General features: G+C 31.7%; 11 protein-coding genes and 2 long non-coding RNA genes across 21 annotated transcripts; 6 read left to right on the top strand and 7 right to left on the bottom strand.

The window, feature by feature from the left end:
• Positions 1–6,430: 6,430 nt before the first annotated feature.
• Positions 6,431–15,086, bottom strand: LOC139489250 (NFU1 iron-sulfur cluster scaffold homolog, mitochondrial-like). 2 transcript variants are annotated; one of them, XR_011656173.1, is made up of 8 exons: positions 14,975–15,086; positions 12,749–12,858; positions 11,268–11,403; positions 10,693–10,759; positions 9,773–9,887; positions 8,737–8,840; positions 7,425–7,881; positions 6,431–6,682 (listed from the first exon to the last, which is right to left on the bottom strand). XR_011656173.1 is itself a non-coding variant. In XM_071275483.1 (7 exons), the coding sequence occupies exons 1-7, from the start codon at positions 15,040–15,042 to the stop codon at positions 7,666–7,668; spliced, it is 816 nt and encodes a 271-aa protein (XP_071131584.1). In that variant the 5' UTR covers positions 15,043–15,086; the 3' UTR covers positions 6,431–7,665. The 2 variants fall into 2 exon arrangements, 1 of the variants encoding a protein (XP_071131584.1); XM_071275483.1 differs by having other exon boundaries at positions 6,431–7,881.
• Positions 15,087–17,251: 2,165 nt separating this feature from the next.
• LOC139489248 (UPF0728 protein-like) lies at positions 17,252–20,604 on the top strand. The gene is made up of 4 exons (XM_071275482.1): positions 17,252–17,349; positions 18,445–18,545; positions 19,630–19,749; positions 20,419–20,604. Exons 2-4 carry the CDS (start codon positions 18,452–18,454, stop codon positions 20,481–20,483), a joined length of 279 nt encoding a protein of 92 aa, XP_071131583.1. The 5' UTR covers positions 17,252–17,349; positions 18,445–18,451; the 3' UTR covers positions 20,484–20,604.
• Positions 20,605–61,473: 40,869 nt separating this feature from the next.
• On the top strand, positions 61,474–73,592 carry LOC139489247 (FAD-dependent oxidoreductase domain-containing protein 2-like). The gene is made up of 11 exons (XM_071275481.1): positions 61,474–61,706; positions 63,287–63,454; positions 64,191–64,374; positions 64,907–65,035; positions 65,976–66,106; positions 67,076–67,196; positions 69,630–69,866; positions 70,420–70,574; positions 71,245–71,410; positions 71,866–72,101; positions 73,274–73,592. Exons 2-11 carry the CDS (start codon positions 63,298–63,300, stop codon positions 73,510–73,512), a joined length of 1,755 nt encoding a protein of 584 aa, XP_071131582.1. The 5' UTR covers positions 61,474–61,706; positions 63,287–63,297; the 3' UTR covers positions 73,513–73,592.
• A 6,205-nt stretch (positions 73,593–79,797) lies between these two features.
• LOC139490235 (FAD-dependent oxidoreductase domain-containing protein 2-like) lies at positions 79,798–86,364 on the top strand. The gene is made up of 6 exons (XM_071277086.1): positions 79,798–79,823; positions 80,121–80,357; positions 80,887–81,041; positions 81,506–81,671; positions 82,135–82,370; positions 86,095–86,364. The coding sequence occupies exons 1-6, from the start codon at positions 79,798–79,800 to the stop codon at positions 86,331–86,333; spliced, it is 1,059 nt and encodes a 352-aa protein (XP_071133187.1). The 3' UTR covers positions 86,334–86,364.
• Positions 86,365–87,072: 708 nt separating this feature from the next.
• Positions 87,073–93,516, bottom strand: LOC139489246 (uncharacterized). Its single transcript, XR_011656172.1, has 2 exons — positions 92,838–93,516; positions 87,073–88,250 (listed from the first exon to the last, which is right to left on the bottom strand). It is a non-coding gene; the product is annotated as an uncharacterized lncRNA (long non-coding RNA).
• Positions 93,517–109,686: 16,170 nt separating this feature from the next.
• Positions 109,687–114,194, top strand: LOC139489245 (uncharacterized). Its single transcript, XR_011656171.1, has 3 exons — positions 109,687–110,026; positions 111,406–111,513; positions 113,284–114,194. It is a non-coding gene; the product is annotated as an uncharacterized lncRNA (long non-coding RNA).
• Positions 114,195–125,364: 11,170 nt separating this feature from the next.
• Positions 125,365–135,976, bottom strand: LOC139489278 (bifunctional methylenetetrahydrofolate dehydrogenase/cyclohydrolase, mitochondrial-like). Its single transcript, XM_071275549.1, has 7 exons — positions 135,827–135,976; positions 132,828–133,015; positions 129,751–130,026; positions 129,345–129,452; positions 128,320–128,538; positions 127,810–127,958; positions 125,365–127,377 (listed from the first exon to the last, which is right to left on the bottom strand). Exons 1-6 carry the CDS (start codon positions 135,925–135,927, stop codon positions 127,840–127,842), a joined length of 1,011 nt encoding a protein of 336 aa, XP_071131650.1. The 5' UTR covers positions 135,928–135,976; the 3' UTR covers positions 125,365–127,377; positions 127,810–127,839.
• A 7,168-nt stretch (positions 135,977–143,144) lies between these two features.
• LOC139489275 (RUN and FYVE domain-containing protein 2-like) lies at positions 143,145–231,860 on the top strand. Of its 6 annotated transcripts, XM_071275542.1 has the most exons (17): positions 178,933–179,110; positions 180,507–180,677; positions 181,659–181,776; positions 182,586–182,690; positions 184,666–184,789; positions 185,497–185,567; positions 186,212–186,283; positions 189,679–189,850; positions 190,857–190,880; positions 191,608–191,724; positions 193,551–193,718; positions 207,452–207,549; positions 212,093–212,179; positions 222,941–223,070; positions 225,500–225,594; positions 226,557–226,683; positions 227,525–228,727. In XM_071275542.1, the coding sequence occupies exons 1-17, from the start codon at positions 178,978–178,980 to the stop codon at positions 227,666–227,668; spliced, it is 1,956 nt and encodes a 651-aa protein (XP_071131643.1). In that variant the 5' UTR covers positions 178,933–178,977; the 3' UTR covers positions 227,669–228,727. The 6 variants fall into 6 exon arrangements, with proteins under 6 accessions (XP_071131644.1, XP_071131642.1, XP_071131645.1 ...); XM_071275541.1 differs by lacking the exons at positions 178,933–179,110; positions 190,857–190,880 and adding an exon at positions 143,149–143,375 and having other exon boundaries at positions 227,525–231,860; XM_071275544.1 differs by lacking the exon at positions 212,093–212,179 and having other exon boundaries at positions 178,931–179,110; positions 227,525–231,860.
• Positions 145,131–150,916, bottom strand: LOC139489244 (uncharacterized). The gene is made up of 3 exons (XM_071275480.1): positions 148,189–150,916; positions 147,507–147,590; positions 145,131–146,376 (listed from the first exon to the last, which is right to left on the bottom strand). Exons 1-3 carry the CDS (start codon positions 149,518–149,520, stop codon positions 146,080–146,082), a joined length of 1,713 nt encoding a protein of 570 aa, XP_071131581.1. The 5' UTR covers positions 149,521–150,916; the 3' UTR covers positions 145,131–146,079.
• On the bottom strand, positions 157,406–173,688 carry LOC139489243 (uncharacterized). The gene is made up of 3 exons (XM_071275479.1): positions 172,089–173,688; positions 160,331–160,414; positions 157,406–159,000 (listed from the first exon to the last, which is right to left on the bottom strand). Exons 1-3 carry the CDS (start codon positions 173,532–173,534, stop codon positions 158,707–158,709), a joined length of 1,824 nt encoding a protein of 607 aa, XP_071131580.1. The 5' UTR covers positions 173,535–173,688; the 3' UTR covers positions 157,406–158,706.
• LOC139489276 (prepro-gonadotropin-releasing hormone-like protein) lies at positions 197,095–214,806 on the bottom strand. Of its 2 annotated transcripts, none has more exons than XM_071275547.1 (4): positions 214,735–214,806; positions 198,899–199,067; positions 198,512–198,580; positions 197,095–197,241 (listed from the first exon to the last, which is right to left on the bottom strand). In XM_071275547.1, the coding sequence occupies exons 2-4, from the start codon at positions 199,052–199,054 to the stop codon at positions 197,212–197,214; spliced, it is 255 nt and encodes an 84-aa protein (XP_071131648.1). In that variant the 5' UTR covers positions 199,055–199,067; positions 214,735–214,806; the 3' UTR covers positions 197,095–197,211. The 2 variants fall into 2 exon arrangements, with proteins under 2 accessions (XP_071131648.1, XP_071131649.1); XM_071275548.1 differs by lacking the exon at positions 214,735–214,806 and adding an exon at positions 201,675–201,718.
• A 13,477-nt stretch (positions 231,861–245,337) lies between the features above and the next one.
• Positions 245,338–254,722, bottom strand: LOC139489273 (uncharacterized protein C2orf81 homolog). Of its 2 annotated transcripts, none has more exons than XM_071275538.1 (11): positions 254,609–254,722; positions 251,639–251,801; positions 251,148–251,220; positions 250,603–250,738; positions 250,117–250,222; positions 249,181–249,381; positions 248,720–248,823; positions 248,317–248,447; positions 247,926–247,981; positions 247,269–247,340; positions 245,338–246,404 (listed from the first exon to the last, which is right to left on the bottom strand). In XM_071275538.1, exons 1-11 carry the CDS (start codon positions 254,674–254,676, stop codon positions 246,210–246,212), a joined length of 1,305 nt encoding a protein of 434 aa, XP_071131639.1. In that variant the 5' UTR covers positions 254,677–254,722; the 3' UTR covers positions 245,338–246,209. The 2 variants fall into 2 exon arrangements, with proteins under 2 accessions (XP_071131639.1, XP_071131638.1); XM_071275537.1 differs by lacking the exon at positions 254,609–254,722 and adding an exon at positions 254,032–254,311.
• On the top strand, positions 254,454–266,385 carry LOC139489274 (enkurin domain-containing protein 1-like). Its single transcript, XM_071275540.1, has 7 exons — positions 254,454–254,577; positions 258,333–258,448; positions 261,343–261,503; positions 263,449–263,601; positions 264,266–264,426; positions 265,432–265,568; positions 265,988–266,385. Exons 2-7 carry the CDS (start codon positions 258,373–258,375, stop codon positions 266,146–266,148), a joined length of 849 nt encoding a protein of 282 aa, XP_071131641.1. The 5' UTR covers positions 254,454–254,577; positions 258,333–258,372; the 3' UTR covers positions 266,149–266,385.
• Positions 266,386–284,775: the final 18,390 nt, after the last annotated feature.

Below are 284,775 nucleotides of genomic sequence, written 5' to 3'. Positions count from 1 at the left end.
AGTCTTTCAAGTTGATGATGAAAATGCATATCTTCGAAAAAATTATATTTGTTTGTGTGTGATAACTAGGGTTTATAGTCTTCAACCACTAAAACAAATCTAGTCTGCCCTTCCACGAAATATTTAATTAGAATGTTTCAAAATGTGTATGAGTTTTCGAAAATTCCACCTGACAACCGATCAGACAATAGTTTTAAGTTAAATCAATGCAGACAACATTATTAACTGATGCCCATTAGCTAGTTGATACATTTGTCTTTTAAAATACAACTGACATATAAGGATAATAAGGACATATCGTAATATGGTAATGGTGAAATGTGGATAAATTTATCGATTTCCAAGAGCGAAATTGGCAGCGCGTCATTTCACAATGGCTTCCATTTCGACGATTGTGAAAATGAACTGGCGTAATGGGGAGATAACTTTGACGAAGTAGAATCCTGACTGGAATGTTTTAAGATTTCAATCAGTTGTTGGCATACACATATATAATTTCATGATTATGAAAATTGCATAGTCTTTTATATTTCCTCGATTCCGATTGTCTCTCCTAAGAAAATATGGAGATGTGGTATGATTGCTAATATGACGATCAAACAACAATTTTTTTAAACAATAATAAATTGGACACCACGGGTGAAACCCATATTTTATGGTTCTAAATTATCCTGACATCACAAATGTGAAACAAGTCATAATAAACAATGGTATGATTTGTGGTAACAAATACAACAAAGAAACACAGACTGCAAACATCTACGGCCGTGTTCACACCAAACGCTGTGTACAGTAAACATGTTTACATTTGGTTTAATGTAACGTACACTAGTTTCACATTACATTTGTTCACATCTATACACCTTGTTTAGCTACCTGTGCATAAGTTTTGTTCACACTTGTAAACTATATGTCATTTAAATATTCATTACGTAGAACAGAATTCATATTTTCAAACAACTTTTCTGGCAGTTAGGGAACGACCATTAGACTTTTAAAAAAAGGGGGGTGATTTTACCACAATTTGATTTTTTTTTTAAATCGGGTCATACAGATGATTAGAATGAACAAATATTCTGAATCCAAAATTTGCCCATACATTATAGTGTCAAATATTGAATTGGTACCATATAAAAAAAATATATATAAACTTTCGTGCGAGAACCCCCCCCCCCCTCCCTTTTTTTAAAATAAAGTGTTTGCTCCTTTAAGAGAGTCATTTTGGATGATTTGCAGTAGTTTAAAGATGTCTCGATTAAGCATTAAGAACGTAGGCTGCATCAGCTTGTTTACAGGCCAGACTAAGAAATAGAATTGTGATGTTAAGGATCACTACATTTCTATCTTTTTTGTTTGTTTAAAATGTATTTTTTCTCCAAGGAGTATTTAGCAAAAGGAGGGGGTTATGGTTTTTTTTCTAACTGTATTTAAACGGACTTGAGCTACTGCACAAACACAAAATTAGCCTCACCCTTTTTCAGTTATGCATTCACTCATTTTATGAGTGAATCATTGTTTGAGTAAAGACCAGTAGCAAATGTTTCTGTCAGTGTGTACGTCCAGTCGATTCGGGAAAACCTTTTTAAATGAATTAAGTGTTCGGCAATGATGATGGACGAGTCTTGTCTGTCTTGATAAGGGGTTAATATGGTTAAGTATAGTGTTTTTATAACAAACAATATATATAGTTTAGACAAATATATCTGCAAAAAACTTAAATAATAAGTGTTATAAGTATCAATTTTATATAAAAATCGCTTCTTTTTTAAATATACATGGGCAAATCAAAGTTAATTCTGAATGCCTAGTTTTGTGTACACTTAACCTACACAAGGCTTACATCGACTATCGACTGCGTGTAGACAAAACATGATTTACACTACATGTAAACATTGAGTTTTATCAATGAGAACGTAATTATGTTTAGTTTATGTGTGAGTTACACTAACACAACACCGAATTTAGGTCAATGTGAACACGGCCTACCTTAATTACCGGCTCGCAACTTAAGACAGTGGAGCTGCACCTTTTAATTCCGGTACTATTTAGTTAAGTATTACCTGTTCCAAATAAGGTTTTTATCTTATTTAGCTGGAGTTTTATGTTCAAAATGTCTATATTATGTCTTCTTTATCATGAAGGTCACATTGAGTCGGATTGAGTCCACAATTTTCTACATTAGAAAACGTCTGTGCCAATTAAGGAATATATCAGTTGTCATTCATTCGTTTGGTGTGTTTGAGCGTTTGATTTTGTCATTTGATTAGGGAATTTCCGTTTTGAGATTTTTTTTCGGAGTCCAGTATTTTAGGATTTTACTTTTTTTCTGTCGTTTGAAATGGTATTGTTATTGTTCATAATCTTGTTATATACTTTTTTAAGGTCTGATCTATGATGAAAAACGTGATTTCTGTGTTTCTTGCACAATATAGTAAAACAAATAATTTCCTTAACTACTTTAAATTTCCTGTATACCGTCTTCTCAACCTCCATGTTTTGAAAGGGAACATGGAGTATTCGTTGCTGCATCTTTGTTGGTTGTTTGTTAACTCCGTTTATTTGAAATTAAAAGTTTGTATTTAATTTTACTTCATATTTTGGGGAATTTCAAATGGCAAATGATATACATCATGATATAACATAACGAGCTCTTCTATTGCTGGTATACATATTGAAGGTGTAATACCACCATTGATTTTCCCCTATTAATAAGTCTTTGCTAATTTCAAAAACTTTTGCAGAATTTATCTCTCTTTTAAATTAAAAAATATTTGGTATGAGTACAGTTTAATCCTGTCCAGTACTGCAGACAAAATTTCTCATAACAATTTCTTGTATATACGAAAATAACCAATACTGAGAGTTAACAAATAAAATTTTAACCTCTTTTTAACCTATGTACAAGCTTTAGTAACCATGTAACTTCAAGTTTTCAAAATATTCTATCAAAACACCAATTAAAAATAATGGCGCTTTGATACACCTGAGATATATGTGTATGACCAATAATTTGTTTACTGCAATGAAATTATTAATTTCCTACAACTGTCAGATTCAAGGGAATATTATTTTCGACCCTTTTTCGTATGCAACCGGATGTGACGTGCTACTATGATTTTGTGGTATTACACCTTGTAAAAGTTGATTTTGCTTTTTTTAATGTTTTACATAGCTCTAAAGAGATTATCAATCTACAATCTGTATGTTTTTGCAAGCGCATTGTTAATAAATCATAACCTGATTACCATCTCACCTTTTAAACTGTTATGAATTTAAGTATTATCTTTTTATACTTCAAAAAATTATTTAAATCAATAATCAGCTTGAATAAATAAACTCATCATAGATACCCGGATTAAAATTTTGACGGCCAGACGCGCGTTTTGTCTAAAAAAAAAAAGACTCATTTGTCATTGAGGATCCAAAATTCCAAAAGGTGCCAAATGCGGCTAAGGTAATCTATGCCTGGAATAAGAAAATCCTTAGTTTTTCTAAAAATTCAAAGTTTTGTAAACAGGAAATTGATAAATAAAAAAATGACCACATTATTGATATTCATGTCGAACACCGAAGTGTTGACTACTGGGCTGGTGATACCCTCGTGGACGAAACGTCTACCAGCAGTGGCATCGCCCCAATGGTGTAAATGGTTATCAAAGGTACCAGTATTATAATTTAGTACGCCAGAGGCGCGTTTCTTCTACATATGACATATTGAAACATTTGCATTATGAATGTTACATATCAATTAGAAGTTCAATTGATTTTACTGTCCTTAAATAGTTTGTTGGTTGCTCCATGGTAACTATTTCATACATGTTTAGGACGAGATAATATAATTAGATCCTGTCAAAAAAAAGCTGTTCATGATGAGGGTCGGGGAAATGTAAACCTTCACTGGAAAATGAGGGTACATAGGATAGGGACAGAAGTTTTGCAATGAAACAGGACACTTAACTAACACAATAAGAGTTGTTGCAAATGTTCTTTACGTGCATAGAGCATGAAACTTCCTTTCCAAGAGACATCTATATTGTGATCTGATATGGCTGTGTGCTTGTCAAAAATCCCACACCAAATGGACACCCTACATTGGCAAGGTTGTTACTGTCAGTTGATAGAACATTACGCTAGACTATTCAACAGTGACTGACCCTTAAGCTTGGAAGAAAGTTATACAAACTGTATGTTCTAAGGTCAAGGGTAGAGTGGAGAAGTAAGTAATCCTTGTTTCTGAGGGTGCTTCGGGGGACAAGTGGTTTAACCCCTTTAGGTTCTCATCGGTACACTCTGGTACCGATGGGCTATGTTTTTGGGCAACTAGCTTGTGTAAAGTATTGAAAGTTTGACATTTGGTTTTTTTCTTTGTTTTTTTTCATTTTTGACATTTGTTTACGTACAGAAATGGTTGAGAGCTCAAATCAATCCTCTATATTACAGCTGTGTGATTCATGCATGGGGCCTTAAACGTCTTCCGAGTATGGTTTGGTATCAAATCGCCCCTAACGGACAACATTTTCTCCTGTGAAAACCGTTTTTTTTTTCTTAATTTGAATACACTATTTCTGAAGAGTATGGGAAAATATACTCTTGATTTTGGGGGCAATATAACTTTTTTTTATTAACTACGCCGTGTATTTTTGAAGGTAACTATTCATAGTATGATTAAAACTTGTACTCAAGTTAAATAAGTGATTTAAAGTGTACCAACGCAATCATTAACTTGAAATGCACTCTCAATTTGTGGTCAGTTCTTACCAAACTAATTGAAAAAGAGACAAAAAAAGACAAAAAGTCAGTAATTTTTTTTTTCAAAGTTGAAATAGATGTAACAGAACATTGTTTCTGAAGTGCCTGGTTATGGAAATGCCGGAAACACTTTTGTTGAAACAAAGGAACCGGTAAAAGTTTAGAAAAAAAAATGGCAGACTAAAGTATGATATCATCCTATATTTGCTCAAAATGATGGGATTTACATCAATTATATGTTATATCGAGCCTTATTTTTTAAACGAAAACAGGCTGATTATTTGTTTACTCTCACTTCGTTAATGGAAGAATTAACTACTAAAATTTCGATAATTTAAGCTGGAACTCCAGTGGTTCAGTGGGAACCTGTACTAGCCCACAGCAGGAAGATTGCATGTTCGAACCTCAAAGCCAGAGGTGAAAAAATAATTTCCTATATTAAATGTAACTTAATTTAACTTAAAAAAATAATTTCCTATATGAAATGTAACTTAACTTAACTTAAATGTAACTTAACTTAACTTAAATGTAACTTAGCTTAAAAAAATAATTTCCTATATTAAATGTAACTTAACTTAACTTAAAAAAAAAAAATCCTATATTAAATGTAACTCAACTTAATTTAACTTAACTTTACTTTCAATTTCAAAAAGAGAGTCATGAATACATACAATGTTTGTATGTTTTTAAAGAATGTGTGTCCCCCTTTTAATCAAAAACTTCATAGGCCCAAAACACCAAAGTTATTATTGGTAATTCTTTGAATCTTTACTTTTCAAGTCAAAATTCTATGTGCTGGTTGACTAAACATAAGTTAACCTGAAATTTGCGTCAAGGATAAGATTTTGGACGAAAAAACGGCTAAAACCCGTTGTTTCGCATATTGCGGGCGACCTTTGTGAGGGCTTATTACACGTATTTCCTCCAACTATACCATAATGGCAACTTTTCAGTTTCTATCAGACTCAGGCCATTGCTTTGACACCAAAACTTGATCCTATTAGCCAGTAAAAAAATCTCTACACGACCTTTTTCGCAAGATTTTTGTATTTTTTCACTTTATTCCGCAAGTCACGTGACTTTTGGACAGATAACACGTGACTTCAAAAGACAAAATTTCTGATATATTAATTTTTTGGAAAAATATAATCATTTATCTCTCAAATGGACCCAAAACGACCTTTGTGTGAGCTTCAGTGTGAATGCTATTTGCGATTTAACTTTGATAGTGTCTTTCCACAAGTTTAAGTCCAATTTGGCGGAACGGGAAAGGGTTTTAAAGTAGTTGCAATTGTAATCACTAGCTAGTCAACACTGAGGTTGTGAGTTCCAAGCCTGTTTGTGCGGTTGCACTAGACTCCAATCTTAATTAACTAGGATTGTCAGTTTTCCTATCAAAGGTCAGTGTTTTTTTCCCAGCACTCCTCCACTAATAAAAACTGGCCGCCAAGAAATAGCCTAAATGTGGTGCTTAAAAGTGGCGTTATAACACAATATCAAACAAAATCAGTCAAACCATTGTTCCTGGCTAATGAAGATGTGTTCATAAACATTTTAATCTTTGTGGTCTATTAACACATTGGAAAACATTAATTATAGAATATAACCTGCTACATGTATGTATGCAAGAATTAGTGTTGCGCATTTCTTCTACCTTTAAGAAACAACACAAATACTGGTATGTAATTTAAATTTTAATGAATATCAATTCACATCACATGTTTTAAAACATATATAACAATAAATATCAACAACAGACTTCAAATGACCTGTACGGAACACCTGACATCTGAGCATTTCTCTAAGGAGTCAAGGTGGTATATGTCTGTATACATGTATATAGGTTATGTTTGGAATAATCACTTTGACACAATTTCACATTGCATAACTCAAAACAGAAAATGATTTTTAACTGAATAATAGTATCTGTACTCTGTGTAAGGATCATTTTATAAAAGGTCATTATACATTATTTTCAGCAATGATATTCATAATAATTTGTTTTACTTATATCAAAGTGAGCTTGGTAGGCTCTTCCAAAAGGGTAATCATATTCTCCTCCACATGGTGCATGATTGCAAATACCATACAGTCAAAGTTGTCTGCCTGTAATTTATATGTTGGAACAAAGTACTAAATTTTACCCCTTCTGGTCTTATAAAAGGTTATAAGTCAAGTTGGGGTTATGTGATCTATCTCAAAAAGTTGAATACTAGTAACAAATGTCAGTATTTTGTTAAGAGAAAACAAAGTTTCAGCAATGTAATCTTTATCAAAATGTGTGTGCATAGCTCAGTCTTAAAAGGTTATTTAGTTTAGAAACTACTTACTGATGCATTATTTGTTATTCAGTGTGTGTGTTATCAGAATCCATTATTTTGATTGAAAGACAATAATCGTAACCTTATTCATTGGCATTTCAAAATAATATTTTATTCCAAATTAAATCAAAAAATTTATGACGGCATGTGCTTTTTAGGAAAACAATGCATAGGAAAACTAACAAAAAGGCCTGATAAGTTATCCCATGGTTGTAGCATTAAAATGTAATTAGAAAAATGGAATGGCCCTTTTTGTAATTGTATTAAAGTGTAGTGTTATGGGTTGAAAATATGTATATTTTAGGTACATGTATGAAGCAATTCCACATTTTTACATCCCATAAATAAAACAACAAAAAGAAGCATTCAATTTTTAAGTAATATCAAGAAGAGGTTTGAAAAATGGTTGCTTAAATATCAAATAAAAAACAATGAAAATGCAAATAAATGCAAAAAAAATCTGTTTACAAAGCATCTTATTTATGACTTGAAACACATTTGGCACAACATTGCATCAAATGTTATATATCCATTATTAATAAATCAATGGATAATGTACATTAACATCTGATGTCATAATTAACATAATTCCTTATTAGGTATCTTTTGTTTCTCCAATACTTTTCTCAAATTTTTCGAATTCTTGTTCACTCATATTGTCAGCTTCATCTTCAATCTGTTCAACTCCCATTACTTCTGGTATATAAAACTGTAACATATTTTGTACACCGTGTTTTAATGTAACAACTGAACTTGGACAACTTGTACAGGAACCCTGCATCTTTAGTTTTACAATACCTTCTTCAAAACCCTGTAATTAAAAAAAATGTGTTGATTGTATTCAAAGCAAGATAAAATACATTAATAGATAATTCATAGTAATAAAACATCCAAAATTTTCCGAACTTACAGTATAATTAATCTATCAAACAACTTTTGTCAGATAGTTACAAGACAGAAGTCTGCTAAATATTGTTTGTGCCTGTCCCAAGTTAGGAGCCTTTGGACTTTATAAGTCTTGTATGGGTTTTTTTAAATTTTAGTTTATTTATATGTTTAGAAGTTAAATGTGAAGTCCGTTTTCACTGAAAAAAGTAAAATCACAAAAATACTGAACTTAGAGAAAAATCAATTCGGAAAGTCCATAATCACATGGCAAAATCAAATAACAAAACGCATCAAAAACGAATGGACAAGAACTGTCATATTCCTGACTTGGTACAGGCACTTATACACATTTTGTTTAGGGGCAATCGGAAGCCTGCCTCCATGGCTGGAATTTTCTCGCTGTGCTGAAGACCCCTTTAATAGCCTTCACCTGGTGTCTGCCCTTTGGTCCAGTTGTTGTCTTTGTCTCTTTGACACATTCCCAATTCCAATCTTGGCCCCTGCATTGTGGGGGGTTTAACCTATGTCAAGGCAAGTTTTTATCACTTATATACATGGCTTAAACTTCAAAGTCTGATAAAAAAAAGCATTTTCATGTCTTACTTAGACTTGGTAGAGTGGCTAAGCTTGGAATTTAGCCACTCTGTACACACCTCTACTGTGGATGAGTAGAAAAGGCAACGTTAAGTTTACTCCATAGGGAACAAAGCATAAACCAATTGTGTATACAAGAGATAGAGAGTAAAACTAGTGAAGTTATAATGTATTTATAGTTTACCATATAAACAATATCTCCACCATCTTCCTGTACAGTAGGTCTTATTCTTGTGTCAAGTAACTCCTTAATCATAAGGACCACCTCATCATCCTCTGGGTCTACAGCTGGAAAAATAAATAAACAATTTTTCATTGAAGTTTTAGATTCATACATTGATAAATCAGTATTTGCTTCAAATTTTATTTTTTTCAAACAATCTTTATAAACAGAATTTATTAATCAGATCATTGATCTTTGTGTTTGATTCTTTATGTTGATTTTCTTGATTGACAGTATTCAACCAGATACTGTTATATTTGGGTAGAAACCTGTAGTAAATAGCATTTTCTGACCATGCTTTCCAAAATATGTGTTTTTTTATTATTTTCCCTAGTTCACAATTATAATCATCCTGTTCCATTAGATGCACTGTACCAGTCTTTATTGAGTGTTTTACTTTGACTACAAATGGTCGCTAGGTGACAAAAGGGGTTGGTTGGTGTTGGCATAACACTGGTTTAAACCCAACACATTTTAGCATACACCAAGTCAAGCTACCTGTTTTAGACATGTGTTTTCTTTTATATATTTTTTTTCAAATATTTTTCGTTTTGTCGATCTTCGTTTGATAACTGTCTCATTACAATAAGTCACATCTATCTTTATTTACCGTGTAACAATACTTAAGGAAACAGAAGTTTTAAACCTGTCAAATGGCACCTGTGTCAACCCTTGTAAACTTTAAATGAAATATAAAGAAACTAGAATGAAAGTATATCATTACTGAACTTACATGTATGAACTTAAATGATTTAAATTATACTCGTTGTTTTGTGTAGTACTATTATTAACAAACTTACAATGTCTATTTCAATTAATGGTTGGTCCTTTCCATGGGGAGTTAGATGATACAATACCAAATTTTGAATTGGTTTTTATAGGTAAATTTCTATAGCTAAGGTGAATTCCACAAAATGCAGTAGCTTTTACTTTACATTTATAAAAATGTATAGCATCAGCATTATATTTTTAAACATCATATGTTGTAGTTACTAACCAGTATCAATAGATGGCTGTTCATCAGTCAACACAGGTAAGCCACTGGCAAAAAAGTCCATAATAGTGCCATAGACATCTGGCTTTACCACCTGCCAATCAACATCTTCATCTGTCTGTGAATCAATAAAATACCAAATTATAGTACAGTACAACCTGTGTTATCTGACACAATGGGGGATCAGGAAAAAATGTTGGATTAAGAAGGGTGTCAAAATACTCAGGTTCTTTCTGAAAAGATTAGCACATTTTGGGACCATGAAAATGTGTCGCTTAAAGTAAGATGTTGGAATACTCAGGTGAAGGGTTAGATAGGTTACACTGTAATAGAAATTGAAGCGAGCAATAGTGAAGCTATCAGAAATCTTATATTACAATATATGTGTACATGTGTAAAGAGTCGAAAAGAATATTTATTAGTTCTGTATATGAAAAAATCTATAACACTATATCTAACAAAGGATTTATCTTATCATTGTATATCATCTTTTGGACATGAAATACTTTTTACTGAAATGAGTTTACTGTAATTAGTTGATCTTGGTTTCAATATCCTTACTTTTTTACTCCTACTGTTTTTTAGCCTTAATTGAACGGTTACCCTCAAGATCAGTCTATGGGTAACAGTTTACATCTACTGTTGAAAACTAAACAGAACTTGTCTTTCATTACTGAATGATACTTATGGGTTAAAAATATTAATGAGACCGTACTTTGACATGTTTGACCTATAGTGGTTTACTTTTACAAATTGTGACTTGGATGTAGAGTTGTCTCATTGGCACTCATACCACATCTTCTTATATCTATTATACAAACTGTACTTTGTATTCTATTTAGATCATTTGTGTCATAAATTGATTATCTAAATCCATAGATTTTCATTCTATAAATAACTTGAAATACCAACAAAAGACTTACTTTAGTTACAGTTATAAAATCTGTTCCAAAAAACACACCTTTTACACCATCAATTCGAAACAGCTGTCTGAAATTTAAGAGAATTGTTAAACAATGTATGAGAATGCATAAAAATCATTCTATTTTTAGTAAACACCCTATTTCTTACTTTACACTGAAAGTGTTAGAATATTTGTTTAAAATCAAATACATTTTGCACAGGCAAATTATTAGACACCAAATAAGACACAAAAATAATTTTCAGCAGAAAGATATTGAATTGTTAAAATTTACAATTTCATGATTATTTACATGTATGTGTAGGATGACATTTACTATGGACATGATTGGAGGTTGTGATAAGCACATTATATATGCTTATTTCTTGTTTTATTATCATGTAATTTTACAAATAATTCAGCCCTTTTTAAAGCATAGAGATAAACATCAATGCCTTTTATTTTCTTGTAGTCATTATTACAAGCTGATGTTTTAGAATTTTCATTGTCAGTTTGCAATAGGGTTGTATCGCTCTAAAACATATAAAAATCTTATTTCAAACTTGAAAATATCTAAAAATAATATAATCATCTTACTTGGCTAATGTGGAACAGTAGGTGGATGAAGCATTGGGAAAGTCTTTGGTTCCTGCCTCCAACACTTGTACTCCAGGTATAAACTTTAAACTGTTTGGATTGGGAGTCTCTTGTGTCTGAATAAACATATGTCTCACTGAAATAACAACATAAAAATTTGAAAATTATATTTTCTGATAAATTATAAATCATTATAAAAAAAAAATTAACTAATATGTTAATTGGAGATTTTTTTAGTTGTGACTTGCTATGAACTAGTTTTCAGTTACTGTAAGTAATTGTGTCTTTGAGAAGATGATAAAATCGTCAACAAGACAACTCTCCACCAGAGACAAAATGACAGAAGTAAACAGCTATATGTCTAGAATATTTGATTAGAATACTGAATACAAAAGGTGATAGAGCAGATTGGTATCCTGGAAAACAATGTTTTCTCTGGGTAACAATCTGTTCTATCACCCTCTCAGCTATGTGTTATTTAATTTTATATATGAGCTGCGTCGGATAGAAATCGACCGTATGCAAGTGCATGTACACATATACATATCTAAGACTTTGATCGATTTTGGAACAACTAAGATATAAAAGCTGCATTTTGGTCCGTTAAAAAGGGTTGTCTTCTTATGAAAACCTACTTTTGGAACAATCACAGACTTTCCGTAGAAATTATTTTAACCCAAAATAGGTTAACAGAGGTATTAATTTTCGTTTGCATAAGGTCGATTTCTATCCGATGCAGCTCATATGTTATAAATCTTTAATGTCCAATATTCTAGTAAATTTCTAGTGATTTGGGGAAATCTTCCCAGGATGTAAGTACAAATGTATTATCAAAACGTCTGTCACAGGAAAATAGCAGTCTACTAAGACCTGTATGTATTGCTGGATGTGTCACTGGTTATACCAATTTCCACTCAGACTGTATGCCCAGATTTATCTATCTATGAGTATGACCAGTAAACTAATGAAGCATGTACGATATTTCAAACATCCTTCAGAATAGTGGACATGCTAGTGATCTCTGTTGATGAAATAGTCAATATAAAAAAGAAGACATGTGGTATGATTGCCAATGAGACAACTATCCACAAAAGACCAAAATGACAAAGACATTAACAACTTTAGGTCACCGTACGGCCTTCAACAATGAGCAAAGCCCATACCGCATAGTCAGCTATAAAAGGCCCCGATAAGATTATGTAAAACAATTAACGAGAAAACTAACGGCCTTATTTATGTAAAAAAATGAAAAAACAAATATGCAACACATAAACAAACGACAACCACTGAATTACAGGCTCCTGAAGACAACTTGCCCACGTCACAGATACCCCTCATTGACAAATGATAGATATACATTGTATGCATATAGCCATATACAGTTCATTATTACATGTAACTAGTTTTTAGGCAAAAAAAACACTTGAATTGTGTATTTGTGTTTTTTACTTGTAACATCGAATACATTTTATCAATCTTACCTAACGATTTTCTGTTTATACATGGTGGCTGTAACAGCACTCTGTTATGTGTATTTGGGATAGCTCTGTTTATTTGGTTACATCTTGTACATGTGTGTACGCTAGAAATCCTAAGAAAGTAAATAAAAAAATGTATCCAGATAAAATATCTAAGTTACAATATACACGTATATACATACAATGATGTATATAATGAAAATTTTTAAAATATCTTGTACTTAGGATACATGTATATGGCATTATAGAAGTTGAATATACAGATATTATATGCATATGCTACACAGGTTATTCAGTGTGCACCACATTGTTGGTGTTATTTCTTCATTGACAGAAAGAAAGTATCAGCTATTCCTTCATAGATACATATAGTTTTTAAATGTCAAAGTCTGTAAAATAAATTTCTATAGCGGCCAATTATCATCCAGTCTCCCTTACCTTCATCACTTGTAAGCTGTTAGAGCATACAATGTATAGTTCACAGCAGCATAATGAAACATTTTGATCAACAAAATAAAATATACTCTGTGACAACCAACATGGTTTCAGAAAACGCAGATCATGTGAAAGTCAGCTTATCATCACCATTGATTGTATAGCCAAATACCTTTCAAATGGAACCCAGATTGACATCATACTTCTGGATTTTGAAAAGGCATTTGACAAGGTTCCTCATTCAAGACTGCTGTACAAACTCCAATTTTATGGAGTAAGGGGCCGGACAAACTCCTGGATCGGTTCATTCCTATCAAACAGGAAACATCAGGTAGTATTGGAAGGGGCTAGATCTCAACAAGACGATGTTCTGTCAGGAGTGTCACAGGGCACAGTACTAGGTCCTTTATTGTTCCTAACATACATCAATGACATGCCCGGATATACTAATCAGATGTCCGCCTCTTTGCTGATGACAGTCTACTGTACAGGGAAATTAGTAACGCCAAAGATGCAGAACAACTAGTACTGCAGAAAGACCTTGAAGCGTTAGAAAATTGGGAAAAAACATGGATGATGAGATTCAATCCAACAAAATGCAATATTATCTGCATACCACCAAAGAACAAAGAACCTATACAATACTCATACACTCTACATGGACACATACTCGAACCAGTAGATAGTGCCAAGTACTTGGGAGTGTCAATATCAAACAATCTCTCATGGAACAAACATATCCAGAGTGTAACAGCAAAGGGTAACAGAACACTTGGGTTTGTTAAACGAAACCTAAAAGAATGTACAAGGAAAGTAAAGGCTGATTGCTATACAACACTCGTGCGACCTGTTATAGAGTATGCTTCTACTATATGGGACCCAACCAACCAAGCAAGCATCAACACACTAGAACTCATACAGAGGAGAGCTGCTAGATTTGTCTATAATGACTACACATCACGCACACCAGGGTGCGTCACTACAATGTTAGAAGATCTATATTGGGACACATTACAGACAAGACGCCGTGACAACAGGCTATGCATGCTCTATCGTATCCAGAATGAACTGATAGACATCAACAAGAGTACTTACCTCAAAGGTGGCGACAGTAGAACTCGTGGAGGACACAAGTTTTACCAACAGAGGGTCACCAGTGATGTCTACAGGAACTCCTTCTTTTCAAGAACAATCATGGAAAGGAATACATTACCTGCCAGGGTTGCTGAAGCGGGATCAGTTGAAGATTTCCGCTCAGGGCTACAGACAAAACATTAATACCACTCAGTCCAGACTGGACGATTGTACATAATTTTAACGGCAACAACCTGATTTTATTGTAAATACTGTATATAGCCTTAGGGGACTAGATGTGTAATGTCACCATGCGTAGTCCCGCAGAGTTTAAACGTTTCATTCAAGGAAACCAACTCTTATATGGAAGAAGAAGAAGAAATTAATCAAGTTTGATGACCTTTGATCATACTTTGAACATGTTGTACTCCTCATTAGTAAAATAGTCGATCAACAAGAGTAGTGCAATTTTATAGAAAGTGTGGCAATCTTTTTATTAAAGTGGGGCGAGTTTGTGCAAAAGTGGGCCGATTTGACAGTGGGACGAGTTGACTTCCGTTTTATTTTATCACAGATCTAAATTACGCAACGTCACTTTTCGGAACCCATGTCAATGACAAGGCTACAATATAATTAGCTTGCAACATAATGGAACTGTTATAATTAATTATTGATTCATAGATGTTTTTATAAATCATAACCGTAAATTTATTAACAGACCTTGATAAGACGTGCTGTTTGCGAAAGAAAACATTTCTCAATGCCACAATGTTTATTTTGGTGGCCATCTTGTCGATTTCTTGGTGGAATAAGCGCTTGAAAAAAGAATCTAGTAACTCGTCCCTCTGAGAATTCGTCCCTAGTCTAAAAGGACAAATGGACTCGTCCCTAGTCTAAAAGGACAGATGAAGTAAAGTAGAATGTGAAAATGAATTGAGGACACAACATACTGAGTGTGTATTCAATAGACATTTGATCGAATCTTTTTTAGATTGAATGCATGTTGTGTCACAATTTTGTGTTCATGTGATGATGTTGTCAACGTTTGGAAATATTAAGTTGTTATTATATGCATTTTTATTTTTGCCCAATTTTATCACAATTTCAGTTAATAAAGCAGCAAATTAAGGAGAGGGTTCTAAAATATACAAGGATTATATTCTAATTATTGATTCTTTGCTTGGTTAACCTCAGATGGGCTCACGGAGTCCCTCAGTAAAGTATATAGACACAATTAAACAGCATACACAATTCCAAATAAAACAATGCAAAGCCATGTTGTGTTCAAATGAACATGAATAAAGCATCACAAAAATTAAAAGCACGTTTGAAACATTTTAACAATCTATAAAAAGGTGTAAATTTCATTTATTTAAATTTTGTGTTGTAATAACTAAAAAGTCAATGTGAGCACTATATGTAAGTAACAGCCCTAGAGAGCTATTAGATAAACATCCAGAGACACAAAGTCAATGTTCATAAAATTAAAAGGCATGCATTTAAAAAAAGATTTATTTTATTCAAAGTATGTTTTAGGCCTCGAGAGCTGGTGTGCATGGTGCAAGCGCCCTGGGGGCAATCTGCAAGAGAACCTACCATAAAACCAAAAACATTTAATTTGCTTTGCAAGTACTTTTGAGACATAAAATGCATGAACATGTATCAAATTACCAAACAGCAGAGCAACATGAGTCAATACCACTCTTGGACTGAACAATTAAATATGCAGTCAAACTGTTTTCAGCCCTAAATGGTCTGGTGATCTATTCATCAATTCCGAAGAGAAGCAGTGGCTTAAACAAAAAAGATTTTAAACCATATCTTATAGTTCGAACAAAAGTATCGTATGTCCATGATTTTGTCTAAAAAAAAAATTTAGTGTGTTTAATATGAAACAAATGTGTAAAGGTATTTAATTGACGGAATTAGTTTTAAATTTCTCAAGTGCCAATACACTGATGCATCTTATTTGTATGGTCCCCGTAATCCCCTGTCCTTTTGGGTTGTGTACACACGCGAGGAGAGTGGGTAGTGGGAGCTGAGAATGTAGTCCGAAAATTCAGAAAGCTCGTTAATATAGATATTAAAAAATCTAGTTTCCATATGTCGGGTAGGTTTGATATAGAAAACTTCAAAGGGTTTCAAGTATTATTCGGTTTACCGTTAAAGTATTAATCATTAACACCATGAGCACTTAATCTCATTTTACATATAGCTCTTCTTATATCAGGCCGTAAATATTTAGCCTCCTGTACGAAGTTAGTCTTGAGGTTGAAATAATTTTCTTATGTACTTTTACCTTGTGATAAGGTATCAGATCTTTTGACCACCCAAAATGTTTTAAGACTGTTACAAAGTTTACATTTTACAAATTTAATTACTTAATTGAGCTTTGTACTCAAATTTTGTACATGGATGGCCGGATTGAAGAACATAAGTCTCATAGATGAATACCAACAATTCATATTTTCCTTCGTCCAAAACTTTTCTTACAAACATAAGCATCGTCAAGTAACCTATCGCCCAATTTGTTAAGCCTGTGTACCTATTTTACCATATATACAATGACAGAAAAATAAAGAGAAAACTCTTGCAACCTCTGATAACACTGCCAAATTTGAGTTTTTTTTTATTTATTTACACCAAGAATATACTTTAGATATCTGAAATATGTTGTTTTTTTCAAATAATCATTAATGTAAATTTATAATTGAAATAAATAATCACTTTGTCAATTTAACAAAATTGCAGTACAATAATTTGAATATGGAGTTCGGGTCCGAGCTGGTTTCTGGTCGACTCCCCCATATTTGTCTCAACTTTGGTCCATTCTTGTTCTTGCAATTGACACAACAATCATTTTAGTGAGTATGTAATAGTTCTAATATAGTATGCTTACATTAAAATATAACTGTTCTAGCGTGTACCTTATTGTTATTTTACGCTTATTCGTAATCAGCTTTTACTAATAGGGCCGAATACCGATGGGGCGAGTTAGTAAAATTAAGCGTTTGTAAGACTAAGATCAAATAAATAAATACACACTTCCTGGATACATGACGCCAAAAAACTAAGATATAATACAACTAGAAAAGGTTAATTACCTACTTTTATTACATAGTATATAAAATCTACCTAAGATACCGAGAGATATCTGTATATTAAAAGAGCTACAGCTTATCTTTCATCAGGAATACAAATACGGAATGGTCACAACATTATTTTTTACTGCAATATTTTCATAATCAAAATTTATACTCACCATGCATGAGTAACACAACGTGTGCTAATAGTGGGTATCAGGTCCGTTCGCGCCCAATATACTTTCGCACCCTACACATTCGCACCTCACATGTTCGCCCCAGAAGTCTGTTCGCACCCTGCACGTTCGCCCCCAATTTGTATTGGTAACGATGATTACAAACTATTTTCAACACATAAATGAACTTTGTAAGTATCCCAATTCCTTTTGAAACAATGACCAATATTTATAGCAATACACTATAAACCAAAACATGATTAAGATTTTATAAACACATAAAAAATGTTTTCATAATCTCCCTTTATTTAGAAACAAAGAAGAAAAAATATATAGACAGTACATTTTTGTTATACACTAAACCTTTACTAATACCTAAACATGATTAAGATTTATCCAACATATAAAAAAAAATATTTATAGCAATACACTTACCATGCCGCTTACTATTTATTCAAAACGTCAGATACGCACTTAATTGACTAGAAACATTGGGGGGAAAAAACATTTATTTCAATGCACTAACCAAAACATGATTAAGAATTATCGAACACATAAATGAAATACTTTTCAAATCGTTGTCAGAATCACACAATGATTTTTTTTATAGCATTAAACTTACCATGATACAAAAAATCTCACATTATTTAGAAATAATGATATATATTTATAGCAAGACACTTACAAAAACTCGGTAGAATTGGGCGCGAACGTGTAGGGTGCAAACGGACTTTGGGTGCGAACGTGTAGGGTGCGAAAGTGAAAGGGGGCGAACGTGGATGTGTGCGAACGCGATTGGGCACGAACAGACCCTGATTCCTAATAGTGGAGATTTATTCTTGCTGATATTTTTTTTTACACCTTTTTGATTTGAATATTATTCATGTAGTTTGTCATATAAATTTAAAAAAAATGTTTATTCATTATACAGAAAGAAAATGCCACCAAATGCACAAGTTCTTGTAGCCCATGGTCCATATGAAGCATGTGGAAATGTTGATTATAGAACTTCAAGACTTGAAGGCTTACAAGGTAAGTAAGGAGTTCAGCATGACTCTTTTAGAATTGCTCTTGTTAATCTAGAGTGAACCACTGTGAATTCGAATCAATATGAATTGTGATTTTAGGCAAAGGTATTGTTTTAACAATCTGTTAGATCTACAGAAATTTTAAAGATTCTGTTTTATACTGCAATATTTAAATTTAATTTTTTGTTTCATCTGAGTTAAATTGAGTTAACTCCCCTGAATGATGTATAATTCAATCCTGCAATTAATTTCACAAAATAATTTACGAGAAAAAATAATCTAAAGTGTCCATTTCAGTATACATGTACATGTATCTTATTATCAATTTTTGTTGTAAAATTTGTGTGCTCCTGTTTACATGTACATAAAGTAATAAAAGTATGTATATTGATGAAACCTTTCAAATAATCTTAATGTAATAGCTCAAGAACATATTAAGTGCCAGTCTTTGTAAGAATCAGGCAATTTAGGTAAAAATTAAAACATGATTAGAAAAATCCCACCGAGCTTATCATGCTATTTAATACTACATGTAACCATCATCCTGAGTTAAAAAGTATTAGTCTTTTGTTTGTGTGTGTCTGGTAATATCAAATAACTTGGTTAGAAAATTGGTTAGAATGATAGCAAATTACAGAGTTATCTCCCCTTATTCATTAATGTCTAGTGCATTTTAACCAAATTGTATTTTCTATTACCAGAACAGAAAATGGAAGTGAATGTTATTTTTGTGCATAACCACATTTTATGAACTGAAATCAATGTCAAATTGGATGGGTTTTTTTGGTCATGTTTTCACCACTGCCTGATTCTAAGACAGACTGGCACTTAAGCTGTGGGGTTTGATAAAATTTTATCATAATTTCTTTCCTACTGTAGACAAGATCCAGCTTTTTGTGACATGATATACAAGTTTCAAAATTATTGTGCAGTGAAGAAGAAATACTAATGCGTCATGAAACTTAAAAGGATGTAGTCTCAATCAGTCGTTTTTGTAAAAGAAATCCTACAATATTAGATTATTGATTTGTATTTCTAAATTTATGTAAAGTAAAGCATGCAACATGAGTGTTTACTTTCTATTACAGCTATGTTACATAAAGAAGGACACACTGTAGAACTTGAGGAGATTGATGACTGGAACAAAGTAGAAATCTGGGTCAATGGAGAAAAAGTTTTTGATTGTAAAATTCAAGATTTAGAATATGGTAAATATCTCCTGATAAAATTTAGGAATTTGCATACAATATTTATGGAGCAAATTGATCTTTCAATTTCACTTATAAAAGTCAATTAAACCACATATTTACCGAAACAAAAGACAGTAATTGTTTTATTCCATATTCCGAAAGAAATGTTTGTTATGTCAATTAAAATGTATTTACCAAAAACAAATGTACATCAATTGTTTTTTAGCAAAATTATGCACGTAAAATCATGCGACGTTTTGCGCGGTGAATATACTTTTTCCGCAGGTGAATGTGCTTATTTATTCAAAATCCGATTCATATAGAAAAACCTACTAAAATTTAATCAATATGGAATAATTTAATTTATTGACTGTTGGTTTCTTAACAACCAGTGAAAATATTTAAAGATTGTCAAAATATTTCAAAAAAAAAAAAAAAAAAAAAAAAGAACTATTTTTTAAGGATGCTCTGATGAGCAAAACATAATAAATCAATACTTGTGTTTCCAAAATTGATTACAATAAGCATTGATAACATACAATTATTGATTACATATATTCAACAAACTACCCATAATTTCTCTGTCACTTTTGGTACAAATTCTTGATGTAAAATATTTTTACTGAAAAAAAGATATCTTCTTTTCCTACGAATTTATGATTAAACATTTTCTCATTTATTTTTTAGGAAGTGATGGAGAGCTTGATCCTCTTTGCCAGAAAGCTGTTGAAAATGTAAACAATGCATTCTGATCGGGAAAAAAGCAGGAACTCATCAAGGGGCAATAACTTATTTTGACAATTGTATTCATATGTTGTAAATAGTTTTACTGTACTGTAAATAATGATAGAAGTAAAGTATGTTTTTGATTTATTTATTTTTTCTAACCATGTTTTTCGAATGAAAAAACTAGATCAGATTTGAGATAGTATAAAGTGAATATTCAGGTTGATGGATGTTACCGAACTATTTATGGGTAAAAAAAAAAATTTCACTTCTTATATTTCGTTTCTTGACAAAATAGAGGACAAGTTCACCTTTCTTGTTTGCAGTAGTAATGATTTCTGAATAATTGAACAATTTAATTGTGTGTCTTGTTTTCTTCTGACAATATCCCTTGTGCTGTCAAGGAGTTATGGCCCTTAAAACAGGGGTGACAGGTATCAGGGGGTATTCTATATTAAAGTATGTGTCTTTAGTCATTGAACTGTGTCACAATTGGAAGACATTAATAGTATCCAAACCAGTAGCAATTTAAAATACCAAAAAATAGAGAGGCGAAAGATTCCAAAAGGATAATCAAATTCATGCATTGTAAGTCAAAAACAAACTGGCAATGCCAATGTGACAGAGGGTTTGGATGGCGTTAAATGATTAAAGAATAATGCCCTTAAAAAATTAAGATTAGAGAATAATGGGCAAAAAAATAGAAGATTAGAGAAAAAAGGGGTTAATTTTTTGAAGATTAGAGAAAAAAGGGGTGAAAATTAAATGTTAACAGAATAACAGACCCCCATCCAGACCCTCATGACAAAAAACGAAAAATGACCAGAAGACAGTATAAAAAACACAACATAGAAACTAAAGACTAAACAAATAAATTCTGTCCTATTTTAATTTGTATGACTGTTTAAAAAAACTTTGTCACACTTTGTATACTGTTCAAATGTAAGATACTAATATTCTACTATTATTATGAGGGAGGAGTGTAGTTATATCAAAATTATTGAATACATCACAAGTTGTTTTGTTTCTTCTTCATTATTAACTTCAAACATTGATTGAAGAAAATTGAAAGACAACACAAAAAACTGAAATCTAAATATTACCCTTAATATTAAATAACAGTATAAAAACAAAATAGTATGATAGAAGGAATATATTAAATTGCTTTCTGCCTGGGTACCACACAGTTGAAAAGCAAATAGTCCATTGTAAGGAATTCATTGATAAAGCTCAGACGAACAGCTTCCTTCTGGTAACTTTACCATAAAGGAGCATGTATGAAAAAAGCTATTTTTTGGCCCTGAAATAACACAATAGAATTAAAATAGTTCTAGCCTTCAAAGATAATTTTAACTTAAAATTCATTGATGAATAAAAACTAATACAAATTAGTGCAATAAATAACTTGTGATGTCACTTAACCATTATAGAAGGGGGGCAATACCTTTTTATGTTAACCTCTTATGGCCCTTTTCAAGATGTTGTTAACTGTTATCTGAGATCAATTTAAGCTGTTAACTGTTTTCAACCCACTTTATTAAATGTTATCAGCATTTTTGCTAACTCGAATAATTACAGCGCCCCCTTAAGGTCATTGTCCTCCAGATTAATCTCTTAATGGAGTGATTGAAGTGATTGTAATATTACGACTGGATTATTCGGGTTACATTTTTGCCAAAATCGAGATGTTGTTAACATGTTAACAGACCCCCTATTGCCCCTCCTCATTATAAACAGGTAAAACTGGACATGTTATAAGTGACATGAAATGACCCTTTCATAGATGAAGGTTTTGGTCAACACAGATATTATGCCTGGACATACCCAAACAAGATATTTAAATTTACATATATTTGAATCCTTGAAAAATATTTCTGAAAACAAAATATCTTTTTCTGTAATGAATTTGATCATATCTAAGAATAATGACACAATCTCAAAATGAGGCCAATTTAGCCTATGTTTGCACAAAATGCAAGAAGTTGAAGACACATGAAAAACTATGACTAAATGTTCATATTTACTACATGTACTAGTATCCTTTTCATGTGTCAATAGAACCAACATAGTTGAAGAATTTTGATATTTCTGGAATGTCAATGGCAAGATTATATGACATGATTTTCTATCAAAATTTTCTTCATAGAGGGTTGCGGCTTACAAGGGAGCTTATAAATCAAGAACTTGAAGTGTTGAAGTTTAAATCACCATTTTGATAATTTTATGGACACCTTCACAAGTTGGTTGATCCTTATGGAATATCTGTTTTACAGATGACGACAGATATGTTCCAATTGTTACCAAAATACATCCCCAGTTCCTTTAATCTAATCTGACATACAGGATATCACATAATATCACTGGGTATACACATGAGCAACAACACAAGGGCAGCCACACGTGGAACAGGATCTGCAAACCTCTCAAAAGTACCTTATTTAGATCACTCTTACCCTTCTTAAGCACCTTATTAGATCACTCTTACCCCTCTAAAGCACCTTGTTAGATCACTCTTACCCCTCTAAAGTACCTTATTAGATCACTTTTACCCCTCTAAAGCACCTTATTAGATCACTCTTACCCCTCTAAAGTACCTTATTAGATCACTCTTACCCCTCTAAAGCACCTTATTAGATCACTCTTATCCCTCTAAAGTACCTTATTAGATCACTCTTACCCCTCTAAAGCACCTTATTAGATCACTCTTACCCCTCTAAAGTACCTTATTAGATCACTCTTACCCCTCTAAAGTACCTTATTAGATCACTCTTACCCCTCTAAAGTACCTTATTAGATCACTCTTATCCCTCTAAAGTACCTTATTAGATCACTCTTACCCCTCTAAAGTACCTTATTAGATCACTCTTACCCCTCTAAAGCACCTTATTAGATCACTCTTACCCCTCTAAAGCACCTTATTAGATCACTCTTACCCCTCTAAAGTACCTTATTAGATCACTCTTACCCCTCTAAAGTACCTTATTAGATCACTCTTACCCCTCTAAAGTACCTTATTAGATCACTCTTATCCCTCTAAAGTACCTTATTAGATCACTCTTACCCCTCTAAAGTACCTTATTAGATCACTCTTACCCCTCTAAAGCACCTTATTAGATCACTCTTACCCCTCTAAAGTACCTTATTAGATCACTCTTACCCCTCTAAAGTACCTTATTAGATCACTCTTACCCCTCTTAAGTACCTTATTAGATCACTCTTATCCCTCTAAAGTACCTTATTAGATCACTCTTATCCCTCTAAAGTACCTTATTAGATCACTCTTACCCTTCTTAAGCACCTTATTAGATCACTCTTATCCCTCTAAAGCACCTTATTAGATCACTCTTACCCCTCTAAAGTACCTTATTAGATCACTCTTACCCCTCTAATGTACCTTATTAGATCACTCTTACCCCTCTAAAGCACCTTATTAGATCACTCTTACCCCTCTAAAGTACCTTATTAGATCACTCTTACCCCTCTAAAGTACCTTATTAGATCACTCTTATCCCTTCTAAAGCACCTTATTAGATCACTCTTACCCCTCTAAAGTACCTTATTAGATCACTCTTATCCCTCTAAAGTACCTTATTAGATCACTCTTATCCCTCTAAAGTACCTTATTAGATCACTCTTACCCCTCTAAAGCACCTTATTAGATCACTCTTACCCCTCTAAAGTACCTTATTAGATCACTCTTACCCCTCTAAAGCACCTTATTAGATCACTCTTATCCCTCTAAAGTACCTTATTAGATCACTCTTATCCCTCTAAAGTACCTTATTAGATCACTCTTACCCCTCTAAAGTACCTTATTAGATCACTCTTACCCCTCTAAAGCACCTTATTAGATCACTCTTATCCCTCTAAAGTACCTTATTAGATCACTCTTACCCCTCTAAAGCACCTTATTAGATCACTCTTACCCCTCTAAAGTACCTTATTAGATCACTCTTATCCCTCTTAAGTACCTTATTAGATCACTCTTATCCCTCTAATGTACCTTATTAGATCACTCTTACCCCTCTAAAGCACCTTATTAGATCACTCTTATCCCTCTAAAGTACCTTATTAGATCACTCTTATCCCTCTAAAGTACCTTATTAGATCACTCTTATCCCTCTAAAGTACCTTATTAGATCACTCTTACCCCTCTAAAGCACCTTATTAGATCACTCTTACCCCTCTAAAGTACCTTATTAGATCACTCTTACCCCTCTAAAGTACCTTATTAGATCACTCTTACCCCTCTAAAGCACCTTATTAGATCACTCTTACCCCTCTAAAGTACCTTATTAGATCACTCTTACCCCTCTAAAGTACCTTATTAGATCACTCTTACCCCTCTAAAGTACCTTATTAGATCACTCTTACCCCTCTAAAGTACCTTATTAGATCACTCTTACCCCTCTAAAGTACCTTATTAGATCACTCTTACCCCTCTAAAGTACCTTATTAGATCACTCTTATCCCTCTAAAGTACCTTATTAGATCACTCTTACCCCTCTAAAGCACCTTATTAGATCACTCTTACCCCTCTAAAGTACCTTATTAGATCACTCTTATCCCTCTAAAGTACCTTATTAGATCACTCTTACCCCTCTAAAGTACCTTATTAGATCACTCTTATCCCTCTAATGTACCTTATTAGATCACTCTTACCCCTCTAAAGCACCTTATTAGATCACTCTTACCCCTCTAAAGTACCTTATTAGATCACTCTTACCCCTCTAAAGCACCTTATTAGATCACTCTTATCCCTCTAAAGTACCTTATTAGATCACTCTTACCCCTCTTAAGTACCTTATTAGATCACTCTTACCCCTCTAAAGCACCTTATTAGATCACTCTTACCCCTCTAAAGCACCTTATTAGATCACTCTTATCCCTCTAAAGTACCTTATTAGATCACTCTTACCCCTCTTAAGTACCTTATTAGATCACTCTTACCCTTCTTAAGCACCTTATTAGATCACTCTTATCCCTCTAAAGCACCTTATTAGATCACTCTTACCCCTCTAAAGTACCTTATTAGATCACTCTTACCCCTCTAAAGTACCTTATTAGATCACTCTTATCCCTCTAAAGTACCTTATTAGATCACTCTTACCCCTCTAAAGTACCTTATTAGATCACTCTTATCCCTCTAAAGTACCTTATTAGATCACTCTTACCCCTCTAAAGCACCTTATTAGATCACTCTTATCCCTCTAAAGTACCTTATTAGATCACTCTTATCCCTCTAAAGTACCTTATTAGATCACTCTTACCCCTCTAAAGTACCTTATTAGATCACTCTTACCCCTCTAAAGTACCTTATTAGATCACTCTTATCCCTCTAAAGTACCTTATTAGATCACTCTTACCCCTCTAAAGTACCTTATTAGATCACTCTTATCCCTCTAATGTACCTTATTAGATCACTCTTACCCCTCTAAAGCACCTTATTAGATCACTCTTACCCCTCTAAAGTACCTTATTAGATCACTCTTACCCCTCTAAAGTACCTTATTAGATCACTCTTATCCCTCTAAAGTACCTTATTAGATCACTCTTACCCCTCTAAAGCACCTTATTAGATCACTCTTATCCCTCTAAAGTACCTTATTAGATCACTCTTACCCCTCTAAAGCACCTTATTAGATCACTCTTATCCCTCTAAAGTACCTTATTAGATCACTCTTATCCCTCTAAAGTACCTTATTAGATCACTCTTACCCCTCTAAAGCACCTTATTAGATCACTCTTACCCCTCTAAAGTACCTTATTAGATCACTCTTATCCCTCTAAAGTACCTTATTAGATCACTCTTACCCCTCTAAAGTACCTTATTAGATCACTCTTATCCCTCTAATGTACCTTATTAGATCACTCTTACCCCTCTAAAGCACCTTATTAGATCACTCTTACCCCTCTAAAGTACCTTATTAGATCACTCTTACCCCTCTAAAGCACCTTATTAGATCACTCTTATCCCTCTAAAGTACCTTATTAGATCACTCTTATCCCTCTAAAGCACCTTATTAGATCACTCTTACCCCTCTAAAGTACCTTATTAGATCACTCTTACCCCTCTAAAGTACCTTATTAGATCACTCTTATCCCTCTAAAGTACCTTATTAGATCACTCTTACCCCTCTAAAGTACCTTATTAGATCACTCTTATCCCTCTAAAGTACCTTATTAGATCACTCTTACCCCTCTAAAGCACCTTATTAGATCACTCTTATCCCTCTAAAGTACCTTATTAGATCACTCTTATCCCTCTAAAGTACCTTATTAGATCACTCTTACCCCTCTAAAGTACCTTATTAGATCACTCTTACCCCTCTAAAGTACCTTATTAGATCACTCTTATCCCTCTAAAGTACCTTATTAGATCACTCTTACCCCTCTAAAGTACCTTATTAGATCACTCTTATCCCTCTAATGTACCTTATTAGATCACTCTTACCCCTCTAAAGCACCTTATTAGATCACTCTTACCCCTCTAAAGTACCTTATTAGATCACTCTTACCCCTCTAAAGCACCTTATTAGATCACTCTTATCCCTCTAAAGTACCTTATTAGATCACTCTTATCCCTCTAAAGTACCTTATTAGATCACTCTTATCCCTCTAAAGTACCTTATTAGATCACTCTTACCCCTCTAAAGTACCTTATTAGATCACTCTTACCCCTCTAAAGTACCTTATTAGATCACTCTTACCCCTCTAAAGCACCTTATTAGATCACTCTTATCCCTCTAAAGTACCTTATTAGATCACTCTTACCCCTCTAAAGCACCTTATTAGATCACTCTTACCCCTCTAAAGTACCTTATTAGATCACTCTTACCCCTCTAAAGTACCTTATTAGATCACTCTTACCCCTCTAAAGTACCTTATTAGATCACTCTTACCCCTCTAAAGTACCTTATTAGATCACTCTTACCCCTCTAAAGCACCTTATTAGATCACTCTTACCCCTCTAAAGTACCTTATTAGATCACTCTTACCCCTCTAAAGTACCTTATTAGATCACTCTTATCCCTCTAAAGTACCTTATTAGATCACTCTTACCCCTCTAAAGTACCTTATTAGATCACTCTTACCCCTCTAAAGCACCTTATTAGATCACTCTTACCCCTCTAAAGTACCTTATTAGATCACTCTTACCCCTCTAAAGTACCTTATTAGATCACTCTTATCCCTCTAAAGTACCTTATTAGATCACTCTTATCCCTCTAATGTACCTTATTAGATCACTCTTACCCCTCTTAAGTACCTTATTAGATCACTCTTACCCCTCTAAAGTACCTTATTAGATCACTCTTATCCCTCTAAAGTACCTTATTAGATCACTCTTACCCCTCTAAAGCACCTTATTAGATCACTCTTACCCCTCTAAAGTACCTTATTAGATCACTCTTATCCCTCTAATGTACCTTATTAGATCACTCTTACCCCTCTTAAGTACCTTATTAGATCACTCTTACCCCTCTAAAGCACCTTATTAGATCACTCTTATCCCTCTAAAGTACCTTATTAGATCACTCTTACCCCTCTAAAGTACCTTATTAGATCACTCTTATCCCTCTAAAGTACCTTATTAGATCACTCTTATCCCTCTAAAGTACCTTATTAGATCACTCTTACCCTTCTTAAGCACCTTATTAGATCACTCTTACCCCTCTAAAGCACCTTATTAGATCACTCTTACCCCTCTAAAGTACCTTATTAGATCACTCTTACCCCTCTAAAGTACCTTATTAGATCACTCTTACCCTTCTTAAGCACCTTATTAGATCACTCTTACCCCTCTAAAGCACCTTATTAGATCACTCTTATCCCTCTAAAGTACCTTATTAGATCACTCTTATCCCTCTAAAGTACCTTATTAGATCACTCTTACCCCTCTAAAGTACCTTATTAGATCACTCTTACCCTTCTTAAGCACCTTATTAGATCACTCTTACCCCTCTAAAGTACCTTATTAGATCACTCTTACCCCTCTAAAGTACCTTATTAGATCACTCTTATCCCTCTAAAGTACCTTATTAGATCACTCTTAACCCTCTAAAGTACCTTATTAGATCACTCTTACCCCTCTAAAGCACCTTATTAGATCACTCTTATCCCTCTAAAGTACCTTATTAGATCACTCTTACCCCTCTAAAGCACCTTATTAGATCACTCTTACCCCTCTAAAGTACCTTATTAGATCACTCTTACCCCTCTAAAGTACCTTATTAGATCACTCTTAACCCTCTAAAGCACCTTATTAGATCACTCTTATCCCTCTAAAGTACCTTATTAGATCACTCTTATCCCTCTAAAGTACCTTATTAGATCACTCTTACCCCTCTAAAGTACCTTATTAGATCACTCTTACCCCTCTAAAGTACCTTATTAGATCACTCTTACCCCTCTAAAGCACCTTATTAGATCACTCTTACCCCTCTTAAGTACCTTATTAGATCACTCTTACCCCTCTTAAGTACCTTATTAGATCACTCTTATCCCTCTAAAGTACCTTATTAGATCACTCTTATCCCTCTAAAGTACCTTATTAGATCACTCTTACCCCTCTAAAGTACCTTATTAGATCACTCTTACCCCTCTAAAGTACCTTATTAGATCACTCTTATCCCTCTAAAGTACCTTATTAGATCACTCTTACCCCTCTTAAGTACCTTATTAGATCACTCTTACCCCTCTAAAGTACCTTATTAGATCACTCTTACCCCTCTAAAGTACCTTATTAGATCACTCTTACCCCTCTAAAGTACCTTATTAGATCACTCTTATCCCTCTTAAGTACCTTATTAGATCACTCTTATCCCTCTAAAGTACCTTATTAGATCACTCTTACCCCTCTAAAGTACCTTATTAGATCACTCTTATCCCTCTAAAGTACCTTATTAGATCACTCTTACCCCTCTAAAGCACCTTATTAGATCACTCTTACCCCTCTAAAGTACCTTATTAGATCACTCTTACCCCTCTAAAGTACCTTATTAGATCACTCTTACTCCTCTAAAGTACCTTATTAGATCACTCTTATCCCTCTAAAGTACCTTATTAGATCACTCTTACCCCTCTAAAGTACCTTATTAGATCACTCTTACCCCTCTAAAGTACCTTATTAGATCACTCTTATCCCTCTAAAGTACCTTATTAGATCACTCTTACCCCTCTAAAGTACCTTATTAGATCACTCTTACCCCTCTAAAGTACCTTATTAGATCACTCTTACCCCTCTTAAGTACCTTATTAGATCACTCTTACCCCTCTAAAGTACCTTATTAGATCACTCTTATCCCTCTAAAGTACCTTATTAGATCACTCTTACTCCTCTAAAGTACCTTTAAGTTATTATATCACTCTTAGATATTTTGTTGGGTTTCGTCATGGAATACTATTGTTTGTCTTTTTGTTTGTGTTTTATCCATGACATTATCAGGTCTTTTTTAAATAGTTATTTTGATTATCAGTTTAGTTTCTTTCGCCCCTCTTTTATTATACATCCTCTTTTCAATCAGCAATTTTCTGCATACATGTATTTTTACTAAACTGTATATTCTTCTTACTAAGTACTACACTTGGTACAATTTAAATCAAGAAGCTGGTAATAAAAAGTTCAATTTAGGCCTTTGAAAATAGTGTCAAAATTCGTTGGAAGTACTTGATAAATTGCATGCTTATATATTTGTGATTTCGAATCTGGTCAAATTTTTCTACCCTATATACCACTTTGCCTTATTATCTTACTCAAAAAAATTCACACACCTAATCTTCAGTATACATGTTGCCTTAATCAATTGCACGCAGTGATCCAGGTCCAAATAGTATTCAATTTGCATGGTTTCGTTTTGAGTTGTGCTTTTAGGCCCAATAGTATCTTAGCCTCTTTTTCGAAACGCTATTTCGTCAATTTGTATTTTTGATCAGAGGAGGATTTTGTTGGAAGTTTTAATAACATTTGGATCTGATTGGTTGAAACGGTTCAAAAGAAAAAATGTGATGTCACTTTATTAAATCCAGGTTCGTATTGAATAGATAATGATCTTTTTGTATTCAAACCACTGGTCATACTTTTGCACTGAGTTTTCTCTCCCACCCGTCGGATGTCCGTGTCACAAACTACAGAATAATACAGAGTGTTTGCTAAAATTTCAGTTGATTACACCCTAGTTTGTTCTATTTGATTGTCAGATATACAGAAAAATGTTCAAATGAGCACCGAAATAACTGTTATTTCGTGTTAAACAAAATTGTACTGTGGACTAAATTGGAAAAATTTCCAATTAAAATAATTTGGATTGAACTTGATTTAAATATATATGTACACACATAGTTTCTTTTCAATATTAAACAAAACTTAACAAAGAAACAGGGACATTTTTGTATTCGCTATTTATTTATGAAATAGTGTCAATAGGAAAACACCTTGATGTGTTTAGGTCTTAAATCTATTGGACACATTGAATGGTTCTGTTCTTTGACCTTCTTATTACGCGCATTCATTTCTTTGGCTTACTTATTCAATGTCAGTATGTGCATATTACTCTTACAGTTATTTTTTTGTTGTTGAAAAAACAACAAGTTCAAATTGATAGTAATTAAGCGTGCAAGTTATATACACATTTGTAACAAGAGCTGGTTAACATGTTAGCAAACTAGTTTTCATTTTAATATCATAACTAACAAAAAGCTAAATTTACCGGTCATCATAAAAGAGGGACGAAAGATACCAAAGGGACAGTCAAACTCATAAATCTAAAACAAACTGACAACGCCATGGCTAAAAATGAAAAAGACAAACAGAAAAACAATAATACACATGACACAACATAGAAAACTAAAGAATAAACAACACGAACCCCACCAAAAACTAGGGGTGATCTCAGGTGCTCCGGAAGGGTAAGCAGATCCTGCTCCACATGTGGCACCCGTCGTGTTGCTTATGTGATTACAAATCCGGTAAATAGTCTAATTCGGTAGGTCATATTCATGAAAGGGAAGGGGATTGTAGTTACGACGTAAGGAACATATCCGATACCATTTGTGAAACGGTTATTCCATAACGGTCAACCAACTCGTGATGGCGTCCGTAAAATTTACGAAGGGATGAAATAAAATACACAAAAAATACCATACATTCATTTCTCCTTTTTTCTTCCAGTTAACACATTAGATGAGTACAATCAGGCTATTTAAAACCACGCATTTATCCAAACTCAACAGCTATCTTATAACATTACGCTAAGCTGCAATCAGAAATATTAAAACGGGAATGCTGAACAAAGGAGAAATTAATACACATTCTCTAAAGTTACAACTACAATTATTAGCCCTATTCACAATTTGTATTAAATATATTTTAATGACAAAATTCGTTCTAAACCTTGACTGAGAGAATTAGAAAATTTCAGTCTATCGCGATATTTTCATTAAGGGGATTTAAATTTATTATGTATCACATTTAAAGAGAGACAAAATATATATCAAAGGGACATCTAAACGTTATGGTTAAAAAGAAAAAGACAGAAAACAGCACAAAAAAAAACATCTTAACCTAAAAAAAAAAAAAGCCACCTTTACAGGAATGTTTCCACTTGCATGCAGTAATATTTCGTTCATTTAAACGGCACTACAGATCTAGTTTCGGGTAAAGCGGACGGGTTCATCACCTTTCAGAAAGGAGAATTAACAACAGGGAGTCAAAAAAGTTTCTTTTCTCTTTAGTTTTTGTATGTAGTTTGCTGTGTTGTATCTTAATCTAGGAAAGGACATTTATTGCTATTTATATTTGATCATCAATTTAACGTTATGTTTTATTGAATTTATCAATTTTAAAAAGGAATTTAACGTGCGCTTATTGTTTTTTGCCATACATTGCGGTTCATAACAATGACGAAACGTTCACAAATGTTGTAAAGAAGAAACTTTACAACTTTGATAATCTCATGAATCATCCAGTTAGATTATTTCACCATTCGTCTCAACTCGGCCGATTCCGTACCCTCATCTAGAAGGAGAGTAGCGGATTCTACCGAGGATTGCCGAATGATTATTTCACATATTAATCTTCTCATTGCAATGCGTAAAATTAAAAAAATACCGAATGCCGAGGAAAATTCAAAACATTAAGTCCATAATCAAATGGCAAAATTAAAAGCTCAAACACATCAAACGAATGGATAACACTTGCCACATTAATTCCTGACTTGATGCAAGCATTTTTTATGTATAAAATAATTGATTAAAACCTGGTGTTATAGCTAGCTAAACCTGTAAAAGAAATTCAGAAAAATAATTTTTTTAATACAATAGTTTATCTGAGTTGGGTAAATTCATGTGCAATGAGATTTATCGGCGGACCATTTACTAGTACATGTAATTTTAAAAATAGGAAACTTTTGTTTATAGCTGTCAACTGAATTTAAAGAAAAAAAGTATTTTTTCATACATTGCTTTATATAGGATGTGTGTGTCAAAGTGCAGTTGTGCAAGAAAATTGGTACCGTTAATTTTATTATAGAATCGAACAGGCTAAACTGTCAACTGAATTAAAGGACAAAAAGATCTATCTAAAATTTTTATTCGAAAGACTTTATAAGACTCCAAAATAGATAATATCATTATTTTCCTACAGCTTTATTGAGAAGTTCTTTGATTAGTTGATTAGTTGATTATGACAAAACATTAGTTTAGTTCATGACTCCTTTCATTAAGACAAAAAAAGTATAAGCAAACATACTGAACTCTAAGGACTGACAACGCCATTGCAAAAAGGAAAAGCAAGCAAAAGACAAATTTAGCAACACACACCTTGCATTCCATTGTAAATTCCGGTTATCTGTGAATTTCATTCACATGAGAGGTTTTAGCTGGTTACATAACCAAGTTTCATCTCCAATTTTTTACATGGGGAAATGCTTACACCTATTCAGACATATGTAAGTTGTTTTCCATACGTTTTAGATTTAGATTTTGCCATTTGTTAAGGGACATTCCACTTTGAATTTTCCTTGGAGTTCGGCATATTTGATTTTGTCGAGCCTTCGACTTTAGTCGAAAAAGCGAGACTAAGCGATCCTACATTCCGTCGTCGTGGGCGTCGTCGTCGTCGTCGGCGGCGGCGTCCACAAATATTCACTCTGTGGTTAAAGTTTTTGAAATTTTAGTAACTTTCTTAAACTATACTGAATTTCTACCAAACTTGGACAGAAGCTTGTAAAATGATCATAAGAAAGTATCCAGAAGTAAATTTTGTAAAAATAAAATTCCATTTTTTCCGTATTTTACTTATAAATGGACTTAGTTTTTCTGCGAGGAAACATTACATTCACTCTGTGGTTAAAGTTTTTAAAATTTTAATAACTTTCATAAACTATCCTTGATTTGTACCAAACTTGGACAAAAGCTTGTTTATGATCATAAGATAGTATCAAGAAGAAAATTTGTAAAAATAAATTTCCTTTTTTCTGTATTTTACTTATAAATGGACTTATTTTTTCTGCGAGGAAACATTACATTCACTCTGTGGTTAAAGTTTTTAAAATTTTAATAACTTTCATAAACTATCCTTGATTGTACCAAACTTGGACAGAAGCTTGTTTATGATCATAAGATAGTATCAAGAAAAAATTTTTGTAAAAATAAATTTCCACTTTTCCGTATTTTACTTATAAATGGACTTAGTTTTTTTGCCAGAAACAAAACATTCACTCTGTGGTTTAAGTTTTTAAAATTTTTATAATGTTCTTAAACTATCCTGGATTTCTACCAAACTTAGACAAAAGCTTGTTTCTGATCATAAGATATTATTCAGAAGTAAATTTTGTAAAAAAAAAATTCACTTTTTCAGTATTTTACATATAAATTCACTTTTTCCGTATTTTACATATAAATGGACTTAGTTTTTCTTCCAGTTAACATTACATACAGTCTACAGTTAAAGTTTATAAAACATTTATGAGATTCATAAACTATCCTGGATTTTTTTACCAAACTCGGAAGCTTCTTTCAATCAAAAGACAGTATCGAGAGGGAAATTTTTATTGATGTTTTTCCTCATTTTTGTTGAGTCTGTGATTAACAGCAACAGTAGGCGAGACACTGGGTTCTGTGGAATCCTTACGAATTTTTTACTGATTATAGCTTTTTTCACAAAACTGAAACTATGTTTTCTAAAAAAAAAATAATGAAACTGACCTACATTCACATGCTGTTGTTACACTCTAACAATAATTCATTACAAGCGACTGGTAATAATGTATTTTCTAGGAATTAGAACCATGATCACGCGGGAGTTAAGATATCTTAATTTCGAGGGGGGATTTTTGTGTCGGCATGATCGTCTTATCATTTTGCTTGTCGGATATTTACTGATATATATATATCGCTTATAAGATATGATTTATGGAAACGGATACAAAAAAAAAGATTACTAGTACATGTTTGTACTCCATTATATACGGGTACACATGGACGTTTTGTGTTCGATAACGAAATATTTGATTATTTCAATATCAAACAAAAATGCAAGATAACATGATTGTCGTTGTTTCGATTTGATTCTACACGAATATACAAAAATAATTTGAAACACGAAAATCAAACTCAATTTTGTTGCAGGCTAGCGTTTATTTCTTAATATAACTTAATACTGATCATTACTTCTTTGAAATAATAGGAACAAAAATCAAAATAACAAATAATGAATTGTATGCGTTCCAAGTGATTTTTTCAGATAAGTCAATTCAACAGAAACGCTCAAATCCAAAAAGTTGAAAACAGTTAGTTTTAGTTTTTCTGAACCTGAATGTTTTGTTATAAGTTCCCTCTGCTAGTATTTAGGTGATATTTTAATTTTTTTAAATGATTTTTACCGAAAACTTTCAATCGTGATCCCTCAAACAATCCAATATGCATATGAATGTAATCAGTATACATTGGTGATGTGTACTTTGAGATTCTAAAAGAGTGTTAACGTCTTGATTGCACAACCTAAATCAAGGTCTACCATACCAATAGCTGTTCTACAAGAGGCTTTTTGAAATACATTCCGAGGTTCATACATGATGTGCTTCGGTCAATCTTTATGTTGCACCTAAACTACAAAAAGAAACATTCAATTTCTGCGACATAATCGTCATATACGTCGATGTTTATCATGACAAAAGCTGGTAACATCTTGTTCAAAGATTAATTGTCTACGGTATTGAAAACTGTTGCTAGCCTTAAAACCAGGTTTAATCAACCATTTTCTACATACTAGGAAAATGCCTGTACCAAGTCAAGAATGTGACAGTTGTTATCCATTCGATGTTTGATGTGTTTATGCTTTTGATATTGCTATTTAATTAGGGTCTTTCCCTCTTGGAATTTTCCTCGGAGTTCAGTATTTTTGTGATTTTTGTTTTTACTAAATTTCCAATTTTTATTCTTTAGTTTCTATAGAAACGTCCTATTAAAAAAATGAAGGTAAGACTGTATCGCTGTAACTGCGAAATATTGTATTTTATTCGGACTCTTCACAGGGGATAAAGTCTCATATTCCTTGTCAGCTTTTTTTATATCTTCCGAGGCGCTAGTCCAGTGGGCAAACTGGTGACAAAATATTACCTCCCCTGTAAACAGTGCGCTCTTCTGACTAGAGGTAATCGGTAAAAAAACGGATGATGCTGTAAATGTTTAGCTTGTTTAAAATGAGCTGGCATAAACGAACTAAGACGTGTCAACATAATGTGAATATGATAACGAATCAGGTAAATTATTTCTTGTTAAGTTTATCACCTCATCGTATCATCATATGATAGGTAAATGCGTGAACTTTCGATTTTCAGTGTCGTCAGGGATCAAACTTGTAATCATGCCATCCTTTCATTATTTTTTTCAAATACTATCCAATGGTCGGAACACCTTGATTTTCTCCCAATTTGTAAAGTTGATTATGTTGCATGATATATATTTTTATCGGGGAAAAAAATTGATATGCAGCAAAGATTGGCAGTTTTTAATTTGTGTTGCTATGTGAAATAATGGGAGGTAAATTGGAGTACAAGAAGGCGCGCTTTTTCAAATAGTAAACAATTTAATTCAGATGCATTGTATTTTGTCAAATGATAAAGAATATCATAGAAACTTACTAGAAATTCATCTAATTTATAAAATATATACAACATGACATACCGAAATCTGAAAAGGGGTAAAACCACTATGTATACCTTGAACAAACTCAGTTAAAAAAAGGGGGGGGTGAAAATGCTACGAAATTTAGATTATATTTATCTGGGGTCTACAACCAAAGGATGATGGGACATGCAACTAACTACTTTTTCAATTTGATTGTTAAATAAAATGGCTGGGTTTTTTTGGGGTTTTTTTTTAGCATCTCTGTTCAAACGTACGTTGGTCTAATATTTTCAGGTTCTCTTTGGATTGCCAAATAATATTATAATCACCTAATTGAATGTTCAAATTATTTTGCAGTGATGTTCTGTATGGAAGGAAGACTGTCATAAAATCCAACAGTTTCGGATGGCCCGTTAAACTAATTGCTTAACATCAATAACGATGTAAGATTCAAGTGTCTGATCCAGCACAAGTTTAGCCAGATTTTCCACACTAGACAGTGTCTGGCATTGAAAGGATATCAAACGGATGTTTTATGGAATGATTCTCACATACATATGACAATCATATGCATAGGAATGTGGAGCTAGACTCTTTCATGCAACAATTTTTAATTTCCAATATAAACTCCGAAAAGACAAGAGCATAGAAATGTACATTAATGAGAAACATTCTTCGTGAATAAAATCCTTCCAAAACTTAAATGTGTCATTAGTGTTGCATTATTTATCAGTAGAGATAATTAAATTCCAGGCAGATTGCCCAACTGAAGGTTTTTGTTGGAAATGTTTTGTAAATCTTGGCTGTTTTGCAAGACAAGCTTGGCTGTGCAGGTTGCTCGGTCGCCCCTTTCAGTATGAGACAATATTTTGTTTATTACTTGTATATACTAAATCACTGACGCTAGACTGAAGCGGGCCCCCTTTTAGGCTTTAGCTATACTTTCCTATTTGTAGTGTTTCTTTAAAAGTATTGCCAACAAAATTCCTCAAATTTGGGATCATAATATTGTTTAAGAAAAACACCTTACCCCCTGTACTTCATACAAGTGCAAAGTCTTCTTCAATACATGTGCATGGTTAATTCGGATCACATATTTTCTATTCCGATATTATAAGAATTCGAAGGTTCATATCATTTACAATATCAATCAACATTTTTCTGGGATTTTTTTTTACTACTAACGTTTAACCTCGATGTTTCATTGTAGTAAAAAAAAAATCCAATAAAAACGTTGAATGTAAATGATATGAACCTTTAAAGTCTTATATTATAGGACTCATGTTTTTCAAATATAATGTGTTGATCAATTATGTTATGATGATTTTAATAAACTTCACATTAGGTTATTTGTCACGTATATTGATTACATTTTATCGAGTTGTCCCAACGATACACTTGTCTGTGTGCTCGATCATACGAATTTACCGACATTATATAAACAAATTTAGCTTTAACATATACTTTATTTATAGTGGTTGTATAAAAGTTACTTAATGGTTTTGTGTTTTAAGAGATATTCATCCCTATGCATATCGGTGTTTATGCGTAAATTGTCTCTCCTTTTTTTCTACCTTTTCTATCTCTTTCATAAGAAGAGTGAGTTTTCTATTGTTCTAGTGTCACTGGAAATCCCACTGTAGTCCATATGGGTATAGAAAAAGTAAAATAACAAAAATACCAAACATCACTAAAAATTCAAGCGCAAAGTTATTTATACAAGAAAAAAACACTGGCAGGGAATATGAGCCTAGTAACTCTGTCTAATAAATACCATTTTTATCTTGATAACGGCACAAATAAAATTGCAAGATTTTAAAACAGGGATATTTAACTCGATTCAGTTTACTGAAATCATACAGAAGTTTTGCCAGAAATTTTGATTTTAACTCATAAATGAAGACCTTTCAGTAATGATTTCAAGAAAAATATTACTGTTGGTATTTTGATATGAATGAGTAGCAAAGTTAGCCCTTGGATATATTTTACATTTTTAATTGGCTCTTCGTTACACTAATCAAAGATACGATGTTTATAGTTTGATACGCCAGATGCACGTTTCGTCTACATAACATTCATCAATAGTGCTATAATTATACTGATATATCAGTTTAAAGGCAAATCGGATACGAAATTCAGTGGCCTGTTTTTTTTCAAAGCTACGTCACCAACTTGATTTAAATTAAAAAAAAGTTTTTTTGTAAACCCGAATAGTATATTGAACTAATAAAATAAAGAGGGTTAAAAAGTAACCGCTATATAATGTCCAAAATCTAGGTAACTTCCTTAGTGTCTCTTGACCTGGTCATATATTTAAATCATGTAATAACATTTTTTCTGACATACTTAACGATGATGTCACTCGGTATAAACTCATTGAAATACTATGATATAACTTAAGTTAAGTGAACATAATTACATATCTAATTGTGATACAAAGAATTATATTTTGCATATGAAATTTAAAAAGCAGAATTAAAAAGTTGTTTCGGTTCTTATTTATACCTAGTTATGAACTATTCGGTTTTGAGTGTTCTTAGTGAAGGCGATCTTTAAAAAAGTATTTAGAACGTATAAAATTTATAAAGCATTATCATAATTTTTGAAAGAAGTCAAGTTAATTTAACTCTTGATCCAAAATTCAGTATCGTAAAATCGTTGATGATTGTTATTATTATTGGAGGGGGACTTATTCAATGATTGTGTTTTGTCAAATTTACCTGCTTTTAAATTTTAGTTATATCTATACTAATATGAGAGACATAAATTAACAATATTTAAGAAAAGCATGATATTAAAATTCTTTCAAGCTGTTTTAAATTTGAAATGAAATTGATGAACACTTTCTTTTGATTTTTTCATCAGGAACACGTGGTCGATGTCCGATTCGTCTGATAACATAGTTCTCCATGTACCTTTCAAGTAGTCATTTGAATGTATGCAGCCCCTTCGAACGTATAAAGTGTGTCTAAGTGGTATTTTAAATGCTGTTAAATGAATTTCATCTTCATTATAAATTTCACCAAGAATGAAAAAGCCAGAATCGTCTTCCAATGGACAATCCAAATGAAGAAAATTGTGTTTTTCAATTCCAGCTCCAGAATTCAACACGAAGTCTTCTAAATAATCTTTCTTGTAATTAAAATCTTGAATGCAATGACGGAACGGTAATGTCACAGTTTCAGATGACATGTCTACAAAACGACAACCATAATAATCCAGAAATTCTGATGTAGCGTTCTCTGTTGCTATATGTTCATCAAATGATGGCGGAAATATAAGCTTTCCTGAACTATGCGTGCTTTCCGGTAGCTCCTTTGAAAACCATTTTATGTTTTTCACAACTGTATGTTTAGGTTTCAGCGAAGGTAAACCTATGATTGGCATAAGGTCTCGCAAATTATGTTTTCCAGGCGCAATATCACCAAGTATTCTACTTCTACTTATCATTACAGTTTTACCATCTTTATTAGTCCGTTTGAAATTTGTAAACCCTTCCCATCTTTCTTTATGGGGAAAACTGGTTTTGTTTCTATTTGTCTCTAGAACAAAAGGTTGGTTATTGTGAATTATTGTTGGAAGCTTTATATCCTCTGAATTACTTGGTGCGAGTTTTGCTCTCGGTGTTGTTCCATTTACCAGCATCGGAAGTGAGAATTGATCACTTTTGTAACTCTCTTGAGTTATCTTCGTTCTGTGACTGCTTTTATGATTGTATAATTGTAGAATGTCAAACCAATCTTGTAATGAGTTATCACACGATTTCAGTTTATATTTTATGCCGCATTCTATTGTCAGAATAAGACTATCAGCTTGTGAATGTTTATCATAAGTTAAATTCTTCTTTACATTTTCTGATATACAAATTCTGCATTCATGGACGACGTTCGACTTTTCAAATTTGTAGAAATTCAGAGACTTATCTTTAAATGAACACCACAACTGTTTGAAGGAAGTAATTTTTCTATTTCTATTGCATCTAATTTCAAGCCAACCAGCTTTTTTATTGTTAACAATTACATCATGAAGTTGTTCTATTAATGGTTTATGTAACTTTGTATTCGGTGAATGTTGAAAAAAGTTTAAAAACCTCCGAAAATCAATACTTGGCTGTTTTTCCCTCTGAGTAGAACTTAGATCAAATATTGAACAAACGATGAAATAGTTTTTATTTGTTAGAGTAGGTGGACATGTTTCATCATCAGCTAATCGAATGAATATAGACCATAGCGATTTGATTTCACCACAGAGCAATGAGGAAGAAGAATACATTTCTTGACATAGTTCCCAACAAGTGTTTTCTAACTTTGTAAGATTAGGTTTTGTCACATCTTTTATTATACCTGTTATATATTTTACGTAAGATCTCAGATCAATATTAGGACTAACACATATTTCATTAAACTTGTCTTCAGAAAACTGCAATTGTAAGCAATCAAGCAACACAGATGTCATTGTTTTGATTTTGTCTCGGTCTACATTTGAATCTCCGGCACAGTCGCACAAAGTTTGTAAAATACAGATGACGGCTATTGATGCCATTCACAGTTCTGGAAAAGAGAATCCTAAGTTATTTAATACTATAGAAACGATATACCGAATTACTTTCTTTGAAAAAGACAATCATTTCATAAGTCTTTAAAGTTTTTTAAGTTATTTGACGTTGATATAATAATAAATAAATGAAAAAAATGAGTCAAGAACATCATAATACCAGGATTGAAATAACCATTTACTTCACATTTGGAAACAAATACACATTTTATCATAATCATTTTTATTTTTTCATTATCATAATTAAATTGATACAACTTATCATTATTATTGTTAACATCTTTATTATCATTATCATTATCATTATTATTATTATTATTATTATTATTATTATTGTTAATATCTTTATATTATTATTGCTATTATAATAATCATTATTATTAGTATTACTATTATTATTAGTATTATTATTATTGGCTAGAGATTTTTCACTGTTAAAACATATACTTACTGTGTGTCAACAAGTATTGCCAGATATGCACTAAAATGGTGAATGGTCGATTGACCGGTAGATCCATTGTTTTATACTAACCAGTAACCCAATCAGTAAAGACCAAAAAGTATGAAAATTTCCCGTTGTTAAATATACTTCTGTAATATGTATAAAAATGTCACTGATATGAAAAGAATATTTGTCTTTTAGTAGTGAAAGTACATTTAAGTTGCAATTTAGGCACCGGTTTAAGAAACCCATGTTATAGCAGAGGCAAAATATGAACAGCATCACGAAGTTGCAATGTAAAATTTTAGATTATTGCAAAAATTATTTATTATTCCTTGACACCTTGTTGCTATGTACTAATTTTTTGCTGAGCACACAGACCACGATAACAATACATTTAACTTTGAACTTTAACCAGGAACATTATGTGGAACAGAACAGGATGGGTCCTTCGTAGAATTAAAAGTTATTTATAGTCACTCTTGTGAAACATTGATATAATATATATTTAGTCAAATGGTTTTTAAATTATAATTTTAACTTTTTTTAATGACAAATGAATTGAATTTTAGAAACTTCTTTAAAGAGGTTACTTAGTGTATAACTAATGTGTTGATGTTAATGTCTCTATCAATGAATAAAGATCAACATCTTGAATGTGACCTACCGAATTAGACTATTTATCGGATTTGTTATAACATAAGCAACACGACGGGTGCCACATGTAGAGCAGGAACTGCTTACCCTTCCGGAGCACCTGAGATCACCCCTAGTTTTTTGGTGGAGTTCGTGTTGTTTATTCTTTGATTTTCTATATTGTGTCTTGTGTGCTGCTGTTTGTTTGTCTTTTTCGATTTTAGCCATGGCGTTGTCAGTTGTTTTGGATTTATGAGTTTGACTTTCCCTTTGGTATCTATCGTCCCTCTTTTATTGATTATTCACTTAGTTATCGCATTTTATAATATAATTTAGATCTCAATTCATACTATGTTTTATATATATATACATATGTTGCAGTTATAGATTAAGGCCACTGTAGTTTGCCAATGTTCCAATCTCGTGAAAACTTGTTGAAGGAAGGTGTGTCTAATATTGTTACCAACTTGCTGGTTTTAGTCACGGTTATGAGGAAATTTATTGAGAACTTACTATATGCTCTACTAATTCGGATAGTAAAATACAACAGTATTTACTATAAGAAAACATAGTTTATGTATTTGAAAAAAAATAACACTTGCTAAACATTGCATTTGAAGAGTTTTTCAGCACTTCTATTTATCAGGAGCGCTTAAACCAAAAACAATCTGAGGTCCAATAATGTATAAATTTCCGTATGTAGGAAAAACAAAATGACCAAATGAGAACTTAAACGAATGATCAGACACATTTAAGTTTAACGTTTCTGACGGAATTCATGATTTTTTTTTACCTTGGGGATTTATATAAATGTTAATTGTTTTCGTACTTTGACTGTTACAAATGTTTAAATTGAAATTAACGTGATATACAATTAAAATAAGTAGAAAAACGTAAACAGAGAGAACGTATGTTTTCCGGATTTATTGCTATGCAGATTTTATAAACTATATAGATTGTCATAGTCTATTAACCACTTCTGAAACTTATAATAAGTTTATCTTGTGAATCTCCTGGTTCATTTGATAATTCACACATAGGGATAAACCTATTTGGGATAGTCGTATCTTTTAGGGTATTTGTTAACAACCAATAGTGTCATTAACTGAATAATTATTAAAAAAAAAAAAAATGAAATTTAACCTTATGGTTTCTTTTTAACTCCAATTTTAAGACGTGTCTTTAAACCTTAATGGTCAGGACTAAACACCACTGCACCATCCTGCAATGGAATTAATTGTTAAATATTCTAAAAGCTAAAATATTCATTTTACTTGTAATCCATGTATTCTTAATGTTTTTGTTTGTTTTATTTTTAATTTTAGTTCATGCTTTTATCTGTTAAGATAATGTATCACAATTTACAATTTGATGATAATATTGGTCGATTAAAGGTGATTCATCCGTAACATTTATCTTATATTTATTATCATAAATTTTATCTATCAGGAAGAACATGGAAATAACTAAACTTCAACATTATTGTTTTCAGCTTTTATAATGTCTATAGTATCTTTCATTGAAAGTTTTGTTTAAAGAAAAATGACGTTATGAAAAAAGTTATCGGAATTTTTATTTTGTCAATTCGAGCGTTAATAAACAAAAAGATACAAACCTCCAATATAAATATTTTGAATTATAAGATAGAAATAAGTTACAACTACATCAATTTCGTAGTCTGTTCAAAGTCACGTATTGACCTAGGATAAATAAGATAACCACTTTATTTGAATCATTACACTATCGTTTTATTGTTCCTTTTCAGTCACTAACTGTCTAAACGAGCGGCGAAAGATACCAGGAGAACAGTCAAACTCATACATAGATTTAAAATAAACTTACAATGTCATAGCTAAAAAATGAAAAGACAATCAGACAAATAATAGTACAGAAGACACAACATAGAAAAATAAAGATTAAGCAACACGAACCCCAACAAATAATGGGGTGATCTCAGGTGCTCGGATGGGTAAGCATATCCTGCTCCACATGTGGCACCCGTCGTGTTGCTTACGTTATTACAAATCCGGTAAATAGTCTAATTCGATAGATCACATTCGTGAAAAGGGAAAAGTATTGAAGTTACGACACAAGGAACATATCCGATATCATCTGTGAAACGGTTATTCCATAAAGGTCAACCACCTCGTGATGGCGTCCGTAAAATTTACGATGGGGTGACTTCAACTTCACCATTTGGAACTGTTGGTTAAATAGCTTCCTTGTGAGCTGCAATCCCCTATAATGTAAATCATGATATTTCGTATCAATTGGAAGATATATACTCTTTATGCAGGCGCTGCTAGAATGTTGCTACATAGAAAAGGAAAGTTCACAATTGGGAAGCTGAAATCATCTTTTTGTTGGGAAGTTTTGTTTACAACCAGCCCTCATTTTCAATTTCTAAATGTAAGTCAAAATATGAGGCAGACGCCTATTTGTGTGTCCTTTACCTCATTATGCTTAACATAGATCAATTATTTTTAGCAGTAATTCATATTTAATTTGATTGTCGCAACAGATTTTTTATGTCTTCATGTACAAGAAGATGTAGACCTAAATTACGTCTTTTTAATATGAAAAAAAGAAGATTTGGTATGATTGCCAATGACACAATTATCCACCAAAGCTCAAATAAAGTAGATGTTTTCATTATAGTCAACTGTATTACCTTAAACAATGATAGAAACTCATACCGTAATGTCGGTTTTAATTGACCCCGACTTGAAACGTATGTCAAATAAAAGACGAATAAAAATATGACAGACATGAACCACCTAACTACAGACATTATTTGGGACGGGCACATAAAGAATGTGGCGGGGTTAAACATGTATTTGAGTGCTCAATCTTCACCTACATGTAACTTAACTAGTCCAGTGGTGTATCAGTACAACATAAGATCATCAGAATTTGTTATGCATGAATAGGGTATTTTAATGGAATGCGTTTGATATCACCGATTGTAGTGTTGCTTAGTAAATTTCTGTATACGAATAAAGTTTATGCATTATGACTTCCCTTTAACGTTTAACAGTATAGAGAAAAGACGTAGGTGTCTGTCATAGGACCCACATATTTCATTGAAAAAAATTAATACAATTAAAGATTGCGGAACATTTAAATATATCCAATTGAATTAAGAATCATTTCTATAACTGTATTACGTCGAATTGAAAACTTTGTATATACATTTTCTTCCGGTACATTTTAATATATTCTATTGGTTTTATAATCAAATTGGTATGGTGCAATATCATTTCCAAATTAAGGAAATTCCGATTTTCCTTTTTACGTTTTAAGCAATCTTGGGGATCATTGTGAATTTTACTGAGTTTCAAATCACCACAAACGTTACATACATTTATATCTGCTAGGATGCTTTTCTTAATTCATAAAATTTGATTTAAAAAAATATATTTTATCTTATTTGATATAAAAGTTCAAACACGATCACTTTTCAATGTGACGTTATTCTTCAAAAAAATCGTTTTGTTATTGTTTAGCTAGAAATGTTTTATCGTTAATTGAAAATATTTGGAAGTATGATTTCATTTTCGCAAAATTACAACGCCATTTTTGCTTCAGAAATGACTTTGTTTTGCAAATGACCAGGTGCGAAAAATGATTGATGCAAAAAAAATAAATTCGAATATAAAAATATTCAAATACGACGATAAACAGTCAAAAATATACCAGGAGTTTTATATTGAATACTAATATAAAATGTTTATTAAAGACCTATTTATTAACACATATATTGAATTGTGTGCAAAGATGTAAGACTGTGTATTATTGGCTGTATGTGTCCTGTCGATTCAAAATGCTCGTACAAAATGTATTGGAATATATAAATATATATATTGCTTCTAAACATGCTGATATTGTTTTCAAATAATAGCAGAATTCACTTTGAGCTAAACATACACCCCTGCATAACTTTTATTTTTGTGCATTACATCTTGCATTCATTGTTGTGACTCGATAAAGTCAATTTGCAGTAAATTCTAACCATTTTGTTATTTGTACCATTATGTATTCTACTTATCTAGATTTTATATCTTTCTTAATGTAAATATTTCTTCTTTCTAAAGATCAATACTGTCAATGTTTTTTATGATTAATATTTGCTATGACTTGAAGTTAAAATATAACACAAAAATTTAAAAAAAAAATCCAAAAAAAACCAGGTTGACATCCGCTTTGAATTAAAGTAGGGTTTCAAGAATTTTAAGAAAAGTTTATTGTTTGTAAGATAATGATAACCCCTTGCTTTGTAATAAAGCACAAGCCCTAGAGAGAGGACATATAAATCATAATTTGAAAAATTATGAAATCATGAAATATAAAATGAAACAACAATAAATATACGATACCAAGAAAGTTATACTTCATCTCTAAATACACTAAAACTTGAAAGGATACAACTGATACATTTACTCAACCTCATATCTTGACTGAATCACAGTTTATGAAAAAAACTCAGTAAAGCCCCGTCTAAATTGCATTTAATTGATACATTCTACAACACTTACCGTTATCTTGACTATATATATATAAAGATTTGGCTTTGAAATTTTGTTGTTCCTGTGAAAAAAAATTATTATTTTCGGAGATGTAGTTAAATTTTGTTTTTTGCCTTGGCATCTTTACTTGTATTGATTTAAGAGTTTGAATAACCAATTGGTATATATTGCATGTCTTCTATAATATATGATATATATTATACAACGACCAATTTAAGATATAAGCTGTTGAGTTGGTAAATAAATAAAAAGAAAAAAAACAGAATAATTTAACATATAAACACGCAATTAAAACAGACAAAATTAACAATAATGTGTACACGATAAGATTATATTTAACAGTGCAAATTCAAGTCATAGTAAATAACTTTTTTTTCAAAAACATTTAGTTAACTGTATATACCGTGTGAAAAACACACTGCATTTTTCATTTATTCCACTTCATTTTTTTGTATAGTATGAAGGATACATGTTTGTATATAATAATATATATTTAGATTTTATGAATGAATAGAAATATGAAACATGATCCTTCATAATAAACTATATTGTAAATGAAGTGCTGCTAAGCGAAGTGCCCGACCTTTTAATTTCTATTAAGGTATTTGCTCAAACTTTGATCTTTATGATAATTCTAAATTTAAATACAGATACTATGTTATAAATCTTAATTTCTTAAGTAGCATTGACGTCAGTAAAATTAAATAATATATAGACTGACCAAACTTAAGTATGGTGTTTTACTTTAGTGCTTATTTTAATTTTGTGTAATTCATTTTAATAAAGTGTGAATTTCTTTAAGTTATTTAAACAAAGTTTAGTCTTGAGATATCATACTCATATAATATTTTGGCTGAATTGTTAATAAGGGGGAAACCTGATTTAGAAGATCTTCTTACTTGATAAATGAAACCATTATTTATGATGGGTATTTACCATATTCGTGTACTGTTTTACCATATTCATGTACTGTATTTACCATATTCATGTACTGTATTTACCCTATTTATGCACTGTATTTACCCTATTCATGTACTGTATTTACCATATTCATGTACTGTATTTACCATATTGATGTACTGTATTTTTGCATGTACTAAGCTAAACAAATAGATCTTTTAACGTTAACATAATTGTAAATTCTCACATCATATGGCTGAATTATTAGTTTGAATGTTGAGAAACGAACAATTAGAGTAAGGTATGATGAAAGCCATGATATTTAGAACCTTTAATTGAGAAAAAAATCAAACCAATGAAAATCATATAAGATTTGTTAAAAAAAAATTATTATATAATCTGGACACTTTAGTTTTTTCTTTTCTTGCTATGGCATTGAACAACTTACAACAATGATCAAAGACAATACCGCATAGTCAGCAATAATAGAATATATTACCTTAACTGTATTTGGCAAAACTTTTAGGAATTTTGGTCCTTAATGCTCTTCAACTTCGTACTTTATTTGGCCTTTTTCACTTTTTTGGATTCGAGCGTCACTGATTAGTCTTTTGTAGACGAAACGCGCGTCTATCGTATATACAAAATTTAGTCCTGATATCTATGATGAGTTTATTTCCGAAATGACAGGTGTAAAACAATTCAAACGAGAATTCGTTTAGTTTGTTTTCGACTGATGACATTTAAATTAAATATCTCTTAACTATATTTCCCCGCTCTTTTTTTATAATATATGATATATGCATACGATCAATTGATGAATTAAATAGTAGAACAATTGATTGATAAATACCTGTTGTTCAGGATCGTTTAGGGTTTGTCGTTTGTTGAAGTGGTTCATAAGTGTTTCTCGTTTTAAGCTGACCTAATCTGAGATGTCAAGATAGCTTTTCTCATCACTTGGCGTCCGTCGTTCGTCGTCGTTCGTAATCTTTTACAAACATCTTCTCCTCACCTTTGTACTTGTTTGGCTTTATAGATATTTTGATATGGGCGTCACCGATGAGTCTTATGGAGACGAAACACACTCTGGCGTACTAAATCATAATCCTGGTACCTTTGATACTTATTTACACCAATGGGTCGATGCCACTGCTGGTGGACGTTTCGTCCCCGAGAGTATCACCAGCCCAGTAGTCAACACGGTGTTGACATGAATATCAATAATGTGGTCATTTTTATAAATTTCCTTTTTACAAAACTTTTGAATTTTTCGAAAAATTAAGGATTTTCTTAGTTTAAAAATGTGTCCAATGACCCGGCAAACCAACCAAGATGGCCGCCGTGGTTAAACATAGAACATAGGGGTAAAATGTAGATTTTGGCCTACATTGTTTTGTTGCTGCCCTCGAATTAGTAATTTTAAGGAAATTTTGCAGTTTTTGGTTATTATCTTGAATATTATTACAGATAGAGATTAACTGTAATCATCAATAATGTTCAGCAAAGTAAGATCTACAAATAGGTCAACAAGATCAAAATTGTCAAATGACCCCTTAAGGAGTTATTGCCCTTTATAGTCATTTTTCAACAATTTTCATGAATTTTTGTAAATTTTTTTAAATTTTTACCAAATATTTTCCACTGTAATTACTGGACCAGTTCATTATAGATAGAGATAGTTGTAGCAACAAGAATGTTCAGTAAAGTAAGATCGACAAACACATCACCAAAACACAATTGTTTCATGAATTTATCTGTGTCCATTGTTTAATATGCACATAGACCAAAAAGAGCGACACAGGCTCTTGAGAGCCCCTAGTTCGTTTTCGCTACACTGAGAAAAAAAAGTAATCAGTTTCTTATTGGCAACCTATTTGTTGAATTAAGCGGTAGACTATACAAATTGTTGGCATTTCTATACCTCAGTTTTGATATAATTTGTCACATTAGTACTAGAATATTTGACAAACGAGACATTTTAATTTGAAAAATATCAAATTCACCAACATTAGCAGCAATATACAAACTTCGTCAGTTTATAAGGTATACATGTCCTTACTCATTCGGTATTCAAGTGCTTGCAGCTACTACTAGTATTTATTAAAACTTCACCAGTGTCTGAGCAGATGGTTAATGAACAAGGGTTAAGCCAAAGACCGTCTCATCCTTTTTGTAAACAAAAGTTTTTCAGAAGATGTAAAGAAATTGTTGATAAATATTCCGTATCAACAAATAATACATGATTTCGGGAAGTATAGATCAAGGTACTGATGTTGTTTGTTATATTAATTTCGTGTAATAGTGCTCTTGTTATTTGTTTTGTAAATTTTTATCCTTTACTGTTTATCTAAAAAAAGAAAATGTAATAATGATTGCCAATGAGACAACTCTCTACAAGGAACCAAATGACACAAACATTAACAACTATAGGTCACCATACGGCCTTCGACAATGACCGAAGCCCATACCTCATAGTCAGGTATAAAAGACCCCGAAAAGACCCCGAAATGACAAATGTTACACAATTGAAACAAGAAAACAAACGGCCTAATTTATGTACAAAAAATGAACGAAAAACAAATATGTTACACATCAACAACCGACAACCACTGAATTGCAGGCTTCAGACTTTGAACAGGCACATACACACAGAATGCAGCGGGGTTAAACATTCATTTTTTGTAAATATCCTTTTGGCGTCTTTTGATGTTATTGTGTCATGGTCATCTTTTGTTTTCTTGTCTTTAATTTTTGTTTAGTTTAAACATTTATAGTGGATTGGGAAGCAAGTTGGCAATTGGTAACTCATATTAATCCTTTTCCACTTTGGTGTTTATGTGCTTTGTTTAGGTTTTTATAGTGATAAAATTATAACACAATGTTGACTGCTGTACCTAAATTTTTCACCTTTTTACCTGATATATTTGATTTTCTGACACATTGTCAATATAACGGAATTTAAAGTGACTATCATTCAGAAAAGTTGTTCAGCTAGATTGAAACCAGGTTCAATCTACCATTTCATAATTAAAAGAATACCTTTACTAGTTTTTTGGTGGGGTTCGTGTTGTTTATTCTTAAGTTTTCTATGTTGTGTCATGTGTGCTGTTGTTTGTTTGTCTTTTTCATTTTTAGCCATGGCGTTGTCAGTTTGTTTTAGATTTATGAGTTTGACTGTCCCTTTGGTATCTTTCGTCCCTCTTTTACCAATCCAGGAATTTGACACTTGATTTTCATTCGTGTTTAATATATTGTAATTTGTCTTTTGCCTTGGTTAGACTTCGACAGCTTATGTTGCCCTAACTACTTTGAGCTTTTGATTCTGTCATTTGCTTAGGGACTTTTCGTTTAAAATTTTCCTCGGAGTTCCGTTTTTTGTTCTATTACTTTTTGTAACTATGTTAACACTACTAATATATTGATTTAGGTAAGCAGTTCCTGCTCCATATGTGACACCCATGTTGTATGTTGACTAAAATTGTATTCTCTTTCATCTAAGCTTTTACAGAATTGACATTGATAATATTTAGGCATATTGAAATTGAATTGGCATCCAGTTAATATATTGTTCAGGCATTTTCAGAATTTTGGTTTTTCTTCATTGACTTGAGTACCACTATATTTCATTTGGGTACAATTCATTGGTTTCCCAACAAAAAACATAAAGACTAATACTCTAGAAGACATAAAAGAGATACCGTGATCATGATAGCACGACCTTTTATTCCTTAACAACTTTGAACTGTTCTCAATTGACAAACACTATTTTCATTTCTCAGAATTTCAGTATTTTAAAAAAATTGAATTTTACGTGCGGCAAATCTATGACTAATGTGTCAGTAAAATAGTCCCTATAATATAGAAAATGAGAACAATATAGGGGATTCCTTTAACATGTTATATAACACCACGAAGTACTAGACAAGTATATGATGATTAATAAGATCGATAGAATTAAGTGTAAAGTGGTCCTCCAGATAATAAAACTGATAGTACATTCAACTGTAATCAGTTTCATGTAAGGAAGAAGTAAAACAAAGTCAATTATATATTTCATAAAAAAAAATCTACAAGTAGGATATGAATATAATCCTCTACAGATATATAGATTTTTTAATAGTCACTGTGAACTAATATTTGTTAACATAAAACAACAAAGAACATATCATTTGGGGATTTACCTAATTCTGTAAAAAAAAAAGTGAAAAATGATATGATTTATAATAGTCATTACATACCAGACCAGGAAGATTTTGAAAAGAACGGTATTAGAATTGTACCTGACCAATCTTTAGTATATCGTGTCTTCATTAAGTGCTTGTACTTAATAAGGTAATAACAATAAAACTTCAATAGTTTCCATGGGAATCATTTGGAAAGTTTACATAAGCAGCAATTGGAAAGGAATTCGAAAAAGTAGGGAAATATTACACTACTTCGACATATTCTAACTGTCACAAAAAATATACGAAAAGTTAGACTATTTGGGTCTTTTAAAGCTTCAGTACCGACCATCAATGCATCTACGCTATAATCATTGATTGGGAAGGTGTCGACCTATTGTGATTAGAGCGTGGCACTATCTAAACACAATCTGATCATATATGTCCATTCCCAAGAATGGGGGACGGGTTTTAGGCATCCTGTACAACCATGGACTTTGACCTTTGTTCTTATGTTGAAATCAGAATTTATTATTAAATCAGACCTCATCTGAATTATGAGGATGATGAAGGTGTGTCTAAATTTTTTAAAATAGTGCTGTATTTCTATAAACAAATTACATTAATGTTTACTTTTCTTTTCATGATTAAGTAAATACTATTGTAACACTCATCAGGGCAAACGACCATTTCCATCTTTGTTCTAATGGACGATTTAAAGTATTTTCATTGTATATGGTCAATCGTAAAAATGATTTTCTCCGGAGGAAGAAAGAAGAATTATTCATCAACAGTCTCAACCCGGATCGTATTTTAACGTTACATTTTAAAGACTTAAAATGACCTTAGTAGTCTCCTTTGTATCCTTGTATTTGTTAACGTCATGCTATTGTTAACGTCAATCAATTGTTTTATATACAAGTCACATTACCTGAAGATTTGTGAAAGCAGTGAAAGTACTAGTAAAAGTGAATTAAAACCGTTATTATCTTTTAATAATTTTCTTATATATATACAACTCGTCTAAACATCAACCCAACAATGTTAGATCTGTAAATTTGCTTTCGCAAATTTTTTGTTCTTCCCTCGCCGGGATTCGAACCCATGCTACTGAGATATCGTGACACCAAATCGCCTGCACTGTAGCCGTCCCGCTAGACCACACGACCACCTGGGCTTCACAAAAATAAAGCTTTCGGTGGCCATGTGTTACCTTTCCTCGTCAGTTTTAATCTAGCGTCGTACCGTACTACAGTACATGATATATAAGACATGGAGATGTTATTGTTACAGATCAGCTAAATTATCTATAGTAAAGGATCCTACAAATTAATGCAAGATACAGTCACAGAAAATAATGATATTTATAAGTACGTCTGAGTCAGTGCCAACTGTACAACAGATTTATCCATCAGATCACCAGCAATGATGGTGATATATGGCTGTGTACATTACGTAAATACAACTCGTCTAAACATCAACCCAACAATGTTAGGTTTGTAAATTTGCTTTCGCAAATGTTTTGTTCTTCATATACCATCAAACTTCATAACTCTAATGAACCATTATTGTCTACTATAAGTTAGATATTTAGTTTGGTTTTTTATTATTTTGTATAAAATAACGTTGTTATCAATTTGCCATTCGTTTATTAAAGAAATAATTTGCATCTGTTAAACTTTTAATCTGTTTGACTTTTTAAAACATTAATTTGCGCCTATGACAGGCTATGCTGTTCAAAAGAGTAGTTCTCACTATTGATTTACCAATATTTTAATATTTAGTTCTTGTCATTTATTGAATTTGCTTGATTATGTATAGTACAGCCTTCAAAGGGTCCCTTTACGCTATTTTGAGCACAGTTTTTAACAAATGAAAAATACTTTATATTACTTTGTCTTTTTAAATTCGAATATAATGTAAGAAGCAAAAGTTAAAGTAAATAAAAAAAGACAATCTCCTCTTTCCTCTAATAATAATAGAACATAATAATAATGCTAAAAAACTACTGCCTACTTAATGTATTGAAATCGGTTTTATGAAATAGCAGCAACAAACAACATCTTGTGTATAATTTTCAAGTATTTACCAAATATATGACACATTCTTTTGATCTTATGAATTTGTACAAGAGACCATATGCATCACACATAAGATACGATCTTCATGTACGTCTAAAATTTTGTATAATCTATCAAGGAGCACTTAGTTACTGATAACATAATAGAACTAAATCAAAGATAGTTTTCTGAAATTAAAATCATTTGGGTTTTTAACATATAAGTATTTCACAGAATTGGGCAGGAAGCGAAATATGTATTTGAACAAGCCAATGATGAAACAAACACATACTCAAAATCGACGTTCACTTACAAATATTATAGTTAGAAGCAAATCAAAGGGAAACAACTCCATCATTTTAATGCAATGAAACAGAACGTAGAAGAATTAAAGTTTGAAAACATATATAAAAAGAAAGCCAAAAAGAAAATAAGAATAAAACATAAACATAAAATTGTAGAATATTTAATATGTTTAGTTGAAAAATAACATTCACAATATCTATAGAATTACATCAAATGCAAATTTCATCAATTAAGATGGTACCCAACACTTTCACTAAAATTAATTTGGCTCGTTTAATTTTCATAAAATTTTGACAAAGTATTTACTTTGACCCTTTGACAAAAATATAAAAATTTAAAAATTTTTGAACCAACCGTTTTATCAGAAAAATTACACTGGTTATATAGCAGTTTGACAAACACCAATATTGATCATTGAGAAGCTTAATATTCCCTTAACAACGCAACCTAATTAAAACGTTTAGATGATTTTACAGAGTTATCTCCCTGTAGTGTTAGGTACCACCTTAATGTCCTTTCAGTGAGGTCAAAATATTTAATGGTCTAAAGGTAATAAGCTTATAATAGGCTGAGAAAAAAAAGAAAAAGGCAGAAAATTGAGTATCAAGATTTGACAATTCCATGTTTCCGTCCCTATCATATAAAGCTAAGATAAATAAGACTGGTTGTTAAATTTTATTATAACCCGTATGAGTACTAAATGTACAACTGGTATCACTTACATCTTTCTGTGTTGCAATCTTTGATGCAAAAACATTTGAAGAGCTACATAACCAAATGAACTTTATTTTTATATTCAAATCCATCTAATGAACATTTTGCTTATGCAATATAGCTCGTTAGATATTAGAAAGAAAATATAATGTAGTATGATTACCAATGAGACAGCGACCAAATATATGTTCAAAATAATGAACGTAAAACAAATATGTAACACTGCAACAAACGATAAACACTGAATTAAAGGCTCCTGAGTTGGGACAGACACATACAGAATGTGGCGGAGTTAAACATGTTAGAGGGCACCCAACCCTCCTTACAACACAAGAAATAACAATAAAAATTAGATGAAAAAGACTAAACTCATCAGAGGGATACAAATAGAAATTCATCTAACAAAAAATAGGTGTGGAAATGGCTGGGTACTTGTACATCCCAACAAAAAATGACGCCTAAGTACTTAGTCTTTCATAAGTCTTTTTCGACTGACATCCTTTTACTAAAGGTTAGGTTCTTATGACTTCATGTGTATATATATATATAGATACTGTGATGGATGGTGACACTTTAATAAAATAAATATTTATATAGAGATGTCTTAAATTGTTTTGTATGTCTAATGTATGTGTCTAATACATATATGTTTTTAATATTATAAAAAAGAAGATGTGGTATGATTACCAATGAGACAACTATCCACAAAAGACCAAAATGACACAGACATTAACAACTATAGGTCACTGTACGGCCTTCAACAATGAGCAAAGCCCATACCGCATAGTCAGCTATAAAAGGCCCCGATAAGACCATGTAAAACCGACCGTGCAAGGGCTGTATAGCCAGTCAAGGTCGTTAAAAACTTCCATTTGTTGTTGTAAAACAATTCAAAGGAGAAAACTAACGGCCTTATTTATGTAAAAAAATGAACGAAAAACAAATATGTAACAAACGACAACCACTTAAATACAGGCTCCTGACATGGGACAGACACATACATAAATAATGTGGCGGGGTTAAACATGTTAGCGGGATCCCAACCCTCCTCCTAACCTGGGACAGTGGTATAACAGTACAACATAAGAGCGAACTATGTTATTGTTATTAATGTCGACAAGAAGCTCTACATATCTTATATATGTAACTTTAATTTCTACTCTTTTCTTTTCTTCTATTTTGTTCTTAGGTCAATAATGACCGAAAGAGTTGAAACCTCATATTACGTACAATTACATAAAGAAATTTAATGAACATTTAACGTGTAAAAATTTCAATCGTTCCAATATGATAGACAAATCTTTACTGGAAAGGGATTAATATAAGTTGCAAAACTTGTTTCCACTATAAATAAATATGTTTAAATTAAATCTTTACTATGTTATTGTTCAGTATTGTTGATAAATGAAACTTGTATTAATCCTTTTCTTTCAAACGATCCAGATTAAATTAGAATCAACATTAAAATAACACATCATGCATGTTAGTCTGTAGATAGTTATACAAATAATTGAAATTATGTGACAGTTCTGAAGTATCCGTTGAAGTTAACTTCAGTTTCCTGATTAAAATCAACTGTCTTTGTAATTTCTTGAAAACATTTCAAAACACCAAGAGAAATTTAATTTAGCAAACGTTGAAATCTACACTCTTTGATTGTGACCTCGGGGAAATGAACACCACTGACAATTGACAATGTCAATTTCCTGCTGATATTTCAACTGGGATCATAATCAGCAAAACGTTTCAGATAAGTTCTTTTTTATCTGTAAGGAAGACTTTATTAACACTTATAAACTTGTACGTTTTCTTAATGAAACGTTGACAGCCGCTTGAATGCTTTTATCAATGTGTTGCTTCAAATGACAAGAGGAAATGAAACTGTTATAAGTAGAAGCGCAGATTAATGAAAACCCAAATGCTACTCAATACAACTGTATAGTGTAAATACATTTGACTTCTTGGAACATTTATAATTTTAAGCGAAAACAAACGACACTTAATTTAAGGACTTCATGAATTCATTTGAATCTGAAAAACAAAACATGGTTGAGGTCAATGGAGTTTTTGTTTTAGCAAAAAAAACAATGATTGTCAAATATTCGTCTATATTCTCCAGATTCCAATTTTGTGTCACTCTTATGTAAAAACTACTAGAAAAAAATCACTATTAAGAATTGACAATAGATATCAGAAAATGGCATCAAGTAGCAACTCTCCATCCAAGTCGCAATTTGTTAAAGTAAACTAAGGTTATATGTTCAGAAGCATACGACAATGCTGTTAGATCCTATAGTACCTACACTATAATCGCTTCAAAAGATCTTAGTCTTTTCCAAAGCTTTCCAGAGATAATGTAATTTTTAAGTAATGCACATCGATTTTATATAAAAGTTTTTACTTTCATTTGACACGAATCTACATGATGTTAATTTAAGTAAAAAATAACAATCTAAAATTAGATCTCTTATTTCGTTATAACTCGACGAATAAGAGAGTTTCGATGGATCTAAATCTATTATTAGTTATTAGATAAGGCAGATTCTATTTTTAATTGCCACGCTGTGAAATAAGTTCTGCGACACTTGCTCCCAACTCTTATCAAGATAACACTCTCGAAATTGAGACTCTACAAGTATACGCATATCATTAATTGAACTACCAAGACTAGTTTATAAACATGATCATCAGGCGCGTGTCGAAGAAAGGAGACTTTTAGTTACAACACTAATATTATTTCTTTTTCATTATTCCGATTTTACCCTGGCCCTATAATGCTTCCATTTTCTTCATATTCAACCATTTAGAGCTGGTTGGAAGGGTGCCATTCCGAGTTCTCGACACATTAAAATATTCTTTCCCGGACTTCTTAAAATTATTCATTAATAGCCGAGTGTATAAATCCCGATTTCCCACAATTTTAACATAATCACGACGTGCCGAAATATGTCCTCCCGCCCCTCAAAATGGTTTTCTATTAATAATATTTATAGTTATAAACTGCATTTGTTCTGTTGGAATAAGTTTCTCCCTCGTTGTTAATTCATTGAAAAGAATGCACTATAATACCAAAATGCATCTGGGGTTGAAGGCATACATGAAAACAAAATAAAACATAAAACATCACAAAAAATATTAAAAAAGAAGTTACTTCGGTTCACGATAACCAAACGCAAATGGGCGGCGATAGTAGAAACTGTTTCCAATTCAACCTTTAAAAGAAATCTACTTGTTTTAAATCCTGCAAACGCAACTAAATATTAGAGTTAACAGAACTGCAGTTTTTCTGTTATTATGTTTTAATGAGCAAATAGACGAACACAAACATATCATAAGTTTGTATCAAGTTTATTTCACAGCATCAAAATAATCTGCCTTATCTAATTATAAATTTAGATCCATCGAAACTCTCTTATTCGTCGAGTATTAACGAAATAAGAGATATATATTTTAATTAGATTGTTATTTTTTACTTAAATTAACAGCATGTGGATTCGCGTCCAATGAAAGTTAAACTTTTTATTTATAATCGATGTGTATTACCTAAAAATTACATTATCGCTGGAAACTTTTGAAACGAAATATATTTCGGTATTTTTGATTTTACATTTTTTGTAACGATAACATATTGTTTATGGAGTCGATGTTTGTGAATGTACTGAATAAATATGAGACAATAATGATTTTTCTGATCTAATGATAGACATCTTTGCAAGGCAAGTGTTAAGATCAAGTCTCACCCTCTCTGTGGATTAAATTGGATCGTTACCATTGGCGGGCAAAGACGAGGGATTAATTGCGTATCCACATTTACCATAATTTGGCATAAATAGAATACGAGTACTTGTTTGTTTTTTAATGATTTTCACATTCGTTATTAATTTTGTTTTTCAAACATTTTGGTTCGAACTCCACTGGTGAACCGCGTGTATGCGGACATTACAACCGGCCTTCTCAGTTGAAAGGGGTCGGTTTCACAAAACAAAACTTACAACTAGGATTGGTCTTAAGTCATGAACAAATCAATATACTTACGATTAATCTTAGTCGTAAGTTTTTTTGTGAAATCGAATTCTGGTTTCTTGATCAGTTTTTCATCGGCAGCAAATCGAGTAGATACCACAAGCATCACTGATGTTTTTCTCATCTTATAATGACATAGATAACGCACAATTTTTAAAATGAATTTTTTTTTTTATTGAAATCGTTCTTATGCACTTTTCAAATAGTGATAGCATGTCACTGGAACAGATCTTCTAGATAGGGCAAATGATTAACAGTCTGTATTCTGGAATGAATCTAGTCTTTGCGAAAGACAGTTTTCGAGAAAGGTTTTTAAGTGCTGTACATGTGTTTTATTATGATGCCAGTTGGTATGGAAGTCCTCCACTAAATGAAATAATTTATCAGGTATAGGCAACACACTTTTATCTAAATAGCTTGTCCTCTCTGAAATATATAATTAGAAGCAAAATATAAATTCAAATGGCAGTATTATTTATCAGATGAAGCTTAGACCTGATGAACAAATTCAGATTTTCATGCACTTTTTTCATGTTTAAGGTCCGTAATCAATAGTTTTTGTTGTTGTTTTCTGGAAATGGGGAAACAAATCTTTCAATAAATTAATTCTAGTCTATAACAGTCATTGCACCACTTTCTGTAAACATTCTGTTATATTTCAAGAATCTTGATCGAGAACTACAGGTCGATTACAAAAAGATAAGTTTATGTAAATTTGATAAAATAATAACGAAGTAACAAAACTCTGATAAAAGGAAAAAATCCCCCAACAATAATTATTGCAAAAGAGCATATGGACAATTTCAACATGAATGCAATACTTCTGCGGGGTGTCTGTTATCAGGGTTAGTATATATAATCTATACGTTTCGTTGTACTTTAACCTGATGTGTGTCATATTTGATAAAATATAGATTATTAACGTAAAATGACAAATATGAATAGGTAAGCGTCCTTGAATATTCATTTTTAGTAAAAATAAATATTCTTGTAGCTATACTAAAAAAAAAAATTAAAAAATATAATTATAAAATTTTGTCTGTAGAAGCAGGCTTCTTTGTCAAAAGTAGTGTTTAATACCTATTAATCTTGGTATATAAGTGCAAGTTCTGTAAAATTGTATGCAAATGTAAACATTTTTTTATCAGATCAATGTAAAATGTATTGGTTTAAATAAGATTGCAACAACATTGACAAATGGAGATTCAATTTCACTGGGGCCACCATGCAATCGTGTCTGCACGTAACAATTAGATAATAGTGACGAACTATTTCAATATGTATATATACCATTTCAAAATCACAAAGCAGAGGCTGTAGGGCCTAAGTCTCCAGTGGAAAAGTAATCTCTGTTATATTTTTTATATATATATATATATATATGAAACCATAGAGTATAACAACGAGTTTTTTCTCAGGCGGGTTTTTCTACCTAGCCAGAATTGTCTCTCTATCCAAGTAGAGTGAACGCTGCGGCCGATTTCTCTTTTTATATTGTTATTTTGTTATTCAAACATATTATTACAACTGTTTTGATTACTCATAAAAAAGGTATTTCAATTAACTCATGAATATATTATATGTTCTGAATATCATTATATTAACTCTAAGGAGCATGCATAGATCACCTTACATTTTTGTAAACAATTGATACACTGTACAATACAACATAGAGTTCGTGTTGAATAGAATTGTTTTTCCTTTCCCTTTCTGCTAGACAGAGATTTTGACTATCATTGATAGTTGCACAAGGTACAAGATTAAAGCTAGTATTAAAAAGTTGAAATTGGGATTTCGGGCCTCATCTCTACTGAGCATAATATTGACTTTAATAGAATTGCCTCATTTTAATTTATTGTGTTTTGAGTGCCTTTTATTCCACAACTATATTCGCGACCAAAAAGATGAAGTTTATTCGTTTTTAAAATTGAAAGGGCTAATGAAAACAACCTCTCAGGACATACCATATATACATCAAACAACGTTTTATACTTCACAATACTCAATTGATTAATCAATTTACGTATTATGTCTAAATTATTCATGTACCAATTTCATTATTTGACGAAATTCGTCATGTAATATTTGGTAATTGAATAATTTTGTCGTAGCTGAATATTTCGTGGCAAATTACCTCATAAAAGGTTTCTATAAATGTCTTATTACTAGCACTTTTGATCTAATTATTGGTCTCAGACGAGGTGTTTATTGTTTTACGTAGATTACATGTCTTCCGTAGAAAAATATTCTTGAGACAAGTTTGAGATATAGAGAATATTGTAATATTGAATTGTTTACAAGATAAGCACATCTTGATTTTTTTCAATATAGCATTGCACTTCGTCTCAAAAAGTGCTTTGGTTAAAACTATTATTTATTATTATGGTTATTTTGTATTTTTAACATTAAATTATTTTAATAAAATATTTCTTCTCTTCTCCACACAGTACAAATGTCTAATTATTATTTTTCTTTTTAGAAAACATAAAAATGGTTTATTTAATAAGCTAAATCTCCAATGGGGTTTCTGTTTGTCAATTTCCTTCCTGTGGAGATCAATACACATCAACGGAAATTAACAGCAAATGAAATGGAATGACTTTTGTGGGGGTTAGAGATAGGATACTGGTTACGAAATGGGAAAGGGGAATTATTAACGGAGATAGGAACTACAGACTTAAATAATAAATGATAACTGGGGAAATATATATTACACAACGAGTTTATTTGGAATACACTTCATCTTAACTCGTTGCAAAGTTTACAACAGTATATACTTTGAGGCAATTGAAAAAAGGTAAGTCTATTTCTTTAATTGAGATTTTTTTATGAAAGGAAGTATACATCCTTTTTTTCTCTTACAATTCAGTCTGCTAATAAGCTATTAAAGTGTTTGCTTTCATTCAAAGTGAAACTAGGTTTGTTAAAATATTGTAATGTTTAAAGTGATAGGTTAATGGGACAGCTTGTGTACATTTTTCAAAATGTTGAATAGGCTGTTTTCTTCTCTTTGGTCGGGTTGATGTCTCTTTTGCATATCCAAATTTCCATTTCCAATTTTATCTTAAAGTTCTTCCGTAATTTTTTTTTACGTTTTTGTCTGTGTTTAAACACTTAGATAGTCGGGTTTGTTTTTTTAGTTTGCCATAACATTGTTAGTTAGTTTTTTTTTATTTGTCATAACATTGTTAGTTAGTTTTTTTTAATTTGCCATAACATTGTTAGTTAGTTTTCGACTTTAGATTTTTAATAACCCTTTGGTATGTTTCGCTTCACTTTTGTCTATCGTTTTCATAGCCTTGCAATTTATGCGTTTTGATCAAATATGTTTTTAGTGTGACTTAGTTATATCCAAATTTTATGAATGTTATTTTCTAATAATCTTCTTTAAGAACTTAACATTTAATCTTGTTTTATTGCATACATAAAGATATTGTCTCATTTTGTACCCCACGTACATGGCTTCTCGGTGGTGTTAATTAATATCAGTCATTGATACAACATTATTTTTATAATTGTTTTGTGTTTTATTGTCAATTAACCGAGATACAGTTCCATACTTTCACTGGATTTGGGATTTCTGCATTCTTTAATTTTTTATGCCGCCTTTCTTAATTTTCTTACTTTTTGCACATAATTCATTACTCTTTATAGAGTAGCACATCAATATTCTCTTTTCGTTATTTTAAGGACTATTATTCTCTATTCTTTGTATTTTTTGCCCATTTTTTTCCATTCTGTAAACCCCCATACACTTCCTCATATAGAAACAATTTTGAACTTTTCTATATTAGGGAAGATTTCAAAACTTCAATAGTCTGATTTATTGATAAAGACCATATATTGACCTCTAGTTTACGTTTTGCTTTTGTGTCTTTAGGTTGATGCCTAATTGGCGCTAAAGCTTATCTCATTTTTTAACTACTTCTTTATTTGCGGCGCGTCATGAATAGTTTATATATTGTATTCTCCATTGTTAATGCATAGTAACTATAATATTTCATTTTAAATAAAGGCAACAGTAGTATACCGCTGTTCAAACTCATAAATCCATGGACAAAAAACAAAATCGGGGTAACAAACTAAAACTGAGGGAAACGCATAAATATAAGAGGAGAACAACGACACAACACTACAATGTAACTAACACACACAGAAACGGACCAAGCATCAGACAAAAGCCCACGAGAATAACAAATATAACATCAAAACTAAATACATGAATTTGGGATAGACAAGTACCGTGAAACGTCTTATTGCAATGTCAATTTACACTCAAAAATAAGAGAAATCAAACGACGCAACGTTAAATTGTAACACACACAGAAACGAACTATAATACAAGTAATACCATCACACTAGATTGTCTTTTTAAAGGATCTTCTGTGATGGTAGAATATATAGTGCCTTTCCTATGCCTTATGTCTGTTGCACAATGTTATAAGTACTGTGTTATTGGAGCGGGCCCCGGTGGGGTACAGATTGGATTCTATCTCCAGAAGCTCGGTCGAGATTACATCATCTTTGAAAGGTCTAACCAAGCAGGTATGTGAATTAACATAACACGCAATGTGTCATTTTAATGGGTGCGATCATGCACGTTTCTCCAACATTTAATTTAATGCATGTAAGTTCCCTCAGGAAAAGTTGTCCTTTGATTAATTTAACTGTTCTGTCTAGGTCCATTTTGGTCATGTAGCTCCAAGGACTTATCTACACATCCTTTTAAATCTTGTCGTATTCTTGGTGAAAGAAATAGCAGAAAAGATCTTCGGAAGCACTTTTATAAAATGTTATATTCATCTACTACAATTTAGAAACATCATCGAACCGAATCTAAAATCTACCATTTTCTATATCTAAACATAAAATAATTATTAAAACATTTTGAGCATTGTTACAACAACGTTTCCGTGTCTCAACTTACCATATTATTCACTCTTTTATGTATTCTATTGGCTGCGGAAACGTTGCTCGAATGGTCTTTGTAATATTTTTGGCTAATAGTCAGGTCATTGCTTGTTGTATATATAATCGCTTTAAATATCAAACAGCACAAAATGAAAGAATGATGTCTCAATAATGAGCTTTGGCTATAGCTATTTTATTAACAAAATTAACAGCAATGCCCGCTCTATCTTAACAAACGAACATCCGTTCTATATAATTAGTTAAAAAATTACTTCAAAATTTTACACTGTTTGCAATGCTTTAAGCGCATGTTTTTTTCTTATTTCACTTTCGTTTTTAACGTAACTATTGGTCTTCATTGATCTTTTAGGAAGTTTCTTTGAGAAATACCCACGGCACCGGAAACTAATAAGCATCAACAAAAGACACACAGGAAGTACAAACAAAGAGTTTAACCTACGCCATGATTGGAACTCTCTTTTGGGTGACGATGATCAAATGCTATTTAAGGAATTTTCAAAAGAAATGTTTCCAACAGCTGACAGCTACATCAGGTAGACGATCTTATGACATTCAGTTGAGTTAGAATCTTTATAATTGTATTTTTTTTTAAACAAAATATGAGGTAGGTGAAACATATGAATAAAGATCAAGTCCTTAGTAGTTTCATGATACGTGATAATCATATATAAATATATTTATATATTTATACATTTTTATGAAATTAGGAAAGTTTTACGATACTACAACTTTCGTCAAAAAGGTAAGGCGCAAGAACAAATGTTCTATAGAAAAAAGTAAGCGAAAAAATATTCCTACTTGCTGCCCTGATATCATATAGTATTTCAACTATATATTTAAATGTAGGACTTTTATAAGGATTGACGCAAACTGTCTGCCTTTTTTAAAAAATACAGCACTTTCTTTATACTTTTTTTCTTTTTTGTCATATAAAAACAGACTTATTCAACCAATTTCAATAAAGGATTCATTTTTTTATATTACAATTTTTTTCATCAGACTTTATTATTGAATATTGATTACAAATCATGTAAGGTAAAGTAATATAATCCTATTTTCTTTCAGTTACATTAACACATATGCTTCATATTACAAACTGAATATCCGATACAATATAGAAATAAAGAATATCAGAAAGATGAAGCCCATGTGGTTCCTTCTAAAAGATCAACATAACAACATAACACATTGCAAGTACGTGTTCATATTTTGAAGATTTTAAATATATTAGTATTGGCAATTTTAGTGGAAGCTTAGATGAATAAAATTAAATTAGGATGAGACGTTTTGATGAAATTATTATCATTTCTTTGGACTTTAATGTTCTTTTCTAGAATATTAAATTTGACTTGTCAAAATTCAAAAGTCTCTTGCATTATCCAGAAAACTTCGAAAATAAAAGGATTTCCAGTTGATGCTGTCGTAATAAAAAAATACCGTACTGTTGAAATTGCAACAGAACAGCCAAATAAAATCAGAGAATATAGCTAGAGGCCGGCACAAGATACTAAACAAAAGACGAAAGCCCAAAGCATATTCGAAGTCGAATTATCATAAGTAGAAACTAGGTAAGATTGGGCATCACATCAAGGATGCGGGATTCATATTGTTCATCTGTCTGTCTGTCCGTTAACATTATCTGTAAAATTCAAAAGCACCAAAAGTATCGAAAGGAATGGATGATTTCTGTTTAGAATGATAAGTAGATATCATTGGGTGTAAGAAATCGATTAAAACTGAATTTTTGTTCACAAGATTTTTAGAAAGAATTCAAACGAAAATTCGTATAAGATGGTAGCTATTCCACCCTAGTTTACTGGATGACAACATTCATAAAATGGCTTCTGGCCTAGTTCTCAAAATCTTTTCTTTTTTTGACAAACGATAACGTTTTTCACGGGAAATGATGAATACAACTCATAATAAAATGCATGCGTCCGAAGCGTTTTTTTATTAACCATCATCAGAAACTGTTTAAGCCGAATATTAAAAAGCCAAGGATATATAGCATATACGTTTTATTTTAAATTTGGTTATAGAATGTTTTTGTCTTTTTTAAGTTGTCGCAGTTCTATATGTTCTTCTACAGTTTTATTTTATTTTTTAAATGCTAATGAACTTTTTACGATTACAGTATAGTTATAGTTGGAACGGGACTGTCTTTACCGTTGAAACCAAATGTAACTGGAATCGAATTTACGGACGGATATGAAGACATATCAACATTTGGTCCTGATTATGAAGGGAAATCTGTTTTAATACTAGGTAATTCATATTGTTTGATTGCATCTGATATTAGTATTTGGGGATTTTATTAAACATGTACAAATAAATTAAAACAACACCTTTTTATGTATCTAAATTGCTAGAAGAGCTTAGGGAGATGAAATCTTAGTTTCTTATACATGCATTTCTAAACGGACAATTTAAGATTTATGAGTTTGACTGTCCCTTTGGTATCTTTCGTCCCTCTTTTTAGAAAGGTTTTCTGCAAATCATGTCAGTACTGCAGTACCAAAGAACTGACCACTGTGCCAACTGATAGTCCAATAAGAACAGTACGGACCCAGTGTTGTTGACATGAAAACAAAACATCATAATTGTCGGCGTCCGAAGTGCTATCCTTTTTTTTATATAAGGAAAGCTCAAGGCCAAACACTTGAGGTATGAAAAAGAAAAAAAGTAAAATCACAAAAATACTGAACTCAGAGGAAAATTCAATCGGAAAGTCCCTAATCACATGGCAAAATCAAATGACCAAACACGTGAAACGAGAGTAGATTTGTTTTCCTGAGAAACATTTTTATATCTACAAGTGTAATAAGTAATTGTTTTATCATCTTAAAAGATAGAGACAATCATGGCAAAAAACAATCCACGAACAAAAATAAAAAAGCGGTTTACAAAAACCTCATATACCTTAAGGTTGCCCAAAACGTTAACTAACATAGGCTGTGGCCATACTGTTAGAACTTCTAACGGAACGTTTAGTAATGTATATTCAAGGATAATACCCTTAGCCAGGGGGGTTCGGCGGGGTTCGTATGACCCCCCCCCCCCCTTGAAAACAAATGAGCTCTGTTAAAGTCAACGATCTGTTTGATTGTGAATGTTAAAGTTGAGTTCGAAAGTCCAGATACCCCCCCCCCCCCCTTGGAAATCCCTGGCTACAGGCTTGAGGTTTAAGAAATGGAAAACATTGTATGATATACATTGTATTATTTCTTTTCAAAGGTAGAGGAAACTCAGCTTTTGAAACAGCTCAGGCAATTTATGATAGAACTAACTATGTTCATATGATTGGGCGACACAGGATTCGTTTAGCATGGGAAACCCATTATGTTGGAGATATAAGGTATGTTTTTGATATATTTTATAAAACAAAACGAGTATTTATTGTAATGGGAGGAAAATCTTATACATTGAATTGCTAAAAAGGATTGATTGATTATTGGTTTCCTAACGTCGATTTTTGTTTGTTTTTATGTTGGTCTTAACATTTGGGGGTTTACTTTAGGTATTTCGGTTGGGTTTTATATTTTTTTTTAATTTTTGTTAAGGGGGGAGTATTTTTCTTCGTTAGTTTGGACGCATATTTCATTTCAAGTAATTGGATGAATAGGGAGACTTATCACAAATGGATTAAAATACTAGTATAGAAAATAGTATAAAGAAATCTGATTGTTTATTTTCTTTTGAAATTGTATAATTGTATAACATAATTTTCTGTCTACAAGAAAAAACGAATATCAAATACCAAAAGGAATAAAAGTAATAAATGAAAAAAAGTGTAAAATGATTGTGCAATCTTAAGAAAATAATTCCTTGAAAAAACAATGTATTTGTAAATGTTTATTTGACATTACTTATTTATGGTGATCAATGGACATTTATTGTTTTCTAATTATCAGGTCGTCCTTATCAAAGTTCAAATTTTCGTCTACAAAATATGCTCCAACAACTAATTCGTCTGATATTGAATTTTTAGTATCTTCTTTTTCTATATTTATACCACAAGACACAACTATCTGTCAATCAGTCATGAATGTTTTTTGTCGTCTGCAGATAATGAATAAAATGGGCAAATTATCTCCCTTAATTTTGTCATTAATAGACACTCGAATGCCAATTAAAAAGAATTTTCGTCAACAAACAATATCACGATTAATTGCAATTCAATAGATTGTAGTCTCCGCTACTTCTATTTTGTAATTAATACATAATTTTATTTGTGCGCTTCATAATTTCTGATATTAGAAAAGCAACAAAAGCGTGGTTCACGGAGAGCAGAAGAAAATTGGTTAATTTGCATTTTTATTTTCTCGAGATATTGCAATAAAAATATCGTAAAACATATTTATGAGTAAAGATTACAACATTGTTTCAATATTTCCTGGTTTGAAATATTTATTACAGTAATATAATAAACAATGTATTCAAGATGTAGACAACTTAATAATTATTTCGTTTAAGTATATTTTTTGGGGGGAAGGGATGGGGGAGCGGGGTATATATTATTGGAGTGGTGAACAAACATTATGTTCTTCTCATGAATATTTTTTTTTCTTTCAAATCTGATGAAAACGAAATTTTCGGCTTTATGTCGTTCAATAAAAACAGTTTATATCAAATCTTTGGTGCAGTATGTATTAGCAGAAAATGGTATCAAATTGTGTATTAAAAGAAGGTTACATCATTTAAATAAACTTGGTTCAGATAATTTATTCTAATCTATGTGAATCTGCTAGTTTCACTTTGATTATGCATTTATGTAACCGTCAGTTTGTTTGCATGGAGATGGATGTACTTTATTCTCTATTAAGCTAGACCATCAAAATCTAATAAATCTAGTCAAGAATCTCACAAACTATACCTTTTTGGCTTATTTATTCTATTTTTAGTTATTTTAATTTTTTTATGAAGACAAGAAATTTCATAGTATGAAGAGAGACTGTGTTTACTAATTTATATGTACTATTTCATTCATATGGATTCAATTTTTATGGATTTCATTTTTAACATCTTTGAATGTTTGTTAAAGCAACAATACTTAAGGAATCGAATGCAGACATAGGTTGTTCAATCTGATTTGAATTGCAAATGTTTTAATTGTGCTTTAAGTAAAAAGTCAAATCACAAAAATACTGAACTCAGAGGAAAATCAAATCGGAAAGTCCATAATCACATGGCAAAATCAAATGACAAAACACATCAAAAACGAATGGACAAGAACTGTCATATTCCTGACTTGGTACAGGCATTTTAAATGTAAATGATATTTAACGACAGTAAAATTTGTTCTTCGGTTTCCTATTACAGAAGTAAAAGCTATGTCGAAAATCTAAGTCTTTTGTTTTGTGAAATATAGTGATTGTGTTGTGGATATTTACATTGGTGCATACATAAAAAGACTAAATATGCCCAGTTGGATAACTCCTTGCATTGTGTGTCTTGTTTCGTAGTTCTGCAATTATTCCAGTAGAAGACTCGTGTATTTTATGTCAAAGTTAGGAATTTAGAGTTGATACCAGGGTTTCCCCGGGGTCAATTATTTTTTTCGCCACCTCTTTCGCCAAAACATTATATTTTTCGCCACTTTTTTTTTTTCGCCAAGTAACATAAATATATTTTCAACTTGATACCATGAGTTACATAAATAATTCCCTGCTTTTTCCGACCTTTTGTTTATTCTTAGCTTGCTTTTTACGTCGACACCGTGTATATCGCAAATTATCCTTTATTTCTTCGAGACTTCCATGCTATAAAATGAAGTATTGTATTCTTTCAGGGCTATCAATAATGAAATTCTAGACACTTACCAGCTGAAATCTTTGGATGGGTTTTTAGAATATGGAAATATAGAAGATTATATGATAGTCAGAAAGAAAGATGGTCTATATTTGACTGATGCTGACGAAGAAGCAGCAAAAATATGGGGACAGTTTGAAAATGATCCATTACAAAAGCCATACGATCAAATCATTCGTTGTCTCGGGTTCCGGTTTGATACTTCTATATTTTCAAAGTGAGTATTTACAGAAATTATCTTAAGGAGAACCAAAATAAAATCAGCCAATTGCACTTGTACCGCATTTACATTGATATCGGATAACAGTGGGATATGAACTGGTGGAAAATTTACATAATTTTCCTAACCGTTAAAAGTTTGTATTTTGTATGCCCACCTATTATAGTAGAGGTGCATTATGTTTTCGGATCTCTAGGTCCGTTCGTTCGTCCGTCTGTCCGACGTCAGGCTATTTTTTTGTTCGAGGTAGTTTTTGATGAAGTTGGAGTCCAATCAACGTTAAACTTAGTAAACCTGTTCCTTATAATATGATCTTTTTAATTTAAATGCCAAATTATATTTTTGACCCCATTTTACGGTCTAGTGAACATAGAAAATGATAATGCGAGTTGGCATCCGTGTGCTATCGACACATTCTTGTTTGAATTTTTTATAAGAAGATTTCATTTACATATTTATTGTTGTCCCTTGCTATCTGTCTCTTGGTAATTAACCTTATATAGACTGTCAAACTCTAATAATATAATTTTGGATTCTTCCCTTTCACAAGTCAGCTATCTGGTGGTTATAAAGGAAAGTATCCATTAATCACCCCTGATTACCAATCAACAGATATACCGGGGATCTATATTGTTGGCACTGCTACCCATTCACTTGATCACAGAAAATCGGCTGGAGGATTCATACACGGATTCCGATATTCAGGTGACATACTATTTCTCTATCTTACAAAATACAATATGTAGCATAATTGCTATTTATTTGACACCAAACACACACACACTTGCATTTTGAAATTACGGTTTAAAGACACATATAAAGTGACCAGTTTTATAATTAAAAACTTTTAAATTGTTTTGGTGTACTCTGTGAATGTTTCTGTGAAAAAAAAGTTCAAAGACACTTTTTGACTTGTTCCTGTCTGATGGCGACACCAATATGAACATCCGATACGGCCGTATATATATATTGTAGTAATATTTAATATTTTTATACATATATTAAAGATTTCAATAAAATAATATGTAGAATCAAACATCAGGCTGACAACGGCATTGCTATAAATAAATTCAATTTGATAGTTCTGTTGGTTACTGTCATACAAGTGAGAGGTTTAGCTAGCTATAAAACCAGGTTCAATCCACCATTTTCTACATTAGAAAATGCCTGTACCAAGTCAGGAATATGACAGTTGTTATCCATTCGTTTGATGTGCTTGGACTTTTGATTTTGCCTTTTGATTTTTGATTTTCCTTTTTGAATTTTCCTCGGAGTTCAGTATTTTTGTGTTTTTACTTTTTACCACCTAGTAAGATCTTTCGTGTTTCTCCTAAAAATATGATTAAATTTTGTTTGAGCTTTTATTTTCTTTCAGCTCGTGCTTTAAACAAAATCTTATCATGGCGATATCATGGTGAAACGTGGCCAAAACAAGCATACAGTATTTCTAACTTGCTTCCGCTTACAGTGAAAAGGATAAATGAAGCTTCTGGAATATACCAAATGTTTGGACAGCTGGTAGATGTTATATTGATAAACAGGTAAGCTTTTATTTAGAATTGTAACTCTAAATTTTAGCTATCATTATAACTTCCTTGTTAAGAACCCATTTTTTCTAATAAATTTCTTAAAGTATTCTCTAAATTAAATGGTCACCAAACGCAATGCATGTCGGGAAATTTTGGTTCACATATATTCTACAAGATGCTGCACAATACGATGCTTTCATGATCGAAATTTGATCATTAAATATATTTGTTTCCTTTCACAATTTGTGTAAAGTAGTATTTTATAATCTGCAATGTTCGTTTAATAACAAGAGTGCAAGCAACTTATGAAATCCTCTTTAAAGTTTAATGCTAGCTTTGTATTTCCAATTCAAATATATTTCAAAATTGTTATGGAAAAATTAGCAAAATATTAATTATTTAAAATGACATTTTTGTAGCTACTTTGTCATTTTTTTTTAAATTTGTACATCTTCATTATATTACAGTATTTCATTTGAATATTTTGAGGAATTTCCTATTAATTTAATTCGAGAATTTGGTCAAATAACTGGAGAATCGATATCCAATAAGAGCATGATAGTTTGGGGACTGGAATATGGAGAGGATTACCATGGTCCGTCAGAGGATGTATTCAGAGAGGACAGGGCAGCTACAGAACCGAGATATGCACATCTATCAAACTTTTTACATCCGGTTTTATACTTCTACCACGTCCCTCCAAGTAAGTCGCGAAGCTATCATTTAGTATTACTTCTTTATTATATATTTTCAAAAATGTATGTTGGAGATGTACTAAAATAGCAAAGGGATATTCAAACTCAGAATTCAATTAAAGACAACTTCATGGCGATAACAACGAAAAGATAAACAGATTACAAAAAACAACATAAACAAAATAAAAACGAATAAACTTCATCCTTTTGGTCGCGAATATAGTTGTGGAATAAAAGGCGCTCAAAACACAATAAATTGAAATGAGGCAATTCTATTAAAGTCAATATTACCCTTAGTAGAGATGAGGCCCGAAATCCAATTTCAACTTTTAATACTAGCTTTAATCTTGTACCTTGTGCAACTATCAATGATAGTCAAAATCTCTGTCTAGCCTAGCAGAAAGGGAAAGGAAAAAAATTTCTATTCAACACAAACTCTATGTTGTATTGTACAGTGTATCAGTTGTTTACAAAAATGTATGGTGATCTATACATGCTTCTTAGGGTTAATATAATGATATTCAGAACATATGATATATTCATGAGTTAATTGAAGTACCTTTTTTATGAGTAATCAAAACAGTTGTAATAATATGTTTGAATAACAAAATAACAATATAAAAAGAGAAATCGGCCGAAACGTTTACTCTACTTGGATAGAGAGACAATTTTGGCGAGGTAGAAAAACCCGGCTGAGAAAAAACTCGTTGTTATACTCTATGGTTTCATATATATATATAAAAAAAAAAAAAAAATATAACAGAGATTACTTTTCCACTGGAAACTTAGGCCGTACAGCCTCTGCCTTGTGTTTTGAAATGGTATATATACATATTGAAATAGATCGTCACTATTATCTTATTGTTACGTGCAGACACGATTGCATGGTGGCCCCAGTGAAATTGAATCTCCATTTGTCAATGTTGTTGCAATCTTATTTAAACCAATACATTTTACATTGATCTGATAAAAAAAAATTACATTTGCATACAATTTTACAGAACTTGACTGTTATAGACTAGAATTTATTTCCAGAAAACAACAACAAAAACTATTGATTACGGACCTTAAACATGAAAAACGTGCATGAAAATCTGAATTTGTTCATCAGGTCTAAGCTTCATCTGATAAATAATACTGCCATTTGAATTTATATTTTGCTCCTAATTATATATTTCAGAGAGGACAAGCTATTTAGATAAAAGTGTGTTGCCTATACCTGATAAATTATTTCATTTAGTGGAGGACTTTCATACCAACTGGCATCATAATAAAACACATGTACAACACTTAAAAACCTTTCTGGAAAACTGTCTTTCGCAAAGACTAGATGCATTCCAGAATACAGACTGTTTATCATTTGCCTTATCTAGAAGATCTGTTCCAGTGACATGCTATCACTATTTGAAAAGTGCATAAGAACGATTTCAATAAAAAAAAATAATATCATTTTAAAAATTGTGCATAATCTATGTCATTATAAGATGAGAAAAACATCAGTGATGCTTGTGTTATCTACTCGATTTGCTGCCGATGAAAGACTGAACAAGAAACCAGAATTCGATTTCACAAAAAAAACTTACGACTAAGATTAATCGTAAGTATATTGATTTGTTCATGACTTAAGACCAATCTTAGTTGTAAGTTTTTTTTGTGAAACCGACCCCTTTTAACTGAGAAGGCCGGTAATGTAATGTCCGCATACACGCGGTTCACCAGTGGAGTTAGAACCAAAATGTTTGAAAAACAAAATTAATAACGAATGTGAAAATCATTAAAAACAAACAAGTACTAGTATTCTATTTATGCCAAATTATGGTAAATGTGGATAAGCAATTAATCCCTCGTCTTTGCCCGCCAATGGTAACGATCCACAGAGAGGGTGAGACTTGATCTTAACACTTGCCTTGCAAAGATGTCTATCATTAGATCAGAAAAATCATTATTGTCTCATATTTATTCAGTACATTCACAAACATCGACTCCATAAACAATATGTTATCGTTACAAAAAATGTAAAATCAAAAATATCGAAAATTCAAAACAGAAAACCACTCATGGTAAAAAAAAAACACTAATAAATGGCCCCATTGCTTTCTATTTTAAATTCTGCAATTTCAAGCATAAATGGAGTCTTTGTCTTAAGTTCAAATATAGGGACAGTTATTTAATGTCTAAACTGTACTAGTACCTTAACATGACTTGTTTTGAAAAATTCAACATACCTGTACCTTTAATTTCATATAAGAGAGTACTGGTTCCCAGAAGTTCGATAGTACAAAAAAACAGGTTCTTCTTAATTGAACAACAGGGCAAATGTGCCCTCCTATCAACATTCTATATACATCTTTATTATTCAAAATAAACTTTTACTAAGGGTTCTAAAGTGATCCAAAAAGCTTTCCTTTGATACCCAAACTACCCAAATATTTCTGGTTCTGTTGTGCTGTCCTACATAGGTTGTTTTACGTGTTCGTTTTTATTCTATTGTTAACACGTCGAAATGTATTATTGCATTGTCTATTTGTGTTTTTTTCTGTCCTGAGAGTTCTTGCATTCATTTGTGTTGTATTCCTGTCATTTCATTTCAACCAACTCAGGAAAAGGACAGTTGTTACCTTATAGTTCGTTTTCTTGTGTGTTGCATTGTCGTTTGTTTTTTGTTGAAAATCAGTGTTTCTGTAGTTTTTTTGTTTTTTTACTCTTATAGTTTTTTTAGTGTTTTTGGTTTTTAGTTTGTAACCAAGATTTGCTTTCTCTCAATCGGTGTACTGCTGTTGCTTTTAATTGATTTACTACTGTTGCTTTTAATTGATTTTTTGCAAAAGTTACTCAATTATATTTATCTGTTGGTGTTTCCATCCATCTTGACAACCATAACGGTAGAATTTGTTTCTAAATCACATGCACAGTTAATTTCATCGTAATGTTTATAAACTGATCTCTCAATTTTAGTGAAATGCTCCCCTAACGCGACCTTTTATGCACAGAAACTATACTTCATACGAAAAACAATACAATTCATAATTTATCCAGTCTCACTAGTGTATTCCTATTGATTACGGAAAGTTAGCTTATTACTGTGTATATGTTACAGGCATTTCTAAATTTAGGCATTTTGTAAAGCCTGAAATTAGTTTATAGAATAATATGTAAATTAAAAAAAAAAAACAATTGAAAGCCCTGAACACCGGAGCAGTTCTATTTATGATAATTACTGAAATAAGAAATAAGATTTTAAATAATCAAGAATAAATTTTACTGAATAATTCCAAATTAACACAAGCACAGTTATTTGTAGTTTCTCAAAATGTTTGGATGATACAACTGATCACACTATTTGTCCTGATTTGTCTGGTTTCCGCACTTCTACCACATTTGGAGAAACCTGGATTAGCACTAATTATGCACTTCCATTACCATTTCTGAGAAACACTTAACATTCAACAACATTGGGTTTCGCAATGAGCACAAACGTCACATATGCATCTTTTTTAAAAAAAATTATATGTTCCCAGAAGATTCAAAGTACATTATCATGATTAGATTGACTTGTATCTTTTGGCTAATAGCTTTTAACGGACAGAACTCAGTGAATCAGATCTGCCCATAACGTGTGATTCATCGATAACTGGACGCAGTGAATATAAGATACTCATATATTGGCATCACAATCATAAACCGCTTCGTATCGCGAAACCCATTGTATAAATGGGAAAGCGGCACTGGTAATTCCTGTCCTTTATTCAGAATAATCCACTGCAAGTGAGAGGTTTAGCTAGCTATAAAACCAGGTTCAATCCACCATTTTCTACATTAGACACTTGTCTGTACCAAGTTAGGAATATGACAGTTGTTATCAATTCGTTGGATGTGTTTGAACTTTTGATTTTGTCATTTGATTGGGGACTTTCCTTTTTGAATTTTCCTTTGAGTTCAGTATTTTTGTGATTTTACTTTCCACTGCAGAACATACTCATATAAATTATAACCAAATCATTCTCATCTTAAGAATGTATGAAATAAGCAAACAATCAATTATAAACAAACCTCCATTTGTCTGTTTCATATGTTTCACTTCACTGTATTGATTCTGGACTTTCTAAAATATCGTTAGATAGTTTGTTCTAATGAAAGAACAATTTGTCCTCCTGTCATTTTGACTAAATAATTATAATTTCACTATCTGAAATCCTGAGTGAGTACATACTTTACGTAGATTCACAATTAAAAAAATCTCATCATATGACATACAAACCTTCCCAGATGATTTTTTGGAAAATAAATTAATTCTACCGAACCATTAGTTATTTGCTTTGCAAGATATTGTGTTTTTTCTACTTTTGTCATATACATCTCAATGATATTAATCTTCTACAAATTGCCTGAAACTGGACAGTTCAATTGTGGAATTTTGTTTCAAAATTTTACAAAATGACTAAATTAAGAACATTTTCTAAATGCCTGCAACATATACAACGTTTAAATATATTGAGTTTATAATGACTCCCGCATAAATTGTTGCATGAATCAAAAGGTATAAAATTGTAAAAAAAAAATACATACATCGGTTTCTGAATAGAATGTGAACAGACCTATATTTCAATCTTTTCACTTTTATTACATTTTCTAGTTAATAAAATATGTTATTAAAATACGTATAGCCTGAGAGGATGTTTGTTTTTTGAAATGATGAATGTTATTAAAGGTCCGTTTTTGGCTGTACTTTTTTACCTTTTATATTTTGCCGCCTTCCTCAGAATCAACGTTGTTCATCGATTATGAACTTTTTAATATTTTTGCCTCGAGGATAACGAAAGAGACATAAGTTATAGGAATGGGTATTTTGCAATGTAATTTATAAATGGTATTGTGAATGTTATTTATACAATTTGGAAGTCGCTTTGAGTGTTGTTATTTAAACGCAGAAAATATTGTACATAAAACATATGTATGCTTTATATGTCGGTCATTCAATACATAATAGCAAAATTAACAAGTTTTGATTCTCCAGTTTTTCCTTCGTGTAAATAAATAATTTAGGCATACAAAACGGAGATACATGTCCCACTAAAGACTGAGGCAAATACTTAAGGCCATTATAAAGAAATAGAACGCTTAGGGTATTAACATAAATATTCTTTAAGGTAAGTATTTAAACATGGTTATAATTGAAAATTGTAAAAGTGGTGGCCCCAGTGAAATAAAATCTCCATTATCCAATACAGTCGTGTTTCAATTTAAATTAATATATATCACGTTAGTTTTATACCCCAAAAAAATATATTTGCAAAATTTTCAAAACATCGTGAACAAATAGAATAAAATGATGTATGAATAAAAAAATCTTTTGACAAAATAAACTCCTTCTAGAAGTTATAATGTTGTCCTTATTGTTTTTTTTTTTCCTTTTCTTTAAAATAAAGGCAACAGTAGTATACCGCTGTTCAAACTCATAAATCCATGGACAAAAAACAAAATCGGGGTAACAAACTAAAACCGAGGGAAACGCATTAAATATAAATTTAAAACAACTACAAATGTTTTGTTTTCAAATTATAACGAATTAAAGAACGATTACTTTTGTATAACAATTCAACCGTGTATTTTTAATGTTATCGTATATAACACTGCAACATATAAAGATATAGAGAATACTAACTTTTCGATCACATTATTAACTATAAATTATTTACAAAGCATTAAATTAAATTAGAATTTTTTATATATATATATATAATATAAAAGGCTTAATTTTTTGTGACCTGTCCTGTTAAAATCCTCTAAATTGATAAATCAGTTTTGCTACATGTTTAGGGACGACATCAAAAGTTAAATGTAGGATAAAAAAACTTAGTTCATATAGTTTTTTCACTGACCCCCCATCCCCCTCTTAACTTAATTTGGGAAAAATTGATTTATCTATATGGATATATGTAAAATCGATTTTGGATTAACAAAACTTGCAGCTATGTTGCCTCCTCCCCTTTCCACCCCCAACTATTTGATTTAAGTTTTTTTTTATCCTACATCGTTCTTTTGATGTCGTCCCTTAATACTTTTCTGAGACTCTAAAGCAAAACTAATTTCGTAAGTTCTAATCTGCATACGATGCGTTCTAAAATCTTAATCTTGAAACGAATGAATTTTGCGTTTGCACGAGGAAAGTCTCATTTCATACCAGGTTAATTATCAACTAAATACAAAAAGTGTTACCTCTGAAAATGTTCTGAGCATTGTTTTGTGTGGACGTAACGCGCGTCTGGCGTATAAAAATATTTTTTAACCTGTTACCTTTTGATGGCTATTATTCGTTTGTTTCTCGGTCCTATATTTTCTCCCATTTATCTGTTTATTTATTGTAACCCTGTCGTGTAATGTTGTCAAATTAATGTTATAAATAACACTACCATTAAAGCGGGAGGTTTGGCATGCCACAAAACCAGGTTCAACACACCATTTTTTCATAAAATGCCCTGTACCAAGTCAGGAAAATGGCCATTGTTACATTATAGTTCGTTTCTGTGGTTACGTTTCGGCGTTGTGTCTCTGTTGTGTCGTAGTTGTCTTATATTTGATACTTTTCCCTCAGTTTTACTTTGTTACCCGGATTTGTTTTTCTCTATCGATTTGTGAATTTTAAACAGCGGTATACTACTGTTGCCTTTATTTGATTTTGAAACCAGGAATGCAAGCAAAAGTACGGCTCTTGATTTATTTTGGTCCTTCCTTATTTTTTCTGTACTATAAATTTTGTATTTGATTTTCAAATATTTTGACTTAATACATCACTGAAGAGACATCAATTTTTGAAAATGTGCATCATGTGACGCAATAAATTTGGTATTGATAATCTTATTTATACAACGTTTTTCATTTTTATGTGACTCGTCATTAATTGATGCTCGCAATCACTATATGGTTTTTTCGACTCCCAACAAATACATAATGATAAAAATATTTTATCATGTTCATAAGGTTCTTCGTAACAAAATCAAATACAGTTTTGTATCACTGAAATGTCGCTATGAGAATGTTTTATATTCAACTGAGAGTTGTTGTAATTGTAAATAAACTCATCATAGATATCAGGACTAAGTTTTGTATATAAGCAAGACGCGCGTTTCGTCTACAAAAGACTCATCAGTGACGCTCGAATACATATTTTATATTTCGGTCTTACAAAAGATGATAGAGACAAATGATGTTTTGATATTTCAGTTTTTCCTTTGTGGACATAATGTTTTAGTCTTCCTTTCTTGTACATAAACCTAGGTGTAAAAATTAAACAGAGATAATCTTTTACTGGGGACTTATGCTTTTACTTCAAGCCAACACAAAGTGGAACATTGTTTTTCGATTCGGGATCTTTATTTATGAAACTATTTTATTCAGCATTAATTGTTCAGTTAGAAAGAAACAATAGATTCAAATTAAAGCTACCATCATGAGAATAACGTTTATTAGACTCGCGTGTGGTGTTAGAATCAAAACAGGGACGAATGACGAAGTTACTATAGCTTAAAAAATAAAGAAAATTGTGACAGATTTGACTGAAAGTACCTTATCCTGGAGTAGAAAAACTTTCGTATTTAGGATTTATTTCAAGAAGACAAAACAAGCCGTGCATTGAGTCGAAGCAGGAATATCCCAAACTAGATTATTTGGCTTATCAATTTCATATTCAGAACACGAAAAAAGACCATGTATGAAAAGGAATGCCACAATAGGTTGTTCAATCTGATCGTTTTGTGTTGCATACGTAACAATCTTGAGAAGAACTTAATGTATCCAGTTTGATAAGTCCTTTCTATCTGTGTCTTGCTTTGCAGTACTGCAATAATTCCAGTAGAGGACTTTGTTATTGGTGTATTTCATATTTGGACTTGCTAGATTTTGTTAAATGTATTCACTGCTTTTCAGAACTTTTGTTTATTTATACAAATGTAGCTTGCCGTTTAACGTAGACGTTTTAAATACAGCACATTATTTGTCTTGCTATTAAATGAAATATTGTATTCTTTCAGGGCAATCAATAATGAAATTCTAGACACTTACCAGCTGAAATCTTTGGATGGGTTTTTAGAATATGGAAATATAGAAGATTATATGATAGTCAGAAAGAAAGATGGTCTATATTTGACTGATGCTGACGAAGAAGCAGCAAAAATATGGGGACAGTTTGAAAATGATCCATTACAAAAGCCATACGATCAAATTATTCGTTGTCTCGGGTTCCGGTTTGATACTTCTATATTTTCAAAGTGAGTATTTACAGAAATTATCTTAAGGAGAACCAAAATAAAATCAGCCAATTGCACTTGTATCGCATTTATTTTGATATCGGATGACAGTGGGGTATGAACTGGGGGGAAATTTACATAATTTTCGTAACCGTTTAAAGTTTGAATTTTGTATGCCCACCTATTAAAGTAGAGGTGCATTATGTTTTTCTGATTTCTGGGTCCGTTTGTTCGTCCGTCTGTCCCACTTCAGGCTATTTTTTTGTTCGAGGTAGTTTTTGATGACTCCAATCAACTTGAAACTTAGTAAACATGTTCCCTAAAATATGATCTTTTTAATTTAAATGCCAAATTTTACGGTCTACTGAACAAAGAAAATGATAGTGCGAGTGGGCATCCGTGTACTATGGACATATTCTTGTTTGAATTTATTATACGAAGATTTTATTGACATATTTATCGTTGTCCCTTGCTATCTGTCTCTTGATAATTAACCTTATATAGACTGTCGAACTCTAATAATAACATTTGGGTTCTTCCTTTACACAAGTCAGCTATCTGGTGGTTATAAAGGAAAGTATCCATTAATTTCCCCTGATTACCAGTCTACGGAAATACCGGGCATCTATATTGTTGGCACTGCTACCCATTCACTTGATCACAGAAAATCAGCTGGAGGATTCATACACGGATTCCGGTATTCAGGTAACTTTATGTTTTCTCTCTCTTACAAAACGCAATATGTAGAATAATTGCTATATATTTGAAAAAACAGATACACACATGCATATTGAAATTACGGATTCATTTAAAAACATATAGTTGAGACTAGCTTATTTCAACAAACTTTTTAAAAAGTTATTGCACCCTCTGTGAATGTTTGTGAATGTTTCTATGAAAAAAAGTTCATAGACCCCTTTTTGATCTGTTCCTGTCTGATTGTGACACCAATATGAACTTCCGATACGGCCGTATACATATTCTAGTAATATTTAATATTTTTATACATATATTAAAGATTGAAATAAAATAATATATAAAATCCAACAACAGGCATTGCTATAAAATACATTCAATTTGATAGTTCTATTGGTTACCACTTAGAAAGATCGTTCGTGTTTCTCCTAAAACAAATGATTAACTTGTTTGAGCTTTTATTTTCTTTTCAGCTCGTGCTTTAAACAATATCTTATCATTGCGATATCATGGTGAAACGTGGCCAAAACAAGCATACAGTATTTTTAACTTGCTTCCGGTTACAGTGAAAAGGATAAATGAGGCTTCTGGAATATACCAAATGTTTGGACAGTTGGTAGATGTTATATTGATAAACAGGTGAAGTTTAAACAAGGTTTTATTTAGAATTGTAACTCTAAAATTTAGCTATCATTATAACTTTTTTGTTTAAAACCCGTTTTTTCTAATTAATTTTTCAAAGTATTCTCTAAATTAAATTGTCACCAAACGCAATGCATGTCGGGATGTTTTGGTTCACATATATTTTAACAAGATGCTACACGATTACGATGTTTTCATGATCGGAATTTGATCATTAAATTTATTTGTTTCCTTTCACAATTTGTTTAAAGTAGTTTTTTTTTAATCTGCAATGTTCGTTTGATAACAAGAGTGCAAACAACTTATGAAATCCCCTTAAAGTTTAATGCTAGCTTTGTATTTCCAATTTAAATATATTTCAAAATTATGGAAAAATTAGCAAAATATTAATTATTTAAAATGACATTTTGAAGATACTTTGTCATTTTTATAAAATTTGTACATCTTGATTATATTACAGTATTTCATTTGAATATTTTGAGGAATTTCCTGTTAATTTAATTCGACAATTTGGTCAAATAACTGGAGAATCGATATCCAATAAGAGCATGATAGTTTTGGGACTGGAATATGGAGAGGATTACCATGGTCCGTCAGAGGATGTATTCAGAGAGGACAGGGCAGCTACAGAACCGAGATATGCACATCTATCAAACTTTTTACATCCGGTTTTATACTTCTACCACGTCCCTCCAAGTAAGTCGTGAATCTATAATTTAGTATTACTTCTTTATTATATATTTTCAAAAATGTATGTTGGAGATGTAGCAAAATAGCAAAGGGATATTCAAACCCAGAATTCAATTACAGACAACTTCGTGTTGATAACAAAAGATAAACAGATAACAACAACAACAAAAAATGATAATAATAATCTCAATCTTTTTGGTCGCGAATATAGTTGTGGAATAAAGGGCACTCAAAACACAATAAATTGAAATGAGGCAATTTTATTAGAGTCAATATCACCTTCAGCAGAGATGAGGCCCGAAATCCCAATTTCAACTTTTTTAATACTAGCTTTAATCTTGTACCTTATGCAACTATCAATGATAGTCAAATCTCTGTCTAGCAAAAAGGGAAAGAAAGACATGAGTTGTATTCAACACAAATTTTATTGTTGTATATCAGTTGTGTTTGGTGATCGATACCGGCTCTTTCGAGTTAATATAACAGAATTCACATCACTAGAACATATAATATATTCATGAATAAATTGAATTACCTTTTTCATGAGTAATAAAAACAGTTGTAATGGTATGTTTTTAAACAAAATGACAATTAAAAAAAAGAGAAATTGGCATACCACTTTTACAGAGAGACAATTTTGGCGATGTACAGAAATCGGCCTGAGAAAAAAAAATTCGTTGTTTTATTTCTCTGATTTCATACATATACATAAAAATATAACAGAGACTTTTTTTCCACTGGAGACTTAGGCCGTACGGCCTCTTATATATGATATTCAAATGGTATATACGTGTATATATAAATGTTATATATTTCGTATAAATATATATTCTTATGTGAAGCAGGTAAATTGCAAGATGGCCCCAGTGGAAATGAATCTCCATTTCTAATGTTGTTGCAACCTTATTTAAACCAAATCATTGTACAATGGTATGATTAAAAAAAAATTACATTTGCATACAATTTTACAGATCTTGCACTTATATACCAAGATTAATAAGTATTAAACACTACTTTTGACAAAGAAGGCTGCTTCAACAGACCAAATTTTATAAAAAAAAAAAAATTTAAAAAATCATAAGGTATAATTACAAGAATATTTAATTTTATTAATAATTCTCATTCAAGGACGCTTAACCTATCCATATTTATCATTTCATAATAATAATCTATATTTTATCAAATATAATATGACACAACAGATAAAAGTACACAGAAATTATGTAGTTAATATATACTAACCCTGTGAACTGTTACTCCGCAAAAGAATTGCATTCATGTTGTAATTGTCTACATGTCATAATGGGATGATTGAGGGAGATTTTTTCCACTTCTCCGAATTTTGCAACCATTTCTTCAAACCTTATACAAATAAAGGCAACAGTAGTATAACGCTGTTCAAAACTCATAAATTCATATAAAACTTACTTTTTGTAATCAACTTAATGATGATTCTTGAAACATTACAGAATGTCTTATATTTGTGTTCCTATTTTTACTTACTTATTTGGTTTTGTAAAGTTCTGATAGTGACAATAAAGAGTATGTAGCCATATCAGTTTCTCCGAAGTACCATCTGCTTGTTCTGTAATCAGCAGTTTTGAAGAATTTGGTTTGACGTTCGTGGATCGAACTCATTTTAAAAAGAGATTATAAAGTGCGCAATACACATCTGTTAAATTGAGTCTAATTATGAGATTCTATGCAGGCAATTATGAGATATAATGCTCTACAAAACATTTCTAATAATCTTTTATGGTCTTTGACTAACCATCGAGAAAGCTTGAGGTACATTGTATCCGTAAGTGTTTAACCCATTGCAATCATTTACGTTATAAGCGTTCAAATACGGCTTTAACTTTGACGAATATACTCTTATTATTGTTATAACATACGATTTTGATCGACGGGGTTTAAGTTTTCTGCGTTTAACTTTGTCGACATCTAGAACTGCTCTAACGGATTATTAGAGAGCTGATCTAGCTACTAGTAACTTTTCCTGATGGCATAAGCCTTTTTTACTTAATAAATGAATGAATAGTTATCAAAAATACCAGGATTATAATTTTATACGCCAGACGCGCGTTTCGTCTTCAATAGACTCATCAGTGACGCTCAGATCAAAATAGTTAAAAAGCCAAACAAATACAAAGTTGAAAGCATTGAGGACCCAAAATTCCAAAAAGTTGTGCCAAATACGGCTAAGGTAATCTACTCCTGGGGTAAGAAAATGAAACATTTTCTGGGCCATATTTGTTGTCTATGTTTGGCAAAAGATACCATATGGTCACCATTCGAAAAGGATAAGATTTCCTAAAGGAAGCATAAACTGATGTGAATGGCAGAAATGTTTAACGATCTCTTTATGGCACAATATTTTGTTTTTATGCCCCACCTACAATAGTAGAGGGGCATTATGTTTTCTGGTCTGTGCCTCCGTTCCTCCCACCTCAGGATAAAGTTTTTGGTCAAAGTAGTTTTTTGATGAAGTTGAAGTCCAATCCGCTTGAAACTTAGTACACATGTTCCTCATGATATTATCTTTCTTATTTTAATGCCAAATTACAGTTTTTACCCCAATTTCATGGTCCACTGAACATGTAAAATCATAGTGCAAGTGGGTCATCCGTGTACTATAGACACATTCTTGTTTAAGATGTTTTGTAAGCAGTTGTTTGTCGATTTGTCGTTTTTCTTTTCCTTTTTTCTTGGCATGGTCGGTTTGTTTTCGACTTGTGAGTTTGAATTATGCCCTCTTGTTGTATCTTACCTCTCGTCAAAAACACTATTCTGATGTTACCTTAGTAATGAGTTTGACTAATTTAGTGTTTACGTCGATATAATAACCTTACAACATATATACTACAAAAAACATATCAATATAATATCTTCAACAAAATGGTAAAGGTTTAAATCGCCAGGAGGTAAGACAATCAGAAAGATTTTGAAAGGACTTCCAAAAACATGTCAAAGGTAGGCAAAAGATGCATATGTCGTTTTATAACAATGAAACAATATGACCAGGTTGTTGCTCACCTCTGTCATATTAATTAGTTTCTGGGGGAAACTAGCGGTAGTTGAGATAAAGACCAAGTCGCTGGAAAGTTTACATATTTATTTCAAATCCATATATTTCAAATATTAAAACATAACTGAAAAAAACAAATATAAAATACAAATTCAAAAGACTGATTGACATACAGTAAATGAACCAATCAAATATATTTTTATTAAATAATAGTAATTCGAATTATTTGCCGAAAGCGGGCATTACGGATTAAAACATGCTTCGTATAAATTTGTCAAGAATGGCTTTCGGCAGTTATCACTTAGTTTCAATTTATCTATGTTCTTTCTTACAGAACCTTTTATCTTAAAGACGGATATAAATCTTTGATATTTAATCTGAATGAAAGGATTATAGTTAAGTGTAAAATACAAGTTTTTTTTAAATAGCGTAAAATACCATGAACTAATAAATTATTAAAACGCAATGAGGACTCTGAATAATAATAAAAAGCTAAAATTATAAAAGTGTACCAAATCCTAAATGTGAACTTTGAACGAACAATTGTAGGGTCATAACAACAACGAATACTACTGATACCAGACATTAACATGTAAAAACGTCCGAAAGGCTTTTTGAATCTGAATTTGTTTATCAGGTTTGAGCTTCATGGATAAATAATACTTCCATTTGAATTGATATTCTGCTCTTAATATTTTTCAGAAAGGACGAGCTATATAGATAAAAGTGTGTTGCCTATACCTGATAAATTATTTCATTTAGTGGAGGACTTCCATACCAATTGGCACCATAATAAAACACATGTACAGCACTTAAAAACCTTTCTCGAAAACTGTCTTTCCCAAAGACTAGATGCATTCCAGAATACAGAATGTTTATCCTTTGCGTTATCTAGAAGATCTGTTCCAGTGACATGCTATCATTATATGAAAAGTGTATAGATTTTATTCAATAAAAGACATCATTTCTTTTCAGAATTATGCATCACAAGGAATGCATTTTAGACGTAGACAAAAAAAATGTAAGTCAAGATATGAGGCAGACTTAACTGTATCTGTTAAATATTTATCTCTAGTTCTATGCAAATACATGATCCAAAGTAAACTATGAAGAAAGAAGAAAAAATTGGACTTTCAGACTGTTTCCACGTTCACAATTTCTAAGACCACATAATACTACTACTTTTCTTCAATGTGCCGATCATTATCAAATATACATTTTTGTTGGATTAATGATAGATCACTCACGACACCGCGTACTCGAGGCTAGTACGCTACTACGAAACTGTCTCATCTGTATTTTACCAAAAAAAACGGTGACTGATTCAGTATTGTTTCTCCTTTTTTCCTTTATAACACATTCTGTTTCAACTTGTCAATATTCTGATTTGTCAAATATGGAGAGTATGCAAGAATCTGCTTAATAACACCTCCTTAAAATTTAGATAACTGAGGTTTCTCCCCATATCTTAGAAAAAATTGACACATGTTGATGCAAATCGTGTCCTTACGTATTTTCAGCTATTTTCTTAGAAGTACACGATTGCAAATGTGCATATACTATTTTGTTAGTCTGAAGATTTCGGTCTCTGTTTGGAAAAAATATATTAGGCACAATGGGTACTTGCTTCCTTTTGTGTAATCTGAAGCTTTTATTTAGCATGTTCAAAAACAAAATAAATGAGAATATACGTTTTATTCAAACTGTTAAATTGTGACTATTTTTTTAATGAAAATCTGTTTGTCCCAGTTATCTGTATGGATAAAAACTGCATATGTGACACCATAGTCATGACTGAATTCAGTCATCTTGCACTACAACTTTCATCTTAATTTATTTGAATATTCAATTGATAATACATTAAAAATTAGAGATTGGTAGCAGTTGGGTGTGTGCAATATCCTACACAACAAGTAAATGCTCTGAGGGATATATACAGTTTTTACAGAAGTGCATAAGAAAACTGTTGACTGAATTCAGTCAATTTACAAACATCAAGAATCATCTTCCTTTTTTCAAAACTATACATATTAATGTTAACAATAACGAAAATCTTGACTGAATTCAGTCACTGGCACCATTAGTCATTGACATTATCAAGTACATCGGTTTGTACAGTAGAAATATCTATACAATATATACAAACACATTTTAAATCTAAGTCTATGACTGAATTCAGTCACATGCTTTTATCGTTCTGTCGTATACATTATGGTATTTTCGCTGTTTTTATCCACATCATATATGTTTAATAAGTGATCTTGTAGTTTTCAGACATCAAAACAGTTGGTCTATATTCCTATTGACTGTTTATTATTCCTTGAAACTTCTTTAAGCGTAGTAAGGTAATCTTCTGATGTTACTACTAATAGGAGGCGTACTTCTATCAGCAACATATTCTTTTTAGAAACAGTGTTATATAGACAATCCCAATATCATTAGCGTTGATAGCAAAACAGATATATATAGCCACGACTGGGTCAAGATCGATTGGTAGTAATGCTTGTGATAAACTGTCTTTTTCATTATGATTAGTGAGGCTACTATTTATAAAAAAAACCCTGTAACTACGATTAAATATTTTCCTCTCTTATTTATCTTGATCTCTATATCATTTTTATTCTCAATTAATTGTCAATCTTAACTTCTAGGTTGCCTTGGCCGTATTTGGCACAACTGTTTGGAATTTCGGATCCTCAATGTTCATTAACTTTGTGCTTGGTTGGCTTTATGAATGTTTTCGTATGAGATTCACTGATGAGTCTTATGTAGACGAAACGAGCGTCTGGCGTGCTAAATTATAATCCTGATACCTTTGATGACTCTAAGTTGTCCATTGCTGATAAAGCTTCTTCTACCTTCAAAGAAATTTTATCTTTAAATTTGATGTTATTTGTGCATATATTTTACAATTTACGACTATAAAGACACTAGTTATCTTTACATATGAATATCTAGACCTTTATCATGATCATTTATTGAATTCAAGTAAAATCAAGCTTTAAAAATAATTATTAGAATTTGGATAGGTTGTTTTAAGGTGACACACTTTACCATGTTTACATCAAATACAATTGACATTTGGCTTAGAGATAAGAGATGAACCACAATATTCACTGAAGAAGGAACGCATACTTACATAAAAAATTGCACCTGAATATGACCAATCAAAGAACTTCATACGTTGTTTTTTTTTATTTGAGAAATTAAAGGGAAATAATTGATAACTGTTCGGAAAATAACCTTCCATTGCATACGTATATAAATCTTCCATACAACTGGAGATGACAGACATAAAAATCTTCCATGAGGAACGAAATGGTTTTATTATGATTCAAGGCTTCTAGATGTACTCTCGTCAAATGTAAAAATAAATCTTCCCTTCGATTAGATGAAAATTAGTTATATTATAATTATGCAGCTACATAAAGTACATCATGATGAAAATGTTGTGTATAAAACAAGTAAATGTAACAGTTCATTGTCTTTTTGTATAAATGGCACCAATGAATTTTGACGGGACGTATTATGGTACACAAATGTCCGGCGTACGTCCGTCCGTCCGTCTTTCTGTCTGTCTATCCGGTGTTAACATGTCGCACCGTAACTTGAGAACACTTTTTCCAAATTTCACGAAACTTAATATAGTTGTTTCTTATGATGGTCAAAAGATCTGTATACTTTTTGGTGAAAATTAATCGATTTAAATTTTTTGAGTTACGGGACTTAGTAACTAAAACAGGGGTGTGTTTTTCCTGTGTCGCGCTGTATCTTAAAAACGATTTATGATAATTGATTAAAACTTAATACACTTCTTAGTTATATTTATCTAAAGATCTGAATACATTTTAATCATGATTAAAAAAATTATATTTGAATTATTTAGTATTTTGTAAAAAAACAATTTGAAAGGGTTCCGCGGAACCCAGTGTCTCGCCTACTTTTGCTGTAAATCGCAGGCTCAACAAAAATGAGGAAAAAAATCAAAACAAAAAAAATTCCTCTTGATACTATCTATGATTGTAAGAAGCTTCTGTCCAAGTTTGGTAAAAATCTAGGATAGTTAATGAATCTAATAAATGTTTTGAAAACTTTAACTGCAGACTGTATGTAATGTTAAATGGAAGAAAATCTAAGTCCATTTAAAAGTAAAATACAGAAAAAATGGAGTGATCTTTTTACAAAATTTACATCTGGATACTATCTTATGATCATAAATAAGCTTCTGTCTAAGTTTGGTACAAACCCAGGATAGTTTAAGAAAGTTATTAAAATTTTAAAAACTTTAACCACAGAGTGAATGTTATGTTTCCCCGCAGAAAAAACTAAGTCCATTTATAAGTAAAATACGGAAAAAATTTAATTTAATTTTATAAAATTTACTTCTGGATACTATCTTATGATCATATACAAGCTTCTGTCCAAGTTTGGTAGAAATCCAGTATAGTTTAAGAAAGTTATTAAAATTTCAAAAACTTTAACCACAGAGTGAATATTTGTGGACGCCGCCGACGACGACGACGACGACGGAATGTAGGATCACTTAGTCTCGCTTTTTCGACTAAAGTCAAAGGCTCGACAAAAAGGTGAAGTTTTTTTTTTACATTCCGCATATCTCAAATAACAATTTACGATTATTGCTCAAAACTTAACTCACTTCTAAGTTATATTAATCCAAAGATCTGTATACTCTTTGGTTTTGATTCAAAATATTAATTTAGAGATATTGAGTTTGTTTTTTAAGGGGGGAGGGGGTTCACATGTAGCACCGTATCTCAAAAAACAATTAATGATTATTGTTTAAAACTTTACCCACTTCTTAGTTATATTAATCTTAGGTTCTGTATTCTTTTTGGTAATCATGATGCTTCAACATTTTAATTATGAGTTATTGAGTTTTTTGTTTAAAAAAAGTATGTTTTCACTTGTCGCGCTGTATCTCAAAAACAATTTATGATTATCGGTTAAAACTTTACTCACTTCTTAGTTATATTGATCGTAAGATCTGTATACTTTATGGTAATAATTCAAAATTTTATTTAAGAGTTATTGAGTTTTTTGTTAAAAAAAAGGGTGTGTTTTCACATGTCACGCTGTATCTCAGAAACTGTTTATGATTATTGCATAAAACGACGGGCGTATCATGAGCTCATGGCGCAGCTGTTTATTTAGTAATGCGTGAAGTACCAAGCAAACTTTAAGATCGATGACTAGGAAGGAAGAAAAATACACAGATCATTTAGGCATATTTTAGATAAATAAAAAAAGAGATGTGGTATGATTAAATAAGTTTTTATTGATTCAATATACTGCATATTTTTATAAGATCAGAAACAGGTAAAATTATAAATTATCTCCCCCCCCCAAAAGTGCCCCCCTTTTATGCTTTAATGGACCCGAGATGTAGACCATAGAACTAGACTCTTTGTTTGCAAATTATCAAAACATGTACCACAAGTTCACAATTGGTTTATGTTTAGACAGTAGGATGCATATCCCAGGTTTTTTGTTAAATCATAAATCAAAGGCATTTGGTTAAAGTCCGGTTAACATAAAACATAAGGACAACTCTCTATACATTTATTTCATATTAAAGAATCCAAAATTCCGGAAATGAATTTGCATCAACATGATTAATGAAAATTGCAACAATAAATGTTAAATTGTTGTAAACCATGTAAACTGAGGTCACAACTTTCAATCATTCAAATATTTATTAAAATAATGAAATAACAAAAATTTGATTGACAATGATAAAAATATAAAATCAAAATTGTAACTTAATTGCAAACAATATATGTTTGACTTTCGATCCTGCATAGAAGGTGCGGAAATTTAAAACTCGACAAGCGGTAAACCTCTGCAGAAACTGAATTCGCTAACCTATAAGTTTGTATGATTTGTCGTAGCCTCGGGTCCTGGCTCACTGATTGCTATAGCCTGTGATCCTGGGCCACTGTTTAACCATAGATCGAGTATAAGCTAACGCTTACGAAATAGAAGGCTGGATTAAGATGTCAGTGATGCCGGAAGAAATCTCAGTACGACTTATATAATTGATTAATGATTTTTACCTAAGAAAATAGGGTCAATATAGGGCAAAATACTTTATATCGATCGAAAAAAAACAAGGAGATCGAGCATTGATAAAAATTCCTTAATTGTTATTTGATAATTTGAATAACAGTTAACAACACACATATTTTCTAAATACCAGTTAACAAAAGTATGAAAGTACCTAATCAACCTAAGCAAAAAAGACACCCCCCCCCCCCCCCCCCCCCCCCCCATTTTTAATAAAGAATTATCCATATTTTTACATATAGCTTGGCAAGTCCTTTCTGTAATTTTGATATAATTGGGGTCCAGCCATTTTTAAAAGGGCCCGAGTTCAAACCCAGGACGAAAGGGGGGGGGACAGCCTTATGTATACCTAATCAGACGCATTTATCGTCAAAAAGGGGGGTTCCACCACCTTAGATACGCCGCTTGTCCCAAAAGCAGTATTTTACCGTTCGCTGTGAAAACTTTTTTGGAGCTAGAAATGGACTAGAGTGATTTTTTAATTTGAATTTATTGTTTGAAAGACCTGCAGAGACAAAATGTTACCCAGAGTTTATAATATAAGTTCACTGACTTGGACTTTCCCGTACTATTTATAGGATACTCTGATGAGTTGTTTTTATTATTACATAATCACATATTCTTGCTGATTAGCGACTATGAAAAAGGAAAGAATTAATTTTCTTCGATGCGACTATCTTGTCCGATAAAGGTCTTTGTCAATTTTGGGAAAACGTCCTAGATTTTATCCTTCCTCCGTCAAAGTTTTATCTTTGATTATATCATCATAAATCTGTCTGCGCATCTCATTACAGTATAACCACAGTATACGTGAAAGGCTTATAATTTACTGTATTCGATACATACTAACAATATCATTTTCAAAAGTTCAGATTTCATTCCTAAATTTGTCCGTCGACTATTGATTTGATATTTAAAATTCCTTTTCAGTTTTGAGAGATTTCTTTAATTGTCTTGTCTTGTATTTTAAAATCTCAATACTGGTTGGAGTGTATCATCTGGTATATAAATAAAGCGCGCTTTTCAAACAGCGTAAACACATGACAACATTGAGATTTTTAAAAATGAAATATCCTATACTTATTGTGTACATATGAAGAGTTTAATTATAACCAAAAGAAATACAGGGGTCCTGAAATATAATATGTCACAAATGGTCTTTATAGGTGTTTTTCTTTTTAAAGAACCTCTTTGATCTCCAACACGTCGGTTGTCTCGTATAAACTCTTTTCGTGTGCGTGCTACATCACGCCTTAAAAAGTCTACATGTGTTTTATAAATCTAACGTCTCAGAAATTAAAGAAACTCAGTGTCCTTAAAAAAAGTTTTGTGATATAAAAGACGGATTGTTGAATTCTTACCTATTTCAGAGAACTAGCGCAAGGACAGGTGTGGTATGTCCCTAACGACGAATACACATCTAACTTTGCTCATTTTGTGTAGAAAAGGAAACTGCAAAATGAAGATCAACGTCTGTATTTAATTTTTAATTGAACGTCTTCCTGTCAAAATTTTAAGCGCGGAATCTTGTTTACAAATAGGTTACATTTAAATAACCTTAACCTTTGCACCTCAACCTATGATTTATTACAGTTGCGAACATTGGGATGGGTGTTACGGAATTTCGATGAATGACTAAACCTTAATGAGGTCAAGAGCAACTCTACAAGATCCAAGTAAAGATAATAACAAGGTCACTTAAAAATTTCTGATTCAGCATTAAATATTGTAAAATAAAAATGAATGGAGATTCAAACTGAGTTATTACTATACTAAGTTATTTATGATGTTAATGTATCTTTAGCAATATTAACAAAACTATGTCTTATGATAAGTTATATCAAATTATGTGATAAATATCGTTGGTTTTATTGTTATTTAACTAAATACAAGTTTCCCATTTATACTTTGAAACTCTTGAGATTTGTAGACATAACGTTAGCTCATAATTTAAATAGCACGATTTTGAAGAGGATTCCAGTTTCTAAGCTGGCTTATTCTGCAGTTTTTTAAGTAAAAATTCACAGCATTTCAATACCACCACTCTCCCCCCCCCCCCCCCTGTTCCCCCCAAAAAAAAATCAAAGCATCTCAGGTCGTTTCCTTGGATAGGACAAACACATAAATGTCGCTTCAGAAATTGTTCAGAAAATGTCAAATTTAGGACATTTATATTATATATAACGAAATTGAGCTATCATCTGCGAAAAAACTGAGTGACATGCAGATACAATAAACATATTCACAACTTTCTTTTCACTTTTAGTGAATTAAACTTGCGCTTGTGTATTGTCATTATTGGGACTCTGTTCATTGTGTTGTTTGTTGAAAATCGTATCCATATCAACATCGCTTGCGATGACTTTTTTGGTTTTGTGCTGTTGGGTTTCTGGCTGAATTACTTTCACTCTCATATACTTTGACTCACAACAACAATTCTTCTGAAGATCTGCGTTTACCGCAGAATTTACGTTGGACCCGTGTTTATGTTACTCTTTTGTCATTTCCTGAATATTTCATTTGACGGTTGGACTATACTTTATCTATATGACGCAAACATTTACTAGTCTTCTACATTTATAAGAAAACCTGTTTAAAATTTTATGTAAACCGATATAAATTTACAACTTAAATGTTGTGTACAAAATAAGCAAATACATGTTTGTGGAACTGAATCAGGGAAAACAGTTCATTGTCTTCTTTATACAAAAAGATTAAAGTTTATCTTGATGAAATTGTACCCATGATTTTTTTAAGTAATGCATGGAGTACCAAGCAAGCTTTAAGATCGGTGACTTGAAAGGAAGAAAAATACACATATCATTTAGGCAAGATAAATAAAAAAAAAAGGGATGTGGTAGGACTGAATTTGTTTTTATTGATTCGATGAACTGTTTTTTATAAGATCAGAAACAGGTAAAATTATAACCCCCCCCCCCAAGAAAAACATAAAAAAGTCCCTCCCCTTTATGCTTTAATGGACTCAAGATGTAGACCGTAGAACTAGACTAGAGATGTGGTATGATTTGATATTTTTTTTATTGATTCGATGTACTGCATGTAAATTATAAATCAACCCCCCCCCACCCCCCGCCCTTTACGACTTTTTAAGGCATGATATAGCACGCACACGAAAAGAATTACGAGACAACCGACGTGTTGAAGATCAAAGAGGTTCCTTAAACCAAAATTTTTGTTTTAAAGTTTTACCTACCTTTTGTCTTTCCATCTTCTATGTTTACCGCTGTCTGACTTTGTATTATAGTCTGTATACAAGCACTCTTCTTGAAATCGTATGCAAATCTTTCAGTTTTCGAACGAGCTCCCGTGAATCCAGAAAATTACGATCAGCCATCTATTCGTTTTTTTTTAATATATTGAAAATGTATGTAAAGATCAAGAATAAAGACTTGATGTTGGTTTTAACTGTAACCATGAATTGTTTTATTGATTAAGGGGCAATATTGACAGAAACAAGTGCGTACTATACTCACTTCAACGGGAGTCTAAAGCTACAACCGAATGTAGGTTATAACCTAACACGGTACAGTAACCGGCTATATTCTGGTTTGAATTATTTTACATTTGTGATTTCTAACTGACTATGCGGTATGGGCGTTTTCATTGTTGAAGGCCGTGCGGTGACCTATATTTTTTTGTGTCATTGGGTCTCTTGTGAAGAGTTGTCTCAATGACTACATCTTCTTTTTTGTATGTATATAAATTACTTAAACGGCATCTAAACAAAAGTCATCCGACCTCGGCTCGACACAGATTTTATTGCCAGATCCACGAGACAATGGTGAACATATTTCTAAAAGCAAGTTGGGTTCGGTAACTATAGGGGTTATTTCACATATGATGAAAAAAATCATGATATTCATGATCATGATAGAATAATACATTTTTTGCAGCCGTATAAAGAGGTTAAATAACAAAAATGAAGATTTCAGTCATTTATATAAATTGCAACTATTGATCTATTGATAATTTCCACTTCGTTCTATATTTATGTCTTGTCAAATTATACGTGTTTAATGGTAATTATCTATAATAATGGAATTATATCCGCACATTTTGTTTAACAAAGTTCGTAGCCAGGAATTTCCTAAGAGGGTTACATCTACTCGTTAATACATTGTAGTCGTTGTTCCAACAAAGGAGTAAGGGCCGATTTTGGCCTCATATTTCAGGTTCATCTGACAAATGATTTTGACCATTTTTTAAACACTTCAGTGTCTATTTCATTTGAATCAATTAGTTTATGTGAAAGATTTGAACTGATTAAGTCATTAAAACGATCCGATTCAAGCTCAAATATGAACCAGATGCTCCGCAGGGCGTAGCTTTATACGACCGCAGAGGTTGAACCCTGAATGGTTGGGGCAAGTATGGACACAACATTCAAGCTGGATTCAGCTCTAAATTTGGATTGTGATTAAATAGTTGACACAGCATAGGTTTCTGACACAGAATGAATGTGTTCTAATGAACTTAAATTTTTTGTTTTCTCTTAGAGCAATTCACTATGCTGTTGAATATTAATCCTCTCAAAAAAATGTTTGAAGAAATTTTCTTTTTTATTTATGAAATTTCAAATGAGAAAAATTGAACCCAATTTTTTTAATCACATCCCCCTTTCCCTTATTCCAAAACTAATCTCAATTAAAATTTCTAATGGAGTTTGCAACAATAACTACTCATTTAAATACATCATAAAATATTAAGATGTCAAAAAACTGCTTGTTATCACTGAATGGTAAAGATTATTTTAATTTATCAGTTGGTAGTAAAAAGTGAATATACATTGTATATTGTATATAACAAAGATTTAAGTTGATTCTGGACAAAGAAAGATAACTCCAATTAAAAAAAAATCTTGCTATTGCACAATATTTTGCAATTAGATATTTCTTGCTTACTATTCTGGACAAAGAAAGATAACTCTAATTAAAAAAAAATTTGCTATTTCACAATATTGTGCAATTAGATATTTCTTGCCATTGTGCAATACTGTGCAATTGAAAAGACTTGCTATTGCACAATACTTAATATAATAATTTTAGATCCTGATTTGGACCAACTTGAAAACTGGGCCCATAATAAATATCTAAGTACATTTTTGGATTCAGCATATCAAAGAACCCCAAGATTTCAATTTTTGTTAAAATCAGACTAAGTTTAATTTTGGACCCTTTGGACTTTAGTGTAGACCAATTTGAAAACAGGACCAAAAATGAAGAATCTACATACACAGTTAGATTTGGTATATCAAAGAACCCCATTTATTCAATTTTTGATGAAATCAAACAAAGTTTAATTTTGGACCCCGATTTGGACCAACTTGAAAACTGGGCCAATAATCAAGAATCTAAGTACATTTTTAGATTCAGCATATCAAAGAACCTAACTGATTCATTTTTTGTCAAAATCAAAATAAGTTTAATTTTGGACCCTATGGACCTTAATGTAGACCAATTTGAAAACGGGACCAAAAGTTAAGAATCTACATACACAGTCATGACAGTTAGATTCGGCATATCAAAGAACCCCAATTATTCAATTTTGATGAAATCAAACAAAGTTTAATTTTGGACCCTTTGGGCCCCTTATTCTGTTGGGACCAAAACTCCCAAAATCAATACCAACCTTCCTTTTATGGTCATAAACCTTGTGTTTAAATTTCATAGATTTCTATTTACTTATACTAACGTTATGGTGCGAAAACCAAGAAAAATGCTTATTTGGGTCCCTTTTTGGCCCCTAATTCCTAAACTGTTGGGACCTAAACTCCCAAAATCAATACCAACCTTCCTTTTGTAGTCATTAACATTGTGTTTAAATTTCATTGATTTCTATTTACTTAAACTAAAGTTATTGTGCGAAAACCAAGAATAATGCTTATTTGGGCCCTTTTTTGGCCCCTAATTCCTAAACTGTTGAAACCAAAACTCCCAAAATCAATCCCAACCGTTCTTTTGTGGTCATAAACCTTGTGTCAAAATTTCATAGATTTCTATTAACTTAAACTAAAGTTATAGTGCGAAAACCAAGAAAATGCTTATTTGGGCCCTTTTTGGCCCCTTATTCCTAAAATGTTGGGACCAAAACTCCCAAAATCAATACCAACCTTCCTTTTGTGGTCATAAACCTTGTGTTAAAATTTCATAGATTTCCATTCACTTTTACTAAAGTTAGAGTGCGAAAACTAAAAGTATTCGGACGCAGGACGACGACGACGACGACGACGACGCCGACGACGACGACGCCGACGACGACGCCGACGCCAACGTGATAGCAATATACGACGAAAAATTTTTCAAATTTTGCGGTCGTATAAAAATCAACCAAATATGCCGAAAAATGTCACTTTTGGATGGTTTTTGGCAAAAATGAAAGTGGCCGCATCCGTGTTCATTCTCAACCTTTATATACGTTATGTATTATCATAAAATACAACTTCCATTTCAATAGTATGGATGAACACTTTCGTTTTACACGAAAACCGTCTAAAATTTAACTAAAATGTAGGAATTGTGAAGAATTCCGAGTAATTTAGCACAACTTTAAGGTGCCAGTACCCGATATATGTTCATTGTATATTCAAAAATAGCCCATATTTATGTAGCAGAAGCACTCTACTGTTCAATAAATAACTAAAAGTTTACATTTTATCAATTTTGTAAAACTGCTATATTTTGGGGCCAAAAAAGGCTCTTACTGGACCTACTCCTTTTCAAATTTAACAGTCACAGTTCAAACAGAACGTCGACTTAAAATGAGCTTATTCGTTTTCAAAGCCTGGGATTCGTACGAATCCCTGGATCCCTCTTTTTTGGTCTTAGATTTTGAGTTAAGATAGGTCCTTATCAATATAGAAAATACATTATGAAATCATGATCACTTAAACAAGTTATTTTATTCGGATTATGTGATATTCAAGTTACAAATTTACTAAATAAGTTATTTTGCTATAAGCGTCTGGGGAGGGGAGTGTTTATTTTACGGTACTTTGGTATATTTAAGAATAAAAGAATATGTGAGATCGATGTCGATGACAAATAACCCGAGAAAAAAATAGCAATACATGTAACAACCCGAGCATAACCGAATAAAATAATACTGTGGTATCTGATATATATAAATTAAGAAGACAAGGAGCACAGTAAATACAATACAGACAGCAATACCTGTCCTTTTTCTAGATTTGAATATTTCACTACACTAACCGACAAAATAGACAATTTTTCGTACTAAATTGTCATGTTTCCCTTTGATTTTCCTTAAGCCCCTTTCTCCTATGTACATGCATATTTCACAACTTGATAACCATGATCGGTACTGTAGTCCCGATAAAGTTTCGATGAATTGTTATTTATGCAATTACTGTCCGATAAATTTGGAAGGCCGTTGGATGTGTATTTTTTTCAATCTCTCACATTCTTAATGTGCATTTCCTATAAGTCAGGTTTATGTCTGTCATGTTTTGTTACAAATGAGGCCGTTATTTTTTTCTTTTGAATTGTTTTACATCTTTCATGTTGGGGACTAATATAACCGACCATATGGTATGGTTTGGTTATTGTTGAAGGCTGTCCGGTTGCCTATAATTGCATACATTCAATTTTTATCTTTAAGAATACACGTGACTGAACTTTTGGCTTTATCTTGATACAGAAATAATCAGGCAGTGATATACGCAGCTCTTTAACTTGAATATTTTTTTTTATTGCGAGAATCCTGATGTCGGGGTTAACGGATTTTGATGCGACCTTAGTGGAAAAAGGGAGATATTTTACAAGTGTAAAGCATACTATACACTAATGACATATTTTAATATTAATGCAAATTGAACAAGTTTGTTTGGAATTGAAACGACTGAACGTGAAAATGTATGGACAGCAAAGCTTCAATTGTCTGCCTGTTTATAAAGCTCCTTATTAATGTACACAAATACACCATAATGTTTAAAAACAATAAACCTATCCAATCGGTGAATTGAACATTTGAACACAGGATGAAAAATGTTGTCCTGCATTTATTTTTAGTTGTTATCTCTGTCCTGCCTTTTTATTTTTCACTCTATCCGGTCCTTTTTTTTTTTTAGTTTATCCTGACTTTTTTTTTGCAAGTGTCCCATCCTGCCTTTTTTTTTACTCAAAACTCCTGTCCTGCCTATTTTTATTCAAATTTCATCCTAGCCCCCCCCCCCCCCCCCCCATGAAAATCAAACGGTAGCTCCCTTAGCAACTTTCATGATATCAACGGCCTTCAAAAATAAGCAAAGATATACTGCACACCTAGCTACATAAAAGGCCCGATACGACAAATATAAAACAATGCAAACAAGTGAAACCTCTAATCTAATTATTTGTTCTCTCGCAGTTTTCGAGATATAGGAATTGGTATTCGGCGGCGGTGGTGGTAATGGGGTAAACTATTTTTATGAAACATATATAATTTAGCAGGAAGAAGACATGGATGTTTCATATCTAGTAAACAGGTACATTATGTTACGAAGTCATCTGTCATGTGTCCATACATTGTCCTAGACATATTTTATCATGGTTCAGCAACTACTTAATAAAGTTGTCATGTACATTTCTCATTTACGGTATCATGAGAAAAAGAAGAATTATAATTGGTATATGGTTTCCTTACAATGTCTATATGTCCGTCGGGTGGGTGTGGGCGCAGGACATATTAGCGAAAAAAAAATTGAACTACAAGGAGACAATAGAGCCCATTTTAGCGCGGGATTAATCCGTTCACCTGTATTTTCGATAGTTCATTTTAGCGAAAACTTACTTACCTGATTAAATAATACTCGCTTTAAGCTTTGGCCAGAAGTTGAGTGTAATTCAAAGCGAATTAATAATGGATCTGAGTCGTCCCATGACATTATAATGAGCAACTTTATAGTTATCATCCAGCTATATACTTTTTTTAATATACTTTTATCGAATTGCAAGGAATAGCATATATAAAAATACGAAGTATAGACAATTTATATGCACCACATTAATCTAGACAAGATAAAGAGAAAGAACAGTTCCTAATGCAATTCAACAATTTTGTACATGGGGTATATCCGGAGCCTATTATGTACGTTCTCTAGGATATAAATTCCAGGCTAGAGCAAGACTTTTAGTGCTGTATCTGAAAGACATCATATATTCTATAATTTTTCGCTAAAATGGGTTAAAAACCAGGCGCTAAAATGGGTTCTACTTTGGCGCTAACACGTCCGATTTTTCTCTCTCAAATTTCCTTTCAATGCGCTAAAATGTCCTCCGCCGATGTCTGTCAGAGTTCACCTGACCTCGACCTGTGTGTGCCGTCTTGTTTGAAATAGAATCTAAAATTTAACTAGTTAGAAGAAGATCAGTCTATTTTTTTAACAGTGGGTAAACCGGTTCAATAGTTATCTACCTTCCAAGTTAATCACACCAGTGTTTGATGCGTTTGTCGTCATGAATACTTTGACTACTGCAGTAAATGCATATACAACATATATTTTGATAAATAGTGAAAGAGGGAAATAACAATGCGATAGAGTTATCAAAAAAGAATATATTTTCCCTCGACATCTCAAACGATCAGATATTATATGCTTTTTTGTAGTATTGTATAAAATCGTTTAAAAAATTCTGACACTAACCAACGGACCACTACCTGTATATTTGTCATAGAAAAAATACTATATATAATAGAGTCGAGTTGTCGTAGAGTTGTCACTGGCTCAGACGTAGCTTATATAACAATATAATTATTTATGTGACTGCATCCTACATTAATTTGCAAGATCCTCTACGATAGATAATTCAGCTGATTTTTGATATTCCATATTCATGCCTTATATATTATACATATATTTCCCATGCCTCAGGTAGAGATTTGTTCAACAAAGATTAGAATATTCATATTTCACGAGGGCTCATGTTTTTTGTTACGACGCTAGATAAAAACAGACGAGAAAAGGTAACACTCGGCAACCAAAAGCTTGATTTTTGTCGAGCCTAAGTGCTCGAGTGGTCTAGCGCAAGGAGATTTGGTACCACGATATCTCTTTAGCATGTCAGTTCGAATCCCAGCCAGGGAAGAATAAAAATTTGCATTCGCTTTGCAGGTCTTAAATTGTTGGGGTGTTATTTAGACGAATTATAATTTTATATATTGGAATTGATTACGGTTAGTTTTTCCTGACATTTTTTACTATATGAAAAAGAAGATGTGGTATCATTGCCAATGAGACAACTATCCACAAAAGACCAAAATGACACAAACATTAACAACTTTAGGTCACCGATCGGCCTTCAATAATGAGCAAAGCTCATACCGCATAGTCAGCTATAAAAGGCCCCGATAAGACAATGTAAAACAATTCAAACGAGAAAACTAACGGCCTTGTTTATGTAAAAAAATGGACGAAAACAAATAAGTAACACATAAACAAACGACAACCACTGAATTACAGGCTCATGACTTGGGACAGACACATACATTAATAATGTGGCGGGGTTAAACATGTTAGCGGGATGCATATATTGGTCTTTCTTAACCTTCTATCATTCAGTGAAAGCCATGCTTAGATCGTGCTGATCTAATATTTTTGGAAAAGGGAGGTTGGGCGTGTAAAGCCAACATTGGAAGTGATACTTGTAAAAAAGTATATGTATTAATACATATATTAATTTCGAAGCTCAATAAGGGAGGACCCCGGTCCCCTGCTCCCTAAATCCGACGTTAATGCTTAAAGGGAAAGACTTGTAGAGAAATGCTAACGCTTTTAAATTTACATTAATAAAAGGGTATATAACAATTAATGCTATAGGACTGTTATACTAAAAAAAAGTACTAGTGTATTTAACCATTCAAAGGGGAAAACCAACGGTCTAATCCAGAGGCGGATTTAGGAGGGGGCCCAGGGGGCCCGCTCCCCCCTTTTTTGGGAAAAAATGGTTGCTTATATAGGGAATCACTGAAGCGTGACTGGAGCGGGCCCCCTCTTAGGTCAGTCAGTGGGCCCCCACTCATGAAAAATTCTGGATCCGCCACTGTTAAATTTATATAAAAAACGAGAAAAGAGAAACAATTATGAACCACATAAACAGACGACAAGTCAACCATTTTATTCCTTACAGTACGGTTTCTGTTTTCTTCGTTGTTGAAGGTTCTTTATATAATAAATTTCAATTGCTGGCTTTCTCATAGGCAATCACATCACATCTTTATTTTTTTTATATTAATGTTAAAAAAAAATATTATTTTAAAATCTACAAAACGTGACAAATACATATAGTATGGTGCACTGTACAAAGAATATTCATAATACAGATATAGGAAAGGTATCTTTTCGGAAATGTTTTATCTATATTACTTTCTATTTTTAAACAGTTAAACTGAGGAATCCCTGTAAGATTTTGTTATCAATACATCTGATCTTTGGTATTGTTGCAATTGGTGTGGTCGTAAACTAGTTCAGATTAAAATTGCAGTGCCTTGATTCATCGAGAGTTCAGCCTTGGATAATTAACCCAGCCTGTTTCACTTGATAAAAATCATAAATAATGAAAACAAATGTGTTTTATTTTAAGCGTTGCTTTACTTTTGCGCCTATTCGCATTTTATTTGCCCCAAAATAATCTTTCATTTACGACACAACCTTAAGATTTCATTTGCGCCAAAATAAAACTTTTTATTTGCGCCAATAATACAAGTAAATTTATATAAAAAAAATATACTTTTATTCAAGAGAGACTTTCAATAGTAACTTGAAAACAAAGATTTTGATTGTATATCAAAATCAAATAAACTAGTACAACGGTTTTCAAATATGTGACATTTTATAGGCAAACATTAAAAAAACAATGCCACTGATTAAAGCAGGCTGGGTATTTTTATACTAATTAAAAACCTTCTGTTTATCGTGTCTCATAGTTTTTAAAACATACATTTTTGAAAATTTCATTGTTCAAAAGTACCATACTTATAAAGATCGTGAGTTAAAATGGTATCTAAAAAAACATAAAATACACGTTTTAAAGTGTCTTTATTTTCATTCTGTGTACGGTTCTTCGTCATTACACTTTTTTTATACTACGCTTCGTTGATGCAAGTTTTCAATGAATTTTGCATGTGTTAAAGTATGCTTTGAACGTTGGTTTTCCCGTTTCAATTGTTTTACACAAGTAATTTTTTGGCCCTTTATAGTTTGTTTTTCGTTGTGAACCAAGGCTCCGTGTTGAAGGTCGTTCATTGACCTATAATGGTTTACTTTTTAAGATTGTTATTTGGATGGAGAATTGTCTCATTGGCACTCACACCATATCTTCCTATGTCTATTTGATATGATGTTAACTAATATTCTGGTTTACAAAATTAATTTACAACCATTACATCAACCTATAATATCTGTTGTATTGTTGAAACACTCTTGAGGGTATTTTGCACTTAGCATTTTTTTTAAAACGTCCACTTTACAACAAATAGTCACACTCAATGTACTGTTGCACCACTGTCCCATGCAGGTTCGGGGAGGGTTGGTTGCCCGCTAACATGTTCAACATTGTCAAATTATGTATGTGCCTGCGTGTCCAAAGTCAGGAGCGTGTAATTCAGTGGATATGTATATTTGTTTTTCGTTCGGTTTTTTTTTTGCATAAAATTAGGCCATTAGTTTTCTCTTTTGAATTGACTTACAGTTGTCATTTCGGGTACTTGAATACATGTAGCTGACTTTGTGGTATGGGCTTTGCTCTTTTTACTGTGTGCCGAAATCTAACGGATTTGTCGTTCTGTATATTATAAGCATCTTTTAAAAAGTCTATACCCATCGATATGAATTTCATTCAAATATTGACTTATGTGTTTTATACCGTCTTATCTTCATGAAAAAAAAACCACACACACAAAAATTATCTGAAGAACCAACGATCTGGAAGTGTTCTCTAGGAGATGGATATCGAGAACCCGACAAACTCAGTGGTCTTGATTTTTCGATCCCCGGAATGGTTTAGTCCGATTGAACGATCATTCGAAAAAAAAAAGTGTGGAATATGTAGTATTTCTGGTGAAATGCAAAATTCTGTTACCAATGTCAGTATCTATCAGTATTTAGAAACACAAAAACTTTTTGATTTTCTTAACATTTGCCATTTGTAAATTGTCAGCATATATATAAGAATATAAAAGCGTTAAAATATTAAGCCCATGCACGTTCCTTCATATTTATACTCAAATTAAGAAATAGGATAGACATAAGAAATGGATTAAATCATGCACGTGTAGTTAGAATGATTGATGTTTTCCTAGCGTCCTATGGTTAATAAAGTATACAAGTACTTTAATAATTGCCAACAAATACAGTTTAAACGTCATATGATCGAATTTGATCGGGATGAGATAGTGGTGGTAGGGGGATTGACTGGCCCTTAAAAGTGCCACTTATTGGGTCCACAAAGAGTTGTTGTAGTGATTCGAATTCTTTTAACATGCAAATGGCAGGGCACTATCAATGCGGGTCATCGGAGTGAATGTCACAAATCTAAACGAACGTGTTGGCTAATTAAGACATTCATCATAGCCAAACGAACACCCAATTTCAGCACAGGTTGTACTGTCTCGGAAGAAAACCAAGGGGACCATATTTTTATACCCCAGTTACACATGGCGTCGTCGGTATAAATGATACAGTTGGACAAAGCATCAATCATCTACATAAGCTTATATATTTGCGTTGTTGCGTCTTTCATGCATGTCTTTATAATAGTTATCAATAAACAATGAAACGGTTCAAAGTTGGTACTGGTGAAACTGCCCTGAAAATTTTCTGGAGCCCCATGAGTTAATGACACGCGTATTGATAATGCATGATTGTTGTTTGCTTAACGTTCACTTGCAAATAGTTCATGAATGTCCATGATGAACACAAAGTACCAATACTACAGGTTGGTTTTGAGAGGAGGCCGTCCGGAGTAATGTCACGGAAGTTTGGACTGGCACTGGATAAAATCAAGTATATTGGAAAAGGACAAAAATAATGCCTTGCAGCAGACGATTTACGGACCTCTCGTAGAGTTTTTGCAAGGGTTCGTAAAGTGTAGAGAGAGTGGTGCTCTCTCTTTAGAGACATTGCATCTTATATTCCCATTCTGACTGGACGTGGTAGCGTTTACATCCCACACAGCTCAACAGATGTACCACTTCGGAGAGGGTTTACCTCCGGTCGGAAAAATACCAAAGTGCCCATAACAATTCCCCAGTCAGCCTTTTGGATCACAAGAACATACTTGTAATAGGCTTGGGTAAATCATGTTTGCAAGTCCATCATCTACTTAAACTGTGACAATAGTGTAAAACACAAGATGAACCTCGTCATGAAAACCTGAAAATGCATGAAATACTTGTCACTGGATGAAATACATATGACAATCAAGCAATCTCTACTAAATCCGCTCAACCTGTACACACGGGGTTTTTGTTTAGGGTGTTTCTCTAGGCACGTATATATTTACTTTGAAAGTTTTAAAGCGGTTATAAAAAATTGTTCCGCGTATACCGAATCCCAAACGATAATCACAAGTTAATTGTTTGCATAATATTCTTTCTGCTGTTGGTCTACATGTAGCTTCAAGTTTCTGACGTCTAAAAGGGTAACGAGAGGAGAACGACTTGCGCTATCTTTTTTTCTTAAATTGAAAAAATCCTGAATGAAATCTAATTCCACACTTCGTTGACTGATGGCAATAAATTAAGATGTTGAGCATCATCCTGTGGTCCTATAAAACTACTGCGGGTGAATTTAACGATTTCTATTGTACACAAAAACCTGCGCAGGTATAGAATACCGGTGTGTGGAGTAAAATTATGCCCAAGGCTCCGAGTGTGGTCTGTCATGACATTCATGAAGATTGCTGTCGATTGCCGCTATCGCTGTAAGCATTTTATGCCACCCTCCACGTAGTTGTCACCAATATTCTATTGTCAAATAAAAGGTATTTAGTGCATAGATTTCACAAAGAATCGATAGTATAAGCATATATTTGTGCACTTGCAGCACGTGCAGAAAGTGCAAATACAAATGTGCAGGAATATGTATTTAGAATATCAAACAGGAGATAAAGGAGTCACATGTTACATATATACCAGTACATTAGAGGGAGTACTTTTCTGACTATTTGAAAGGCTGAATGGTCAATCGAGTAAGACAATTTCATACCTCAGGAATTGCAATGCGAATTTGTTTTGAAACTTCACATGACTATGTATAGCTTGACCTACACGTTTGTGTACCATGCACGTTCATGCTGCATTCCTACTACGCTCTCAGCAATAACGTCAATAGCATGTACCATACAACTACTGTTGTATTCCTTCTTTTATTTATTTATACGTAGATTTCTCGGAAACAGTAATGCCATCATAATCTACAAGGACTCATGGGCGTGGTAGTAGGAATATAAGTAGAGGCATATGATGACCTCTGGTCTATTCCTGCATGATCCAGTAGACAGATTGACTGACCAATCCAACCTATATTAATTAATTGCTGGTCCGTTAAAATTAAATGATCACTGTGCTTAAACGGCTGTGGGTAACTTAAGTTGGCGGACTCTAAACTCGTTGATATTTAATTCATACAAAATGTACCTTTTGCGACGTTTTTCATGCATAATGTAAATATTTATAGGATTATTGAATAAAGAAATGACTAACAATTACCATAAATTTGTTAATATAGAGTTCACTAAAGTGCAAGGTCAACTTTAAAAAATGCATAAGATGTCCGTAACTTTTTGATCGAAACTAAGCAGACTGTCCGTAACTTTATTTTTAGATGTGGGTAACTTTTGATTTAAAATTTTAAGAATTATAATTTCAACAATTAGAAGACAATTAACATCATATTTGTAACCTTCGCGGCCGTTTATACTACTCATTCACCACCAAATGTGATTTTATTAACGCATCATACTTACACCACAGAAGTTTTATGTGGGGTTTGTGGTACTCCATCCTGGTTATGGTTTGAACTTTTATTTACTGATGTGCGTCTTATTGACGTTTTTCGATTGTCAGACCAAGGTTTTTCCATACTCTTTAATGTTTTGAGTTTAATTATATGTTTGCGGTTTACCTTCACCTCTGTTTCTTTCTATGTGTATTTTGATGAATACTCTTTGACGCGGCTCGGTATTTATACATCCCACCAGTTAGTTATAGTGTGAAGGAAGGCGGCTCCATCTTGGGCTGTGGGTAACTTAAGTTACCCACAGCCGTTTAATCACAGTGATGATGATGTTTTTAGTGAACGACAGTGGGTCGTAATATGAACGTAGTCCGTTCGCAAGAAGAGCGTGATGAGGATGGCATGAGCGTACTATAATCGTACTATAAGCTTGAACAGCGTGGTATGAACGTGGAACAGTCGAAGTAGAATCGTGGTTGGGTCGCAATGATATCATGATGGTCGTAGTAAGGTCGTAACATAGTCGCTGTGAAATCGTAGCGCAGTCTCTTCGACAATAATCGTGCTTTTGCTACGCTCTCGCTACGATAGTACGATTATTGTTATGATCTTACCACGACCTAACTACGCTCTCCCTATTATTTCTACCGCGCCCTCATTTCGCCACGACTGCATCACGATTGTTTGGAACATGTTCGAAGTTGGTCCTCGCTTAGCACGATCAAAAAGACTTCATGATCACCACAAACATATACCACGACTTTACTTTGATCTACACGATTGCACTACGATCGTCAAAATTTGCATTTGAGATTATAGTGCGACCGTGACCAAGTGTGACGGGGGTATAACCCACACACCCTCCTCTCATGCATAATACAAATTTAACAATTCTATACGTATATGTAAAACTTTTATGCGGTTTTGTCACGATTTCAGTCCAAACTATTACAGGTACGTGTCTCAGAGTGTATATATATATATATATAGGGATATATTAATTATTTTTTTCCCAGACACCAATGAAAACCATCAAACCCGACCTTACTTTCAATGTCGGAGGGGGGTCACTGTCTATGTAATTAGTGGTAGGGATGATCCCCTGGAATATGTCACCTTTTCATGCTCCATCGGCATGGTATATGAAAAGGGTGAGAAATTAAATTCAGATTAAATATATCAATAGATTGATATTTTTACTTGCTTGATTATATCATAAGTATCTGAAACTAATCAGATGTCCTTATTTTTTTGTGATGCGGTTAAACCACAGTCGTAAATGCATCAACTATTTGTCAAACCATTTAAACATTAATTTTAAACATGTTAAACTCTATTAGACCTATGTGGTATTTCCGCTAATGCTAGATACAGATGCTATAAATCTCATCATTTTGACATTTGCACCTAATAAACATTCAAAGGTTTGTTTACATGAAACATGATAACAATTATTTAAAGAAATTTCGTAGTGTCAGCTATGAGATGGAACGGCAATGTACAAAATGTAACTTTTGATCAGTTTTTCATTAATATAAAAACTCAGTGAAAGTGTTTCTCTCGGGAGTGTTACTATAATATCTGAACAAACATCTTATATAATGTTTTTTGAAATTAAAATTTTTTTTTTAATGAAAGATATAAAAAGGGGCAAATAGAGGAAAGTGTTTAAGATGTGACGAATTTATTAAATTAATTGAGATTATTGCAACTGCTTTGCTTCTAAACAAGTACGTGAAGATAAGCGGGACCCCAAAACAAATTATAAATTCCCATGTACCAGAAGATGAAAAATATCCAAATATCTCAAAAGTTTTTTTTTTGTTCGTTGATATATGACAAGGTATATATTTCTAATAATCAAAAGGTTTGGTACTTGATGTATCAGCTGCTCACCCCTACCAAAAATCTTAAGCCCCCCTCCCGAGCTTTCAATATAGACTTTTTTTCAAGTAAAGATTTTTCCATCTGTTGATGTTATTAAACCACTCCCAAAAGTTGAGGTTACGTTACATAATACCTTGTAGTTTAAAGTGAAAACTAGTTAATATCATGATATTATTAATTTACGTTTACAATATACATTTTTACTTTCAACATTAACATATTGAAACGTATAATATTTCGAAAATAAAGACCACCGTATGTTCATAATGGTTATATCCAGTGGGTAATACACATGCTGGTTCTTTTCTTTTCTTTTTCATATCATATTTTATTGCTAGAGATGTTAATTGGGTGTTATATCCTTCTAATGTTACCTCTTTGATTGACCCAATTCTCGGAAGGAAGTATTATATTGAATACACCGTATGTTAACCGTTATCATGTTTATTCTTACATCAGTAGAACTTTCGCGGTACAATAATAATTTGGGATTATTGTGTGGCCAGTGATGGATTATGTCGCGTGTTTTGTAATACACGCAGTACTGTAAAGTGAAACGAGGTCATTCTGTTGTGTACTTTAGTCAAAGGAAGAGAAAGATGGAGTCCCTTAGAAAAAGAAAATGAGACTGATGGGATTTCGTTTTAAAGGAAGAAGAGTCTGAAGCTAACGTGTATACCTACGAGAGTTCTGGTAAGATATACTTTTTAATTACTTTATTGAAAAGCACTTTACGGCCATGCATATAGGCCAATGGCTTAAAACATTATACATAATATACAGTTTACATAAAACAATGAAAATAAACAATGGAGACACTTTAATCCATAGAAAAGATGAAGAGAAAAAATAACCAAATTGTGTTGATAATTAAAATATGATTTAATATGATTAGGCAGCAACCATTTGATTTTCTGGAGGGGGTGGTCTATGGATTTTTTTTCTGGACAAACTTTTTTTTTTTTGTCTGCGGGGAAAAACAATCTATTTCTTTCACCGACACGACAAGTCGAAAACAATTCTTTTCTTTCAATTTTAGCAGTACATATAGTGGCAGCTGAGGGTGAAACACAAGCGTTTTTTCTCAGAATCAAAAACATTTTTTTTTTTCCTAAATCCATAGCCATGATAGCCACGAATAAAGTGTCTGAGGCCTATTTAACATTCAAAAAGGATATTTCTTATTAAACTTTACATTTACTTAGCATGATAACTTAGTACAATAAGTGCCAATTTTAATTAATGTCTAGCAGTTATTAATGTAATCTTTTTTTTTGCAATAAAGATTACATTAAAACAGTTTGGAATGTTATATATATAAGTGTATCTATCTGCGGAAACATGTTATTTGCATTTGTATTAAGATTTCAGTCAAAACTATAAGAACATATTTGTTAACATGGTTAAGTAATTTATTTACCAAAATAAGGCTCGATCCAGTCGGTAACCATACTTGTACTTAGTTAAAATGTGATAATTTCTAAAGCTTACTGCCATTTATGTGCCAGTTTTTTTGTGCAATTTTATATCTCTATGATGCTCAAATGAGAAGTGGTCAATATGATGAGTACAGATATAATTAGCATAATTGTGGGTGAATTAGTACTTATAACTTTATATATTTCCACTGCCTATCCTTATTGGTTATGTGTACTTCAAAGCAACTTAAATAATATAAATTTTCAATGTTAAGATATTTTGCTAGCTCTTTATATTTTGAATTGTATATGTGTTGTTATAACATTCTATCTCATATAGGGTCGATTCGTTTTTGGAAAGCTTATTAAAAATAATGTGATGCAGTCTTACGATTTTTTTTTCTTCTTTAATTTTCATTTAAAAACATATAAACGGTAAAAATAGACAATACCTGCTTTATATGCTTAGATATGGTCAAAATATGAAATTAGAAGATGTGGTATGATTGCATATTGGCAAAGTCAAATATGTGTGAAAATCCTGTTTTTTCAATACATTTTTAAAGAAAAAAATATATACAATTACTTGTTGTATGCACTGTTTTCACTTTTTATGAAACACTGTTTAAAACTGTGTAATTTGTATTAAAACAGACGAATCACCAAAGAAAAAGAATAACTCAACTTGAGTTCTGGTGGCCTGAGTGCAGTGAATTCAAAATATCAACAGCGACCCTCAAATACAGAATATGAAAGAAAAAGGTGAGGTTACAAAATTTTATTTGCAAACTTTACTTTATAACTTCCAGGTGTCACTGCTAATAGTCACCGGAATTACTTAAATGATCAAATTTTATTGTAGCTTTATATATATCATACCAGGCGGAAACCCAGTTAAAATCGAAGCTCTGTGTTAGAGAAGGCGATAAATGCTTACTGCAATGTTTACTATAGTAACACAATTTTTAAAAATTAATATAGAAAAAAACACAACGACAATTTTCTTCTTTTAAAAACACCATTTGCATAAGTTTTCAATTTATCTACATATTAATGCAGACCCAATGCTGCAGAACAATTCGATATCAAGTCGACGACATAGTAATCTATCAAGTTGGATATAGAAAATGCATAACCTCCATTTTTTTTTTAAATTACCACGGACGGAGAACATATCAATCTATTAGTTCAGTAATTTTCGTGTCTGCCTTTCCATTATGTGACTCGAGAAAAAATTCCAAAAAATGGTTTAACAATTGTATCGAAAAGAGAAAATCGAGTGCACCTTTTTAGCTCACATGGCCCACAGGGGCAAGTGAGATTTTCTCATCACTTTGAGTCCGTCGTCCGTCGTCGTCGTCTGTTAACTTTTACAAAAATCTTCTCCTCTGAAACTACTGGGCCAAATTAAACCAAACTTTGCTACAATCATCATTGGGGTATCTTGTTTAAAAAATGTGTTCGGTGACCTGGTCAACTAACCAAGATGGCTACCATGGCTAAAAATATAACATAGGGGTAAAATGCAGTTTTTGACTCATATATTTCTAAAACCAAAGCAAATCTGACATGGGATAAAAAATTTAACCAGGTGAAGATCTATCTGCCCTAAAATTTTGAGATGAAAAGGGCGACTCGTTGTTAGGTTGCTGCCCCTGAATTGGTAATCTTAAGGAAATTTTGCCGTTTCTGGTTATTATCTTGAATATTATTATAGATAGAGATAAACTGTTACAGCAATAATGTACAGGAAAGTAAAACTTACTAGAGAGCCTTTTTTGGACCGCAGATGAATTATCACGTTGTGATTGGTTAAACGCCGTGTGATTGGTTAAACGCACGTGGTGACCCCCTATGAGGCGTATGGGGTAAGTAAGTTTCATATGGGGTTCATGATGCGTTAATGGCGACGTCATCTATTTTAATGTTGTTGTATTTCATTGTTTATTTTTCAACAAAACGCCGCAGAAAAAGTCCAGCGTCCAATAAATTCATTATACGGTTAACTACTGACCATCTACGGATCCGTAGAGGGTGAATGAAATTCATAGGGGACTAGGCCTCCGGCATCACCCCCTATGGATTTTACTAATTAGTTAACCCTCTATGGATCCGTATGTGGTCAATAGCGAACCATATAACTTATAATGTTGCTATACAATAAAAGGGTTATTGCATGAATATTGGGAAATATTGTCCCTCGTAGAACATATATTGCACTCGCAAGCTTGTGCAATATAAAATTCTACTAAGAACAATATTCCAGAATATTCATGCAATAACCCTATATTATATGCGATATCTCATATAGTTTATAAAGGTATCTTATATACTTTATAAGATATAGTTTTAATATAAGAATATCTGTGTACGGCAACGACTGAATGTATGATCGCTATGTCTCGCTTTTTCGACAAAAGTCGTAGGCTCGACAAAAATGCATTTACAAAGAATCATATTATGGTATTATTCTCACTATTTAAATGATCTTTTCTGAAATAGGTCTTTAGCATAAATTATTTTCTCTTTTAGACTTTACTATCTATGAGTACCAACATAATCTTTAAGCAGTTCGATGGATTTGGAATCCAGACCAGACAGTCAAGAGAATTTACCGTAAATAGAAAATTAGCAAAAGTGACAGCAACACACGTATGTTTCGAATGGTGTGATAGATTTTGGACAGGAGTAGCAGACTGTGGTGCATTGATTCCGAAATCTTGACAAAACAACAACTGAACACCTTTTTGTCTTTTTCAAGTAGGATTGTGCTAAAAAAAAAAATTAAAATGCCAGAAATTAATATGGGATAGTTTGAAAGAAGAACTTTCAAAATGACACATAAATTATTAGCACAAGGATTCATTGCAATGAGACAATTTCTGATTTTGTGTATTTTCAACTTTTTATTTTTTTATAAACTTTAAATAATTTGATGAACTGCAAGTATTATTTAAATATGAACACGTAAGTCTCAAGTGTGGTTCATGCAGTTATTAACTGCTTTTTGTTTAAAAAGGGGTTTCCCTTAAAAGAAAATTTAATCAAGACATCAAAATAAAATATTGAACTCGATTTCAAATTCATTTTATTTTCCTATTTTTGCCATGTTTTTATCAAATCTTAGCATATTTTTAAGTGAGAAAAGAAGACTTCTTGATGCTTCTAGTGTGCCACACTCAATTTTAAACATTGTCACATTTGATTTTCATATGTTATATTCTGGCTTTCAATGTTTTATGTACTTTTTGTTTGTTGGTGAACGTGCAAATTGTGTTCTGACCAATGTAACTTATTCAGCAGTTTATTGAGCTTGATTTTGTTGTTCTTTAAACAATGAAAAACCATTTTTATTAATTTAAAAACTAGAAGAAATTCATCATCTGTTCTTCTATAAGGTTGCTTCTACTCAGTGAGATATTACCATTTTTATAGATAAATAATATTAAATATATCAGTATATTACGTGCAGGTGAAGTAATTTCTTCTAAATGAAACATCATTACTTTCCTCATTTTCATGAAATTATAAATACTATAAAAAATGAAAGTTTTTGGAAAGTTTGGATCTCTTTGGTATGATTACCAATGAGACCGTTATCCACGAATTTTCAGATGAGGTGAATGCAAGCAATTAAAGGCAACCATACGACCTTCAACATTATAAGAAACAGCCATACCGTTTATTCATCTATAAAAGGCCCCGACATAAATAAATATGTTACAATTCAATTGAAAAAGATAACGGCCTAAAGTATTACAATTTACGAAGAAATGAATGGCAGAAATGAACCAACAACAACCACTGAACGACAGGCTCCTGACTTTGGATAGGTACATTGAGAATCTGGAGGAGACAAGTTTGTGAGCGCTCAATCCTCTCCTAGCCTGGGACAGTGGTGTAATAGCACACCATACGAATAAGCATTTAGATAGTCCAGTATCATTTAAATACAAAAGCTTTCAAAATTTCATTTAATTTTGAAATCAAGAATTAGTAACAAAACTGAAATGGAAAATTTAATACAGATTGAATCACCTGGGTGCAATGTTGACAGATATGTATAATACAAATGTTGAAATTTAAATTACAATACTTAAAAATAACTAATTACCCATTTTTATCAGTGTTCTGATATATACAAAAAAAGTCTTGAAAAATCCCAAAATTGATGAAAACGCTAGACAATGCTGCTTTTAAAACTCTTTTTGTGTATTTAATTTTTAATTAAAAATCGACCCTTTGCAAAAGTTTAAAAGTCGATGAATCACATGACTGGGGGAGGAAAAATAATCATCATGCAAAAGCTAGTACATCTTATGTACTTATCGTTAGTGTTAAGCTTTAAACTGACCAACTCACAAACATCGACCTGTAAACTAACTATGTGAATTTATTGCTCTATTGAATATAACTGTGTAAACCTAATATTGTAACTGAATTCAGTCATTCTATTTTTTACTTTTGCAGAATTGGTCTATTTTCAACTAATATTTACTGAATTTGTGTTGACTGAATTCAGTCATCTGTTTTATAGATGTTAATACTATGTAATCTCACTTGGTGTAATTTAAGTCTTATGAAACACTCTTATTTAGTTCAATTTCTTGTAGCTTCTTTCAAATGTTGTGTGACTGAATTCAGTCAACAGTTTGTGAAAATAATGAACAGGATACAGAGTTAATTTCATTTAGCTGTTTCTGTTATATGTTGTTTGTATTTAATCTGAATTATCTGAAATCCGAATTCTGTTTCCGAATTTACAGTTTGGGCTTTATTTAAGAAGAACATGTACAAATAAGATTTATGTTACCTTCAAATATACTGATTGAATTCTTTGATATAAAGATGAAATCGAGTGACTGAATTCAGTCAGTCACTCAAAATGAAATAATAATAACAATACAATGTTTTTTTTTCTTCATATGTTGTAAGTTAACAATACTTATAAAGTATTTATGCAAATATTTCTTTGCCACGGTTGACGTTTTAATACGTTTAAAATAAAAAGGAAATGAAATGATGCACATTGCAAACGATGTTGAATATTAAATGGTATAATATAATGAATAACATATCTACTAAGTTCAACCCTTGAGATTTGACAAATCAGAATATTGACAAGTTGAAACAGAATGTGTTTTATATGGATTGCACGATGATTATTCGTATCCGATGTTTGTATGCTATTTCTTTATTCCTACCGCCAATTGATAAAGCATGCGGGACATGTTTGGCAAGCAGTATATCCACAAAACCTGAACTCTAACCTAAATAAAAAAAAACATACTAGTACCTCTTCATTATTAGTATTCTGTATTTTTGCATATACTACTTGCAAATGACTTATCTTGATATTCAAAAATCCAATATGTCGCATTCACCAATATTGACTTATTAAGTAAAACAACATGTAAAGTGATGTTAGCTATATCAAGTTAACGAATACGTCATTAGGCTCAGAAAATGATTTCAAAAATACATGTATTGGATGTGTGTGGCCTTTATTTTACAAAATACAAACGCATAAACTAAGAGAACGTCTACATTTATTAAATAATATGCAAACCAAAATTCGGGTATGCATTTATTTTGGGGTCTTTAGAATGTTTTTTTTTCTACAGATTTTCAACGTTTGTAATCGGTTGTGTAATTTCAAGTATTTCGACCTCGAGCATCACCTGAAGAGACACAAGTTGTCGAAATCAACATCCTCTTGTACTATAAAATAAGTACCGTTAAATGTTGTGTACGGAACTTCGTTCATTCATGCAAAATAATCAATTATTAAGTAACACTTGCAGTCAGTGGGTTTTTTTTCAATTCACCCACACATATATTAAAATAGTAACAAAATACTTGTAATTTATCATGTTTATAATGTTCTTCATTTCAAAACTTTAAGGCAAATACAACTTTGTACCACTGAAATGTCGTTATGAGTGTATTGTATTTAATGAAATGGGAATACGATTAATTTTACATACTGAACGCACGTCATCTTAATACAATACATAACATAAAATATTGTCTTGAATTTTCAGTTTTCATACGGGTACATTCAGATTTTTAGCATTAAAAAGTAACGGAGATAAATTTCCCACTGGGGACTTAGGCCCATACTTTGGGCCATTATAAAGTATAATCGTCGCTTTGGTATCAAGGTAAGTATTTAAATCATTGCAAGTATTAGCTTTATAAATGGCTTAGTTGTAAGGGTGGCCCCAGTGAAATAGAATCTCCAATATTCAATACAATTTTTTTCTATTTAAATAGACATTTTTCACGTTGGTTATATAAAAGGTTTGTTTATATTTGCATATTGTTTCACACAACGGGCACAAATAGGATGAATCCATGAATTGAAAATACAAAAAAAAATCTTTTTTGATTAAGTAAACTTCTAAATGAAAATTTTGTCTTTTTTAATTTTAATTTTTTGTTTATAAAATCTTTAAAATTGTGTTTTTAAATTACAACGAAATATAGGAACGCTAACTTTAACATAACTTTATATGTATTTATTTTTTCTCTACTGTTACCATATATGACACTGCAACAGATAAAATAACCGAGAATACTGTGTCGATCACATTATTATCTTAGTGTCTTAGATAAGCAGGATGTGTTAAGTATTCCGAAATAAAAAAATGAATGAAATAATGTTTACTCATTTTTCTTATTAAATTTGAAGCTGTTTTACGACGATTGTAAAATATTAAAAAAAACTAAAGTACCGAACTCAAAAGAAAAAGTAAAATCCACAAAATACTGAACTCCCAGGAAAATTCAAAACGGAAAGTCCCTAATGAAATTGCAAAATGAAAGGATAAAACACCTCAAACGAATGGACAACAACTGTCATATCCCTGACTTGGTACAGCAATTCTTAATGTAGAAAATGGTGGATTAAACCTGGTTTTATAGCACTAAACCTCTCACTTTTATGACTGTCGCATCAAATTCCGTTATTTTTACAACGATGCTTGAACAAAATAGACATAATATGTAAAATTTTCAAACTATGGTTACAGCAGCCATCACTGTGTCATAATCTCAAGACAAACAAACATGTACAAAAAACACAAAAAGCATCTATCAAATTTTAAAAAACACAAAACTGAAAGTCCCTCATCAAATGGCAAAATCAAAAGCTCAAACGTATTAATCGAATGGAAAACAACTGTCATGGTACAGACATTTCCTAACGTAATTCATGTTGGATTGTACCTCGTAATTAGGCTAGCTAAATCTCTCACCTGTATGAGAGTCGTATGATATTACTTTTGTGAGCTGAACTACTGAGTGTACGAGCTGAACAATAAATATTATCAAAGATAATAGTTATATTTATTTTGTGATCTACTATATAATATTCTTCCAGGAATCGAATGCACTTGAAAACTGTCCAACGTTTGCTATAAACCTATTCAAATAAAATTGCATATTATACACGGATCTATAAACGGTATACTGTTTGGTGACCTTCAGTAAAGGCGATTAACCTCAGTTTATGAACAATACGTTTTTCACGAAACTAATGTTGAAAGGAGGATTATCACTTCTGAGACAGGTCAATAAAATAAAATTGAGTTACTACAGAAGATGTTTCAATTTCATACATGCTTATCAGATAATAAGTTGATCCTTGCAGTAACTTACTTACTTGCTTAGTCCTTTTTATGCCTTTTGGCAGTAACTAACTTGGTTTTATTGACTAAATGTCACTTAGAGTGAGTTTCAAAATATTTTTGGCGATGACAATTATATTTTATATTTCGGTCATAAATAGAGCCTTGGAAATTTTTCTTGTTTTTATTATTGACGCGAATTATTATTTAAACATAATATAACAAGAGATAAAGATTCCACTGGGGAATTAGGCTCAAACTTTGGGTCATTATATATTTCGCTTTGGGTTTAGTTTTGTGCTAGTACAAACGACGTCATTGTAAGAGTTACCCCAGTGAAATAATATCTCCAGTGTACAATTAGGTTGTTGTTCTATTTAAATAGACGCATTTCACGTAGTTAAAACAAAAGGTTTGTTTATATTTGCATAATTTTAACAAAATCTGCACAAACATAATTAAATTGGCAATAAATTTAGAAAGAGATTTTTGGAAAAGAAGGGTGAATTCAAAAGCCAAAACCTTGCCTTTTTGGTTTTCACGTTCATAAAAAACAATAAAAAAAATATTATTTGTTTGATAATTACATGATCAAAGGACGGCTATACCACTGGGTCGATGCCACTGCTGGTGGACGTTTCGTCCCCGAGGGTATCACCAGCCCAGTAGTCAGCACTTCGGTGTTGACATGAATATCAATTATATTGTCATTTTTATAAATTTTCTGTTTACTAACCTTTGAATTTTTCGAAAATCTAAAGATTTTCTTACGCCCAGGAGTAGATTACCTTAGCCGTATTTGGCACAACTTTTTGGAATTTTCTGTCCTCAATGCTCTTCAACTTTGTATTTGTTTGGCTTTTTAATTGTTTTGATCTGAGCGTCACTGATGAGTCTTATGTAGACGAAACGCGCGTCTGGCGTATTAAATTATAATCCTGGTACCTTTGATAACTATTTACACCACTGGGTCGATGCCACTGCTGGTGGACGTTTCGTCCCCGAGGGTATCACCAGCCCAGTAGTCAGCACTTCGGTGTTGACATGAATATCAATTATATTGTCATTTTTATAAATTTTCTGTTTACTAAACTTTGAATTTTTCGAAAATCTTAAGATTTTCTTACGCCCAGGAGTAGATAACCTTGGCCGTATTTGGCACAACTTTTTGGAATTTTGGGTCCTCAATGCTCTTCAACTTTGTATTTGTTTGGCTTTTTAATTGTTTTGATCTGAGCGTCACTGATGAGTCTTATGTAGACGAAACGCGCGTCTGGCGTATTAAATTATAATCCTGGTACCTTTGATAACTATATAATCCATTATATTCTTAAATGTTTATATTTAGAATCTATATTTTATTGAATACAACACTGTTACAGATCAGAGTGTCACGACACTGTGTCCATCTGATTATTATAATGGACACACAAATAATACCGATTTAAACACATTCTTAATATACATAAATACATGTAGATGACCAAACAATCTCCGGCGCAGAGTTCATATCCGTTCCATACATGCTTTGCAATACTGCACTTAATATGAGTGTAGTGTTACAAAGTATTGAACGCAACGGATATGTGAGCTCTGCGCCGGAGATTGATGACCAAATAGATAATTCAATATTCGTTAATAAATTACTAATCATAATTGGGTGTTCAAAAAACATATAGAAATTTGAACATCAAAATTACAGACTATAAAATCTGCGTTCCAGGAAAAGAGTTAAAGTATAACAGTATCTGGAGGCAATTTTCATAAAAAGAATCCTTTTGTGGAATACTAGAGACTGGCATCATAACCAATAACATGTCAAACATTTGAAAACCTTATCAATTATGAAACACATATATCTCAGTTGATGGATTCAGCAATATAAGCAATATAAGAGTTTTCCAGAACATTTATACCAAACATAATATACTTTCTGTCTTACTATGCAGTTAGATATTTAAGCCTCGGGCATCACCGAAGAGACGTCCATTAAAAGGTCATCATCTGGTTCAATGAGGTACCATTAATGTTACTCATACAACTTGATTCCTTCAGTTTATGACATGTGATAAATTGATACTTGAGCCACCAGGTTTTTTTTTAACCCATCAAACAAAAATAGGTTTACTTCATCATTTTACTTAGTATTATATTCTTCATTAAAAGAAAGGCAAATATTGTTTTGAATAATCGAAATATCCTTATGAATGTACTTTATATTCAACGGAAAAAAACATTGTTATTGTCTCATATTCTATGTGTCAATCATCCAAAAAGTGAAATAATATTGTTCTCATTTTTTACCTTTCCTTTAGTGAACCTATGCCTTGTGCTGTTTTGTGCTCTTTGGTTTGGTTGTTATTTCTTTGACACATTCCATCATCCATTTCAATTACTATAGATTCTAATGCACTGGGGCCTGACTCATTAACTAAGTCGTTCATCAAGATGATAAAGTTTTATATAATTACATACTACAGGGAAATACCTTTTTGCATTGGCCCAAAGTAAAAGCGTTGTTGCCTAGTGTTAGATTATCTGTTTAATTTTTATTCTTGCAATATGTATGTACACAAATGGAAACTGAAATATTTATAATCTTTAAAGTTGTTGTTCAATTTAAAAAGACCAGTAGGTGATCTTAATTCTGCTCAGTACAAAATAAAATATTTCTTAAAAATAAATTATGCACAAAGACAAGTTGAGTGCTACAGAACTCAATAGCATTGAGTGTATCATTTTTTTTGCAATGGGGATACATCATGGTTGAGGATGAAACCTTTTGAAAGTCTCTTCTTTGGTGACTTTAAAACCTGTTCAATTGCAGGATGTTTTGCACCCTCTTAACTTGTTTGTGAAATAAAGTTAAATAGTAATACATGATTAAAATATATTTATTACTCAATAAAGCACTCCAAAATAAAACATTTTATAAAACATGTTTAAAAACAATCTCACTTATTTTGGTGAAGTATATTCAAGTCAATTAAATGATAAAAACACTGTTAATTGTTTCAATCAATCTCTAACATTTGACATAATAAACCATCTAAAAACATTCATTCAACACTTTAAGAAAATTATATTTTTTTATGAATCTTATTTCAAATATAAAACTACTGAAATTTCACAAAAAGCTATGAATATTATATTATGAAATAAGACAAAAAAGATATCAAGTGATGAATGAAGAGAATTTGGAAGCTATCAAACTTGCCAAAGGTAAAATTTTAAGGTAGTGTATATGCATGGTTTTTTTTCATTGATTCTCTACCCAATTTCAATAATATTATCTTAGAAAGACTTTATGCTTCTTTATTAACTAATTAAATACCCAAAAATACAACCCTTTTTTATTTAAATATTTTATAGATTGACATTTATAGAATTTTGATGATATGAAATGGTTGTCACTTTTCATGTTTTATCAGGCTTAATATGACCTTGAAAAATCATCTTCAAATTATCTAATTCTAAGACCACAGCATTATTTCAACATGTTCATAAACTAATTAGGCTTTAATCTTTACAAAAACAGACATTACAAAGTAAAAAAACATGCCCACAATTTTAAACAAGACTAGATATTTAATAAATTTGCTACAAAACAGACAAAATAATTCTGAACAATAATTCTAAGACAAATCAATATCAGTTTCTTCATTTACTGTGACATTATTGTGGACTCTATAAACCAGTAAAGATCATATAAATTCATCTTTCCCATGTTTCAAGTAAGTTTTCCAATTCTTTTTATTCTAAAAATGTCTTTGACACTTACTGTGTAAAATTAACAAATACAATATAAAACAAACTCCTTCAGTAAAGTTATGTACTCATTCTGATATGTGGACAAAACATATACTGTAACATAAATGCATTATATTCATCATAGCATTAAGTGCATAACAACCTTCCATTGACCTCTTATCTTTTTAGGCGAATTTGTGTTTTTATGTTGCAGTCTAGGTTTACCTTTTTTTATTCATGAATAGCGCGTGTAAGATTAAACCATAGATTTAAATATATGGATTTAAAATTCAATGTTTGTTTAAAATCTTGTGTTTTAGCAGTTTACTATGCTAGAATACAAGTTTCATAAAAATAATGAAGTTTCCAGGTATATAAAATTGTTTAAGAAAATTTAAGTTACAATTAGACAGCATATAGCTACAAAAATTATTGGGGTCTCCATGAGAGTTTGGTCTATGTGCATGTACTCAAGTCCTATAAAATAAAGCTTTGAAATATCAATTCCAAACTTTAGTTTCAACAAAGTAGTCATAGCCTTTCAATGAATAAATAAAAATACAGTGCCATTTAAAGTCATTCATAATTCTATATATTCATAATACTGTTGTTTTTTATTTTGATTAATTCACCTGATAGTCTTCTTCTTTTTGTGAATATAAATTGAAATGAAGTCAAATCTTGAATTTAAAGTAAGCACAAAAAAAGAAAAAGAAATTTAAAGCGGAATATTTGCATTAAAAAAAGGATTTTAAGTGAAATAATTTTAATAGTATTTTCTTTTTTAAATTTAATCATAAAAATATTTGGAATAACAATATTTTTTATGTTTCTTTGTATGTTTCTTTCATGCCATAAAAGTTACATTTATCATATTGGTGTATTACAAATTTATAGCAGTACAATTAAAAATCAATAATTTAAAACTATTCATAAGCAATTCAAATACAAAAATTCTGACTTCACTGTTTACATATTCAAAATTAATTTTATGAATTAAGGGTCGCTGAATTACATATATCATTATCATAACTTGTTCTATAAAATAGAGGTAGTATTATCAGGTACTAAATTAAATGCCTTCTCTGTACATTCCCTTTATGACAGTTTAAGTACACTAAGAGTTTGCTTTGCGTCTGAGGCTTTTGTAAATTTATTGATGATTAGCGTTATAAAATGACATGTAGGTTTTTAGGAACATATCATTACTTTGGAGTTATTTCCCTTTTGGGCAGACATATTTATTTGACCTGTAAGTGACATTTGATTGTATTGAACTACTTTTTAACAATGGAAACCAAGGCAGCAAAATTGTTCTACCTTTGTTTTTCAATGGCATGAATAGGAATTTTGTAATATTCTCTAAATGAAGGCAACAGTAGTATACCGTGTGTTCCAAACTCATAAATCCATGGACAAAAAACATAATCGGGGTAACAAACTAAAACTGAGGGGAACGCATTAAAAAAAAGAGAAATGTCATTCAAATTCCAGAATTGAACAGCAACCTGGAATGAAATAAATAGGAATATTTGTTTCTACAATTTACTAATTATGCAATAATTATATCACTGGTATCAATATACTAACTTCAAAATTACCATAACCTACAGGTGAAAAAAAATTTGTTCAATTGAAAAAAATAAAAAAAATTAACAACCCCTTCCCAATTAAAAGCTTTTATGAAACAAGCGAGTAGTATCACAAAACAATATATAAGGCAACGTCTTAAACAAATGGCTCATTTATAAATACAATACAAATGACAGTTTAATGGTAAATTTCAACTGGTTAATGAGATTCTCTGCTGAGTACAATACAAGAAAGTAAAATATCGGATTAAAAATAGGTAAAAATTCAAAACTTTGAATCCATTTATTTTTAAGTGTACCAATTTTTTTGGATTAAGGATGGATTGTCTTTTCTGGATACCTGGTTTGCTGTTTTACTACAGTCTGCAAACAAAGCTATCAGAAACTTGAACTTTGGTGATCACTTAAAAGTGTACATCACCTATACCAAGAAATCCATCAAAATGGGTCCACAACAAATGATAATGAATCCACAGTATTCTATGAAATAAAAAGTCTCTGCAACCATAATCTATTGAAATAAAAAATCACCAGATTTTAAGTCTTTAACAAACAACAACCTTATAATATCTAGAAATGTTGCACATCAATCAATATGTCACTCGGTTAATACCAATACTGTGAAATGTTTTCATTGAAAATGATATCAAAATGACAAGGCAGGAACATAAGGCAATAAATATTCAGCACCAGATCTAATAATTCTACAGACTATTTATCTACATCTAACCTGGCATATTTTCTTTAGTTATTAAAACCACCATATATCAAGCATAGAAATTTTGACAATAAGGTAATTTGGGGAGGGGGGAAGAATCCATGATTCTAGAGTCAATATTTGTATTACATTCAACAGAATGTATCAAATTAAGAAAATTTTGAATTTGACTTTGAATTTTGAATAATACATATATGAGCTAAACATTTTATCCAAAAAAATATGTCCGGTTGAATATGGAAAATCATTTCCTTCTCCTGATAATCATATTTACAAAAATGAAATCTGTGGATTAATTCAATTTGTGGATACCAGTCTTCTTGGGTTGAGTAAAACTTGTCCTTAAATGTTTATTGTAGGGGTGGATCCAGCCATCTTAAAAAGGGGGGGGGGGTTCCCAATCAAGGACAAAGGGGGGTTCCAACTATATGTGCCCATTCAAATACATTGATCGGCCAAAATAAGGAGGGTTCCAATCCCGGGAACCCCCCCCCCCTGGATCCACCAATGTATCGGATTTTTGTGGTTTTCACAAAGTCTGCATACAAGCCTACAGAAAACTGTACTTTGTTAAACATTTTTAAAACTCTTGTGTTTTACCCATACCCATGAAATCAATGAAAATATGTATCCAACAAAGAATAATGAATCCACCGAAACTAAAACAACATTTGTGAAAACTAATCAAAGATATCATACTTATAATTTATATACATGAGAGACAAATCAACTGTACAGTCGTACAAATAAAAACATGAGAGAAAAAAGAGAAACACAAGACCTTAATTGCTTCAGCTGTGCCACACTAGTAATCATCTGTTCTTCAACATTATACATGATATGTAAAACAGTTTTGGCTTACAATGAAAGACTGATATTGACCAATGACAAAAAAAATACATCAAAATAAATACAAAAAACATCTTACAGATCCTGTTTACTAACATCTGATTAATAGTTTACAAAAAGGTATGTATAATTTTGTTCTATTCTAAAAACCTGAGTATCAATGTTCAAAACCATCCAAATTTACATCATTAAGCTGCTGTGGAAAACAGTAAACACATCTTACTCAGATGTTAATGTATTAAATATTTTCTACTTAGTATAATCAGTATAATCCTACTGATTATACGTTAATGGCACATTAATAACTTGCTAATAAATCCACTTGAAGTAAGATGTTCTGAATACTATCATCCATTCACATAACATGCGTCTTTCATTTTAAATAATATGTGTTTTAATAGCATGCATTAAAGAAAAACAGTGCATGACTCTGTCACATACTAAAAAAAATACAAATTTCAAGTAAAAAGTTGTCAATATTTGACTATATTTATAAAAATCATGAGAACATTTCTCGGAATAAAACATTTCCCCCCCCCTTAATTATAGAATTTTCAAATATTCAAATCTCTAAGAAAGAATTTTAATATTTAAATTATACGAACATGTTAACTTTGTATAGCTTTTCTTACTTACTCAACTAGTTTCAAAGACACGAAGTATCTTATTTTAGTGTAAAATCTAGTTTTAAGAAAAATATTTCAATTAATATTTTTTTCAATTCTAAACATGAGTACACTCATTTACACTAAAAAAAAATTGTAAAAGGATCAATGTTTCGCATTCTATATACCAGAGTGTATTCATTTCAGTTTTTATCCTCATGAAGAACTGTCTGTTTTCTATTAAAATAAACAAGCCCCTATGTTGAGAAATGAACAAATTAAAACAAATTTTTTCAAGATATTTTGAAGAATGAAAACTTGAAATCAAATTACCACACATTTTCAAACCATGATCAAACAAACATAAAATATCTGGTAAAAACAATCAAATGATCAATGCATGATTAAACATCTGTCATACTTCTGTAAATTCAGAATTTTTTCCATATTTTTATTATTGCGAAAATTCAGGAGGGTTTTAATCGCAATCATTTAAACTTGATTTTTGAAAATTTATAGGAATAAAACAGGATTATTCTAAAAAACGCAAACAATAAAATCGCATTTTAGTCTAAAATGACAAAATCACAATTATAAATACATGCAATAATGTCTGAATTTAGAGTATGCAATTAAAAAAGAATATCTCTGACTATTTTTATCATGACTAATATTACATCACAGACCTTGAAATTATTTTCCACTAACAACAAAAAATGTATACACACTTATCTTGGCACATTATTATGTAGCATTCAGTATTATTGTGTGTGTACGTGTACAAATAAAACAACCAAGTTATAGCTCTGGCTTCAGGCTATAAAATATTACATTATAAAAAGTGTATATAGTGTTGTAAAAAGTGATTTTCAGGACAAATTTCATACAAAAACGGAATTTTCCCCTGAAGAAAAGTTATATTTTTTGTTTGACATCTGATTATTATATAAACAATTTACCATACTTAACCATAGCCCCTAAAAGTGAGGTTTTATATTTTCCTATTTATCATGTTTATAGGCAACTGTATTTTCTTAAATGTAATAAAATGATAGCTAAAATGCAGACTGCATGACCTTATATAAATATAGCTAAACTGTTCAAACAATTTTATATAACTATATTGATAATCAGGAAAAAGAAAGAAGTTTATCTGGCAAGGGGAATCATTAAACTTTTCCAGAAAATGTATATCTGTAAGTATACTTTTTAAGAAATCGAAATTATATAAAAATCCATTTATCTCAAAATCTAGCACCAGAAACAATAAGATATATTTTCAAAAAGAATATTTTTTTAAAAAGTTATAAAAGCTTATAATGATGAAGTAAGATGGTATTTTACAATGATAACAAAATAAACCATAACAAAAACTTAAAAATCAAAGTCTTTAACAATTCTTAATATATATGTAAATTATTCAAGTATGATGTGGCCAGTAATTTCAAAAGACGAGACTCTTCTTTCCAGCTGCCATTAATCTGAAATGAAAAGTATACACTCTTCCATAAAATAGAACTTCCATGGAAAATGTTCTATAGGAGATAAAGGCAACTTTTATAATATTAAATAAGACAATTGTGATATGAGATCGTAATTGTAGCGGAATTAATCGTAAAAACAAATATAATGATACATCACAAAAACAAGTTTCTATGTTGACACCTAGATTTATGACATTTGAATATTGGTTTTACAGAAGAAGAAAAAAATCCCACTTTCAATTATCAAATGTTGAAGATCAAGTAAAATATTCAAATTAAAAAAAGGAGCTTTATTTCACAAAAAAAACCTTGTAAAATGATTAATATATGAATTTTATCTAATTTTAATGTACCACAAACCCATAGCTTCTCTTTTGAGTTTTTAAAAATATCAAGTAAATAACCAACAACCAAATCAATATATCTTACCGATAGAAAGCCCCTAGGTTTGAGCCATCATCAATCAAAGTTAATCTCTTTCTTGTAGGCCATCATGGTATTCTTCATCAACATAGCTACAGTCATTGGTCCCATACCCCCTGGCACTGGTGTTATGTAACCAGCCTTCTTGGACACTTCTGTAAATCAAAAGCAAATATTTATGTTTTATAATGCATATTAATTGTCATATTATATGAACTGCATTTCTTCCTTTTGTGCAATTCCATATTTTTTGTACTTTTTATCGCTTGGAAAAAAATTTATCATGTGTTCAAAAAAAGAATAATAGGACAAATTAACGAGACTCTCTTATTGAAGTCAATAATAACGAAGCAGGAATAACAACATGTTTATCTTATATAGTAAGATATACAGCACTGAAAAGTCTCCCTTTACCTGTAAACAGATATAGCCAACCAATATCTATCAGTATTAATAAAATAAATACACAAAACAATTTACAGAACCTGTTATCTACTATAAAATATATTATTTTACCTTCGAAATCAACATCTCCAACTAGCTTAGTTTTTCCTGTTTTTTCATCGACAATTCTATTTATTCCAATATCTATCACAGTTGCCCCTTCTTTCACCATATCAGCAGTTATCAACTTAGGTATCCCACAAGCCACCACTAAAATATCAGCTGTCTTGGTGAATACAGGTAACTGTTCTGGAGGGGTATATCTGTGGCACAAAGTCACTGTGGCATCACCTAAAAGGGCAAAACAAATTTTAATGTATGTTCTCGATAATCACTTGATATTGAGGCAGTAGCCGAGGATGTTGATCTCACTACAGCAGTTTGTTTCTGGCCTGTGTTTTTTGTTACCTTTGTTTTGTATCTGACTTGTACGACGTTTCAAGAAAGAAGTAGTATAATTTGCATTTAGAAGAGGTAGCAAAATCAAACAGAAAATTACAGATCGGAAACTTAACTGACCATATACCAGTTTATATTATTAATAACCACCTGATTCTGCGATAGAAATTTGACGATCACTGTATTGGATAGAACATATGTACTCTTAATCATATAATTTGGTACACCTACACACATTTAATCTACATAAAACTTATATTAGGTAGGAACTTCACTTCAAACAAACACATGATCTGTATTTTTCTGATGACTGGTACAGACATTAATGCTGTACCTTTAAATGAGGGTAGTAACGCCCTTTACCGTCAGGCGGCAAACAGTCATTTTAGGCTACCAATAGCTTCAAATAGGTTAAAATTTTACCATGAATTCAATTGTCCAAATATCCTACTTGTGATATGCAGAGGTCTAAAATAAATAGTGTTAGTGTCATTTTTGGACAAAATTTAAGTGATGCGTCAAAATCAGTTGATTTTTATATTATCTAAAAGAAAGTATTCATTTTATTGTGATGCACCAAAAATTACCTTTAACGTCATTTTACAAGAAATTTTACCCTTATTTGTCATGAAGATATCCCTGTTACTACCCTCTTAAAACATAGATGATTTGTAATAAATGTTCTTTCCAGTACATACCTGCTTGAGTTTCATATTTGCCATCAGCATGTAACAACATAGCACATGGCATACCAACATTCTTAGATCTCCCACAAACAACAGCATTCTTTCCAAAAGTTTCTATACCTTCATTAAAAATAGGAATGAAAAAAGATGATGGGTACACATTAATGATATGCAAATCAAACAACAACAAAAAAACACCAGAATTGGACGACAATTAATGACAAAAATAAACAGTTGAAATATATGTTTTAAAGTAACCATAATGTATGCACATGTATCATATCTATAAAATCAAACATAATACATCTCTAATTTGTGTATCCAAATAATAAATGCAGGTAAAAGATTCTGAATTTACAGTACATGATTGAATTGATTTAAATATATATTTGGAAAACAAAATATATTTAATGTTTACCTGTTCTTCTTATAACTTCCATGACACCTGCTGGTGTGGCTGGAATAAAGGTCATCTGATCGGAACATAATCGTCCGACATTTATCACATTAAAACCGTCCACATCTTTACTGGGTGTGACGGCATTACACACTTTTCTCTCTGTAATGTGTTCCGGTACAGGAAGTTGGACAAGAATGCCATCTACACTATCGTCATTGTTTTGTTTATTAATAAGATTCAATAGTTCGTCTTCACTAACTGTCGTTGGTAAGGTTATACTTTCACTTTCAATTCCTGTAAAAAATGAAATTCTTTGAAGATATGTTTACATATTGTATGATTTTGGTTGTCATGTAATATAAATTATGGAGATGCAGTATGAGTGACAACACAACATCAAAGACAAGAGTAGAATAGTGAACCAAAAGTCACTGATCTGCTTTAAACAACGAGCAAAACTGATATGGTATTTAGCTAGTTATCAAAAAGCCTGGGAATAATAAATGTGAACAATTTAAAGAGAAAAAAACAGCCTGCTTTAAGTAATAAAACAATATGGCAGTGCAGATGTAAGGTCATGAAGGTAGTAACATAGAACTAGAGGCTCTAAAGAGCCTGTGTCGCTCACCTTGGTCTATGTGACTATTAAACAAAGGAAGCAGATGGATTCATGACAAAATTGTATTTTGGTGATGGTGATGTGTTTGTACATCTTACTTTACTGAACATCCTTGCAGCTTACAATTATCTCTATCTATAATGAACTTGGCCCAGTAGTTTCAGTGGAAAATTTTAGTAAAAATTTACAATTTTATAAAAATTGTTGAAAATTGACTATAAAGGACAATAACTCCTTAGGGGGTCAATTGACCATTTCGATCATGTTGACTTATTTGTAAATCTTACTTTGCTGAACATTATTGCTGTTTACAGTTTATCTCTATCTATAATAATATTCAAGACAATAACCAAAAACAGCAAAATTTCCTTAAAATTACCAATTCAGGGGCAGCAACCCAACAACGGGTTGTCCGATTCATTTGAAAATTTCGGGGCAGATAGATCTTGACCTGATAAACAATTTAACCCCTGTCAGATTTGCTCTAAACGCTTTGGTTTTTGAGTTATAAGCCAAAAACTGCATTTTACCCCTATGTTCTATTTTTAGCCATGGCGGCCATCTTGGTTGGATGGCCAGGTCATCGGACACATTTTTTAAACTAGATACCCCAAAGATGATTGTGGATAAGTTTGGATTAATTTGGCCCATCAGTTTCAGAGGAGAAGATTTTTGTAAAAGATTACTAAGATTTACGAAAAATGGTTAAAAATTGACTATAAAGGGCAATAACTCCTATATGGGTCAACTGACCATTTCGGTCATGTTGACTTATTTGTAAATCTTACTTTGCTGAACATTATTGCTGTTTACAGTTTATTTCTATCTATAATAATTTTCAAGATAATAACCAAAAACAGTAAAATTTCCTTAAAATTACCAATTCAGGGGCAGCAACCCAACAACGGGTTGTCCGATTTATCTGAAAATTTCAGGGCAGATAGATCTTGACCTGATAAACAATTTGACCCCCGTGTCAGATTTGCTCTAAAGGCTTTGGTTTTTGAGTTATAAGCCAAAAACTGCATTTTTCCCCTATGTTCTATTTTTAGCCATGGCGGCCATCTTGGTTGGATGGCCGGGTCATCAGACACATTTTTTAAACTAGATAACCAAAAGATGATTGTGGATAAGTTTGGATTAATTTGGCCCAGTAGTTTCAGAGGAGAAGATTTTTGTAAAAGATTACTAAGATTTACGAAAAATGGTTAAAAATTGACTATAAAGGGCAATAACTCCTATATTGGTCAACTGACCATTTCGGTCATGTTGACTTATTTGTAAATCTTACTTTGCTGAACATTATTGCTGTTTACAGTTTATTTCTATCTATAATAATTTTCAAGATAATAACCAAAAACAGTAAAATTTCTTAAAATTACCAATTCAGGGGCAGCAACCCAACAACAGGTTGTCAGATTCATCTGAAAATTTCAGGGTAAATAGATCTTGACCTGATAAACAATTTTACCAATTGTCAGATTTGCTCTAAATGCTTTGGTTTTTAAGTTATAAGCCAAAAACTGCATTTTACCCCTATGTTCTATTTTTAGCCGTGGCGGCCATCTTGGTTGGTTGGCCGGGTCACCGGACACATTTTTTAAACTAAATACCCCAAAGATAATTGTGGCCAAGTTTGGATAAATTTTGCCTAGTAGTTTCAGAGGAGAAGATTTTTGTAAAAGATTACTAAGATTTACGAAAAATGGTTAAAAATTGACTATAAAGGGCAATAACTCCTATATGGGTCAACTGACCATTTCGGTCATGTTGACTTATTTGTAGATTTTACTTTGCTGAACATTATTGCTGTTTACAGTTTATCTCTATCTATAATAATATTCAAGATAATAACCATATAACGGCAAAATTTCCTTAAAATTGCCAATTCAGGGGCAGCAACCCAACAACCGGTTGTCCGATTCGTCTGAAAATTTCAGGGCAGATAGATCTTGACTTAATAAACAATTTAACCCCATGTCAGATTTGCTCTAAATGGTTCGGTTTCAGAGTTATAAGCCAAAAACTGCATTTTACCCCTATGTTCTATTTTTAGCCATGGCGGCCATCTTGGTTGGTTGGCCGGGTAACCGAACACATTTTTTAAACTAGATACCCCAATGATGATTGTGGCCAAGTTTGGTTAAATTTGGCCCAGTAGTTTCAGAGGAGAAGATTTTTGTAAAAGTTAACGACGCCAGACGACGACGGACGACGGACGACGGACGACAGACGACGGACGCCGGACGCCGGACGCCAAGTGATGAGAAAAGCTCACTTGGCCCTTCGGGCCAGGTGAGCTAAAAACAATACTCTAAAAATTTTACCATCCCCTATTCCTTGTTTCTTAATTATGAAACTTACTATTAAAAAGTATTTGTATCATTGTGAATATAAGTTTGTAGTACATGTAAGCATCTGTTATAGATTTGATTTCCATTATTTACAATGGTTAGACAACTGCACAATTTATTACCTGTATATTCACATGCCTTTATTTTGTTTTTCACATAAGTTTTACTGGCTGGATCTTCCCCAACTCTTATAACAATTAATTTTGGTCTTCTTTTACCGATTGCTACAACTTCATCAATTTCTTTCTTCACTTCATCTTTTATTTCCTTGGCAAGCGCTACACCGTTTATAATTTTAGCTGCAGAAAGTCTGAAAACAAATTTGAAAATACTATTATAGTATGAGTCATTTCAATTTGGTACAGTTTATGTTTACAGGAACAAGGCAAAGTTAAATTTAAATATGCAAAAACAATATATTACGAATGTAAGTGATTTCTTTGCAAAAAGCAGATTCTGAAGACAGATGTTCTTACAAAATGTGTATGATAACTATCCTGACTTTTCAAAAATTTAGATGACATGAAAGTTTTTATGTACATGTAAACCATTTACAAACCTGTAAGTATATTGCCCATGATTTCAAAACTTTTGAGAGGTCTATAGAAAATCAATTGTTGAATATTTTAATTCATTTTTCCACATTTTTCTGTCAGCTTTTCGAAAAGGATATGGATGCCAAACTGCTTTATTAAAAATAATTGAAGATGGGAAAAAGGTTTTAGATCAGAATAAATATGTAGCAGCTATATTAATGGACTTGTCCAAGGCTTTTGACTGCCTACCCCATGACCTCCTCCTACTAAAATCAAAATCCTATGGTGTTTCCGCCTCATCTCTTAAACTTTTGGAAAGCTATTTAACTAATAGAAAACAGTGTGTTAAAGTAGGTACTAATTCAAGCTATTGACAAACAATGTTTAAAGGGGTGCCACAAGGGTCAATATTAGGGCCAACATTATTTAATATTTTTTTAAATGACATTTTCTATTTTATTCATAAAAGTGAACTATATAATTATGCAGATGACAACACCCTTTCATACGCAGATAACGATTTAGATAAATTAATTAAAACTTTAGAAGATGAAAGTAAAATTTTGATAAACTGGTTCTCAATAAATAAAATGAAAGCAAATCCAGAAAAATTTCAAGCAATAGCTGTAGGTAAAAAAACTAAAGACAAAAATCTAAAATTTAAATTAGAAGGTAATGAAATACAGTGTGAAGATAACGTTAAACTTCTAGGTGTAACAATAGATTTTAAACTAAATTTCGATGAACATGTCTCTATAATACTGTATGTAAAAAAGCATCTAAACAATTAAATGTATTAAAAAGAATAGGTAAACACCTGACTAAACTCGGAAAATTAACAATTTATTATTCTTTCATAATGTCCAACTTTAATTACTGCCCACTAGTTTGGCACTTTTGTGGGGAGGTAAATACAAAAAAGAGAGAGAAAATTAAGAGAGAGCACTAAGGTTTATCTATGAAGACCATTCAGCAAGTTATAAAGATCTACTCTGCAAATCAAAATTACCATCTTTAAAAATAAGAAGAATGCCATCTTTGGTGATTGAAGTTTTCAAAATTATAAATAAAGATTGTCCTGTATATCTCCATGATTTGATTCACTTAAAGGAAAACACTTACTCTCTCAAACACCAGAATACAGCAGATCTACCACATGTAAGAACAACTGCATATGGCCTACAATCCTTCAGGTATGCAGGTGCTAGGCTTTGGAATGAGCTGCCAGATGAGCTTCGTAAGCAATCATCTCTAAATCAATTCAAGAACTTGATAAATTCTTGGCCTGGCAGCTCATGCCAATGCTTTGCCTGCAAAACCAGTTAATCTCTGTTTATTATTTTTTGGTTTGTTGCTTTATTTTCAGCATGGCAAATTTATTTTGTTATATTTACTATAGTGCTTCTGCTGCTTCGTGCTAATTTTAGAAACTTTATGTGCTTTTACTGTGCTTTTTATGTGCAAACCATTCTATTTGTGCTTTTGTGTTTTATCTCATAATTGCATGTATCAGTATGTGTTGAACTTATAAGATGCTTAAAGAACTTTTGTGCTGCATGAACTCTTGCTTTATATATTTAATGTTGTGTGTGTATTTAGATGTAAGGGAGATAATTTTGTCCCATCTACTTAATTTTTATCTTTTTGGCTTTGCCACACCTCGGAAATTAAACCTGTTTATTTAATATGTAGGATATAATATAGATAGGAATAGGATTTAACTTTACAATTAAATATGGGTTAAGAGTAGAATTTTGCAAATATATCTTAGGGGAATTTATTTAAGGGAATAATTTATTGTGAATATTGTATGTTGTTTTGTGTAGATATACATGTACTTGCACAAATATATATATTTTAGTGTAAATTAAAATATGAAAACTTTATCGTCTCACTGATTTAAGAAACAGAGACTCAGGTCCTAGAACCCGGAAGTGGTTATGGTTATGTGGTCTTGGTATCTTTCAGTTTAATAACTTGGTTTGACTCGAACCTGAACTACTATATTGGTATATTGTCTTTATTCCAAATGTATGGGCATTACTTAGGCATCATCGTTCAAAGAATCAGTCAACATTAACATACCAAACATAAAAATCTAGTTCATATATCGAATCACAGATTAAAACCAACAAACATGATTGCCTCCGGTTACATGTGCACGACTCGATATGTATGTTTTGTTTTACTTGTTGTTTGGTCGGTTTTAAAAGCTCTTCAGAGCTTATGTTTGTAATTGCTTGCTTATACCAACTCTAAATAAAGCTTTATGTCTTATGTCTTCTCAAGGGAGAAAGCAGTCTGAGGCATATAAGTCCCCCTTTTTTATGTTCTTTAAATAAGGGGTATTGACATAATGGTATCAACAAGAGAATACTTCTATATTTCACTTTATTACTACTGGATAAATTGAATACATAGAGAAAACCAATCAGAAATTTGACCAACAGTATTTAAGTTTCCGAATATTGGTTCCATATGCAAGTCAAGTTACGTTTATCATATGTTGCGGTAAAAATCCATGGAATTTTTTCCAAGTTCATCGCTTAAAAATAAGAATGTTAACAAAACGAGAACATATTTACCTGTTGCAAGTTTGGAACAATCGTTTTGTCAAAAAAGGTTTACTGCTTTTAGTCAGACTTTTATATAATTTAAAGGAAAACGACAAAGATTTTCCAGACATGCTGATTTTGTATATTGTAGCAGACTTCAAAAGGTTATCTCGGGTCACTGAACACACACTAATAATAGAAACATAACGGGACTATTACGGAAAATTATGTTGAAGTGTTGATTACACGACTACAAGTCAACTAAGTAAATAACGGTAAGTAAAACTTTATTTGGATTCGGCATATTGACAAACAGTACAAACATAAGCTCTAATGAGCTTTTTCACCGAATCTAAAAACATATGCAATAACAAATAAAACAAGACATGCAGCACGCAAAATAAATAATAAAAAACAGCACCAAAAATTTACTCTAAGCAATTATAGCATATACATGTATTTTGCAAAATACCAAAACATATATATGAAGCACTAGATTTTTTTTTTAAATTTGCAGTTTAAAATTTTTTTTTTTTTAAATAGTTTATGATTGATAAAGTAAAAATTTCAAATCTTTCAAGTTTTAAAATGTAAAATCTAATTTTCAGTTGCAATGCAAGCTGTTAATGCAGCGGCATAACTTGAAAAGCATAAATATTGTTACACAAATTATCTACAAACAGAGCAAAAACATTCTGTTCCACTCTAGGACTGAACAAGACTTTTAAAATGTGAGAAGCTGTTAACAGTCCTGAAATGTTCAGGTAAGCTATTCCATAAAGAAGCAGCAGCAAAACTTGACTAAAAGATTATTTTCCATATGATATAGTTCTAACCTGTGGTATTTCCCAAATATTACTGTATCTAAAAGAATATTTAGTGTGTTTAATTTGGAGTAAATTTTGTAAACATACAGGAGCCAAATTATTTTTAAGTCTCAAGTGCCATTGTCCTGATGCGTCTTTAAGTTTCTTGTAGGGTTGGAACCTTTGCGTTCTCAAGAAGAGTTTCAGAGGATGCATAAGTAGTCGTCATATACAAATCTTAATACTCTCTCCTCTTATTTTTTCAAGTTTTTTCGAATTTTTCTCTGTACAAAAATGCCAGACTTTTACAACTAGATCTGGACAAACTTGGAATATGGGAATCAAAATGGAAAATGTCATTCCACCCTGACAAATGCAATGTTCTCACCATCAACAGGAAAAACAAGACAATTGCAACTTCATACAGTCTACATGGTCAAATTCTCGAGTCGGTCAGCAGTGCAATATATCTAAGCTGCACATTTACATCAGAACTCAGATGGAATGACCACGTATATATAAATAGCATATGCAATCAGGTTAATCGAACAATTGGTTTCCTAAAAAGAAATTTAAATATAGGATCAACTAGGCTGTAACTACATTGAGGCAAATGAGGCAAATGCCTCATGTAAAATTAAAAAAAAAATTAAACAAAAGGTTTATGACTATAGTCTGATTGTTGATTTTCATTTGTAAACGTGGTTTTGCAATGTTGCATGTCCACCGATGTCCAGAATTGCACATGTGCGAGAAATATATTTTAAGAACATGCGATGCTACTCAGTGGACACAAAATAAAATGTCCTTTCTGCATGGATAATTGAAATTGATATCAAAGAATGCAAAACAGTTTGTTTTATTGTAAATAAAACTAGATAGCTGACATGGTTTGAATTAAAGTAAGGTCACATATTTCCCGGTATCAAATAATTTGAAGAAAAAAAAGGTATTGCCATATATGACCTTTTACATTGAAAGGTTAAACTTGCATTAAGTCGTGTTGAGACCCTTTAACAGATAATAAAGAAGAATGGGAACCTAATCGCACTCAAAGTCAATGCATAGAAAAAATACAAAAGATCAATGGTAAAAGTTTGTGTTCCTGCTCTTCATCTTGATAGTTGCCGGATGGTCTTCAACAATACTTTTAAAGAATCATTTATACCGTAAAAGATCGTAAAACAAGGTGAAGATGGTCCCTAGTGTGGACTTAAGCAGTACTAGTACTTAAAGTATAATACTACAATGTCACTATATTTAAATCTAGTCATAAAAAAATCACCAAAGTCTAATCAAAATATAAGACAAGAACAGACAGACAGATACGGTATTAATAATTATGAGAATTACGATTTTTGCTTTATCTTACATATCGGTCTTTTAATGTTGTCTCTAACTGAGACTACTATAACTGTTACACAGTTATAGTAGTCTCAGTCTCTAATCATTAAAGTCTTAAATTACCATGAATCTTTGTTTTTGCTTTGGGACCTGATTGTCGAAAAAAATATCTAAAAATTAATTAAGCCGTTTCAATGCAAGAAAGAGTCTGGGAAACGCTCAGAATGCACGATTTTGCGTTATTTTTCTCAGAGCTTCTGGGGGCCTTAAGCGGCCCCAGACCCCTCGCCCAATATTTTTCGCCTCGCTACGCTCGGCGAATATATTTTGCCTCACTATTAAAAGAGGCTAGTTACGGCCTTGACTACAGTGAAGGAGAATGCCTATAAAACATTGGTACGTCCATTTGTAGAATATGCCAGTCCAGTATGGGATCCATATCTTAAGACAGCTGAGACTGACAGACTTGAGATCGTACAAAGAAGAGGAGCTCGCTACGTATCTAACAAACATCATAATCACTCCAGTGTTAACTTAGTTTAAACAATACTTATTCAGATAAATCAACATTAACGATAATATACATTATAATAATATAAAGGATTCAGAAACAAGCAATTTGCTTTTACAAATCTGTCTCCTTTAATTACGTTCAAGCGTTAACTTGATGCTACAACATCTGAAATGGACATCCCTAGAACAAAAAAGGAAAGAAGCGAGACTCACAATGCTATACAAAATAGAAAACAACAAAGTGGCCATGTCAAAGGAAGGTCGTCTAATACCACCGAAAAGAATGACACGAAACATGCATGATAAATCCTTCCAAGTACCATATCAGCATCCTGTGATTACCGAAAACACTCATTCTTTCCAAGAACCATCCGAGATCGGAACGCTCTTCCTCCTGGGGTCGTATCAGCACCGTCAGCCGAGGCCTTTAAAGCCTCGATGATAAAGCTGAATTAAATTTCCCAATTTTGGGGAGGGGTGGTCGAATATGCGCTACAAAACAAGGCAGTATAATCAGTCCGTTGATTGTGGCCATTATCTGGCAGAAGCCAAGTCAAAGGGCAAAAATTAAAATTACTCAAAATTAAAGTATGAAAAATTGTAAGTTTATTTAAATCTGTTTAAAAATGATCCAATTCTCTTGAGAACATTCAGCTGTTTCGATGCGTTTCTATACAAGTTTATGGGAAGCCGTTTTACTATTTATTCTAACTTCAAGATATATCATATATCATATAATATATAAGATATCTTATATAATCCAGTTTTTATAAGATATCTTAAAGTTTATAAGATATCTTCTAAAGTTTATAAGATATCTCATATAATTTTCTTTATAAGATATAAAGAAAATCAAATGAGATATCTTATAAAGTATATAAGATATCTTATAAACTTTATAAACTTTATAAGATATCTTATATACTTTATAAGATATGTCATCTTGTTTATAATATATCTTATATACTTTATGAGATATCTTATATACTTTATAAGATATCTTATAAAGAAAATTATATGAGATATCTTATAAAGAGATATCTTATAAAGTATATAAGATATCTTATAAACTATATAAGATATCTTATAAACTATATAAGATATCTTATAAACTATATGAGATATCTTATAAAGTTTATTAGATATCTGGAAGTTAGAATAAATAGTAAAACGGCTTGCCATACAAGTTAATTATATTACATCAAATTTTATAGTTGGTAATCAATATCAATTCCAAGTAACTTTACTGTTTCTTCACATGATAAAATATTTTGCTGAATTTGAATAGATGGATTTTTTGCAAAGGTTCTTTTCCCTACAGCAATAACTTGAAATTTATCAGGATTTGCCCGCATCTTATTTTCTGTAAACCAAGCAATCAGCACTTGAGACTCAGATTCTAATACGGATATGAGATGGCCATACTAATAAAAGAGTATTGTCGTCCGCATAATTGTTTAATGGACTATTTTTAACAAAATAAAAAATATCATTTATGAAGACATTAAATAAAAGGGGCCCCAATATAGAACCTTGGGGTATCGCCTTTTGGATGTCAGCCTAGCTACTCAGAACACCGTTTACTTTAATTTGATGTTTTCTATCAGAGAGATATGATTTTAATAAAGATACCGAATGTGGAGAAACACCATTATGCTAGTAATTTATATAGTTAAATTTCTTGAGGGTAAGCAGTCAAAAGCTTTTGATAAATCCATAAGAACTGCAGCTATATAAAAGTTTTTGTATAAGGCTTTACGCCAGTCTTCCAGTTATCTGAGCAACGTGGTCTGACATCTATGTCCTCTACGGAAAGCACATAGATAAGGATTAAAAATGGAATCAAAGAAATAGTATAACTGTATTTCAAATATCTGTTCATAAAATTTTGAAAAAATAGGTAATACACTGACTGGTCTGTAATTTGATTTCAGTAGTAGATCGCTCTTTTTATGTAAGGTTGTAACTAGGCTTCTTTAAGTTTGTCTGGAAATATGCCCGTGTCTACAGTCAAATGTATAAGACTGGTCAACTGAGGTGCAACGACAGATTTACTTGCTTTAACTATTTTTGCTGGTATCCCACCTGCTCCAGTTGCTTTTTTCACATTAACTTTATTGATGATTCTCTAGTGTCATCCTGAGACTACTATAACACTGCTGTATCAGTGTCATCGATAGGGACATATAAACGAATAGAAATAGATTTGCATTTAATTAAAGACATTATATGTCTCTGAGTTTATAATAAAAAAAAATCTGTTTTGTTGTTGGCTTTTTTTTTATTTATCCTGCAAAGAATTTCTAGAAAAAAATAATTGTCCCACGGCGTGGTTTTAACATGTTCAATGAAAGAAAGAATTAAAAATCCGTTCTACAAATAAACTAAACAAACCCTTGCTACAGTTTTCAGACCTTTATAAATATTTTAATAACAAAAAAGGTCATGGTGAATTAGTATGACTAAACATTGATAAGTTATCAGTTTAATTACACATATCGCAAAATTTGGGGTAATTTGCTAATTTGCATAGCGGACATTTTGCCTTATCATGACGGCATGTGATAATATAATACACAACTAAAAAAAAATTGTAAAAAAAAAATAGTACAAATTTTGATCGATCATTATAGAACACAAACTCCTGTCAGGACGGTAAACTCACATTGAAGCTCATGGGAGATAAGCATGTCCTACTCCTCTTGTTACACCTGTCGTGTCGGTGCTCGTGGAAAATAAACATATGTCTGGTGATAATTAAGCATGGAAATCATTGATGAAAACAACTCATTTCCCTACAAAATTAGGAAATGAGATTTAATGTATTTATGTATGTGCCTGTCCCAAGTCAGGAACCTGTAATTCAGTGGTTGTCGTTTGTTTATGTGTTTAATTTTTGTTTTTCGTTCATTTTTCTTATATAAATAAGGGCGTTTTGAATTCTTTTACATTGTCTTATCGGGGCCTTTATAGCTGACTATGCTGTATGGGCTTTGTTCATTGTTGAAGGCCGTACGGTGACCTATAATAGTTGTTTTAATGTCTGTGTCATTTTGGTCTCTTGTGGACAGTTTTCTCATTGGCAATCATACCACATCTTCTTTTTTATATTAATGAAAATAATACAATGCTAATGATAGATTCATAATTTTGATGACTGCTGTGTCTTATAAATTAAACACGGACATTGCATTACCTGAAATATAGAGTAGAGCACAATAAAAATAGCTGTATATATATGTTTATTCAGCAAATATTATCTTACCATTAATTTTTTTTGTCAAATGAACTAATGAGACAGACAATCATTTAGAACGGTACATGGCCGATATGTCTAGTTTCAAACATATTCAATATTTCAAGTTTTTGAGAAATTAAAAATGTTTTTGTTTGTTTGCAAAACATATTCCCATTCAAACATAAAAAAAAAATGATGAACACCATCCAAGTTTAACATTGTTTAATGAATGTGTTACACAAAATAAAAGAAACGAGGAAGCACGATATGTATCATTGACCCCCTTATCATTAAGCACAAACTAAAGGTTTATATCATGTTTTAAAGAAAAATCGTCTCTGATTTGTACTACAATGGATTGTCTATATCTCAGAAAGTATAAAAGTTATATAGATTTTATTGTTTTGATGCAATAAACAGTTCTTCATGCTCTAGTTGCATGCGAAATATATTGTAACAAAATCCATATAGCTACCTGCTTCCTTATGATTGTGTATCATGCTTTGAATATGCTCATTTTGGTCATTATAATATTAAAAAGGGAATACAAATTCGACTGAAATATACATGTACAAAACTCAGCAGGTGATCACGTGGTTACAAAAACTCAATAATCGACCGATTCAGTATGACATACAAAATATAAATTACAGACTAATAAAATAACCGGCCAACTTTACAACTAGTTCATTACGATTCCTAGAGCATAGCATTCCTCAGTTAATTCATGAAGATCGAGATGACATCCGTACTCTGCCGATGGTCACTTAACCTGATATAAACATAAACATAAATAGATCGTCAACCTCGTGCAATTAGATTTTTTCTATGTCTGTTTGATTTCATGTTATCAGAGTTCATTACTAGTAATGGACTTGTGATGTTATAGGTTAAAAACAAAAGATAATTATCGTTTTTATCTGTAAAGGCCTGGAATGTTTTGGTTTTTTTGGATCGAGTCAGTTATTGAAATGGTTCACCTTTGTTTCACTTTAAATGTTGTTATTATTTTCATTTAAACGACTAAAACGACTCATTCATGCATAACAATATATTGCTTATTGGTTAAATTGAAGGTCACATGAATACGGATTCAATAAATTTAAGTCGATGATTATTCCGACTTGCAAGTCAATAATTCACCAGGAATTTTTTTTTGCTAATTTAGAGAAAACTGGACCAAATTGGCTGCTTAACGTGTTTTATTTTCTTCGATAATTAACTTTTACTAATGATTGAACCAAACAAACTCACATTATATTTTTTTCGTATCTTGTAGCGTGCCCCTTTTAATTAAGATTATTTACATGATTTATCTCCCCTTGCAATGAAAGAGATAGAACTAACAACACATATTCTTCGTTTATAACCCTCAAATTATCTTGCATGTAGTTAAGAAGATTAATTTCTTTTGGAAACATTGAAAATGCCGTCACAACTTGGTTGTATATTTATACTTGAATCAACACTTCACTTCAACAAACAGGAGCTCCTCCTACAAACATGGCGGAAACAAAACCAAAACAAACTTCTTTGCAAGATGAGTTAGCTGCTGCAGACCGAAGATCTAAGTCGGGGTCAACAAATTCCGAATGGCCACAGCCTATTCTAGCATCTATTTCAGCTGTCAAATCTGTTATTTCAACTTCAAAACCAGTGACTTTAAAATTTAGACAACGTAAGATTATAATATCGTTACTGATTACATGCAAACCGGTGTAGATTCGAAAATGTATAAATTATCTATGTACATGATGTATGTCATGTGTAATTGGCGTTGCCTTGTGAACAAAAGTAATGTCAAATGTGGTAGGAATGTATGCCCAACAACACACAACATTGTCAAGAGATGGCTAAGTGTTTTACTTTTACAGCAAATGCTCAAATCTCCTTTAGATATTGTAAAAATGACACCCCTTTTTCAATCATTGTCAATAACTTAGATCTGCCAGGTTAGCTTATTGCTCTCATTGACCTCTCAGAATGGCAATTGATCTTGACATTTTTACCCAAAGCCAAAGAATCCTTCATGTAGTGATCACTCTAAATCTGGAAGCCTGATCTGTTCACCCTGTTTAAGGACATACGATACAGTAACAGGGGAGGTAATGACGTTGCTAACGAAAAATGTTATTTTCGCGACGTCAAACTATGACATATCGGGAAAAGATGTATTTTTCGACAATTTTTATCATTCAAACTGATTTAATTTGAAAACGAGTGCATGGACCCCTATTTTTTAAAATGACATTTTGTTTCATTTTGCAGGGAGATTAATATGTGGACCAAATTTTATACAACTGTAAATAGAGGATTTTTTTTTAATTTTGATAAATATATAGCAAAAAAATATGATTGTTTCTTTATAATTCATGACCATTTGATAAATATGAGTTATTTCTGAATAAAAAATGCATAATTTTTTGGGATACATATAAAATAAAAAAATTACAAATTATCTAACAAAAAACAATTTGTGTTTATCTTTTAAAACAAAAAAGTTATGGCTTTCTTTCGAAATGGAAAATACAGCCACAAATCCGAATTTTGAGCAAATATACAAAATTTCGACCTCATTTAACTCAAGAAATAGCACATGCAGGTATATTTTATTACATATTTGATTTAAGCAGACAAAAACTAGCCTATATGGAAGTTTTCATTAAACTGTAAATACAGGATCAAAACTGTATCGTATGCCCTTAAGGTTCACTTTAGTACCTGTTTTCCCTGATGCCTGTTCGATCAGGGTTCTTTTGCCCTGATTTTATTTTTTTGTTATTGTTGTCTATCTGCACAATGTTTATTCTCTTATATATGGTTGTCACAGGCCTGTTGTCCATTCCTTTGCATGAATAGATACATTTCTCGTATCACACTGCACAGAGTGCTTTTCAATATATCTTTTCTAGAAAATATGAAATAAGCCTCAAAAATGAAAAATAAAATCCTTATGCTATATAGTCCATTTGCCAATTACCGATTTGATTCTCTTAGTACACACTTTTTATACAAATTACTTCCCTTTGTCAACTGTAGACTGGTTCTAAACCGGATAAAATTGAAGATGAAATGTATTGCCAAATATTTGCAACCAAATTTTTTTTGTCTGTGCCTTACACAAAAAAGTTAAAGTTGGAGCCCTGCCTGACGTGTGAGTTAATATTTCCTTTGATTTTGCAATAGTTCTATTAATATACATATATGAATTATTAAAGTGGAAAGTGCAAAATTTGTGCAGACCATTAGAGGCTAATGCTAACGTTAATTTTACTTTGTATTGATTGAAAATTATCAAGGATACAGATCTGTGTACTGTATCTTGTGTGATAACATATTTCTTCTCCATCATATTATATATATAACCTTGACGTAAAAACTTTCAAAAACAATATTTTCACTGTGATATAAGTGGAAAAGGATAAACACACTCAACATTTAAATATCATTTATTACAATATATAAATATATTAATACTTGCACAATGTGCAAAGTATTCAGATACATGCATTTGACTACTGGACCCTCCGTCAGTTTTCTTATATTATTAAAGCTTCATGAAAAAATACTCAGCCTCTACTGCTCCAGAATGTGTAAAACTAAGAAGACACTTTTAAAAGTGATGTGTGGACTTTGTGGCTAAGTCATCTAGGCAAGCATGCTAGTTACATATGTAGATACATTTTCATGCAGGTGTAATTATTTATTTGCATGCCAAAGTCAGCTTGGATAAAAAAAGAAAACTTAAAGGAAGATCCAGTAGCCAAGTGCATGTATGATACTGGAGGGAACAGAAATAACAATTTGAGCACTGGCGCTGGTTTTGAATAGAGAATTTATTATTGTCAAGTTTCTGCCCTGTCAAGTATTTTTTTAGGGGAAACACACTACAAATTATTTGCACTAGAATAAGCTATCTGTGCGAGGTTTAAAATTCGTTGAAATGAAATTTTTCAAGTCATGTGTTCTCTCTAAGCACAGATAGCATTATTCTTTGGCAACATTTGTTTTCCTGCAATGGATATACAAAGAACGAATTCTTTCTGGATCAATTTGATGTTTCAATTTCTAAAATAAAATCGTAGATTACTGTAATTATAAATAAGAAAATGTGGTATAAGTGCCAATAAGACAACTCTCCGTCCAAGCCATGAACATTTTTGATAGAGCACCGTAACTGAGGAGAGCAAAATAAATCTGTCAAGGAAACACATAAAGTTAATCTTATGAATTTGATCATCCAAAATTCAAAATAAATTTTAACAATTGATTAATCTGCAGGATAATTTGGTAATTTTAGGTGTTAAGAGTAAAATTCTCTATTCAAAACCTATGAAAAAAAATTATAAATAAATATATATCATAATACATGTATGTACAAATCACTCAATGTCATGACCTTTTGATAAAAGTTCTTCAGTATTTGAGTTCTTGCCTGATTCAACATGATCAACCAAGTCTGTTAGTATTAATTCTAGCTGATGATCACTAAAACACTCATCTTCATTAGACAATGTGTCGAGGTTGGTCTCCGACGAAAAATTTGATATACTAGTTAATAAACTGTGTAATTCAGTGTCTGTAATGCCTAAATTAGTGTCGAGTGAATTGTCATTATCGTGTAAATGTTTTCCTACCAATGGTTGCTCTAATTGCTGTGTTTCTATAATTTCGTCAGTCTGAAAATAAAGTTAAAATTGAAAAATCGCCATTAGGAAGAACTTTATTTATTCAAGTATTTTTGCATGCATTTGTTTAAAGAGAATGTCAAAGAATGGTCACTTATTTGCAATTTCTGTAAATACTGCATATAAATCATTATTTTAAAATTTTAAATTTAATAAACACAATGATCAGCTGATAGAGTTTTAATTTTTGCAAAATCAAATTACTATCTTTTTGCAATTTTCACAATAATAAAAACATCCCAAAATTCCTGAATTTATATATTATTGAGTATAACAGTGATTGACTTCATCTATTTATTTCAAAAATTGTATCTATAGATATACATAAATGCCTCCCGCTTTAGTAACATTATTTTTGTTCGAAAATTGTTAGTTTAATTGTTTACGTCTTAGTTATTTTGTTGATACTTTTAACCAGTGTAACCTTTGTAAAGAGGTATATTTTGAAGAACTCAAGCTTAAGTCTATGTTGGACCAAAAATGTTAATTCATTTATAATAAACTTTATTCAGTCCTTTTGATCGATTTATTTCTTTAAATTTTTACACCATACTGTATTACATTTGATGGTAGGGAAAAATACGGGGGATGGACAAATTTTGTTTTGTTTACATATATATATATATATAACTCGTCTAAACATCAACCCAACAATGTTAGATCTGTAAATTTGCTTTCGCAAATTTTTGGTTCTTTCCTCGCCGGGATTCGAACCCATGCTACTGTGATATTGTGACACCAAATCGCCTGCACTGCAGCCGTCCCGCTAGACCACACGACCACCTGGGCTCTCAAATAAAAGAGCTTTCGCTGGCCGTGTGTTACCTTTCCTCGTCAGTTTTAATCTAGCGGCGTACTACAGTACATGATATATAAAGCATGAAGATGTTATTGTTACAGATCAGCTAAATTATCTATAGTAAAGGATCCTACAAATAAATGTAATATACAGTCACAGAAAATAATTATATTTATAAGTACGTCTGAGTCAGTGACAACTCTACAACAGATGTATCCATCGGATCGCCATCAATGATGGTGATACATGGCTGTGTACATAATGTATATACAACTCGTCTAAACATCAACCCAATATATACATAGTATTAACATTAATGTACCTTTGTGTTGTAATTTGTGTCAGTTGTTAATGTTGGTCTTTTTATACCAGACTGCAGCTCTTCATCTTGTGGATGTTTTCTTTTCTGTAAGAAATAAATTTATATTTTGTTATTTTACAATGTCAAGTGGACTGGTATACATGTAAATTTAATTGCTTATAATTTCTATACATGTTTTTCTATAGGCTTGGGGGACCGCCACCATTAATATTTCAAGAATGTTAATAGAAATAAAACCTGAGCTAGTATAAACTATATTCACTTAGATTTTATAGATGAAATTATAAACATGTTTAAACTATATCTATATATCTATCATAGTTATTATATCTTTACAGTATACCTACTCTATATAATATGTAACTACAGCCTCATGCAGCTCCCAAGTCAGGAACCTGTAATTAAGTTGTTTTCGATTGTTGCTGTGTATCATATTTTTTTATTGGTATTTTGTTCTCTCGTTTGAATGCTTCATGCTTCAATGAGGTATGGGTTTTGCTCATTGTTGAAGGTTGCACCACCTTTTAATCAAACTACCGGTAATTGTAACTTAACACTACACTGCTCATATTCCCCAATAAATGTTTGACACCGTACAGGGTGTGTAGTGTGTGACTTGCAGTAAGCTAATAATTGTTTATACCTTTTCTATGTGTGTTTAGAAGCTTGAGATAAAACTTACTTTTCCTGTTGTCTCAGATGGAGCAATTTTATTATCAATAGCAGTGACTGGTTCATCCTTGCTGCTCCCCTTGTTTTTGCTTAGATGAGTTTTGGGTTCTACTGTTTGACAGTTTTTAGATTGTTCTTTGGACAAAGTTTCCTGATCTTTATCATTATTGACCTTTTCCTGATCTTTGATCAAGGTACTTTTTGATGAACTACTGCAGATGGTTTGTGAACTGGATTTTTGTGTTGGGGAGGTAATGTTGTAAAATACATGTGACTTTGAAGTATCTTCGAGATCATTTGCTTTGAAACCAATTTTGAAAAAAGTCTTTGAAATATGTATTTGAATAGCCTTTCTATTGTCTGAAATCATTGCAGAATTCTTCAAGATTTCATCACTTTGACTATCAAGAGTTTGTGTTGTCCACCATTGGTTTAATATGCTGTGCACATTCAATGTAAATAGTTCATGTTCATGCATATTCTTTAGGGCATTGTCGATGATTGAAATATTATTCTTTATGGTATAAATTCTACACAATGTTTCTTTGTGCTTTTTTAATTCCTTTGAATTATTTGCATTTACAACCTGTTGAAAAGCTGCAACTAGAGACTGAAATTTCTGAGGAATTATGGCTTTTGGATTTTGGATCAGAGTCAAAACAAGTTCCTTATCTGAGCCAGTCTGTTTACATTTTCCTCTGTTGTGTGGACTATAAAACGGAACTGCTGGTGGCCAGTTTTCAGGAGGAGACGTCCAAATACCATCACATTTTGCTTCTGGATCTTTTCCTTTAATAATTTTACACAGAATGGTGGCAAGCTTGCGTGTAATTTCAGTTACTAGTTCAGACTGGCCTTTACACCGAATCTTGAGAAAGTCTGTTTCTGTTTTATCCATAGTCAGACAAACATTAATATTTTTCAAAGCTGCTCTTATTTCTCCAAAATCCTTACAAAACAACATATTTTGTATGGCTAATTTGATTTTCTCTGTATTCCTACGGAATATATACAACTTGTTCAGCAGTTCATGTTTTTGTTCTCGCCAAGCATCTACCTCTTTTTGGTATAGAAAGTTGATTTGTACATTTTTGTGCTTGCAGCAATCAAGCAAACATTTCAAGAGGTCTTCATTTGATATAGACTGGCCATGTTCATCTTGTGATTTGTTTTTAGTGTCATAAAACGGTTTATTAAGGGGCCAGTGCTCAGGTTTTTCTTTCCACATCCTTTTGGGTTTTGAATGTGTTTCCCGTCCAGTATAAAGGAGCTGAATATTAGCATCACGACTAATATTGTGCATCCATAAAATATTACATGAGTATTTCTTTTTTGTTGTCATTTTTTAAGTTTTGATCAATCAGTTTTAAATGTAGGTAGGTTGATAAACATTAAAAAAAAAATTACCATAGTTTGTTAATTAGTTGATTGGTTGATTATTACTTACTTGAAGTTTTGTGATTAATACTAAATGCAAATTAAGGATGAGAACAAAGGAGAAGGTCCAGTAAGGGCTGATTTAGGTCTAAAATTATGATGCTAGTACCAGATGCATGTCCATTGTATTATCAAAAAAGCATGTTACTTTTTAAAGAATCACTATAGCTAAAAGTTAACAATTTAACAACTTTGCAAAAACGCTATATATTTAGGCCAAAAAGGGGTCTTACCGCCCTACTCCTTTACAACTAATAAATGTAATTTTTTGTATGATAGTCATATTCAGCTTAAGGTAGATCCACCAGATAAATGGCATGGAATTTTGACTGCCACTGGAAAATTAAGATAGGTTGGATAGGATCAGGAATTTTGCCTTGCAACAGGCCACCTACAGACCCCTCCAAGAGTTGTTGCAAGGGTTCTTTAACGTGCAGAGAGCTTGGCAATCACCCTACACAGGGCATCAGATTTAATATCCCTATTCACACCTGGCACTTAGTAAATTATGACTGAGTTGGTAAGCTCAGTGCTGTGATTGCTTAATTTGAATTATTAAATTTTCCTTATTAACTACAAGGCCCTTAAACAATGGGCTGCCTAATGCGTGGCGGATTGAAAAAAGAATCATAAAAGTGGGCCCACTTACTGCCTTAGACAAGCCGGCTTCAGTCATGCTTAAATAATTCCCCTTAATAATTAACTAAATTTTTCAACAAAAGTGGGGCCTGGAAATGTTTATTGCCATAGAGAATAAATCATGTGAATAGTTCTTTAAAATTTATACTGTATGGAGGGCATCTTTGGAAAGGCCAGTAATAGTCATTTTGTCACTCAGATGACACATGTTCAATAGAAGAATGGGAAAAAAAATTTAAACAATATTTTAGTTTACAATTGATAACATGCTAGATCTCATTTCATTGCATTGATTTTAAGTTGATTATATTAATGCAACAGACAGTTGAAAAATCACTAATACAAACTTTTGTTAAAAATTTTCCTTTCTTGAAATTTTATTGAGTTGAATATATTGTGTTTGAGGATACTTAGTTTGTGTCTATAAAATACATTTGTATGTTGCAAAAATGGTAATTCAATAAAAATTATATATAAAAAATTATAACAATTTAATTTTAAAAAGTTAAGTGTCTGTTGGAGAACTTAAATTGACCTATATTGAATATTTTTTTTAATTTTTTAAGCAATCCAGCAAAGCATATTTTACAAGATAAGACTAATTTCTTAATCTTAACCCTCCTCTTTTTTCAGCCGGGCTTGGGACCGGCCTTGGCAGAGTTGAAATGCAGGCTGTATGGTAATTAAAGTGGTGAAAATCAGGCATATTCAATTAACTGAATACTTGAAAGTGTTCTTGACCTAACAACTCATAATAGTTATACAGGGTCTCAAGTGAATTTTTTTCAAAGAGCTATTGAATTTGACAAATTTGTTTTTTGTGAGTAATTTTTGTTTTACAACATGTCACTTAAGTATTTTGCATGTGATAATGGTTTTGAAACTCACCCTGTTTGACCAACTGTTCTGACTCTAAGCTGAACATTTTTCTCTAGGGCTTTAAAATGCAGTGAGTTTGGAAAAGAAGAAATTTAAAGGTATATTAAGCTAGCATGCTTTTATATAATTTGAGGGGCTTAGTTTGTTCAACTAAAAAGGGTTGCTGATCTAAGTTTAAGTTCTTTTCGGTCAAAAGTTAGATAAATTAAGGAATAACAGTACTGTAGTTGAAGAGTTGCCACCGTCAATTGTAGATTTGACGGTAGAAAATGCAGTTTTACTGGCGACGCGTAGCGGAGACAGTAAAACAGAGATTTGCGACCGTCAAATCAAAATTGAGGGTGGCAACTCTTCAACTACAGTACTGTTATTCCGATTCTAATGCATAAAAAAAAAATAAAAAATACGATAAAACTTGGAAAAATGTCTGAATTTGACAAATAAAAAAAATCTGCGAAACTTCAAAAATGATTTTGGCACAAAGTCGTCATGGGTAAACGTGACGCCATACAAATAAAAACTTACAAACTAGAGGTTATTAAGTTACCTGTACGCTTCAAATTCAGATAAAATAACTTTAAAACAGCGAATTCGAGGTAGGTGTTGTTTTATTTTGGATTATATTGTAGTAATCGAACATTTGTTGATTCAATCATTTCAAAATGGTTGTCCCTCCTTAATTACGCCTGGTCAACTGTGGATTTGACCGCAACTTTTAGCCGATGAAAAAAAATGTTACATACATATTGCATCAGAATATTTTGTTTACATTTGCCTTTTATTTGATTTTTTTAATAATTATAAATAGAATAAAAAGCTACTGTGAGAGCTGTTCAATAGGTCAATGACTTTTTGCACTTGATTAGAAAAGTTCTTGCTAAAATAAAACTCAATGCCCCCGCAGCAAAAAAAAAAACAGTCCTGTTATCTTACAGGTTAAGAAATGATTTTCAATTTGAAATAGTTTTCATTTGTAAAAAAAGTTCTCAAACATTGTAACGTGATATATTGACCAAACGAAAGTTACTTTTAAATTTACTCTTTTAAAAATTAAAACACCTTTTAACTATTATATTTCAATTCACTTACCTTTACTTGTATTTGAATTAAGTGTGCCTTGAAAGGCTGACAATTAAATGAATGCAAAATGATATAAGTTTTTGCTTTAAATATTCATTATTTTGGTGATTTGCCAGTAACTGAAGATGCAACTGAGGTCTTAAGGGATATATGTGAGGCCCCTCATGGGGGGGGGGGGGGGTCCTAGTAATCACATAATCACCATTTTTTTGCCAATATAATCACATAATCATTAAATATTTGCTTATCTTTAGTAATCAAATAATCATAAACTAAAAATACAGTCCTAGGTAATCAAATAATCATGAAATATTTGGCTTAATAATCAAATAATCATTAAAAAAACGGCCAAGTAATCACATAATCAAAAACCCCATGAGGGCCCTCATATGTCATGGGTTCAGATGGAATATTTTTGTAAGCTTTTGTTTAAAGACTAATTTGTATGAGAATTTAGTTTTAATAAAACTTTATAAACATTTACAACTTATTTAAATAGGAAGCATTGATAATCTTTATTTTGATTTTATTATCATACCTGTGCTGTACCTTTACCTTAATTATGTTAATTAAAATAGTTTAAAATAGATCTGGAAATCCAGGTGAACATATATGATTTCAGCTTCCTTGTTACGTTAACCATTTAAAGGCCAAACAATTTAAATTATTTGTACTATTTTCAGATATATAGTTTGAGTCAAATATGAACATACTTTTGTATTGTTTTTTGTCTTGTCTGTGGTGAATGCTCCAGAATGAGGGACATATGGATTTAATCCAAAAGGATAAATAAGGGTGGTAATGGGGATACCTCCATGACAAATAACATTAAAAACTCTTGCCAAAAAATTTTAAACAATAATTTCATGCGATCAAAGCGCTTTCCTGGATTTACCTATATCAGGAACGCTCAAAGCCAAACATTTGAAATCCGAGGAATGTATAAGTACCGGATCCGTTGAAGAGCTATATGACAAAAATACATAAAATAAATAGCCGAATTCATCTAAAGTCAACTTTGCCTGGGTTAGTTGAAACCTTAGTTTCTTTATAACTTCAAAATTTATAAACAGACAATTTTAGGAAAGATTCTTTAATCATGTCAGTACAGAAGTATTGACTACTGAGTTGATGATACATTAACCCTCGGGGACTGATAGTCCACCAGCAGAGGTATCGACCCAGTGATGTAAAAAATTTAATAATTCCATGCATCCAAATGATGTTAACAGTAATTTTTGGTGTATGACGATAGAATATGCACTTTCTTTTATAGATTAAAAAAATTGAATGATTTTTGACGAATCACGTTAACTTTTTTCCCAAAATAATGGTAACGATAATTATTTGAGACCTCAGACTTGAAACTGTTTGTCACCTGACGGTAAAGGGCATTACTACTCTCATAAACTGACCTTGTAGCATTTGTATTACAAATGTTTCTTCAATTTTTGCCCGTCATTTACACGTATCCATTGCTTAAAAAAATGTATAATTAAACTCCCCCTTGAAGATTTTCAGACATCCATTTCTTTGTCAAAACTTCATGAATTTTTAGCTCACCTTTCCTAAAAGGAAATGTGAGCTTTTGCCATCACTTGGCGTCCGTCGTCGTCCGTCATCATCGTCCATTCGTCGTCGTCGTAAACTATTTCAAAGATCTTCTTCTCTGAAACTACTGAACCAATTCAAATCAATCTTCACCTGATTGATTCCTAGGGTATCTAGAATAAAGTTTGTGTTTTAATTCCCATTTCATCAAAAAACATGGCGGCCATGGCTAAAAATAGAACATAGGGGTAAAATGCAGTTTTTGGCTTATAACTCAAAAACCAAACCATTTAGAGCAAATCTGACAGGGATAAAATTGTTTATCAGGTCAACATCTATCTGCCCTGAAATTTTCAGATGAATCGGACAAACTGTTGTTGGGTTGCCGCCCCTGAATTTGTAATTTTAAGGAAATTTTGCTGTTTTTGGTTATTATCTTGAATACTATTATAGATAGAGATAAACTGTAAACAGCAATAATGTTCAGCAAAATAAGATCTACAAATAAGACAACATGACCAAAATTGTCAATTGACCCCTTAAGGAGTTATTGCCCTTTATAGTAAATTTTTAACATTTTTCATAAATTTTGGTAAATTTTTAAAAAATATTTTCCACTGTAATTACTGTGCCAAGATCATTATAAATAGAGATAATTGTAGCAACAAGAATGTTCAGTACAGTAAGATCTACATACACGTCACCATCACCAAAACACAATTTTGTCGTGAATTTATCTGTGTCCATTGTTTAATATGCACAAAGACCAAGGTGAGCGACACAGGCTCTTGAGAGCCTCTAGTTTGAAAGGAGTAAGTTTGGTAATTTCATATTTGACCTGATTAAAAAGTTCAATGTGACAAGATAAAAAATGTTTTAAGTTGACTTAAAGACATGTGAGAAAGTTTAAATAGAACTACATGTATTTGTGTGGAAGTTTTATTTTAATGTGTTGATTATTTCATCCCAAATAGATTAAATGATAGATTTTGATGAAATTTGACAAAAATCAGCTGGATTTCAACCAAATACATCCAGATAATTTTTGCTCATTGATTGTGTTGCTGTCTCTTTGACACATTAATTCCATTCCCTGTTTCCATATATTCATTTGGTGACTGATCGTTCCGAATAGTCATATTATTGTATCACTAGCTTTTCAGCACTGAGGTTGTAAGTTGGAATCAGGAAGGTGCATTTAACTCAAATCTTAGTTGACTAGGATCATTAGTCGTTCTATTATGTCTATCTGAGCACTCTGGCCTGGCTTACTCCAACAATAAAAACTGTCCACCACGAAATAGCACATGTACAATAGTGTTACAGTAGCATTAAATTCAAATCAATCAATCAACTTTACATTTTTAAAATCATTTAAGGTCCCTATTATCATGATTATAGCTTACTAAACAGTATGGGTTTTTATGGTTGAAGGCTGTACAATGACCTTTAGTTAACATCTGCATTATTTTGTCGCTGGTGGATGGTTGTCTCAATGGCCATCATACCACAATTTTCTTATTTCATAATGAATCCTTGTTTAAAAGATTAGCTACAAGTCACATTAGAGCCTTATCCTTTGTCCTTTTTTTTTTTGATTTGGGGGGAGGGGGGATATTACACTTAAAATACTGTCAGCATCAATATCAGGCCTGATACAAGGTACATGTACTATGGAAAGTTTTACAATCTTGTCCAATGTTTTGTCTCACAATCAACAAATCCCAGAATGCAAAAGATTAAAGAGATGATAACACAATCCAGCGGTGGTGACTAGTACAAAAAACTAATTGTGTAATTTAAAGCTTTATATTTCTGAGGGTAAAAGATATTGAAATGCTCAAACCAGAGTTCATTTAACTTTGATCACATTTTATGGTTAATTGGTCAATATCAAGTGTTTATGCCAAGGTCTTTTTCTCAGGAACAATAAGCCATAGGTAAAATATTGGGCTAATGAAAAGATTGTATGGTGTAAATGTTTGTCTAGCATGATTGTCTGACCTTGACTTTTCATGGTACAAAATAGAATTGATAATGGTAATGGAGAATGTGTCAAATAGGAATAGGGAATGGAAACGTGAATGTGTCAAATAGACAAGAACCTGACCAAAGAGCAGAAAACTGCCCAGGGCCACCAATGGGTTTTCAACATAACCAGAAAAAAACTGCATCTGTAGGCAGGCATCAGCTGGCCCTAATATTAATCAATATAGTCAGCTTTATGTGTTCATGCTTTTGTCAGATATCATAATATATATACAGATCAAATAAATTTATAGTGTATAGACCAAGATTTGCTGTGAGATGTAATAGGCATGTACTGAATTATTATGTTGTTGAAAGGTGATTTATGGTTATTTAATTTTATCAGCCAAATATTGTGTAAAAATTGACTGTTTTAGATTAAATATGTCTTTAGATTTGTTTTCATCACATCACAACTGATTTGTCTGCAACTAAGAAAAATTGTATTAATTTATCAAGAAATTTGATTTGTAATTTTTGTTGAGCCTCAGAATTCTGTTGCAAAAAGCTCTGCATTGTAATGAGATCTGGCCTTGGTGGCTTTAACAAACTTTTTAAAAGCTTAGTGCAATGTATTTCAATTTCAGAAGCTAGAAGACCTGAATCTTTCATACTTTGTATATAGATGCATAATGTTATGAAGTTTTTGTCTATTATATGTACATTGTCCGTTTTTTGTCTATTATATGTACATTGTCCGTTTTTTGTCTATTATATGTACATTGTCCGTGACCTCATTTTTATGATTCAGTGCAGACTACTAAAATAACTCAGGTTTTATGTATTTTAATTTAACTCTTATTATTTATAACAGGATAAATATATTTGTTATGTGCAAACCATGCATAGTCCTATTGCGGTCAGACAGTTTTCGTTTGACCTCAATCTCATTTCATGGATTAGTGAACAAGGTTAACTCTTTGTGGTCAAGTACATCTATGATACTGTAAGCAATAGATCTACTATATTTGTTGTATGGAATAATTATTAGGTGCACATGTCCTACTGGCAACTGCAGGTGTCATCTGACCTTGACCTAATTTTAATGGTTCAATTGTTAATAGTTTAGTTTTTGTGTTTTGGTCTGTTTTTCTTATACTGTATACAATAGGTCAACAATATTTGGTGAATGAAAATATTTTACGAGGTAGTCATATCATTTCGGCATGTATTATTTGACCATGACCTCATATTAACAGTTCATTGCTCAATGTTGAGTACCTTGGTCTCATTTTAACGGTTCATTGATCAATGTTAAGTTTTCATTGTTAAGTTTGCTTCTAAGATGTGCAATAGGTCAACTAAATTTAAAGCATATTTGTATATGGAATGATTGTAAGGTGAACATGTATTTCCAGTTTGGTTTATCTGACCTTGACCTCATTTTCTTGGATTCATGATAATGAATTTGAAAGTTGTACTGTAAAGAAGAAGACACATTTCAGCATATACATTCTTGTTAAAGGTTTCAAGAATTTTTCTAATTATAAACTTTCAGGAACAAGCTTATTTCTCTTATGTAATATATAATCTCGTCCATAATATGATGTAATCTTAACATTAACTTCCTTTTAAAATCTTCTCTTGTAAGTGAAAAACGATAAACACACCCAAAATTATAATATCATTTATTAAAATATATGAATACTTGCACAATGTGCTTAGTATTAAAACACAAAAGTTCATGCATTAGACTACTGGATTTTCCGTCAGTTTTCTTTCATTTTCATTTAGAAATGTTCCCTGTCGACTACATAGATGTCATGAAGATTATAGTGAGCCACTTATTCCTCTGAGATAGTTATCCTGAACTACCAAATTCATCATGTTCATTCCAAAATCAGTTGAAAAAAACAAAACTAAAGGAAGATCCAGTAGCCAAACGCATGATGGATCAATAAGGCCATTCAAAATAAATATTTTTGGATTTTAACTTTCATTTGATGATAATTGTTGGTGGAGTTTTGTAAACATTTCATTGATTGTTTTGAAAAGAAATAGAGGTTATTGTAATTTTTTTTTGAAACACATATGAATTGCATTAGATAAAACATATATACTAGTAGCCGAAATAAAATAAAAAAACTATTTCACTTTATAAAGATGCTCTGTGCACAAATTAAAAAAAGTTCATGATATTCAAAGTTGAAAAAAAATTGCTTTACAAATATTATTTTCTGTTGTAACATTTTGAGTGCTAGAAAAGAAACAAGATTTTTTTTGGAATAGCCTATAATTGACCGATGATATCATATACTGGATGGAACAGAAATAAGAGCACTGGTAGAGGTTATAAATAGAGAATTTACTTGTGTCATGTTTCCACCTTGTCAGATTTTTTCGTAAGGAAAACAGACTACAAACAATTTTGCACTAAAATTAAAGCTTTCTGTGCGAGGTTTATAATTCGTTGAAATGTAATTTTTCAAGTCATGTGTTCACTCTAAGCACACACAGCATTATTCTTTGGCATCATTTGTTTTCTTATCATGCAATATGTAGATTCACAATAAACCCAATGGTAATTTTACTTTTCAATAGCAACACAACAGTTGGTTTTAGTTGAACAGTCACTGATCACCTTTCCGGAACAACTGAGTTCAGTTCAGAGCTTTAAAGATCTTTAAATATGCAGCCAAAACTGGCAATAGTTTTCTGAATATGTTATTTTGTAGATTATAAGTATTGTTGCAGTGTTTATCTTATCTTTGTTTGTTTTTTGGGTTTTTTTTTCGATTTTGCTATGGTTGTGTTGTTTCTTTTTCATCTTTTGGATTTTTGAATACCCCTTATGTCTTTAACAATGAAAAATATGCAGGGTATTTTCTTATTTTAGATGATAAGATTAAAATTCTCTATTTAAAACCTAAAATTATTGAAAATTGCAAAAATAATCTGTTGTAAGTGTTATTATTCACTCTTTGTCATGACCTCTTGATAAAAGTTCTTCTGTATTTGAGTTTTTGCCCGATTCATAACTAACTATGTCTGTTGATGAAACTTCTAGCTGATCACTAAAACATTTGTCATCACTAGACAAAATGTTTAAGTTGACCTCCTGCAATAAGGTGGCTATACTTGTTGATAAATCAGCATCGGTAAAGCCTAAATTTGTAAACAGCCACTTTTCGCCGTTTTGTAATTCAATGTTGTCTTGACTTCTGATTGGTAGTTGCTCTGATTGCTGCTTTTCACTAATTTCATCAGTCTGAAAATAGATTATAAATTGAAAAAAGATAATAATGTCGAATTTGTGGTCAATAGATTGGTATGATTTCCCTTAAAATGGCCCTTATTGTCAACAAAGAAAAAATATAATTATGAATAAGGCACCAACCATTTGATTTTCTGGATTTTTTTTCTGGACAAACTTTTTTTTTCGCCTTCAGGGAAAGACAATCTATTTTTTTGGCGACAAGTCGAAAACAATTTTTTTCTTTCAATTTTAGCATTACATATAGTGGCAGCTGAGGGTGAAACAAACAATTTTTTTTTCTCAGGGTCAAAAACAAATTATTTTTTTCTCCAAAAACTGGAAACAAACTTTTTTTCCAAAAAAATCCATAGCCCCCCACCCCCCCCCCCCCCCCCCCCCCCCTAGAAAATCAAATGGTTGCTGTCTAATCATGAAAATTTTGAATTTTTGAAGATGTAATTTTTTGTCCCTTTCTATTCTCTTGAATATTGGGAATTTGTTGTCTGTTTTTTTATTTTTGTTGAATTCCACAATGACGACACTTATTTACATGTACTAATTAGGAACAGTAGATGAGTTTTCGATTTCCTTTTTAGTGAATGAACTTTCCCTGTTGACCTTTGGTCTTTTTTGGAAAAAACATGTCAAACTACAATGTGAGTAAAGATTTGTTTTGTGATTGCAATTTTTCCTAGAAAATTCACTAATGGAAGATAGTTTATAAAGTAGAAAGATCCAGCTGTAAAATATAGTAAACTGGACCCCTGTTGTGTTCACTAATCGCTACACTGACAACAGGTATGGCCTAAATCCCGTGGTCAGAATTCTGACCACGGGATTTAATAATTAGACGAGACTAGTACATCATGGGCTATGTTTAATTATGTATTATACTGATAGCAAATCAAAGAAAAATTAGCACATTTATTACCCTACTGAGTTCTAAAGGGAATAAAAGATGCCGTCTCAGTTTGTCAAGAACATGTTAACACGCTCATTGGTCATTTATCTGCGCTACTACCATGGGTTAAATTAACAGATACTTGTTTATTTTGCGGCATCGCAGTATTAACATTTGAGGTCAATTTCCTATCACTTTAATTGGCCAATTTTATTAGCGAATCGTTGAATTTGTAAGACTCATCCAATTAATGCCAATGTGACAATAGCTCCAACCCGTTCCTTCGGTGTGAAGCTTTAGATAGAACGGCGGACCAGTTTATAAAATATAGTAGGTACATTCATTTATGTTATTTGTTGATGGCAAGTGTTGAATGTATAAATTACATGATAAAAAAATCCACTAATGGTTTTGAGAGCTTTGTTTACATATTCATGGTACCTTTGTGTTATAATTTTGGTCAGTCGATAAAGTTGGTATTTTTATTCCAAACAGTAGCTCTTCGTCTTGTGAATGCTTTCTTTTCTGTAAAAGATAAAGTTTAAATTTTGTTATTATATATAGTATTCATGACTTGGAAACAGATCCATACATTTATTTTATTATTATTTTTTATCATCTCATCTTGTCATGTCTGTTTATGCTTATATGTTAAGGGTATGTTATAACTTTAGATGAACTTCTTTGTGCCATTGTATCTATATGGTGTTTGAGAAATAAAGAATCTTGATATATTTATAGGAAATAGAAGAACTTATTGATATTTTAATTTATAATTACAAGTGTTCAGTTGATTGCATATCTATAATCATGTAGGCAAATAATATTGCAAAGTACTAAAAGTAAATTGAGAAATTTTTGCAATGTTTTTATTCATTGCATAAATTGGCACACTTGAGATAGGTGTTGCTCCCATATTTCTTGAAATCACAATAACTAATGTTGCATTTGCGTCCAGTAATTTAACAATTGCATTTTTACAGATGTTCTGTATTCTATTTTTAAAATACTATTGTTTCATAATTAGGCAATATAGGAAACGTGTACTGACATAAGTAGTCTCTAAACACATTAGCTCCAAATGGAGCTTTCGTTAAAAGTTAAAATTATTTGGAATTTGAAATGTAAATGTAATTATAATCTAAAATTGCTTAAGTCTGTTTTTCATTTTGTTTTCACGTTTGAAATTGTTTTTCAATTTTTCACAACTTCTATAGCTCATTATAACATTGTATAAGGTATAAATTGGTTTTACTCATTGTTGAAAGCTGTACAAAACCTCTTGTTCAGATCTTTCTCTTTTGGTCTGTTGATAGTTGTCTCAATGGAAATCCTAACAATTTTCCTTATTCTTATTGTATGTTTCATATCCATGGCCATGTCTGTTAAGGTCTATACTTACTTTTCCCCTTGTCTGCTTTGAATTTAGAGATGTAATATCATTTTCTATAGAAATCAGACTGGCTCATCTTTGCTGCTTCCAAAGTTTTCACTTAGATGTTGTCTGGATTCTTGTGTTTGACCGTTTTTAGATTGTTCTTTTGTTAAAATTGCCTGATTTTTACAATGTTCAAAATCACTGTATTTTGAGCAGCTTGGAAACACACTGTGATTATTAAGTGTTTCCAGATTATGTTCATTGGTTGCAGAACTTGTTGATGAACTGCTGCCGATTGTTTGTGGACTAGATTTTTGTGTTTGGGAGGAAATGTTGTAAAATACATGTGACTTTGACTCCTCCAGATCATTTGCTTTGAAGCCAATTTTGTAAGATGTCTCTGTAATTTGTATTTGAATAGCCTGTCTATTGTCTGAAATTATTGCAGAATTCTTCAAGATTTCATCACTTTGACTATCAAGAGTTTGTGTTGTCCACCATTGGTTTAAAATGCTGTGTATATTCAGTGTAAATAGTCCATGTTCATGCATAGTCATCAGTGCATTGTCAATGATTGATATATTATTCTGAATATTATAAATTGTACACAATGTTTCTTTATGCTTTTTTGCTTCCCTAGAATCATTTGAATTTACAACTTTTTGAAAAGTTGCAACTAGAGACTGAAATTTCTGAGGAATTATGGCTTTTGGATTTTGAATCAGAGTCATAACAAGCTCCTTATCTGAGCCAGTCTGTTTACATTTTCCTCTGTTGTGTGGACTATAAAACGGAACTGCTGAAGGCCAGTTTTCAGGAGGAGACTTCCAAATACCATCACATTTTGCTTCTGGATCTTTTCCTTTAATAATTTTACACAGAATGGTGGCAAGATTGCGTGTAATTTCAGTAATGACTTCAGATTGCCCTTTGCACCGAATCTTGATAAAGTCTGTTTCTATTTTATCCATAGTGAGACTAACATTAATATTTTTCAAAGCTGCTTTTATTTCTCCAAAATCTTTACAAAACAGCATGTTTTGAATGGCTAATTGGATCTTCTCTTTGTTCCTTCGAAATATATACAACTTGTAAAGCAGTTCACGTCTTTTTTCTTGGCATGCATCTACCTCTTTCTGGTATAGGTAGTTGATTTGTATATTTTTGTGCTTGCAGCAATCAAGCAAACTTTTCAAGAGGTCTTCATTTGATATAGACTTTCCTTGTCCATCTTGTGATTTGTTTTTTGGGTCATAAAATGGTTTATTTAGTGGCCAGTGCTCAGGTTTATCTTTCCACATCCTTTTGGGTTTTGAATGTGTTTCCCGTCCAGTATAATGGAGTAAAATATTAGACATAATATTGTGCATCCACGAAATGTCACAATACAATACTTTGGTCAGATTAAGGTGTGCCATCATAAGTGTTTTTTTAAAATGAGGATTATATATTTTTTTAAAGTAGATTGATAAACAGAAAGATATCATATTTACCAAAATGCGAATTATTATTGATTGCTTGCTTGATTGATTAATCGATTGATTAATTGAATAATTTGCTTGCTTGATTGATTAATCGATTGACTAATTGAATAATTTGCTTGTTTGATTGATTAATCAATTGATTAATTGAATAATTTGCTTGCTTGATTGATTAATTGAATAATTTGCTTGATTGATTGATTAATCGATTGACTAATTAAATAGTTTGCTTGCTTGATTAATCGATTGATTAATTGAATAATTTGCTTGCTTGATTGATTAATCGATTAATTGAATAATTTGCTTGCTTGATTGATTAATCTATTGATTAATTGAATAGTTTGCTTGCTTGATTGGTTAATGGATTGATTAATTGAATAATTTGCTTACTTAATTCTAGTTATATCTCTATTTCCAGCATATATACAGGTTGAGAACATGTATATTTACAATTTATCTGATAGTTTAGGTTCAACTTAGGTTGGTTAACTTGGTTTGAGGGCAGGAAAATTGAATTTCACTGTAAAATTAAAGTTTTTTTGGTAAGATCAGAAATTTTGAATTGCATCAGGCCACCTATAGACCCCTCAGAGAGGCTTTTTACTGTACAGAGAATGTGGCACTCACCCTACACAGGGCATCAACTTTAATATCTCTATTTCCAACTGACACTTAGTTATGATTGATTTGGTAGACTTAGCTGCTGTGATTGCTTAATTTGAATGCTAATACATATTCTTTATTTACTTCAAAGCTTCTCATGTCTTTAAACCATTGGCTTCTACTTTAAAATGGAGTTCTCAAAATTAAAGCTCCTTTGGAATTCATACATTTCATTGATTCAAAGCTCAAAAGTGAATATGACAGTTACCTATTTAAGTCTCTTGATTACAGTGGCGGATCCTGAAATTATCATAAGGTGTTTGGGGTTCCACTGACTTCTCTAAGAAGGGGCCCGTTCAAGTCATGCTTCAGTGATTTCCTATTAAATTAACCAAATTTCCAAAAATGGGGCTGCCCGAAGGCATATTATTAATATATTTAGACATAATCAGCAGACAACAGTATTTTAGCCATTTAATTCCAGAACAAGTGCAAAGGTTTACAATGTTTGAGACTTGTTTATTTTTTTAAACCATAATAACTTTTTATTTATCAAGATGTAGTGTCTAAAAGATTTTTCAAATAATCAGTATTCCGTGACAATTCAGTAGTTGTATTGTCAGAAAAGAATAAGAACAATACAACTTATGACAAGGGGAAAAGAAAATGAAAATTTTTATTTGGTTTTGAACCTAAATGTCTTGAAAATTTTTGAGTTGAAAATATTATTTTGGGACACAAATTTACATTTATTGAATATGTTGCAAAAAAAAGAAATTCAGTGAAAAATTGATTACGAAGTTGTAAATAAAAAAAAAATGATTACAATTTACAAAAGTTTAGTGTCAAGAACTTTAATTGGCCTACAAATCGTATTTAAGCAATCAAGCAAGGAAATTTCATTTTACAAGATAAGATCACATCTTATTCCTAACCCTCCTCCTTTTTCAGCCGGGCTTGGGACCGGCCTTGGCGGAGTTGAACTAAGTTTAGATGCAAGCTATATGGTAATAAGAGTGGTGACATAGCAAATGAAAAATTAACCATGATTGCTGATGAAAAGATCAAATAATTTCTCCCTTGTCACTTTAAAAAAAAAAAAATATTCTCACTTTAAGTTTAGTATAAAAACTAAATGCCCCTTCTGCAAAACAACAGATGTGTTTAGAAATAAAATACTTAGATTAAAGGCTTATATCTATAAAAATGATAAAAATGATAATTGTTTTGATTTGAAAAAAATTCTGAAACACAATGTGATCTAAAGACCAAAAGCAAGTTTCTTTTTAGAAATAAACACCTCTTGACAATTAGATTTAAGAATTACTTACCTTTACCTGTATTTCAATTCAGTGTGCCTTGAAGGACAGCCAATTCAACAAATGAAAAATATTGTAAATTGTAGCTATAAATATGCATTCTTCTGGTGGTTTGCCAGTAATGTAAGATGAAATTCAGGTCTGAAGGGGTATATAAATGTTATTGGTGCAACATTAAACTTCTTTGGTAACTTTTGTCTAAAAACTTGGTGTGAGAATTTAGTTTCAATATAAACATTATTAACATTTACCACTTATCTTAATTGGATACATTATCTTTGTTTTTATTTCATGAGATACCTGTGCTGTACCTTTACCTTGATTAAAATAGTTTAAAAATAGATTTGGAAATCCAGTTAAAAACTATAATTTTAGCTTCCTTGTTGAGTTAACCATATTAAGGCCAAAGCAATTAAATTATTTGTAGATTCACTGATATCAATATGAATATATATACTTTAATGGCAATTTATGAACTGCATGGTGAATACTCCAGAGTAGTAAGGGACATAATGATATGTTAATACAATGGGACCTGACTGACCTTTTAAAGTATTGGTATAAAGATTTACATTTGAGATGCAGAAAAACTGCATACAAAATGTATGAATACCAGGGGAGGATTTAGGCGGGGGCGTGGCGGGCATGCCCCCCCTAAAATTTTCAAAGCATGGGTTATCTTTAACTTATTTGAGTATCAGAAGAGACCATTCCATCTTTTCTAACATTCAAAGTATATAAAACAGTCAGTTTAACAGAATCAACGTGATTACTAATCAACTGACGTACGATTTATCAAAGTTCTATAAATATTATATACTTCAAAGGAAGGTGTCAAACGCAAGAGATGCATTTAAAGGGGCACTAGCTACGATATATATAAAAAAATAAAGTATGATTTTTTTTAGATCAATCATTAATTAAATTGGAATAATGAAATAATAATTTGCTTTTAGCAATCAATTTCCTTTAATTTTGTTGAAATAAGCGATTAAACATAATTTTTGACTGATTCACTTGCAAGTGAAAACGTCATCATCATTCTAACCGGTATTCATGTGAACTTCAAGTTAACCCCTAGCTAGAGATTGACAACGCATGCATTGTACGTGTACTGGTTATTTAAAGAAAAAGAATGTCAACAATGAAAGTGAAACTACGGTAAATCATTTGATTACTAATTCGATGCACATAAAATCATTCTTTTATGGTTAAAAACAATGAAAAGCATCTATTTTTAATCTATAAAATAAAATCAAACAGACCTATACAAATGCAATTGCACGTGTTGGTTTAATCTATTCGTATCTTTATTTTTGTTTACATCGCTTATATGGTCATCTGAGGTCAAATCGATAGTTAATTAGATGGCGTCTGGACAAAATACACACGAAACGAACCTATATATATTATCTACCCCATGCTCTGTAAACTGTTTATTTTAGACTTTTGATAGTTTGGATAAATGTTTTACATTGTTATAAACCAAATATGAGAACTTGAGTCAAATCGGTTACAATGAATTTGACAGCTAGTGCCCCTTTAAGGACGGAAAAATCAAATATGTTTTTAGCAGTTAAATTCATATAAAACAAGTGACTGGTGAAAAATAATGTTTATCCAATTCTTGAACCATTGCATGTATATATCACAAACTTAGTATTTTGTGCACAATTTCATCATTTTTTTCACAAATATATTGTATACCGGTAATCATCATTTTTTTTTCTCTTTGTCTGTAAAAAATGGCAGCAGCTTAATTGTTGTGTTTTGAAGCAGTAGTTTACCGATTGCCTCCTTATTGTAAACAGTCAACAAAGAAGCATGGATATTGAGCACATGTTTAACATGTACAATCAGATAATTGTTTATTTTAATGACAGATCCATGCTAATTGCGATCACCAGATTTTTACGAGAAGGGTCACGCTTAGGTCACTTTGCATACAGAATATATGTTGACGAATTGCTTCCTGGAAGCAAGCAATTAAAAAAAAGTAAACTTCTTCTAAATGTGGACAAGTTAAAGAATTTTCTTCAGAAAAATGTATATGTACAAAAGTTTCATAATGCAAACTATCCATTTGGTTATAAAAAAAAAACATATGCAACATTTTTGTCGAGCCTGCGACTTTTGTCACAGAAAGCTTATCATAGGGATAGTGATCCAGCGGCGGCTACGGCGGTGGCGTTAGCTAACTTCATAAAAGCTTTATAGTTTAGAAGGTGAAAGACCTGGATGCTTCATACTTTGTATATCGATGCCTCATGTTACGAAGTTTCTGTCAGTCACATGTCCAATGACCTTGACCTCATTTTCATGGTTCAGTGACTACTTGAAAAAAAGTTAAAGATTTTTTGTAATGTTAAATTCTCTTTTAATATTATTAATAGGATAACTATATGTGCGTACCTTGCAAGATCCTCATAAAATTGAGAATGGAAATGGGGAATGTGCCAAAGAGACAACAACCCGACCATAGAAAAAAACAACATCAGAAGGTCACCAACAGGTCTTCAATGTAGCGAGAAATTCCCGCAACCGGAGGCGTCCTTCAGCTGGCCCCTAAACAAATATATACTAGTTCAGTGATAATGAACGCCATACTAATTTCCAAATTGTACACAAGAAACTAAAATTAGAATAATACAAGACTAACAAAGGCCAGAGGCTCCTGAGATCTCAACCCTCCCCCTATACCTCTAGCCAATGTAGAAAAGTAAACGCATAACAATACGCACATTTAAATTCAGTTCAAGAGAAGTCCGAGTCTGATGTCAGAAGATGTCACAAAAGAAAATAAACAAAATGACAATAATACATAAATAACAACAGACTACTAGCAGTTAACTGACATGCCAGCTCCAGACTTCAATTAAACTGACTGAAAGATTATGATTTCATCATATGAACATCAGGCACAATCCTTCCCGTTAGGGGTTTAGTATCATACCATCATAACATATATGAGAAGAACATAACCCGTGTCATGCCAACAACTGGTTTTTGATGTAAAGACCCTATAAGTGAATCAATATTAACGCCAAAACATGCAATCTTTAATGACCTGACAACAGTATCGTAACTATATCCCTTCTTAATAAGTCTATTCAAAGGTTTTGTTAGTTTTTGAGGTGAATACTGACACCTTTGTGCTTTATAAAGAATATTTCCATAAAAAATTGGATGTGAAATACCTGAAGGTATAAGAAGTCTGCATGTTGAGCTATATTTACGAATGATGTCCTTATACCGATGATAAAATTTAGTAAATGTTTTGACTAGTTTGTGATATCGAAAACCCTGGTGTAATAATTTTTCAGTAATACATAAATTTCTCTCGTTAAAATCTAAAACATTGTTACATACACAATGCCCGTCAGACAGCTTTCACTTTACCTCAACCTCATTTCATGGATCAGTGAACAAGGTTAAGTTTTGGTGGTCAAGTCCATATCTCAGATACTATAAGCAATAAGTCTAGTATATTCAGTGTTGAAGGACTGTGAGGTGTACATGTTCAACTGGCAGGTGTCATCTGACCTTGAAAGTTAAGTTTTGGTCTGTTTTTCTATACTGTATGCAAAGGTCTACTATATTTCGTGTATGGAATGATTGTAAGGTGTATATGTCTAGCTGGCATATATATATATATGGCATTTTATATGACCTTGACCTTATTTTCATGGTTCGTTGCTCAGTGTTAAGTTTTTGTGTTTTGGTTTGTTTTTCTTAAACTATAGGCAATAGATCAACCATATTTGTTGTATAGAAGAATTGTTTGCTGTACATGCCTGCCTGGCATGGTTCATCTTGTCAACGTATATTTGTTACACCTAACAGAAGTTCCAATGGAAACTTTGTTATAAACAATGTCATAATATCTGTTCCTGATGGAACAAATATTCTATACCATTTATTCCGTTTGGAACATCTACTGTAATATTTATTCCAGTGGAAATAATATTCCAGAATATTGTTTCCATTTGGAACTTATATTATGAAGGAACTTTTATTCTGTGACAATCTGACCTTGACTTCATTTTCATGGTTCATTGGTCAATGTTTAGTTTTCTTGGTTAATGTAAAGTTTATGTGACAGTGGTAATAAAGCTTTATATTCAGGACTATCAACATAATATCAATGATTAGTAAAGAAGGCGAGACATTTCAGTGTGTGCACTCTTTAAGAAATTAACTATTTTCATAATTACAAGTACAAGATAATGCCTCTTGTCAGACTTCTTCCATCCTGTGATGTAATCTTTATATCAACTTCCTTTCGACAAATATTTTGGGGTATTAGTGGAAAACAGTAAATACACTCAACATTTAGATATCATTTATTACAATACATAAATGCATTAATATATATATGAATACTTGCACAATGTGCAAAGTATTAAGATACATTGCATTTCACTACTGGACCATCAGTTTGTTTTCTTATATTATCAAAGCTTCATGATAAAATGTTAAACCTTTTCTGTTGACTGTGTAATTGTCTTTCTTAACAGTCTTCACGCTTAACCACAAGTCCTGCTGTATTGGCTTGTAAAATTGCTTTTGGGCTTGTTAAATTCTGCTCTACAAGCCAACAGAAAGAATCCAATTGAAATTTTCAAAACATTAAGCTTTTTGCTTGTGGACTCAAAAGTTAAGTGTGAAGGCAGTTTCTATGAAGATGTCATTTTGACATTTTGAGAATAAATCTTAAGAGTGATAAATTAGTGAATAACTTAAATCACTCTAAGATTTATTCTCAAAATGTCAAAATTAGCTTTTGATTAAAAAAGAAAATATAAAGGAAGATCCAGTAGCCAAGTGCATGTCTCATAAGGCCATTAAAAAAAAAAAAAAACGTTTCTAAGGCATTTTGAATTTGAATTTTCTTTTGAATGCTTTTGCAGTTCATTTTATGATTTTCAATTGCTCTGAAAAGAAATAGAGGACATTATAACTTTGTTTGAAACCAATATATAGTTTGCATCAGATAAAAACTTGTAGTTTAAATAAATATTATTATTTCTGTATGTATATATAAAATTGAGAATGCCCTGTATACAAATAAAGAATTATATCATATTAAAAGTTGAAGAGAAAAAGAAAATCTCTTTACTGTTTTACATTATCATTTATTTCTACTGTAAAATTTTGAGTGCTTCAAAAGAAACTAAGATTTTTTTTTTGAATGGCCAATTATACTGGATGGAACAGAAAATATAAGAGCACTGGTAGAGGTTATAAATAGAGAATTTACTTGTCTCATGTTTCCACCCTGTCTTTTTTTTGTGTGAGGAGAACAGACTGCAAATGATTATGCACAGAAAATAAAGCTATTTGTGTGAGGTGTAAATTCATTGAAATGTAAATTTCAAGTCATGTGTTCTCTAAACACAAAAAGCCTTATTCTTTGGCATGTAACATATATGTACCAGTAGCTTCACACTAAACCCAATGGGGATCTTTTTTAATGGTAATTTTACTTGTCAATGGCAACACAGTAGTTGCCAGTAGTTGAGCAGTCACTGATTACCTTTCTGGAACAACTCAGTTCACTCCAGTGTTTTTTCAGTCAATTATAAGTTTTGTGTTTACTATGTTATTTTGAAAATATCACTATTGCAATTTTTATGTTATCTTTGTTTTTGATGTTGCTATGGTTGTGTTGTTTCTTCTTCATCTTTTGTTTTTTTTAATACCCCTTTATCTTTAACAATAAAATTTGTGCAGGATAATTTTCTTAATTGAGATGATAAGATTAAATTCTCTATTTAAAACCTGAAATTACTGAAAATTGTAAAAATAATTTCTTGAATTACATAACGTGTTTAGTGTTACAATTCACTCTTTGTCCTGGCCTCTTGATAAAAGTTCTTCGGTATTCGAGTTTTTGCCTGATTCATAACCAACCATGTCTGTCAGTAATACTTCTAGCTGATCACTTAAACAATAGTCAGCACTAGACAAAGAGTTTAAGTTGACCTCTTGCGAAAAAGTTGATATACTTGTTGATAAATCAGCGTCTGTTATGCCTAAATTTGTAAACAACCACTTTCCACTGTCTTTTAATTCAATGTTGTCTTGTCTTATGGATGATTGCTCTGATTGCTGCATTTCACTAAAAAAAGTCTGAAAAAGAGTAGAACTTGAAAAACATGTGGCTACTTTTATGGGAATTAACAATTGCCTGATGTCCTTAAAATGGTCCTTATTGTCCACAAAGAAAAATTATAATTATGAAAATTGTTAATCTTTGAAGATGTTCTTTTTTTCCCTTTCTTTTCCTGAGGAATTTTTTTGTCTGCTTTTTTTTCTTTTTTTTATTTTGTGGAATTTCATAACATAATAATGACACCTTTTTACACTAAGGAACAATTGATGAGTTTTCAACTTCCCTATTTATGAAGGTACTTTCCAAGTGGACCTTGGATCCTTCATAGAAAATCATGTCAAACGACAATGTGAGTAAATATTTGTTTTGTGATTTCAATTTTTTCCTGGAAAATTCAGTAGTGGAAGATAGTTTATAAAGTAGACAAGATCCTACTGTAAAATATAGTAGGTATATTCATTTATGTTAATGGTTGATGGTCAAGTGATCTTATGTTGAATGTGTAAATTACATTTTAAGAAATTCCACAAATTGTACCTGTGTGTTGCAATCATTGTCAGTTGATAATGTTGGTTTTTTTATTTCAGACTGTAGCTCTTCATCTTTTGGATGTTTTCTTTTCTGTAATAGAAGTTTATTTTTTATTAAACTATTCATGGCTGGGAAACCAATCCATATACCTTATAGCGGGTGATTTCCAGCGTTGTATAAATATTCGCTTATTTTTGCAGATAGATTAAAATCACCAAATTAAATTCCGCCATTTTAAAGTGCACATGCAAAGGTATTGCTACAAGTTTTGAATCCACCTAAATATTTTATATACCTTATTCCAATGAAAATCATGAAATTTTACAACTGCAAAAATAACTGCTATACATGCAGTATATAGGAAATCAGTGGCGGATCCAGAACTTTTCCCAAGGGGGGGCCCGCTCCAGTCATGCTTCAATGATTCCCTATATAATCAACCAAATTTTTCCCATGAAAGGGGGGCCCAGGCCCCTCAGGGCCCCCCCTGGATCCGCCTATGGAAATTCAAAGACCTTATTAATTCCGGTAGATCAATTTATATTTACAAGTGTTCAGTTGATTGCATATTTCTTCATCTTGTTCATGTAGGCAAATAATCTTGCAAAGTGCTAATCAAGCTAACATGGCTTATGTAAATTCAGAAATTTTTGCAATGTTTTTGCCCCATAATTATAGAACAAGAGATATGTGTTTCTCCCATATTTCAATGGGAATCCTATTAATTTTATTATTTTTATTTTATGTTTCATGTGTTTAGATCCATACTTACTTTTCCCCTTGTCTGCTTTGAATTTAGAGATATATCATCATTTTCTATAGTTATGACTGGCTCTTGTTTGCTGCTTTCAAAGTTTTCACTTAGATGTTGTCTGGATTCTTGTGTTTGACTGTGTTTAGATCGTCCTTTTATTAAAATTGCCTGATCTTTACAATGTTCAAAATTACTGTGTTTTGAGCAGCTTGGAAATTCACTGTCATTATTAAGTGTTTCCAGATTATGTTCATTGGTTGCTGAACTTGTAGATGAACTGCTGCAGATTGTTTGTGGACAAGATTTTTGTGTTGGGGAGGTAATGTTGTAAAATATATGTGACTTTGTATTCTCCTCCAGATCATTTGCTTTGAAGCCAATTTTGTAAGATGTCTCTGTAATTTGTATTTGAATAGCCTGTCTATTGTCTGAAATTATTGCAGAATTCTTCAAGATATCATCACTTTGACTATCAAGATTTTGTGTTGTCCACCATTGGTTTAAAATGTTGTGTATATTCAGTGTAAATAGTTCATGTTCATGCATAGTCTTCAGTGCATTGTCAATGATTGAAATATTATTCTGTATGGTATAAATTCTACACAATATTTCTTTGTGCTTTTTCACTTCCTTTGAATTATTTGCATTTACAACCTGTTGAAAAGTTGCAACTAGAGACTGATATTTTTGAGGAATAATGGCTTTTGGATTTTGAATCAGAGTCAAAACAAGTTCCTTATCGGAGCCAGTCTGTTTGCATTTTCCTCTGTTGTGTGGACTATAAAATGGAACTGCTGAAGGCCAGTTTTCAGGAGGAGATGTCCAAATACCATCACATTTTGCTTCCGGATCTTTTCCTTTGATAATTTTACATAGTATTGTGGCAAGATTGCGAGTAATTTCAGTTATTATTTCAGACTGGCCTTTACAGCGGCTTCTAGTTATGTCTGTTTCTGTAGTAAGACTGACATTGATATTTTGCAGACCTGTTTTCATTTCCTCAGAATCCATATAGGAAATCATGTTATTAACAGACATCTTAATTTTTTCCATATTCATGCGAAATAAATATAATTTATAAAGTAGTTCACGTCTGTTTTCTTGCCAAGCAGCTACTTCTTTGTGGTATAGGAAGTTGATTTGTACATTTTTGTGCTTGCAGCAATCAAGCAAACATTTCAAGAGGTCTTCATTTGATATGGACTTGCCATGTTCATCTTGTGATTTGTTTTTTGTGTCATAAAATGGTTTATTTATGGGCCAGTGCTCAGGTTTTTCTTTCCACATTGTTTTTGATTTCGAATGTGTTTCCTCTCCAGTATATTGTTTGAGAATGCTAGATGCTATATTTTGCATCCAGGTTCTCAAATTTAGTTGACAAGAGTTACTTGTCATGTGTTCCAGATTTTGTATTTTTTTCATTTGTATGCATAAAAAGGTGTATCTATGACCATAGATAAACATATCAACTCTATCTCCCCTTAAGTAAGGTTCGAATAGGAAACTCAGTTGCTGGAATTGCTTAATTTGATGCTTAGATATTAACAATTATGACAGTCTTTGCTCAAAGCTGTTTAAAAAATGAGCTGCCATTTTCAAATTTAGAACCTCCGTTTTGATATAGGGCCTAGATTTTTCATCATTGTAGAATATAATGATAAAACCAAAATTTACTTGGCTTTAATATTAGTAAAAACAGATCGCCAAAAATGATACTAAGAAATTTTATTAAAAATTTATCCAGTTCCGTATACTTGAAATATCAATTGTTGTTAAAACATTTCAAAGAAAAAGGTCTGGTTGAAAAATAGAAAAAGAAGCAAAAAAATTATTGACAATATAATTTTTAGAAAGGTTATTGTTTGTTTGAAAACTTTAATATGCATCCATTTTATTGAAGCAACCCAGCAAACAGACTAGTATCTAGACAAAGGCTTATACTTGTGGTATACCAATGTCTTGTAACAGGCTAATTATAAGTATACAGTAAGGTGTTGCTAATGTGCTATATTTGACATGGAAAATATATAACATTTTGCTTTATTCAGGGATTTTTAGAAAAGAAATATATATTATTTGAACAGTATTTTCTGTGTTTGACAGTAGAAATGCATAAATTCTTTATCTAAAAACATGTTACAAACATTTAAGGCAACCAAAAAGAAGTTACTTTTTTGAAAATGTTTGGTTCTGTTTTTTTAATTTTTAAATGATGTAATTTTAAGTAAAAATGTAAAGAAAATGTAAATGGTGGTACACATTAGGGAATACTTTAAAGCCATCCCTCCTCCTTTCTCAGCCGGGCTTGGGACCGGCCATGGCGGAGTTAAGAAATTAGAGACACAATATTGCAAAGATAGTTACATTGGTGTGTCTGCCCTACAACAGTTTTTGTGACCATAAGCTAAGAAATTGGTAGGATACAAATGAAATTGTGTATAGTTATTATGCATTGAATATAGATTTGCATATTTATTTTTCTGTGAAAATTTGAAAAAAAATAGATTTTTTTTAGAAAAATTTGATTTTAGTGCAAAATCTACAAAAGTGTGTTGATGTGCTGTATGATTTTAGTTTATTTTAGATAATAATAAAAATGAGATTGATTGATTGATTGTTGGTTGCTTAACGTCCAGTGGCAAATATTTCATGCATATTCAGGACGAGAAATATGATATTTAAATTTGCATAACAATTTATGTAGGGATGGGCAAGAACACATTTTCCCAATTCCTCCTAACCCTCTCATCAGAATTTCAAAAAGAATATTCTCAGAATCTTCACTATAAATAAAACCAAAGAAACCTTCTACTTTTTATCTAGATCTAAATTATTTTTGGTGTTTCCCTTAACAAATCATCAACTTTATAAAAAAAAAAGAAAAAAAAAAGGAAAGGTATCATTGTATGAGCTAATGTCGCAGTATCTTTAGGGATACTATTTCCAGCCTACCAGTGAAAATATATGTTGTAAAATTTAATATGTGAGAGGTATTCCAGGACAAAAGAGTGAAATAACATTTTTAGCTACTGCTGTTGTGAAACTGTTTGGCTGTAGAGTCATGACAGATATTGCCATGGTTGTTCCCCATCAGATCAGCTTCTAATGTTGTCTGTTGTTTCCCATTCCTCATCTTTCTGTAAAATTTATAAAATTTTCTAACTCGAGATAAAAAATGATGTTAAAGTAACCCAGCTGGCATTGTATCATCTGTTGGACAACAAATATACAATGTATAGCTACATTATTGTTATTACTTTGTGTACTCCAAATAGAAGCATCAGTTGATTCATTATTAATCCAGTGATACCCATTTTCCTAGTTCATGTGGATTTTGTTGAACCATATATGACTTTCTTAAAATGATCATCAAAAAACGTCTCCAAAGGATTTGTCCAAAAAATTAAAATAATTATTCACAAAAAATCTTTTTTCCTCAGCGAGTGAAAAGGGGTACCAATGACAATATTGACAATCCACAGTTAGCACTTTGAAAAACATGATAGAATAAACCACAAGCAAATTTTAATAAATGTTAATAATGTAAGCAGAGTTTGTAAAGCAAAAAAAAATTATCTTAAAAAAATCATTTTTCCTTTATCTGTGAAAATTCATGCACCCATTGAAATAAATGAATGTACAAGTCTAGAATTGATATATTTACTTGTCCATGTCCATCTCTGCCGATGAAGATTATTATTTTTCAGTTAAAGCGGATATATCTAACATTTAGAAGCTGTAACCATTTTCATTTGTGTTTGAACCTATCTGATTTTAATATTTTTAAAAATCACTTACCGTTACTTGTACCAGAATTTAGTGAGCCTAATTTAAGAGTGTCTTCCAAATGACTGGAAAATAATTGATATTGCTGCTTTATATATATGTTTTCTTGGTGAGTTGCCAGGACAATGAATGAAAATTATGTCTTAAGGGGTATGCAATTTGTTAGTATATAACTTTTATGTAGATTTTTTTTTTAAATCCATTGTCGTTTCTGAAAGTTATTTTCATAAGAGAAATTCTTTCAAATAGAAACATATGCACATGCAAATTTTAACTTGTATGAGAGGAATTATTTGGATTGTTTACCTCTTGTGCACCTAATGTGTTAACCAATAATTGTAAAAATAGATTTAGATATCTAGTAAAAGTATAGATATCAAATAACCTTGCTGAGTTAACCATATAAAGGCCAAAGCATTTAAATAATTCAATTTTTAAAATCGCACAAATATGAAATGCTAAAATTTGGGTAAAATGCGAGCATACTTTTGTTGTGATTTTTGTCTTGCCTGTGACAAAAGTCACTGAAAGCGAGACATAAGTGTTGCTTTTTCGCTGCAGAGGTGTCAACAATTGTTAAGTTTTATGTTTATATAAAAAAGAATATGTGGTATGATTGCCAATGAGACAACTGTTCACAAGAGACCAAAATGACATAGAAATTAACAGCTACAGGTTACAGTACGGCCTTCAACAATGAGCAAAGCCCATCCGCAGAGTCAGCTATAAAAGGCCCCGAAATGACATTATGTAAAACCATTCAATTGAGATAAATTGTCAGTTTGATAGGAGCTACTATAGTATTTTATTCCACCATGTCCAAGGTTAAAACTATATGATTTTAATATACATACTGTCATGAAAATGGCTCAAAGTATATTACAATTTCATTAAGAGTTATAAAAAATTAAGTAAAATACATGCATTTATTGAACTCCATTAGGGTACCCAATTTATAGTTCAAGGTCACATTAATTGAAAAAATTGCCTTAGATAAATAGATTACTGTTAAGGAAACTATACAATTTTAACTTGATCTAATTCTCAGTTCTTAACTGTTTAAAGGTCACAGGTCCTTTTAAATGAGTTGTTGGGTGGCATTAGATGGCCAGCCAAACTACTCATGGTCATAGGTTGGATTTGACCACGATGGAACCACAATGGTGGAGCCACATTTACTTTGTCTCTGATTCCAGGAAGTTTAACTTTATTTGTATAGATAATGATTATTTTCCAATTTCAGGATCACTATAGTTAAGAAAATTAACTTTGAACATCTTCCACCTTAATATAGCATATATATTACTGACCATAGTAAGGAAGCAATAAAAAATTGCAGGATTTAGGATAACCTTTCAAAGATTGAAATAAATTATCATAACAGGTTGATAGAGAAATTTTATTCCTATCCACTATGAAGAGATACATCATGTTCAATGTTAAAATGATGCAATTATTTTCTAATTTAGGTATTAAAAAAAAAGTGATAAATTGTGTCATTGTCTCAATCAAATAATTGCATTTAAAGAGTAATGTTTTAATAGAATAAATTTCATTTTTAAAATTTACATATTTCAGAAATTGATAAAAATATGAAACTAAATCTTATCTTGAACTGTCTTAATGTCCAAAAATTTTGGTTTGTTATTCAATTTTCCAAAAAGATGCTATGATCATTATGGAAAAAGACCCCAAAAGAATTAATTGGAAATATATAAATTTTTCTGAAATCTCTTTTATTGTTTTAAAGGAAATTCAATGGCATATTGAATAAAATTATATATTTCCTTTATACAGATAAGCCAAACCTTCCTTAAAACTTGAAATTTAGAATGGTTGGCTTAAGGAGTTGGAAAGTGATTCTAGCTTACAGTTTCTGAGTGAACTAGTGTAAAAAATTTGTTAAGTGTCTGGCATGTTATACAAGGCAAAGTTTTGTTTTTATATTACCTGTTTGTAAACTTATGTTATATTTGCTACTGGATGTTTAACATCAATCCTTGAAATAGGAAATTCTGAGGTAATTATAATTTTTAAAACCTAATGAAAATGTAGATAATTGATTTGCTATGGCCTCACAAGGAATTTGTGTACATTTGATTATCTTTATTATTGTCAGAGTACATATAACAATATTTGTCAGAATTTTATTTGTTATAGATAAACTGATCGTATGCAAATTCAAAATTTTATTTTCTATTTTGTTTATAAAATATATATTCTGACATTTTCTTGAACAGTAGTTTGTATGTCATTGTGCATAACTACAGGTTTTAGTTGGACTCTCATCCAGAAACAAAAATTGTGACAATGATAAGGCATGTAAATTTGCTTTCAACTAACTTAGGAATAACTGGGTACACTAATGGAAAAAATGTCTTAATTTTGAGATCCTTTCATGAATATTTATTTTTGAGCAATTATTGTCAGACAATAACAATAGTTTTATAAAAGATGTCTTACTCTAGATGATATTCACAAATATGTTTTGATTTGAATAAAATGTCTAATAAGGTAAATGAGTTCATAATTGTGTGGCAATTTGTCATTGACATCACAAAAACAAAAATATTAGGCACTTATCTTATAATTTTAAAGAATTTTCAGAGATCAATGGCCCCCACATAGAAAAATAATAGCTTTAACCATACATTATTTCTGTGTTCTCATAATTAAAGAAAATGTCATAAAATTCCCTTTAGAACTGTAGATAATTATTGAAATAGGTATTTTCTTTTAATGTAATAACACATTCATATATTTATAAATTTTCTTTGATAAAAAAGATTAACAATTTTACAATAGTTTTTTTATGAGAAGAATTATAGTGTCCATTTAATTTAATTTTTGAATTATTTTGAATAAAAATTCATTAAATAATGCAACAATTGTTAATTGCAACATTTTTATATGTTAAAATATTTGACACTAACATTAATGAGAAGGCTTTTAAAGACTTTAAAATTTGTTTCTTTAATTGACCAACATTTTAAGATTTATTGGAAATCAATTGTTGATTTATTTCATCTGTTTAAATCTTGTTAAGTGAATATTGGAAAAACGCCATTGATATAGCACTGTTACAGCAACTATTGATTTTCCTCCAAGAGAGAAATCAAACATGGCCGAAGAGACAATCTATCTATGTAATTTCCGAGTTAGTGTTGATGGGGACTGGCTATGCTTGAAGGAATTAAGTGATATGCAATTAGAGGTAGATGAGGGATGCTTACTGTCCCCAGAAGCTGATGATGGTAAGGGGGTAGGAGCTGTAGGGGGAGGGGTAGCTGATTGAAATATGTTTGTGTTTTGCTGTTTAATTATGTAATGTTATGTCTGAAGGAATGTCAACAACTTTGGGAGTTCAAATAAAATAACGAACTAAACCTATTTCAGTTTCTTGTCATCTGTTTTTGAAGATTATGCTAGTTTCATCTGTGTGTTTAAGCTAATTATTAATGAGATATATATATAGAGGAATTCCATAGAATGTGCATGCAAGACTAGCTGTAAAATAATGTCACAGCTCATCAATCAATCAAATGTAATTGTTCTAAAAGATTAAAAGATTAATATGTAATTCTAGTCTATGAATAGTCAGGTGGTACTAGTAGTTATTGCAGAGTTTTTTCACCATTATAAATAGAATATAGAAGTGTTACTATATTGATTCATCTTTAATATGAATTTTTATTTTAATTTTCTTTTATTTATACATAATTATAAAAACAAGAAGATAGGGAATGATTGCCAACTCTCCACCAGAGACGAAATGACTTAAAAGTTAGCATCTATAGCAGCTGATCTATAGGTCATGTCTGTAATTTCATTTGAATAATCATTAAGTCATTACATTAAATTATGTTGCTTTTCCATACGTCTCTCCTCTCATACTGCTAAATGATTGTTTTCAGTGCAGGATCCTTCAGGTTCCCCTTCAGATCATCTTCACCCTGATAATGTTGTCACCCTTCTTTAACTTTTGGAAAGATTGTTGAAATATACCTTCATTTTATATTCTTATTTGGAGTGGGTAATGACGTAGTCTGAATGTCAGCTGGAAATTCTGGTTTACACTGTTTAGTAATAGAGCTAGGGAGGATCACAATAAATGGTTTAATTCAATGTATATTTAAACAATGCTTTGTTGAATAGCATAATTTTCCCACATATGAAATACATGTATTTGAATAATTATTTCACATTAATAGTTGATTAGTTATGTTTGCATATACCAGTCCCGTAGCCAGGAATTCCCAAGGGGGGGGGTTTCATTCATTGGACTCATGAACTCAACTTTAACAGTCACAATTTGAACAAAACGTTGACTTTAACAGTGCTTATTTGATTTCAAGGGGGGTTCGTCCGAACCCCAGACCCCCCTGGCTACGGGTATGTATACACATGTATCAGCAGAAGTAATCAATGCAGAGTTGGAAATATTAGTTAGAGAAAAAACAATCCACCAATTAAATTTAGATGTCAAAATAATATGTGACTAAACCATATGTCAAGCTAATGTTCGTCTATAAAAAATATGCTTGATATATTTGCCACTGAACTTTAACCAAGAAACAATGAATCAATTACATTTGCCTTTAACAAGTTGTGAATAAATTTAATGTAAACTTTAATTTTTCTATTTTACAGGAAGAGACCCAAAGACAATAGAAAGAGCTAACCTACTGAATATCTGCAAACTTATCATCAAAGAATTGATAGATTCCTCACTGTCACATGGTCGTATGTTAGATGATGATCACATTCCATTACAACAATTCTTTGTGGTACTGGAACATGTCCTTAGACATGGGTTGAAACGTAAGTAATTATCTCCCTTGTTATCTAATATCCTCACTGTCACATGGACGTATGTTAGATGATGATCACATTCCATTACAACAATTCTTTGTGGTACTGGAACATGTCCTTAGACATGGGTTGAAACGTAAGTAATTATCTCCCTTGTTATCTAATATCCTCACTGTCACATGGTTGCATGATAGACGATGATCACATTCCATTACAACAGTTCTTTGTGGTACTAGAACACGTCCTTAGACATGGGTTGAAACGTAAGTAATTATCTCCCTTGTTATCTAATCCTGTTTGAACACTTGAAACTTGAAATGAAAGGCCTCACATGAGGCATGATAGTACAAACAATACAATATAACAAATATGATGCATGGACAAAATAAAACATATACAATGTATATACAAATCATGTACAGAATTATTCAAGAAGGTAAATATCACTTAAATATTGAGATTACAATTTTACACAATAGTTATCAAAGGTACCAGGATTATAATTTAGTACGCCACACACGCTTTTCGTCTACTTAAAAGAATCATCAGTGACGCTCGTATCAAAAAATTTATAAAGCCAATTTTAGACAATCCAACAAGAGTGAATTTATCATTTCTATTCATTAGTTCATAGAAACTATCAACATTTTTAACTTAACACATCCTTAGACATATTTTGAAATATAAGTAATTCTCTCCCTGTGTAATACAGTTTTATGCTAGATTATGAACTCTTATGATTACAACATGCAGTTCTTCATTGTACTGAAACACATCTGGTCTAATTGAAACAAGTTCTGCCTTCCATTCCTCATGGTCATATGCTGTTCCATTATAAAATACCATTGAAAGAGTTCTTTATGTCATTTGAACACAATTTAAGAAATTAGTATTTTTTTTACTTTTTTTTTTTTATTGTAGTTGCTCATATATTAAGAAAAATATCTCTACCCCAAAAAATATGAATTAATTTTGAAGTTTTTTTTTCAGCCAAAAAAGGAATTTTACGTGATAGGAAGGATTTCTGGTCTGTACTAGAGTCCATAGAGAAACTAGTTCCTGAAGCAGGGGAGATTACCACAAGTGTTCGAGAAATGCCCCACATCAAGTATGTACATATAACTAATGTAATATAAAAACAAATACAAAATAAATACAACTGATTGAAAATTCAAAGGTTAAACATTGCCCTCACTACACTCTTATTAATTCTGGCTGTGTCCCCTGAAACTAGCAAAGCTGATTTAAAGCATAAATGTAACTTTATTATGAATAAGTTGTCATGAAACAGCACTTATTAATAACAATCACAGTATATCCCAAAATCAAGGTTGATAATTAAAATTGAGAATGGAAATGGGGAATGTGTCAAAGAGACAACAACCCGACCATAGAGAAGACAACAGCAGAAGGTCACCAACAGGTCTTCAATGCAGCAAGAAATTCCCGCACCCAGAGGCATCCTTCAGCTGGCCCCTAAACAAATATATATATACTAGTTCAGTGATAATGAATGCCATACTAAACTCCAAATTGTACACAAGAAACTAAAATTAAAATAATACAAGACTAACAAAGGCCAGAGGCTCCTGACTTGGGACAGGCGCAAAATTGCGGCGGGGTTAAACATGTTTATAAGATCTCAACCCTCCCCCTATACCTCTAGCCGATTTGTATTTTTTGCTACATTGAACTCCCTTAGAATTCCTTGCCAGATTTCTTCCCTCCCCAAAGACCAGAACTGATTTTAAGTCCTCGATGCTCTTCAACTTTATACTTTATTTGCCCTTTTGAACTCTTTTTCATGGGATGTATACATACCCCAAAAGTATACCGGTAGCACTTGTATGTACCTAACTAGTGATATAATAGAAATCATATTAAATGTACATGTAATCATCTTTTGTCCATCAACAGAACCCCTTTAGGTAGAGCTAGAGCCTGGCTGAGACTTGCCTTGATGCAGAAGACATTAGCAGACTATTTCAAAGTTCTCATAGAGAAGAAAGATGAAGTCTTAAGGTTGGTATATGAACAATATCTGTACATTGTCTTATAATATTGATTAATTTTAACTAATTATATAAGAATGAGGTAGATGTGGATAGTTGGCTAGGCTTTTCTGTCTCTTTTTCTTGGTTCACAATATAATAGCTGTCTTATCCATCTTACACATAACCAACTAAAACTGAGAATGTATAGAAAAATGGTCACATTGACCTTCTCCATCCAACAATAGATTTAACATATATGCTGCAGCCCCACTGTCAGTTTGAGTGTGCCAAATATGTAAATACACAGCAACATCTGGCTGGTATTTGGACATGTGATGCCTATTGTTAGATTGTTATTTTGTTTGCTGTAAAAGAATCCTTGCTATTACACATTCAGAGGTATGTTGCCTGCAACAAAATTATTGAAACATATAGATATAAAAGATGTGGTATGAGAGCCAATGAGACAACTCTCCATTCAAGTCACAATTGAAAAAATTGTAAAATATTATTTTATCACATATAACTCGAGTTCTGCTGTAACGATAATATAGAATTACTTTAAAAGTTAAAAAGTAAAAACGTAAATATTTACTGTGAAGAAATACTGTATCGTAATTCCGAATTCATTTGTAAATTACAATCAACTTGATACATCCGCATTTCTGGTTTATATTCAGACTTGAAAGATGCATGTTGCTTAGCATTAATTTTCTAGATAAAGTCGTTAAAAACCTTTTCATTTGTCAAAGTTTTCTTAACAAATCTCTTACATAACCCATACAATTACGAATTGTTTTGTTGTTGCTGCAAATCAGCCATACCGGGGTTCATGACTTCTGAAATTGACAGTATCAGTGAAAAAAAAGCTCCACATGACTTTTAACCCCATAACAATCACCAAAATAAGTTTTTTTTATGGCCCCGCAACGATGTTGTCTGTGCCATATAGTTTTACCCTTGTCTGTAATTCCGAAATTCTGTAATTCCGTAATTCTGTAATTCTGTAATTCTGTAATTCCTTCATTCCGTCATTCCGCAACAAACCATTATACAGAGTTTTTTTCTAAACGCCGTCAGATGTTGGGCTGATTTTTTGGTATGTAAGTTTACCATGATGAGTTACAGATCAAGTTTAAGTTTCGTTCCGCTCTGCTAATTTTTGCCAACATTAAGGGTTTACATTTTTGAAAATTGTTGAAAATCACAGTTTGACAGACTTTTTTGCTATACGCCTCTAGATTTTGAGCTGATTTATGATATGTGAGTGTACCATCATGTTTGTGTCCACATGTGTTATAGAAATTGCAGATTTTTCAACTTTTTGGAACGGGGGCCATTCGTGTTGCTTTGACACATCTTGTCTATATCTGGGGCCCCAATAAGGTTCTATAAATAATAAAAAATGTTGTATTAAGATGACTAGTTACCTGCTATTTTGAATGTGACCTTGTGCCCTAAATGGGTACCCTATGAGTATGAATAACATTATGCTGAATATAGCTAGCAGAAATTTTAGTGAGTCCACTCATGTTAGAAACAAGTATCACGTTATTCCCAACTTTCTTCTTCATCTATATCTTCCAACCACCTTTCAAAACATCATTAGAAGATATGAAATAAACATTGTTTCAAAGTCTGTTATTTTCCCGACACCAGTTGTATAGATAGTATGCACAAATGTTTGTGTCAGAATTCTTACACAGAATATATAAAGGATAACCAACAAAAACTGAGATTAATGTTAGACAGATGTTTCTATGTTAAACATTTCAATTTATTCAGATTTTAATATAAAAAAAAGAAAACTACTGAGGTAAATTAATGTAACTTTTAGGCAAAATGATGTTTCTGGGACTCAGGGGATATAATCAGGATGCGTCCCAGGGACTCACAGGTTTAAAAAATGACTCATCCAGGATGTGTATACGCGTCTTAACGAGAACCCTACTAAGACAAATGTTTCTATATTAAACATTTCAACTTTAATATATTTTTGACAGTGACTTTTATGAACCTGGTGCTATGTTGATAGAAGATGAAGGTATGGTAATCCCTGGACTGTTAGTTGGTTTGAATGTGATTGATTGTAACATGTGTATCAAAGAAGAGGACTTGGATCAACCGGTAAGTGGATTTTTAAACAAGCTATTGAATGATCATGCAGAATATTCTGGAAAGTTAACACTTGTATGTCAATGGTTTCTGTAACTGAAGATGAAGAAAACTGCTTCATTTGGAATCTGCTGAATAGTTGTCTCATTAGCAGTCATTTCACATCTCCTTATTTCATAAAGCAACTAATATATAAATAATTTTTTTTATAAAAGATAAAATTGAGAATGGAAATGGGGAATGTGCCACAGAGACAACAACTCGACCATAGAAAAAAACAACAACAGCAGAAGGTCACCAACAGGTCTTCAATGTAGCGAGAAATTCCCGCACCCGGAAGCATCCTTCAACTGGCCCCTAAACAAATATATACTAGTTCAGTGATAATGAATGCCATACTAATTTCCAAATTGTACACAAGAAACTAAAATTAAAATAATACAAGACTAACAAAGGCCAGAGGCTCCTGACTTGGGACAGGCGCAAAAATGCGGCGGGGTTAAACATGTTTGTGAGATCTCAACCCTCCCCCTATACCTCTAGCCAATGTAGAAAAGTAAACGCATAACAATACGCACATTAAAATTCAGTTCAAGAGAAGTCCGAGTCTGATGTCAGAAGATGTAACCAAATATATAATATAAAAGCACTGTTTATGTATGAGGGATCTTTTTTGAGAATATATTTTTGATTACCATTTATGTTTATTCTATTAACAGATAGGAGTGATAGATTTTAGTTTATATTTAAAAGACAGTAGGCTACAGGATTCTTCACCAGACAATGATCGGTAAGACAGATTTAAATACATTCTCATAAAGGGACTTTTACATGGTCTAAAATCCTGTAAATAAGATATGAAAGTATGCTACTACATAGCTATCATGATAAAAGGCAACTGGAATTTACCTACTCTTACTGCCCACAAATAATGTTTGTTGATTTTTGGGGACATACACATTGATTAGAGATATTCCTCAAGTAACTATATACTTGTACTCTTTTTAAGTGTATCAACATTTTTTTACATTGCATGATCTTGTATAGACCCTTTCCTTGATTGATTATTTTTTTTTCCTATATAATTAGAATGTAAACAAATTGAACAAATATCAGAACAGCACCAGTTGTGAATGTGGGTTGACAAGGATGAAGGGCAGTACATTTTTATAAGTTTATTGGATAGATCAGGTCAACTAGTGTAAGGACCCAAAGAATTGTTGCAAGAGTTCTATGATGCAGGCAGAGCAAGGCCCTCGTCCTTTAACCTCACTTTGATGTTTGATTCTGATTCAAGTGGGGATATAAAAAAAAATCAGTTTTGTGAAACTTGTGTTGTATGTTAATTTAGCCAAAAAGTGCTTAAAATTAATGAATCATTTGTTAGTATTGTTGACAATCTTGATATTTATTTTATCATATTCCATGTTCCAGGGAAAAGGATTCCAAGATGGCCACCATACTTGATCAAAAGAATTACTTAGAAGAATTAAATAGACATTTGAAGTAAGTATATGTTTCTTTAGGCAAAACCCCTTGGGTGAATATTAACTTGTATACCTGATATTGAGGAATTGGTTGCAAAATGTTTTCTAATTTTTCTACACTTGGAAACTTAGTCATTTTTCAGCAAAATTTACAAAAGATCTCACCAGTCTTGTGTAATAATCACTTCCTATATATTCACACAAATATTGCACATACATGAAGTTATCCATCTGCTATTATATGCTTGGATTGTTTGGGGAAATTGTTCAATTTTTTACTTAACAGTTGTCATTTTTAGCAAAATTTACAATAGATGTAATTTTCCAAATTATTCATAATGGCTATTTTATGCTTTGTATTCTTTTGACAATTTGTAGTTTAACTTCTTAGTTTTTTTACTTTAATTTGATTTGGGGACCATTCATAAGTATGCCATGTAGTGGTGCCATAGAAGAATTCATTTATTCTAAAAACAGTTGTTGGCATGACACGGGTTATGTTCTTCTCATATATGTTATGATGGTATGATACTAAACCCCTAACGGGAAGGATTGTGCCTGATGTTCATATGATGAAATCATAATCTTTCAGTCAGTTTAATTGAAGTCTGGAGCTGGCATGTCAGTTAACTGCTAGTAGTCTGTTGTTATTAGCTCACCTGGCCTAAAAGGCCATGTGAGCTTTTCTCATCACTTGGCGTCCGTCGTCGTCGACGTCGTCGTCGTCGTCGTCGTCGTCGTCGTCTGTCGTCGTTAACAATTTTTCAAACATCTTCTCCTCTGAAACTACTGAATGGATTTGGTTAAAACTTAACATGATTGTTCCTTAGTATATCCTGCACAAAATGTGCGCTTCAATTTTTGATACGTCAAAAAACATGGCCGCCGTTACTTAAAATAGAACATAGGGGTCAAATGCAGTTTTTGGCTTATATCTCAAAAACGAAAGCATTTAGAGCAAATCTGACATGGGGTAAAAATGTTCATTAGGTCAAGATCTATCAGCCCTGAAATTTTCAGATGAATCAAACAAACCATTGTTGGGTTGCTGCCACTTAATTGGTAATTTTAAGGAAATTTTGCAGTTTTTGGTCATTATCTTGAATATTATTATAGATAAAGATAAACTGTAAACAGCAAAAAAGATCAGCAAAGTAAGATCTACAAATAAGTTAATATGACCAAAATTGTCAATTGACCCCTTAAGGGGTTATTGTCCTTTAATGACAATTTTTCACAATTTGTTCATCATATTTGCTAACTTTAAAAAATCTTCTCCTCTGAAACTACTGAATGGATTTGGTTAAAACTTAGCATGATTGTTCCTTAGATTATCCTGCACAAAGTGTGTGCTTTGATTTTTGATCCGTCAAAAAACATGGCCGCCGTTACTTAAAATAGAACATAGGGGTCAAGGGCAGTTTTTGGCTTATATCTCAAAAACGAAAGCATTTAGAGCAAATCTGACATGGAGTAAAAATGTTCATTAGGTCAAGATCTATCAGCCCTGAAATTTTCAGATGAATCAAACAAACCATTGTTGGGTTGCTGCCACTTAATTGGTAATTTTAAGGAAATTTTGCAGTTTTTGGTCATTATCTTGAATATTATTATAGATAAAGATAAACTGTAAACAGCAAAAAAGATCAGCAAAGTAAGATCTACAAATAAGTTAATTTGACCAAAATTGTCAATTGACCCCTTAAGGGGTTATTGTCCTTTAATGACAATTTTTCACAATTTGTTCATCATATTTGCTAACTTTAAAAAATCTTCTCCTCTGAAACTACTGAATGGATTTGGTTAAAACTTAGCATGGTTGTTCCTTAGATTATCCTGCACAAAGTGTGTGCTTTGATTTTTGATCCGTCAAAAAACATGGCCGCCGTTACTTAAAATAGAACATAGGGGTCAAATGCAGTTTTTGGCTTATATCTCAAAAACGAAAGCATTAAGAGCAAATCTGACATGGAGTAAAAATGTTCATTAGGTCAATATCTATCAGCCCTGAAATTTTCAGATGAATCAAACATCCAATTGTTGGGTTGCTGCCACTTAATTGGTAATTTTAAGGAAATTTTGCAATTTTTTATTCATTATCTTGAATATTATTATAGATAAAGATAAACTGTAAACAGCAAATATGATCAGCAAAGTAAGATCTACAAATAAGTCAATTTGACCAAAATTGTCAATTGACCTCTTTAGGAGTTATTGCCCTTTAAAGACTTTTTTCACAATTTGTTCACCATGTTGACTTACTTTAAAAAATCTTCTCTTATGAAACTGCTGTATCAATTTCAGCAAAACTTATGCTAAATGAGTTTCAGAGTTTCAGAGTATCTAGTATAAATTTTATATTTCATTTCCTTGTATGTCAAGAAACATAGCTCCTATGGCTAAAATAGAACATAGGAGAAAATGATTTTTTTTTGCTTTTGAAGAAAATAGGACGATTCAAAGAACATTTAAATAAATTGAAAAGCCAAAATAATCATTGATGAGAGATTAAACCAAAAAAATTCAGGTGAGCGATTCAGGCTCTTGAGAGCCTCTTGTTTATGTATTATTGTCATTTTGTTTATTTTCTTTGGTTACATCTTCTGACATCAGACTCGGACTTCTCTTGAACTGAATTTTAATGTGCGTATTATTATGCGTTTACTTTTCTACATTGGTTAGAGGTATAGGGGGAGGGTTGAGATCTCACAAACATGTTTAACCCCGCCGCATTTTTGCGCCTGTCCCAAGTCAGGAGCCTCTGGCCTTTGTTAGTCTTGTATTATTTTAATTTTAGTTTCTTGTGTACAATTTGGAAATTAGTATGGCGTTCATTATCACTGGACTAGTATATATTTGTTATGGGGCCAGCTGAAGGATGGCTCCGGGTGCGGGAATTTCTCGCTACATTGAAGACCTGTTGGTGACCCTCTGCTGTTGTTTTTTATTTGGTCGGGTTGTTGTCTCTTTGACACATTCCCCATTTCCATTCTCAATTTTATAACAGAAACTTTAACCACAAAAAGGAATTTTTATGCCCCACCTGGGGGCATTTTGTTTTTCAGCTCTGTTCATTCATTGCGGTTAATCCATCTGTCCGCCTTCAGGTTAAAATTTATGGTTAAGGTAGTTTTTGATGAAGTTGAAGTTTAATCAACTTGAAACTTAGTACATATGTTTTCTGTGAAATGATCTTTCTAATTTAAATGCCAAGTTAGAGTTTTGACCCCAATTTCACAGTCCACTGAACATAAAATAAAAAGCTGATGAACCAATGCCTTTGTGGTGAAGAAGAAAATGATAGTGCAAGTGGGCCATCAGTGTACTATAGGAACATTCTTGTTTTCAAATAAATGGGGACCAGGCATGTAACTAGATTTCAGCAAAATAAATTGTTTGACTTTAATATTTCAGTGCTACAGTAACAAATTTACAACAAAAAATGCAGGACGCCATGACAACAAATGCTTTGATGAAAGAAGACCTAGCTTTGTCTAAAAATAACTTTCTAGCTATTCAAGAAGAGAATGAACAATTGAAAAGTGATAGGGAAAATATTTCAGAGGAGCATACCAAACAAATAGAGGTAGGTAAGGTAGACCTATTCCATTCATACAAAAAGGGGATGTTTTCCAAAAAGACTTGTAATTCAATAGCTGTATTGAAGTTATTAGCTTCTCTTGCAATTATCACAAAGTTCTTAATGAAACAAAACTGATTAATCATTAGGAATTTTACCTAAAAATCTTATATTTGAAATCACAAACATAAAGATAATATGTAAAATAAGGAGATGTATGATAACTAATATGTGACAATTATCATCCACCAGAGACAATAACAAGGATGTAATCAAATTGAGGTCACTGTTAAGGTCTCAACAATTAGCAAAGCTCAAACCTAACAGTAAGCTGTAAAATCTCAGACATGAAAAATGTAAATATAAAAAAGAAGATGTGGTATGATTGCCAATGAGACAACTATCCACAAAAGACCAAAATGACCCAGACATTAACAACTATAGGTCACTGTACGGCCTTCAACAATGAGCAAAACCCATACCGCATAGTCAGCTATAAAAGGCCCTGATAAGACAATGTAAAACAATTCAAACGAGAAAACTAACTAAATCAATTCAAAACAGAAAATGATGGCTTGATTTATAGTAAAAGCAACAAAACAAAAAAAACAGAATGCATCTAATGACAACACTAAAGTACAGACACACTAAAGTACAGACACACTAAAGTACAGACACACTAAAGTACAGACACACTGAAGTACAGACACACTAAAGTACAGACACACTAAGGTACAGACACACTGAAGTACAGACACACAGAAGTACAAACACACTAAAGTACAGACACACAGAAACTCTAAATTTCATATCAATATTTCCTCTGCTTGGACTTACAAGGAATATCTTGAAGGTTTGATATCAACATCATATTATCATGTCTTCTCATAGATTGACACTTTTCTGTAAGTTCAAAAGTTGTGATTAGTTGTATTTTGTATGATTAGTTGGTAAATAATTTGATAGTGAGTTGTGCTTGAATACATGTGTGTGTGTCTTATTTACATGCCAGCAAGCCTCAACTAGAAATATAAGTGTAAGTATAATACCTGTTGTCAAAATGTAACATGCAAGCACATATTTACAAAGGACAAATGGCTGCTTAAACTGAATTAGTTCCTTTTTGGACTCCTGAAGAAGTCAGTTGTTATAATAAAAGGTCACTTGTTAAGTTATAGATAGTTCTTAGATATGAATTTTGGAAATGCAACATTGAAAGTGAAAAATAATTACCAAAATAATGCAGAAAACTGAAGAAAAAAAATCATTATTGATGAGAATTAATATTACCCATTTTATAATGAAGTTGATTTAGTTTTGCAAATACGAAATTATAAGGCAGGTGAACTATTGATTCATGTAAAATTCCTAAAAACATATTTGTAAATTTTACATGAATTGTTTGAAAAATTTGATTATTATCAAGTTTATTTTTTAAACCATTCAAATAAACCAGCTAGTAGTTCTTCACTGACAATTGGTGTATAAGGATTCAGAAAAGCAGCCATTTGTTTTTTGCTGCTTTATTTGACCCAAAATGCATATTTGGAAATTATTTCTGTAAGTGCTTTATGTAGTGTAGAAATATATTTGATGTACTAGAAAATCATGAAAATTCAAATACAAAATGTGAAACATTAATTTTTTTGTTCATCTATTTTTTTCAAGTAAGAATTGTTGCTTGCAGAAATAGTTTTCAAAAACAAAATCCCTATGAAAGCCATTTAAAAAACATTCTGTTGCAATGAATTTTGTGTCATTAGGCTGCCAAACAAGATATTGAAGTAGAACGTGAGACATACCAGACATCACGTACTGGCCTTGACAGCATGTATGGAGATTTAAAGTCTAAACTGGAGGAAGAAACCAAAATGAGACTGGTGAGATTATCTCCCTTACAAATTCACAAAAACACAGTTACCTCCCATGCTTTCAGTTAGCTTCATGTATTTTTTTTTTTTTTTGCTTTATTAAAGCAGTTTGTTTCTTTCAGAGCACAGCACTGTTAAATCATACTTACTTATAAATTTAAACTTAGTGTGTACTTTTTCATTTATGATTTCAATGATATGTTATGTATTTGATATAATCTTTTAATAGTAAAATGTTAGTTTGTTTTTACTTAGTAGACAATTGTACAAAGAATAGAAACATTTCATAGAATAACTCCAAAGATAAAAAGATTAAAATAGTTGAAATTTTTATATGAGTTTATTTTATGAGGCAATATGATTGTGGATGCTCATTACTTGTTTACCAGTACATTTAATAGTATATCAAGACTGTTGTTGTTTGGACAATTATTTCTTGTTGGATTCTATTTGGATTTGATATGGACGTACTGTAAAAAGTAGAAGTGATATAATACCTTTTAAGGGAGAGGGACTTTTGTAATTTTCTGGTATTTTTAAACACTTTTAATGGTGTTTCTAACATTTAGCTCACCTGGCCCGAAGGGCCAAGTGAGCTTTTCTCATCACTTGGCGTCCGTTGTCCGTCGTCGTCGTCGTTAACTTTTTACATTTTGAACTTCTTCTAGAGAACCACTGAATGGAATGAAACCAAACATGACATGAATGTTCATTATGAGGTGCTGACCAAGTGTTGTTACTTTGCATTGTAGCCGATCCATCATCCAAGATTGCTGCCAGCGGGGGACTTAGTTTAACATAGGACCCTAAGGGAAATGCATACAAATGACTTCTTTTAGAGAACCACTGAATGGAATGAAACCAAACATAGCATAAATGTTCCTTATGAGATGCTGACCAAGTGTTGTTACTTTGTAGCCGATCCATTATCCAAGATGGCCGCCAGTGGGGGACTTAGTTTAACATAGGACCCTATGGGAAATACATAAAAATGTCTTCTTTTAGTGAACCACTGAATGGAATGAAACAAAACATAGCATGAATGTTCCTAATGAGATGCTGACCAAGTGTTGTTACTTTGTTGTCATTGCAACATCCAAGATGGCCGCCAGTGGGGGGACTTAGTTTAACATAGGACCCTATGGGAAATGCATACAAAATTGTTCTTCTAAAGAACCACTGAATTGAATGAAATCTAACATAGCATGAATGTTCCTTTCCTTATGAGGTGCTGGCCAAGTGTTATTACTTTTAGCCAAATTTTATATTTTTTTATATGATTTCAAAAACCCAAGTAGAATCAGGTGAGCGATACAGGCTCTTGGGAGCCTCTAGTTTTTATAATTATTTTCATTCCTATCAAATATGTCAGTAAGAGTTGACCATTACCAAACTAATGATTTGAAAGTTTGTGTCATGACTATATAGATATGGACATAGTATACCATGGCTTTCATTTCATTGAGAATGAGACAGATTCTTTTATAACTTTATACATATACTATATATTGTATCTGTTTTCCTACATTTAATGTTACATTCATCTCCAAGCATAAATTCTGCAAGGTTTGACTTTATGGTCAGGTAGTTTTTCCAAGCCTGCTTGAATCCATGGAAAATAAACTTTGTAAAAGACTAATAAAAACTAAAACATTGGTTGAATAACAGACTTCTTAATTGTAATTTGTAATTTAGCCTTTCCTGATTTTGATTTCAATTTACAGTAATTTATTTAAATTTGAAAAACATTGAAATCGGCAATTTAAAAAATTTATGAATAATGAAAATTTTAATTATTGTTAAATGAAGTTAATTGTGACTTTTATATTTTACAGGATGTTGAAAAAGAACTGGAACTACAAATAGGCATGAAGCAAGAGATGGAAATGGCGCTGAGGATTTTAGAGAAGGATATACATGAAAAACAGGATACCATGATCTCGTTACGTAAACAGCTAGAGGAAATCAAAGCTATTAACTTAGAAATGTACCAAAAACTACAGGTAAAAGAATAAAGAAAGACATATGAATTCAAGGTCAAAAGGATATTAAAGATCTGTGGACAACTTTGAAATTATTTAAACACACAAGTATTTCCCAAAATAACATTGGCTTGACCTATAGCAAAGTTCTTTTACAGAATGAGTTGTATTTTGATGATACAAATGTAGCACAAATAAAACTTCCTGTGATTTTCAGAACCAGAGTATTGCTTGTTATGAAACAGTGCCACAAGTCTTTAAGGGTACAGTCCAAAACAATTCAAATGAGACCAGCCAAAATCCTTATTAAAATATTTGGATACTATCTACAGTCACCTTGTCCGTTTGTGCAAAACTTTCACATGAAATGAGTGACTTGATATTTATCCTAGAACTGAATTATGTTGTACTGAATCAGTGATTTTCTGATCTGTCTTGCATTTGCCTTCTCTTTGACTAGATTGAAATTTTGCTGTTGTAATTCAGTAAACTATTTGTATAAAAGTTTTTTGAAAGGTAAAAGACCCTGGTTTATCAATTGTGAACTGGTGCCTTATTTTAAGAAATTTTGCATAATGTAGCATTTATCTGTTGTCCTTGATCTCATTTTCATTTTTCAGTGTACTTTTTTATCACATATTTTTTTTCCAGTTATTATTAATGTTAGAACATATGTATTTGGTATTTAAAAGCATAGTTAGACCTTGATCTCATTTTATGATTCAGTTTTCAATGTTAAATATTGAATGTTAAATTTTTGTGATTATGTCCATATGTAGGTTACAATAACTTATTGGTTTTCTTCTTTTTGTTCAAAGAGTGATTTTTTAAGGTGAACATGTCCATCTAACACACCACAGGTTGTGCAGTTTTAGCATCACTTGGTTAACTCTGTCTGTCATTTGAACAGTTTGAAATATAAACTGTAGGGAAACGTGCTAAATGAGTCTCTTATGGGAAATATCAAAGTTCAACATAAGTAACTTTCATTTTGTTATACCCCTGCTCCAAAAGAAAGGAGAGGGCAGTAGAAGAAAGGGGGGATAGAGGTTTTCCTTTGTCCAACTGTCACTCTGTCCCATGAAATTTCAGTAGCATTTGTCTGAGAAATTACATATCAGATTATCCTGAAATTTAGTAGCAAGCCTAATGTGAGTATGAGTTACATTTTGATAACTTCTTACATTTATTGCTCATCAACTTTATTTTAACCTATTACTTTTCTATTGTGACAAAATTTGGGAATGCATGAAATTTTCATTGCATTTTTCTCAGGCACTATGAGTTGGAGCTTCCTATGCAATACCAAGTAATGCATTTTACATTTATTACTCATCAACTTACTGTCTACACATTACTTTTACATTCCGTCACATGATGGCCTTCTATGAAATTTTTCTTGCAATTTTCTCAAAAATTATGAATAGGAACTTTCCAAATTTAGTATGCTAGCCCTAGGATTGTGTTGCTTATTTACATCTACATGTATTGCTCACCAAGGAACTGTTCACAAATACTAACAATAGAATGAAAATATTCCTACTGGAAAAGAGCTAAAAGTTTAGGAAAGTAAAATCTATATGAAAACCTGGGCACCGTATAATCAAATGAATAATTATAAATTTTTGTCTGATATCAACAAAGTAGCAAAGGCAGCACTTAGGTGCCAGGGCTGTTTCCAGTTTTGGTGTCAACAATTGTTTAAGTTTGTGAGTAGGTCAGTAGAAGGGGAATGACTAGTGAGTTTTTATTCAAGCACTATTGCAGTGAGATGATTTTTCATGTCTCAAACTATCTCTAGCATGCTTGGATCAAAATAATACAAACTTTTTACTGTGTTACGATAGGTGAATATATGCTCCTTTTGAATTTCAACAATTTTTCTGTTCTGAATGTTTCAGAGTTATGGGACTTTTAACAGTAATCTTTTAGGCAATACTTATATATGCCTTGGTATATTCTCATGCAACTTTTTCTGAAAGACTTCTGATTAAAAAAAACTTCTAAATATTCCTTGTTATTCTAGCAACAATTTCTATGCACAAAAGAAGGATGTATAATTGGCTCCTGGCACAACTGTTTATTATGAGTTGTTCTATTGTTTTGCTATTACACCACTGTTTCAGGTTGGGAGAAGTCTTGAGCACTGACAAACATGTTTAACTCCGCCACATTTTATATGTGCCTGCCCCAAGTCAGGAGCCTGTTCTTCAGAGGTTTTCTATAAATGCTGTCACATTTTGTATTTTTTTTCATTGTTTTATCATTAATCAGGAGGTTATTTTCACTTGAATTCTATTACAGCTGACAATTCATTATGACTTTTGCTCATTGTTAAAAGGATGTACAGTAACCTATAGATACTACCAAACAAAAATTCACATTTCAATTTTTCTGTTTGGGAACATTTAATTGAATACTTATATGGAAGTTTTCCAGGCTGGCATTAAGCACAAGAGCAATATCTCTTCTTTATGAGCAACCCTGCATGTGACTGGTTCTTTTGACTCCAATCTTAGTTGACTCTGATTGTCTGCTTCTCTGCCTAAGTGTGTAATGCTCTCCTAAGCATTCTCCACACACAAAAAATGGCAGCAATGATATAACCAAAAGCTCTGAAAGTGGCCTTAAACAACAACAATCAATCGTTAGACAATCTGTTTTGCCATATCAATATATTAATTCACAGCTATATCCAATTTAAAATGTATACTCTCACAGTTAATATGTCTTACAAATGTGAGATTTGCCTTCTGTAAAACCTTGTGAAAACCATCTCTTTCATTCAATATTAGAAAATAATGCCTTTACAAAGTCATTACTAGGCCATGCAGTCATCATTTGTTCTCATAAGGATTCATTCCAAAGCAGCCAATATTTTTAGACATTGATTTATTAAAATATAATTTGAAGTTAAATACATTTTCTTTTCTTATTAACATAACAGTATCAGAATACAGAAACACAATAACATAAAATAAATGAAAATTATACTGATATGCACTCCAATATCAGCTTTATACCTCCTAATAGATTTCATACCAAAGATACTGAAACAAATAATGTCTTTGTATACTTTAACAAAGCAAGAAGTGTTTAATATGCTGATTTCATCATCTTGCAATCCAATATCAGCTTTATAATTCCTAATAGATTTCATAATGAAGATATTGAATCAAATACCGGTAATGTCTTTAGTTACTTATACCAAGCAAAAAGTGTTGAATATTCTGATATCATCTTGCACTCCCAATATCAGCTTTATACTTCCAAAGAGATTTAATACATTTAACAAAAAAAGCATTCTATCAAAGCTGGAAAACATGATCTTGTGTAAGACTCATATAAAAGGTTCAGAAAGCTGTAATATTTAAACAAAACAAATAAAACATATGTATTCTAAATAACATTTCTAGTTTAATTGTAAAATACAATAAAATTTAAACAAATGTTATAATATGAAGTTTATAACTGTCATATGAGGATGTGCTTTATTCTTTCAGCACTATCTGACTCATGGTACTTGTATGTCATCTCCTTTATCCTGCAAAATGAATATAAATTCTGTTATCTGATAATCAGAAAATTTTGTCAAATTAAAGCAGTTTTCATTGTCATTTGCTTTGATTGATTAATTTATCACTGGTTAATGTTGCATGATGGATAGATATATGCAACGTGAATATGTTTTTAAATTAAAGAAGAGTTTCAAACAAAGAACTTTGGCTTATCACATTGTCAATGACAACGGGTAGAAGTTTTGCTCATTGTAAATGACAAAGGGAACTAGATTTGCTCATTTTTGAAGGCTGTATAGTGACCTATAGTTGTTCACTTTTGTGTCATTTGGTCTCTTTTGGAGAGATGTCTTATTGGCAAACGTACAACATCTTATTATTATAGGGGAGGAGGGGTGAGTAGTTGGAAAGCATTTTGATAGTGCTAGGGTTCTGACAGTACTTTTCTTACTATATAGTACACTTCACAATCTTTAAAACAGGGGAAAAGTTCTTCACATGTGAAGGGCAGCAATAAGTTATTGTTTGTTTGCTAGAACCTGATCATAAAAAAGTATGGATTTTGAGAAAAGCAAAATCTATAAGAATATTTAAGAGATAACTGTATTGTATTTGAAGCTTTAAGGACGTCCATCGGTAGTTTTACTGTCGCAAATTTAGTTTACCTGGCGACGCGGAGCGGAGACAGGTAAACGGGTATTTGCGACAGTAAAACTACCGATGGACGTCCGCAAAGCTTCAAATACAATACAGTTATCTCTATTCTAATGCAAAACAAGTTCATAATTAAATTTCAATCATTATTTCAGTATAAAATCTTCATTAAAGAAAATTCCGCGAAAAGATGTTATCTTCTTTGGTCCCTACACTAGGTGACGTCATAGGTATGCTTCCGTCGTCAAACATAAACACCGGGCGTTTTCTGGCTTCTGTGCCGCTTCAGAATATAATAAAATTTCATAAAAAGAAGATGTTTAGGCGCAACAAGTGAGTTTTTTGTTTATTATTGTAGAAATAACATGTCAATACATTCCGAAATTCAAAATGTCGGCTTCCTTAGTTACAGACAAGGAGATAGAGAATTTTACGCTTGCTGTCATCCAATCAGAACAATTGTTACAAAATAATTGCATTAGAATTAATAATATAAAAAAACCTTAGCTAGTAAAAATTTGTGTTAAATTTTCATCTGAATGTGTTTGAAAGTGTAATGCCTGTACCATTCTGTAAAATAAATCATTATGAGGAAGGCAAGTTAGTATTTTCATGTTTATAATTCAGAAATGGAAAACTCACCATTGGAAAATATTCTACAGGTTCTTGAATGACTGATCTGGAACATTTCTGTAATCTGCGTGTTTCATTCTGAAGTAAAAATTATGCATAATAGAAAGTTGCAAAGTCAATTCAAACTTTGGCAAGTACTGTGGATACATTTAAGTTATAAACTCTTGGACACATACTTTTCATGTTTATGTGCCTATTTACAGTTGTCTTGTATAAGTTATAATTAATGATCAATATCTTTGTGGTCACAAGTTGAAAAATATTTCAATATTTGCAACAACAAAAAATCTTATTATTCTTAATATTACACCAACCATGGTTTTTGTTAGATTATTTATTTGCATGGCATATGTTACATTCCCCTTTTAATGTGACCCTTTTTAGTGAAAATCTTACCTCTAACAATTTGGATATCATGGACTTAACATATGGACTAAAACTACATTGTGATGATGATCTTTTTCCTGGGTTCCATCCATTGCTGAAGTGATAACTTTGTGATGTTGTATAACACACCAAACAAACTAAAGTTATTACAATAGCAGCTTTCATGTTACTTTATGCCCTGTAATATAAATTATAATGCAATTCATTTGTAACAATTATTTTCATTGGGTGTTGACAAATTTTTAAAAGGGTTATTAATAATTCCATTTTCTACCAGTCCGTAATTAAGAAAACCACCATTTTGAATTCAGATTTTTTTTGTGGGTATGTAATTTCTAAAAAACTGAACAAGAAACTCACATTTTGAGCCTAAAATCTTCTTAATGTCAATATTGACACCATTTTGAAGTGAATGAAAGGTATAAATACCAGGGCCAGATCCAGCCATTTTAAAAAGAGGGGTTCCCAACCCAGGATAAAGGGGGGGGTCCAAATATATGTCCCCATTCAAATGCATTGATCGGCCGAAAATAAAGGGGGTTCCAACCCCTGGAACCCCCCTCTGGATCCGCCACTGAATAGTCTAGTGTTGATGTTTAACATTAAGAGTAGACATATAAAGTCACATTGTTTTGATGCTAAAGATGATGCATAAGTTTCACAGACTTCATTTATGGCATTTTTAAGCCAAAATATTTAATAAATGCAACTTATTTTAACATGTGGAAAAATAATAGTATTTTAAGCTTGGCCTTAGTAAAACTCGATTTTACCGTTGCAAGCATCTGTATACCTAGCTCCGCTCCACGTTGCTAGGTAGGCTCAATTTGCAACTTTAAAATCTATCTTTTATGAAGGCCAAGTTTAGGATGTGTATATTAATACAGTTATCTCCTAAGTGATATGTCATAATAAACAAAAGTTACTTTATGCACTATAATAGAAAGTAATATGTCATGATAAACTTATTAATGTCATGGGTGTCTGAGCTGACACTATATATCATTTCTTGCATCATACAAGTGCAGAGCGATTAATTTCATTTACTATGCATGCCATCTTGAAATTATTTCTTAACATATATTGATTTTGATTGGTTGTCTTCTATTGGCTAGAATAAAGTATAGAATTGAGCACATGTCCCAGACAGGAGAAAATATTAAATACATGTGACAAGGAATAAAACCATAGTATGTTGGTATTGCAGGCTTGTGACAGATTGAAGTTGACCCTATTTAAGTGCAGATATAAATACAAATAAAGATATAAGAAGATGTTGTATGAGTGCCAATAAGACAACTCTCTGTCCAACTTTGATTGATTTTGGAACATTCAAGTACGATTTTAGTCTTTTGTGTAGGGTTTTCATATCAGTTACAGACTTTGCATAGATATTTTTTTAACCCCAGATAGGTGATAACAGTTACAGATGTATTGATATAGGAAGATGTGGTGTGAGTGCCGATCAGACAACTCTCCATCCAAGTAACAATTTATAAAAGTAAACCATTATAGGTCAAAGTACAGCTTCAACATGGAGCCTTGGCTCACACCGAAACAGCAAGCTATAAAGAGCCCAAAAAATTACTAGTGTAAAACCATTCAAACAGGAAAACCAACGGTCTAATCTATTAAAAACGAGAAACGAGACTATACATTTTAAGAAATGTTAGACTTTAAAACTTATGACTGGTATACTGTCAGTATTTAGCATAGTATGGTGCCAGTTGAGGTTTATATTTACCAGTGAAACAGCTTCATTTTTGTCAAAAATGGAATAATTTAAAATAAAATGATAATAATAAATATTGAATGAAAATTGATTAATATCAGTTCTCAAAAAGGTGCATATTTTAACAGTAATGGTTTTGATTGCAGTACATTTGCAAGTAGATTATATGTTGCTTTTCTGAACTGTCCATTACAAAAATTATTGGGCCATCTTGGAGATCAAAATTTTTATATTGTGATTGTCTTTACTGAAATATTTATTCAAATTGCTTTTTATAAATTCTGTATGAATTTGCATTAATTCCTTTTGAAGTAAAGGTATCTATATTTTTCAATTAAAGTTTTCATTTTCATTTTTAAATTCAAAGTATTTTATTTTATTGGTGAGATTACAATAATCTTACCATAAAAATAAAATCCATTGAAAAATCATATTTCCAATAACTTTTTTATTGACCTAGCCTTTGTATCAAGAGAACAAGTTCTTTGACTGCAAATATTATATCTACTTTTAAATGGTTTTCTGATATTGAAGCTTCCTCAGCAAATTCCATTGTCTATTTTGATTGATAAACAATAATTCTTATCAAACCTATACTTTCAATTTTTTTTATGGCATACATAATATTTCTAAAATTGTTTGAATAGCCCCAAAAAATAAATCATATTCATAAATAAAACAACAAAAAAACACAGTTATTGGGAATGATCACCAAAAAATAAGAAGCAGGTATGAAGAAATTGGACCGTCTGCCAAATAATAAGATGGCTGAACTTTTATTTACAGTTACTGTAGGAGTCATCTCAAAAACAAATTGTAGTAAAACGTTTTAACTTTTGTTTTTGGTGACATAAATTTTCTTTTTAGATGCATAAAATTTTCAATTATTAATAATTTTTATATGAATAAATGTTTTATAAATTAATGTGCAACACATTTGTTGTTAATGACAAAATTTCATATTTATCGGTGGTTTGAAATTAAAAAAAATACTTCATAATTATATAAGATAAAAAATTCAATTTGAGTTAAGAGTAGAAATTTAAGACTTACCCCTAGTGTAGATACACAAGTAATAAAGGAAGATTCATATCAAAGATGTTTATTTTATAAGATTAATTATAAGTAGGCATAGATACCACCTGCTAGCATATTGATAGATGATCCAAGAATCGGTAAGACTGGTGTCCCTCGGTCAAATCAATTAAATATTTATAATTATTATTGTTTAAGTATAATTAGAAATTTCTTTTGTTTTGTGGTCTAACCAATAAGGCACGTTTTACAGACTGATCTACCTTGAAGGCGTGAAATGCTTGACTGAAAACGAACGGAATAATTTTCCTTTAAGGTGACATAAGTATAGGACTGTCAGAATCTTAAGGAAGACTCCCACGCTCTCTTTCATCAAGATTTTGTTACTGATGACGTTTGAAGATTCATTACCCTATCTCATGGCGAAATATGATATTGTCTGCCGAAAAATAATTCTGTAAGAAACTTGATTATTTGTAGCCAAAAAACTATGGTATGCCACATAAAACATTAAATTTTATAAGGCTTAGAGCATTTAAAAAATGTTTAAAACTTTGTTTTTATGAAAGAGAATAAACTTGCCTACCTCTATGAGATGATATACGATATAGTACCAGGAAATGAATTGATAAAGATTTATTTAATGTATTATGTTTCTGGCACTATGTTATATACAATCACATTTGATAATGTTAAATATAAACATGATATCACTGATTTTGTTGATTGACTTCTAAAAGTAGGCAGTTATGGCATTAAACATATTTTGGCTTCATTTTTCCACCGAAAAAAAACCTTGTAATCTTCTTGGTGGAATTAATGATGTACAATATATTTAATTTTCATTATATTGACCAAGTTTTTGATGTCTTTTAATAGTCATCAAAATTAGTGTGCGGTGACGTTATATTTTGTAGACCAGTAACCCTTATTTATGACATACTTTATAAAGTTTTAGAATTTTTCGCTTGATGTCAAAATTTACAAAAAACTTAGTATTTTAAAAACTTTTTATTCATATTGTATTTTGTTGTATAGTGATCATGGCAGGTTAGACAAAATATACATTGCATATTTATGACCTTGGTTTTAATTGCATTTGTTAAAAGTACAGAATATTTCAGATACTTATGATATAATCAGCAATCTTATCATTTATTCATCTTAATTTCCTTAACTTTTTTATATCAATGTATTATAAAGCTTGAAATAGTGACCTATTCCAGTAACTCATTTTCACCCCTAATTACATAGTAATTTAGGCTAAAATTGAGAATGGAAATGGGGAATGTGCCAAAGAGACAACAACCTGACCATAGAAAAAAACAACAGCAGAAGGTCACCAACAGGTCTTCAATGTAGCGAAAAATTCCTGCACCATGAGGCGTCCTTCAGCTGGTCCCTAAACAAATATATACTAGTTCAGTGATAATGAACGTCATACTAATTTCCAAATTGTACACAAGAAACTAAAATTAAAATAATACAAGACTAACAAAGGCCAGAGGCTCCTGACTTGGGACAGGCGCAAAAATGCGGCGGGGTTAAACATGTTTGTAAGATCTCAACCCTCCCCCTATACCTCTAGCCAATGAAGAAAAGTAAACGCATAACAATACGCACATTAAATTCAGTTCAAGAGAAGCCTGCATTTCTTTCTAACCAAAAAGAAAATTTAAACGTTGTGTGGCGTTTGTTGTTGTTTTCTAAACGCTACGAAAGTAGAAACAAGTACAACGTTTAATAAGTCTTTACTGACCCTGTTTGAACTGTCAATTATGCATGCACATGTTGTTGGTAAACAGATTTTTTACAAACGTAGAAAAAAAATATCTTTTAATCAAGTTCAACTTAGAAACAAATGTAGCTTTTGTACTAACAAACGACGAACAAAAAACTGTAGACGCATCTTTAGCGATTGCATAGTTTGTCAAAGTTTATGTAAACTTTCAAACGTATGTTAGAAAAAAATGATCAAAACATGTGCCCGCTTAGTCATTTGCATCGTTTGTGTTAAAAAGAAATGCACCCTTAAATGGTTGATTTTTCAATTTGGATAAATTGTTTATATAATTGTTTAATCTTTATTCAGTATGAATTTGTGGTTTGTTGGATTAATTAGCCATTAGTTAATAATTGCTGATGCAGTTATATTTATCCATTTGAAGATATTATATTAATGGGTTAATAAAATTTAACAGAATTTAGAAGGTTATTTATATTTTAAATTTAACTATTGCTTTTGGTAAAGTTCCACTGATGTTTATGGTGTATCTTTCAGTTGCAATGAGTTAAAGAGTTTTGCTCCTTGTTGAAGTCCTCACTGTGACTTTTGGAGTCAAAACAGCGTTCAAAGCACCGTGACTAAATTTGTTTATTGTGTTTTTTGCTGTTCATGTGTTGATTTTGTATCATGAATTGATACCCCATATCATAATTCACCCCCCCCCAAAAAAAAACCTGTGTTATGGGTCATCTTTTACCTGCAGTGAGGTGAACGTTTTTCTCCTTGTTGAAGACCTTACTGTGACTTATAGAAGAACAGCAATACACATGATACAATCACTGTTCCTTTGCTTTTGTATGTATTTTTTTTGCTGTGCATGTTCTGATTTTTGTGTTATGAATGGATACCCCATATCATATAAAGCCATTACACAATTACAAAAAAAATATAGAGTCTAGTGATAAAGTGAAAATCATCACTATGTACATTTTGTAATTACTACATTTCCTATTGTATTCCATAATAACATTCATGTGACCTTATCAAACTATATTCGATTTAGACATACGATTGATCATTATTGATTTTGTGCTTAGAAATAAATGATGAGATGGATCATCTGTCCCTTTACAGCAGATGTTTTTTTGATAGCATTAGTTGTTGAAATATCAATTGATTTTGTAATTTTTCTAATTTTGGTACAAGAGTCCGTCATTGTGCATTTTCATAAGACACTCGAACCTTGTTTATTTTTAAGAGGTCATAAATATAATCTTAGTGTATGCAATCGTTTAAATGACATCTCCCACCAAATTTCTAATAAATCTGAAACAAGTTCCAGAACTTAGCCCAAATACATGAGCACTTTTCACAAAATGTTCTATGTTGACAAAAGTGTAAAAATTTCAAGAAATCTGAACCACACAATTTTCTAGGAATATTTTCATTGGATATATATGTATAGCAGTTTTACAAACTCTTATTTTAATCATTGCGAAGTTTGATTTCTCTTTTAACTAATGATATATGTGATTAAAACAGTCAGCTGATATTTAAAGAGATAACTCCCATAGAAGTTCTTTGTCTCCTTTATAAGGGGACTTTGAACATTATTGCGCTTTAAAATAGCTATCTGTGAACTTTCCTAAAATTGCCACACAAATCACTTCACATTTTTTTAAACATCTTTCGTATCTGGAAATGGAATCATAATTTACGCTGATTTAATCAAATAGTATATAATGTTATTTTCAGGCTAAAAAAAATGTTTGCTCTAAACAACAATGAACAATGCTTACCATAGAAAACTTTTTTTTTTATAATTGAATTTATCTTTTTTTGCATTAAAATAATGAGTCTATAGACAAGTTCAAATAACCTTGAAGAGATTATCAAATTTTTAGTAATTGTTCCCAAAGACATATTTTCATCTTCAATATCAAAAGACTGATTGCATTTGGTAATTAAACCTTGCATCGCAAATGATACAGACCATGCGAGGGCTGAAAAGCCAGTCAAGGTCGTTAATCACTTCCATCAGTCGCAAATTATTTTCTTTCCAAATTAAGAGACCAATTGAGACAGATTTATTTTTTAAAGTTGTCATTAATATCTATTTGAAATTGTCTCGTTTATTCAACCATAGAATGGGATTTATAAAATAAAATAAAGCAGGTAAAGATAGCTGCATTTTTTTTTATATTTGTAGTAAAATAAAAAGTTTTAGTAATAACTGACTAAGAATTATTAACCCTTGTCATGCGGGGGCCGTAATATTATGGCCTTGAAACTTCTCCGGTCTCGTGCGGGGGCCGTTATATTACGGCCTCAATTAAAAATGGCGCTTCACATTTTTGGTGTCAGAATTAAGAAGTATGAAAACAAATTACTCCAATTTCAAATACTGTCTTTTGAGGAAAAGAGTTAAATCTTTCATCATTTTCAGTTTTTATGTTGAGTATTGTTTTATAAAAGTACAATAGTAATATCTAGAAAGATGATCATCATTATAACTTGTCAGTTCAAGTGCCTATAAATTGTAGATAAGACATATGTGCTGACTTTTAAAAAAAAATCATAAATCATCCTTGAAATTACAAAATCCTAAAATTCTCAAACTTTATGATAATTCATGATTTTAAAGACAAACATAAAGCTTTGATGGGTTGTTGATTTAATAGGATACTGTAGTCTGTTTTGGAATGAAACATTTGGTTTGAAAAACTGAGAAGGTCATATATCTCAAGATTTAGTTGTTTGTTTTTTTAAGATTTTTAATATAAATGAACTAGAACTCTTAGAAATGTTTATTTTTTATAAGTATGTTTCTACTTGTGTCAGATCCTTTATAATTTAAAAAATAGGATTGGTTCCTTAAAAGAAAAGCTGTTCAAAAGTATTAATGAAAGGACCTTGTTACCCCACTTCAAAGATTTTAAAATTTTTTATAAAGGTCAATTATATATTTTCTTGGAAAAAACAATAATAATTCACTTTCATCAAAACAAACTTCATTTTTCCATTAAAACATGAATTTTAATGGAAACAAAATATTTTTGCTTCCATTCTGAATCGAATTATTTTTTGTTTCAGATAATATATGGACTATTCATAAAAGAGATTTGTAAATACCTTATTCTGACTGTTCAAGATTATTTTTTATATTATAATTAGTATGTAATTTACCACGATTGTTTAAATGGGGACATACATATGGTTGGAAGTTCCTCCTACCCCTCCCCTTATCCTGACTTGGAACCCTCATTTTTAGAAATGTCTGGATCTGCCCCATACATGGTTAAATACCTGTTTTATGATAAGAAATTTCTTGGAAAACAGTATATGGAATCAAAATGATTTGCATATCTATTACCTCTTGAATGGGATTGATCTGTTATATCTTTTACTTTGGTTATCACTATAGATAAATAGACATCATGTTTCTACTGAACTACATGAACTACTTTTGTGACTATATGATATATTTAAACACTGTTGATTTTACTGTGACTGAGTGTTCTATTGCTAACCCTTTGATCATGCAGGCAAGATCAGTTGGAATTAGTAAATGGATTACTGTTTATTCAGGAATTTTTGCAATGTTTTATAATAGCAAAAATTGAACCAGATGAATAGTTTTGCAAAAATAACCTTGCATTTTGAATTTGTATGCAATTGTTTGTAAGCAGAATTTCCTGAAAGCACAATAATCAATCCACAATTACAGCGGATTCCATTGAGTGTGTAGAGAAAGGTAATATCTTTGGTTAGCTTGCTTGTTAGCTGAACCGTGAAATCATCATTAGGTCAGGTAAACTACCCTCCTTTCGAAGTAACATAGTCCAACAGACAGATCGATTGGTTTTCTGTCGGACTAGTCTATTCTTAAAGTAGGGAAATTTACCTAACCTAACAATGACTTTGCAGTTCAGCTAACCAAAGATATGACATTTGGCTACACACTCAATGAAATCTGCTGTAATGGTAATTCTTAGATTGTCACAATGATAAATGCATGCTGAAAAATCTGAATAAACAGTATTTTGATTTTTTTTAAAATTTATTTCAGAATTGTGACCAGTCATTAAAGCATAAAACAGAACTGGTAACTAAGCTAGAGGAGAAAACCAATCAGCTTGTCCAAACATTGAAAGATATGGAGAAAAGGTTAGCACAAATTTTCAATGTTTACTATTAAAATTTAAAAACCAACTTAGTGATTTTTCCTCTGCATTGAAGACCCATTGGTGGCCTTGGGCTATTTTCTGCTCTTTGGTTTGGATTTTAACTGTTTGAAACTTTCCATGTTTTCTTGCTCTATTCTATTTTATTGATGGTGTCACTGTAAAACTGCTGGGTTACAGGCTCAGCAAATGGAGGAGTATGTATGAAACAAATCTGTTATAGCTGGACTCTGGACTCTGACTTTGTATGGTTGTAAAAGTGCATTAATCCCAGGCAAATACAAACAGTATACAAAAACCAGTAGTAAAAGTGAGGTTCTAATAGTTCCCCAAGAAATAAACAAGTACATAATCTTGTTTTGAAAAAACATGATGATTAACAGTAACTCAAATATGCACTTGAATTTAAGCAAGTAAAAATCAATAATTCAATCATCAAATAAGGTGTCAATAAGCACTTATAAAACTAGAAAGAAAAAAAAACACTAGTGAGGTTGAAAATGCCCTACAAAATGAACAAAGCACATATAGGATATCGTGACACCGAATCGCCTGCACTGTGACGGTATATATGTATATGTATACACAGGGGTCGAATTTAAGCTTTTTTGTGTACTGGCCAGCCGGACCAGTGATCTAAAAATCTACTGGTCTGGCTTCAAATCTACTGGTCCTAAAAAATGTCGTTCATTCGACAAACACTAATATAAATAATAACCCAACCCCCACCCCCAATACGGGTAATTTATTTCGCAGGTAAATTGAAATTGCCAAGCAGTCAGTGATTTTTATCGACAATTCTCCACTGGTCCACTGGACTACCAGCTGTCAAAGTCTACTGGTCCGACGAAAATTCTACTGGTCTCGGACCACCGGACTAGCGCTAATTTCAACCCCTGTGTATATACAATGTTTATGAATTTGGTATGATATATATGTCTGTATGTTTGTCATGTTTGTGTATAACCAATGTGTATTGTTTTGGTATCAATCCTGTGATTTTGGATTTCAAACCAATAAAAATTACTTACTTACTTACTTACTTAATCTGTTTAAAAAAACTTGAATATAAATGGTCACTGGAAACAAATGTTTCAATTGATATAAAAAAAAGTAAAATAACAAACAAACAAACAAACAAAAAATGCAGAGGAAAAATCAAAACAGAAAGTCAGTAATCAAATTGCAAATGAAAGGAATTGGTGGCCAAAAATTGAAGTCAAGATGGTAGTTTTTAGAATGAAACAAAATTCATTTTTATCTAATAATATTTTTTTTTTTCTCACAAAAAGTAACCAAATAATATTGTCTGCATCCATTCAGTCAGTACAAATGCCTTACATGAACTGACCAGACTGAATACAATATTTCATGATTATATTTGACCACTAATGGCTATACCAAATACATAAAATATGCTTTCCCCACGTTTGTGATATTACACAACACTTAAATGATAAGAATTTTCAACCAAGTTATCTTTTATTTGTAATAAATGTTGTTTTTCTTCAATGCAAATGTTTTTTAGGCTTAAAGCAAATATTTCAGACAAAAAACAAATAAATCATTTTTGATGGTTGATAGATTAATGATTTGTAAACATCTTGAGGATGTTTTTGGAATGATTTCTAACACTTCCGTGATTTTTTTCTTGCCTCAAAAGTCTCAGCAATATATCATAGTTTCTGATTAATTTTTTTCAAAGACACTCACTAACGTTATTTAATGATAATTGGTATGCATTTATCTAAGAATATATACAATGCATGTCCATTGTAATAAATTGGCCCCCACACTTTAATGGCCTATTGACTAACCGTTTTCAATTATCCATCATTGGAGAAAAACAACACTTATGACTAAACTACCTATATGGAAGTCTAGTACTATGTTGGTGTAAAAAAAAATGAAAATAAATTTTTTGGTATCTTTTTGATTTTTTTCAAAAAATAAGGTAAAAAAATGCTAAAATAAGAAAAATTGAGACAATTGAGAAACGCCAGTTTCTAACCGTTTTCAATTATCCATCACCAGAGGAAAACAACACTTATGACTAAACTACCTATATGGATGTCTAGTACTATGTTGGTGTAAAACATAATGGAAATACCAGGATAAAAAAAACATGAAATCCTGAGGTCCCAAATTTAAAGAAATTTAAATCTCAACATCCCAAAATCAAAATTTGAAAAAATCCAGGATCCCTAAAGGATCAATCCCAAAATTCTGAGTTTAAAAACACCTGAACCCCGACGTCCCGAAAAAAGGTCCTGCCCCCTCTTCTATGATATTCAGCTTGTTTTAAATATTATTTTATGGTTCTTTTTTCATTGAAGTACAAAATGTACAAGTATATCCACACATAATTTTGTTTATTATAAATTATTGTTGAATCCTGTTGTGCTTTATTGTTTGCAAATTTTATTATATTTGTGCTTTGATAAGTAAAAAATATACATCTACACATTAGTATTAGTAAGAGTGATTTATTATTTGTTACTATGGTTACAGCTTCATCAACTTTTAGCTTGATTTTAAACATAAAAAAACCAACCTTCTCTTCAAGAAAAGATGCTTTACATATATGACATTCATTCCCTCATGGTTAGTCAAGTTGGTTAATTAAAAACCGCCCTCATCATACCAAAAGGCAACTTTAATTCACACTTGAAATGCTTGATTAATTCCTTATAATTCTCATATAATAATCACTGATTAAGCTTGACTTTGAGTGGTCTGTTCAGAGTTCTTTCCTTGGTTATAAACACTTGAAAATAACATATTACCAGAATCAGCTTCAAACCTTTGTAAACATTGTCAATTTCACTGTTTCTATTTGAGTACAACCTGTGTGTTATACAGGCAAGATCTGCGTTTTTCATATTGCATTATAAGGGTGGTATCTCTGAGGACATTTTACATGTGAATTATTAGAATTGTATTTGATAAGATTTTGTTTTTACCACATTTCATGTATTTTGTAATGAATAAGAAGATTACAGATTAATTGTCTCGCCTAAAATTAGTTGTAAAAGCAAGACTTCTGCGTTCTGTTTTATGTGTTGGCGGCAGAAGTAGGATAAATGTTTTAATTTGTAATAGGGTAGTTAAAGGGGAATAACTATTGGTAGGTCAATGATATTTGGTATGCAGCTTTATAAGCATTCAACAGGCACATCTCATTTCAATAGAGATTATTTTGCACCTTCCCCTAAAATATGTTCTGTTGAAACGTTTGCACATAAGGTTTAAGAAGATATGATAAAAAACTGATATGAGTGCTTTAAACAATTTACAATTTAAAGTTTGTGTTTATGTCAGTTAATGAGGAACCACTTCATGATAAGTCAATGATAGTTGGTATGCTGTTGTATGCTATGGGCATAACTCATCTCAACTGAGGTTCTATAGCCCTGCACCTTCAATCATGGGTCATTGACTTTAGAAAAATGATATGCAAAGATAACCTGTTTTTATAAAGTTTTGCCATTTTCATCTCAACATTTGCATTAAACTATCAAAGTTAATGATTGTGTTTACTTTGTTATTGATTTGACCTTTGGACTGTTTTAATTTAAGTTTTTCTGATGTGTCTTATACAGGCAAGACATCCATCTGTCATATTGATGTGTCTTATACAGGCAAGACATCCATCTGTCATATTGAATGTGTCTTATACAGGCAAGACATCCATCTGTCATATTGATGTGTCTTATACAGGCAAGACATCCATCTGTCATATTGAAATATAAGCTTGGTATCTTAGGAGTGCATTTACCATGTTAATTAAATTAGTATGGTATTTGACAATATTTTTATTTTACCACATTTCATGTATTTCGTAATGAATAAGAAGATATCAGAAAGAAAATGTGTCTAGATTACAAAACATATTTATTGTCTCACCTCAACTTAGTTGTAAAAGCAAGATTTAAGCGATGTGTTTTGGTAGTGTTCCTATATGTATTATGTAGGCAGAAGTAGGAGTAACGATGAACAATGTTTTAATTTGTGATAGGGAGAATAACTAGTGGTAGATCAATGATATTTAGTATGCAGCTTAATAAGCATTGGCACATCTCATTTGGCTATTTTGCGCCTTCCCCTCAAGTATGTGCTGTTGAATCTTTTGCACTGTTTACATTTTAAAGTTGGTGTTTAGCTCAGTCAATAAGGGACCCCTAATGAAGAGTCAATGGTAGTTGGTATGCTGTTGAATGCTATTGGAATAACTCATTTCAACTGAGGTTCTACGGCCCTGCACCTTCAATCATGGGTCATTGACTTTAAATAAATGTTTAGCAAAGATAACATTTTTAAGTTTTGTCATTTTCATCTTAACTTTTGAATTCAACTTTCAAAATTACATAAAGATGAAATTTCTGTGTCAACAGTTTATGTTATTTTAAAGTGTAAAATTGTTTTAAAATTTGCTTTAATTATGCATAATTTTGCTTTAGTAATTTTATTTTGTTTGTTTTTCTTTCTTTTGCATGTTGTGTGTATCATTGTTACTATGGCAACAGATTAAAGCAATGCGAATCTGATAAATTAGCAGCAGAAGAAACAGCTAGGAAATTAGGTCAAATAATCGCTGATAAAGATACAAAACGGTAAGATCTTGTTTACATACCTAAGCATTCATCTGATTTACATGTTGTTTCCATTAATATTCTAATAAGTGAAATACTGAAAATTCAATTCTGTGGTACTTTTGTTGATTTTTTTCTATTATATTTTGATACTGTGGATTCATTATTATTCGTTGGATTACAATTTTTGTGGATTTTGTGGGCACAGTCAAACCACGAAATTAAATATTCAACAAACGATAATTTTTCTATAGGTTTGTATGCAGACTTCAGCAAAACCACAAAATTAAATATCCACGAATATGCAAGTTTTTCTTTATCCACGAAAAATTGGTACCCACGAAAATAAATGAATCCACAGTAGAAATTTTCTTTGTTGACATAAATGATGCTTTATTGTTTTGGTTTTTTTTTACATTTTATTTTAGCAAGTGTTTTAATCATGTTCAGAGTTAAATAAAATTGAGAATGGAAATGGGGAATGTGTCAAAGACTGACAACAACCCGACCATAGAACAAACAACAGGTCACCAATAGGTCTTCAATGTAGCGAGAAATTCCCGCACCCGCAGGCATCCTTCAGCTGGCCCCTAAACAAATATATACTAGTTCAGTGATAATGATAAAGACTGTTATAAAAATTATATTTGAAAAATAAACACTGTTGTGAGATGTCAAGTCTTGGAAATCATCCAATTTTCCTGCCAAAAGCTCTTGATTCTTCGACCAATGAAAACTGTCCACTACGATAAAGCTAAGAGTGCTGACAGTGGTGTTAAACACCATGAAAACTATCAATCAATGATTGTCAATGAGACCTCTATCAACCATATATAGTTAAATGTGGAAATAATGAGCAATAATAGACCATTGTTTTACCTTCAACAATGAGAAAAACCCATGCTGTAAAGATGGCTAATAAAACTCAATATGGAAAATTTGAAACAATAATTCAAAGGAGAAAACTAACTTTACTTATAACAAAATTTTTCACAAAAATGACATAAAAGAACCAACATCAACTACTGTACTATAGGTTCTTGACATTATACAGGCTAATAAAGAATGAGGCAGAATTAAAGATGTTAACTATTTAGGTTCTTATCGTCCTTGGCTTCCAAATATTCAGCTTTTAGCTTTCCTGATGAAAATAACTACTAGTATAATGCATACAAATGTGTGTAACTTATTATGTTCATGTGCAAATGAAAAATAAAAAACAAAAAAATTAGATATAAAAAAACAATATATAAAATTGAGAATGGAAATGGGGAATGTGTCAAAGAGACAACAACCCGACCAAATAAAAAACAACAGCAGAGGGTCACCAACAGGTCTTCAATGTAGCGAGAAATTCCCGCACCCGGAGGCGTCCTTCAGCTGGCCCCTAAACAAATATATACTAGTCCAGTGATAATGAACGCCATACTAATTTCCAAATTGTACACAAGAAACTAAAATTAAAATAATACAAGACTAAAAAAGGCCAGAGGCTCCTGACTTGGAACAGATGCAAAAATGCGGCAGGGTTAAACATGTTTGTGAGATCTCAACCCTCCCCCTATACCTCTAACCAATGTAGAAAAGTAAACGCATAACAATACGCACATTAAAATTCAGTTCAAGAGAAGTCTGAGTCTGATGTCAGAAGATGTAACCAAAGAAAATAAACAAAATGACAATAATACATAAATAACAACAGACTACTAGCAGTTAACTGACATGCCAGCTCCAGACTTCAACTAAACTGACTGAAAGATTATGATTTCATCATATGAACATCAGGCACAATCCTTCCCGTTAGGGGTTTAGTATCATACCATCATAACATATATGAGAAGAACATATATATTTTCAAAACCTGTGCATTTGTTATACTAGATAATTACTAACAACTGTATAAATATGTTATTCAATAATGTTAACGAGGCCGGGTTAAGGTACCGGTACTTGATGTTTTCAACTAACAAATGTACAGATTTTAATAAAATATGATAACTTAGTTAAAAAAAAAAATCAAGAAAAGCGTTTCAGACATATTCATTACATGTTGTTCCCAATTTATACAGCACTGGGTTGATACCTCTGCTGGTGGACTATAATTATTTCCAGAGGATATCATCAGCTTACTAGTCAATACTTTGGTTATTATTTGTAATAAACCTATCAAAAATTGTGCGTTAAAATTTTGGAAATTATTAAAAACTAAGGTTTAACTTTCTCAGGCAAAGTTGACCTCGGATGGATTTTGCTATTTTTTAAAGTCTTTTTGGTAATATACTAGCTCTTCCACTGTTTAGGCTAGTATACATCCTTGGCTTTCAAATAAAAAAATATTCGGCATTGATGGTTCATGATGAAGTTCAATCCAAGAAAGCGCTTTCGGTCACAGAAAATTTATAACATGTTTTCATTTAATAAATCTATAATTATTAATAGAATTAGGGTGAAAAATACACAAAAAGATTAAGAAAATTTTAACATAACTGCAAACATACATGACGGCAACATTTACTTATTGTTAAATTTAACAAAAGAATTTATTAAAACATAACAAGTAAATAGTTAGTTCTTACCAAACTTGGGATAAATGTTATGCTTGTAATCCTCTTTAAGATTAATGTTTGAAAACTTCAACTGCCACTAAATATAGAGATAATTTTGGATGCATGTTGATGTTATTTCTTGTGGGTGAATGTCGGTTGGCACCAATTTGATTATTGATGCGAAATAATCATTCAATTTTTGACAGCAATGCGTAGAATTCAAATTGAGGAATACTGATACTCTTTGTAAGCTCCCAAGAGGAGCCTCTGTTTTTAATTTGCTCATTTTGAAGTATAATATATAATGAATTACATATTACGGGATATTCATGCTTTTCCTGTTAATTTTCTGATGCTGAATTATGACAAAATTCCCAAAAGAGAAAAGAACATGGTGAACAACACAATTTTGACAAACTAACATGGCCATCATCAATTTTAGTCAAAAGGTTGCCAATTTTTTCCCTAATTAGATGAGAACAATAAGTTCCAATGGGGAACAGGGAAACCTGTGCTATGTCAGTCAAAAATATTAATTAACAGTTGAATGCAGTGCTATTTCATTCATTTAATTTTTTTTTATTTATAAGGCATTCTTCAAGTAAATATCATATTATATATTTCTATATTTCCACTGGTATTAATTTGGGGTTAAGCTGAATATTGGTCAATAACCTCAGACTTTATTTGTCAGGACTTTATATTTGATGAAGATGAAAAGGGAGATATGGATACAGTCAATGAGACAGTTACAAAACAATACAAAAAAACTAAAAGTACATTTAGAGGTCAACAATACTGTAAATTCAGAAATTATTGCGTGCCTTTTATTATTGCAATTATTGAGAAAATTGAAAAAAATGTGAGATTCTAATATGACGTGTTATTACGCTTTGTAAACAAAACCGTGTTCTAATGAGCACAAAATATGTCTGACACATGCGCACGAACTTACTGTGTATATTAACGTTATTTCCATCGTTATCCCTTAAAATATATACATTTAAGCAGCTAGCATAAACTTTTATTATATATTTTTATAAAACAACATATATGTACCATGCTCGTAGTTTTTAAACTTATCAAATATGAAATGTAATGCACAGACCCCTCGGAGAGGAAACAGGAAAAGCTAAACATTTTTATGGTATTTCCGTACACTTCGACCTATAAAAATACTGTATTTGTCCTATTAGAATCGAAATAATTCCTTTGTGTCATGCTCTATGCTCATTTTAACATGGGTAGGCATTATATTTGACCAAATTTTACACCTCGCTATACTCAGTGTAAAATATCGACAAATATAATGCCTACCCATGTTAAAATGAGCATAGAGCATGACATGAAGGAATTATTTCTTAATTAATTATTTCAATTTTAAGAAAAAGTGAATATAAATATATGATTTAAATATAAAGATCCCATAATATGAGTTATTATTATTGCAATATTCATGCAAACACATTATTAGCATTAATAAAATCCTTGCAATAATTTCTCAATTTACAGTATACAAATGTCAATGCTTTTTTACAAGTTCATATATTGTTGGGTTGTTTTTATAACGCCCGTCAAAATTTTGACAGGAAGTATTATGGTATACGAATGTCCTGTGTCCATCCGTCTGTTTGTCCGGCGTAAACATGTTGCACTGTAAATTGAGAACGACTTATCCAAATTTCATGAAACTTATTACAGTTGTTTCTTATGATAGTCAAATGATCTGTATACTTTTTGGTGAAAATATGATGAAAACTTTTAGAGTTACGGCACTTTGTAACTAAAACAGTGGTGTGTTTTTTTCACATGTCGCACTGTATCTCAAAAACGATTTTTGATTATTGCTTCAAACTTAATACACTTCTTTGTTATATTAATCTTAAGATCTGTATATTTTTTGGTGATGATTCAATATTCTATTTTTGAGTTATTGAGTATTTTGTAAAAAAAGGGGGAGGTTTTTTTTACATGTCACTCGTATCTCAAATCCGATTTATGAGTATATTGCTTAAAAATTTACACACTTCTTTGTTATATTAATCTAAAGATCTGTATATTTTTTGGTTTTGATTCAAAATTTTATTTTAGTGATATTTAGTTTTTTGTAAAAAAAAAAGAGGGGGTTACACATGTCTTGCCGTATCTCAAAAACAATATATGGTTATTGCTTAAAACTTTCTCAGAAACTATTAATGATTATATATTGCATAAAACTTCCACACAAGGTGTCGGACGTATCATGCGCTCATGGCGCAGTTGTTTATTTTCGAAATAGCACATGCACCACGTCCCCTTTTACTTACAAATTTGTACTATGAATTAAAAAAAAAAGCTAGTTAATATCACTTTTTTTTAGTTCTTACTTTAATACCTGACATCGGCTCAAATTCTTTTAAACTGATTTTTACTGTGTGGATTGCTCTCTGAGGGATTGCTGTGTGTTTGTGTATTTTTCTTGTTCCACATTGGCTAGAGGTACAGTGGAGGGTTAACATATCACTAAAAAGTTTTTAAACTTATCAAATATGAAATGTAATGCACAGACCCCTCGGAGAGGAAACAGGAAAAGCTAAACATTTTTAAGGTATTTCCGTACACTTCGACCTATAAAAATACTGTATTTGTCCTATTAGAATCGAAATAATTCCTTCGTGTCATGCTCTATGCTCATTTTAACATGGGTAGGCATTATATTTGACCAAATTTTACACCTCGCTATACTCAGTGTAAAATATCGACAAATATAATGCCTACCCATGTTAAAATGAGCATAGAGCATGACATGAAGGAATTATTTCTTAATTAATTATTTCAATTTTAAGAAAAAGTGAATATAAATATATGATTTAAATATAAAGATCCCATAATATGAGTTATTATTATTGCAATATTCATGCAAACACATTATTAGCATTAATAAAATCCTTGCAATAATTTCTCAATTTACAGTATACAAATGTCAATGCTTTTTTACAAGTTCATATATTGTTGGGTTGTTTTTATAACGCCCGTCAAAATTTTGACAGGAAGTATTATGGTATACGAATGTCCTGTGTCCATCCGTCTGTTTGTCCGGCGTAAACATGTTGCACTGTAAATTGAGAACGACTTATCCAAATTTCATGAAACTTATTACAGTTGTTTCTTATGATAGTCAAATGATCTGTATACTTTTTGGTGAAAATAAGATGAAAACTTTTAGAGTTACAGCACTTTGTAACTAAAACAGTGGTGTGTTTTTTTCACATGTCGCACTGTATCTCAAAAACGATTTTTGATTATTGCTTCAAACTTAATACACTTCTTTGTTATATTAATCTTAAGATCTGTATATTTTTTGGTGATGATTCAAAATTTCATTTTTTAATTATTGAGTATTTTGTAAAAAAGGGGGAGAGTTTTTTTACATGTCGCGCCTTATCTCAAAAACGATTTTTGATTATTGCTTTTAACTTTACACACTTCTTTGTTATATTTATCTGAAGATCTGTATACTTTTTGGTGATGATTCAATATTCTATTTTTGAGTTATTGAGTATTTTGTAAAAAAAGGGGGAGGTTTTTTTTACATGTCACTCGTATCTCAAATCCGATTTATGAGTATATTGCTTAAAAATTTACACACTTCTTTGTTATATTAATCTAAAGATCTGTATATTTTTTGGTTTTGATTCAAAATTTTATTTTAGTGATATTTAGTTTTTTGTAAAAAAAAAAGAGGGGGTTACACATGTCTTGCCGTATCTCAAAAACAATATATGGTTATTGCTTAAAACTTTCTCAGAAACTATTAATGATTATATATTGCATAAAACTTCCACACAAGGTGTCGGACGTATCATGCGCTCATGGCGCAGTTGTTTATTTTCGAAATAGCACATGCACCACGTCCCCTTTTACTTACAAATTTGTACTATGAATTAAAAAAAAAAGCTAGTTAATATCACTTTTTTTTAGTTCTTACTTTAATACCTGACATCGGCTCAAATTCTTTTAAACTGATTTTTACTGTGTGGATTGCTCTCTGAGGGATTGCTGTGTGTTTGTGTATTTTTCTTGTTCCACATTGGCTAGAGGTACAGTGGAGGGTTAACATATCACTAAAAAGTTTTTAAACTTATCAAATATGAAATGTAATGCACAGACCCCTCGGAGAGGAAACAGGAAAAGCTAAACATTTTTATGGTATTTCCGTACACTTCGACCTATAAAAATACTGTATTTGTCCTATTAGAATCGAAATAATTCCTTTGTGTCATGCTCTATGCTCATTTTAACATGGGTAGGCATTATATTTGACCAAATTTTACACCTCGCTATACTCAGTGTAAAATATCGACAAATATAATGCCTACCTATGTTAAAATGAGCATAGAGCATGACATGAAGGAATTATTTCTTAATTAATTATTTCAATTTTAAGAAAAAGTGAATATAAATATATGATTTAAATATAAAGATCCCATAATATGAGTTATTATTATTGCAATATTCATGCAAACACATTATTAGCATTAATAAAATCCTTGCAATAATTTCTCAATTTACAGTATACAAATGTCAATGCTTTTTTACAAGTTCATATATTGTTGGGTTGTTTTTATAACGCCCGTCAAAATTTTGACGGGAAGTATTATGGTATACGAATGTCCTGTGTCCATCCGTTTTTTTAGTTCTTACTTTAATACCTGACATCGGCTCAAATTCTTTTAAACTGATTTTTACTGTGTGGATTGCTGTGTGTTTGTGTATTTTTCTTGTTCCACATTGGCTAGAGGTACAGTGGAGGGTTAACATATCACTAAATTGTTTCCCCCCCCCTTTTCCCTTCATGGTCAAGAAATGTGAAAAAAGCATATATTTTTTTATTAGGATGCTTCATACCTGCAGATATTTTTTAGGGGAAAAAAACATTGTTTCCCTTTACAACAACCAACTTGACACAAATATACTAGTATTATTTACTATTCAAGCTATATCAATTCATTTTAAGTTTAACATATTTTTATGTAGAAGAAATTTTTCTATAGTTCCTTCATGGATCTTTTTTATTTTGATAATTATGATGGAACTAATCTTTGCTGTAATGTGTTTAACTCTTCTTCTTCTTCCTCTTCCTCTTCCCTTAAAGTACAGGTCTCCCAAGGGAGTATAATGTACTGTAAACTGTGACAGCCAATCAATTGACTTCCGTATCTAGAGATATTTCATCATATGTTTGTGAAATATTGTGTAATTGTATCCACTATATATGTCTTTTGTAATCATTTTTGTCCAGCCTGCAACTTTTGTTGCAGAAAGCTCAAAATAGGGATAGTGATTCAGCAGCGGCACTGTTAACTTACTTCTTGAAAGCTTTATATTTTAGAAGGTGGAAGACCTGGATGCTTCATGTTACAAAGTTTCCCTCAGTCACATGTCCAATTACCTTGACCTCATTTTCATGGTTCAGTGACTACTTGAAAAAAAGTTAAGATTTTTGTAATGTTAAATTCTCTCTTATTATAATTAATAGGATAAATATATTTGTTATGTGCGTACCTTGCAATGTCCTCATGCCCGTCAGACAGTTTTCACTAAATAAATGGCCTCCACCTTATTTCATGGATCAGTGAGCAGATTAAGTTTTGGTGGTCAAGTCCATATCTCAGATGCTATAAGCAATATGTCTAATATATTAGGTGTATGGAAGGACTGTAAGATGTACATGTCCAACTGGCAGGTGTCATCTGACCTTGACCTCATTTTCATGGTTCAGTGGTTGTAGTTAATTTTTTGTGTTTTGGTCTGTTTTTCTTATACTATATGCAATAGGTCTACTATAATTGGTGTATTGAATGATTGTAAGGTGAACATGTCTAGCTAAAAGGTGTCATCTGACCTTGACCTCATTTTCATGGTTCAGTGGTCAAAGTTAAGTTTTTGAGTTTTGGTCTTTTTTCTAATGCAATATGCAATAGCCTAGGTCAACTATATTTGGTGTATGGAAAAATTTTATGATCTATTTGTCAGTCTTGCAGGTTTTATTTGACCTTGACCTCATTTTCACGGTTCATTGCTAAGTGTTAAGTGTTTGTGTTTTGGTCTATTTTTCTTAATTTATAACCAATAGGTCAACTATAATTGTTGTATGGAAGAATTGTTAGCTGTACATGTCTGCCTGGCATGGTTCATCTGACCTTGACCTCATTTTCATGGTTCATTGATCAATGTTTAGTTTTCTTGGTTAATGTTGAGTTAATGTGAAAGTTGCAATAAAGCTTCATATTTAGGACTACCAACATAATATCAATGATTAGTAAAGAAGGTGAGACATTTCAGCGTGTGCACTCTTGTTTTAATTAATTTTTGTTTAATATACATGTAGGACAATATACTTTTTTTTATGGAGGTCAAGATTGATTAGCCCCTATAACGCACTACATACATGATTAATGTATAGACTTTTAACTAGTCCCATTCTTAATGTTCCCCTTTTTTCAAAATCCTGGATTAGCAACTACTATATGTGACAAAACTAAAGAAAAAAGGATGAAAAAAACGCAGCTGAAACAGAACTCAGATAAAACAAGTTCAAGTCATCTAAACGAAACTGTTTCAAATTTGTCTTTCAACAGCTCAAAGTGTTTTTGAAGTCTCAGTAACAATCTGAGCACTTTTTGATAAATGTTAAAGTTAGTAGCACAAATTTTGAAGCCAAAGCAGCAAATGACTGACTTTTAAATCAAATCTACAATGAAAAAAAGATTGTGGAACTTAACACTTTGAGGCATGTATTTAAATGTTAAGGTCAGAAGATTCCTTGTTCAAGTTGTATTTTAGTTACTGTGGGTTAGATTTAAATATATTGATACTATATACAGAGTGTGACCAAAAGTATTTGTCACTTGAGATTGTTTCCTATATATTGTATATAAAAATACTTTTTTTTCAAAAAAATATTTTGGGGTCATTTTTGGTCTGATTTTAAGGAACTTGTTACCAATAAAAGCAGAATTGTCACAGGTGTATTTGTTTATTTGGTTATATATTGTTTTGTGGATCATTTTTATTTTTTCACAAGATAAACACAAAATATTTTTTTCTGTTCAGAAATTCACTACTGTGGATTCATTTATTTTCGTGGGTATCAATTGCCGTGGATAGAGAAAAAAAGACGTTTCGTGGTATACGTAAATTCGTTGATTGCTGATTACAACAACAAAAAATTAGATACGTAATTTCGTGGATTTCTTTTTGATTTAGGAGATCATATAACCTCCTTGGTTTGATCAATAATAAAACAAAACATAAAAGAAGGAATTCATTGAAAATCCTCGCTTGGTCATTCTAGGTTAAGTGTTCATTGATAACTTCGATTACAATAATGGTCTGACAACTAATTATTTGTTTGTTTTACAATTTATAAATTCTTGTCTGAATTCTATAAGGCATTCAAAACTTTATGATTGAAAGCTCATTTCCCTAATCAGGATATAATAAACAGTGATATAAGTATAAGATGTGAAAATAAATGTTCCTGTCATAAACAATATTACCTACGGGCAATATCCCCGTACTTAATCCTATTGATTTTTAATCACTGGTAAACCAAACTATGACACGGTAATTAACAACTTGCAGTTATTTTCCATGAACAGTTTTAATCAAGTTTAAAAAGTAAATTATCACTGATATTAGATATATTTCTTATAGATTTAATCAAAATACTTGTATCTTCTTTCAATAAAAAACATGTGTTTTGTTACAATGTTTATCGCTAGTCAACACTATACTAGAACTGCATAACATAACTGTAAATAAACATCCGACTCCATACACATTTCTCGGGATTATTCTTCGTTGAATTCTTAAATTCGTGGTTCGCTGTTACCCACGAAATCCACGAAAATTACTATACCACGAATAAAAATGAATCCACAGTATATATTTAACCAAATTAAATTATAAAATTTTACTGTATGTGTTTATATCAAGAGAAAACAAAAACACCTGAGGACAAAACTATAACCAAATAAACAAACATACTTTAGACAATTCTACGTCTTTTAAGGCCTTGTTGATCAAAATCCAACCATAAATGCCCTCAAAACAATTTTTTGAAAGAATAAGTTTTTATATGAATAGATAACAAAAAAATGAAGGTGACAAATACTTTTGGCCAGGTACTGTAGCTTACTCTTAATGACTGTTTTTCTTTATTTTATGAATAAAACTGTTTTTATATTTTCAGTACTGCTTTAGAGACAGATTTAAGAATAGAAAAAGAATGGAGAGCAACCTTACAGAAAACATTAGAACAGGAAAAAACGGCTTCAACAGAAATTCTAACTGAACTTCAGCAATTGAAACATGTAGAAAAAGTAGGTATTTATAAGTAAAATTGAGAATGGAAATGGGGAATGTGTCAAAGAGACAACAACCCGACCAAATAAAAAACAACAGCAGAGGGTCACCAACAGGTCTTCAATGTAGCGAGAAATTCCCGCACCCGGAGGCGTCCTTCAGCTGGCCCCTAAACAAATATATACTAGTCCAGTGATAATGAACGCCATACTAATTTCCAAATTGTACACAAGAATCTAAAATTAAAATAATACAAGACTAACAAAGGCCAGAGGCTCCTGACTTGGGACAGGCGCAAAAATGCGGCGGGGTTAAACATGTTTGTGAGATCTCAACCCTCCCCCTATACCCAATAAGTGTATTGTTTTACAGCAATACAATCAAAAGAAGGTAGTTAATGTGTATTAATAGTTCCATGTCAAAGTCTAGACAAAATGATTTAGAGTCAAAGACAAATTTAATGGAAAGAAAGAAATTGAATATCCTCCCAACTATCATGATATGTATTTACAGTCGACTCTCGTTATGTCGAAGTCAGCCGGACCAGAGAAATATTTCGAGATACACGTAGTTCGACTCAAACGAACACCGGAAGTTCGACAATCTAAGGGACACAACTCTTGCTTGGCTTGGTAAAGCTAAAATAAATCCGGGTGAATATGGCAAGGGGATCGATATTCTAGTATCAGAACGATGTATTTGTACATGTTGTATGTCACAGTCTTTTATTATTATAATGACATTATTTTTACTTATTCAATTGTATTGTTTCAAATAAAAAAAATCCTATGGCTTTTCCAAGAGAGTAGTTTCCAATCGATAGTTTTGTTATTCAGGTCGGTTATAGCTGACAAAATTGTTTATTCTCGGATACAAAAGATTTAAGAAAATTTTGATTTCTATTCATTTTGTTTTATCTCACTCTTTCTTTTCAAAAGAAAATATATAACAAGATCAAAGACGCCGTTTGAGTAGTTTTTAGGTGATCATCAACGGAAGCCATAATCCTCACTTTATACACACCCAAGCTCATTAGTGTACATCACAAATTAATTGTTTTGTAAACATTTTAAATACTTTTTCATGAACATTAACAATGTATCACTAATTATTTATCAAAATTCTATAAAAGATCATCTTAGGTAAACACTCATGGAAATAGCATGTCATAAATCAATACAGTGGTCAGTGACCGGAAATTTAATTACACGTGTATTGTCAGATTAACTCTTCAATCCATTTAAATCCCGGAGGTCATGTTTTGACATATGTGTATTAGTTCGAGATAAAAAATGAATTTTGAATGCTTTTGTTAACCTTGGGACCGTAAATTTAGTTCGACTCAACCGAAATTTCGACTCATCCAATTTCGACTCATCAGGAGTCGAATTACATACTTTTGTATGGAATAAAGTTCGGGACCACGTGAAAACTTCGACTCATCCGAAATTTCGAGTCAACCGAGTTCGAGACAACGAGAGTTAACTTTATCTTATTACCACTGAAACACTCTATCCAATCAGGGAATTTTCTAATTATAAGTTACAAAACGAGTGAGGAATGGATATGGCTTGATGTCAGCCTGAGTGACTAAATCAATATATTAATTAACATTAACCTTTGATGTCAAGCAATATTTAGTTCTAACCAGTTGTTTTATATTTATCTCTTATTGTAGAAATGTTCTTTCTGTTAAAAATGTAAATAGAAAGTTGTCATCTTTGGCACAGAATAAGTTCGATGTCATAGGTCAACTTCAGGCGACAGTTGTTAACGTATATCACTTTGAAGCATTTTTTACAATGCAAAATGAAATCATTTTTAAGAAAATATAGATTTTCTAGTGAAAAATTGTGAGAGCTAAATGTCAGTCCAAAATTGGTGTCAAAATGAGTTTGAAACATAACTTTTGTGAAAAGCAATATTTTTTTAGAAACATGCTCATTTTCGGCCACTGTTAGAGGTCTCAAATAATTAACCTTATGGTTATTTTTTTAAAGAAAAAAACTTTTGTGAAAAGCAATATTTTTTTAGAAACATGCTCATTTTCGGCCACTGTTAGAGGTCTCAAATAATTAACCTTATGGTTATTTTTTTAAAGAAAAAAACTTTTGTGAAAAGCAATATTTTTTTAGAAACATGCTCATTTTCGGCCACTGTTAGAGGTCTCAAATAATTAACCTTATGGTTATTTTTTTAAAGAAAAAAATGGGAATTCGTCAAAATAACTATATTTTTTTATTGTCTGAAAAAAATTGTGCAATCGATGATCATGCACCAAAAATTACCATTAAGGTAAAATGACAAATTGGCTTTATATTAGGTCAACAGCTGACAAAATAACTTTATATTCAGTCAGCAGTTGTACTGTTATATAACATAAATGTTTTCTTATATGAAAGGCATTTTTTACAGATATTGATATTAATTATTTATACTGTTGTAGGATTACACAGAATTACAGAGAGGTCATTTAAGTTTACAGAAAGCATGTGAAGAACAGGAAAGAGCGTTAGCAGAATTAGGTTCACATCTGAGCGAGTAAGTAGGACTTCCATTCAGTAAAAATAATAAGTAATCTGAATATCTAAAATTTATTTAAAATTTGGGTTTAGTCTAATCAAAATTTAGATTTTGATAAAAAGTCTGAAGGCAGAAATTCAATGGTTGTATTTATACTGTAAACCAACTAGTTTTTTTGTGAATAGAAAAATAACATGAATATAAATCATTTCAAAAATTTAAAAGTTTGATTTTTTCTTATCTAATTAAATCAAGTGAATTTGAAAATAGCAAAATTAAATCGCAGCCAATTTGACTAGAAAGCACTTAACTCAAAATAATGCATCTGAGAAAACAGATTGGTTTTACAGATAAATTAGAAAAGCAATTGATAAACCAATCTAAGCATAGAATAGGCAAAGATTCTGAATCTCAATCAGACTGTTTGATTTATTGATGAAATTTAAAATGATTGAATTACATTTGTTGATAATTGCACTGTAACATTTTGAATGTTATACATGTATCTGCTTTTGATGGAAAATTCCTGTACCAATTCAGGAATATTTCTATTTGTTCTGTTGGTTATTTATATAGTTGAGTGTTTGATATTGTCTGGTTTAATGGACTCCCTGCTTTTTGAACTTACTTTGGAGTATGTTATTTATTTAAGGAATGACTAATATTGTTTCTGTCTATGAAAAAATAACATAAAAAATTTGGTGCACACTGAATAACGCGCGTAGCAGGTTATTTAACAGTGTGCACCACATTTTTTATGTTATTTCGAATAGACAGAAAAAATATTACAGTCATTTCTGATAATTTAATTCTAAATTCCATTTTAAACCGTAGAAAACCATGAAAAAACGTTGATTACGTCACGGTCACATGACTAAATTATGTCTATGGGCTCATAACAAAATAACGTCAGCCAATCAGAAGACCCTTTACATCCAAAATTAAATTATTGTACTATATTATTTTGTATTTTCCAAAAGATCCAAATTACGGGTAGAAGACATGAAAGAAGCACAGATGGCCACAAAGGATCTACAATGGAAAGGAGATAAGGATGCTTCACATTGTAGCTCTTGTGAGAAAGAATTCTCCATATCTAGGAGGAAGGTTTGTACACTACAAACTTTCAAATATCCAGCAGTTCAATAGAGAAAAATTAAGCCCTAATTTTATAACAAAGTAATTTACCAACAAAAAGATATATGACAGACATGAACCAAAGACAAACACTGAACTACAGACTCCTGATTTGGGACATACACATTAAAAATGTAACCCACTCAGTTTTTTCAATAAAATCATAAGAGAAACAGATTTTAACACTCTGCCTACAATGTATATTAACTCTGGAAACTAGGGATTCATTTTTTTCCGTTGGTACCATTTTTTGTTGATTGTGGAAAACTTGTCTTTTCATAGATATGTGATTTCGTGATTTTACCAAAGTCTGCATTCAACCTGGTAGAAAATTTGTAATTTGTTGAATCTTGGTTCACTGGTACCCATGAAAATTATGAAAATAGGTATCCAATGAATAATAATGAATCCACAATAGTTAGAATTAAACTCATCATAGATACCAGGACTAAATTTTATATATACGCCAGATGCGCGTTTCGTCTACAAAAGACTAATCAGTGACGCTCGAATCCAAAAAAGTTTTTAAAAAAAGCCAAAATAAAGTACGAAGTTGAAGAGCATTGAGATCCAAAATTCCTAAAAGTGTTGCCAAATACAGCTAAGGTAATCTATGCCTGAGGTAGAAAAGCCTTAGTATTTCAAAAAATTCAAAATTTTGTAGAAATTGAAGTTTTGCGAATCTACCTGTAAAAATAGAATTTTTAATGGGACGCTGGTGTTGCGAACTCTATATATGTATATTATGTGTTTGAGTATTGCTTGATTTTGAAAAAGCTATTACATTTTGTTTTCTTTTTTCTTTTTTCAGCACCACTGTCGGAATTGTGGAAATATTTTCTGTAATGAGTGCTCAGACAATAAAATGCCACTTCCCTCTTCAGCCAAGCCAGTACGAGTTTGTGATGACTGTCAAACATTTCTGTTACAGAGATATTCTGCTGCTGCTCAGTGACCTTTGGAAAATTAGAGGTCATCATGATGTTCACAAACACTGCTTCAATTGGCTGTGTATTTCATTATATATAAAGCTGAGACACAGTTGAAAGAGGTTTAAAAAGAACATGACAAACAAAGCCAGAAATTAATTACCAATTAATTTTAATTTCATTGTTTTAAAAATATGTTAAATGATTCCACACTGTTATTTCATATAGAATTTACTTAGAGTAAGTTCAGCTTTAAGATATCTTGTTGCAAGGGGCAATTGTGCAACACTTTTTTTCCATTTTTTTTTTATGAACAACTGCAGTCAGACTTATGTCCTCTTGAAGTGCAATATAGTGGGTGTCAGTTGAAATCTAGACGCTTTGAAATTAATTCTATACAAATCAGTAACCTTCAAATGACATTATAGAAATATTATTCTTTTCAAATCAAAACTTCTCTGCTATGTTTATGGTTTAAGACTATAAAGAATATATTACAATTTATATGAATATAAAGTAAAATGGCTCAAACTTTCAATTCCAAGGCTTGTAAAAAGCTTTAAATGTGCTGAAATTCAAATAGTTTCCATATATCACATGTTTTATTGTAATTCCAATATCCAGATAAGCATGAATGTTCTGTAGTATACCACCACTCATAGATTGGGTGGTCTAATGCCTTCATCTGACCACCCTTCCACAATTATAGTATCATATTAATACACTTCTGTTAAATAGAATGACTTGATATTTGGTCTTAAAATTTATAATGCTGATATTTTTATTAAGTGTACACAAATTTTAGATATATCTGATGAGCATGGCATTTTTACCTAGCACCTGTATTACAAAATTCTTCAATATTTAATCTAGAACTGATTAGGTCAATAGGATGAATTACAGTATGTAAATGGTTCTCAGACCTGCCAGACAGTCACTTGAATATTAACGGCCCTATGAATTTTGGAAACAAAAGTTAAGAAAAAAACTCTTCAAAGATACCAGGCTTATTATTTTGTATGGCAGACAAGTGTTTTCGTCCTTTGCTATTTTCAAATTAGCATGAATTTTGTCCTTGCATTTATCACACATTAGTAGGTCACAGTGTTAGCATTTCCATTCAATTTGATGTGAACTTGGAAAAAAGATTAAGCAATTAATTTAATTCCTTCTGACTTTTTTTTACCAGCTTTAAGTGTATTTTTGTGCATTGAGAAAATTGACTGAAGTGCAATACTTCCCATCAAACAAACAAAATATCCCCCCAGAAATCTCCCCATATCTATTGTGGACAAAAAAAATCAAAAATTAAAAAGTTTATTATAATAAACATGTAGTAAAAATTAGATACTCATCACTAAAAGGTAGACAAAAATGTAAATTAAATGTATTACAACTTATTGATAGGCCTGATATTTCTTTTTAAAAAATTTAAACAAAATATAGATAGTACAGTACATTTAAGATGAATTAATAATTAAGTATTGATCACTAAAGGTACCAGAAAATATTTACTAAATGTATACCAATACATTATTAGCCTAAAATTTCCTTTAAAAAATTAAAACAAAAGATAGATAGTACAGTACATTTAAGATGAATTATGAATTTAAAAGTACTGATTACTAAAGGTACCTGGAAATCATTTAAAACAACAACTCTTTTTCAGCCTAATATTTCTAGGAAAAAATTAAAACAAAATAGCAATAGCACAGTACATATAAGATGAATCAAATTTAAAAAAAAAATTGCTGGTATTGACTGAACTATAGGCAAACACAGCCATTGTTTGTTCATTTTTTTTTTCCCCACTTTGATGTTATAATTCTTGCTTATTTCTACAAATAAGTGGCCATTGTGGAATTTTTAATGCATGATGTACAGAACATAACAACAGACTGTCCTGCATATTCACTGAAATTCAGTGCTTTCCTATGCATTCCAACTTCTTTTGTGTTGATAAGTGTGTGGTCATTTTCAAATTTTAATTTGACATGAATTTTGTCCTTGCTTTTATTACACATCAAAATGTCACAATTTAAACATTTCCGTTTCATTTTACATGAACTTTGTCCTTCCATTTATCACACATAAGTACGTCACATTCTACACATTTTCATTTGATAATTTGACGTAAATTATGTTCTTGTATTTATCACATATTAGTACGTCACAGTTTAAACATTCCCATATAATTTGAAAAGAATTTGTCTTTTCTTTTATCACACATATGTACGTCATAGTTTAACATCTCCATTTCATTTTACATTAATTTTGCTCTTGCATTTTTCACAGATGATTATGTCACAATTAAAACATTTCCATTTAATTTGACAAGAATTTGTCTTTTCATTTATCACACATATGTACGTCATAGTTAATGCATTTCCATTTGATTTGATATGAACAAAGAAAGAAGATTAAGGAGTTGCTTTTTAAATGCACAATCAGACTTCATACAGCATTAAAACGTTGTTGTAAACTAAGATATAAACTTTTACCATTAGCAAATTGTTTAATACAATGTACAACTACGATTTTATCATTTTGTAGTTTTTCTTCTGCAGTTTGAAATAATGTAAATTCAGGAATTATTCTGTGCATTTATTATCATGACTTAGTTGATTGGACAAAAATGGCAGATTTACTATTGTGATTTCAGGTTAATCTGCCTAAGAATATATGTATAAGATATAAGAAAGTGAGTTCTTACGATTGCCATTCTCACCCTTTTGTGTTTTTGCAATAATGTAAACAGCGCAATAGTTTCTGAGTTTACAGTATATTAAAGATGTATTTGTCCATGTCTGTTTTGCAAGTTTGGAGATGGAGCAGTAATGAGACAAAACACAGTTTTACTAAATAATTTACATACATAATGTGAGTTTCTGGGATATGGAAGTGTCAGTATATAATAGACTTAATACATAAATTTGTGTTAATACTCATGTAAGCATGTATGTATATATGTATTATTATGAATTCAGATTATGAGTATGCATGTCACTTGCTTTCAGTGATATTTCCATGCACAGGTATTTTAATTCCTCAAAAGTATACTATTCCATAGCACAACATACATTGGGTAACTTTTGTGCTAAGAAAGAATAAAGTTGTGTGAGTGCAGAAAAAATGTGTTGGAGAGTGTGTTACAAAAACGAAACATTTGAAATGATAAATGGTTATGATTTTGACTTTATCTAATATCATAGTTATTTAAACTAGTCCTAATTGAAATATAGAAAATTCTGGTAAGTTTCTGTGTTGACATGAAATGTCATTGATTTGTCCTTTTTCTATAAATTTAATGTTTTTCATATGTTAATTTTTTCCCAAACATTTACATTTTTGCTACCCAAGGAAAATATAGCTTTAACCGAATAACGGAATTAGGTGCATTTTGAGTTCTTATAAATCAATTCATTTTGTTAAGTTTATGATCAGACTAATGGATGATATTATCACTCAATATTGTTAAGATCACAAACAATTTGGAGCAGTGCCATTGAAAAGTGTTTCATGTTTCTTAGTGGCACAACAGAATTTTAGAGAGAACAATTGTTTTTATTATTACAAGAAATATATACTGTTTTGAACCATTCCTTAACAAGTTTCATATGCAGATATTGATAAGGTTTTCTGATGATGTAGATGATTTTCCAGAATTGACCGAAACAAGCGATTTTTAAGTTCTTAAAAGTGTAATGGATATAGGGGAATAAGAAAAATCAGTAAACTATATTCATTTTTTAGGTCTATGAAATGTGAATGCTTTCACTCATTGGCCTTTTTCTGAAATAGCAATACAAGGACTATTTTAATGGCTGTGAAAATAAGATGTTATGAAAATAATTTGGGGTTGATTTATACCCAGTTGCATTAAACAGGGCTACTCAATTCAGAACGACAGATGTGAAATAATATTGGCTACCAGGATAAAAAAAAAAAGTGGCTCTAGATATCTAAGCGATGTGAATTTACTGGCATGTTCATTTCCTTGACATGCAGTTTTAAATGAAATAATAGAAGTGTGCTGATGGCAATATCTTATAAATACAATAGTATATGGTGGATTGATATAGATGTATGAGTGATTGTTATTGTATATGTTGCTGATGAATATGAGATGTAAAGCTAAATGTTATATTATTTATAAAGTTGTAATATGGTGCAAAATTGTTTTAAACAGATATGAAATAAAATGTATCAAATCAGTTATCAATTTGTATCTTGAAATATGTTTTATACACACTGAATATAAAGTTGTGTTGGGGTATAAAATGCTTGCCTTAACATGTCAAATAGAAAAAGGAGTAGGGGCAATAAGGACCTTATTTGGCCCAAAAATTACTGCAAATTTAAATGTTATCATATATATTCTTAAATTACTGAAAACTTGACTGAGGTATAAGGTACTTAGAAAAACAAAACAAATTTGACATCGAACAAGTTACCATGGCAACAAATCATGACTTAATTTGCATATTTTGTTAGAGTTTGTGATTTTCCTTGTTTTTTCATCAAATTTGAAGTATATTTTAGATTGAAAAAGTATGTGCGCACCCAAGAAACAACTTTATATTTGGTGAGATTATGGCAATAGTTATACTAGAGCTTCTGTTAAATTATTTTGTTGTTTCTTGGCTGCGCAGGATGTTTCCACGACGGAAATAAAGATAGAAAACTGCATAAATACTGTATTTTCATCGTTTTTGTGAAAATAGTATACATTATGACGTAATTGTGACGTCATCAGATAAAAATCTTTATGTTTTTCATTTATATTTCTTGACCCTATGCATTTCTAAACATTATGTGCCAATTTGAAATAGTTATCAAACATTTTATTTTCTTGGGCCAAAACTAGGCCTTAATGCCCCTACTCCTTTATATTTTATTCAAAGGGTTTTAGTAGGACCAAGGAAAAAGTAGAATACCGAAAATACCAAATTCTTAGGATAATTCAAAATGGAAAGTTATATCATATGGCAAAATCAGAAGCTGAAACACATCAAATGAATGGAAAACAACAGTCATATTCCTGACTTTTGCACAGGAAATTGGATTCTTTGGGAAGACTGACTGAAAACAGTGATAGACTGTTTGTTTTCCCGTTAGAATGGTTTTACCCTAGTAATTCTTAGGGCCCTTTAAAGCTTTCTGTTACGTGTGAGTCAAGGCTCCCTGTTGAATATAAAACAGAAGATGTGGTATGATTGCCAATGAGACCGAGAACTTTCCATGAGAGACAAAACGACACAGAAATTAACAACTATAGGTCACCGTACGGCCTTCGACCATGATCAAAGCCCATACTGCATAGTTTGCAATAAAAGGCCCCGAAATGACAAATGTAAAACATTTCAAACGACAAAACTAACGGCCTAATTTATGTACAAAAAATGAACGAAAAACAAGTATGTAACACATAAAAAACGACAACCAATGTCTCAATGTCCAAGAAACAACAAATACATATAAACAACCAAGCCCTATGAAATGAATAACTAGGACTTTTCAGTCATATCAGATTATATTGAAGATTCGCAAAAGGCATTATTTAGCATTATTATTACGACTTATTACCGATAAGAACCTTCATATCTTAAAACAAACGTGATCTTCTTAATGAGTTCCTAATTTTATCAAGAACTAAAATGGTATGTAATGTAACCTTACCTGATTCTAACACACTACAAATTAACTAGTAGAATAATTGGAAATTAAACAGTATTTATATTATTTACGAACGATTGTTCAAGAAAACTTTATCCCCTAGAAAAACGTAGAAAGATCTTTTTATAACAAGGTAAAGGTCAGTTATCCAGAAGCATCTGAATCGATACTTATTATTTGTTTATTCCACATTGGCTATAAGTTTAGGGGAGGGTTGAGATCTCAATAAACACGTTTACCCCACAGCATGTCTGCCCCTGTCCAGTGAGGAACCTGTCGGTTGTCACGGTTGTGTGTGTCTTTTTTTAATTTTAGTTTATATTTATGTTTCAAGTTTAGTGTGACGTCCATTTCTTTGAACTAGTATACATTATTGTCTAGGAGCCACCTGTAACCCGCCTCCGGGTGCGGGATTTACTCGATGCGTTAAATTGGAAGCCTTGAGCTGTTTTGTGCTATTTGGTCGGATTGTTATCTCTTTGAAATATTTCCCGTTTCCATTCTCAATGTTATTATTAACGTCATTGAATTTTAGTAAAAAGAACTTTTTGTAGTCTTACCGAAGCACAGAATTCGTTAATTCTTCAGTTAGACTGTTAAATAACATCATCATATGCAGGAGGAGAAATATAACTTTCCAAATACTAGTACTTCTGTCACGTTGTGTTGACATCATTTAGCGATATTTTGTAACCTTGTCATATAAGCGGGAAGTTTAGCTAGCTGTAAAACGAAGTTGAATCCAACAATTGTTCTTCAAATGCCCGGGACCAAGTCAGGAATATGGCAGTTGTTATCAAATAGTCCGTTTCTATGTATTTTGGTGGTTGTTTTTAGTTGCACTTCAGTGTTCCTGATAGTCCTTTGTTTTCCTCTAATGGTTTATGTGTTTTTTTCGGTTTTAGTTTATAACCGGAATTCGTTTTCCCTCATCGATTTATGACTTTTGAATAAGGATACACTTCTACTGTAGCCTTTATATACATCCCATGGTAGAAAAAAAATAACATACGTATAAGGCGTCGCTGGTATGTCACCATCAGAAACTGGTTGTGTTCGTGTTGGTATCATTCAATACTGGGATCATTGATGAAGTTCTGTTCATAAGCATATACAGTTCCTTAAAATATAAAGCTTCGAGAAATAATAATAGGAATAAAGTCATATGAAAACAAATGTAACTGGTTTATACAACGTTTTTGATATAAATAAACTCATTATATATACCAGGATTGAACATTTATATGTTCACCAGACACACGTTTCGTCTACAAAAGACTCGGCATTGACGCTCGAATAAAACATATTAAAAAGGCCAAATAAAATACGAAGCTAACAAAAAATACTAAAAGTTTCGCCAAATACAGACTAGCTAAATTATTCCTGAGGTAGAAAAGCCTTAGTATTTCAGCATTAGTGCTGACTACTGGGCTGGTGATTCACTCAGGGAATAAAAACTCCACCAGCAGTGGCATCGACCCAGTGGTTGTAAATTTACTCTTCATATATACCAGGATTGGTTTTTTTTATTTGTGCCAGACGCTCGTTTCGTCTACATAAGACTCACCAGTAACGCTCAGATCACAATATTCAGTCTCTCTATGTTTTGGATTAAGTACAATCCATTTTAAGGCCTTTCTTTTAAGATCTTTTAAGTAACGACAGTTCTTCAGACCGACAGAATTGTTTGCTATAATCGCGTGTCTATACGATCAGCACTTGGCGCTGACATACAATATGGATATTGTTCAATAAAATTATGGAAAACTTTGTACAAGGAAATTTTTGTTATCTTGAATTGTTTCAATGTGTAAACTACTGTTGCCTAAAAATTAGATTAAGAAATGTATCTCCCTCGTGAATAGTTCTGATTTTTTATCCAGACGGGTCTCTTTACGATTGTATCAGCTCTTTGAGATTTAATAACTTTTTAATCGTTTCGTCTCGATCATAAATGACGAGAAATTATTTATCGGAATGTGCATCTGGTGCAGTAACATTTTTACTTTTAATTCAAATCACTCAATATGAATTTTCAGTAACAAAACTAAGAAAGTCATATTGAAATCCTTTGTTACCTCCCTTTATATGTGTAACAAAAATAATGAAATCCAAGGTGAATAAAAAAAGGAGAGGTCAATAGCAACTGATAAAATCAAACGTTGACAACCAAAAGAACGAGTTAAGTACATATTCATGTCTTGGTACAGGCATTACCGAAGAAAATGGTGGGTTAAACTTGGTTTTAAAGCTAGCGAAACCTCCCACTCGTACGACAGTTGTTTATATCTCTGTTACATTGACAAAGTCGGATGAGCAACCCAAACAAACTTCTCACTATTTAATGTAAAAATAATTGGGAGCCAGCAGTCAAAACTACATACATCAAAAGCATACCTCTGATTATGTCGCTACAGTTAATGTTTTTCGCACTTACAGAATACATTGCAGCATGTCCTGGTTTTAATAATATGCTCTATTTCAGTGAATGTTTTCCTACTTTCACTTTTACAATAACAACTATCAAATCACGTTGAAATTTTCATGGGTGTATCAGGGAAGATGTCTCTTGCTTACTAAATCCCATATTTTGTAGAGTATGAACCTTTCTAAATTGTAAAAATATGTTTCATTATCTTTCATGATTACAAAAAATGTTTTCAAATGTTCTTGTTACCCAAACCTCCCTTCCCACCTTCACACGTCTCATCCATTTCTATTTAAAAACCAAAACGTCCCCGAAAATGTTTTTATGTGATCAAAACATATTAAATTTTAGTTTGACCTGAATCTACAGACTTATTTATTAGTTCAATGTATTATATTTAAGAACCTAATTCAGAGATAGCTAGAACCTTGAAATGGTTTTTGTTCTATTTAAGTTTTTGCTATTAGCGATGCTACAATATCTTTTGTAGTTCATTTTAATTTCATAATTCTTTCGATTCCAATTGATCACTAGCATTCTGATTCTATTTCAAGTTATGCTGATTAAGTCTCATATAAATGCCAAAATCAACAGCTCATACACATTAAACTTATGGAAAACATCTGTCATTAAAGCAACATTTAATAAATTCCAGGCGTTCGAAGCGCTTTTCTGGGTCTACCTTCATCAGAAATGGTTATAGCCGAATATTTGAAAGTCAATGTTGTATAAAGAACCGAAACAGTTGCATATCTATATGGTAAAAAAAGGACTGTAAAACTTGAACCTATGCTTTCGGTCTTTTACTAGACCATGATGAATAGTACGTTATAAAATATGTTTCTTGAATGATGCATGTGAAGTACGAGTGTATGTAAAGCAATATTGTTTGTGGATTTGCTTGCTGGAACAACGGTATACTATTATTCGTCGTGAAGAGAGGGGGAAATCCACTACCCCGAGTTTTTAAAAGGGTTAGAAACTTTAAATGCATAATCATTTAGATAATTGTCCAGCTAGTATTCATCTGGCTCAGGATATAGAAAATAACATATTTGTATGGTCTAGTGTGACGTCCATTTTCATTGAACTAGTACACATTTTATAAAGGACCCAGCTGAAGCCCGTGTCCGTGTATGGGCTTTTCTCGCTGTGTTGGAAATTCATTGGTAGCCTTCGTCTGTTTTCTGTTCTTTTGTCGAGTTGTTGTCTCTTTGACACATTCCCCATTTTCATTCTCAGTTGTGTTTCATTGATATTTCCGCGAGTAGAAACTTAGTGCGTTCTACTTTGTGTCCTTAATACACACGATACTTTAAATTAAGCCTCTTAATAGCATATCAAATGATGGGATAGGTAATAGTTTTGATATCGTAATATTCATCAGTGAGTAATTTGTATAATAATGAATAAACTTATCATAGATATTTCTCATCATAGTTTATTTCAAATAAATATAACTTATTTGTACAGTATTATATATAATTTAAACATGTACTTTAGTAAGACAAGTAAGGACTATGACAGCTGTTATCCATTCGTTTGATGTGTTTGAACTTTTAATTTTGCCATTTGATTAGGAACTTACTTTTTTGAAATTTTTTGAGTTCAGTAATTTTGTGATTTTACTTTTTTATTGTAAAAAATAATTTTTTTTTTATTACCGTTTGATGTGGATGCTGAACAACTGATCAATGTCATTATTGTACCGTCAAAATATTTGCTTAGAATTACCTGGCACAGTTGATCAGCACTTGGCAAGAAATTAAAAATTGTCCATAACAAATATAAACAAAAGAATTCAGAAGTATAACTCCTTCATACATAGCTCAGATTTTTTGTTCATATCTGGCTTTACCTTTTGGTCCTTTTCGTTTTTTTCAACTTTTGTATGAAATATTGGTTTTACAAATACATGTATTATGGCCTCGAACATCAGTGAAGAGACATTGAAAGTCAACATAAATAAGCAGTGACTGAAAAAAATATTTTAGAAATTCTTGGTAAGGGGTGATCATTTGATATTCCGAAGGTTTGGATTTTGAAAATGAATATTTACTGAAAATGGAAAGTTTCTCAAGGCAGGATGAGGAATATTATATTCAATAAAATGCAGAATAATGCAGAATATATACATGATATAGTTACGTGCAAATGCAAATAAGCCGTTTTAGCAAATAAATGAATATTAATATTGCCTGTTCCTAATCCGAAAATCAAATGGTCGTCCCTTATCTCCCTAAAGCATACATATTTAGCTCTGATTCAGTGCTTGGGTGCAGTTCTTCTTATAATTCGACATTCTGGTAGATCATTACACATGATTTTTCGAAATGTCATCTTTCCCATGAACAATTGCTCCAATTAATATTATCCGCACTCAGAATAATACGGAACAGTGCGACTTGGTATCATATGACGTCATACTCCCTTTTATTGCTTATCTGCCAACAGTAAATTATTTTGTTTTTTTGGGGATTGTTTTGGGGTTTTTTTCTTTTGTTTTTAATTTTGGGTCCACAATGCTCTTCAACTTTGTACTTGTTTTGGCTTTATATCTTTTTTTATCTGAGCGTCACTAATGAGTCTTATGTAGACGAAACGCGCGTCTGGCGTATTAAATTATAATCGTGGTACCTTTGATAACTATTTCGTTCAAAGAACCTTAATATTTCCGGTAGGGTATTCTAGGTACCCATTAGACTGAAGATATCTCGCTGCAGTTGAATTTCTAACAACAAAACGGTGTTTAAGACCTAACAACAAACACGTTTTTGCAATACTCCAATTAAACATCAATTTTAAAACCAAACACCTTGTTACAAAACCCCAATTTACCATCAATGTCATCACCAAACACGTTTTTGCAACACCACATTGTGTAAAAGATTGATAACATTTTTTTTTTCTATTTCAAAATAGGTTGCATGATTAGAACAGATAAACAACTGTTCTCTTCATCCCCATCTCTCCCCCATCTTTTTCCACTTCAAAATAAATCATCAGCTTATTTGGTTGCAGCTCATTTAGTATAATTCTAAAAGTAGAAATTTGATATGATGCTTGAGATATAATCATTAGTTCAGTGTGAGTAACATTTATATTACAATCTAATTTGGAGAATGAAAAGGTTGTTTTTTCATTAAAGTTTACCATAGGATGACATCGTGTTTCGTGTATAATTGTTATTGGCGAATCTAGTATTCTTGTTCCGGTTGATGGACAGTATATGAAGATATTTCAAGTTAGCAGAAAAGTAGTTAAAGATTTGGCACAACTTTTGGGATTTTTTTCCCTAAAAAAATCTTCAACTTTGTACTAGTTTTGACTATTTTGATCTGAGCGTCACTGATGAGTCTGATGTAGACGAAGCGGGCGTCTGGTGTATTTACTTATAATCCTGGTACCTTTGGCAACTATTTATACCACTGGGTCTATGCTAGTGCTGGTGGACGTTTCGTCCACAAAGTAACACCATTCCAGTTGTCAGCAGTTCGGTGTTGACATGAATATCAATAACTATATGGCCATTTTTTTTTATATTCAGTCTTTGAAAAAGTATGAATTATTCGTAATATTAAGGATTTTCTTATCCCAGGCATAGATTATCTGGGCTGTATGTAACACAACTTTCTTGAATATTTTGTTCTCAATGCTCTTCATTTTTGGTCTGGTTTTGGCGTTCTAAATCTTTTGGTTTGAGCGTCACTGGTGAGTCTTATGTATACAAACAAACTCATCATAGATACCAGGATTGAAATTTCATATTTACGCCAGACGCGCGTTCCGTCTACAAAAGACTCATCAGTGACGCTCGAATAAAAAAAATGTTAAAAAGGCCAAATAAAGTATGAAGTTGAAGAGCATTGGGGACAAAATATTCGTAAAAGTTTTGCCAAATACAGCTAAAATAATCTATTCTTGAGGTAGAAAAGCCTTAGTATTTAAAAAAATCCAAGTTTTGTTAACAGTTAATTTATAATTATGAACATATCAATGATAAATCAAGTCAAAACAGAAGTGCTGACTACAAGGCTAGTGATACCCTCGTGGAAATAAATCTCCACCAGCAGTGTTTGTAAATAAACGCGCGTCTGGAGTATCAAATTATATAGGGGCTAACAAATTCAATAAAATGAAGTTCCTAAGTAGTTGAACAACTACTTAGGAAAAAATACAAGAGAAAAAAATACGAAAAAATAAAATAACAGAAACAGAGAACTAATGATTAACTTACAAGAACATTACTCAAGAATGAGAGTAAACGCAAGTCCTAATAACGATGGATTTATGAGTTTGAACAGTGGTAAACTACTGTTGCCTTTATTTACTAATAACGAACAAGAAAATAAAGACCGAGCATCCGGGATGAGGATAAACTCAAGTCCTGAGGATGTACAAGATTGAGTATCAATAACATCACTCAGGGATAAGGGTAAACTCAAGTTCTGAGGATGTACAAGATTGACTACCAATAACATCACTCAGGGATGAGGATAAACTCAAGTCCAGATTGAGTACCAATAACATCACTCAGGGATGAGGATAAACTCAAGTCCTGAGGATGTGCAAGATTGACTACCAATAACATTACTCAGGGATGAGGGTAAACTCAAGTCCTGAGGATGTGCAAGATTGAGTACCAATAACATCACTCAGGGATGATGGTAAACTCAAGTCCTGAGGATGTGCAAGATTGACTACCAATAACATCACTCAGGGATGAGGATAAACTCAAGTCCTGAGGATGTGCAAGATTGACTACCAATAACATCACTCAGGGATGAGGGTAAACTCAATTATTACATTGGTTGCAATGAATTACATTGATTTCCCAGTTAAATAAAAACCGATAATTTCACATGTGAAATAAACGTGGTTATTTCACTCTCTGACGTTATACAACAATAGGCGTTGTCAAGACGTCGATAACGGCGGATCAAAACAAATTGTGAATGCGTAGAAAAAAAGATATAGTTCCGTACATGTTTCTCATTAATTTCTTTTAAAAAAGCCATTTGCCAATGTATAAAAAGAATAACTAATTAAAAATTCAATATGAAAAAATATTCAACTCGTGACCGAACAACAGATAATTCGGTCACTCGTTGAATATTTTTCTCTATTTGAATTCTTCGATTAGTTATTCTATAAGTCCTAATGATGTACAAGATAATTAAAGATTGAGAAACAAGAACATCACACAGGAATGAGGGGAAACTCAAGTCATGAGGATGTATAGGTAATTAAAGATTGAGGTACAAGAACATCACTCAGGGATGACGATAAACTCAAGTATCGGGTATGTTCAAGAAAATAAAAGATTGAGCAACACAAAAAAAAACACTCGGGGATGAGGATAAACTCAGATCATGTGAATGTACAAGATAATTAAAGATTGCGCAACTTGAACATCACTCGGGGATTTGGATAAACTCAAGTCACGAAGATGTTCAGGAAAATAAAAGAGGGACGAAAGATATCAAAGGGACAGTCAAACTCATAAATCTAAAACAAACTGACAACGCCATGGCTAAAAATGAAAAAGACAAACAGAAAAACAATAGTACACATGACACAACATAGAAAACTAAAGAATAAACAACACGAACCCCACCAAAAACTAGGGGTGATCTCAGGTGCTCCGGAAGGGTAAGCAGATCCTGCTCCACATGCGGCACCCGTCGTGTTGCTTATGTGATAAAAAATCCGGTAAATAGTCTAATTCGGTAGGTCACATTCAGGAAAGGGAAGGGGATTGTAGTTACGACGTAAGGAACATATCCGATATCATTTGTGATACGGTTATTCCATAACGGTCAACCAACTCGTGATGGCGTCCGTAAAATTTACGAAGGGGTGATTTCAACTTCACCATTTGGAACTCTTGGTTTAATAGCTTCCTTGTGAGCAGCAACCCTCTATCAAGAAAATCATGATAGGAAATGCAAGCACGGGAATATCGTATCAATTGGAGATATATACCCCGTATGCAGGTGCTGCTGGAATGTTGCTACTTAGAAATGGAAAGTTCACAATTGGAAAGCTCAAATCATATCTTTTGTCGTAAAGTTTTGTTTTCAACCGATCCTCAATGTCAATTTCTAGATGTAAGTCAAGATATGAGGCCGACTTAACTGTATCTGTAGTATCCTTTATCTCTAGCTCGATTGATTGAGCAACAAGAATATCACTCAAGGATGTGGGTAAACTCAAGTCCTGATGATATACACAATGTACAAGATAATCAAAGATTAAGCAACAACAACATCACTCAGGGATGAGGGGAAACTCAGATTCTGATGATGAAGAAGAAAATAAAAGATTGATCAACAAGAACATCCCTCAGGGATGAGGGTATACTAAAGACCTGCTGATGAACGAGAAAATTACAGATTGAGTAACAAGAACATCACTCAGGGATGAGGGTAAACTGAAGTCATGGGGCTGCACAATAAAATAAAAGATTGGGCAACAAGAACATCACTCAGGGATGAGAGTATACTAAAGACCTGCGGATGATCGAGAAAATTACAGATTGAGTAACAAGAACATCACTCAGGGATGAGAGTATACTAAAGACCTGCGGATGATCGAGAAAATTACAGATTGAGTAACAAGAACATCACTCAGGGATGAGGGTAAACTGAAGTCATGGAGCTGTACAATAAAATAAAAGATTGGGCAACAAGAACATCACTCAGGGATAAGGGTAAACTCAGGTCCTGGGGTTGTACAAGAAAATTAAAGATTGGTCAACAAGACCATCTCACAAGGATGAGGAGAAACTCAAGTACTGATGATGAACACGATAATTAAAGATTGATCAACATGAACCCCTCTCAGGGATGAGGTTTAACTCAAGTCCTGAAGATGTACAAGATGATTAAAGATTGATCAACAAGAACATTTCTCAGGGATGAGGTTTAACTCAAGTCCTGAAGATGTACAAGATGATTAAAGATTGAGCAACAAGAACATTTCTCAGGGATGAGGTTTAACTGAAGTCCTGAAAATGTACAAGATGATTAAAGATTGAGCTACATGAACATCACTCAGGGATGTGGGTTCACTTAAGCTCTGCGGATGAACAAGAGAAGTAATGATTGATCAACAAGAACATGACACCGGAGTGAGGGTAAACTCAAGTCATGATGATGTACAAGTAATTCCTGTTTCAATAACGGTAACAGTTCTGTATTACTCATGTTAAAACTGTTGAAACGTCAGAACAGATAAATACATTTAGCAAATCAATCATACATAGTTACAACTATACTAGATTTTTGCTCCTCTTCTTATTGAATCATCTGTTCAGAAAATGCACAATTAGAAGTTATGCGACGGTAAATCAATGCAAAACTGCAACAAGATCAACATGTCAACACAAAAATTGATATTTCATTTTTATTTTTTTTTTGCGGTTATTTTAACTTTGACAAATTATGAATCCTATTTATTAGTTTTGTATTTTTAGTTATTGAGTATTATCATCAATAAATGTATCAATACAGTCTAAAAACCAAGAGCATGTTTTCTCATGTCATTTATATATAAAAAATATAGAGAAAAAAATATTGTGTGTGTCCAAATTAAGTGCCTTTCTAGATTTAACTTCATCAGGACAATAAAAGTATACAATTTGAAAGCAAAGATATTAAGAACCGAAACTTGAAAAGAGCTTTATGTATCAAAAATAAATTTTCATTTTATGATGTTTTCTGAGATCAAATCGAATGCTTCTTCAAACCTTTCATTTAGTGACTGCTGCATAGCAAAACTTAAAAAAAAATGATTTCAGCTTCCCAATTGTGACTTTTTCATTTCTGTGTACTATGTAGAAACATTCCAGCAGCGCCTGCATAGGGAGTATGTATATCCCATTTGAAATGATATTCCTAATCTTGTATTTCCCCATCATGATTTCCATGATAGAGGTTAGCTGCTCAAAAGGAAGCTATTAAACCAAGAGATCCAATTAATGGTGAAGTTGAAATCATCTTTTTTACAGACACTATCATGAATTGTTTGACTGTTATGAAATATCCATTTCACAGATGGCGGATATAAGTTCCCAATGTCATAATTACAATCAGGTCTCCCTTTCCCGAATTTACTGGATTTGTACTTACAAGTGTAAAATATTAGCAGGATATGCTTACTCCTCTGGAGGACCCGAGAACACCCCAAGTTTTTGGTGGTGTTCATGTTGCTCAGTCTTTAGTTTTCTATGTTGTGTTATATGTTCTATTGTATGTCTATTTGGGTTTTTTTTGTCGTCATGGCGTTGTCAGTTTATTTTTGTGTAATGAGTTTGAATGTCCATCAGGTATTTTTTGCCTCTCTTCCATAACCTGCTGACTGTTACGAAACCATATAAATAAACTCATCATAGATACCAGCATTAAACTTTTATATTTGCACCATAATAAAACAGGTGATCAATACAGGCTCCATCTGATGAGTTAAGGGGGTTCGCGGGTCTAAATCATTTATATAGGATTTCTCTATATTTTTCTATAAATGAACTTTATCTTATAGTTAATAGAAAAATAAAATAAAAAAGTGAGGTCACCATTCATTTGCGTTCACAATCTGCCTTCGAAAGAAGCATACATTTTTGTAAAGGTGTTTTTTTTCTGTTGAAGTAATAGGAGAAATAAAGGCAATATTGAAATAAAAAAAAGAAATTTATTACAAAAATAGCTAAAATTTTACAATAATTTAGTTTAAGTACAGCTTATATGGAAATTATATTAAAAAAGATAGGTCACCGATGAGTTGAAAAAGATATTTCAATTTTAGAGTAAAAAAATGGCATTTTTCCACCAAAGGGAGATAATTTGGAACTTTTTCAATGATGTATACATTTTGAAAGTCATCTGGGGCCAACACGAATTGATTGTTTTGAATAATTTTTGTACCATATGATAAAGTAACAACTACAAAAGGAAATAAATAAAATTTGTAATGAAAAACAAATGTTTGATTTTTTTCTGAAATTTTTATACCCTCGAGCCTCCTTAAGCCTTTTTTAACTGATTTTTATAGCTCGTTCTCATGTTGTACTGTTACATCATTGTCCCAGGTTAGGGAAAGGCTAAGGATCCTGCTTACATATTAACCCCGCCACATTCTGTATGTATGTGCCTGTCCCAAGCCAGGAGCCTGTAATACAGTGGTTGTCATATGCATTTGTTGCTGTGTTACATATTTGTTTTTCATTCATTTGTTTATACATTTATTAGGCCATTAGTATTCTCGTTTAAAATGTTTTACATTTGTGAATTCAGGGCCATCTTTTTTAGCAGAGTATGTGGTATATGGGCTTTGCTTAATGTTGAAGTCTGTACAGTGACCTATATTAATTTGTGTCATTTGGTCTCTTGTGGATAGTTGTCTCATTGACAATCATGCCACATCTTCTTATTTATATTCATGAAGTATCTCTAGTTATTGTTGATAAATCCTCATTGATCTTACATTCAATCAACTTCAACTTCACGAATTGATATAGCCAAATCAAATAACTGAGACCTGCAGTAAACCTGCATCATTGATTGACTATATTTAAATTAAACAATAAAACCATTGACATTTGTAGGTTTAATATTCAAATATTCACAATTAAATATAATTGTATAAAATGCTCATAACAATTTATTCTTAAAAAAGCACACAACACAATAATTATTCCATGCTCATGGTCTTACCTATAGTCATTCAATTTCAGCACTTAAGTATATTAATCTGACTACTAAACTTTTATAGTTGGTAGACCAATGTTAAGGGACACAACCCTTGTAATCCCTAATGTGATTAGATCAACCTTTTTCATAAAAGAATTCTAAGCTTCAAAGTAATACAATATCTTAATTCTGTTTTACATGAATGCTTATTAAGCATTGCTGAAACTGACTTCTACAAACACATTTCTGATTTACAATAGTTTTCTTACAGAAAATTAAACAGGTCTATCTTTTAACATATATGTATCATTCAATGTCATCAGAAACCTTAAATAACAAGTTAAACTTCACAATAGTCTTAAATTCTTATCTTTATATTAACATAGAAAGATGTTACAAACAAATTTGTATAAATGTTAACATTTGGACTGATGCAAACAACTTTAATAGTTCTTTCACTAATTTCTACATTCAGAAATTTAAATAACATAATAATTTGAAAATAAAAACAACCTTATGTGTTGATGCTACCAATGATACATTATGCTGAATCCTGGCTGTATACAAGTAAATATGCATTCATACAAAAAGATTTTATAAAAGTCAACTAGAAGTATCACAGAATTGAAACAGAGGACTTCACAATAAGTTCTAACAGACAGAAAATATGTCTTATATATCAATGTAAGAATTCATTGATTTTGCTTTTATATAGGTGCTTGGGTCATATGTCTGACTATATAGATATCAATAATATAATACTGTACAATTTATTCACGTGGTAATTCTAGCTTGATTTGGAGGGTGTGGTACAATAGGGGGAAGGGGCGGAGAGTCTCTAATTGGTCTCAATATTGGAGTGTGTCTATCAAGAAGGTCAACAACATTCAATGTTGGTCCTTTTGTGTTTGGATTCACTGGATTTAAGTTCTTCTGACTGGCAGCAAATAAATCAGCCTTTCTCACATACTGAAATAGAAAACACAAAAATTATATTACAAAAAATACAGTTAAAGTAAACTGATGTAAAATGTATTGGCTATTGCTAGCCTGACTTTTAAATAGCTTTTTATTTATTGCTGCCAATATTTCTGTGTTAAGAACATAAATGATTAGTTTGTTTTTTCTTTGGAATGTTTTAAATTCTGTTCAACAACAACAATACTTTATCTTAAGAGGGTTACACAGTTAGCTATATAACTAATCTTCCCTGAGGCCCTCATCATGAGAAATCAAACAAAATGCAAACATATACATTGCATACATTAGTATAAAAAGTCAAGTATGATAATAATGTTCAATACAACTTGATAAATGTGATGAAAAAAATAAACATGATGACATGATCAGTTTTTGATAGTATTGATACAGCTAGATTGATTTCAATAAATGATCTGTTATTTTGTATTTGAAAGAATTAACATTTATCAGTATAGGTTCTGCTCATTGTTGAAGGCTGTACAGTGATCACAGTTGCTTACATCTACATCATTTGGTCATTTGGTGCATAAGTGTCATATTATAAGAAATGTAAATTATCTTTGTGATTTTCATTCCAATAATGAAATTAACATTCTTTTCCCTTATGGTATTCTTTTTTAAATACAGAATACTATCTAATTATAAAACTGTTAAAAGTCTCTGAATAGTTGAACACTTAACCCAGATAGTTAAGTTTTTACAAGAGATTCTACAGTCAATTTATTTATTATTCTAAAAGTAGCAAAAGAACCAATGCAGCAACTCTTTTTCTCTTCTTTTGGTGTAAAAATTAGAGTTGTCTATTCATCTTGTATGCACAACAGAACATGTCTATAAAGAGAAATTACATACCCTTACTGGGCCTCTTCTTGTTCTGTCTCCTTCTTTCACAGTGACACCTGGTGCCAATTCCATAGCCTCAATCTGAAAAGTTTATAAAATAGACTATACTTTATATCTATGTTTGATAAACCCAAGACACTAACATTTAATTATAACTGATCATGTTGCCAACATGACCTGTATTGTTCCTCTCTTCAATAAATATGCAAAGGTATTATTTTAAGGGTATTTTGTCATTGAGGTATAACTTGTGCACTGTGCAATAAAATATCAGTAATTCATTTTCTCTTTGAAATATTTTTTTCCTTCTTTTATATATACACAAGTTAAAAGTAGGACATTAATAAAAAAAAATATTTGCTGCAGAAAAAAATGAGTATGTTGAATTCAAATGGATATTTAAGAGGGTAAAATGTATGATTTTTGCAATAAAAATAGTGTGTTTGTGTACTGTCAGATTTATAGTGAGATGAACATTGATTGTGGTTCAATATGGTGAAATATTCATATCTGGAGAAAACAATTACTATGAAAATAACTACCAACCAAATTTCACCTTTTTTCAAAGTATAAATCTTTTTCTGAACCCACAAATTTAAATTGTTTAATGTTCAACAGAATAAATGGACTAAAAAATATACAGATGATTTTAAATATAAAACTTACCAATGGTGGTGGCAGTGGTGTTTTGGCTTCTTTAGGCATAACCTCTGTTGATGTATCTAAAAACATTTATAAAATTTGCTTAAATTGTGAAAGAACTGAACAATAAAAAAAATCCCATCTTTCCTGTCATACATACATAAAATTATGCAAGTTTACAAAATCTAACATACAATAATGAAATCAAATTAAATTTAAACATATCTTTTTTTCAGTGATGGAACAAATGGTTCAGATGATTGAAAAAACTTCAAAATTTCCTCTAAACAATTTTTAACCAGTTTGCACAATTTTAACTTTTAAATACCAGTAAGACATTTATCACATAGCAACATTTTAAACTATTTGTTCAACTATTAAAAATTGACACCATTGAAATTGTCTGTATTATTACCTATGGATGATCTTGTTTCTGATTTCTTCTTCTTCATTCTCTGTATAGAATATCTTCCATGTTTCATGGCATCTAGTCTGTTCTTGGCAGCTTCTACAGAGGGATCTACTACTTGATAGTTTACTTTTATTCTGTAAAACAAGATAAGATTAGTGACTTAGAATTCCCTTATCTTTATATACAGATAATCCATCAGCTCATTCAAAATTGATTTAAAAAGTCTTAATTATGAAGAACATTTTACTGGAGATATAACTGGGCAAAGTTAAAATATAACAGCAAAAGAAGAAAAAATGTACTTGATTTTATTACTTTTACCTTTGTAAGGTAACCTGTCAGGATTAACCAACCTATATGAGGGCAACCTACATGTATCAAAATTTAAATTGACTCTATAAATTACCTATGTGATGGTAATCTGTCAGGATTTAATTTGACAACAGCCACAACATTTCCTCTGTCATCGTATAGAACATCTTTGTTTCCAGGTGGGCGTCCAGCTTGTACCTTAACAAATATTTGGATACATTATAATATATTATAAGTAAATGTGGGAGATATATTATATTATAATGAGCTGTTATGTACCTTCTGTTGTGGTAATGAAATAAAGTCTCAAATAATAACTTGATGGATAATTAAAGTACATGTAGTTTTATTCTGTATAGTGGTATATTTCTAAGGGATGTGATTTTCGTGATTTCATGTGCCGAATCTGTTTGCATTGTTTAATTTTTGCTTTTGTCTTGTCCATATTCTAATGCTCTTTAAATGAGGGTATACTTTTAGCAATTTCATCTTATTCACAAATTATATGCAAAAATAAATTTCTTGTAATATTTTTTTCTTAAGATTTCAACATACTTTTAATATTGAATGACATGATGCTGGCATATTAACAAGACCGCTAAGATTCTCCTGTTGACCTTGAAAAGAGGCTTTCAACTGAGCAGCAACCATGTTCATTTCACTATCATCTAATGACGTGGTCATCTGACTAACACTTGCAGACTTAAGACGACCTGTATATGGCTTGAATTTTGTCTTCTTTTTCTGTTTTGTTTCCTAAACGAACAATAAAAATCAGATATTTAAAATATTTGATTCAGAAACAATTCTTACATTATATATATTCATATGTTTTTCATAAATACTTTTCCAGAACAGTTTGTACAAGAATTTCATTGAAAGAAAAAGGAAAGATAAACCTTATTCTAGAATGCACATAACAAAAACCATTTTACTTTGATACAAAATTATCATATTCCAAGTTTAGTGAACTTTAAAACAAAAAGATACCAAGGAAACTAATACAGGTATGTTATTAAAACATAACATTTACATACGTATTTATTAAATAGGCGAAAATGAAGTTTCTTACAATATCTTTTTTCACTTTCTCTCAGCATTGATATATAATTAATGATTCACATGTATGATTGAATGGAAAGACATGCTATTAATTCTAATCAGTGTTTCACTAGGGGAGATAATTTGACACTGCCACTGTTAATTAATCTTAAAATAAAATATTGTTCAAGAATTCACATGAATGTTGTCAATTTAGAACTACTTTATCAACATATATTATCATTGGTTTTTTTTAGTTGAGTCAATATTTAATTTTCAAAAAAAATATTAAAGGGAGATAATTTCAGAAATTTGCAATTGATCTAAATTAAACTGTGGAAAGAATATTCATTGAATCAGCTGATTGCTCATGACAAAGAAACTTAAGTAAGAACTTAGATTGAAAAGTTTTGTCTTTAGCAAAGATAGCAGATTGTAAATGAATGTCACCTGTACTGTTTCTGTCTTCTTTTCTTCTTCTTCTGGTCGCTCATCATCTGAAACTTTATCTTCAAGTTCTTCTGGTTCTTCTGTAACTTTAGTATTTTCTTCATCACTAAAAATGAAAGAAGACCATTTAATATAAACTTAAATCTCTTTATTCCCCTCTTTAAAAAAAAAACCTTGAGAAATTACATCATTATATAATGTCTCTAAAAAGAAAATTCATCAACATTTTTTTTAATTAAATTACTGGTATCTCTTGATATTCAAGGCCATGGTTCATTAACAGTTCTTTACTTCTTAATTAAAATTACATTTACATTTCAAATATCTTTAAAAGTATAAATTTTTAAGAATGTTATAGGCATGACCGCCTTTCAATAGTTGAAGTCAGAGTATTTGGATGAATATTTAATTTACATGGCTGTATAATATATAAACATTGGCATCTGAAAACAATTTAATTTTAAACGTCAAAAAAGTTGAACATACAGAGATGGTGGTTCCTCGTCAATAACGTCTGGATGTTCATCAAACTCCTCGGCCACAGGTGAGATAGGACGTCTAGGGATGATATTTTTAGGTACAGAACCTTGTGCCCAGCAGTCTGTAGTAGCTGCATCTGGTTCTGTAAAACGAAATTAGTAACATATTAGCCTATAGTTTTTGTACCATGTACATTTAATTTATATTGTGATTCTTTTTAAACTTGTTTTCAATTTTGACTATGTTCAGGAATATAGAGACTTGCTGATGGGTATTTACTTACAACTTTACAGTGATAAGTTTATTGAAATAATGCAAGTTTTCATTTTTACAAAACTAATCCTGGTAAGAATACCACAAAACAAGAAAAAGCAATACACAATTTTTTTTTTAAATTTTTTATGAGTTTTGTTCTGCTTTTTTTTAAATATGTTTTTTTTTTCCATTTTGAGTGCTTTATGTATGATTGGTAAAAATCTTTTTGTTAAATAATTCATTCAGAAATCAGAAAATTGTTCAACACATTTACATCTTTGACTATTATTCTATACCTTCATCTTCTATCCATCCTTCTCCAGTTGATTCAAGTTCTGTCTCTCCTTCATCTCTAGATAAAAATTGCCACTACAAAAAAAAAGAGAGTATAATAGAAGGCAGCAATAAAAAACACTAGCCTCAGTTACATATCATTTACAAAAAATAATGAAACATTATTAGGAATAGGAAAGTCAAAACCAAAATGAAACTTGTTTTTGTTGAAGCTATCAACTGGTCACTGACATATCAAATAGTCTATTCACTAATTCTACAACTGACCATGTATTAGAGATGTATATATATGTACAAGTTGTTTCCCTTATAGGGAAAAAACTCACATTTTCATTTCAATAAGCAGCTGGAGGAATCGCAAGTTTTAGCTGTGCATTATAATGTGTGTATGTTTACAAATCTATAAATAACATTTAATCTTTTGTTAAGATAAAAACTGTTGATATCAATAGTTATTTGTTATGTTGATTTATAGGAAATGTATGGTTATTACCTCTATAACTTGAAGGATAGCATCCTTTGCCATGGTAACAGTGAATGGTAATAACTGTCTATCTAAATATAGTTTATATATTTTATCTAGTGATGTATCAACAATTTCTTCCACAATATCCTCAATGAAGTCTTCTGCTCCATCTTTATCCAACATCCAGGTCCTTAAATTACAAAAATTAACAATTATGGATCTACACTTTCATGCTTTTTTAAAATTCATTTTGAGAATATTATTTTAATTACCCATGATTTCTTTTCCAATTTCAAATTTGAATATGAATTATTGCTGATTTAAATAAGTTTTTGTATAATTTTTGTTTGAAAAACATTTTATTAAAAAAAAATGAGGTTCTCAGTTATTTAATCCCATAAAAAACACTTTTGTATACAAAGAAATTCAAGTATTCTCAGCATACCTGTATATACCTTAATCAATAAGAATTATACTGCCATCAACATAAAAACTGAATCAGAAAATACATGTACATTTTGTATATATATTACCAATATGATAATAACAATACTATGATTATTTATCATTAGTTGCATTGAGCACAGCATGCAATAGCAAGGCCATCACAAATAATGTGTCATGTTTTATATTTCTTAAGTCAGGGAATTAAAATAGAAATACAACTTTGGTGATTTCATGTACTTTTGGGTCCTTTTTGGGGGATATTATATGATTGTTAGTATTACAGACAAACCAGAAAATACAGCAACAGCATTTTTGTTAGACAAACTACATTTGTTACCACTAGTGGGGAAAAAAAATGTCTCAGGTCAATTTTGGGTTAATTTGAGGTTTATAAAATATATTACACAATAAACCTGTGTAAATAGTCACAGGTTCTTTCAATTGAGATGGCAGGTCACGTAGTTGCTCTCCAAGGTGTCGGGTCAGATTTGACAATGAAGAGAGCCACATATTTTTTCATGATTCAAATGTTAAATTTCTGGTAAACACTTATGCATGGAATTGCTATACATGTATACTTTCCTGTACAATTTCAAATAACCATAACTCTTAAAAAAAAATCAGGAAAATGTAGCATTATATATATATCATATGGAAGTCTTTGCTCGATCAGAACATGCTCAAAGAACACATGAATTAGGGCTTTTTGTGTAAAATAAATAAATAACGTTTCAGTAACTGATTATAAGTTATTGTGTGAAATAGATATGGACTGCATGTCTTCTCTGAGCATGCACTTAAAACAAAAAAGAGTATCCTATTTAGAACTTTCTTTTTTGAAGACAACCAAAGCAAAATGACTCTTTCAAGCAGGGTTGTTTTAGGGTTCATGTTGCTCATCTTCAGTATCTTGTGAACTTTACATTGTCTGAACATTACTCTTTTTTCACTTTGGCAATGTCTGTCAATCATTAGAGGTTTTTTTATTTAGCCTGACCCTTTTGGTATATAAAATCTTACTGTTTGGTCACTGTATGAACTCAGCTTTTGCTCAATTTTCTTATTTACTTCCAATGTGGACATTATATATTATTATCACATATAAATGTCAATGATTTCAAAGACAAACATTCAAACATAATTAATATTGAACAAAACAAAACAAAGTTAACAATTTTAAACTGTGTTAAATAAATAAAGAACCAGCACAGTTCAGCAAAATTTGTAACATTATGTCATACTTACCGAGCCCTATTAGAGGGATAAAATTTTAATACAATGAGTTTTTTGTGTTTACTCAATATATGTGGTTATCAATGTATTCTTTGGTAATCAATTCAGACCAATCAATAATTAATTCAGGTCAACTTCAGAACATGCAATTTGATTTCATAATATTTTGTATTGTTTTAAACTTTGAGCTCTACCTTCGTTTTCCTTAATATATACATGTAAATGCAGTTTCCGTAGCCCTTAACCAGCAAAAACCAAATTTTCCTATCTTTGGGTGACCTACATTTTTTTGTAATTAACTTATTTGGAACCCCTGAACTCATGCAACAGAAATGAGACAAGCCCACTACTACAAGACTACCGAAGTTTTAAAGGTACAAATTTTAATGATTTGTAAATTTGGTATGAGTTAACATGCCATGGTAAGATTGATTTAACTTGTAAGTGGGGATTTATCAGTCGAAAACCCTTTCAAATTGTTAAAAAAATTTATGTAAAACAGTCGTGGGTTTAATAACCGCAAATTTTTGCAATTATCCTCATTTCATGACTTTACGTGCTATAAACATGATTAAAATATGCATTGTGACGTTATAATTTCCGTTGAAAAAACATGCGTAAAACGAATTCATATCATATGACGGTCATTGACGTACCGAAACATATAATCTGACCATATATATATAAGTCACTGACTGCGGATCTTAATGTGCATTTAAGTTTGAAAAATTTATACAAACCAGTCCTGATCATTGAATTTTCCTGGTACAATTTCATGAGCAACGACTGGAGTGTGGGCTGGAGCTGGTTTTGAGCCCTTGTCAGCCCGAGATTTAGATACTGCAGCTCTTGACATTGTTTCTACAGCCGGATTTACTTTTTCTTATATTCAGAACACTATCAGACACTTAAAAATAGCTACATATTTCGCAGTTTAGAATATCTAAACACTTTTTCTATTTTCGGGCACTAATATTTTTTATAAACCGGATGTTTGAGTTTTCATGGAGACGAACAGGTATCGTAATTTCTCGAGTCAATATTTAAAAAAATTCAAGTAATGACACAATTACATTGAACATGAAAATAAAAATCCCGGTTATCTTTATATGAAAATTAAAAAAAAATAATTCAGAAAATATTGAAAATTCGAACGTCACGTGATCGAAACAATTTACAATGGAGTCCTGTCAATAGTTTACCTTGTCAACACACGTTTTGGCCATTTGAGAAACAAAACATCAGTTTATCGCAAGTGAGAAGAAGGAACAGAGTATAGTTATTATGTAAGACATGCAATATGCAACCCATTCTCACCATTGTGATGCAGCAAGCTCTAAATGACAGAGCTCGTCCAAGTCCGAATCTGACTGCAGCAAACCCATAATTTCTGAGTGATTCTTGAAACGTCACAATGCATTGAAAAGACCATCAGAGTTCGGCATTAGTTCAAACAGTTCGGTGTTAACATTTGTATAACAGCACTTGTGTCTATGACATCAAAGATCAGCAAATTAATCTTGTTATTTAGACTGGATTTTTTTTAAATTTATTTGTTTGGGTTTTTCTTTAGAAATACCAGATCTTCCCTAAGAAGTATATAAACATATTAAGTTGTATACCCCTTATCCCTAATCACGGCTGACCTGGCTGCTTGCAATTTTGACGCATTCAACAATCACTTTTTCATTGTGGCATCAGATATTTTGTTTTATGACATCAAAATTTTACATGAACCTGTGTGATATACAGTACAGTAATTGCGGACAAATAGCGATAAGGAGTATTTTGCAACAGAATGACCTTAGATCTATCTCCCTATCACCTTTGACGTTAAGGCTTAAGCAACAATCACTTTTTAATTATGACATCAAAGTTTTGAATTATGATGTCAAAGTTTACTGAAACCTGTGTGATTTTACGTAATGACAGATACAAATGGAAGTTTTTAACAACCTTGACTGGCTATATAGCCCTTGCACGGTCTGTAAGGGCAGATAAATTTGCATACAAGCCAGTCAAGTGTCAATATGTCTATTGTTTAAACACCTTATCGCTACATTTTGTATTCCCATCTGACCTGTCAAAATTAATCTGCACCGCTTAAACTATTGACGTCATTCAAGAATCACCTTTACCTTATGGCATCAGATATTTTACAGTTTTTGAGTTATGCCCCTTATAAACATAAAAATTTCTAAATTTTTTTGTATTCTATGTTCTGAATTTTTAGTTTCCGTTCACCTTATTATTTATGTTTGCCTTTACCAAATATTATCAAACTTATACTCAAAGTCACAATCATGACAATGCTTATTACCCAAAATACAGATCAAATTTATATTCTGGTTCAGTGTTCTCCCCAGGCCGTTTTAGCATTGCGGCATATTTTCAACGTTTATAAATATGCCTGGAACTTCAGTTTTAACTTGCATTTAAACTTTATTCTACATTCCCTTACCTCAACCCTAGGTTTTCAGCATATTTCAATTTGACTGCATAATATGCATAATATGCAGTCAAATTGAAATATGCTGAAAACCTAGGGTGAGGTAAATACACATATGATGTGTATTTACTAATAACCATTCACAAGTCATGTCTCTACGAGATGAAACATAAAGATCATATTGGGGAACCAGTATGAAACTATTAATATCTATTAAAATTATATATCTTCCAAGCATGATTTGTGAAAAAATATTTACATCGTGCAACCTATAGCTTGTTTTATTCAATTACTAACAATTATTAGAATTTGAACTTAACCCCAGACATTTCTGTGAAATCAAAAGAATATTTAATTAGAATATAAAGCCACTGCCAAGCAGTGCATTTCCCACCATCTTTGTCTTGCAACAAGTTGGAAGTGCTAATATGCATTTACATTAGTTATTTCTTTTACATTTGATAGATTATTAGTGTTCTATGAGGTGTGCTGTCCAATAAAGGGACCAGAGTAACAGACAATTGGTCATATTAAATTATATATTTTTATTATTACAAATTGCCTACTTCATTTGCTTTAATATTTTATATCAATCAATTAAATCAAAATCAATCATATTATGTACTTTGTTTAACCTAATTTACTTTACATTATGTCTGAAAATTATATTGTGATTATTCTGCTCATTTTGGGCGCTGTGATTGGCAAATAAAATATTTGTTTGTTTGTTGTTGTTTGCTAAAACTAAGCTTTTGTCTTATTTTTCTTTCAACCCTAGAGTGTTTAAATTTTCCTGTGTGGCGGTGTTTCATATAAAAATGCTACAAGACTTGAAACTAAATTGTATTCTGTCACATCGAATTTATAAATGGTCTGTATGAACAAACTTGGTGATTTTACTGCCAATTTGTATTCTCCCATTTATAGGCCTTTGGGTGATGTCAGATATAAATAATATGTCAATGCAGAGACATACATCATTTGTACATATGTCTCTGGTCGAAGGCATCATCAACATGATCATCCTGATCTACGGATCACCAGAGGCCACCCCTACATGTAAACAATTGTAGGATACAAGTAACCAGGTCCGTTTACAAAAGGAGTAGGTCCAGTAAGACCCCTTTTTGGCCCCAAAATATAGCAGTTAAATTGTTAAAATGTAAACTTTTAGTTATTTATTGGACAGTAGAATGCTTCTGCTACATAAATATGGGCTGTTTTTGACAATACAATGCACATATATCGGGTACTAGCACCATTAAGTCATGCTAAATTACTGAAATCTTCACAATTCTAGCATTTTAGTTAAATTTTAGACAGTTTTCGTGTGAAACGAAAGTGGCCGCATTCGTGTTCATCCTTAATATTGAAATGTAAGTTGTATTTTATGATAATACATAACATATATAATGGTTGAGGATGAACACGGATGCGGCAACATTCATTTTTGACAAAAATCATCTGAAAAGTGTCATTTTTCGGCAGATTTGGTAGATTTTTCATATTTGAGCTTGAATCGGGTTGTTTTTAATGACTAAATCAGTTAAAATCTTTCACATAAATTAATTGATTCAAATGAAATAGACACATAAGTGTTTAAAAAGTGGTCAAAATCTTTCGTAAGATGAACCTGAAATTTGAGGCCAAAATCAGTCCTTACCGGACCTACTCCTTTGTTTGTGCAAACGTTGATAATTTTGCTTGGAACAAACTTTTATTGAATGAACACTGCTCTTCAAATGTAATGTCATGACACACTGTTTGTCATGAATTCCAAACTTTCGAGATATATTTCAAACCAATGCTTTGAATCTCTAGATGCAAGTGCTCAGGTCAAACACTCACATGATACCAAACGGACTAAACCTTATACGTGGAGGAAAAACCCGAGGATTCCGTTAAAAAAAATTAAAAAAATTTTGCCAGTAAATACAAATAAAAGATTTTCAGTCGGAACGAATTTATCATGTTTATAGGGTTGGTTGATAAAGGGCAAACAAACAATATTTTAATTTAGGCCTTACCACAAAACTCAGATCAAGTACAAATTTAAGTAATGTCACTTTTACCTTTTTTCAATTTAAATAGTTTATTTTAATCCCTTTCCACTTTGTGGGTGCCAGTGCTGCCTTGTAGCTGCATTAGCCTGCAATTTTTCGAATCTACAAGGTTTTTTTTTACAAGCAAGATATGTGGCTCTCTCTTAACAAGGGTCAGCAATTTATTGTACCCTTCCAACAGACTACATGTATCATCCTTTCTCAAGACCATACTCGCAAATGGTGTCAAAGAGGATCAGAAAATTCATTCCCTGAAATTATATCCCCCATGGGACGGGGATTGAACCAGGAACCTTGGTGCTTCTTCACTTATGTCCCTTCATAACTTTATATGATATGCAAGTTGGGGCATCATCTGTGTTCCATTGACACATTCCCCATTTATAATTATATTAATTTTAAAATAAAATGTAAAAGATATTTTGACCTACATTTAGCTTAAAGTATGTTGCCAAATGGGAGATAACTCATATCAAAAAGCCTCTCTTTTTAAGACATATTAAATTTTGTTTGCTTTTTTCTATTGTAGACATCTTACAGCACAACATTAGATCTTCTGTGGTTTTAGAATGAAAACACAGACAGCAAATACATTCTCCCTACAAGGTGCAGGTTTTAGTAACCTACAAAGTCATTATAGACCAGGTAATTTAATTTTTAAAGTTCATTCTTTTCAAGGAAGCTGTATACATGTATGTGTAAGAAATGTGTCAGTTTAGCTTGTTACCAATGTAATGAATACTTTTTTTAGAGCTTTTAAAAAAAAATCTGTAATGGGGTTTGTCAGTTAATTACAATACGTAGAAGGTTAAGTCTTGGTTCCTCCACTAGTAGAAATAATAAAAACATAACTTTATGAATTTAAAGATATCAAAATTTATGCCTCACCATTTTTTGGGGTCGTTAATAAAAAAACATTCAAATAATAAACAGCAATCAAATGATTTTGTGGTTTTGCCAAACTTGAAAAGGTTTTACTCATCAGATCTATTCAAAGCAAAATAACATCTAACCAAAAAAAACATGACTGTCACAGTGTGTGCAATGCAAAAATATAGGTATCAATAAATTGTAGTTCCATGAATATGTCAATCTATAACAATGATATTTGATAAATTTTAATTTATTGATAGCAAAATCAGGGCCGTAACTACCTATGAGGCAGGAGAGGCAACTGCCTCCCCTGAAATTTCTACACCATTTTTTTTTTTGTAAGTAATAAAATGAAATATGTACAAGAATAACTTGAATTTATATTATAAACAACACAAGTTTAGTTTTAACAGTGTTATCATGATACGTGATATATCTGTCTGAATCATCTTCCGGATTTTTGATCGAAAGTTAACCGTGTCAGCAAGGATTTGTATAATACCAAGGATACAAATCCTTGGTTTCAGTATAGTTTTATTTATTTTTTCGTGTGGCCGTCTGTCTGTTATTCAGTATATATTCGTACGAGAACACATATATTTGAAACTTTTCTTTCGACAATTTTGCATAAATTTTTTAACTATTCACATTCATTTAGGGGCTCAATTAAGCAGAGGAAGTTCCCTTCGTATTGTGAATCTTTTATGATATCGGAAATTCGTTATCGGCTGAATCAGCTGTTGGATCGTTTTTTTTAACGTCACCCGATCGTACGAGAACATTATGGTCAATGCCTTAGTAGTTAAACACTCCCATTCTTTGTAGCAGGGACTTTCTATACTAAGTATATACTTAGAATAGAAAGTCCCTGGTTGTAGTTATATACATGTCTGTTCAGCTTACAACGATATTGAAATTCAAGGTCCTCGATAAAAAAAAAATCTTGCGTTCTATATGATCTTGATTTATATGTTTTTTAAAACTTACCAGTTTGATTTCTAACAAAATTATCTTTAAATACAGATAATAATTGTTTTCATAAAAATTGCTTCCAGGATCCAGCAAAACTGATGTGTTTCTTAAAGTAAGGAAATCGAAGTCATTTCACTGAGAGAGAAAAATCGGCGGTCACAATGTATTTAATGTTAATAATTATAGGCCATCAAGACGAGGCCTTGGTTTACCCCGAACAGCAATCTCAGGCTCAGACAGCTTGTTTTTGCATAAAAATTGCTTTCATGTTCAAGCAATACTGATGTTACTAAAAGTAAGGAAATCGAAGGAATACGGGTTATTTTTAGCCATTTTACCAAGAAGAAATAATTGGCCGGGAGGGGGGGGGGGGGGCTGTGCCCCAAACCCCCTTCCTCAATCGGCGGCCCCCAAACCCCTGCCTCCCCTGAATTCGAACCGTAGTTACGGCTCTGAAAATCCATATTTAAACCAATAAAAACAACATTTAAAGATCTTATTACAGTGTTTAATTGAGAACCATTTAGAATAAGATCAAGTTTATTTAAAGGGGCACTAGCTACGATATATATAAAAAAATAAAGTATGATTTTTTTTAGATCAATCATTAATCAAATTGGAATAATGAAATAATAATTTGATTTTAGCAATCAATTTCCTTTAATTTTGTTGAAATAAGCGATGAAACATAATTTTTGACTGATTCACTTGCAAGTGAAAACGTCATCATCATTCTAACCGGTATTCATGTGAACTTCAAGTTAACCCCTAGCTAGAGATTGACAACGCATGCATTGTACGTGTAATGGTTATTTAAAGAAAAAGAATGTCAACAATGAAAGTGAAACTACGGTAAATCATTTGATTACTAATTCGATGCACATAAAATCATTCTTATATGGTTAAAAACAATGAGAAACATCTATTTTTAATCTATAAAATAAAATCAAACAGACCTATAAAAATCCAATTGCACGTGTTGGTTTAATCTATTCGTATCTTTATTTTTGTTTACATCGCTTATATGGTCATCTGAGGTCAAATCGATAGTTAATTAGATGGCGTCTGGACTAAAATACACACGAAACGAACCTATATATTATCTACCCCATGCTCTGTAAACTGTTTATTTTAGACTTTTGATAGTTTGGATAAATGTTTTACATTGTTATAAACCAAATTATATGAGAATTTGAGTCAAATCGGTTACAATGAATTTGACAGCTAGTGCCCCTTTAAAGAATTCATGTTTACCCAGATTGTATCTAAATTAACATGCTCTGTAAACAACATCACCATAAAAATGAGGATGTGCTATTCTGTTCAGAATAAATTTATTACAGGTACAGCTAACTTGCAAACATAATCTTTGTGTCTTTGGAAGTATACAAACTTTGACAAAACCACAAAATCATATATCCACAAAATATGATCTTTCCTCATTCCATGAAAAGTGTTACCTACCAAAATATATGAAAATAAAATTAAAATCGTTTGCAGTTTGTTGAATAGTACATTTACCAGCTCATTTCCACTTACATGTGCAAAAGACTTGAAATGATAGCTCATTATAAATATAATTAATAGTAAACTATGCAGATTGAAAATTTGCCACTTTCCAAAACATAACATGTGAAATTTTGTAGCCGACAAAAACACTGTTGAGTGTAAATTTGTTATTTTGTTATTTTTAGACTCCAGATCAAAGAATCATTATGCTGAAAACATGAGAAGAATCAGATCGATTCAGAGACAAAGTAAACAGAAAGAAAATGACACTCACCAGCCAGTTAAAGCTTTGTGGAAGTCAGAGAAATACAGTTCTGTCACATCAAAGATTAAAGAAGATATTCAGGTAATTACAATCAACTAGGAACTTAAATCAATACTGTAAGTAAAGAGAAAGCAATCCTCTCAATGATCAAAATAAGTGTTGGTCAAAGTACTATATCCAATGAAATACATTTTGTAATTCCTATAAATTATGTGGTTCAGATTTCTTTAATTTTTATACGACCGCAAAAAAGACGGATGGTTTCAGGATATTAACTTTAGTATAAGTAAACAGCAAAACAATTTTTTTTTAACACTGTTTATAACCACAAAAGGAAACTTGGGATTGATTTTGAAGGCTATGATCCCTAAGGTTTAGGAATTAGGGCCCAAAGGGCCCAAAGCAAGCATTTATTTAGCTCAGGACAATAAGTTGTGTATAAGTATTTCAACTGTTCTGAAATTGTACCACAATGTTTAATACCATAAGTAGAAGGTTGGGATGTATTTTAAGGGTTATGGGGCAAACAATCTAGGAATAAAGGGCCAAAAAGGGGCCAAAAACAAGCTTTTTTGTAGTTTCAAGTCAATAAATTGGAGTTATCTTTCTTTGTCCAGAATGGTTTAAACCAATGCTTTATGAAATTTCTTTGAAAAATGGAGTTATCTTTTTTTGTCCCGAATAGTAGTTGAATCAACTTAAATCAATGCTATATACAATGTACAATGCAGTATTCACTTTACTACCAACTGATAAATTAAAGCAATCTTTACCATTCAGTGATTACAAGCACTTTGATTACCATTCTAGGGTTATGCCCCTTTACAAGTGAAAAAATTGAAGGAAGAAGTTTCTGTTCTCTTAACTTAAGTTTGTCTCAACTAACATGAACTAAATTTAATGAAATGTGTATATAATGCTTTATTTATTACATCTAAACTCAGTTTAAGTTCAATTTTTGGCAGCTTCACTTTAACAGTTCTTGAGTTATGTCCCTTTATAACATTATATGCTAGCGGTGGGCATCATTTGTGTCCCTTTGGACACATTCCCCATCTAAAAAAGAAAATATATTGAAAAGGTAAGTCAACATATTGAAATATCATTACACTGTTAGCGGTTATTGAATTATGTATCATCAATCTAATGCATGAAGCTGTGAAGAATAAACAGCTGCGACATGAGCGCATGATACGCCTGATGCCTTGTGTGGCAGTTTTATGCAATAATCATCAATAGTTTCTGAGAAAGTTTTAAGCAATAACCATATATTGTTTTTGAGATAACGGCGGGACATGTGAAACCCCCACCCTCCTCTTTTAATAAGATAATAAATAATTTTTTTAATCAAAACCAAATAATGTACAGATCTTTAGATTAATATAACAAAGAAGTGTGTAAAGTTTTAAGCAATAATCATAAATTGTTTTTGAGATACGGTGTGACATATAAAAAAAAAATCCCCCTTTTTTACCAAATACTCAATAACTGAAAATAAAATTTTGAATTATCACCAAAAAGTGTACAGATCTTCAGATTAATATAACAAAGAAGTGTGTAAAGTTTTAAGCAATAATCAAAAATCGTTTTTGAGATACAGTGCGACATGTGAAAAAAAACACACCCCTGTTTTAGTTACAAAGTGCCGTAACTCAAAAAGTTTTAATCCTACATGTATTTTCACCAAAAAGATTTAATCCTATTTTCACCAAAAAGTATACAGATCATTTGACCATCATAAGAAACAACTATAATAAGTTTCATGAAATATGGATAAGTCGTTCTCAAGTTACAGTGCGACATGTTTACGCCGGACAGACAGACGGACAGACGCAGGACATTTGTATACCAGAATACGTCCCGTCAAAATTTTGACGGGTGTATAAAAACAACCATGATTCATTGCCTTTTGGTGAATCATTACACCTCCTGTAATTACTATCATTTCTCATTAAATATATAGCACTGTTTTATTTGCCTTTCAATATTTATTAAAGACAATATGTGTGTGTTTATGTATTGACAGAAAGAGCCAGCAGTTCCAAGGCCACATTCGGCTAACTTCCTTAGAGCACATTCCAGGATGGGACCTCCTGCTATCCCAGTACTAAATCGACCATGTTCTGCGGAACCACCAAAAGAAAAACTGACAATTCCAGTAGCCTCATCAGCAAGTGATGTAAATAATTTAATCTTAAAATATTATTTTCTATTTGATGTCAATACTTTTGCTTTCTCTCTTAATTTAATACAGTTGTATTCATTACATGCTGCTGCAGTAAAATGCTTATTTTGTTTACAAAATGTTGTTTAAGGTGGTACCTACATGTAACACTACAGGGAGATAACTCTGTAAAATCAGCTGAACGTTTTAATTACGTTGCTTTGTTAAGAGAATATTAAGCTTCTCAATGACCAAAATTAGTGTTTGTCAAACTGCTATATAACCAGTGTTATTTTTCTGATAAAATGGTTGGTTCAAATTTTTTGAAATTTTTATAGTTTTGTCAAAGGGTCAAAGTAAATAATTTGTCAAAATTTTATGAAAATTAAACGAGCAAAATTGATTTTAGTGAAAGTGTTAGGTACCGCCTTAACTCAATGAAATAAATGATTTGTGAAAGTCACTCTCTCAAATTGTTTATGTTGTCCAGTGATGTTGAGTATCAAAGGCTGGCAGAAATTGTCCTAATCCATTTTATAAGTCTAACATTATCTTCCATAAATTTCTAAATCAAGGGATAAAAAAAGGATCTTTTCTGGAAAAAATATCAACTGTCTCGTATGGAGTTTGGTCAACATCTGTACTCATGAATAATGTATGATTATGCTTTATCTTTTAGGTTAAGTTAACAAGACATAATTTTGACTTTATAAAAGTCAATGGTATAGCAGCAAGGAATTCTAGAATGTACAAGAGTCCAAGTCTAACAAATTTAGATGAACTAAAGAAAAAACAAGATGAGGAGTTAAAACGTTATAAAAAAGGAGTGGTCCCTCACTAGTAAGTTTTATGAAGTTCATGCTTGTAAATTCACCATTTCAGAGAATACTGCATTATGGATGATATTTCTAAAAGCATACTCAAAATATTGTTATTAGTTATAAACAATGGAAGTTCAACAAAAGACATGTTTATGTTTTTGAGGTACAAACAATGAAATTACCCGTTGTCCATTAGATTCTGATTAGGCAAACTTAAAGTATGAATTTATTGTTTTGGTTTTATAATGCCATTTAAACTTGTATATTGTAGATTCAGTATTATCCATAGGGTTCTGATCATGATTTTTAAGAAGATTTTGTAGTTAGAGGTTTACCATGACTTTTCAAGTGTCTAACAACATACAAATTTTCCTTAGGCCTGTATGCAGAATCTGTGTAGAGGTTTAACATGACTTTTCAAGTGTGTAACAACATACAAATTTTCCTTAGGCCTGTATGCAGAATCTGTTTAAACCATGAAATCAAGTATTCATAATAAACAATGTTCCTTAATCTAAGAAAGATTAAAACCCACAAAGATATTTAATTTCAAAGAAAATTTTAAATTAAAAAAAATTAGAAAAAAGACATGAAAAATAAACAGTTGAAAAAAGAAGATTAACTGGAGTCAACTTTGGTCCTTATATGCTGTAAAACTAAAGATTAGTGATTATATTGAATATTTGATGTAAAAAATTAATAAAGATTTTTTTTTAGACAAATAGAAAATAAAAAAAAAGATACATTACATCTGTATAATGTCATTATAACTTCATACTTGTTTGTTGATGAAAATAAAAATGATGAAGAATTATAAGCCACATTTTATAGTTTTTTCTTCAGAAAACATTGGCAACATTCATTGGCGACTATAATTTTAATCAGGATTTGTACCTTAAGTTTCAAAGGTATTGTCTTTGTTGATAAGCTCTATGCTTAGCTTTATGCAAATCTGCATAAATTTTTGTGCTGTTTGAAAAGATAATTATAACAGATATTTCAATTTAACATTTCCTACTTTCAGTTTAGTAAATAGAAAAGATCAATGGAAGAAAGACGAAGAAGATAGAATAGCTAACACACCTGATCCAGCTATGCCACCAGGGCATAAAGTTTTACCTGAAAATGAGAGGCTCCAGACCCTGAATCTGTTGAAAGAAAGTAAGTACTACATACTTATAGAATAGCTATTACAGCCATGCCACCAGGGCATAAAGTTTTACCTGACAATAAGAGGCTACAGACCCTTAATTTGTTGAAAGAAAGTAAGTACTACATACTTATAGAATAGCTATTACAGCTATGCCACCAGGGCATAAAGTTTTACCTGAATACAGACCCTCAATCTGTTGAAAGAAAGTAAGTACTACATCTTTTTGATTTATGCAATTTCAAATTATTACTGACATTAGGAATACAAGAACCTGGTAATGTCATATTTCTCACATTAATAAAAACATTACAAGAATTTATGAATTTACAGTAATTAAATGAATAAAATTTGAGCATAGAGATATATGTCTTGTCTGCAACAAAAGTATTTTTATTTCCATATTGCATATAACTAATTTATATTACAGGAGAAAGGGAACTGATGAAACTGTTATCTGGTCTGCCGTTACGAATGGATACATTTAGACTAAGGACAGAAAAACAAGAAATAGAGGCAAAATTATCAGAAATTGATGAGGGAAAGAAGATATTTTCAAAACCAAAAGTTTTTGTGAGGATAGACAGCTAGTGCATTGTGGGATCAAAGTATGATGGGACAATTTACATGATGCCGTGCATTATGATATTTTAATAAAATGCAATACATCAAGGGACAAAGACTGAAATCAAACTGGATTTTTATAGACATGCTGACAATATTTTGCTATTATGTAATTTCTATCGCTAATTGAAAGTAGAATCTTTTTAAATGTTGTGTACATGTATATGTATGTTCCCAGAGAATCCTGTGATAATTAGAAAATCAGATTTATTTTTATTTTTATTAAATGACAGTTGACTATTAGTAATTTTAAAGAACAATTTTATAATTATTAACTATGCCAGTGAAATGAAACTCACTTTTCTTATGGAAATTGCATTTCTTTTCTATGGTAAAGAAACATATTTTTTTCAATATCAGAAACCACATTTTTCTGCAAATGGTCAATTCTTTTTAATTGTTAGTATTCTACTTTAGGGCTTTTTAAATGGGTTTCCATCCATTTCAAATAAATAATTTGATTTAATTTGTAAATCTTAAAAACCTACTGTTATTGAGCACTTGCAAAGAAATATTCATTATTATGTAAATGTTAGAAAATATCAACTTTTTTGTATGAGGCTTAAACACTGGGCAAGGTCTTGGTTTACTGAACCCTTCAACAGTTTCTTGCCTAATTTAAAACAAGTTTATTTTTTTCTGACATGGATCTAGCTGTCATATTGTTTTTGTAATGGTTACTTTTTTTTTTAAACAGTGATATTAAGTATAAATTCATGATCAACATTTTTTTTATGATACATGTATTTGCTTGATAAAATTGGCTTAAGCTTACTGTTGCTTTTAATTATATTTTAAAGAAAATCATTTTTTGAAAGTGTTTGTTGTGCTATAACCTATTCATTACATCTTACAATTCAAGTATTTATCATGCTTGTTGTTTGACTGCTGTCATATCAACATTTACCACATATTTTTTAAAACGTCATTGAGGCAGTAGCATATAGTGATGCTTATGTCCTTCAATCAACACATTTTTGGTTTCATGATGAAAATTAAATTACTACTTGAACAAAACTTTTAAAGTTTGGGGTAATTATGATCTCCTTAATCAATTGTATACGTAAATTTTGTTTGTGAACAATAAAAATAGCATTATAAATATACAAAGGGAACTATCTGAATTTGTTTTAGTTGTTGTTAAGTTACTACATTTAGTGTTATGTTTTTTACCCATGTAGAACAATTATACAGGGATTTTATTAAAATTTTCAAAAAAAAGTAAAACTTACATGTAGATTACACTGCTTATTCTTTTCAAGAAACAACACGACTCAAAAATTTGTAGTTTTTGTAGTTTGGTCAGATATCGTGACAAGTTTATAAAAAAATCTCATTGGTTTTAAATCAGTACTCTAATTAAGGCCAACATTAAAAATATCTTTGTTTCCCCTCAACCGACTGAGGTTGTTAGGGTATGGGTAGGTAGGTAGGCAAATTATTTTATTTTATTCCGTGATATGGTTTTTTATATTGAATTTGTATAAAATTCAACAGGTAAGGCTCAAGTCAAGAAAAGTGGGGTATTCCCTGTATTCTAATTCAGTGTACACCCCAGTTTTCTGGTGTTAAAAAAAACAGTATACAGGGACCTCCTTATTTTCCTATTCATTCAATATAATGAAATTTACAAAAGCGCATATTCTACTTGTGCAACAATGCTTAATGATAGCAAGTGTTTTTTTAAGTAAAAAATCATGCTTATTTCAAGTCTAATTTGATGCACAACTCACAACAAAACAATTCCTTTGTTCACCAATTCATACCTTGATCATCAATTATGAGATGACAAAAAGATACATGTATGTAAATCACTTGGGAATTAAAATTCAATGAATAAAAATTTTCAATAGAAGTGAACATAATTCAGTTATGTTCAGTTACACCTGGATCATGCAGCTTGGTCAATTGATTCCTAAACAAAGATTTGTATGTTTTTCGAGTTCTAGAAGTAAAAGAAACAAGGCTTCACTTTATATTCCTGTTTTGTATTTCCTAAAATACTTTTAATAATTATTTACGAATTCTACTGATGCAGTACTAGTTATAACATTAAAACGTGCCCTTTTGTAATGTTCATGCCATAAATTAAAAAAGGAAATCCCATTAAAACTGGTTTTTTTTTACACCAGAAAACAGGGACGTTCCCTGAAAGCAGGGAATACATGTATCCAACATTTCCTGACTTGCGCCCAACCTGTTCAAAGACAAAGTAGATAAATTTTAAAACACGATTCAGACCATTTTTACTCAAAGTCTTTAAGATTTTATCCTTCAAACAGGAACAGAGGTTAGACACAAAGCAAATCAAGATGCACTCAGCGGGTTGAAAGGTGCTTCAGGTTTTTTTTATTTTAAAAAAAGATCACCCTTGCAAACAAATCGTGTGGCAAAGCATTTTGTTTGTTTCTATGATTCCGAACCATGTAGGCGCTTCCTTGCAAAAATGCCTTGATTTAAAACGCTCCTTGACTACAGCATCGGAAAGGTATCACCAAAAACCAACGCTCGTTGACTACAGCATCGGAAAGATAACACCAATAATCAACATAGCAAAAAAAAAAAATAGTCGACAAGAATGGCCAATAAAATTTTTCGGGTCGCGATGATTTTCCCGGGTCGGTCGTGTGAGGGGAAACAAACAATATTTTATTTTTGGCCTAATGGACATTATGGGCCATGAAATTACATGTCATCGATTCAATTTTATTTCAAAACATGATAGAATTTACATATTTCATGTAAACAATGGTCAAACTGCTGACCTTAATTGAGAAACCTTTTAATGTTCTTTTATTGTCAATATTATATGTGATATCTTTTAAGGTGCATTTTGGAAGAAGTTAATATATTTTTAGTCTTTACTTGCAACATTTTAAGTGAAATAAAATGGTACATTGAATGTTCAAAATCAAAATTTAGATTATCTCCCCTTACAATCTAGCAAACAACATGAAATCATTGGGAAATTTAATTTGCTTTGGACTTTGAAAACATTATATTTAATTTACAATCTTAAGGGCAGATAGCATCAGAATTAATTTTATGGGAATGGCTAAGCCAATATTTTTTTTGAATATGTTAATAATGGGGAGATAATCTAGCTGAAAGACCAATAATGTTTGAATTGTCTCCCATAGGTAAGTTGTTATAAAAATAATCAACTTATTTTTCTCAGTGACAGTTAACTTGTCATAAATATTTTCTAAACGTATAAATTATTGTGTAAATTACTAAAAATTGCAAGTTTGCTAGCGCTCACATTTCTCTTTTACACAGATTAGGTATATATATGTTGCCCACTGATATAGTTTAGAATTTTCAAAAGTTTGCAGAATTGTAATCTTTTATTTATTTTGTACATACTTATTTTATATTCTATCTTTAGGAAGATAAAGAGCAATTATATACTATTGTTGAAATTAGTTTGTTATTATTTAACGCCACACACAAAAAGCATATCTGACGTGGTTAACAGGTTTTTTTTCCCTTAAACAAGGTTTTCTCAATAGAAATCCAGTTTTGATTTTAAAGTTGTATGTTGGTTAGGCAAAAATTGGTGAATTGATGGTTTGGCTGGTTGCTCCAGCTTTTTCAAAATATGCTTTTTAAGTTGAGATAATCATTGGAGCTATAACCCTCTGACAAGTGAAGGTTAAGTTGAGATACTCATTGGAGCTATAACCCTCTGACAAGTGAAGGTTAAGTTGAGATATGCATTGGAGCTATAACCCTCTGACAAGTGAAAGTTAAGTTGAGATACTCATTGGAGCTCTAACCCTCTGACAAGTGAAAGTTAAGTTGAGATACTCATTGGAGATATAACCCTCTGACAAGTGAAAGTTAAGTTGAGATACGCATTGGAGCTATAACCCTCTGACAAGTGAAAGTTAAGTTGAGATACTCATTGGAGCTCTAACCCTCTGACAAGTGAAAGTTAAGTTGAGATACTCATTGGAGATATAACCCTCTGACAAGTGAAAGTTAAGTTGAGATACTCATTGGAGCTATAACCCTCTGACAAGTGAAAGTTAAGTTGAGATACGCATTGGAGCTATAACCCTCTGACAAGTGAAAGTTAAGTTGAGATACTTATTGGAGCTATAACCCTCTGACAAGTGAAGGTTAAGTTGAGATACTCATTGGAGCTATAACCCTCTGACAAGTGAAGGTTAAGTTGAGATACTCATTGGAGCTATAACCCTCTGACAAGTGAAAGTTAAGTTGAGATACTCATTGGAGCTATAACCCTCTGACAAGTGAAAGTTAAGTTGAGATACTCATTGGAGCTATAACCCTCTGACAAGTGAAAGTTTTTAAGTTGATATATTCATTGGAGCTTTTCCCTTCTGACAAGTGAAAATTAAGTTGAGATACTCATTGGATCTATAACCCTCTGACAAGTGAAAATTAAGTTGAGATACTCATTGGAGCTTTAACCCTCTGTCAAGTGAAAGTTTTTAACAATTTAATCAATGCAGATAAATGAGAAATTGTAATGGGAAAATTGATAAGCAGGACCAGAGCTACATTTTAGCCAACATGACAAATATTGCCCTTGAATGAAGGTTTATAATCATATTTGTGTTTTTTTGTTGAAATTACAGAACGAGACACTTTAAAGGCAAAAATGTTCAAAAGGCCAAGATGGCCAGAACAAAATGACCACATAATAATATGGTCAACAACACATGATGGCAACTCATCCTACAAAATGGTAAAAGATTCTGCAAGTGGTTGGAGAAGAGTTGCATTTACAATATTCAAATAAATGATCAAAGGTCCCATAATTCTCTTAAACCAGATGCTCCACAGGGTGCAGCTTTATACGACCGCAGAGGTCGAACCCTGAACAGTTGGGGCAACTATGGACACAACATTTAAGCTTGATACAGCTCTGAATTTGGATTGTGATTAAATAGTTGACACAACATAGGTTTCTGACACAGAATGAATGTGGTCTTAGAACTTAAACTTTAAAACTTAAAATTTTTAAATTGGACCTTTACCTAGTATGGTCTAATGTCCAAAATCTAAATACATGGTTAGATTCAGCATATCATAGAACCCCAAGAATACAATTTTTGATGAAATCAAATAATGTTCAATTTTAGACCCTTTAGACCTCAATGTGGACCAATTTGATAACCAGGCCCAAATATTAAAAATTTAAATACATGGTTAGATTCAGCATATTGAAGAACCCCATATATTCAATTTTTGTTGAAATCTAACAAAGTTTAATTGTTGACCCTTTGGACCTTAATGTAGACCAATTTGAAAATGGGACAATACTGTGCAATTGAATATTTCTTGCTATTGCGCAAAACTGTGCAATTGAAAATTTATTGCTATTGCACAATACTGTGCAATTGAAGATTTCTTGCTATTGCACAATACTGCATTGAAGATTTCTTGCTATTGCACAATACTGTGCAATTGAAGATTTCTTGATATTGTGCAATACTGTGCAATTGAAAATTTCTTGCTATTGCACAATACTGTGCAATTGAAGATTTCTTGCTATTGCGCAATACTGTGCAATTGAAAATTTCTTGCTATTACACAATACTTAGTATGATAATTATGGACCCCGATTTCGACCAACTTGAAAACAGGGCCCATCATCAAAAATCTAAGTACATGTTTAGATTCAGCATATCAAAGAACCCCAAGAATTCAATTTTTGTTAAAATCAAGCTAAGTTTAATTTTGAACCCTTTGGACCTTAATGTAGACCAATTTGAAAACAGGACCAACAATTAAGAATCTGATTACAAGGTTAGATTTGGCATATCAAAGAACCCCAATAATTCATTTTTTGATGAAATCAAACAAAGTTTAATTTGGGACCCTTTTGGCCCCTAATTCATTGGGACCAAAACTCCCAAAATCAATCCAAATCTTCCTTTTGTGGTCATAAACCTTATGTGTTAAAATTTCATAGATTTCTATTAACTTACACTAAAGTTATTGTGCAAAAACCAAGAAAAATGCTTATTTGGGACCTGTTTTTGGTCCCTAATTCCTAAACTGTTGGGACAAAAACTCCCAAAATCAATCCCAACCTTCCTTTTGTGGTCAGACCTTATGTTAAAATTTCATAGATGTCTGTTTACTTATACTAAAGTTATTGTGCGAAAACCAAGAAAAATGCTTATTTGGGACCTTTTTGGCCCCTAATTCCTAAACTGTTGGGACCAAATCACCCAAAATCAATCCCTACCTTCCTTTATGGTCGAAAACCAAATGTCTTCGGACGACGACGCCAACGTGATACCAATATACTACCAAAAAATTTTCATTTTTTGCGATCGTATAAAAAGGTGGAATCAAAATTGCTGTACATTATATAGTCAACAACACATGACGACATAACAATACTACCAAGAAAAAGCTTTCTGTAAAAAGAACTAAAGATGTCCTTTTTGTGGCAGAAAGCACGACATTGAGATAGTGATCCGGCTGCAGCATTAGTTCACCTCTTAAAAAAACGTTTACCTTTAAAGGTTGGAAGGTCTGGATGCTTCATACTTTGTATGTAGATGCCTTATGTTATGAAGTTTCTGGCCTTCATATGTTCATTGTCCTTGTCCTTATGTTCATGGTTCAGTGACTGCTTGAAAAAAATACAATGTATATGCAATTGTTCAACTATATCTGTTGACGTTTGGGTTGAAAAAATCTCTATGCAGTTTGCAACTGTTTGAAAATTTTGTTGATATAGAAACCATACAAAACCGACCAAAAATTGTCTTTTATTTTGTATTTGAATGTTCCAAAATCATTCAAGAGACTAACACATGCATATGGGTATATCCACTTGCATAAGTTTGATTTCTTTCTGACCCAGCTCATATATCAGTATGCTTACACAGTGATGACTTGATGTACAGCTTTAATCTCTAAAAGGTATGAGACATCCATCATATTTTCAATCTAATTAAAAACAGATCTCTCATCGCTCCTGTTTCTGATATGTCGCGTGGGAGATCTAACGAAACCGGCTTTGAGGTCACATGTGAGTGAACTAAAAGTTATGAATTTATAAAGATATGCAAATGAGTTGACGACCTATTAATAAGCCAATCAAAAAAGTTTATGAATTATTTTGACTGACGATTTCGTCGTAAATAAAATGAGTTACATCCCTTTGCCTTATGTTAAACTTCCAAGATCGTGGAAGACTCAATTTCATTGGTCGAAAAAGACACACCTACGAGGTCACTCACATGTGACCTCAAAGCGGGTTTCGTTAGATCTCCCATGCGACATATCAGAAACAGGAGCGATGAGAGATCGGTTTTTAATTAGATTGTCATATTTTGTAAGACAGGTTGACCTAGTATTTCCAATATTTCCTTTACAGTGATCACTCCCCTGGTAACCTTGAGGTTGAGACCCCACTCAATGCAAAATGTGTATCAATTATTAAAATAGAGAAGCAAAAACAAAAAGGTTTAACCTGATGTTCAGTGGTTGTTGTTTGTTGATGTGGATCATTAGTGTTTCTTGGGTTTTTTTTTATACAGATTAGATTGTTGGTTTTTCTGTTTAAATGGTTTTACACTACCGTAGTTATTCTGGGGACCTTTATAGCCTGCTGTTCAGTGTGAGTCAAGACTCGGGTGTTGAAGACTGTGCTTTGACATATAATGGTTTTCTTTTACAAATTGTGACTTGGATGGAGAGTTGTCTCATTGACACTCATACCACATCTTCTTATATCTTAACAAGAATATTCCAAAAAATATACTTGGCAATACCCTTAATCAGAGAAATATCACTTTTATTGTTGTTCTTCATCTTGATGTACATGTCTAAAGATGAGAATAGAACAATTGTTCTTGATATGAATATCTTAATCATAGGAAGGTAATGAGTAGTTCACGTATAAAACAATACAAACAAATTTAACGTAATATCTTTAATAAAATGATAATCTCCCACTTTGTTGCACAAGGCACAATATAAATTCTCATTATAAACTTCTCAAGTCTTACTATATATCTATCAATAATATGACAACAAAAATAACCAGCTATAACAGTGCATCTATCAAAAAAAGCATCAAGAACTAAAATATGAAAATAACAGGCAGCTATTACATATTTGGCCTGTAATGCTTGTGAGCAGTGAAGGGTAAACATTGTTTTGAATTAAGCAATAGAACTTCTATTCCAGCCTCTGAAGTCACTATTTTTAATAGAAGATAATTGTAATTATAATTGTCAAAGAAACTTACATCTTATTCTATATATTTCTTTCAGTACAGATATATTTATGCACCATGCACAACTTCTGTATTTTTTCATAAAAAAGTTTTCTTGACAAATATGGTTGTACACTTAAATATTATTTAGTAACTTGAATACCTGAAAATATATTTCATTGATAAATTGTGTGCCCTGTACATGAATATATTGGTCGTATAGAAAATGACCCTTTGTTAATCAAAATTGATAAGATAGAATTTGTGTAAACCAAAAATAAATTATAAATATTATTTTTCTTTTCAACAGCAAACACCTAAATCTTTTTTATATTACACATAGATGTAATGTAATATGTGTTCGCTATTGGAAATTTGAAACACTTTTTTTTTTACAACAATGTACTATTAAAATTGATTAAAACGTTTTAAGCTAACATTTTGGCATTCTTATCAGACTCCTAACATTCATTTCTAAATAAATACATACATGAATAGTTATACTGTTAGTTATTTTTTGACTGATAAAGAGAATATATTTGCAAAGGTTCATTTTTTTCTAAAATTACATGAAATTTACATCTTTCTATGTAAATCACAGAATTTATAAACATAAATGTCCATCAGAAATGGGTATGACTCAACATTTTTATTCCAATTTTGTACATTTTCTTCTAAAACATAAGATCAACAATATCTTGAGATTACCTAGTCCCTGGAAAGAATGTGGCAAAAAAGTGGCAGTAATCCTGTCTTTCCTTTAATATTCATACTTGAAGAAATTTAAATATCTTCCAGTTTTTAGGGAGAATTTGAATTGTGAAATTTTCAATCATCACTTTTAACAATTCAAGGTCCAAAACAATAATCCTATTAAAAAAAACCTAGAGAAATCTAAATTATGTCCTTGTAAATTATGTTACCCAGGCTTGAAAGGTTAATAAGTTATTGCACAGAAATGACATAGAACTGATAGAAGTGCAATTGTCCAATGAATCAAGGACCATAACTCCTAAATATGAAATGAAAAGTAAAACATTTCTATATTAAACTTGAACAACACTTTATCAGTAACAAAAATTAAAATTTGGAAAGCACTGATTGCATGGTTCATTGGTCAATGATTGCATGGTTCATTGGTCTATGATTGCATGGTTCATTGGTCTATGATTGCATGGTTCATTGGTCTATATTGCACAGAAACAACTGGAAAAGCAAGCACAGCTGAACACCCAGTTAAAAATTATATCTGTGTATAGTAACAGATTAAATTGTCATTTCTTGTTGATCAAACTTTTGAAAAAAAATTACACATGAACAATGACAATGATTAAATAAATGTATGGCAGGGTTTGACACTGCATGACATTTGTTATAACGGTGGAAGCAAATGCAAGAGATAATGGTAAAGTAAGTACATGTACAATATTATACAAAATGATAACATACATAAAAACATATTCAATACATAAAATAAATTGCTAGTACAAGCTGTCTTGAAAGAACTAACTTAAGCCAATGGAGACTGGTGCTACTGTGTGCTTTTTATAGCAACTATTTATTCACCAAATAAATAATTAACGAGTGATTCAATAGAAATAAAATATTGTGCAAAGTTACAACAAAAAGTATCCTGAGGCAAAGCAAATATCAGGATTTAAAGCTTTAAAGAAATGATAAACAGAGACATATTTTATACTTAACAATAATGTGCTAAAACAAAAATCTAAAACCTCACCCCTAAAAAGTGCTTAAAATGTTGTGATGTTTACAACTTATTTTGAAATTGCTTTTGAAGCTATATGAATAATGAATATTCAGAAAGAAAAAAAACTAAGCTACAACACAAGTTTAATACTATAAAGAAACATCTAGGTGTCAAAAATTTATCGTACAGGTCAAACTTCTCTTTCTTTACAAATAAAAAGCACACTTTTTTCAGAATCATCATTTACTCTGTTGCTCATATCGGTAGTACCTATTTTAAACTACCAAATTTCAAGGAACTAGTGTGCTCTAATATGCAATTCAAGGTAATTTGACGTCAGGATAAGGTATCGTTTTCACATTTGCCACTCTATTTGAACTTAAGATAGAGTAACCATTGCTTGAAATTGATGAATTTAACATAGACAGTCCTGGGGCTATGCATTAGTAGTTTTATTTCTTTAGTGACATCAGTTGCAGGTAATTCGGCAGCACTCCTTTTGCGCCAATTACTGTTTTTCAGGGGTATCATTTGCGCCAAAAAAAAAAATTCAAATGTATCAATTGCGCCAGTTTTCGGAACTCATTTGCGCCAATTTACCTGAACACATATTGATCGTACATATTAAAGATTAATATATATTTAGTATGATTTTTGTGTTATAAATTATTAGTTTTTGGACAATATAGTAAAATGTCAAGCTACAACTTACATTAAATTGAGAAGTACAAATGCACCAGCATTTAGAACTAGGCATGTGTCAGAAAAGGAAAGTTTCGCCGTTGAAAAGTATGAGAAATATGCAGAAGGAGAACTTAAAAAAAGAACTTAAAGAAAATTCAAAACAGTGTGGCTGTGGCCATTGATTGACACATTAAATTCATCCATTGACTGGGGACAATTTAGGTGAACGTTTTTATGTAACGACCACTGCTCACTATGTACTTTTGAAAGACACTTAAACTATGAGGTCACCAAAGGTTCTTAACACCTTAATAAAGTAGTTCGAAAAAATTATAATCAGAAATAACTCGATGTTTTGATTTATATCAATTATATAAATCAAAACATAAAGGTTATTCCTGGTTATTTTTTCGAATTATTTTATAATTAAAGGCGTTAAGAAACCTTTGGTGACCCTACAGTTTAAATGTCTATCGTAGGTACGTCGTGAACAGTGGTCGTTACAGACAAACGTTCACGTAAATTGTCCCCAGTCAATGGATGAATTTAATGTGTCAATCAATGGCCACAGCCACACTGTTTTGAATTTCATTCTATATTATTATGATGTCCGACTGTACATAGTTTTATAATTAAAGTTAATCATTAAATGACTTAAAATTACTTTTACTCTGCCAGTGAAAACTGCAAGTCCCAAGCCTGGATAAAGGAGGAGGGAAGTCATTTTTCTTTAAATTGGCGCAATCGTATATTTTATTTTTGGCGCAAATGATACCATGTAATTTTAAAACAGGTGGCGCAAACGTAGCATCGGAGAAAAAAAGTTGTGGCGCAAAAGGACGCATTTTTGGCGCAAACGGATCTCTCCCGGTAATTCAGTGAAAATAAGCAAAACTGACTAATTCTAGTCCTTGTTAAACTTAAAGAATGTTGCACAAAATATAAAGAATGTTGCACAAACTATAAAGAATGTATAAATTATAATGAAATAGAACATAATATCACAGATTAATATTAATAAAAACAATATAATGTAAATACAGGACTACATTAACCAGTAACTTACAACCACAAAAATATATATATATAACTAACACTTACATAAACAATTATGAGCAATTATCTGTTTACCATTGTTAAACATGGTATTTATAAAACGTTACAACATACATTTCACTTTTCTTTGTAAGATATTTCTGTAAGCTACAATTGTATAAATGAATTAATACAATAATATGAATGAGTTTTACAATAAACATAATTATGAGTATATATGTGTAATATTACAACCTTATATACAAATACATAGTTAAATTGTAATTGCCAATGAGCAACTATCTATCAAAGAACAAAAGGACAAGGCAGTGATTATATACATGTTTACAGGTGAATATTCATACTGTAAAACGAACTACAAAAGGCTCTACAATATATCAGTTTATTGTTTATGAAGTTCATCCAATATATTTAAAATGTTTAAGTATCTGCAAACAGAAATAAAGTTTCTAATATATGTATCAGCAAAATGCTCCAACATATCTTTGATTGGCTGACCAAATAAAAGTCATAAAGTTAAGTACTTTCTTAGAAAAGATTGAGGTAAATATTTGTTGGATGAAAGAATGAAATGGTTGACAGAGGACAGACAGACAAGGTGATTGCAATTTTACCCCTCTAGATTAGGGAATAAAAACATTGAGCAATTAAAACAACATGCACAACAGTATACTTAATAACAGTTCATAACTAAGGGTCTGGAATTTATTTTGAGATAATTGGTCCTTTTAACATGACATGAAAGTTCCCATCCTTTTTTTCAAACTGTCAAATTTATACCAAAGGTAGCAACATTAACAAATGTGTGCAGCAATGTCCAGCATGTATAAATTTTGAATTGGTACCAATAAAACACCTTATAGCAATTGCAGAAATGTAGCAGCCAAAAATCATAAAGATTTTAATTACCTAAATTTTCAAGTTCCTTAGGAATCAACCTGGCTATTTACTTTCAATCCCGAGACAATAACAATTGTTATGATATTGTAATTATTATGTTTATTTATGTTGGCCTAATTTGTGTTGTATGGCCTGATAGTTGTTTACCAAATAATCTTATAACTGTGCAGTTTAGGAATGATTGGAACTTTCTAGAATGATCCTTATAAAAGATGCGTAATTTAAACTTCTACGTTATTCCAGAAACTTCCGTTGTAACTTTCCAGGATTTTCCACAATGTTCCATTATAGAGTGTTCTAGAATTTTCCATGACAACACTATATATACAGACACTAAAGTTAAACTCTCATAATTAAACTTGGACATAGACATTGATAGACATTAGTATTCACAGCATTTGGATTGACACTTTTATTCTACAAACAACATCATACTGGATTGTGACCTTAGTAGTGAACATAATATTCAGATTGGATTCCGAAAGATTTCCGGATACAGATAAAGATAACAGATTGGACTCATATTTTGACAGTTAAGTTAACAGTAATATTTGTGTAATACCTTTTGTAAACTTTTGTATATTAAATATTGTTAAATTTTACTATTGATTTGTGTCTTTTGTTGGCTACAATTTAAAGGCGATTTCTGGCCGTAACAGAAATTGGGGGCTCGTCCGGGATCCTGAACATATTTTATTCAAAATTTGTTTAATATTTTTATTATAACTAGCCAACAAAATTCTACAAAATGGCATTTGATGCTGGTAAATTTTTGAAAACGCCAGACCTGGAGAGTTTTGATAATTTAAAGAAAGAGGAACTAGTGTTGCTTGCTAAACAACTGAAATTAGTTTTCAAAGTATCTATGAGAAAACAAATTATAAAAAATTTGGTTATAGACAAATTAGTTGACGAAGAAATTTTAGGTGAAGAGGCTCTTGATCGTAAGGTTGAAAATGTTGACGCCTTTAAGTTAAAACAGCTTGAATTAGAACATGAACTTAAATTAAAAGAAATGGAAATGAAGGAGATGGAGAAAAGAAAAGAAGATGAATTTAAATTAAAACAGGCAGAATTGGAAATGAAGGAAAGGTTAGAAATGGAGAAAAAAGAAAAAGAAGATGAATTTAAATTAAAAGAACTGGAAATGAAGGAGAGGGAGAAATTAAAAGAACTTGAAATGAGGGAAAGGCTAGAGATGGAGAAACTGAAAATTGAAATGGTCAAAGAAGAAAGCAACACTAAAGTTCACTCGAAATCAGATTATTTTGATGCAGCAAAAAACATACGTTTGGTTCCAAAATTTTGTGAAAAAACAGTTGATAAATATTTTCCACAGTTTGAGAAAATTGCTAACAATTTGAAATGGCCTATGCCGTATTGGACTACGATGCTGCAAAGTGTTTTTGAGGGGAAGGCCGCTGAAATATACTCCGCACTTCCATCAGAAAAAAGTTCCGATTATGACACGGTAAAACAGGAAGTTTTGAAAGCTTATGAGCTAGTACCAGAAGCATATAGACAGAAATTTAGATCTTATAAAAAGTTTGATTCACAAACATATGTGGAATTTGCTCGGGAAAAAGAAGATCTATTTGACAAATGGCTTACGTCAAAGAAAACAGATAACAATTTTGATAACCTAAGACAATTGATATTATTAGAAGAGTTCAAACTATGTGTTCATTTAGACTTAAAAACACATTTAGACGACAAAACTGTTGAGTCAATACATGATGCAGCTGTCATTTCAGATAATTATACTCTTTCACATAAAAGAAGTTTCAAGGGTCAAAATGTCAATACTTCCAGTGGAAATTACAAAAATCAAAGCAATGAGCGTACTGTTAGTAAGCCTGTTGCACAGAATAAGAGTCAGTCCAGTTATAATATGTCTAGTCCAAAATTTGATACTTTTGAGAAGAAGTCACTGACTTGTGCTTATTGTAAGAAGATTGGTCACCTGATGGCTGATTGTTTTAGACTCCAGAAGAAGAATGAACGAGATAATAAGCCGAAGACCAGTGCTTGTACGACACCTTATAATACCAGTACATTGGAATGCCCTGCGCGTCAGGCTTTTAAGTCCAGTTTTTGTGATTATATGGAGGAATATAAACCCTTTATGTCTGATGGGTTTGTTGCTATTGTTGATGATACCACTCTTCAGCCTATTAAAATTTTACGGGACACTGGAGCTTCTCAGACTTTATTGTTAGAAGGTGTGTTGCCTTTGTCCGAGAATACTTCTGTTGGTGCCTCCGTTTTGTTACAAGGTGTAGAGTTAGGTTGTATAGATGTTCCTCTCCATCGTATTTATCTGAAGTCAGATTTGATAACTGGACCAGTTGTTGTAGGTGTTCGTCCTAATCTCCCTGTTGAGGGTGTTACATTATTGCTAGGAAATGATCTAGCTAGGAACAAAGTGGTTGCTGAACCAATTGTTACCAGTGAACCGGTGGTGGATGTTAAATCACCTGAAGATGATGCTGAATTGTATCCAGCTTGTGTTGTTACTAGGGCGATGGCTAGAAAACAACAAAATCAGAATTTGCAAGAAGACAAGTTTGATTACATGGACCTTTCTGACACTTTTATAGCTGACATTGAAGGTCCTGGTAGCTCAAAAAAGGCCATTACAAGACCACCTAGTGTTAACAAGAATGTTATTATGCCATGGCCAGACGTTAACAGCCATTCATTAGACCGAAAGAATTTATCTGAAGAACAACATAAAGACCCTGAGGTTCTTCAGCTCAGCCAGAGAGCTCAACCACAGGAGGAAGCAGACAAAGTGGCCGAATGCTATTACCATCAGGACGGCATTTTAATGAGGAAGTGGAGGCCTCCTGATGCCACCCCAGAGGAGGAATGGAGAGTGCTATACCAAGTGGTGGTGCCTAAAGTTTATAGGCAAGAAATTATTGGTCTTGCCCATGACACCCCCTTGGCTGGGCACTTAGGTATAAGGAAGACTTGCCTAAAAATATTGCAACATTTCTACTGGCCCAGACTTAGAAATGATGTCGCAGAATACTGCAAATCATGCCATATATGCCAGGTTGTTGGTAAACCTAACCAGAAAATACCACCAGCACCACTTCTGCCTATTCCAGCCTTTGACGAACCTTTCAGCAGAGTTCTAATTGACTGTGTTGGACCTTTACCAAAGACCAAGACTGGAAATGCATATTTATTGACAATCATGTGTACATCTACCTGCTTTCCTGAAGCTATTCCGCTCAGAAATATCAAGACACCTACTATCGTCAAAGCTTTGATCAAATTTTTCACATTAGTAGGACTTCCTAAGTCTATACAGTCCGACCAGGGATCAAATTTCATGTCAGGTTTATTTCAGCAAATCGTATACCAGTTAGGGATTGCTCAGTACAGATCAAGTGCTTATCATCCAGAATCTCAAGGTGCCTTAGAACGTTTTCATCAAACATTGAAGAACATGATTAGAACTTTTTGTCTTCAATTTGACAGAGACTGGGATGATGGAGTTCACTTTCTACTTTTTGCGGTTCGAGAGGCTGTTCAAGAATCCCTTGGATTTAGTCCCTTTGAGTTGGTATTTGGTCATACTGTAAGGGGACCGTTAAAGTTGATTAAGGAAAAGTGGCTTACTGAACATACTGACTTGAATCTTTTAGACTATGTATCTAGATTTAAAGAAAAATTGTATACTGCTTGTCAAATTGCTCAGAAAAACTTAAAAAATGTACAGAACAAGATGAAAATATGGTATGATAAAGCTGCCAGGGACAGAGTTTTTGAGCCTGGTGATAAGGTACTTGTATTTCTGCCTGTCCCTGGACATCCTTTACAGGCTAAATATTGTGGTCCTTATACAATAGAGAGTAAAATTAATGATTTGAATTATATTGTAAAAACTCCAGGTCGGCGCAAACAAAATAGAGTGTGTCATATTAATATGTTAAAACCATATTTTGAGCGTACTAATGTACTATGTGATAGTAAACCAGTTGCCACTTTAGGCATGGTTAACTTTGAGAACAATCATGACAAACCAGATGTAATTGAACCAACTTTTAGTTGTAAAACTATGGAAGAGACAGTTAGATTGAAAAATTCAGAAATTTTGTCAAATTTAGATTCAAAACTTGCACATCTGTCTTTTGATCGTAGAGAAGAAATAAAAACTTTGGTATTTTCTTTTAAAAATCTTTTTCCAGATGTGCCAAACAAAACCACTGCTGTTTGTCATGATGTTGATGTCGGAGATGCTTCTCCAATTAAGCAACATCCTTACAGGCTCAATCCACTCAAACTTGAAGTTATGAGAAAAGAAATTAAATATATGCTTGACAATGATATTATTGAGCCGAGTAACAGTGAATGGAGCTCTCCTTGTCTCCTTGTGTCAAAACCAGATAAAACTTTTCGTTTCGTGACTGATTTCAGAAAAGTAAATTCAGTCTCAAAATCGGATTCCTATCCGATTCCAAGGATAGACGATTGTATTGACAATATTGGTCAAGCAAAATTTGTGAGCAAATTTGATTTATTGAAAGGTTATTGGCAAGTTCCATTGACACAGAGAGCTCATGAAATATCAGCTTTTGTTACACCAGATGGCTTATTTCAATATACTGTAATGCCATTTGGCATGAAAAGTGCTCCAGCTACATTTCAAAGAATGATCAATAATGTTATAAAAGATTTAAACTGTTGTTATGCTTATATTGATGATCTAATTGTATGTAGTGATAGCTGGGAACAGCATTTAACACATTTGTATGATACTTTTGATAGATTGTCACAATCAAATTTGACTGTTAATCTTGGTAAAAGTGAATTTTGTCAGGCCACTGTTGATTATTTAGGGCATACAGTTGGCCAAGGTCAAGTAAAACCTATTATGGCTAAAGTGGAAGCTATTTCCAAATTCCCACCTCCTACAAATAGAAAACAACTTATGAGATATTTAGGCATGATTGGATTTTACAGAAAATTTTGTTCAAATTTTGCTACTGTTGTTCAACCATTGACTCATCTTTTACGGAAAGATTCTAAATTTATCTGGAGTGAATATTGTCAAAATGCTTTTGAAAATAGCAAATCACTTTTAATTAATAGTCCAGTTCTGATTACTCCAGACTTTGAAAAACAATTTAAACTTGCCGTTGATGCAAGCGATGTAGGAATAGGAGCTGTTTTATATCAAGAGACAGATAATAATGTTGAAAAACCTATATCATATTTTTCTAAGAAATTAGATAAACATCAGAAAAATTATTCAACTATTGAAAAAGAGTGTTTTGCAATGTTGTCAGCACTTCAACATTTTGATGTATATTTAAATCCCACTGTATATCCTATTCTTGTTTATACTGATCATAATCCTCTCACCTTCATGCATAAAATGAGAAACAAGAATCAGAGGTTGACTAGGTGGAGTTTATTGTTACAGGAATATGATGTAATTGTAAAACATATTAAGGGTAAAGATAATGTAATAGCTGATGCTTTATCTAGAGCTTATTAAATCACTTTGTATGTATTATGTATTTTTGTTCATATTATTCATGATAAGTTTTTGTTACACTAAAACTTCTTTTAAGGGGGGAGGTGTTATGATATTGTAATTATTATGTTTATTTATGTTGGCCTAATTTGTGTTGTATGGCCTGATAGTTGTTTACCAAATAATCTTATAACTGTGCAGTTTAGGAATGATTGGAACTTTCTAGAATGATCCTTATAAAAGATGCGTAATTTAAACTTCTACGTTATTCCAGAAACTTCCGTTGTAACTTTCCAGGATTTTCCACAATGTTCCATTATAGAGTGTTCTAGAATTTTCCATGACAACACTATATATACAGACACTAAAGTTAAACTCTCATAATTAAACTTGGACATAGACATTGATAGACATTAGTATTCACAGCATTTGGATTGACACTTTTATTCTACAAACAACATCATACTGGATTGTGACCTTAGTAGTGAACATAATATTCAGATTGGATTCCGAAAGATTTCCGGATACAGATAAAGATAA

The sequence above is a fragment of the Mytilus edulis genome, chromosome 9, assembly GCF_963676685.1.
Source record: "Mytilus edulis chromosome 9, xbMytEdul2.2, whole genome shotgun sequence".
NCBI classification, from domain to species: Eukaryota; Metazoa; Mollusca; class Bivalvia; order Mytilida; family Mytilidae; genus Mytilus; species Mytilus edulis.
The sequence above is the reverse complement of the archived record's forward strand: the minus strand, read 5'-3'. Positions and strand labels throughout refer to the sequence as shown.

Coding starts and splice junctions, on each gene's coding strand:
- LOC139489250 (XM_071275483.1), bottom strand. CDS start 15,042: ATGGCCACCAAAATAAACATTGTGGCATTGAGAAATGTTTTCTTTCGC. Junction 11,404..12,748: donor TATAAACAGAAAATCGTTAG/GTAAGATTGATA, acceptor TTGTTATTTCAG/TGAGACATATGTTTATTCAG. Junction 9,888..10,692: donor ATTTTATAACTGTAACTAAA/GTAAGTCTTTTG, acceptor ATTGATTCACAG/ACAGATGAAGATGTTGATTG.
- LOC139489248 (XM_071275482.1), top strand. CDS start 18,452: ATGCCACCAAATGCACAAGTTCTTGTAGCCCATGGTCCATATGAAGCA. Junction 18,546..19,629: donor AAGACTTGAAGGCTTACAAG/GTAAGTAAGGAG, acceptor TTTCTATTACAG/CTATGTTACATAAAGAAGGA. Junction 19,750..20,418: donor AATTCAAGATTTAGAATATG/GTAAATATCTCC, acceptor TTTATTTTTTAG/GAAGTGATGGAGAGCTTGAT.
- LOC139489247 (XM_071275481.1), top strand. CDS start 63,298: ATGGTAGAATATATAGTGCCTTTCCTATGCCTTATGTCTGTTGCACAA. Junction 65,036..65,975: donor AACAACATAACACATTGCAA/GTACGTGTTCAT, acceptor TTACGATTACAG/TATAGTTATAGTTGGAACGG. Junction 71,411..71,865: donor GATGTTATATTGATAAACAG/GTAAGCTTTTAT, acceptor ATTATATTACAG/TATTTCATTTGAATATTTTG.
- LOC139490235 (XM_071277086.1), top strand. CDS start 79,798: ATGTATGAAAAGGAATGCCACAATAG. Junction 79,824..80,120: donor GAAAAGGAATGCCACAATAG/GTTGTTCAATCT, acceptor GTATTCTTTCAG/GGCAATCAATAATGAAATTC. Junction 81,672..82,134: donor GATGTTATATTGATAAACAG/GTGAAGTTTAAA, acceptor ATTATATTACAG/TATTTCATTTGAATATTTTG.
- LOC139489278 (XM_071275549.1), bottom strand. CDS start 135,927: ATGTCTGGAAAATCTTTGTCGTTTTCCTTTAAATTATATAAAAGTCTG. Junction 130,027..132,827: donor AAAGGCATGTGAATATACAG/GTAATAAATTGT, acceptor CATTTTTTACAG/GAATTGAAAGTGAAAGTATA. Junction 128,539..129,344: donor CAAATATGAAACTCAAGCAG/GTATGTACTGGA, acceptor TTGCCCTTTTAG/GTGATGCCACAGTGACTTTG.
- LOC139489275 (XM_071275541.1), top strand. CDS start 143,201: ATGGCGGAAACAAAACCAAAACAAACTTCTTTGCAAGATGAGTTAGCT. Junction 181,777..182,585: donor CGAGAAATGCCCCACATCAA/GTATGTACATAT, acceptor GTCCATCAACAG/AACCCCTTTAGGTAGAGCTA. Junction 182,691..184,665: donor AAGAAAGATGAAGTCTTAAG/GTTGGTATATGA, acceptor TATTTTTGACAG/TGACTTTTATGAACCTGGTG.
- LOC139489244 (XM_071275480.1), bottom strand. CDS start 149,520: ATGACAACAAAAAAGAAATACTCATGTAATATTTTATGGATGCACAAT. Junction 147,591..148,188: donor CATCTGAGACAACAGGAAAA/GTAAGTTTTATC, acceptor TATTTCTTACAG/AAAAGAAAACATCCACAAGA. Junction 146,377..147,506: donor ACACAAATTACAACACAAAG/GTACATTAATGT, acceptor CTTTATTTTCAG/ACTGACGAAATTATAGAAAC.
- LOC139489243 (XM_071275479.1), bottom strand. CDS start 173,534: ATGTTTATCTATGGTCATAGATACACCTTTTTATGCATACAAATGAAA. Junction 160,415..172,088: donor CAAAGCAGACAAGGGGAAAA/GTAAGTATGGAT, acceptor TATCTTTTACAG/AAAAGAAAGCATTCACAAGA. Junction 159,001..160,330: donor ACCAAAATTATAACACAAAG/GTACCATGAATA, acceptor ATCTATTTTCAG/ACTGATGAAATTAGTGAAAA.
- LOC139489276 (XM_071275547.1), bottom strand. CDS start 199,054: ATGAAAGCTGCTATTGTAATAACTTTAGTTTGTTTGGTGTGTTATACA. Junction 198,581..198,898: donor TGATATCCAAATTGTTAGAG/GTAAGATTTTCA, acceptor TTTTTACTTCAG/AATGAAACACGCAGATTACA. Junction 197,242..198,511: donor CTGTAGAATATTTTCCAATG/GTGAGTTTTCCA, acceptor TTCATTTTGCAG/GATAAAGGAGATGACATACA.
- LOC139489273 (XM_071275537.1), bottom strand. CDS start 254,147: ATGTCAAGAGCTGCAGTATCTAAATCTCGGGCTGACAAGGGCTCAAAA. Junction 251,802..254,031: donor AAATTCAATGATCAGGACTG/GTTTGTATAAAT, acceptor TTGTAATTTAAG/GACCTGGATGTTGGATAAAG. Junction 249,382..250,116: donor AGAAGACAGAAACAGTACAG/GTGACATTCATT, acceptor TTGTTCGTTTAG/GAAACAAAACAGAAAAAGAA.
- LOC139489274 (XM_071275540.1), top strand. CDS start 258,373: ATGAAAACACAGACAGCAAATACATTCTCCCTACAAGGTGCAGGTTTT. Junction 258,449..261,342: donor ACAAAGTCATTATAGACCAG/GTAATTTAATTT, acceptor TGTTATTTTTAG/ACTCCAGATCAAAGAATCAT. Junction 265,569..265,987: donor CCTGAATCTGTTGAAAGAAA/GTAAGTACTACA, acceptor TTTATATTACAG/GAGAAAGGGAACTGATGAAA.